Genomic DNA, 288,358 nt, shown 5'->3' on the forward strand with positions numbered 1-288,358 from the left:
TGCTGCTATGGACAACACTGCTCTCACGGTTTCCATCCTTGCAACCGGTGCGAAAGTCTCCTCATAATCTCTCCCATACTGCTTCTTATATCCCTTGACAACTAGTCTTGCCTTGTGCCTTTCTATTTTGCCTTCAACATTACTTTTGGTCTTGTAGACCCATTTAACTCCAATGACTTCTTTACCTTTTGGTAGCTCAACCAAATCCCAATTGACTTCCTCATCCATAGCTTCTATCCATTTCTTATCTTTAATTGCATCTTCAAAATGAATAGGGTCATCAACATGACAATATAAAGCAAACAAGGAATTCATTCCTTCACCATAAATATCACTTAAATTTTTGAATTTCTTACCTCTTTCATTCGGTGTGCAAGTGCTTGAAGACGCACTTGAATTTCCTCCTTGTGGTGTGCTTGGAGAAGCACTTTCATTTCTCCTCAAGGGTGTCTCTTGTTGCCCTTGTGTTGGTGCTGCTGTTTGGGGATGCATTTTCACCATGTCCTCATCATCTTCATCATGAGGCAAACAGTTTTTAACATTTACTGTTTTCTCTATGCTTCCATCCCAAGCTTCCTCCTCAATGAATTGAACATCTCTGCTCACAAAAAACTTCTTGGTAGATGGGATATACAACCTGTAAGCTTTGGATTCCTCACTGTATCCAATGAAAATACATTTCTCCCCTTTGCTGTCCAAATTCTTCCTTAGTTGATCCAGAATGTGTGCATAAGCCACACATCCAAAAACTTTCATGTGGGTGACTCCTTTCTTTTTCCCACTCCATGCTTCTTTCGGCACTTTGTTCATCACAGATTTTGTAGGGCATCTATTCAAAATATATACTGCACAATGTACAGCTTCAGCCCAATAATCATTTGGCAAATGCTTTGCCTTTAGCATACTCCTCGCCATATCCATGATGGTCCTATTCTTTCTTTCAGCTACTCCATTTTGCTACGGGGTATACCTAGCTGTAAATTGCTTATGAATTCCATTTTCTCTACAAAACCGTAGAAATTTCTTGGAGATATACTCACCTCCTCTGTCAGTTCTTAGAACCTTGATATGCAGTCCGCTTTGATTTTCTACAAGTGCTTTGAAATTTTGAAATTTTTCAAACACTTCACTTTTGTTCTTCAGGAAATAAACCCAAGTCTTTATGGTGAAATCATCAATGAATGTTAGAAAATATTGGCTGCCTGCTAGTGATGGAGTTTGCATCGGTCCACATAAGTCTTAGTGGACAATCTCTAAGGGTGCCTTTGCCCTTATGCTTTTCCCTGATGGAAAACTTTCTCTGTGTTGTTTCCCCAAGATACAACCTTCACAAAGGCTGTCTGGTTTCTCTATCAATGGTAATCCTCTTACCATTCCTTTTCTACTCAACAAATTAAGACCTCCAAAGTTGAGATGTCCAAATCTCAAGTGCCACAACCAATTTTCATCCTTTGGTACGCTTTGGAAAGTCTCTTGTGTAACTGCTGCAGCTGCTTCTTTGTTTTTTAAATCTACCCTTATTCTGAGAGGGAACATCATGTTCCTTGTCATCTTCACTTCAGCAATACATCATTTGCTAGGTGCTCTATCCATGATGGTGCATACATCATTCTCAAAGAAGACATTGTAACCCTTTTGAACAAGTTGTCCAATACTTAAGAGGTTACACTTCATTCCAGGAACATAATAGACATCTGCTATGGTTTTCTTTTCCCCTTTCTTTGTAAATATTTTTACTTCTCCTTTATCCATAACAGAAATTTTACTATCAATCCCAAGTGTGACTTGTGACTTCACACTCTGATCTAGAGCTGAAAACAGGGCTATGTTTCCTGTCATATGGTTACTACAACCAGAATCTAGAAACCATATATCTTCACTGTTTGTTTTAGCCATATTACAAGCTAAAAGCACATTATTTTGGCTGATATTTTCTCTAGTAATATTTGCACTAGATCTATTATTCATATCACGCTGCTTCTTCCTACAGTCATTGACATAATGCCCATATTTTTTACAATAATAACATTGGACATTGGATTTTTCATACCTTTGTCCTTGAGCATGATGTTGTCCACTTTGTTGGCTAATGCCTTGACCTTGGTTCTGACTTGGATTGCTGCCTCTTCCTTGAGCATTTGCTGGACAGTTCCTTCCACCTCTGTTTTGGCTTCTGCCTCTTCCTCTCTTGTTTCCTTTGCCTTTACCTCTTCCTCTTCCAAAGGACATCTGGGTCTTGAAGGCTTGCTCTAGAGATGAGTTTTCATTTCTACTCAACCTCTGCTCATGTGTTATCAGTGATGCATGAAGTTCATCAACTGAAAAGTTTGAGAGATCCTTTGTCTCTTCTATGGTGGTGACTATCACATGGAACTTTGAGGGTAGGCTCCTCAATAGTTTCTCCACAATCCTCGTTTCTTCAAGAACTTCTCCATGAGTCCTTATTTGTGTGACCAAACCAATCACATGTGTGAAGAATGAGTCAATATTGTTTGACTCCTTCATGCATAGGTTCTCAAAATCTCTCCTCAGCAACTGTAGTTTTGTTGTCTTCACTTTCTCCATGCCTTGATAGGCTGTCTTGAGAGTTTTCCATCCTTTTTTGGATGTCTTAGCTGCTGCTAACCTTGGAAACATGCTTCCATGCACTGCTTAATACAAGAAGAAGAGGGCTTTTGAGTTCTTCTTCTTGTAGCTCTTCAACAGATCTTTCTCTGCCTGAGTTAGATTATTAAACTCATTTTCATCTGCTGGTTCTTCAAAACCATCTTCAACTATTTCCCATAAGTCTTGGGAAACAAACAAGGCTTTCATTGTTATTGCCCAATAGTCATAATTTTTGCCATCAAATAGTGGGAGTTGCATACCCATGCTATTGCTGGTGCTGGCCATACTTACACTCTAAACTAGGCTTCAAATATACAGTGAAGTATTTAAATAACTGGCTTGAGGAATACCTTTGAATCTTTCTTGACTGAGTCTCCACTTTGTTGGAGAAGCTGCTGCAGCAAGAAAATCCTTCCTTCAGCTTCTTTGACACCTTCAAAGAGCCTGGACTGGCTCTGATACCATGTTGGAAATTTTTTCTGGTAAAATTCCAAAAACAAAACACTGAACAGAGAACGATGCTCTGTTTTTAAACGCACAGGATCTTAGCACAGCGGAAATAACAAAAAAAATTGTTTTGCAGGAGAACAGGGTTTTCAACAACATACACATAAAAGACTTGTATTCATTTAAAAGACTGCTATTACAAAAGATTTGTCTTCCTCTATCAGAGGGATTACAACAACACTGATGTGTTCTCTTTTCTTTATGCTGCTGCGTTCTGCGCTGTTGTGCTCTAACTCTCATACGCTCTCTCTCTAAAAAAAACTTTATATCTACCAGGTTATGCGTGAGAAGGTCAAAAATGACCACCAACCGCTTTAACTCTCTGATGGAGTCTCTGCTGCAGTCTGCTGCTCTTGATGAACAAAAAACTGATCTTTTCTGATATTCTGCTGTACTTCTCGAGCAGGTGGAGTGGAACTCCATAACTGATAAATGCGTTGAACTGCTCGAGGCAGGTCCTTTCCTTCTCGGCCATACTTTCATGTTAAATGTGGTTGTTGAGAAGTAATGGCGCAGAATGTTGAATCAGGCGTTCTTTCTTCTTTGGGAACACAAAACAGGTTAAGGCATAAAGACAGTATGACGGAGGCGTGTTCAAGGCGGGAATAAATAATGGCCGTTGGATTAAAAAAATAAACGGCGGATATTAACTTGGCGAAGGTGCGATATGCGATAGCTAACGGGTTGCATTGCATCATCGCATCGGCGGGAGACAGCAATGAAAACAAAACTCATATGAGAGTTGCGATTTGCGATTTGCGATCGCATCGCAGAATCGCAATTGGCCAAAAAACAAAGAACGTAGCGGGGCAACAGAACGATGACGCGATTTGCAATATGCGATAATATCGCCGCATCGTCACGTCGGGAAAAAATTCAAGAGAACACACTGAGACAATGGTCATGAATGCGATTTGCGATCTGCGATGAAATCGCGTCGCAAGAAAAAAATATTGCTGCAGTTGAAATTAACATTTCAACAATAAATGGGTAATTCTCCATATTTTCGGGCAGACGATCCCTGAATCATTTTGGGTTCACAAACTGTTAGAAAATGGCCATATATAATGTTTCAGCTACACAAACTGTCAAGAAACTACAATATATATGAATTAAAAAGGATGCGAGATTCATTGTTGGATGCCTCTGCAATATATGATGTAGAATTTGAGCCATAATACAATATCGTACCACTGAAAATGCCGAGGATGCCATATAATGCAGAGGATACCTTACTATGCATACACATTGTGTAATGAAATCATTTGGAAGAACCATTTAGAGATGTGAGATCACTGTAATAATACCTTCGAGCAAGATCATAACCATACCAAAAACTGAGCGTGATCATTTACCATACAAAGATGCGATGTTATACAATTATAGTGAGAGAGACCATGCGAGTGTCTTACCGTTACAGAGAGACGAATGCGAGATCATTCTAAACCGTCATTTTCCGTTCTTCATCAACTTATTTTCGGTTCTGCATCAATGATCAAAATTATTTTAATCGAACGCCGAAGATGCCATATAAAGCAGAGGATACCTTACTATGCGGACACATCAATCGTTTGGAGGAACCATTTAGAGATGTGAGATCATTGTATTAATAAGTTCGAGCAACATCATAACCATACCAAAAACGGAGCGTGATCATTTACCATACAAAGATGGAATGTTATACCATTATAGTGAGAGAGACCGTGCAAGTGTCTTACCGTTACAGATAGAAGAATGCGAGATCATTCTAAACTGTTATTTTCAGTTCTTCATCAACATATTTTCGGTTGTGCATCAATGATCAAAATTCCTTTAATTTTTTTTTAATTTTCTAGCACACAAATCCACAATGCATAATAACACATAGTGGCAGATGGAAAAGTTGTTTTCAAAGGAAAACACCTTATTCCGTAATTATATTTTTAAAAAAATGTATATATTATGAAAAATTAAGTTTTATGATTAAAAAGTTTATTTGATTCTATATATACTTTATTTAATATTTAAAAATACAATTTAATTAATGAAAAATAAACTTAATATGATGCCATCAAAACCACTTCACCTATATCGGAATCAAGTTTAAAAACTGATGAATCGATGAGTGTTTCACAGCTCTATGTACATAATTAACTGCGTGCGCGGGAACTCGAACGCGGGCCTATTTCTTTGAAGGAAATATTTCTACCGTTTGACTACAAACGCTGTGAATTCATGTATGATTACAGTCCACTTACATCGGCATACCAAATCCGTGATTTTTTTACATCAACAATTTCATTCCGTATAACGAATAAGGATATGTAAAGTGGGCAGATATTACATTGTTTCCGTTGTAGTCTAGTTGGTCAGGATACTCGGCTCTCACCCGAGAGACCCGGGTTCAAGTCCCGGCAACGGAATATTTTTTTGCCAATAATTTAAATTTTCGGGTTTAGATTGTCTGGACCGCTAAAAGCGGTTGGAATCCGGGCAAACACAGTACCATCAAAAACGTGTCTCATTGAGTCCGGAAGGCATTTTCTCAAACGGACCACACAAGTTAGTAATTTGGTCAGACGTCGAGAAATTGTTCACTTCCAAATTCTTCCACAACCAAAAATTTCCATAACAATTTTTGTTGGGGATTGATGCGGTTGGAATCCGGGCAAACACAGTACCATCAAAAACGTGTCTCATTGAGTCCGGAAGGCATTTTCTCAAACGGACCACACAAGTTAGTAATTTGGTCAGACGTCGAGAAATTGTTCACTTCCAAATTCTTCCACAACCAAAAATTTCCATAACAATTTTTGTTGGGGATTGATGTGGTTATATTTTGTATTAAAAAACATTATGAAAGCGTGCAACAAATAAGGAAAATCAAAACTTATATTTCTTTCCCTTTTCATTGAAAAATTGGTGACGGTGGGCGGGGAATCGGGGAAATTTTCCATTTATCCGTATTAAAAAATAAAAATATTTTTTTGATATTTTTTTTGAATGGATTATATTAAAAAACACAAAAACAATATATCATTAAGGTGTGTGAATTACAATATCTTTAAATAAGATCAAACATCTTCATATTTTTAATGAATTATACTAAAAACACAAAAACAATACATCATTAAGGTTTGTGAATTACAATCTCTTTAAATAAGATCATCTTCATATTCTAGTTGACCTTGGCTAAATTTCCTACCCCTTGTGAGAGGAGAAGAGAAGATTGTTTGTTGAACAAAATCAAAAGTAAGAAATCCAGATGTCTCAAAAACAGCTTCATATTCTCATTGACCATGGCTAAATTTCCCATCCCTTGTGAGAGGAGAGGAGAGATATGAGGTTTTTGTCGGATGTTTCAAAAACAGCTTCATATTCTCATTGATCTTGGCTAAATTTCCCATCCTTTGTGAGAGGAGAGTAGAGATATGAGGTTTTTGTTAGATGTCTCAAAAACAGCTTCATATTCTCATTGACCTTGGCTAAATTTCCCATCCCTTGTGAGAGGAGAGGAAAGATATGAGGTTTTTTTTTTTTTTTTTTTAACAAAATCAAAAGTAAGAAATCCAGATGTCTCAAAAACAGCTTCATATTCTCAATGATCTTGGTTAAATTCCCCATCCCTTGTGAGAGGAGAGGAGAGATATGAGGTTTTTTTTTTTTGAACAAAATCAAAAGTAAGAAATTGAGCTGTCTCAAAAATGGGTATGTTGTACTAGAATATTATAAGAGGAAGGAAGGGGGTTACACTATTTCTTGTATTTTTCTTGTCTTCTATATCTACTTCTTTTTCTTCTTTCTCAGTTTTCTCTTTAAATTTTTTTACATTTTTTTCCTTTACCTTCTTTGTTTTATTATCTTTTAAGAGGGCATTGACTTTTGTGTTCGCATGGAATGCATCTATATCACCATCAAAGTGAACTTTTCCAAAGATGGGGTAGAGATTGATAGATCCATTTTGCTTTCAAGATATTTTGATCTAGAGTTAGGCTCTACTTTCTTTCTTTTTTTCTCTTCATTTTCCTTCTTAATTCAACTAAATTTCCAAGAGTTTTGAATTTTATTTTTTTTTGAAGTTGAGTACTCCCTTACGAAATGGCTTGGATTGTTGTGGTCCCTTATATTGGGAACATCTACACTTATTAAAGCATCTTGAACTAGGATTCTTTTCTTATATTGTCAAAGTTCCTTTAAACATGAGATGCATTGCATTTGAATGAAATATGTTCACAATAAGGGGATTTATGGTGGTTCCACGCATCCAAATTGATTTGTAGCGCTTAAGATTGTCCCTTCTATAGATCCACCTTCAAACATATACTCACATAAGAATAAAAGTTTTCTTTTGGTTTTGCTCGATTAATGAATAGACCTAGCTTGTTCCCAATATCTTTCACAAAACGTTCATTATAGAAAAATAGAGGAAGATGTAATAATCTAAACGCACAACGAGGTTGTTGAGGTTGTTGTAATTTCCCTTTCTAGATTAAATTTGAGGGAACATGGTGAGAGATATATTCCCTTGGATCACATAAAGTAGGGTCCAAAGTGAAAGTTTCAATTGTGACTCTTCCTTATTGAGAAAAATAAAACAAAATAACTGTAGCCAAATGTGAACAATAATACGCGTCCTTGGATCTTGGGACCTCAGTACTTTGCTACCCATCTTTGTACAGTTTTTGGATTTGGCTAAAGTCATGTAACCAGAGCTTTAAATGCCTCTAGCTCTACACTAGTGTCTTCCATTGAGTTTGTGAAAAAAAATATTGTCTTTGAAGAAATTTCTTATACAACAAACACATAGAGTAGGGGGGTGTATACAACAAACACATAGAATAGGGGGATGTCTACCTTTCTAATCCAACTTGAATGTCCTTACATATTACGGACACACATGTTTAATAAGTAGTGATCACAACTAGGGTTTTCTCTAACCATAAAAGAAAAATCATTGACTTGTTGAAAAAAATCATTTTTCCTTTGATAAAAATTCATCATATTTTGAAAAAAAAAACATTGCCTTGTTATTATGATATCATTTCCAACTTACAACACACAAAATTGACTAATTACAAGGAGAGTTCGGAAAATAATAAAAATTGACACATGGGAAAAAAAAATCTGTGTAGATGCTCGAAACACTCTCAAAATTCACTAAACATGGAAGCGTAATTTCTTTTTACCTAAATTGATATTAAGAAATTGAAGTTGAAGAAAAAATAAAATTTTAGATAAGAAGATTCTCGAACAACTTAAATATGGGAGTTTGGGGAAAATTTGGCATCAAAATTATGTCTGTAGTGAAAAATTTAGAACTTAAACAATAATTTTTTATAGTTAAAAAAAAAAACAAAAAAAAAAATTCATAATTCAAATTTATTAATAATAACGTATATCATATATTATTTTTTTTTTCTCGTTAAGACTATGCTATTCTATTATGTACATAAACAGGAAAACAGTTACAGTCATGCGGTCATATTGCCAGAGGCCAAGGATGGCCTTCTGGACTGACAGTGATCAGAAAAACCTCCCACACTTGTGCCACAGCATCAGAAAAAACCTCACCCACGCAGGGGCCTTAACACATAGACAAGTCACCCGCGCAGGGGCATCACCACTGAGACTAATCACCCGCGCAGGGGTATCACCACTGAGACCATCCACCCACGCAGGGGCGCCACCACTGAGACTAATCACCCGCGCAGGGGTATCACCACTGAGACCAACCACCCACGCAGGGGCGCCACCACTGAGACAAATCACCCACACAGGGGCATTAAACCGTTGAGGAGCAGTAAAAGCGAAAATTGACATCCCACGCAGGGGTACAAAAAAGGAAAAGAAGGCTATCATAAGGAGCCCTTGCATGGGCATTGACAAACATTGAACATGAAAATTCACGAACCAAACAGAAACAACCACAGTATACCGAGGGCCATTGTAGCAAGCGAAGCAAAACTTAAGAGAACCTGAGCAGCATCTGAAGGAGAGAACCGGAGGAACGGACTACTATTCGTCCGGTTCCTCCTCGATGATCCAGCACATACCTTCCGGGAGAGGGTCCCATGCGGCTTTTTCCTTCTCTGGCGGAGGTGCTGCCTGAGTCGAAGGTGGAATGTCAGCATGCTCTGGGCGGACCTCTGGCAAACCTTCAACGTCCCCAGAGCTTCCAGCTTGGTGCAGCTTTGTGCTGGGTTGTTCCTCGCCCTCCTCCTTCGGTTCTTCAAGAAAAAGGACCGAGACATGGGCGTTGATGCGAGAATTGCCCTGGGAACTGCTGAAGGCGAAGACTGTCGTTCCAAACGCAAGTAGCGGAGCCGAATCCGGATCTGGATTGCTGGAGTCCAGGAAGTGGCTCGACTGGATGGGGTTAGCCTCTGCAACTTGGTGGCATAGACACCTGCAGCAGCGGGAAGGGGGAGTTGCCACTGAGGGGCGAGAGGACCCGCCTCTGCTAGTGCCTCGACGGCTGAGGAGGCGCTGTCGGGGCCTGACCATGTTTCCACTGATAGCAGGAAAACGAAACAGAGCAGGATAAGAGGAGTCAGAGAAATTGAGACCTGAAACCACCCTCTCAGACCTGAAACCACTGTCAATTGCCAAAGGGGCGACGTGAGCATCAGCTCTGTGAGCCGTCGACCATAAACCCACTCCCAAAATATGAACTCGACCCAACACCTTACATTCCAAGGCCTCACCATTCTTATGCTCCTCTGCTCTTCCTCGAACTCCACAAGCCATAACTGCACTCTGAATGCGAGATTGAAACCCGGACATAGCAATGAATTGCCGTCCCTTACCGCCCCTGCACCCACGCTTGAGCTCCATGGCGGCGGATCGCAATAAATGCGAGACTTATGCTTAGGGCTGCCCATGGTGACCATGTGGCATCGCCTTCTCCGCTGTCGTGTCACCCGCATCCGGGGAGGCAGCATCGCTTTGGACCAGCCTATCAAAGTCCTGAGCCTGGGCATTATCTGGTATAATGGCCGATGTTCCTGTGAGGAGATTATGATCCTTATCTGCTCCTATGTTAGCTAAGAGGTCAGCGACCTTGTTTCCTTCTCTTTTTGTGTGGATGAAGGTGATGGCCCTGTTGCTGCGGAGAGCTTGTTCAATGGCTTCTAGTCTGGCTGCGAGTCTCCAGCTGTTTGTGATTTTTTTCGCTTGTGAACCATTCTGCAGTCTCTTGGCCATGTTTATTAGTATCTGGGAGTCTCCTTCCACGATCAAGGGTTGAAGATTGAGGTTCCAAGCGAGAAGGAGTCCTTGCCATAGTCCTTCAATCTCCGCCGAGTTGTTGGTGTCCCAACCCAAGGATCCGAAGTATATCTGCAGGGGAGTGCCTTCGTGATTCCTAAGGATACCTCCAAAACCTGCCATTCCAGGGTTACCTTTGGAAGCCCCGTCAAAGTTGAGCTTATAAGAGTGTTTAGGAGGGGCGATCCAAGAGCCTCTGATTGTACTGCTGCTTGTGGAGGTGCTATTCTTGTGTTGGATCTGAGGTAGGAGCAATTGCCAGTTGCTTAGAATGCCTTTTTCGACATCAAGGGATGGAAGATCTTCCGGGGTCCAAGAGTGGAGCAGCAGCGTCTCATTGAGGTTCCCACATAGTCTGGTCCATATGTCTTCAATCCTTGAGCTTTGATTTTTGAATATACGTTTATTCCTTTCCTTCCATATCCCCCATAAGATGAGTCCAGGGAGCAGGTTCCACAAGCAGTTGAGAAGCTCGCTCTTGTAGGGATTCTGCGGCCAATGTCTTAGGGAGTCGGTTATATCGTTCTTTGTTCTGCATCTTTTTTGACATCTGAAGCTAGCCTTTTCCCATAGCAGATTGGCTAGGGGGCAGGAGTCCAAGAGGTGTTGGAGCGTTTCCTCATTTTGATTGCAATTGGGACACATCGATGGACCATGAAAATTTCTTCTTCTTAGTTTGTCCCAAGTGAGGATTCTTTTGTGACTAACCAGCCATAGGAAGTAAGAGACTTTGGGCCAGGAACCAAGACCCCATATTTTGCTCCAGATTGGATCAGAGGGGTTATTGCTGTTGCAGACTATCTTGTAGGCTTCTGAAGTGGAAAAGTCACCTTTTGGTCGGTATCCCCATCTTAGGATGTCATTGCCTTCGTCGTGTCTGATTCTTCTTTTTCCAAGCTCCTTCTCCAATTCCCCTATATCCTGTAGGTTTGTGAAGTTGATTAACTGATTACCCTGTTTCCATTTCCTGAATCCGTGCTCCGTTTCCTGCATCCAGAAGTGATGGATCTTTTCTTGCTGCTGCTCCAGCCTTACAAGATCCAGAGGAGAATGAAGAATGTGGGTAAGCTTTGGCAGCTGGTTCCATGCATCTGTCCAAAATCTAGCCGTTTTGCCATCCCTGACCTCCCAAAAACTGTGCTGCTGTATTAGCTGGAAGTGTTGTTTGGCCGCGTTCCAAATTAGCGATCCTTTTTCCGTGGGTGTGAACCGGATGAGCTCCTCCTGAGGTCGATTATTAGCATATTTAGCTGTCCAAATTTTTGCCCAGGGTTTTTCTGGATTAGTAATCCATTGCCACCATATTTTGGCACTCATGATGGAATTACTATGTTCCGGGTCTCTCAGACCAATACCCCCTTTATCTTTTGGTTGACAAACTGTGGGCCATTTGACTAACGCCCATTTGCGATTAGTTGCCGAACCGCCCCATAGAAAGCTGCGCTGAATATTCCTGATACTTTTTAAGACCCATTTGGGTGCAGCAAGGATTGAGAAAAGGTACAGGGGTATTGCCTGAAGAACTGACTTAATGAGCACAACCCGGCTGGCCAGGTTGAGAGATCTGTGCGTCCAAAGGTTGAGACGAGACTCAAGCTTCTCAATGAGAGTACGCCAAGAGGAGTGCTTTATAGCTGAGGCAGTGAGGGGGGCTCCTAGGTATTTAGAGGGAAGGGAGGCCGTGGGAAAGCCAAGGATTCGGGTAACTGCCGATTTAACAGGAGGAGGCGTGTGAAAGAAGAATATCTGCGATTTGGTACAGTTAACATCAGTGCCAGACGCTTCAGCAAAGTCATTGAGCAGGGATTTGAGGCAAGCGGCTTCCTGGACCGAGGGATATCCAAACAGCATGGTGTCATCAACAAACTGCTGATGAGATGTGGCAGGGGTGTTGTGAACTGAAAGACCTTTGAGGAGGCCGGATTGGAGAGCTTGCTTAATGTGACGGCCAAGCCCTTCTGCCATTAGAACAAAGAGGAAGGGGGATAGGGGATCCCCTTGCCTAATTCCTCTTGATGGCTTGAAGGGTCGGGAAGGGATTCCATTCACAAGGATGGAGAATTGAGTGGAATTAATTAAGTTCATGATCCAGCGAATCCACATAGTGCTAAAACCAAAAGCCTTTAGCATTTGCTGAATGAAAGTCCAGCTGAGTTTATCAAAAGCCTTAGAAAGATCTAGCTTAAGAAGCATACCTGCCTGTTTTGATTGTTTGAGGGAGTGTATAATCTCGTGCGTGAGGAGAATACCATCCATGATCTGTCTTCCTTCCACGTAACCCGACTGTTCCGGAGATATGAGCAACGGGAGCAGTGGCTTCAGCCGGTTAGCCACCACTTTAGATATGACTTTGTAAATGACATTACAAAGTGCAATCGGCCTGAATTTGTCGGGAGTAATTGAGTCCTCCTCTTTGGGGATGAGGGCAATGAAGGTGGTATTGAGAGAAGGCAGCAGCCAGTGGAGAGCTCTCGATTCTTCAACGATTTGCCAGACTTCCTGTTTTATCAACTCCCAGAAGGTGTGAAAGAACGTGGTGGTAAATCCATCCGGTCCGGGGGCTTTTCCTTCCTTAAGCTGGGACATTGCCTCATCCACCTCTTGAGGCTGAATCGGTCGGAGGAGAAGCTCATTGTGTTCCTCCGTAATGATCCTTGGCACATTGTTGGTGATTCTTTCAATTGCCTGACGTCTGTCTCCTACCGGCTCTTGAAGGATCTGGTTGAAGTGATTGCGAAATTCTTCCTCGATTTCCTCATGCGTTTCTACTTTCACCCCTCCTTGCTTTTGGATAAACGGAATGCTATTGTGCATTCTTCTTTGAATGGTGGTTCTGTGGAAGAATTTGGTGTTGCGTTCTCCCTCCTTCAACCATCTTATTCTGGATTTTTGCTTCCAGTAGACTTCCTCCTGCTTCTGCCTTTCCTCGATCTGTCTGTGGATACGTCGTTCCTGTTCCAAGGTCCCTTCAGTGTGTCCCTCTGTGGATATTCTTTGTTGGAGATCCATCAGTTCCCGATTGAGATCTTGCTGCGCTTTGAAAATATCTCCAAAGGTTTCTCTGTTCCAGCGTTTTAGGTGGTTTTTAAGGAACCGGAGCTTCTGTTGGAATTGATACATCTTTGACCCGTCTGGGGGAATAAAAGATGTCCATGTGGTTTTGACAAAGTCTTTGAACTCAGGGTGCGTGAGCCAGAATCCTTCGAAGCGGAAGGGTCTTCGAGTCTGATCGCCAGGTCGTTGCCATTGGAGGACTATCGGCCAATGGTCCGAGCCGGTATGTGGAAGAATTGCAGCTGTGATGTCACCTCCAAGGTGGATCGCATTATCTGAGATGAGGAAGCGATCTAGTTTGGATGCGATTTGGTGTTTTCCCGCTCTGCGATTGCTCCATGTGAAGGTTCCGTTGCAAAAAGGCAAGTCTATGAGGGAGGCGTTTTGAATGAAGTCCTTGAAATGGATGTCTTCTTGTTCCATTCTGTATCTCCCCCCAATCTTCTCCTCTAGCTTGGTGATCATGTTAAAATCCCCTCCGATGATCCAGAGTGGGTGCCTCCTGTTATTGTTCAATGCCTCTATGGTGTCTAGAAGCGCAATTTTGCTCCCTGTATCCTGCGGGAAATAAACATTTGAGAGATTTCCATGGACGTTCGTACCCAAAATGTGGAAGGCTGCCTGTATGAGGTGATGAGAAGCGTGGAAATCTGAGAGATTTAACGCTTGAGTGTTCCATGCAATGGCCAACCCCCCTGACGCTCCAGATGCATCGACTGCTACTGAACGACAACCTGGCCAAGCTTTTGTGAGAATGCTACCTAATGTAGATCCATTACATTTGGTTTCCTGGAGTAAGCATATTTGCGGCTTTTCCATTTTAATCATGTTTTTTAACATTCTAAGTTTCCCTGGGTTATTGAGCCCTCTTAAGTTCCATGATACCAGCTTCATGGTTCAACTATTGGCAAAGGGTTTATAGTACTTTTTCAATTTCGCGTACCTGCCTTAGTCTACCAGGAGTTTCCCAATCTCGATCGTTCTCTGTAGACCTGTTCTTTGTCCTCTCTTTTTGGTTTCTTTTGGGGGGTGGCTTCCATCCCACTGGCTTCCTGGTTGAATCCCTAGTTGCTGCTGCTGGTAAGCTCTTGAGATAACCACCTCCAGCTTGCTGAGTTGGGTTTCAGATATGCTATCATATGCTTTCGTTTTGCATGCTAGTTCCAGTTCCAGAATGTCTAGGCCATGCAGGTCTATGCTTTCTGGTTCTTCTTCCATCTGTTGCACCTGATTGCCTTCTGCCCCATTTATCTCTGAGCTAGAGGGAGGGTCTAGCTTTCCATCAATTTCCATATCCTTTTCTTTCTCTGTCGGTTCTTTCCTATCTCCTGAGGGGAAATCATGGAAGATTATGGGGGTTTGGCGTTTGGGGGAGGAAGCTGGGGGGGGGGGCGGAGGATGAGGGATGGGAAGGGTTAGACTCAGAGATAGGGGGAAGATCATCAGAGGATTGAGCCAGGATTTCGAAACTGTTCTTAGAAGCTTGGCCAAAAGTGCTGTTTTGCTGGGGCTTGAGCCCATTAGAAGGTTTCTTGTGCGCTCGTCTACGGCTTGGGGCTTTGGTGAAGCCATCCTGGGAAGCAGAAACTAAAGGATCAGGTGAGGTGGCTTTGGTGTTCAGGGGACAGTCACGGAAAAGATGCCCAAGAGCATGGCATCTTCTGCACCGGAAGGGTACATGCTCATAGTCCAAGGGTTGAGTCCACTCTTCGTCACGGTGGGAGAGACTTACCGATTCTGGTAATGCTTCATTCAGTCGCATGAAGACGCAGATGCGAGCGTAGGAAATGAATCTGCGCAACTTGGTCTCTTCTGCAGTCCTGATGTACTCCCCTAGCCCATTTCCTATTTTCTTGAGTACGTCCTCGTCCCAATATTCATCTGGAAGACCATACATTCTGATCCAGACTGGCGCCCATGTGAGATCTTCCTTATCCGGATTGAATCTCGGTATCCAATCTCTCATATACAAGCCCGCAGCGTTGAAGAAGTGTGGCCCTGTTCCCAGTACCCTGAGTTTGTCCTCAATACAGTAAAAAATAACTGTGAAGAAGCCCTTCGGCCCTAGCTGCAGGGTGACGTCTCCTTTTGGCTTCCATTTCGCTGCGATCCATCCGTATAAGGCTCTTTCCGTGGGCCAGAACCCTATAAACTTCCCAATAATGGCGTGATCCCTCATGAACTCGATTCGAGCATCTATCTTGTCTCCAGGTAGCTCTATTCGTGGCCTTTCTGTGGCTATTGGCTTGCATGTTGTTGAGGATACTTTCGGTGTTTCCTCCGGATTTTTCCCTCTGTCTTGAGTGCCGCTGGCTGGGTCCTTTCGTCCTCCTGTCTTCTTGTTTCCTTGCTGCTGCCTGTTCCCATTGTTCAAGATCTCCCTGTCAACCGATCCGAATAGGAACGCCTGCTCCGGATCATGCTGCATTGGGGAGGGCTCTGACGGCCCCCCCCCGAGTGTTTTCCATAGAGCCGCTCTAATGCTCTGTCGTTCTGCTACGCGCCAGTGGATGTGGTCTGGTTTGTGAGCAGGGCCAGAGCTGTACTGTCTGCGCCGTTGATGCTTTCGCAGAAACCCTAATCGCTACGGCTGCCCAGAGCGTTTTTCTTATCCAAAATTAAAACAAAATATTATGTCATCTCCCCCATATTATATATTATTGTTAATACTAATAAAACAAAAGTTATGATTATCAAATTCAAGAAGGACACTTACACTAATTTTATGTATGACAATAGTAACTTGGAGGAAGTGTCTTCCTACAAGTACCTAGGAATTGATATTCATCACAAGCTCAACTGGAACTATAGCATTGAGAAAAGGATTAATGGGGGATGGAAAGCTTATTTTGGTCTTGAAAATAATTGTAAAACGGCAAACCTCGTAATGTGGGATAGAAGGAAGTTCCTCTTTGAAACTTTAGTCACTCCGATTATCTTATATGGATGTGAGGTTTGGGGTTGTAGCATCTCTAGAGAATCCTGGAGAAATATTTAGCAAATCCATACACGTTTTATAACGTATAACCTCAAAATTAAAAGCAACACACCCTATCCTATTCTCCTTATAGAAGTGGGTCTTTCCCCTATCGAGAGCCTAGTTATGACTAGGCTTCTGTTGTACAGGCACAAACTCAATAACATAGGAGACCATAGACTTCCTAAGCTAGCTTTAAATTCCAACCAAAACAACCTAAGGCTCAAACGAGGTTGATATAAAGACACCAGGGTCTGTTTAAACCATTGGGAGATCGACGAGAATGTTGCATTGCAAAACATTAATAACATTAAAAATATTGTTACTTCTAAGTTCAAAGAAAAAATGTGGTGTGAGAAATATTTAGCAGCTAAAAGAAAATTAAGATACTATAAGGAGGTCACCAACCTCACCCTAGAAGATCAAAAGTATCTCTCTGTTTTAACTAGCTCAAAGAAGAAAATTAATATAGCCAAGATTAGAATGAACTCTCATGAGCTCCATAGTGAAACGGGTCGTTGGGTAGTTCCTAAAACACCATGGATGGAAAGGTTCTGCCATCTCTGTGAGAATACGAACATCGAGGATGAAAATCAATTCCTCTTAGAGTGCCCCGCGTACAACCACATTAGATTTCAGTTTCAAAATCTTTGTTGCAATACTGACCTTCCTAGCCTTTTACGTTGTCAAAATTATAGTGAGCTCGGGAGACTTCTCTCCAAGCTTTTTGAGCATAAGAATAAAATCTTAAATCAAACAATTTGATCTGAGTGCTTGTTAACCATCATCATCATCATAATATTATATACCATATTAATTATTAATTATTAATAAAAAATAAAATATAAAGTTATTATCTAAATTGAAGATAATTAATAAATTTCTATATTAATTTTAAAAACAAATAACATTTACCAAATAACACATTAAATTAGAAAGTATGGAATATATATATATATATATTTCAATCTTAGATATACATGAGAAATTATATATATATATATTTCAATCTTAGATATACATGAGAAATTATATATATATATATATTTCAATCTTAGATATACATGAGAAATTATATATATATATATATATATATATATATTTCAATCTTAGATATACATGAGAAATTAAAGGGAAAAAAATTCTAGATTGATCTTTATCAACTATGGATTTTTATGATAAATTTTTACATTAGAGTTTAAAAATATTTACACATTTTAAATTTTAGGTTTAGAATTTAATTAAAAAACAAAAAAATAGCCGATCACATTAAAATTTCATTTCAACTACATAAATGAGAAAACATGTAGACTAACATTAATTGAGAAAACATGTAATCAACATTATTTACATGTTTTTTATTAAATTCAAAAAATAATATTGAAAAAAAAAGACAATTATTTTAAAAGTGAAAATTGTTAAGCTATAATATATAAGAAAGAGAACTCGAGATTTTTGCTGGGAATGTTTTACTTGGAAAGGAAAAACAAAATCTAAAAAAAAAAGTGGCACAATTACTCTCACACTACATTATTAAAAAACTCCATGTTTAATGCACAAAAAAATGGCTTCCCTATATGTAAAAGTTCATAATTTTATACACTACAAGAGGAAGCTTGATTTTTAATCATGTTATCATTAATACTAGTTCAAAACATTTATTTTCACACAACTTATGAAAGTACATCAACACATTTTTTTTTATAGTTTTGGGCTTCAGGTTTTTTTTAGTTTTGGGCGTGATTGGTTTGACATGCGCCAAATGGGACGGCTCGTGCGCATAACCTAACCAAGAATGCAAATGAAAATAGGATGTTACCTAAATATGATCCATATAAATCATCTTTGGGTCCTATTAAAAAGTTGTTAGTTGTAAATGTGTTTATATGTTAGGATTTTATTCTAATCTCTTTATTTAGATGTGAGGTTTATTAAATATAGTTAATAGTTAGTCAGTGGTAAAAGAGTTTTCTTTTAAATAAAATTTAAATTAGTTAGTAGTATCTCATTAGAAGTGGGTCCATAGATAGTTAATATTTTTTATGGATAGATATATATTGAGTAGAAGGTTATGTAATGTTTTGTCAAGAATTGTAATATTTAGAGCATTTTTCTTAGAGGTTTCCTCTTTGAAGAAGTAAGTGAACATAGCTCTCTATTTTCTATTATCAAAGATACATTATTTTTTTCTTGGGTTTTTTGGTTTCTTTTCACATCGTATTTCATGTGAATTACACTAAAAGTGGCATCAAATCTCTTTTATTAGCACGAGGTGGGAGACTTTTTTTTCTTTTTGTTGTTTTTTTATGAGAAAAAAAAGATGGCAAAATTTAGGTCAAATTCTAGAACATTTTGTGTATAATTGGAAGAATTCAATCCAAGGATCAAATTTCTCTCGAAAAAATACCCAATTTCAAAATAAATAATCCAAAATGGAGCCCAGGAAGTGAAGTTTCCAACAATTGAAAATCAACATTTTTTTAGGGTTATTGCAAGTGTGAATTTTGATGGAAGAATTCAAGTTGATTTATGAAGTTTTTGTGTAGAATTTGAACAAAGTAATGAATTCATCTCAAAAAAATAGTTAATTAAAAAAAAAAACATCCAAAACAGAGTGTGAGAAGTGAAGTTATCAACAATTTAAAATCAACATTTTTTATGGTTTCTTTTGGTGATTGACACATTTTTTGTAAATTTCACATCATTTGGTTGAGAGGGCATATTTCAATCAAACTAGTTTCAAAAGTTCCAAAGAAGTGGTGACATTTCATAAGTGGGTCATAATAGCCAATCTGAGAAAGACATGTTTCTACATCTTAGATAACATTGGTATTATCCTAAAAGTTTTTCTAGTAAGCATATCCATGAAGGAGAATGCCTATAAACATCCCCATACCTCTCTAGACAACATGAAAACCCACTCTACTCCAACTAAGTTGGAATCAATGGAAGGCTAACTTAAAAAATGTTAAGAAAACATAAATGTGTTAGAAGAGAAGTTCAATGAGAGGTTTGATAAATTTTAAAAGAAATTAATTGACAGGTTACTAAGTATGTTAGCATGAATCATACCAGAAGAAAACAACATGCCTGCACAACAAATTGAGCCACACCAAGAAGAAACTGGTAACTAAAAGATGTTTACCCACCCTCAATACTTGACATGTGTACACAACAATAGATCAATAAATAAATAAATAAATAAAATGACATCATTCCTAAGGTGGACTCAAGCAAATATGATGGTTCTAATCCATCAATATGGGTCACTCAGATGGAACATTACCTGTTCATCCAAGGGATTACTAATGACATGATGAAAATCAAGGGGGTATCCTATATTTAGATAAAGAATGATGGAAATGGTGGGAAATGGCATAAAAAAAATTGTTCAAGCTACATTGATTGAGTTAATATGTTAAATATTTCTATGCAAATTTCAAGAGGGATACTCATTATTTAGGGTGACTTATGTAGAAATACGGTGATAGAATTGCAATTGTTCAAGAAGCTTAATCTAAAATCAAGAGACACAATTATACCCTACTGATCTGTGGAATTTAATTCACAATTTAGAATAAAATTTACAAACATGCAATAAGAAAAACCACACATGCACAATATTTTTATAGGGGAACCCAATTGGGAAAAAACCCCTCAAGCCTCTTTGCATTAATCAAATGAATATAGAATGTATTACAATTTATTTCTTGCTTTGAGCACAACCTGCAAGTGAATAACCTATCTCTCTTCTCAATGAGAAGCTCTGACCCAGACTTAGTCAATTTCTGCCTCTGCTTGAGCCATTATTTACTTGTGCAAATCTTGAGGAATTAACCCCTATTTTTTAGGAATTTCCCTCTAATTTATTGCACAATTCCCAAGGATTGATCATCTAACTGCATGAAACACTTGTACACTCAAACTAGTTTACAAATTCTTGTTACATTGCCTTGGAATCTCCACCACAACCGAGGAACTCGAATTCCTTGCATGCAATAGTTATTTTGAGTTGATTGATCAACTAAATGGATGATTATTGAGTTAGACTATTGTCCCACTGCACAAATGACCTTCCAATAGTTCCATTAACTTTTAAAACTAGTTTAATTGAACACAACCAGAAATAACTGACTTGGATTACTAAAGTTTAGCAATCACACATGATTAACTAAACTCCAAGCCCTCTAACTCGAATTTACTGAGCTAACTGAGTGACAAGAGCCATGTCACCTTAGTTAACTACCTCCAAGTTGTCTGTTGATGTGGAAATTCATTTTTTCTCAATTTGAACAAGGCAAAGTCAAATTGAGACTTTCTTGCTACACTTATCAATACTCCCTCTTATTAAGTAAGGAATTATCAACCACCCCTATTCTACACCTACGTAATTCAAATTTCCCTATTGACAAAGCTTGTGTCAAGATGTCATCATATTCTTCCTCTGTCAAAATGTATTATAGAAACATTATATGCATCTGCACAATGTCCCGTAAATGATGATACCATATATCTATATGCTTAGATTGATCGTGAAATACCAGATTCTCATAGAGCTTAATGAAACCATGATTATCAAAATAAATCATAGTTGAATCCATCATCTGATCAAATAGTCCCACGAGTATCTTTCTCATCCAGATCACCTCACATGTTGCTTGACTTGCATCCATGTATTTTGCTTCTACCGAGCTGAGCACCACAAATATTTTCTTCTTGTGTACCAGGAAACTGCTACGGACCCAATGCTAAAATTTCCACTTGATGTATTATTTTGGTCGGATGGACTCCGTACTTAATTTTCATATGTGAAGCCATGTCATAGCTTCACTCCCTCCGTCTGTCTGTACCATAATGCACACTGGGTAGTGCCTCTGAGGTACCGTAAAACATGCTTTGTTGCCTTCCAACACAATCTGGCCAACCTAACCATAGCTTGGATCAATTGGTTGAATTCATAACACATATATGGTCATGTGTTCACAAGATACATCAGTGAACCCAGTAATTGTTGGTAAATGGTAGCATCAAAATCTTCACCTAAAGTGGCATCCTCCTTCATCCAGTTGGTCACTAGAGGTGACTCCATGGGCTTACAACTATTCATGTGAAATATCTGCAGTATCTTGGTCGCTTACTTTCCTCGAGAGACAAAAAATTCCCCATCACCTTGCCATACTTCCAACTCGATACCCATGTCCTTCATCTCAAATTCCCTCGCAAAGTCCTCCTTGCAATAGTTGATCAACTGCTCATCACTAGTTAATATTAAATCATCAACATATAAAACAACGAAAAGAAATTTACCTTCTACCAAAATATGATATAGATTCGCATTTGATTCACTTTTGGTGAAGCCCATAACACTAAGATATCTTTCGATCCTGGTGTACCAAGCTCAGGGTGCTTATTTGAGACTGTACAATGCTCAGTTGAGGCTGCACACACAAGACTCCCTATCAGATGTCTCAAAACCTTCTATTTAATCGATGTACACATCCTCCTCAATAACACCATTAAGAAATGTTGTTTTTACATCATATGATGGATCTTCCACCCCATTTGCAGAGCCAATGCAAGAATTGATCTAATGGATAAATACCTAGCTACAAGAATAAAGGTTTCCTCATAGTCAATTCCCTCAACTTGAGAGAATCCTTTGACCACAAATCTAGCCTTATACTTCTCTATGCTTCTATCTGCTGCATGCTTAAGCTTGAAGATCCATCTCAAACCCATAATTGATTGATTTGTTGGTCTTGGGATCACTTCCCAAACATTATTTTTCGTGATGGATCCGTACTTTTCCACCATTGCATCAACCCAAACAGGTTGCTCAACTGCTTCCTCAAAAGAGGATGACTTAGTCTCTGTAAGATTAAACATTAGATCCATGTAGCTAGTGTACCTCTTAGGTGACCTCCTTTTCCTGCACAAATTCAAAGGAGCTCCCGCATTCTCCCTTGCATCCTTTATCAATCTATCAGATTCCCTGGTTCTTTTTCTACCTTCTCTGGATGGTTCTACTTGAGTGGATGTCTCCACTCTGCCTCCTCTCTGCTCCTCAATTTGTGGATGCTCCACAACTTCCCGAGGATCCTTATTTGGAGCTAAAAAATCCTCTTCTAGTGGGATTTTAAGCTCCCTCTCAAGAGAGCACCACGTCACTTTCTCCTCATTAAAATTTACATCCATTCACAAAATTGTCATTCTGAGGGAAGGTAAGTACACACAATAATTGTGTGGAGTTTCATTGTAACCCACAAAAACTCCCAACTCTGTTATTGGCCCAATTTTATTCCTTGAATCTTTAGAGACATGGTAGTAAACAAAGGCTCCGAAAATCTTGAAGTGAGACACATTCGACTTTCTCCCTGAGAAAGCCTCCTTTGGTGTAATCATACCAAGAATCTGATGAGGAATTTGGTTCTGCAAGTAGATTGTTCTGTTACATGTCTCTACCCACAAATGCAGTGGTAGGCCTTGGTCATGTAGTATAGTTCTCACAACTCCCACAATGATTTGGTTCTTCCTCTTAGCTATCCCATTCTGTTATCGGTTATGGGGTGCTATCAACTCTATTCAAATGCCTTCTTTCACACAGAAATTCTTGAAGTCATTTGAAACACACTCACCTCCATTATTTCTCTTGAGATCCTTCACCTTCTTTCCAATCTCTTTCTCAACTAATGCCTTGAATTCTACAAACTTGGAGAATGTCTCATCCTTCTTACGCATGAAGAAGATCCAACACTTCTTTGAGAAACCATCAATAAAAATAACAAAGTAATTTTTTCTCGTAGTGGAGATTGTCAAGATGGGTCCACAAACATCATAATGGAATCTTTCCAAGACTGCATGTGCTTTTCTTTCTCGATCATGGAATTTGGATTTTACATACTTCCCCAAGGTACAACCTTTGCACACATCTTGCTACTCAAGTGATCTGTTAGGGAGGCCAGTGGTTATTTGCTGCATAATATTTGAGATACAATGATGCAAATGACCCAATATCCTATGCCATAGCTCACCGACATCTCAACTCTGCACTTTCTCTGCCTTACTTCTTAATGCAACACAATATTCCACATCAATTTTATACAGATTCATCACATGAACCTCAATATTCTTCACCTGCCCAGTGGCTATGTGTCTTAGGAATGCTTTCCCTTTGCTTAAGATCACATCATAACCATGGTCTTCCAAAACTACTGCAGAGATGATATTCTTCTTTATGCCTGGAAAAAACATGACATATTTGAGGCGAAGAGGAGATCCTGACTCCCTCTTAAAGGTTATTGTACCAATCCTGGTAGCATTATACCTTCTGCCATCCCCAAGCTCAATATGCATATGGAGCTCTTTCTCCTCCAGGTCACTAAAAAACTCTCTACACCCTGTCATGTGGAACAAGGCACTTGATTCCAAGTATCACACACTCCCCTTCACCGTGTTGGTCATGCATGCGATAAGGGAGAAATCTAGCTCGAACTATGAATTCACCTACTTCTCCTCTTAAGTTCTTCTTGTTGGAATTTTTGTGTGGACACTTTGTAGCATAGTGCTCGAATTCATGACAATTAAGGAACTTTATTTTAGACAAGTCTTTCTTCTTGCCCCCTTAGCTGGATTTTGGTTTGGTTTGAGATTTATTCCATTTTCCCTTCTTTCCCTTTCCAACCAATGCAAAAATTTATTCATCCTCTCCCTTGGATGAAATTCCATCTCTAGTATTCTACATGATCTCTTCTTGTACCAAATTGGACCACAAGCATTCCCAATTCGATAATTTCTCCATCTTGTTCATAGATTCTTTGTAGCTATGCAAGATTTTGGGAAGGCCTAGAAGAGTTAGGCTCACCATGTCATCTTCTGCAACATTCACACCAACCCCTCCAAGCTCATCCCAAATTTGTGTAAATTTGGTGAGATACTGCAGAATAATGTCAATCTTCTGCATCTTGATATTTCAAAGTTTGTCTTTGAGGGTCATTTTCTATGGTCATTACTATCCTCAAATAGCTTTGTCAACGCCTTCCACATTGCGAAACGAGTTTCTTTCCCATGGATATTTGAAACGATGTGGTTTCACACTCCTTCCAAGATTATTCTCCTCGCCTTAGCTACATCTTTCTTCCATTGGGCTAGGTTTTGGGCATCATATTATCATGGTTTTGGAATGTTTTTCTTGACATATTCCAACAATTTGTTTTCATCAAGCACTACTTCCATGCAATGAAATTCGAGCTGCCTTCCAAGGCATAATCTAATGTCGGCCTGTTGAAGGTCATTTTCCCAACTCTGAAGAGAATTGCTACACTGAAGTTGAAAATTCAAACCTCTTGAGGAACAACTTCGAAATTCTTATTCTAATGTGGATCATGCTCTAATACCATGTATAAATATGGTGATAGAATTGCAACTTCTCAAGAATATTAATCTAAAATTAAGAGACACAATTATACTCTACTGATCTACAAAATTCAATTCACAATTTAGAATAACATTTGCAAACATGCAATAAGAAAAACCACACATGCACAATACTTTTTCTAAGGGAACCCAACTGGGAAAAAACCCCTCAAGCATCTTTTCATTAATCAGATGAATATACAATGTATTACAATTGTTTTCCTACTCTTAGCACAACATGCAAGTGTATAACCTATCTCTCTGCTCAATGAGAAGCTCTGACCTAGACTTAGTCAATTTCTGCCTCTTCTTGAGCCCATATTTCCTTGTGCAAATATTAAGGAATTGGCCCCTATTTTTTAGGAATTTTCCTCAATTTATTGTGCAATTCTCAAGGATTGATCATCTGACTACATACAACACATGTACACTCAAACTAGTTTGCAACTACTTGTTACACTGCCTTGGAATCTCCACCATAGCCGAGGAACTCGAATTCCTGGCTTGCACTAGCTATTTTGAGTTGATTGATTAGTTAACTGGATGATCACTGAGCTAGACTATTGTCCCACTGCACAACTGAACTTCCACTAGTTCCATTAACTGATAGAACTAGTTTAATTGAACACAACTGGAAATAATTGACTTGGATTACTAAAATTTGGCAATCACATATGCTTAATTGAACTCCAAGCCCTCTAAATTGAATTTATTTATCTAACTGTGTTATAAGAGACATATCACCTCAGTTAACTACCTCCAAGTTGTATGTTGATGTGGAAATTCGAATTTTCTCAATTTGACCAAGGCAAAGTCAAATTGAGACTTTCTTGCTACACTTCTCAACAACTTACCAAGTTACACCAAACTATCTCAATCACTAACTTTCGAGCAAAATTTGAGCAACTATCCATTCATACATAGAACTTAGCAGATTCCTTCTATAAGTATTGTTTCATTAGTGGCCTCAAAGAGGAGATTTGAGCACAAATCAGAATTTAGCATCCTACCACATGGTTAATGGCAACTAAGAGAACCCTAGAAGCTAAAATGGTGATCAACGCACAAATAAAAAAAGTCCAACATTCATTCCTCACACTCATTCATCCCAAGGTAATTCACCAAGAACAACTCCTACCCATCACTTAAATTTATAAGGTTTGTCTCCAATAGAAATGGTTGACCACCAAAGACGTGGAATTTACTATAATTATGATGAAAAATATGCTCCCAAACATTGGTGTAAAGAACAATTTTTTTTCCAAATTGATACGAAAACTCAGGCCCTGATGAAAGAAGTAAACATTAAAGAGAATTTGACACTACAAGTTGAAGACACCATCACTAAGAATCATGAATATGTTGAACCATCATTTCATCCTAAAGAAACCCTAATCTCCCTATCTGCATTATCAAACATTTTAACTCCACAAACATTGACACTCATAAGTTATATCAAGCACCCAAAAGTTATAGTCCTTGTCGACAGTGGTAGTACTCACAATTTCATTGATAATAGAGTTTCAAAAGAAACCCATTGTTTTGTACACCTATTGCACAACTTTCAAATTATGATTTCCAATGGAGGTATGCTAAAAAATGGGGGTAGATGTGAAAATTTCAAACTCCATATCGGAGACTATCAACTCAAAACCCATCTATTTTCCATCGACATAGGTGGTTTGATATAATATTGGGGGGGGAATGGCTACACACATTAGGACTAGTTACAATGGATTTCAAAGAAATCTATATGAATTTCACTAAAGAGGGACATGTATACACCCTTTAAGGGTTGCAAGATGGTTCCCCTAAAATAGTTAGCTCTCATATGGAGAAGTTGCTAAAGAAAGGCTACTCTAAAATTATTGCCCAATTTAATGCCATACAAGTCATGGATAATGTGACAAAATAAAACCGCCTAGATTTTTAGTTGATCCTTAACAAACATCATCAAGTCTTTGAGACACCGAAGGGAATACCCCCTACTCAAGGAGAGAATGACCATAGCATTCCCCTAATTCCAAGTTGTCAAAAAACAAATGTACATCCTTATTGGCACCCCTTTGCACAAAAGAATGAGATAGAAAAGATAATTCAGGAGTTATTGGAGGCAGTGGTCATATGTCCTAGTATAAGCCCTTATTTATCACATATAATCATGGTGTTAAAGAAGGTAGACACTTGGCGCATGTGTTTCAATTTTAGCGATCTCAACAAATTAACAATCAAGGACAAATTTCCCATCATAGTTATTGACGATCTCCTTGATGAAATTGTTGGAGAAATTTTTTTCACTAAGCTTGATCTACGTTCAGGATACTACCAAATAGTAATTTCCCCCTCATAGGATGTTGTAGATCCGAGTTTTATAAATTGAGACAACCCTATATTCTTTAAGAATTTCTAATACATATATCATGATTGAATTTCTATTTGGATCATTGAAAGCTCTATTGATAAGAACATCTCCTCCATAAAAGCTCCTATCTTCAATTCTTCGTTTGAAAAAATGATAGAATTAACTTCATATGATAGAATACAATTTCTCATGAAGAAGGACTCGTTAAACTATCCCCACCTAATTTATGCAAACTCATTTCTTCTCAAAATACATTGATAATATACTAAATCCTACACTCTAGATGCATAAATGAGAGTATCCCTAATTTCACTAGGGGCATGAGAATCTATGATCATTAATTTTAGACTACATTTATGTTATTCTTAAAATGTAAATTTTAAAATTGATTTTGATATTTAATAAGGCTTCTAATGGAACTATGAAACCCAATATTAGACATATTTAAGTACTTGAGTTTATAAGGTTTTCACAATCATTAAGGTTTCACTAGAGTGTAAGATAATTTAAACTTGAAAAGATATTAAAATATAGTTTATTTATATGGATTTGGTAACTTTCTATATGATTAATAAAATATTTAAGTATTCTATTGATGTTTTATCTCATATCTATGCAATGATTGACATTGACATGACTGAATCAAAATAAATTATCTAGTGGTAACATTAGATGATTTTAAGGACATTATTTTGGTAGCAAGGAAACATTTAATAATGCCTATATAATTGGTCATTAATGAGGATTCTATTGAGGAGGTTTCTTGGATCATTATTATGTCCAAGAATCACTCACTAGTAGGGACATAGTTGTGGATATTAATTTATGTCATATTATCTAAATTTGTGGATATTAATTTATGTCATATCTATGCAATGGTTGACATTTACACGACCGAATCAAAATAAATTATCTAGTGGTGACATTAGATGATTTTAAGGACATTATTTTGGTAGCAAGGAAACATTTAATAATGCTTATATAATTGGTCATTAATGAGGATTCTATTGAGGAGGTTTCTTGGGTCATTATTATGTCCAAGAATCACTCACTAGTATGGACAGTTGTGGATATTAATTTATGTCATATTATCTAAATTTTGCATATTAATTTGTTTGTATCTATGTTGCGATGGTCTAATGAATCATTGCAATTGTAAGCATTCTAATGTGCCATTAGGAAATAGTTATATTTTGAACATTTCTTGGGGTAACAAAATCTTCAAATATTATGATACATAAAAATAATTGTTGCTTATATTTATATGGTGGTATAGTTGTGCTTAGCTTTGGATAATTTGCAATTAGAAATGTGGATAATTGGTTAATGTTACCTTCACATAATTGGACAATAACTACATTGATAAAAAATAGAAGCATCAATATGGATATTGGAAATTGTGTTCAGGTTTGGGAATTGTAAAATAGGTCCTTCAAACAATATTGAGTGCGGAGAGCACATACTAACATATATTCTCCCACTTGAATTTTGTTTCCTTTGCATAAGATTTTTCAAAGGGGCTAATGATTTAGGCATGACAGATCTAATTGTGATGTTAACCCAATTTGTTTAAGGAAACTACATATGTGCATGGCATTTCCATGTAGTAGCATATCTAAAACAATAGGGGATTTTTCAAGATTAATAATTAAACTAGTGTTTCCATTGATATGAATTTTTTAAATCTAGCCTCGATATTAATAGTATATGAAAGTTTGCACATTAATTTTTATTGCAACTTGTCTACCAAGGAAATTGAGCTACAACATTAAAAAAAATTCTATATTATTCTATGATTTGTCTTTCCCTTGCTAGGGATTTTGACAAAGCATTAACATATTAAAATAATATTATCTTTATATTGTATTCTAGACCAAGGCTTCTTGAAATATCTAACATCTTGACTATCATAACAAAAATAAAGCAAGATAGTGAAACCTTAGATGGAAAAGGCTAATCTTTAGATCCACGACCCACATTGATGAAGATAAAGGGAAATTCTCCAACTTTACTGGTCTTGGTAGTTTCTTCAAACTACTTTTCCATCCTCATTGTGCTCCTATGATCTCTTCCCTTTCCATTAACCATTATAGTGCTCCATCTAGTTTCTCACAACTTCTAACCCCAAATTACATTGAATAAGATTTCAGAATTATGATCCAATTGCTCTAGCTCATTGAGGTTGCACAGGGTTCCCTTTATTTCAACTATCATGCCAATGAAAGTCTTAATGTGCCAATATAAATCCACCAACCACAAATATTTGGTATATTTTATTCTCAAGAACCATATAACACATATTCGTGGAATCAATTCCTCATCTATTTTGTCACTAGATGTCATGCCTTTGAGCTCCCTTACCCTTTTTCAATCTCATCCACTTCTTGTTTTACCTTTGCAAAGAATTGTCTATTGTATGATTTTGTAGTTACCCTAAAAAGGGGTTATTTTGATCTAGTCTTAAAGGGTCTCTTTCTTGGCTTTGAGGGTGCTTTGTGTTTTTGTGGTATACCTTTCTATAGACTCTGGCTAGATCCCCCTTCACCAAAATACTTTTAGCTTTCCATTTTAAATATCCCTCCTCTTGAATAGAGAGTCCCCTTCATTAATCCTCAACTTGGATACCATAACAAAATAGGAAATTGTGTTTTGGTCAAGATAAATTCCTAAAAAACGAAGATGGGTCTTGGCTTCAAATCATCCACCTCGAAAAATCTCTTTTGTATAGATAAAAATATCTAACTCCAACTTTGAATATGCCTAGTTAGGATGAAACCACCCATTATTGTCTATATATCCATCCCTTTATCCAACATTATGTAGTTGCTTAATGCTTATCCTTTGACAAGATGGGCTTTCAAAAATAAGGCATGAAGTTTCATCCATAATGGTTGAAGTTGCCTTCACTCTTATATAAAGTCAAGTACACATGGGCATCCTAGGATGATGAAGTTGTTGTGTGTCTATATTGTTGCCATGTCATCAAAGACCTGTCTTGTTTCCCTCATACCCAATCTAGGGTTCCATTAATATGACTTATTAATTACAAAATTATGAAAAATAATTGACACACATATATTTAATGATACTCAACAATTATTTGTAAATTATTGTGGATATTTCACTAGACAATTCATCACATCAGATATATTAAAGTAAAATCAAATCTATAATATGAAGGGTTAATTCATTTTAGATTCAAAAGTTGTTATTACTATTTATGCATGCAATAGATAATATGTAGAAAATAGAGAATAAATAAATACAATCACCCACAAACCACAATGGACACCAAGATAAGTTGTGGGAAACATGACAAGTCTTTTAATAACCTTCCTAATTACTTCAAAAATATAATAAAAAAATTGTGCATTTAATTGTCAACACATGGCTCATATGGAACCTGTGAGTTACTGTTCATGGTATATCTAGGCTACACTCTCTACTTCCATTGGTTTGTTTTATGGTTACAATATCAATAATTAATTTTGCAAAAGGAGTATTTATATTTCACAAGCTTGGTAGGGTTCTACAACTTCATAAGTAAAGTGACTAAAGCTACTTGCAAGAAAGTAAACACACTTTCAGGAATGTAAACATACTTGCAGGAAAGTAAACATACTTGTAGGAAAGTAAATATCATAATTGCGAAATCGGAATAACACACTTCTACCTAATGGGCCTAGGAAGCTTTACATTGTAACACCTGACATACCATTAGAAATCATAAGGCTACTTTTGCACGAAAGAAATATCACACTTCTACCTAGTGGGCTTAAGAATCTTACTTTTGCAAGAAAGGAAATATCACGCTTCTACCTAGTGGGCTTAGGAATCTTAACTTTGTAACCTTGAACACAAATAGAACAAACCACATAGGAATGAAATAAATAACATGGGTAGAAATAAATGAAAAGGCTAATCTTTGCGAAGATGTTTAATGTTTCTACTCAAACTAACAAAGGCAATCATTGTGTTTAAGCTCATTGATTTTAAAAACACAAAGGAATGTAAAGCAATATTAAATGCAATGATCAGAAATAGATAAATAAATGGAATTTGACATGAATAATCAATAACATAAATAAGTAAACGTAATCTCGCTTGTGTAATCTAATCATATAACAATAAATAGTTACATAAATAAAAATCTTATGCCAATAGATAAATACATAACTAAATTATGCAACAAGAGAAAGAAACCATCTAACTTATGCAACACTCTGTTTTATTGGAGTGGCACTTTCTCCATAAAATATAGTGTTGATATGATTCTATATCAATAATTGTTAAATTGACATCATAAAATAATTGAACTAACTAGGCTAATTAAAATAAATCAATATTGCATAAATATGCAAAATAAATATATACACAAAGATAATAAATTAAATTGATTAATTAATTAAATCATATCTACATAAATTATAGGCTACAATTAAAATAAAAACTCAATAATTATAAATTATTCCATTATCATTTGGACATTGCTCTAAGAGTCCTCCCCAAATAATGGAGAGAGTTGTCTCTTTTATACATAGAATTAATGGAAACTAGATATAACAAATATTTAAATGAACCCACTTATGGATTTAATGTATCTATAGTGGTTGCACCAATGCCTTAAATAATGAATGGTTTCCATAATCCTTACTAACAATTAGCAACTAATGAATAAGTCCAAGATCTTTTGCTAACAATTAGTAATTAATAAATAACTCCAAAATCTTTTGCCCAAGAATTCCAAGATTCATAGTTGGTCACTCAAACTAATATTTTGTCTTGTATTTGCAAAATTATTTCCATATCTTTGATTTTCTTGGATTAACATTATTATTTTATGGATCCATAATTGTTACATAGAGTAGTGAAAAATAAGTAACAACATGACCCACATTTTTTATGGCTTAAGGCTTCAGTGTTGGCTCAAGGTTCTGATATTTGTCGTAGCATGTTGGAGTAGTCATGTTGCATCAACCATGTTGCAATAGTCATGTTGTAGCAATTTGTTGCAGCAACCGTGACCAAATTACATCCTGTGGCAATATCACAACTTGCAAAGCAGCCTACATGGCACATCATCTTTGCAGATTAACTCAAAGATAAATGAAAATATGATATTTTTTCTAATTTTTAATTATAAATTCATGTAAAACACTAAAGAAATGTGGTAGAAACACATCAAGTCTAAATTCCACAAAATAATGGATTAATACAAAGTCTAAATAAGCAACCATGGGTTATAAGTTGCAAAAAAATGATATAAAAATATGTTATTTATGGAGCTCATCTTCCCCCCTAGCCAAAAATGTTGCATGTCCTCATGCAACCTAGTACCTCTATGACAAAAAATTATAGGGACACTTCTCTTTTTCCATTGCATGCCCTTCTCAATTGTTAACATTTTTCATTTGCCTCAAATGCTTGAGATGAATAAAGCATCCTTCAAACTTCAACATTAGCATCCTAAAACAATTCTAGTGATCTTGCAACAAATTTGATGGAATTGAAACAAATTTGTACAAGTAGTTGCAATAGGAGTGTTGTAGGAGTAGCAACAAGCTTACTTTAGCCATTTTTCACAAAGTTACTTCTATGAAATTCTGCAAGCATACTTGTCCTAAGATATAAACAAATCGTTCTTTGTACATAAAAACTAGAGCAACAACAACAGTAGCAACAACAAATCATAATAGTTTTAAGTCTTATGACATGGCGATGTTTGATTTCATGTTGTTGGTTCTTGTGTAACACTAATAAGACTTCCCATTACTAGTTCTTGTGTAACAATAATAGGGCTTCCTTATGTCTTTGTTGCTATCAAACTTTGGTAGCAACTCATATCTTTTCTATGGTGATGCCTTCTATAGCAACTTCTTGTGCTATAGGTTCTTGTGGGGTAGCCTATTCCTCTCCAAATTCTGCATATTGGCTCTGATTTACTAGATAATATACTACTAAAAACTATCTTTTAATGTGGTGGACCTGAAAATGATCACATATCAAATAAGAGAGATATGACATTAACAAATGTTGATTGTTCCTCTCAACTACTTATTATTGTTGTTGGTTCCTGTGGGAAAACAACAATGTTTTTTTTCTCATATTGTTGGTTCTTGTGTGGCAACAACGAGGTCTTCTACTATTCTTATTGTTGGTTCTTATGTAGCAGTAACAAGGACTTTTACTATTCTTACTGCTAGTTCTTATGTGGCACTAGCAAGGTCTTTTATTGTTGGCTATTATGAATCGTTCTCATGCAAGGATATTGGAGTGGATATGGATAAGAATGGTGAGGGAATGTTATGGAATGGAAAGGTGATGGTACCAATAGATAATAGGTAAAATGTGGAAAATAGAGAATAAATAAATACAATCACCCATAAACCACAATGAACCCCAAGATATGCTGTGGGAAACAATGATGAGTCTTTTAATCACCTTCCTAATTGCTTCAGAAAGATAACAAAAAACTATGCATTTAATTGTCAACACAAGGCTCGTATGGAACTTGTGAGTTATTATGAATGGTATATGTAAGCTACACTCTACTTCCATTGGGTTGTTTTATGGTTACAATATCAATGATTAATTTTGCAAAAGGAGTATTGATATTTCACAAGCTTGGCAAGGTTCTACAAATTCAAAAGTAAAGTGACTATATCTACTTGAAGGAAAGTAAACACACTTGCAAGAAAGTAAACATACTTGCGGGAAGCTAAACATACTTCTAGGAAAGTAGATATTACAATTTTGAAATTGAAATAACACACTTCTACCTAATGGGCCTAAGAAGCTTAACATTGTAATAGTTGACATACATAGATATAATAAGGCTACTTTTGCAAGAAAGGAAATATCACACTTCTACCCAGTGGGCTTAAGAATATTAACTTTGTAACCCTGAACACAAATAGAACAAACCACATAGGAATGAAATAACATGGGTAGAATGATTACAGTCTACTCATGGAAGGTTGAAAGATATAAGGCCACGAGAGGGGAAGCGAGCGAATAACTAGGGTTACAGGCTTTTGCAGAGGTTGTTCTCCATGGAAGGATGCAAAGGAGGGAGCTCCACTCCCTCCTACAAGCAGGTTGTGGCTAGCAGGGGTAAAAAACCAATAGAAAATGATAGAGGTCCTTCAGAAGGAAGGAAAAGGAACAGTGAAGAGGAGCAAGATGGTACCAAATCAAGGGAGACTAATAGGACTAAGGAAATTGAGGAAGAAGACAAGGAAAAGGGAACAAAATACAAAGCACAAAAGGGACCATGTAAACCCAGAGCTGCGATCACACCCAGAGTAGTTTTAAATGATCCTGCTCTGCAGGCGCACAGGGACCACATGCAGACATATGCAATCATTTGTAAATTCATGGGTTTATGGCCCACTGAAAAAGCTTTACAAATGTGGATTAAATACCACTGGAAACCAAAAGGAAGTATAGACCTACATCTTGGGTCAAAGGGATTCTTCACTGTAGTCTTTGCAAATATTGAAGATAAGGACAGAGTGTTTGAAGGAGGGCCCTACTTTTATGCAGTAGCAGGCCTCTATATGCGACCATGGATTATGAATTTTGTCTTGGAGCGTGAGACTTTTACTTCGGTCCCGGTTTGGGTAAGACTCTACTCTCTACCTCTTGATTACTAGCAAATGGACTCCTTATCTGCCATAGGAAATAAGTTAGGACGTTTTGTCAAAGCTTCTGAGGCCACTAGAAGGGGAAAATACACTTCCTTTGCAAGAATATGTGTGGAGATGGATCTCTCTAGAGCTCTACCGGATGAGGTAATCTTGGAAGTGTTTGATGAAGAATGGGTGCAAACAGTAGATTATGAACATATTCCATTCAGATGTCGCAAATGCCATGAGCATGGGCACCTATTCAGAGACTGCCCTCTCAGTAAAATAGAGAACAAGAGTAAAGCTAACATAATGAAATATACTGAAGGCTTTCACAAAGTGGTACATAAAGGAAAAGGAGGCAAAATGGGGCCAAAGCTACATCAAACAGAAGGGCAACAAGCTAGTCAGAACAGGTTCCAAGTACTCGAAGAAGAAGAAGTGATAACAAAAGCAGATCAGGCAAAGGGAGGAAGTCCAGGGGAGGAGGAGAAAGAAGAAGATGGTGAACAAACACAAGATACTAATAAACAGAAAGAAACTATGATGAGTGATGCAGAACTAGAGATGGACCAGGAAATGACCCAGAGTGAGATGGAAATGGAGGACCACAAACTACAAGAGATTCTGGATAAAGAAAACCTAGATCTGGAAGGATTCTTGAAACAAGGAACTAGGGAAGGGGTAGACTCGTTACCTCTAGAGGAGTTCAATAGGGTTCAACAACTGTTCATATGGAAAACTTAGACCAAAGGGTGGGAGAGGCAAAGAAACAATGAAAGGCAGGGCAGCGAAGGTGTGAAAACTATGAAAACCACACCAGGATTAGCACCCAGAAACCCAGGAAAGAAAAGAGGCAGGAAAAAGCAGAATGAGCTATTGATGGAATGTGGAAAGCTAATGATAGATTCAAGTAAGATGAAAGACCTAACCAGCTACTCCTTTACAAATCTTTAATAATGAAGTTCACTTCTTGGAATATCAGGGGTCTAGGTAGCAAAAGAAAACAAAGATTACTTAGTAATAGAATGAAACAAGCAGCTCCAGATGTGATCTTCATCCAGGAAACTAAATGTTCCATTCAAAAAATAAAAGAAATTCATAGCAAATGGCTCAATCGATTTGAGTTTCTGGAAGTCAAAGCAGAGAATACAGCAGGAGGCATACTCACTCTTTGGAACCCCCAAAAAATTGGCATAATAGATGCTGAGGCATCTAGGGATTATTTATCAGTGGTCATTCAGCCTGTGGGAGATAAGGAAACCTACCTGGTCACGAATGTATATGGCCCCCAAAGAATGGATGATAAACTCAGGTTTCTAGATTCTCTGGAGGATCTCAGAGATAGACATGCAGGAATACCATGGATCTTGGGGGGTGATTTCAACATGATCAAATCACTTTCGGAGAAAAAAGGGGGAACCAGAATTCTAAGCAAGGACTCTTTAGCATTTCAAACCTTTATAGATAATTTGAAGCTAGTGGACATTGTAACGAGTAATGGTATCTTTACTTGGAACAATAAAAGAGGAGAAGAGTCTGAGGTTGCCTCAAAATTAGATAGATTCATAATCTCATAGGACCTTATGCTCATTGACAAGGAAATGATAGCAAGTACTCTCCCCTTCGAAGGCTCAGATCACTGGCCGATTCAACTGGAGGTTCAGGGCATTGGTACCCACAGGAGTAGACCTTTTAGATTTGAGAATATCTGGCTCTCCCACCTAGATTTCATCACCAACATTGCCAACTAGTGGTCAGAAGATTTGAATATTAAGGGCTCAAGAATGTTCCTTCTTCAAAAAAGACTAAAACACATCAAGCTCAGGCTCAAAGATTGGAAGGAGAATGAATATGGCAATATTTTTGAAGCAACAAAAGTTGTTGAAGGTAAAATGTAGAAACTCAACCAAGCCCTTATCACAGATGGCTTTGATAAATTAAGAAGTGATCAAGTTATCAAATATCATCAAGACTGAGAGAATTTATGTAAACAAGAGGAAATATTTTGGAAACAAAAATCTAGAGTTCAATGGCTAAAAGAAGGAGAGCGAAACACTAGATTTTTCCATAGATCCACTATGGCGAATACAGCTCATAACAGGATTTCTTCGATCAATGACGAGGGACGTAATCTTCTCAATTATCATGAAGAAATAGAAGTTGTGCTTGTTCAGCACTTTCGAGGTATAACAAAGGAAACCATTTCAGATAGAGAACATTCCATCAGGGATTTAACAAGACATATACCTAGGCTGGTGTCTAGAGAGGACAATTTCAACCTTAATAGGCCAGTGACTGAAGATGAGGTTAGTGAGGTCCTCAAAGAAATGTAAAATGGTAAGGCACTAGGCCCTGATGGTTTCAATGTGGATTTATTTAAAGCTTTTCGGAATATAGTCAAACAGGATATTCTGAATGTAGTAGAAGATTCCAGGATGAATAGAACTATTTTGAAGGCGCTTAATACCTCCTTTATCTCCCTAATCCCTAAACAGGACTTGGCTCAAACTCCTGACAGGTTTAGACCCATAGCTTTGTGTAATGTGGTTTACAAGATAATATCCAAGGTTGTGGCAAATAGACTCAAACCTCTTCTTCCTACACTAGTTTCTGTGGAACAATCTGGATATGTGGAAGGTAGACAAATTCTCAATAACATCAATCAAGCACATGAGATGGTGCACTCTCTGACTAGCAATAGGAAGGCTGGAATGATCATGCAATTGGACATAGCCAAAGCTTATGATAAGTTGAATTGGACCTATATCAGGAAAGTTCTTATTGCTTTTGGGTTTGATCACAACTGGGTTAGATGGGTCATGGCCCTGGTTACTTCTTCCAGCTTTTCAATTTTGGTTAATGGTTCTCCCTCGGAGACTTTTATTCCTTCAAGAGAACTCAGGCAGGGAGACCCACTCTCTCCCTTTGTCTTCATCCTCATGATGGAAGGACAGGGTCGGTATATCAAGCATGCAAAAGAAATTGGTAAGATTACAGGTCTCCAACTTTCTGACAACGGACAAGCCTTGACTCATCAACAATTTTTTGATGATACCATGCTACAGGGAATCCACATGTTCAAAGAAGCTCTTGCGTATAAACAAATCCTGAGTGACTTTGCCATGGCTTCAAGTATGGAAGTTAATCTCTCCAAATCTAAGATTTTTTTCTTTAATACTAATATTGTTATTCAGAGGAATATCTCTAGAATTCTGGGCTTTCAAAGGGATATCCTCCCTTCAAAATATTTGGGAGTTCCTCTAACTGCTAAACCTTTGCACAAGAGTATTTGGGAGCCAGTGATTAATAAGATGCAGGATAAAATTAGGAAATGAAATATTATATCTTTAAACTTGGCTGGTAGGTTGGTGCTCACAAAGGCTGTTCTTCAATCAATCCTAGTCTTCATGCTATCAGCTCTCCCAGCACCAAAAGGAGTCTTGCAACAATTCAGATCCATACAAAGAGACTTTCTTTGGGGTAAGGGGGAGGAAAGAAAGAAATGGGCCTTGGTTGCCTGGGATAAAATCTGCAAACCTAAAAACCATGGGGGACTTGGATTGGATGATCCAGAGATTCTTAGCAAGGTTTTAGGGGCAAAATTATGGTGGCGCTGGGTCAAAGATCCAAAGGCTCAGTGGGCTAGTATCTAGAAAGAAAAATATGCCAGCACTTGGCAAAATAGTGATCACATAAGAATGTTTGGAAGTATAAAGGGCTCACACATCTGGAATAAGGCCTGGGAGAATAGAGGATTAGTACAAAAAAACAGCTTCTAGGAAATCAGAGAAGGAAATCTAGCTTTATTTTGGGAGGATAAATGGCAGCAAGAACCTATACTGTTAACAGAGGACTTTTTGGATCTCAAGAATGAGACAAAAAACAAAGGGCTATCTAAGGTAAAATATTTTTGGGATCAAACCAACAGTGCAGGAAAATGGAGAACCTGGAGGAACATTGATTAGAGGGATGACAACCCCTTGAAAGAAAAAGCAAATGAGCTATGAAATTTTTGGAATAAGAGGGCATGACCAACTTAGATGGGGCAACAATAATGAGGGTTCCTTTAATCTTAAGGAGGCAAAACACTTGCTCCTTGAGCTGGATTCCCATGTTTCGAACAGGATTTGGACGAACCTATGGAGGCATAAAGGCTGGATTAAGATCAAACTTTTCACGTGGATGGTTTATCATAAGAAAGTTTTGACTTGGGATAACAAAGGAAGAGGGGTGTTCTGGGGTCTTCCAGATGCCAGCTCTGTGAAGCCCAAGAGGAAACAATGGAGCACCTTCTCAATAATTGCAGTTTCACCTCCTAGTTGTGGGATACTTTTGCTTCTATTTTCCAACAGACCGACAGGGACCAAGTGAGTATTATCAATACCCTAACCAATTGTAGACAAAACTTTTCAGATTATGAATTTCTGGGCACTGCTTGGGCTCTTACGCCAGGCTTCATTATATGGAATGTCTGGAAAGAAAGGAACAAAAGAATCTTCAAGAATGAAAAAATTCCCTCCCAACGCCTTTTTGAGCAGATCTTAAAACAGCTTAAGGAGACGGTTGGCACCACAGTGCGTAATCCCCCTAAGAATCCACCCTCAGAAGCTGAAATGAGAATTCTCAGTCAGCTAGGTATGCAGGGGCTTATTCCTCAAGGCCTGGATAGGAAAGTAGTGAAAATGGATACTGAGAAGGATTTCTGGCATCCTCCCCCTCAGGGTTTTTTGAAATACAACATTGATGGGGCTTCAAAAGGCAACCCGGGAACTGCTGGCTTTGGAGGGGCTTTAAGGGATGAAGAAGGAAGTATTCTCTTCATCTTTCATTTCCATTTAGGAAGAGCCACTAACAACATGGCGGAATTAATGGCTCTGGAGCAATGCTTAGATTTTCTGAAGCAGGATAACTGCCTAAATGTGATTATAGAAGCTGATTCTGAGTTAATCATTAACTCGGTCAAGAGAATTAGTTGTGGAACAGCGCCGGAAAAAGTCTCAAAACACTGGAGGCTGATCCAGGTTTTCCAAAGAATTCAGAGTCACCTCCAAGGCCTTCACACAATAAGTTTTAACCATGTGCGTAGAACGACCAATAAACTGGCGGATATTCTGGCCAATCAGGGAGTGAGCTGTACTGAATGCAGGGTTTCGATGGGTTGGCAAGAGTTGCCTCAGAGCAGACTAAAGGCACATTGTCACGACCAGGCGGATGAAGACAGGGAGGTGTTTCGAAACAGAGCCATGGAGGCCAGTTCTAAATGACTTGATTTCATTATGATTTGCTATTTTTTTCACAGTCTGGTCTTTGATTGGAGGCAAGCCACTATCGGCCTCAGCAACCCTAGAAAATACAAATTCAAAAACCCATGGTGGATCCTGCTCGGATGTCTCATTTTATCGGTTGGTCGACCAGAGGGAAGGAACAACACCTTCCATGGGTTCATGTACAGGCGTAGAGGAGATGGTGCGAGGGGCCAGAATCCTGGCTTTCCTAGCGGCCGTAATACCCCTGATTTTCTTTTTCGAGAGGCAAAACCGCTCCCTTGGTGGTATTTGGTTTATCGCAAGCCTCTCAAGCGGGAAGCGGTTTTTACGAATTGGCAGCGATTCCACTCACCTACCTACACGTGGCATGGGGGCGGGACCGAATACCGCCCTCATCGCGCCCTAATGTTTGGGCTTTAGACTCGTGCGATATTATCCTCAGCTGTCGGATTTTGCTAGGCGGATCTACGGTCATGAACGATCGTGCATGTTGGTGGGTCCTGGTCATTAAGCACCGAGCGTCTTTGCATTGCGATATCTTCCTCTACCGTTGGATCGAGCGAGGAGATTGGATGGTAGGGATTAAAGATGCAAGTCCGGTGGTTCAGATGCGTGGGAGGAATCATGGTTTTACGCATGTTCTTCTGACCGTACGACCCAAGCATTGTCTGTCTTCTGAGGGTTTTGAGGTTATGTTTGTAAGGTTGGGGGTTCATGCCTTTGGCAGTTAGAGATTAGATTTCTTATGGTCCACAGTGCCTTGTGGACGGTTGTACTTTATGTAAAATATTTCCTGTTTTATTGAAATAGAAGGAACAACTCTTGCTTCAGCAAAAAGAAATAACATGGGTAGAAATAATGAGAAGACTAATATTTGCCAAGATGTTTGTTGTTTCTACTCAAACTAAAAAAGAAAATCATCATGTTTAAGCTCATTAATTTTAAAAACACAAAGGAATGCAAACCAATCTTAAATGCAACGATTAGAAATAGATAAATAAATGGAATTTGACATGAATAAACAATAACATAAATAAGTAAACATAATATCGCATTTCTAATCTAATCATATAACAAAAAATAGTTACATAAATAAAAATCTTATGTAAATAGATATTTACATAATTAAATTATGCAACAAGAGAAATGAACCATCTAACCTATGCAACACTTTTTTTTTATTGGAGTGGACTTTTTCATCATAGAACATAGTGTTGATATGATTCTATATCAATAATTGTTACATTGACAACATAAACTAATTGAACTAACTAGGTTAATTAAAAGAAATCAATATTGCATAAATATGCAAAAGAAATAAATACACAAAGAGAATAAATTAAATTAATTAATTAAAATCATATCTACCTAAAGACTAGAATTAAAATAAAAACTCAATAATTATAAATTATTCCATTATCATTTGGACATTGCTCTAAAATTCCTCCCAAAAAATGGAGAGTTCCCTCTTTTATATATAGAATTAATGGAAACTAGAAATAAAAAATATTTAAATGAACCCACTTATGGATTTAATATATCCGTAGTGGTTACAACGCTGTCTTAAATAATGGATGATTTCCATAATCCTTGCTAACAATTAGAAATTAATGAATAAGTCCAAAATATTTTGCTAACAAATAGTAATTAATAAATAACTCCAAAATCTTTTTCCCAAGAATTCCAAGATTCATAGTTGGTTGCTCAAACTAATATTTTTTTCTTTTATTTGCATAATATTTCCATATCTTTGATTTCCTTAGATTAACATTATTATTGCATGGGTCCATAATTGTTACATAGAGTAGTGAAAAATATGTAACAACATGACTCACGATTTCAATGGCTCAAGGCTCCGGTGTTGGCTCACAGTTCTCATGTTGTAGTAGCATGTTGCATCAACCATGTTGCAGCACCCATGTTGTAGCAACATGTTGCAACAACCATGACCAAAATACATCTTGTGGCAATATCACAACTTGCAAAGCAACCTTTCTAGCACATCATATTTGTAGATTAACTCAAATATAAATGAAAATATGGTATTTTTTCTAATGTTTAATTATAAATTTATGTAAAACACTGAAGAAATGTGATGGAAACACATGAAGTCTAAATTCCACATAATAATGTAGTAATACAAGGTATAAATAAACAAACAGGGGTTAGAAGTGGCGAAAATATGGTATAAAATATATATTATTTCTGGAGCCACTCTCCCCCCGCATCCCCAAGCCAAAAATGTTACATGTCCTCATGTAACCTAGTACCTCTATATCAACCAAATTGTAGAGACACTTTTCTTTTCCTATTGCATACCTTTCTCTATTGTTAACATTTTTCATTTGCCTCAAATGTTTGAGATGAATAAAGCATCCTTCAAACTTCAACATTAGCATCTTAAAACAATTATAGTGAGCTTGTAACAAACTTGTACAAAGAGCTTCAACAAGAGTGTTGTAGTAGTAGCAACAAACTTATTTTAGCCATTTTTCACAAGGTGTTATATTTTATGAAAGTATGCAAGCATACTTGTCCTAAAATATAAACAAATCATTATTTGTACATAAAAACTAGATTAGCAACAATAGTAACAACAATAAATCATAATAGTTTTAAGTCTTATGACATGGTAATGTTTAGTTTCATGTTGTTGGTTCTTGTGTAGCAGCAACAAAACTTCCAATTACTAGTTCTTGTGTAACAATAATAGGGCTTCTTTATGTCTTTTTTGCTATCCAACTTCCTTGTTACTAAAAAATGATAGAAACTCATATTTTTTCTATGGGAATGGCTTCTATAGCAACTTCTTGTGCTATAGGTTCTTGTGGGGTGGCCTATTCCTCTCCAAATTTTTCATATGGGCTCTGATTTAGCGGAGAATATACTACTAAAAACTATATTTTAATGTAGTGGACCTAAAACTGATCACATATCAAACAAGAGAGATATGACACTAACATATGTTGGTTGTTTCTTTCAACTACATATTTTTTTGTTGTTGGTTCTTGTGGGAAAACAACAATGCTTCTTTTTGTCTTACTATTGGTTCTTGTGTGGTAGCAACAATTCCTTCTACTATTCTTATTGTTGGTTCTTGTGTAGCAGTAACAAGGAATTTTAATATTAACATAGTTACCAATCAAACAAGAAAATTACCGATTACTCGTTCTTTTGAGGTAGCAAAAAAACACCCGATTTTGAAAAGTGGTTATTCAGAATAACCTTCTTTTTTTTTGAGCATATTTTTGGCACTTTAAATTTTCTTATGAACATTTTTTTTAGATGTGAGTGATTTTCATGTTGATTTTGAAAAGTGTTGATGTAGCATCAACCCCCCTTTTTTAGAGGGTTTATTTTTGACACTTTACATTTTCTAATGTCTTCTTCCCTAAGATATTTATTTTTAAGTGTGTTTATGTATTTGTGTTTTTTTAATTTTTCTTTCCATTTTTTTTTGTAATAAAATCTTCATTTTTTTGCATAGTTAAAAAAAAAAAGGTCAATATTTTAAAGTTAGGATTTTCTATATGTTTATGTATTGTTAATTAATATTTCAATGCACATCAAATAATTGTCGCTAAAAAACCAATATTTTTAAACATATGACAAAAAAATACACATTTTCAATATAAATACAATGAAAAAAATACACATTTTGAGACTTTTTGTTAAAAATGACATGTTAAATAAACGATTTTTATGGGAAAATCTTAACAAACCTTAAAAAAATAACCTTTTTTTATGAATTTTATGTCAAAAAATAATAGTAATCACTGTTTTTTGGTAAAAAAATTATTCATATAAAAATTAAAGTGAAAATTAGATAATAAAAATATTAAACATATAACAACAATAATGAAATATTCATTCTTCTCATAAAATCTCAAAGTCTAAACATTACAAGTAAAATTGATGAATAACTCTCAAAATTGAGCTTTATTTGCAAGCATAACTTAAACTTAATCAATAATATCAACTAATCCATGTTCATCATCTTCTAGACCTTCATTAATGTCTTCTTCCACAATATTTTCTGCTTCAATTTGGTCATTGTCCTCTTCTAATGGATCTTTCATGTCTGCAAATCTTCCAAAGTTTCATTTTCCAATCATTCCATATAATGGTGGCTGAGGTTCTTTTGCTCTTTTTGCCACACGTGATTCATTAAAATCCCCTTTCCTCAAGCCAACTTCTTGCATTGCATCTAAAAGAAATTGAAGAGCATTAATTCTTTGTTGAACAAAATTGAATTGTAGTGAGTCATTTTCAATGACAATGCAATTTCTTCATTTTTGTAGGCAACATGTTAGTGTTGTACCTAATCATCAAACACAAAAGAAATAAATAAGTAAATTAGTATAAACACATAAAAATTAAAAATTAAAATATTGAAATTGAATTTTATATAATAAAACTTATCTGAAATTGAGAAAAATCCAAAACCCAATCTCCTTCATTTGAACATAAATCTATAAGATAGTTAATCAATGCTTATGGTTTTTGATAAATGTTAACTATCTCTCATTTTGCATCTTTATCCTCATATGTTAGTTTTCTTACGACATCATCATGAACCAATACTTGACTATGACTCTTTCCATCTACTCGATTCAGAAGAATAGGCTTATAGCTATCATCTTTTGTCCAACATTCAACATGGATGAACTCACAATCATTTATAATAGGCTGATCTTCAGAAGAAACAAGATTTTACTTTTGCCTGTAACATGACATACTAAAAATTCAATTAACTTGTACATAAATAATTTTTTTAACATTGATCAAACATACACTATCAATATCTTATCATGTAAGCTACATCATTGAGTTTGCTTTTCCCTTAAAGCTTGTTAATAACATTGCAAATTGTGTGTCTGAATGAAATGTCACAAATATCCAAAGTGGTGATGTTGTGACTTCTTGAAAGCTCATAACCACTTTACTAAAAGCTTGATAAGTATAAGGTTCACTATCATATCCAATGTCTGGGAAATTGAAACCATGAGGAATATCTGCAATAACTAGGGCATATTCCCTTTTAGGTATGAGTTTTGCAATGTCTTCACAATCACCTTGTATTATTTGATATTGGATAGTGTCGAGCCCATTCCAAATGAAATGAGTAAGAGTAGGATCAAGTTCAACATTCTTAAGACGTTGCTTCTCAACCTTTCCATCTTAATTTTTTCAATAAAACTTTTGAAAGTACTTGGTACTCCAGTTACATACTTCTTCAACATATTTAATGAAATAAGATATATATATATATATATATATATATATATATATATATAAGTAATAAAATAAAAATAGTTTACATATGAATAAAATGAATGTAAGATAAAAATCTTTAAGTGTTGTTGTAGAACTTGATTCTGGGTAGTTGCGCACAACATCATCCCAACTCTCTTCATTCAACATTTTAACCATATGTTCTTGTATTTTCATATAAATCTTTTGACTGAATAAATAAAGTAAAAATTGTTAATATAGTGAAATGTATAATAAATACTGCCAACAACAATATGTTATATTTAAAATAAAATTATAATCCAAGAAAAAATAAAAATAATTCAACAAACTTAATTTTGAAATTTTCAACACATTTTATCCATTGATAATTCACTTGACTTCACACGACATAGTATTGATTTGACTAGTTTCTCATCCTTCACTCCTTGCATTTTTCTTCAAGGTGTGATAATCATATCATCTGGAAGTTGCTTCATTTCAAGACCTGTCTTACTGTTGGTACATATTATGGATTTACACTTTTTAACCTTGTGATTTTTTATGGAAATATTCTCCCACCGGTTGAAAATCTCATCAATCAATTCCCATATCTCCCTAGTTCTAAATGCCAACAGAAAAATGTTATCCATGCCTATGAATAAATGTGAATTTACTTTGCCACCTTTTGAATTGATTTTATCCTCAATTTGATAACATGTTTCCATTAAACATTCCTTCTAAAAGCTTAGACTCACTTTTGTCTTATCCCCACCACATTTTTCTACAAATTCATTATGAATAAATCTGACCCTTTGGATGAAATTCATAAACATTCTATACTCATTATCTGCATTATGATCCCATGCCAATAACTTTGCTTCTATTTCTGTTAAACCAATGTAAATGATGCATCTCACTATTTCAAAAGAGAGTTATTGGGATATTCCTCAATCAATTGTCTTTTTGCCTCTACTGAATGGTTCCCTCCAATTACATAATATTTATATTCAAAACATTGTGTCCTCTTGTTGGCTCGATTTGGGCTGACCCGAGTTCAATCTATATTGTGCACCAACAAAACCCTTGATCACTAGCCCTTTTGGCAACGACCTGCAAACATATTATAATCTCACCCGAAGTAACTATGGCAGGATGCAGAACCAAGTTTCTGCAACCCTGAAGGATTAGGAGATGTTGCATTATTATGTTATCTTATTCTTAGCATTTATAAATGACTTCGTCACATTAGATTAATCACTTAAACTTGCCATATAAAACCATAAACCATCACTGTGCTGAAGTAAAATGCAACTGTAATAATTGTTATAATAAGAAAATATATACATCAAAACACCAATATAACGTGGTTCACCCCAGTGTAGGGCTACGAACACAAGAAATGTTGCTTAATATAATGAATCTTTGAAAACCAAACAGTTATTGGCATGTGCACTAAGCTGCAGGTTGTATGTGCACTCAGTTGCAAACTCTTCTTCTACAATGATGTAGTGTACATGAGGCATTGTGTACATGTTGTACAAGTGGTGCCGTGTACGTGTGATGTTGTACACACGTTGTGCAGGTGGTGATTTGTAGATGTGGTATTGGTGTACATGTGGGATTGAGTGCATGTCGTACATGTTGTGTTATGGGCATGTAGTACTATGTATGTGAATTATGTAGTCATGGTATCGTGACATACACATTCATTTTGTTGCACTCTATATACATATTTTTGTTGCATTGCACACCGGGTGTATGTGTATGTGTTGTATGTCAGGTGTAGGTGCACGTATTGCATGGTGTTGTATGAAGTGTGTGATTGTATGTGTATGATGCACACTATGTGTACGTGCACATGGTTTAGGATAGGGCATTGGGTGTTTTTCTGGCATGGCAACCGATCTAGAGTGTGTACGGAATAAAGACAAAGGTAGAAGTAAGGATCGATGAAGGACAAGTATCGATATTGTATTTCAGTTTTATTATGCATGTAATTTATGATTCTGGTTTATGACGGTTACATGTGATTTATGTTTTTGATCTATGATGGTTACGTTTTGAGCTAACATGATGTGATAGTTCTATACATGTTGATTTGGTCAAATATGTTAGTTTGACTTGTTGTGACAGGAAGCAAATAGAATTGCAAGCGTACCTTATTGATGAGCTACCAATGAGGTATGATTTTGAGTTCTTTCAATTTATTTAAAATCTAATGGAAGTTATGTGCTTGGTATAGAAAGCATGAACATGCCCGGTTGGGTCGTTGAAATCATCTGTAAGAATTGACAAAAATAGCAAAAGAAATTGGAACAAACAACAGTATGTTGGTAAAGCACTTTAGGAGCAGGGCCATTGTGGAACACTGGTACCCAATTGTGTCCATTAATTTCCATGAGCATGCTATGACCGGTATGATGTTTTTAAGGCAAATATGTGCCTTGGTTTTGGTATCTTCCAATGCGAGGAAGTCTTGCCAAGGGATGGACTAGTCGAGATGGGGGTGCCAACGAAACGTGGAAGGTAAGTGACTACATAGAAGGGATTGACCAGATTTCTTGAGGGACTCTGTAGCAGAGAAGGGAAGGTCGGGGATGGATTTGTTTTGGTCATTAACATTGCCAGATGGAATCAGATGCACATTGGGAGTGCGTCCTGGAACAATGGGTCGGTAGCTGTTCACTGAGAGGACAAGTCGCGCAGGATTATAACATTGGACACTAGATGCAAATTTGATGTTGCAGTGGATTTTGGACTTCCTGGGAAGGAGGTGGATCCTGGTATTACTTTGAGGGTGGAGGTGTGATTCTTTAGATTCCCTTGTTGATTGATATGAGCATCATATCCTTTTATTTGTTGGTTTAGCAAATGTGCAAATGTGAATATGTGGTTATTGTAAATATCCTAATGAGTTGTGTTATAAAGCTCGAGTATGTGGTATGATTGTTATTTGGTCATGTTGTCATGATGTTTTGCTTTTGAGCAGGTCATTCATTGTAAATACTGCAATGAGCTATGTTATAAGGCTCCATGGGTAGTATGTTTTGTTTTCAGTAGTCTTGTTGGTTATAGATGTCATTGAACACCGAGGACGGTTTTCCCCCAAGGGGGAGGTTTCTATAACAACCCTGGTGAAAATTCCATGTAAACATATATAAGACCATATTGATGGGACACATATTCCAAGCTGGATGTTGGGTAGGACATCCTAGTGTGGGTGTTCATTTGGTTTTTTATGGCCAAGGAAATTGGCAAAGGCAATGGCTAAGGCTTTGGAAAGGCAAAATGACATTTTTGACACATTTATTTATGAAAATAATGGAAATTAGGAGAAAATGAAGGTGAAATGTCATAGGTTGCATGTGAGGAGGAAATTGAAGGAAAATGAATAAAATAGAGGCCTCATTGATAAAAATGCTTCTAAGGATCAGTTGGCAAGCTTGATCAGTTCAGTTTTGGAGCTCTCTCATTTTTCTCTCTCTCTCTCACTCTTGGACACTTAGAGTTTATGGGATCACTTTGGCATTGGAGAAAGAAAGGAAAATAAGGCAAGAGGAAGCAAATATCAAGCAAGGAAAGGCAAGATTAAGCAACTACAATATGGTTCATTATAGGTATCAACTTGCATGTGTATTTTCCTTGCTATATTTTGCATGCATGGTATTGCATGTGGTTCTTTTCTACCATGACATGGGTTTTTCCAAGTGTGACAGTCTTCTACATCCTAGCCTTTACATTTCCTGATAGCTTTGATGAGATGGGTTTCTCATATTTGGTTAATGTGAGATGACCGGATGGATTCGAAGCTGAGTGGGGTGGATCTCCAAACTGAAAAACACATGGCCTATTGGTCCCTGAACCGCACTGTGGATCATGTAAAGCCATTGGCTTGGTAACCCCTGAACTGGAATGTGGGTTGCAGTAAAGCTAGAATGTGTGCCTCGGTGGGCCTAGGAATCCTTGTCGGTGAATGACGAGATATACAGTAAAGCCAAGAGGTGGATTTATCTTCATTGGGACTAGTAGTCCCAGGATGGAATGTATGGTAAAGCCTGGAGAGTGTGTCTCGGTGTAGAGCCTAGTGATCCCTAGATCAGACTGCGGATTACGGTAAATCATGAGAGACTAAGAGGCACTCAAATTCCTCAAAGTGTAGGCAGAGAACTTCGGTGGCATCCATTATTGTTGGTGTTTTTTGTGTGTTATATGAGTCCCACATTCATGCTTGGAATATGGCACGGGGTGGTTGGCTAAAGAGAGACTTGGCTCAACCAATCTATGGTTGGGTGGAACGTAGTAGTCCCATCTCTGGTTGGTTTATTGCATTCATTAATGAGAAATTCATTCCCTTGATTTTCATGTGTAAATGTACTAATGTATATATGGATTTTATGGATGATATGTTTATGATATTTTTGTCCCTATTATGTTGGTTATATGTATGTTTTATGACAGTAGCTATGTATGGATCTCAACATGTTTTTACTTGTAAATGAATGGATAATGTATCTATGGCCTAATAGATGATAATGAAGAAAATGACATGAGGGAAAAATGGTTCATAGCGATTCTTAGATAAGTATGAGATCCCTACACTTAATTATGTTGTTTACACCTGTAGGTTACATGTTGATGACATGTTTGATGAAATGCTTGTCATGGCTAGTAGGGGTCTGGTTAAGGTCTTGTTCAAATTATTGCTTTTGCATCATTGTTTCCCTGTACTTTTACTGATTCTAAGCTATCAATCCATTCTGGGCAGTGTCCTGGGCTCTAGGCCTAAAAAAGTGGCTAAATCTCAACTCACAACTTTGGCCTTTGGTTGCTGGCAGGAAAGCATGTGAGAATGACTTTGGTTTTTTGGTTGCTCCCTTTCCCATAGCATGAGAGAAACTGTGGCCTAAGAGATCCATAACAGTAGTGGGACCCAGGGACAAGCTATATGAGTGGTTGAAATGTCTCATGAGGTTTCTGTTTCTGATGTTGGATGATTGTGTGTGATGTTCCATCGATTCCACTTCCTTAAGGTCACATAGGAAGTTGAATATGATCATAGTAGTCTCTCGTCTCATGTTTACCCCGGTTGGCATGGTTACTTGGGTGGATGTGGGAGGAGGTGTTACATTATTTGTACATGCGACCATATTTCCAAATAGAGAAAGAGAGTGAAGCAACCTCACCTTCTAGCTGGGTTTTCTCCCGAAAGGGTTTCCCAGAGAGCATATCTTGTGTCTTATGTGTGTGTGAGATTATTTTGTCGTTCTCTACTTTTATGCATAATTTCCATTCGAATGCATGCACTAATTATAGTTAAATATACATATCTTAAAGTTTTTTTTTACAAGCTTGGGAGGACTACATCTTCATCATGTCTAATATATCACCCAAATCAGGGAAGGGAATTGAATTGGTGACTTCACATCAAAGAGTGCCTTAATGATCCCCTGATCACCATCTATCCAAGGCCCTGTGGACTACAGATCTTAAGGTTTAATACCACTGTAATAGTGTAAAATTTTATAGTTTTAATATAATATTATTAGATATGTTGTGACGAAGTGTCCAATGGAATATCCACGACAGTTTACGGATCAGTAGTAGTTAGAGACTCGAGATACAGTTGTAGTCAGAGACACAGTTGCTTTAGATTTAGACTCAGTTGCAGTAATTGCAACAACAACAATAGCATGAGAGCAGTTGCAACACAAATCAATGTTGACAACGGTACATGTGGTACAGTGTAGTGTTAGCAACAACGCAGATGCAGGGTGGTTCAACTATAGTGTGCTAGATGAATCAAAGTTATGCAATAGCTTGATGGGCAACGACAAATTGTCATATTTGTGAGACATCAACAACGTGTACAGGAGGATGTTATGAGATCATCTAGAACACCTTCCTCGGTAAGAGGGAATGTTAGTTTTTTTATGGTTGGGTAGCATCAAACATGTGTTCTATTCTCAACCGTGGTTAGAGAGGCTAAGAAACACTAGAGATCCAAAACCCAGAAATTTTTTAAGGAAAAAACACCTGGAGATGGCTTAATTAAGTTAATTAATCAATAATTAAATATTTCCTAAGTTTAACTTAGGAAAAGTGATTAATTAACAGGAATTAATTAAGAAAGGTGAGATTTCTCTAGAAACTCACATGGATCAACTTATGGATCATCTTAGTCATTGATGAGAATTTAATCATGGTCGTTGGTAAGCCAACAACATATTATAAGAATAGGTTGATTGGGTTGGAGCAAAATACACTTGAGGTTGAGTTCCTTGGCAGAGATCGAGCTATCCAATAGTAGCAACTGAGCAGGGAAGAAGTGCTTGAGCTAGAAGGGACGCAGAGATAGGGAGGGAGCAAAGATAGTGATTTCGAAGGAGATTCCAGTTCCGGAGAGTTAATTGCGGGAGGGCTGAGTTTTCCTCAGTGAGGCTGCGTAAGGACTATGCAGGCAACTTAAGAGGAGGAGTTCAATTTAGTTGAAGAGAGGGTTCATTCAGTTTCTGGAGGCTTGGAGAAATTCATGAAGGCCAAGAAAGTCATTATCAGTGGCTGAGTTGGGTTGGACATCTTAATCAAAGTAGCATACAGGAAGTGCGAGTTTGGCTTGCATAGAGGCAATGCAGAAGCTAAGGCAGGGGTAGTTCGAAAAGTCATTTTGTGCTATATTTGGAGTTGGATCAGTGTCGGGTGAGACAAAATGTGTCTTGCTAATTTTTTGCCAGATTATCTTATAAAGGATTTCCATTTTAAGGCATCCAAATTGTACTTAGAATTTCATTGTTGCATAATAATAATAAAACCCTCATCTGCTGCACCGAATTTCCCACATTGGGTTTTTACGGAGACAAATGTCCAAAAATAACAGTGTCATTTTATTTTGTGTGTCCTCTATATTTCTCAGTTCCAACATTTTATTTCCTGCAATATATTTTTTTATTTGTGAAGAATTGCAGTGTGATTTATTCATTGTTTGTCCTAGCAAATAAACTGCATAATTAATCAGTTAGAAGAATAATTTTCCAGATGCTACAATTTAAGGGAAATTTCACATTTAGTAGTGTGTCGACCATGTAGTGAGTAATTCAACGGGTCTTAGGTGGTTTTTTGACCTTTTCTTTCTTTGGATTATCTACATTTACACAGTGACCCTTTTTGAGAGAAACTTTTGAATGATTTCCTAGTTTGTGCCTCTAAGACTCTTTTGCACCATTTTCTTGGCTTGTCTTTATTATGGATTTTTGTGTTATTTCTCCCCCATTGGCACATCTCCTTTGCAGTTTTTTTTTTGGGAGAATCAAGGGTCACTTTGTAATATCCCCATTGAAAAATTGATGTAATAAAAATTTAAAAAATAACCATGGACGATGGGACACTTATTCCAAGTTGAATGTTGGGCAAAATCCTAGTGATAGAGATCACTTATGATTGTTTATGGCTAAGGAAATTGCCAAAGGCAATGGTTAAGGCTTTGGAAAGGCAAAATGACATTTTTGGCACATTTATTTATGAAAATAATGGAAATTAGGAGAAAATGGAGGTGAAAGGTCATATGTTTCATGTGAGGAGGAAATTGAGGAAAAATAATGGAAAATGAAGAAAATAGAGGCCTCATTCATAAAAAGGTTTCTGAGGATCAGTTGGTAACCTTTTTTTCATTTCAATGTTGGAGCTCTCTTCTACTCTCTTTCTCTCATACTCTTGGAGACTTATAGTTTTCTTGGAGCACTCTCGGAGGGTGTGGCATACTTGGATTGCATGTTTTCCCGAACTGGTCGGTTGCTTGGGTAGATGTGGGAGGAGGGTGTTATAGAGTGGTATCAGAGCATGCTTCACCCCTAGGACTGGATGGACTATGCGTTGGTCATGCATGCATGTTAGTTTCATGTGTGTCTCTCACCCTTGCATTCCATATGCTTGTTGCATTTGCATAATGTTGTTCATGGTTGTAATGATGCCGTCATGTGAAATTTGAGGTGTTAATGTGGAATGCATTGTTGTGAGCGTATGACTTGTTACATACCGATTTATGTCACTTAAATGTGTCATTGTAGTATGCTTGGTTACATTCTTGTGTGATTGGTTACATTCGTGTATGCTTGGTTGCATGTATCATTCTTGTAGGTTTGATTTCAAGTATTGTTCATTCATGCTTGATCATACGTGTTTACACATATGTGTGGATGTTTATGCATCACTTATGCATGTTCATGTTGCATGTGGTCAAGTGTATAGTGACGTAATGATGGTGGTTATCATGCATAAGGTCATGGTGTGTTGTTGTTGAGGTCATGCATTGATGACTGGACCCTAGCTAGAATTACGATTGCATGGTCATATCCTTATGGTTTACGTTTCTACATGTCGTCATGATTATGTTATACATGTATCATGTTGATTTGTTGATCTTGCACACAGGTATCCTCCCCGAACTATAATATGTTATGTTGCTTTATTGTGATTTGGTTTAGCTTACATGATATACCTTACAGGAAGAAATATCAAATAGCTAGCAAGATGGTTGAATAAAACGTCTCCCCCTATGAATCTGAAGAGCAATATGGTTTTGGGAACTCTTCCAACTTGGTAGTGACACTGAGAATCTTAAAGGAAGAGATGAGTTGTAAGGCAGATAATGACATAATCATACAGGCACATGAAAAGTTAGCAGAGGTAAATGTAGTCATACTTCAGAGCTTGTCATATTTGTAGTGACAGGGACCGCTTCAGATTAGCCATGAGCAGGAGGATAGAACTAATGGGGCATATGGTAGTATATTTCATGGTGGTCATAGATCATAAAGAGATGACACAATCATAGATGGCAGATTGTTGGACACTTCAGATAGGAGAAGGGATAGACACAAGTATGATTCTAGTTCTGATTCACATAAGCACTATGATCGTCATTAGTATCATCCTTATAGGAGGAGTGATAAGGGGTATTTATCAGATGAGTTTAAGAAAGAAAAGCCACCTAATTTTGATGGAGAGGTAAATAAATCGCAAGATGTAAAATCATGGTTGCTTGGCATGAGGAAATTCTTTAGGTTGTATGACTATTCATAGAACATGAAAGAGAGTGGCTACATTCAATCTCAAAGGAAAAGCAGACATTTGGTGGGAAGACATGAAGAATGTCTGAGGTATAAATGAGGATGATTTAACTTGGAGTGAGTTTGAGCGGCTATTCAAGAAGAAGTATTTATCGAAAATATAATCTGATGATATGGTGAAATAATTCTATGAGCTAAAGATGGGAACCATGACAGATGATGAGTACACTAGCATATTCTTGGAGTTGCTGAGGTATGTGCCTTACCTTAATGAGGAGAAGGCTAAGATTTAGAGATCTGTTAGTGGGTTTCCAATTGCATTCAAAGATAGGATTGAGTTCGACGAGCCTAGATCATTGGAGGAGGCCATTAGAAAACTGAAGCGTTTCTATGAACAATCAAAGTGTCGAACTGAGACGAAGCCAGATTGGAGAGGTAATGCAAAGATAAAAAGAAAATGGGACAAGAAGCAAGTAATACCACATGATTCAGGTTACAAAAAGAATGTTGCACCACTCAAGAGGTTCAATGAATCAGATAGAGGACAGGGACACAGGTCTGAGGAGAAAAATAAGGAGCTCGTGCAATGTTGGACTTGTGGAGGAAATCATTGCAGGAGGGATTGTCCACAATACAAGAGTGGTAGGCCTAAGATATATAGTGTGCAAGAGGAACGAACTGTTGGAGAATTTGGTAAGAGTATTCCACGTATCTATGCAGCATTAGATAACAAATAAGCGCATCAAACATTTATCATTGTAATGGACGGTAAACTTTGTGATCAAGTTATTTCTATTTTGATTGACCTTGGATCTAATTATAGCTATGTTAGTCCTGACTTGGTGGATAAGTGTTGTTTGAGTAAAGAATTGCATGCAGAGTCTTGGTTAGTGCAGTTGGCTATAGGTACAAAGAAACAAGTTCATCATTGGGTAAGAGCTTGTGCATTTGACTTGAATGGTATGCCTACCACAACACATTTGAATGTATTACCATTGGGTTCATACAGTATGTTGTTTGGCATGGACTGGTTGTATCTTCATAGAACCAAGGTATATTTTTATTACAAATCCATTGAGTGTGTTTATGACAATGGAGAACCAAGAGTCTTACAAGGAAAGAACAAATCTACATCAGTTAGGATGGTGACAGGTATGCAAGCAAAGCGTAGTCGCAGGAAAGGGTGTAAGCTATTCGTAGTACACATATATAGTGATAAGGGTAAGGACGTTGAGGATATATATGTGTTGAGCAGGTACCAAGTTCTGCAATAATTCAAGGATGTATTTCTTGAGGACATTACAGATTTTCCACCTCACAGGGAGGTAGACTTTTTTATTGAGTTAGTGCCAAGGGAAGCTCCAACATCAAAATAACCTTACAGGATGAGCACACCTGAGTTAGTTGAGTTAAAGATACAATTGAAGGAAATGTTGGACAAGGGATACATTAGGCCAAGTGTATCACCATGGGTCATACCGGTATTGTTTGTGAAGAAGAAAGATGGTACTCTCAGATTATCCATTGACTATAAGCAGTTGAACAAAGTGGCCATCAAGAACAGGTACCCTTTTCCGAGGATTGATGATTTGTTCAGTCAGCTGAAGGGAACAACAATGTTCTCAAATATCGACTTGAGATCCAGATACCATCAGGTATGCATCAAAGAGGAAGACATTTACAAGTCTGCATTTGAGACCAGGTATGGGAATTATGAGTTCATTGTTGTTCCATTTGGCTTAACTAATTCTCCAGCTACATTTATGTGTTGATGTATAACGTGTTGTATCCATACTTGGATAAGTTTTTTATTGTGTTCATTGATGATATACTGGTATATTCTAAAAATGAGGAAGAGCATGTTGAACATTTAGTAGCAGTGTTGAGGTTGGTGAGAGAGCATCAATTGTATGTTAAGCTTAGCAAGTGTAGTTTCTTTCAAACTGAGGTACACTACTTGGGGCATGTTGTCTCCAAGGAGGGCATTGTAGTATATCCATAAAAGATAAGAGCCACCATGGAGTGGGTAGCTCCTAAGAATGTAGATGAGGTGAGATATTTCATGGGTTTGGCAGGCTACTATAGGAAGTTCATTAGGAACTTCTCACGAATTGCTATCTTGTCACATCATTGCAAAGGAAAGGTAAGAATTTTGAATGGAATGAGGAGTGTGAGGTTAGCTTTAAGCAATTCAAGCAGTTATTGACACATGCAATAGTGCTATAGATTGTAGATCAGGACAAAGAGTTTGTGGTATGCACAAATGCTTGCAAGAGAGGGTTTGGTGGAGTCCTTATGCAGGATGGATAGGTGATATATTATGAGTTCTGGAAACTAAATGAGCATGAGAAGAACTACCCAACATATGATTTGGAGTTAGCAGCGATCATACATGCATTGAAGATGTGGAGACACTATCTTCTTGGCAAGCTATTTGTACTTATGAGTGATCACATTGGGTTGAGGTATTTGTTTGACCAACCGAATTTGAATGCAAGGTGGGCTAGATGGTTGGCCACGATCAACGAGTTTGAATTCGAGATCAAGTACATCAAAGGTAAAGAGAACAGGGTGGCAGATGTTCTTAGCAGATGGGTACAAGTAAATCACTTAGCAACTATGATCTCCTATGGGACGAACTTACAGGGTATAATCTTGCAGGCAGGTCAGTAGGATGTCAAGTATATGGAGATTATGCGCAGATTACAGCAGGGTGGAAGTACATGTATAGGTACAAGTGATAGTATAGGTACAGGTACATGTGATGGTACAGGTGCAGGTGCACAGGGCATGAATTATTGTCTTACAGCGAATGGATTGGTTAGGTTCTGAGACAGGATATATGTACTGAATAACAATGAGCTCAAGAAGGTCATCTTGAGGGATTTTCATGCGAAACCTTACTCATGTAACCTAGGTTACTAGAAGACACTCACCGTAGTGAAGAGATTTTACTATTGGCTGAATTTGAAGAGGGATGTAGCAGAGTTTGTGGCAAGGTGTTTCGACTGTCAGCGAGTGAAAGCAGAGTGTAAACATCCAAGTGGACTACTATAGCCGATTGCAATTCCAGAGTGGAAATGGGAGGTCATTTCCATGGACTTCATTACAGGTTTTTCGAAGACAGTGAAGCATCATGATTCCATCATGGTCATTGTGGATATGTTAACAAAGGTTGCACACTTCATTCCAGTGAAGTCTACATTCTTAGTTAGCGATGTAGCATAGGTATTCATCAGAGATGTGGTTAGACTACATGGTGTTCCAAAGAAGATTATGTTAGACAGGGATGCGAAGTTCACTTCCAAGTTTTGGAAGGAGTTATTTGCAGGTTTGGGCATAGAGTTGACCTTCAGCACAACTTATCATCCGCAAATAGATGGACAGGCAGAGAGGGTCAACATGATATTGGAGGACATGTTGAGGATGTATGTGATGCATCAACAACGAAAGTGGGAAGATTACCTTCCATTGGTTGAGTTCGTGTACAACAATGGTTATCAGGAGTCATTGAGGATGAGTCCTTTTGAGGAATTGTATGGGTGGAGTTGTAACACTCCCATTGGTTGGAGTGATCTGGTTAACATGGTGTTGATTGTACCAGATATGTTGGCAGACATGGAATAAGAAATGAAAGTAATCAAGAAGAATATAAAGGAAGCACAGGATAGGTAAAAGAGTTATGCAAATAGGAATAGGTTGTTCAAGGAGTTCCAAATTGGGGAATAGGTGTATTTGTGTATCAAACTAAAGAAGAGCTCCTTGCGGCTTGGATCTTATGCCAAGCTGGCACCACGGTTTTGTGGACCCTTCAGCATTATTGAGAGGATTGAGCCAGTAACCTATCGAATTGCATTACCTTCGACAGTGAAAGTCCATGATGTTTTCCACGTATCATTGCTTAAGAAGTATGTTAAGGATGTTGATCATGTGATTGACTGGTTTGGATTGCAGGTGGAATGAGATGGAGAATTCTAGCCAAAGCCTCAGTGTATATTGCAGAAAAAAGGTGTTCATGTTCCAGAACCAAGAAATCGACCAAGTTAGAGTGCAATGGAAGAACTTTGGGCTCGATGAAGCTACATGGGAGATGGCAGATCAAATGCAGGCTATGTATCCTTCCTTGTTTTCCGGTTGAGGCAAAGCAACTTCGATATGATGGTTTGGTATATGCTTTATGGTGGTTTGGTATATGCTTTATGGTGGTTGATATATGCTTTATGATGGTTTGGTATATGCTATATGATGTTTTGATATATGCTTAGATATGGTGTTTAGTATATGTTTTGATATATGTTTTGGTATATGATTTGATATATGTTTTGGTATATATTTTTGGTAATGTTGCTATATGTACACATGTATATGGATGTAAATACCGCCATGAGCTATTTTATAAAGCTCCACTATGCGGTATGGGTGTTATGTCATTATGCTTATGTTGTCATGTTACTATGATATCATGTGGTTATGTTATCATGATGTTATGATGTCATGTGGATTGGCACTCAGCATGATGATCATTGTAAATATCGTAATGAGTTGTGTTATAAAGCTCCACTATGCGGTATGTTATCATGTTGTCATGATGTTTTTCTTTTGAGAAGGTCTTTCATTGTAAATACTGCAACGAGATGTGTTATAAAGCTCCATGAGCAGTATGTCTTCTTTCAGCAGGTTGCTAAGGTATATGTGTGATTGAACACCGAGAACAATGTGCCCTGAGGGGGAGGGTCATGTAACAACCTTGGTGAAAATTCGATGTAATACAAGTTAAAAACAATAACCACAGATAATGGGACACTTATTCCAAGTTGAATGTTGGGAAAAATCCTAGTGATGGGGATCACTCGTCATTGTTTATGTCTAGGGAAATTGGCAAAGACAATGGCTAAGGCTTTGGAAAGGCAAAATGACATTTTTGGCACACATATATTTATGAAAATAATGGAAATTAGGAGAAAAGGGAGGTGAAAGGTAACAAGTTGCATGTGAGGAGGAAATTGAAGGAAAATAATGAAAAATGAAGAAAAAAGAGGCCTCATTCATAAAAAGGCTTATGAGGATCAGTTGGTAACCTTTTGTCGGTTCAATGTTGGAGCTCTCTTCTATTCACTCTCTCACATACTCTTGGAGACTTAGATTTTTCTTGGAGCACTCTTGGAGGGTGTGGAATACTTGGATTCTTAGAGAAATGAGGCAAAGGAAGAGCAAGAAAGCACAAGAAGGCATTGAGATCGGTAGCTACATCAGATTTTCTTGCAGGTACCGAGTTGCATGTATGTTTCCTTCACTAGTTTTGGCATGCATAGGTGTGATCTGTCATTAGCATGGATGATGACCGAGATTGACAGTGGATTGCCTAGCCTTGCCATTTCCTGGATAGCCATGGTGATTGTGGGTTTATTTCCTTGTTGTGTTTTTGGTTGGTTCTCATGTTTCCTTAGCTTGGGTTGAGTTATTAGTCTCATAGCCTTGGTTGGACAAATGCTCTGGAGCCCTGGAACAACTTGGATTGCGTTACTAGTCACTTATCCTGGGTTGGAAAAACGCACTAGAGCCCTTGGTGTGTTGAGTTACTAATCCCATAGCCTTGGTTGGACAAACGCTCTAGAGCCCAGTAAAAGTTGTGGGTTGAGTTACTAGTCCCGTAGCTGGGTTGGAAAAACGCTCTGGAGCCCTGGATGGCTGGGATAGAGACCGATATGATGATGGTTTTGTGATGTCCGACCGCGAGGTGGAATCACTGTTTGATCGGTTGAGGTGGAATCACTCTTTGATGGGTTGAGGTGGATGACCTCTAGAAGCCCTGAATGTTTTTTTATTGATGTGTTTTATGAGATCCCATATTCATGCTTGGAATATGGCACGGGGGTGAATGGCCGAAGAGATATTTGGCTCAGCGATTCTACGGTCGGGTGGAACATGGAAGTCCCATCTTGGGTTTGGATTTTGCATCATTAATGAAAGGTTATTTCTCCTTGTATTTCTATGAGCATTTTGATGGATTGCATGTAGTCTATATGGTTGTGCTTCCATGAGTATTTATGTCCCTATTATGCTGGTTATGTATGTGTTTTATGACAACATCCATGTATGGATTCCCTCATGTTTTTACTTGTAATTGAATGATCAATGTATCTATGACGTAATGGATGGAATGATAGTTGATGTGTTGAGGCATCAAAGGTTCTTAATGATTCTCAACTAAGTATGAGACCCCTATGCTCATAACTGTTAATTACACCTGTAGATTACACAATTGTAATATGTTTGACGAAATGCATGTCATGGCTAGTAGGTGTCCAATCAAGGTCTTGAACAAGTATTTGATTTAGTACTGTCATTTCCATGTTATTTTAATGATCTGAAGAGATGGTTCAACTCTGGGCAATGACCTAGGCTTTGGGCCTGAAAAAGTGGCTCAAATCCTAGAGTCGTTGGCATAGCACTAACAGTTTTCATCTCTGGTTGTTGGAAAACAAGCCTGTGAGAGTGACTTTGAGTTGTTGGTCATACTCATGCCCAAAGCATGGGAGCGACTAGGCCTTAAATTATCCAAAAGCTCAGGGGGACCCCAAGGCAAGCTGTTTAAAGTATTGGATTGGTTCCTGAGGGTCCTGTCGCTGATGATTAATGTTTGTATGGTGTGTTTATGTCGGTTCCACTTCCTTAACGTAATTTAGGAGGTTGAATCATATCATAGTGGCCTCTCATCATATGTTTACCTCGACTGGTTGGTTGCTTAGGTAGATGTGGGAGGAGGGTGTTACACACTTGAACCCTAGAATCTATATATTAGTTTAGGCATTTCAATTGGGAAACTGTAAGTAGTTCCTAGGGGATTTTGGTTTTTGTCCCCTAGGGAATCTCACATTTCTTGTAAGAAGTGTTATCTCTAATTGTCATGTTTGTTTTGGACTTGTTATTCTACGTATTTTTCTACCATTAGCTTAATCCCATTACAATGTTACATTGATATATTGGCAAATGTAAAGGCTTGGAATTGCAAAGTGGGTTGGTAAAATTTCTTTGCAAATAAATCATGCTTGGACCCTAGTTGCAAGGATGGAAATTTCTCATCGTCCTTCAATTTTGAGAAAGTAACTTTGTCTTTCAAGTGCAATGGTTTCCTAATTGATAGTTCATGCCTCATGTTACAACCTCCTCATTTATTTAATTGGAAATCTTGGTGTTATATTGTCTTTCCACATCATCTTTATTGTGCAATTTTGGCCAATATGGAGAATAGGGACATGTAGGAGCTTAGAAGAGTTATGAGACAAAATGAAGAGCTTATTCAATCCATTAGAAGCACTTTGTTCTTGGTGTCTTGTAACGTCACTAAGAATGAACATTTATGCATTAAGAAAACATGGTGAGACTATTATTGCACTAGAGGAAAATGATTGATATCCTTGAAATAAAGTGCAACAAGCTTCACAATTTAGCACTTATACTCACAAGCAATTTTTAATAAGGGCATCAAATAATATGGACATAGTGAATTAAACCCTAGCTTAGTTCAAGGAGGAAGAGATAGTCCACCAATATAGAGGCCTACTGGATATAGAGAAACAAAGCCCCTTGTACCCCCCTCCTTGAAAGCTATGATGTGTAATCTTAAGTATTTTAATGTAGATGTCTTTTAGGTATTTTTGTGACACGTCACACTGGTAGGCCAACTAGGGATGTCTACTTTTTAATTTGCTATTAGTTTTCTTCTTGTAAGTTCAAACAAATGTTGAAGTTTATAAAACACTCTATGCACTAGCACTATGTAATTTGTTGTCAATCTCCACTACAACCTTTTTTAATTATAAAGTAAATTGAGTTAAAAAAAATGGAGTTGATATGTGATATTTAAAAGAAAATATTAAAAAAATATATATTTTAATGTTAGCCTTAAACTAGAACAACCATATAAATTAATGACTAAGGAAAACATTAAAAAAAAAAACATCATAAAAATTTACTAAATTATAACTTTGTTTTTAATTATTATTATTATTAATTAAAAAATTAACATAAGAGTTAACCATACAAGATTTCTAACTATGGAGAATTTACACCACTTTATCATGGAGATTCTTTACTTGTAAATAGGCTTTGTTATAATGTCATGGCTTACCAATACCACATGCCTAGAAAACCATAACTCATGTTCATATGGTACATGTTTCTATGACTTCTTTTTTTAATTAATCAATTTAATTAAAGGGGGGAAAGGGAAAACTACTTTTGAGATAAATATCAACTTTTAATTTATGACTACTACTAAAAATACTCAACAATATACTATGGAAGATGAATCCCTACCAAAGGTCTAATAATTATTGACAGAGAAATTAAAAGTTTGGAAGCCTATTCTAAAAAAGACACACCACAATAAATATTTCAATATCCACCTTCAATAAAAATATTTGAATATGAACTCTATATATATAAAACAATTGAAAGTGAAAAAATTCTTATTGGTCTAGAAGTGTTTTCTATGATTATATATATATATATATATGCTCAATATGAGCATGAAAATTTGAGTAGATCAACCCCGAAGGGAATCAAATCTTGTCGGCCAAACTATCAAGGCCTAACCCCAAGGGGGTTGAGGAGGGCCATTCTGCTGGCCAAATTATCATGTCCTAACCCGAGAGGCGTCCAAGAGAATTGACCCTATAACCTTCCAATTGTAAGACACTTAACAACAAGGAATCACACTGTTAAGCTAATCCTTAGAGCTTATAAACATATAACATTTATAATAAAAATTTCAATATCATATATATAATTTGAAAAAAAAAAATCAATATATTTTGACTACATATAACAAATATATATCAATTTTAATTCTAAATCTCTCATGGGTAAAGAGAATCGAATCCTTCGGTGGTAAAAATAAAAAAATAGATTGAAATTACACATTAAGGGAGTTGATCCTTGATATTCTCGATGGATGATACATATGAAGTTGAAGATGAGATGGATCCATGATATCTTTAAAATTAAGATGGATAAACGTGGATAATTAAAACAATTTAATGATATGTTGCTATTATAAGAGAAATGATTTAATATGAAATATGAGAGAACTGATTTAATATGTAATTCTTTTGTAACGATATTGAAATTGACCAGTGGTTTTTAAAGGGAAAAGAAACTCGAAAAGCTTTACACTTTGAAAAATCTGGTATGTTTGGATATATGATAAATCTAGAGTTCAAATGAATCATTGTTAGTTTAGTTTAGATGCTGAAACATGTTAGCTTAGTTTAAACGCTAAAACAGTATAATTGTGATTATAATTTAATAAGCAGCAATCATAATCTCACGGTATTCCAGCAAAAAGCCAAAAGGGAAGAAACTCTGTTGATTAGATTTCGTAAAACTCGCAATGACTTTCTATGACTCGTCAGCAGACGAAAAAAAAGTGTGTGTCGTTTCATGCCTTGGGCCTCAAGAAATCCGGGTCTGGGCGTTGTTGCCTAGAGCGCAAGTTTCTTTTGACGAATCTTTCTTAACTACCTGTTTAAATATGGATCTCAGCCGTTGCTTGGAGCGCAAGTTTCTTTTGAAGAATCTTTCTTAACTACCTGTTTAAATATGGGTCTCAGCCGCCAATATGATCAGTCCGCCCCTTCTGGGTACTTTCATTTCCTTCTATCAGCCGCCATTACTATTTCTTCATTTAGTGGCTGTCGACATGGAGAGCAAAAAAGTAGCGGCTTTGGAGAATAAGGAAGCAACTATTGGTACTACGGCGAGCGAAGAATGCTTCCTGTTATGCAAGGATGGGAAACTTCAGGGAAGGAATCCTGGGATGGCGAATTTTCCGCCGAAGCGAGGGGCAATAAAGAAGAAGATACTGGCTTCCATATTCGTATCTTTGAAGCCTTCGAAAAAGAGTTCCAGTGACTCTGGGAAAAGCTAGATCATTAATGATTCTTATTCGATGTTGCCCAATTCTGTGGAGGGTATAAGGTTATGAATTGGATTATTGCCGAAATCTATGGGGTCAAAGCGCTTCCAGAGCGTGTGCCGGCTCAGTCTCCTCTGAGGCGGTGACTTGACTTTAGTAAGTCAATACCCTGTTTTCTTTTTCAAGAAAACATAATAACACAGTATGTATATGTTTGCACATAATATCTATGTATTTGCAGAGAAGAAAACAACTTGGGATTAGGCCTCATCATCTAAGGTAGCAAATTGCAATATCAGTGCTGAATTCGGAGACCTTTGATCCCGGCAGAAATGCTCTGGTTTGGCGGAAATATGATACATACCCTCTTGGTTACTTTCCGAATGTCAATACAATTCTCTGATTGTATGAGGCCAAAAACTAGGTCAGATGCTTGTCTGATGGATTCTCATATGATGTCTGTAAATACACAAAATGTATGCAGTCTCTCTATGCTGTAAAGACCCTTTATGAGGCCAAAATTAGGTCAGGTGCTTGTCAAATGGATTCTCATATGATGTCTGTAAATACAGAAAATGTATGCAATCTCTCTACGCTGTGAAAGCCCTATTTTTTGGAGTAATGTTCTATTGTTGCAATATATGTAAATATGAATCTAATGATGCGAATTAGTTTTTAATAGTATCAAATTGATCATACCAGACCATGTTCTAAACGATTTAGAAATCATATACGTTTTCTGTAAATATTGCATTCTGGATTTAGAATCTGAAACGAAAAATGGTTTATCTATGGCCTATCTTGTTTTAAATACTATTAAGTTGATCATACTTCTAACTTCTAAAACTTTTAGGAAGCATACATCTTTTCCGTCAATTTTGCATTCCTTATTTAAAACCTGAAATGGAAATGGTTTATCTATGGTTTTTCAGAATGCAAAATATGATGATCTATTTCAAAACAATTAACCTTCCATTATTCAAAATATTTTTTTATTTTAATTATCATATTACAATTACCTATTTTATTTATTTATTAATTAACTATTTTTTATTTAATATTTAAATATTTTCTATATTTATTATATAATAATAAATTATTATCAATGATGATGGCAGTGATAAATGTTTATTAAAATCAAATTTGGTTTATAGCATTTTAAAAATGTAAGGAAATATAGAGTCATCTTAACCATAGAATTATTAAGAATTATTAAGGGTAGAGACTGATCAAATCTTTTCAGGTCTGCATTTCAAGAGATTTGATCCTTCTAAACCAGTGGTTAAGATGGATCTATATTGGTTTGTTTTAAAATTTTATTTTTGTATTTAAAAAGCCTTAGAAAAAGTATTCTTAATTCATCTTAGTTTTGATGAGTTAAAAAGTTATGGATGTTGGTATTAGTAATAGATATTTTGAAATTGTGATTTAATATACAAGACAATTTAAAAAAGTGTTTTTCATTTTCAACTTTCTTAGTATAAAGTCTTACACTTTTTATACATTTTTATGCCACTTTTGCTTGAGTTGCAAATAGTTTTTACTAGAGTTTGAAATGAACTTAAAAAGTTTCTGAATGTTTATCTTGTTATTGTGCATAAAATATCTAATCATCATTATACTCTCACTTGAAAAAAAAACACATTTCTAAAAAAAATAGAATAAAATAAAATAAAATATATTACATTTAATATAAAAATTATAAATTATAAAATATTTTTAAATTTACTTCATCTTTCTTTATAATTCCCTTCTCTATCAATACTAACATCCATTTATAGCTAAATATTTTATATATATGTTTTTCAGCAAACCTCCAACATGAGACAACTTACATTGTATAAATCAATACTAACATCCATTTATAGCTAAATATTTTATATATATGTTTTTCAGCAAACCTCCAACATGAGACAACTTACATTGTATAAATAATACTTTGACTATGAAAGACAAATCTCATTACATATGTCGTCTACCCAAGGGCAAAGGGCAAGGGCAGCTTAATATGTCGTCTACCCACTCTAATGATCACTAATTGTGCTTGTCTTTTAGAAGCAGGGAAGCAGTGAATGGTCGGAATTCTGTCTCTGTCTCATATGTAACGAATGGATGATTCAAAAAGAGGAAAGCAAAATAGGAATTTATATGTAACTCTGTTTCAATAGGCTTAAAAAGAAAACTCTCTTTCAATATTTTTCCAAAATAGGAATTTATATATGTATATAAAAAGAAAACTCTCTTTCAATATTTTTGCAAAATAGGAATTTATATATGTATATAACTCTGTTTCAATAGGCTTAAAAAGAAAACTCTCCTTCAATATTTTTCCATCTATTTAAGATTTTTCTGGTAATCTTTGTGCTGGGGTGACTGTGCTTCCTAATATTTTGAGATTTTGAGTTTGGGTCGATTTGAGTACTCATCTCTGTGTGATAAGAGGAGGATGCTCAACTGAATTGGAGGCAAGTCAATCATGGGAATTATTCTCATGTGAGTGATCATTAATCTCTTTATGTCACATTTTATTATTATTTTTCCATGGAGGGATGGGTTTGATTCTCAGACTTATTAGCTTCTGCATCTTCTCCGTTAGGACTAGATGTTGGTTTACTTCATGCATTGTATCTTTTATAAGAGATTGTTTGATTTTCCCGGTTTTGTATAGACATTATTGTACTCAACAGTCTCTTTGTCTCACTTTATGGTCATTAGTTACATAAATATAATTATCTTATCTTATCTGACCTGTACTACTCTCAGAAACCCTACCTAAAAATCATTCAACAATCTTAAACACTTCCAGCTGATTCCAAATTTCATGCCTAGCCTTTCTGTTGAAAATAGTTTAGGATGGCCTCTGTTCTGTTTGATAGTGATTCACTCTTAGTTGGAAGATGAACCCTCTACAATTTGTTGATTTGAGCCCTTTTGAAACCCTCCTTGAACGAGTTTTAGCGCTTTCAAACTAGCATTTTTGTATATATATTCGGGAACCTTAATGCCTTCCTGTTTATCTCAAATCTCTGTTTTATTGAACATATTTCCTGTTCGACTCTATACTTCCTTTTGGTTGGAAGAGCTCATTGGAGGAAGGGCAACCTTTGATAAGATTCAAACCCTACAAAACCCTCCCTGAATGAATTTGAGTTACAGGTATGGCTCTGGCTTTTCCTGCTTTCTCAGTCAATAGTGCTTTAGCCATTGCTCCAACTATCACATTGGATTATCCAACCTGTTTTCGGTTTCTGTCTTTAATTTAAACATGTCTGTCTCCCTTAATCCCTCTATCTAGTCAATCACATTATCTGAATGGTTAACTAAAATTTTCATTGTGTTTCCGTTGTCTAATCTGCTCCTTAAACATTTTTTTCCGTTGGTCTCATTTGTTTTTTTATTACTGTTTTGCTTTGCTTTGCTTTTATTTTATTATTTTAATAAAAACCTACCTTGAAATAACCCACCCGCTGGAAACTTTTTCACTATGTCATCCGCGAAAATGGGGCTGGAGATGAGAAACCCAAATTCTATATCAACCATGAAAATGGGGCTGGAGATGAGAAACCCAAATTCTGTATCAACCATGAAAATGGGGCTGGAGATGAGAAACGCAAAATTCTGTATCAACCATGATTTAAACTTGGAATTTGAGTATTATGATTAACGCCTTCGAGGCTATATTTTATATATTTTGAAGTGGGTTTTGAAGTGGGTTCCATACCCAGTTTTACACTTATATTTTTTCCTTCAAATACATAAGCCCCCACTGGAAGCATCAGAAAATTAAAATTATGTTGGGTAAACTATGTGAGATTAAAAGCCATGAGTATCTTTGTGTGGAGTTTTTATTTAGCTCTTCATACCTAATGTCACTGGGTTGATTCCCTTACAGATCCAAATACTGTGATGTAATGATATGTGCCTCTTCCCATACCATATTCTTTGAATATCTTGATATGATTCAAGCCCTTCGCCCTTCGATAATGTTATAGGTATGGCTCTGGTTTCTCTTGCTGTGTCTCTGAAGGCATAAACTATAAGCAAAGATCCTCTGGAATATGTAACAGTCTTTTTAATCAATGAAAAACGTTTTTTCCCTTGAAAAAATAATTTTTGAGACGGGTTCCATAGCCATCACATCTTTAACTTATATTTTGTTCAAACATAAAATTTATTGGTAAAATCTTGGAAAATTATATTGGGAGGAGTAAAGTTTAAAAGAATTTAATTGTTTTTTATGCAAATGGTAGACTGCTTTCATCCCTTTCTGAATTTTGAATAATTTGCTGTTTAATTTATTACGATTTTAAACTATAAACATTAATTATAGTTAATGTTATTATTCTCATTTTGAATGAATCTTTTTATTTATTATAGTAGTGTTTTATTATTCGTCATTTAATATTATTGAACTGGTTTCATCACAACTTCTCAGACATCAGAATATAAGAAAACAATAAATTCAAATAATTTCTCGCCATTTTTGTTTTTATTTTTTTTAAGCTGAAATTAAAGATCCTTAAAAAAAATCGATAACCTTGTTTTCAGATCCAGTGGATTTTCTTTGAGTTTTATTAATAATGTTTAAACTCCCAGCACCTGCCCAGCAATGCATTTTAGTTTTTCACTAGATTCTAAGCCTTATTAAATTTAGTTTCTAAATATGGGAAAGAGATAGTTTCTTTCCTTTTTATATACTAATTTGCATATACGTTAATCTATTTAAATAATGATTTTTGATTGCTATATGTTTTTATTTATATTTGAATATATTTTACTATTTTATATTTCACTGTTTTTTTTTTCAATTTATAAGTTTATAACAAATTTTTTATTGTTTTATACATTAATTTATCCCTTATTTATAAATTGGTATATTTTATATATGGAATGGTATATGACTATATATATATAATATGTTTTTATTATTTAAAAGATAGAGTTGTTTTGGTTTGAATATATTTTACTATTTTTTTTTTTTTTTTTTTTTTGAATTTAAGTGTGGGGGATTTTCGCAGTGCATTATATTAGATATCATTTTTGGGATTCAACTGCGTTAAGTAAGTCATTCAAAGTATGACCATTTCCATGAGAGGTAGTCGTAAAGTGACTAATTTCTCATGATTTTTGAATAGTTCACTTAGCACTCATTGCATCGGGTGATTCGTTCTCCACATTTCACTAGTTTCAATCCCACTTCTTCACCCCTGTGAGCATTATATTTTATATTTCACTAGTATTTTTTTTAATTTAAATTTGAATATATTTTACTATTATTTATTTCACTATGTTTTATTTATTTATTTATTGATAAGTTTATGGCAGATATTTTTTAGTTTATACATTAATTTATCCATTATTTATAAATTGGTATATTTTATATATGGAATGGTATATGACTTATATATATGTTTTTATTATTTAAAGATAGATTTGTTTTTGGTATAAAGAATATTATATATTTTATCCGAAATAATATGATTATTTTTAGATATGAATTGAAAATTAAAGTTAAAATATTGATATTTTTTTATATTTAAATAGGTTTTGTTGTGTATGTATTTAAATTTATATTTATGAGTGTAGATTTATTTTTATTTTAAATTTATCAAGTGTTGAGAGGGATTAAATTTCTTAAGATATAAATCCTTTTTGAAATGGGAAATTTGAAAAAAGTTTACATCTCACCTTTTTAATACTGAGTAGATCCAAAGTTGAAATGGATTTATACTAATTCTTAATAATATTACTTATATTTATATAAAATTTATTCTTATTTTTATTTTTATTAAAACTTTGAAAAATGTTCTACATATAATTACATATATACATGTTTTATAATTTTTCACATTTAATTTTTTAATGATGATGATTAACATCCCACTAAGACCAATGCGGTCCATTGGACCTCAAGAAGAGAAAAAGAATCTAATTGTGATTGATCAAAAAGAAGAAAAAGAATCAAGAAGCGTTCCGAGATCACTATAGTTGGGTTGGCTTAATAAGTCAAGAAGATTGGAAATGTGGCAAATGTTAGTGAATTGAGAGCGGATGTGAGTAAGAGCAAGGCTGTCTAAAAGGAAGTGTTTTTCATCTTCCACCTTCTTAGTATCACAAAACTGACAGATTCTATCATCCCAGGGAGTCTTGGGAGTACACCACCACCTGAATTCACTTCGAAGCTCATAAGAATTAGTTCTTATCCTAGCGATGTTCATTTTTTTCTCAGTGTTGGTCAACACAGAGAGATAATTTTGGTTATCAAGGGTGGGGTTGATCACCTTACAGTATTTTAGCTTCCTTTTACCCTCTAGCTCCTTATCATCGCACAACTTGTCCTTAAAATTGGAGGTCGTACTATCTTTGACGTTATCCTTGCTTCCCATGATGATCTCCTCCTTAATCCCCCAATAGTTGAGCCAAGACTGGGCATTCTTATGCCACCTACGCTTGAGGCGAAGGTGGGGGTTTTGATTAAAGTTAGAAGCAATTTTTGGGAGCCTCTTGGATTCCATGTTGTAAAGCTTCTTCTTATACATCAGATATCTAAACATAGTCATACTTTCAATCGGGGATAGACTAGCTTCGATCAAGAGGATAGGATAGGGAGTATTTCCCTTGATCTTTAGGTTGTAGGTTATGAATTGCTTTTGAATCACCTCAATCTTTTTCCATGGCTCTCTGGATATACTGCAACCCCAAACTTCACATCCATATAAGACAACAAGGGTGATGAGAGGGTCAAAGAGGAACCTTTTTTTACTCCAAATGAAAAGATCGACCGAATTACAATTGTTTTCAAGCTCATAATAAGATTTCCAGGCTCCAATAATCCTTTTCTCGATGCTATAATTCCAGTTGAACTGATGGGGAAGTCAATACCCAAATATTTGTAAGAAGAAATCTGCTCTAAACAATGGTTATCATAGACGAAACTACCATGGGTGGTCTTTTTTTATTTAATGATCATGACTTTAGTCTTGTTGGTATTAACTATCATACCCATCTTGGAGCAATAGACATGAAGAGTCTTAAGTTGCTTGTCTAGGTCATCATGGCTTTTTGCAAGAAGAATGATATCATCAGCATAAAGGAGAAGAGTAATGATTATACCACCAAACTCGGTGCCCTTGCAACTGTTTCCAGACACTCCTCAAGCTTATCGATGTAAATGCCAAAAAAGGTAGGGGATAGGGGACACCCTTGCTTAACCCCGATATTTCATTTAATATCTTTAGACCACCCTTTGTTGGTCTTAAGCTTGGCAATGACAGTCTCATAGAGGCAGATCACAACAATCCTCAGTTCAGGAGGAACCATGATCTCTTCAAGTCTCTCTCAGAGCTTATCTCGAGGAACAATGTCGAAAGCTTTTCTAAAGTCCATAAAACAACAAAAGGGAAGGGATTGACTTTACTATTGTGACATTCCTCTGCAATGATCCTTAGAGTGACAAGATGGTCAATAGTCGAGTGATGCCTCCTAAAAGTGGTTTTCCCTTTAGCTTTTTTACCATGGTTTTCAAGCCAAAGGCTAAGTGTCTTTTCAAAAATGAGCCCATATAGCTTGGCTAGGATGTGGCTAATCATAATGGTCATGTAGTTAGAGGGAACGCTTTTGTCCCCATTTTTAAAGATAGGCACAATAAGGCTTTGTGTCCAAAGCTTAGGGAAGCCATGTTGTGTAGCCAAATTGAGAAGCTTGTGGAGATGAGGAATGAGGATAGATCTTCCCATTTTAAAGATCTCAACTTGGTATCCTTCAATATCTTTAGCTTTCCCATTAGCAAGCTTATTAATCCCATACTCAATGTCTTCCAAGGAAAATATATCATCCTTAATAGGAGTGTTTAAGATGGTGCCCATGGTGTCTAGAGAGTCATACAACTTCTTAAGATAGTTGTCCCAATTTTCTAGGGGGGTAGAATGATTATCTTTAGTTTTACGAACAAGCACATTTCGCCAAACTTTCTGGGCACAACTTTAGAAAGGTGGAGAAGATGTTTTTGTCTCTTATTAATATATGACCTCTTCTTCCTCTTGATGAGAGCTTTGTATATACTTATATTCCGAAGCTTAATGATTTCATTAGGAGCGTCTTTGCTCACTTTCCTGACAATTTTACAGTTTTTGTCATACTAAGGATTGGAAGTTCAATTTTTATGCTTATACGAAGTATCATTAGAGAGCTTTCTAATGGTAGTGGAAAGGGTAGTAGTAAACTGGTAATAAATTTGATCAATATTGTTATTATAAGTCAGGGAGCCTAAATCCCTTAAGAAAAAGTCGACATTTTTTCTATCGAAATGAATGTGTCTTTTACTTTTAATAGTTTCATGCATGTGGGTGATGTACATAATATTAATTTTATATATAACTAAATATTAAATATTAAATTTTTATATATTTATTTCTAAATATGAAATATAATAGTTATAAATATAAGTTATTATTTATATTCTATATGTATTTCATATCTTTATATAGAAATATTCTTATTTTTAATTATATGTTTATTAATTAAATTTATTAAATTTTTATAGATTTATTAATTATATGTTTTCAAATATTATAGTTTTAAATATCCATCATTATTATTTAAATTTAAATTTATATATAAAATTTAATAAATTTTTTATTTTTTATTTGAGATGTTATATTTTTATTTTTTTAACTTAACCCTCTATTTTATAAATTAATATAAAAAAATTTATAAAACATAATTAACTAAATTTTATTGTTATTATTTAAATAAATTAATTTAAAATCTCACAAAACTTTTATCAAAAACCTATTAATTTATTTAAAATAAACTAAATACTAAATAATATAACTATAAAAAAAATTTAAAAACATGTTACTTTGTTTGAGGTATGGCCGTTTATGTGGATGCTATATCCTCCCAAACAACTATTTATTTATATACCAAAAAACATAAATGACGACAAAGACAAACATATTTTGAATACAAAGTGAATATAGTATTAAACAAAGAAAAATAAACCTTTGCATGAGGGTTGGGAAGAGATGGAGTTTGAAATAAATGTGGATGGTTCATTTGAAGTGACATGGGGATTATAAAGTTAGTTTTTTTTGTTTTGTATTTTTTTTTGGGGTAAATTTGTTCAAAGAATTTTTATTAATCAGAAATAATTTATAAATTTATATGGAGTTTACAATAATTTATATGGAGTTTACAATGTTTGTTTGGAGTTTACAATGTTTGTTTGAAGGCGAGGTTTTTATAGAGAGACCAAAACTAAACTCTAAGATATATAGGTAAATAGAGTAACATCAAATAAAAGTATCATCTAGTTTGGGTTAGGTTTTCGAATCTATTTTTTTCTCCTTTTTTTGGTTACCGTCACTCATTGATTTAGCGAAGGAGTAACCAAGGTTTGCTGAAGAATTTTTTGACAATCTGCTATTGTGTTTTTATCAAAGTCTGAGGAAATTGATTCATGTGCTCGCTTTACCGCTTCCAACAAAACAATCTTACTATTTGTTTCTTTTTCAAACTACTAAAATTTTATTATCCTTACTCTCCTTGCAAGTAATTTGAAGATATGAAGTCTGGTCCTTGTCCGAGGAGAGCATGTCATCATTTTACTAGCTCTTGAGCGCAGTAATTTTATATTTGTCTTGTTTGATGGCAGAGGCGACAACGAAAAGTCATGTTCTCATAGTCTAGGAGTTGGATCTAGTGGAAATCGCCTACTTTCAGGTTGATTTTTTCAGGAAAGTCTTTGTTGATGTCAAGTTCTACATACATCCTACTGTAAGTATAAACTCCACTTTGTCCTCACGTAGTATCTATGGCTAGGAAATGACCCAGGGTGTTCCCGATGCCCGTAAACACAAAATCATGCCATAGATGAGCTGACAAGTTTGGAAACCAGACCCAAATGGGAAGCTTTGTGATCACTGCTGAAGAGGGGTCAAAGTCTGGGAACCAAGGGGTCATTAACAATCCTGCTTTTAACCAAAGCCATGGTCCCTTGGACAAAGCACTCTGATAATCTTCCTGGTGGGCAAACACAACTATGAAGAAGCCCTTCGAACGGAAGAGAACCTAGTAGGATTTGGTCCAATTAGAGTGGATCCATTTATAAACATTCGTTGTGTGAGGCCACAACCCATTGAAACAACAAATCATGTCATTTTTTGCCATTAACTCGTGAAGCTATTCTAGATCTGGATGGGAAATTTCAACAAAAAGGAATATCCTCTAATTTTCAACTATAAACAAACTAGGAATAACCTGAGAAGGGGCCACTATGCTTGAGGGCTAAGGGTGAATCGAAGGAAGAACAACACCCAGGGGACACTAGGACAAATGGGGTGAAAATATGATGTACATTCATCGAATATTCGATGCATTGTCATCGGTTATCCGACACGTTAGAGTCGTAATTTTCACGGCTATTATTGTGTCAAATAGTCAACCCTTTATCAAGCGTCGGATATTCGACAGGAGTGACATCGAATATCTGACCCACAAAATGGCCAAAATCCCTTTATCAAGCGTCGGATATTCGACAGGAGTGACATCGAATATCTGACTCACAAAATGGCCAAAAATGCCTTTAACCATCTGATGCTTTGTGGTCTGTTTTGCAATGCCAACATGCGTTAGATATGCGACGGGTTCAACATCAGATATCCACTATCCAACGGGTTCAACGTTGGATATCCACTGCCCAAGATGCCAAAAATGAGTTTCATTCTCCGATGCTTTGAATTCAGATATTCATCACCAACACCTTCGTATCGTCGACTAATCAATGTCTTATTAATCTAGTTTGATAGGATCCGATAGTTTTTTCCATCAAAATGGAGTTGGATGTTCGGTGATGTTGTGTTGCATAAGCGACGTTGTAATAGTTTAATGCAACAAGAGTGTTATGGAACCCACTCATTCATCTGTCGATACAAAGTCGGATATCTGACGGTTTGTTCCATCAAAATGGCATTAGATATTCGACGTTTTAGCTTAACGTCGAATATCTGATGGGTTCCAAAGCATTAAAAAAATGATCCGGGGCACTCTCATGCATATGGTCCAATTTATATATCTCATGCATATCCCATGATACATGCCCGACCTGATGATTATGTCGATTCATCTCAATTATGGGTGAATCCTCAACCATACTTAACTTGGCATATCTCATTGGCATAGCTGGGAATACCACAAAACATGTTTATGGTTTCATTATGATGGTGGATGCCTACAAGTTTTCCAAAGGGAGAACGCCAATCCTTTTTTTTAAAGAATTTGAGAAGTGTCCCCTATATGTTAAAACGGAGAAGGTGAAGGAGGTAATAAACTCTACAAGGATAAAGACCAAAAGTTGGGTTTTTATTTACAACCTATCTAAGATCATAAGCTATATCCTCTCATTGCAAAAATATTAAAACAACATTTGATATCCTCATGTAGCAACCCTCTTTAATAATACATCCAAAAAGCATGTAGTGGTTAGTCTTGGAACCCTTTTGAAGATGTCATTTAGAAGCATATACCTAGGTTTATTTTAATATTCATCCTCGCAGTAGTGGAGATACTAGCCTACAATCATCCATATAATGTAATTTCCCTATTTTTCATGATAAGCAAAGATATAAGAAGAAGATGTTTTACTATGAGATATTGAGGTGGCCACGCTGGTTAACAAATTTCACCTAATAGTAGCACTTAGAAATTCTTCAATAGGGAGGGAACAAAATAAGTTCATCTGAACAATAGTTTAGTAGGATCAAGCTCTTTAAACATTTGATTTTGTCTTGTGGAGTTGATGTGTACAATGATGAGCTTCTAAGGTCCTCATGCACTCCTAAAAGAGGAAATGTCCTCGAGTTGGAGGCAGATGCTACCCCTCCTAATAGGGGTATTCACATGTAATTTTGATGAACATGACAATTTGACAACATTCTGTTTTTTTGGATGTTTTCATGTTTTCCAAAGAATCTCATGTAGGGGATAGGTTCAACAACATTGGCAAGGAAATGTTTTCATCTTTTACAGATTTTCTTCAAGCATTCTACACACATTGAGATTATGTAGGTTAATAATGTATGCTCATTATTCAAGAGTTTGAGATTTATCTTTTTTTATAAACAAAGGTTATTTGAAGAGTGTCTAGGACCAACTCTTGAAGATGGTGAAATGAATCTTGAAGGAGTGGTTTCCAATGCAGATTTAAAAGGAGAAGTTCCCAACTTTACCTTTGAAGAAGATGATGTTGCTACTACTATTTCCAACCCCTTGTGTGAAGAGGATAAAGAAATGAATAAAGTAGCAGTCCCAAAATTGAAAGAGAACTTGCCCCAATCACTATCTAGATAGAAAATCACCATGGAATATTTATGGACATCCATGAGTTGAAATATGAAAGAAATACAAAAGCCTTCACGTTACATTACAATGATAATGACAAGGGGGAAAGGTACATGTATGCAAAGGGAAGTTGTTTGATGCCTGGGAAGAATAGAGAAGCATGATTAAATATGGGGGTTTTCCTGGAATGAACAACTTTTCCTTCAATTATGTCTATCACCATGACAAATTCAAGGAAAGATCCTTGGTATAAAAAAAAAGACCATCACCTCAAATCCCATATTTGATGAAGATTGTGGTATAAATTTTGAACTATTTGATATGTAACATATATGTGAAGATGTATTCATTTCTAGTTTGTTCACCATGATTAGTTGGAATGAAGAATATATCATAGGTTTGAATATCCTTTAGGATAGAGGGGAAATTTTCCAACATATTAGAACAAGGGTAAATTGTGATGCTATCAACCACTCTAATAAAGAGAACACATATCCATTTTTTAGTTTGGACCAAGAAATCAAAAATCTTACATCTTGTATTTTAATGGTTGGTATGACCCCAATGGGGGCATGTATGGAGTTAAATGTACATTTAATGTGTAAATGTATATGTAATAGGAATGGCATAATAACGAAGGGGCCACATGTGTAATGTGTGAATAGGTATAAATGGGGATAATGTAGTCATTATTGAGGGCATGTGATTTGGGATCTAGGAATGTATTTGGGTATTTTGAAGAGGTCCATCTATTCCTTAAAGAATTATTATGTAGCTCCTCTCTTTTACCTATTGTAGAGTTGTACTCCATGCTCACATTGATACATGTGGTGTATACTTTTAATTTTTTTTATTTGGACCATATCAATGGCCCCTATTTTTGACAATAATTATGATCTTCATGTCAAAGAGAAGTAGAGAATTGATATTGTTGCACATTTGTTTGAATCCTATTGCAAGCTAGAGAAAAAAAGGAAGAAAGAAAAAAATAAAAATAAATAAAATTAAATCCTAATTGTATATAAATGTTGATATCCTCACATCTATTCTATAAAATCTCTTTTTCTATTCCCCTTCCAATTGGCACAACGATCATCTAGGCTTTATTTTTCCATCCATTCACTATTATATTAAAAAAAATTATGATGTATTTTTAATAGAATATTTTTATTTTCATAAGAATTTTTAATCAATAAATATGTTTTCATCCATTTTTGCAACACGGATTTCATAGTTAATTGTGATATATACTATGACTTTATGGTCAACTTTTACCTTTATTATGACCATTTTATTAACTTATAAAATGAACTAATTACTAACTAGTTTAATAATACTATATGAAATTTACTATGTAAATATGCTCACAATTATTTAATATAGAAAAAAAATCAAAATTATGATAAAATTAAAAACTAAATAAGTGAATAAAGGATATTATTGAAACAAGGGAAAGAAAATGAGCTCACCTCATAGTGAGATATTGAGATTGCTACTAGTTATCTCATGGTGAAATATTGAGATTGCTACTAGTTATTCTAGACATATGTCAGCAAAGGCCATCACCCAAGCAATTCACAAAAACTAGACGTGTAATGTGCACCATGTACAATAAGAATAGGGAGTTAGTACTCAAAATATGGTGACACCTCAATAGGAGTAGATATGGCGTCTCTTGCTTCCATAGTCTAGTGTTGATCCTTTATATTTTTATTATCTTCCCTACCATAGTTATCCTTCCTTAGTTCATATGCATCAATATTTTTTTGCTAGATTAACGCTCCAAATGGCATTGATCAAGGTTCATAATTGGATTCCAACCCATTAAGCCTTTGTAAGAATGTATCATGTCGGTACCATCTTGTGGGTTTATGCCACAAGAAACAAGTTCCTTTATATGCAAATTAAAGTCCATGAGTTTGGAATACTTAAACTCCCTACTTGTGGAGAAATCAATTTGTTAGAGATGAATTGGTAAATTTCCAAGCTCCATCCCTTTGTCTTTTCTTTCATAATCATTAATAGTGAAATGTTTGAGATTTCGTGTAGAATCACTAATATCACTGGAACTATGAGTGATAAGACCTTCCTTACCTTTAATTTAATAACTTATACTGGGTGTGAGATTATCTTGATTAATAATAGTCACTCTTATCTCCAAATGTTTCTCATTTAAATCATATAAAATTACAAAAATTACAATAGTTGAAAATAAAAATTTAAAAACTCTAATCAAAATGATAAATGAGTTAAAAAAATCATTTACTTAAACTTAAAAATGTAAAATATAATACTTACAAAATAACTTATACCCAATAAAAATAAAAATAACTTATACCTAATAAAAATAAAAAAATTAAATATGTTATAAGTAAATCAATTTTGATCAATTTTGTTTGAAATGTCGTGGAGACTTTTTAAAAGCCTAGGTTTAGGTTGTGTAATTAGTAGAATTGGAATGTTTGATTTTTTTTAAATACATGTATATATTTAAAAACAAATTTCAGTTTCAAGGGTTAGCTCAAGTGATTTAGAGTCAAACTTGAAGTTTAAATCTAAACTGGTTTAATTATTAATTTTATTTTTTAATTTAACATTACGTCTACACAAACATAAGATAAATCTAGGCTGGTTTAATTATTAATTTTATTTTTTAATTTATAATTACATGTCATTACATCTATACATTTGGTCAGCCCAACAAAAATTACAATACACTCTTATAAAAACTAATTTTTATAATAAATAAAAATAAAAAAACATAGTATAAAATTAAAAAAACTATTTTTTATTTATTTAAAAAAATGGAAAAATATAATATAAATATTTAAGCGATAGCAGTTTAAAAATTTATGTTGCAAATAAAAAGTTTGCATCTAGATAAAAGTAAGCTTAAATAGTCTTTCAAATAATGATTTTACAAGGGAAAAATTTACCTGAAGAGTGCGGGTCAAATTTATACACTCCAACATCGGAATATCAATGAAATGAAGGAAAATTGACTGGTAAAGTAAGCGTGCCATTCAAATTTATACCGTTCACCTTTATCCCTATCAAACTTTTAATGAAATTAAGTACATAAACCAAAATTAGATACAAAATAAAATGAAGTATTGAAACCAAATTCTGATAACAAAATTATGTACAGAGATTTTCCTTGGCAGAGCATATGAAAGCTGAAAAAATACTTCCATTTTCCTGGGTAATTCACATGATATTATACAAATCCGTGGCCAAATCACAGTTCGGTCCCTGCAAACGACTCTGATATCTGTAAAGCAATACTGTGATTTCAAGTACTGTAAACAACTCAGATCTCCGAAACGCAATATTCATATCGGCAGTCATACCGTTAAAAAGTTAAAGACTCCCCCGACGCAAATATTCCATCGTCGCCCTCCACTTTGAATCCACAGACCGCAGGAAAGGCAGAGAGTAAAAGGCCATCGGTGAGCTCGCCATCGCTGAGAATCCGCTCTTATGCAATTGGGAGCAACGTTTTCTCAAAGGGCCGTCGTCTTCCGAGGCTTACCCTGCGCGGAGGGGCGATTTCCATCCATTTTAGATCAGCTGCTGCGGTCTTCGAAATGGCCATTAGCAGGGTCAAGGTCCGCTGGGACAGACAATCTTTAAATCAAGCCCTTATGATGCAAAAATTTTGCGCCCAATTTCTTCAATTTGAAATCCTAGGCGCTCTCCCTCCCTACTTCATTTCAACTTTTTAAATATCCCGCGCAACCAAGTTTGAAATATGTTCTGCCAACCATCCTTTTGCATTAATTAAAACTGCATTAACTACAGCCGGTGCGGTGTAGTCGCCGGAAAATCCCTATCCGTAGATGGTGTATGTATAACATGAGGTCAAGTATGGGTTGCTGACATACATAGATGCATAGATGGGCCAGCCTGCATAGGGGCATTTAATACCCAATGTATGGCTGGTTAGCTCTTGCCCTATTAGATCACTGATGCTTTATCCGTTTTTTCCGCGGGATGCTATGCCCGTAACAATTGGCTATTTTGTGATGCTCCGAAGGCATAAACTATGCAATTGTCTATAATGCGACTTTTTGGAAGCCTTTCCGGTGGGTTTTTCCGGTCAAAATCCGGCAGCAATTTATTGGAATCGCAAGTTTGATAGCTAGTTTCTGCACAATCAAAGCGTCCCAGGGGTTTTCCATGGTGCTGAATCCAAATATGCAGTTAAAAAACCATTTTAACTGCAACAAATCAAGATTTAACCTCAATTTCTTCTACCGAATTCCGTCACCGGAATCTCCAAAAAGTCGCATTATAGACAACTCCATAAACTATAAGCAAAGATCCTCTGGAATATGTAACAGTCTTCTTAATCATTGAAAAACGTTTTTGAGACAGGTTCCATACCCATCACATCTTTGACTTATATTTTGTTCAAACATAAAATTTAGTGGTAAATTCTTGGAAAATTATATGGGGAGGAGTAAAGTTTAAAGTAAACTATAAACATTAATTATAATTAATGTTATTATTCTCATTTTGAATGAATCTTTTTATTTATTATATTTTAGTTTTATCACAACTTCTCAGACATCAGAATATAAGAAAACAATAAATTCAAATAATTTCTCGCCATTTTTTTTTTTTTTTTTTTTAAGCTGAAGCTTTTAAAAAAAAATTAAACATCCATTTTCTTTGAGTTTTATTAATAACGTTTAAACTCCCCGCACCTGCTCGGCAATGCATTTTAGTCTTTCACTAGATTCTAAGCCTTATTAAATTTTAGTTTATAAATATGGGAAAGAGATAGTTTCTTTCCCTTTTATATACTAATTTGCATATACGTTAATCTATTTAAATAATGATTTTTGCATTGCTATATGTTTTTATTTATATTTGAATATATTTTACTATTTTATATTTCACTAATATATTTTTTTAATTTATATTTTACTATTTTATATTTCACTGTTTTTTTTAATTTATAAGTTTCTAATCCATTTTTTTATTGTTTTATACATTTATTTATCCCTTATTTATAAATTGGTATATTTTATATATGGAATGGTATATGACTATATATATGTTTTTATTATTTAAAGATAGAGTTGTTTTGGTATAGAGATTTAATATATTTTACTATTATTTATTTCACTATTTTTTTTTTTTAATTTATAAGTTTATAGTAGATTTTTTTATTGTTTATACATTAATTTATCCATTATTAGGCCGATAGGCCTTCCTATTGAAACAGACTTTCGTCGTCCTTTTCAATCTCAGGTTGACACCTGGCATCCATATTCTGCGGGCTTCTGTTTATTCTCAGTGCCTAGAACTTCCGGGTTTCCGTTTCCTGTTTCGATTTCCAAGCGATGTTTAGGCCATGGCATTCCCTGACTGAGGACGCTGTGGATTTCTCGGCGAAACAAAGAAACAGCGATAACGATGGACGGTAAAGGAGGCAGGAGACAGCAAGGGGAAGGCACAGGCAGAGGGAAAGGCACATGCACAGGCACGGGCAGGGGCAGATCCACATCTTCCTCTTCCTCCCAAAGATCTCTTAACCAGAAAAAGGATCAAGCGGTTTTAGGGTTCCCTTGCAAGAAGCCGGTCCGTATCAGCAAATCTCTCAAAAAACAAATCGATGGAAGATCAGAGAAGGCCACGGGCAGAACTCCATCGTTGTTGTTGGGTGCTCCCACGCCCGAGAAAAAATGCAGTGAAAACTCTTCTTCAAGAGTTAAAAACAGGGGAGTTGCTATGTCTGTCAAGGAGGTCGCAAATCAAACCAGAAAACTATTACAGAGCTCAAACGATTCCACAGCTCGTCCCAAAAGAAATCTGCGTCAAAAATCCATTTCTGCCCCGCCCAAAGCTCCGAAGACTACAGATTTCAGTCTTCCAGACAAGTAAGCATATATCTGTCACTATATTTCTACAATCTGATTTTCTGGGTGTTTGATAAACTCACGCATTTATGTGTGGGTGTTATAGATATGAAATGCTGGCAGAGCTTTTCGATTCCATGGAGTCTGCCATCAAATTGCTTCGGCTTCGTAAGGGAAACAGTAGCTTCTGCAATATCTGCCCCCAAGTTGAATCGATGACCCACAAGTATGTATAAACCAGAGACTGGTTTCCGTTCTCCTCTCAGACCTACAATGCATAGAGCTTGATAACATTAGTAGACATAGAACTTCTTCTCTGTCCAGGATCTAAAGATTGGCCGATTGTAGTAATAGAATGAATGCTCAAACTTTTAAGGTAAATTTTCACAGGCATAGTAAAAGATATTTTCATCACCGTTTGGGAATTAATAGTAAACCCTAATTCTGGTTGCAGGAGATTTATGTATAACCATGTGGCACAAATGAAGCACATTTTGCCCGAAGGGCTTTTGCTGGAGAAGATCATGACACATGATGAGGAGACGTTGTGCATGAAACCATAATTGAAAATCACTGTCTTGCATGATGCAGTGCTAAGTGGCAAGAGCAAGGTCTCCAAAGCCAACAATACATTGGGTTTGCGAAAAGCATTTCGTACCCGTCTAATGGAATTCGTCAAGGCTCATCCCAATGTGAGTCTGCTCCAGCTATCCTGTATTATTATTATTATTATTATTCCTTAAAATCCTTCAATATTATGAGTTTTAACTGGGTATGTACATGGTGGGCTTCATCGATTGCATTTCAGGGAGATGATGTTCCGGAGGCAATCCTGCCAGAGCCCTTCAATAGAAAATGTCAGCTAACCTCCCCAAGCTGCTCTCTATTTCCTCCAGTGATATGTAAAAGTCCTTCCCCAGCAAGAGGTGTTTCTTCTGATCCGCCTGCCCCTCATCAAGAAGACCCTCAACCCTCTATGATGTCCTCACTTTTACCCAAAAATTTCCAGAGGCGGTTTTCTCAGAGGAACTTCACAGCTGAACCATCTGCGAACCCACCATTCCCTGTGCCGGAGCAAGTCCCAGATTTGAAAGGTTACTCGTCGTTCTGTTGCCTTGAAAACAACTTCTGATGTGTCCCGCACACCTTGCAAAACAGCGTCAGAGTCCGAGAATCCAAACACGCCTATATCAAAGGGTTATTTCTCCCCTGTAACACCAAGGGTTACTCGTCGTTCTGTTGCTTTGAAAACAGTTTCTGATGTGTCCTCTGCTGTCAAAACACCAATTGTTAAATCCATACTGAAAACTAATATAAAGAGCCCTATCAGTAAGAAATCTCTGCGATTTGCGGGAGTTTCTGCTGCACCCATTACATCCCCTCCTGTTTTGTCTCCCGGAACGCCAGGCTTTGCTTCTCCAGAGGCCTCTCGTCTTTCTCAGCCCACTGTGAAGAGATCTAACAATACCAATGTCAAAAGAGCAATAGCTTTTAACAGATCAGAAAAAGATTCCTCCGCTCCTCTTGCTTGTGAGCAGCCTGGAACCCGTTCAACACCTCTGAAAAGGAAGGCAGAGGAAGCCAATTTGGATGATGACCTCACTCAAGGTTTTCAATCTCCACAGTCCCTTGTACTCTCTACACCTGCCAATCCGGTGAATGGGGTAACTCTGTGGATTCATTTAAGTCATCACCTTTGAGGAGGGTTGCAAATCCATTTGCCATATCGAAGAAGAATGAGAAGGTGATGCAAAACTCTACATATCCTCAGCATGATAGAAAAACATTCAGCTTGGAGAACACTCCAGTGAAAGGGTTCCCTAATACTCCACCCTTGCATGCTTCAAAGCGATTCAGATTCGGTGTAGATGAATCCCAGACACTGCAAGTTGACACAACTAAGAATTGCTCTGAAACAAGCCTATTGTGCTTACGATCTCCTAAGAAAAGCAATGCTGAACCTTGCAAGCTGGACATTGGTAGAGAATCGAATGTTTCAGAGCCAGCTGAAAAGACAAGTAGCAATATTCAGGAGGCTTGCAAGATACATATCGATGGAATGTCTCAATCAGATCAGGAAATCATTGACTCCATTCCAATGCCAGTGTTGCAAGAGGTAAGTTCTTGTCATTATCTTTCGTGGTTTTACTTTGTTCATAATTAGTTGATTCAAGTCAATGACATTAAATTGCTTTTCAAACCAAGCTTTACCCCATGTTCGTTAGTGCCTTGGAAATTGCATTGGCATATCATGTCAAATTGCAATGACTTTTCTTTGTGATGTTCTTTGTAGTTGCTAAGACTTTATCTGCTCTGGCTGATTCTGGGTTGGTTGCATGCTGTGTTGTAAACTGAATGCATGTTATACGTCAAAATATATTGTAGCAGAGATCATACTGCAGGTCACTTTGAAATTGTAAAGTTTTTTGAGCTTCTGAGTAAAATTTTCCCCTTTGAGTACTAAAGACTGTTTGAAACTTTGTAGGTCTATGAAAAAGAGTTGAAGACGATAGAGGAGTGCAAGTCGGGTGTATCTGCTGCTAATATGCATCAGCAGATGATTGGATGCTTGTCTAGACTCTTCAATATGATACGTGATATATTTCGTTTAAGCAAACGCTCAGTTCTTACAAGACAGGAGCTTGTTCACAAAATAATATCAAATCACACGGATGTTACTGATAGAAGTAAATAACTCTCTTTGAACATCTCTCTTCTATTGTCTTGCAGGAAACAATTTCAATGCCATGCTATGTGATCTGATCTCATGCTTAATATTTTGTACTCGCAGGTGAAGTTGAGGAGCAGTTGCACCTCCTTGGACAAATAGCTCCTGAATGGATTTCTAGAAGGATAGCTTCCACTGGTGACTTTCTATACAGGTATGCTATGCATGAGTTGATTGAGATAAATGGAATCAACTAAAATGTGAAAGGTATTATTCTTGTGTTATGTATAACTCGTTTTAAATTTTTTTACTTGGGCTCAGTGTCAAAAGTAACATAGATCTGTCAATGATCCACGCAAGAATTGCAAGCGCCTTGTAAACACATACACTATGAAAGCTGGTGGGAACATGGAATATGTGTGGGAGTGCTAAACTACGCAGGCCAGTCTTTCAGACTCTGCAGCTGTACTCGTTGAAGAAATGCTTTCAAACATCACTTCTGTGGATTGGTACTATCATTTATATCTATTTTTGATTGAAAGTGAGGTAACCTCTCCAATGCTTTTTCATGAGACTAAGGATTGCCTTGTGTTAAACACATGTTTTGTCACTTTGCCATGTGGTTGGAAATTATTATCAGGATATCCTTATGTTAAATATTTAAGTTGTCATTATTGCAAATCTAGGCTTGTAGTGGACGTGGCCAACCTACACTGGTTAAAAGAAACATATGACTTGCTTCCAAATTTCTATTGAGCATGTAACCGAAAAAATCATGAGAGAATCTGCCCATATTGCAGCTAAAAGGAAGGAGGGGTAACTGTTTAATAGGCAGTTTTTCATGCAGATGGTTTTTTTTTTCATCAAAATTGAATTGTGGCAAGGGAAAGAAAGCACTGCACTGTTTCTAAAAATTTAGTGTTGTGAGAAGACTATAGGAATGTTGAAAAGAGCAAGGGAGACTCTGCCTTGTGTTATAGTCCTCCCAGTTTTAGTCATGTAAATAGTCTATTCTGTAAATACTGCCAGTTAGTTGTGTTCCTTGCTTCCGTTGTTTTGTTTCCTTACATATTTTCTGCCAAGGTCGCACTGTTAGTTTCTCAAACAGAGTCATTATCATGACATCCAACCTTAGAGCAGAGCACTTGCTTGCTGCATTGTCTGGCCACACAACAATAAAAACCGCAAGAGAGAATGTCATGCAAGAAGTATGCACACGCATTCCTGGACTCTGTGTATGCATCTTTTTCATATAATTTTATCACGAAGTTGGCTGCGGTGCTTTGACATGCCTTTGAATATTGTTGCAGGTTAGAAGACATTTCAGGCCAGAGTTATTGAATAGACTTGATGAGATAGTTGTATTTGATCCTCTTTCTCATGATGAGCTCAAGAAAGTTGCTAGACTACAGATGAAAGATGTAGCAATTCGTCTTGCATAGAGAGGTGTTGCTTTAGGGTTTACAGATGTCGCTCTGGATCTTGTTGTTCACGAAGCCTATGATCTTGTAAGTAATCACTTTGTTTCTTGTTTTATTCAGTCTAACTTGCCAGGGGATGTGCCCCCTACCCTAATAAACCTCCTTGGACACATGTCTCCACATCGTAAGAGATGTTGAGTTAGGGTTCCCTCACTAAATTGGACTTACCTCCCTTTGAAACAATCTAGAATTGCGATTTATATGTTCTATTCTGATGCCTGGTATTTTTCATTCATAATGTTTGCTTGGTGTTCTTCATGTACAATGATTTTATTCAAGGTCTTATTTCTATTTTCCATGCCCTGTCATATAAACCTGTGTGGAAAGTTATTCTAGGAGTTTGATGTTTTGCAGAGTTTTGGTTGTGGTGGCCAACAGTGAATATTAAAAGCGCAGGACTTTTCAGTTTACAATTTCATTTTCTCAGATTTTCAATGGTCTATCATATATTTTGCATGAACCTATCTAGGGAGTAATTTTAGTCTGATGTTTTTGCTGCCAGTTGGTTGTGGTGGCCAACGGTTGATCTTTAAGAGCCGTGAACTCTTGAGTTTACAGAGTTGCTTTCTGAGATTTTCAATTTTCTCAATTTTCACATTCAGTTTCGGATTTTCTAATTTTCACATGATCTTCTTCCTTCTGTATGGATCCCATCGATATAAATTTCAGTTTTGTTCTTTAAATTTTAACATTTTCCTCTGGCACTTGAACTTTAAAAATGGGGTGTTGCATGTCTCTGCGTACTCGGCGAACTTAGTTCAAAGTATATAGTAAAGGGATGTTTTTGGTGTGTTTGCTGATTAATATAAATTAATGCATTGTTTACTTGTTAATACTAGTGAAGCAGGCAGGATCATTATTAGCCTTTGTGGTTTACGGGTAATTTAGGTCAAAATTTGTGAGTAAAATGCAAGACTAGTTGGGGATTCTCATTTAAAACCTCTAAATGGATAACGTGGTAACGTGGTACTTGCAGGTTTATGGTGCTCGCCCCTTGTGACGATGGTTGAAAAGTAAAGTTCTCACTCTGCTATCTTGGATGCTCATCAGTGGGGAGATTGATGAGAACAATAAAGTATACATTGATGCAGTGCCTGAGTAGCACACATTATCTTATCACTTAAAATATTTGTCATGTTCTTTATTTTATAGAACTGCAGACAATGGATGATGGTCTCTACCTTTCTTGATCGTCATTTTCCTTCTTAGGCTCATCTTCGTTATTCTCCTCCCTCAAACAGGCACCCAAAATGATCGGTTGAAGGAAAATTGTTGAAATTACTACGAGGAGAAGGAGATGATCTACCTTATTGGACCAAGAGGTAATTGACAATGTCCATGGAATTAGATGAATTGATTGAGGATGTATCTGGAGCAAACTCTGGGAGTTGTGACATCCAAACTCATCTATCACTTGCAATGCTTGGAGTTGATGATGATTTGGTATCAAATAGCAGTCTAGATTTTAAATCTACTTCTCTGAGCTTCATAATTTTTCTTACTGCTTGCTTCTGTAAAAGCTTCAATATTTTATATTTGGTGTATTACTGTGAGCCAATGTCACTACTTAGTTGTGTTCAATTTCAATCACTCTGCATAATGGCTGAAGCTGTGTCTGAAGTTGAGTGGAGTCCATGTAAAGTCCCTTGCCCACTTGATCTACTTCGAGCAAACTTTTAGAGAACAAGAACATGATAATAACAAACCTAGGGGCAAAACCTTCTGCTCTGCAAATTCCAGTTGGGGACCTTAATAAATATAGTTAAAGTCTATAAGCACTTTTTAAGGCATTTCAACACACCTCAGTAACTAATTTAATCATTTGCACATCTCTTGTCTTTTGGTGAGCATTTCTTGTCTTTTCTCTTGTGTTTCTTTACTTGTTTAAAAATTTTGAACAATTGATATTATTCAACGTTTTTGTGAATTAATTAAAGCCTGGCCAATTTTCACTGATGAATCCATTGCTACTGCGTTGTAGCATTTCTTTTTGCATTATGGTCAGGTGAAGCACTAAAGCTTGATGCATATTTAGCTATAATGGCCCTAGTGTCTTTTAACTCCTCAATTTATATTTTATGCGACAGCGAAAGAACTGGTAGCTTGTTAATTGAAAAGAAAAACTTATTGTTGGATGATACAGCTTGACATTATTCTTGTGGTTGATCTCTATTGGATGAGTTTATGGTTACACTCCATTGGCTGACATTGGAATGATGGCCATCTTAATTACACTTCATTGGCTCACTGAAGAGTAAAATATGTAAACAACTTAATAGTGATTATTGATGAGAGGATGAGATTTACTGTTATAAACTGGGATATTTTATATATGGAATGGTATATGACTTATATATGTTTTTATTATTTAAAAATAGATTTGTTTTTGGTATAAAGAATAGTATATATTTTATTTGAAATAATATGATTATTTTTAGGTAAGAATTGAAAACTAAAGTTAAAAAAATATTGATATTTTTATATTTAAATAAGGTTTTGTTGTGTGTATTTAAATTTATATTTGAGTGTAAGGAAGAAGAAGAAAAATTAGTTGATTGATCTGTAAATGGTTTCTGAGCGGCCTGATTCAATTTAGTCAGCAAATCTTCAAGCTTTTCAAACTGCTTTATAACATATTTATAATAATCTGAAATGACAGGTCGATGTGCTGAGATATAAGGTTTCAAAATATTTTCATCAAAGCTTGTCTCAGGGACAAAGATTTCTGATCTATTTCTAAAAAGACTATGCTCAAAGGGTAAGTCAAATTCAATATCCTCAACAATTATAAAACTTTCTGGAAGGGAATTAACTCTTAGCAAAGGATTATTGTTGGCTTGGCTCTCTATGAAACTCTTCTTACTAATCAGCTTGTCAATATTATTCACAATTTTAGGTGGGTTAGGATCTGGGTGGCATCTGGTGTAGATTTTCCTAGGAGCCAGATATTTAAATAGATTGTTTACATATAGGTATATGTACAAATTTTGGGTTGAAAAATTAGCCTAAATAGATTCTACCTCACTATCACGCACAGGAAATAGCTTTGGAGCTCTGAAATAAGTATTTACCAGGGAAATATTTTGTTTTTTAAGTCATTCCCTAGTATGGTCACCAGGATGTTATCACTCCATAATTTTCCTAGGTTGAGGAAGAAAACTATGAAGGTAACCACAGAACCACTTTTAAAGCTTAGATCTAGCCCTTCCAGCTTCAGAGAGGGATCTCTCTATATGATTTAGATTTTCTCTTCAAATTTTAGGTTAGCTATTAGAGTTCGGGATGAGTTTTTCAAAAGTTTGGTTGAAATATGCAGGGAAAGTCCATTGGGCATGGAGTCATGAACCTTTGGGTAATCAATCAAAAAATGACAAAGCAATTGTAACAAGGAAGGATAAGCAAACTTTCGGATCTTTTAGATTATATATGGGGTGAATAGGATGAATATGATTTAATTTCAATTAAATATAGAGCATACTGGGATGAATTCTATATTTAAAACTAGAAAGAAAACATGAATATTGCTAACAAGCTAGAGCAGAGTACACTTAAGCAAATTCGGCCCTTAATCTTCTTGCAACAATAAAGAAGGAAAAACATATGTAAACTGAAGAGAGAAACAATTTAACATAAGAAGCACATCACTAATTATTTGACACGGGAATCCTAGAACAAAACTCTTTGTATTTCTGCAAATTGATGAATTTGAGTCCAATCAACGACTTACATCAACGTACAACTATTTTATTCATATAAGTTCCAACCTTGTTTAGATCTTCAAAAAAAAATTATATAGTTCTTTTACATAACATTTTTACAAAATAATAGTCATTACATAATTACAGAAACAGAGATATTTTTAGTATCTCTCAAGTTCATGTATGCAAAAATAAACTTTAAAATATATTATGTATGTCCTAGAACAAATATAGGAAAATATGCTTGCATTTAGGCAAAATAAGTATCTGGTTAACTACTTCCCTTGAAAGTAGAACAGGTCCCTCTACAATAATTCATCAAAACCGCTCCTTCGCTCTTCTCAATTCTGCTGGAAAATCCTTAGCCTCTAAATTTAGAAATTGGTTCAATATTTCTGATCCTCTGCCTTTAAAACTAGAGTGGTTGTAGTTATTTTTGCAGAGACTTGTTGATTGTGCATTTCAAACCACTATTCCTCTCTTTTCTGCGTTTAAACAATTTTCAACCCATACATTTGTTGACACTTCTGCATGGTTTATCGGAGAAGTCCCAGATCACCAATGCCTTGATAATTCATAGTCCTTTGTGTTTCTCTTGTAGCTGCCGACCCATTTGATGAGCCTTGGTATTGCAACAAGAATGCTGCAACTCCCAATGCTACCGACTTTAATTATCAACCCGAGGTTCGTACAAACTTAAGAGGTGTCGGCACTATATGTGCGGCATACAATGTGTCCTTCCTTTGTTGTCATGATGTAATGGAGTTCATGTACTGAAGTCAAATCCTAAACTAATTGTAGAAAATGAAATGTTCGAAATGGAACCTTAACCTATTGCGAGAAGGAAAGTACAAGGAAAAAGACGGAAATTAAAATGCTAAATCACACAATTTCCTAATTAACTACCAAGAAACTATGCTTTGCAATAATGATAAAATATCATGAACCAAATGCTACTATCTAAGCATGGAAGTAAGAAGCATCAAACATCACTAATGTGCAAGTAAAGGGATTGAAATAAATCTGTTTTTTTCTTTTTGTCTTTTCATGCAAAATCAAGTATGCAAGCTAATTTCCTTTGGTGATGTGGAAGGTGAATTAAGGATGCTAGAGGTTGCATGGAAGGGTTAGGAGATGGTTGGATGGTGTGGGAGACCCTTGGGAGGTTTTTGGTGACTTCCTAGAGGTTTTCTCTCAATTCGGCCTCAAAACAGGCCATTTTAGGAAAACCTACAGGATGTACTAGAAACTTATAAGATGATCCTGTAAGAATTACAATGAACCTATAGGATACAGTTGAGAAAAAAAATGTGAGGTGTTGGAGGTGATGGAAGGCCTATGAAAGGTGTGTGATGGGTGGAATGGAGTGATAAAATTCCTAGGATCACTTAGAACTCAAAACCAAAGTCGAGAAATGGATGGATTCACTCAAAAAACTTGGAGAAGTTTCCTTATGAAATGATGAAATTGGCAAGGGTTTAATGACTAAGAAAATTTAATCCAAAGGGGATGGGACAAATTTTTTTATTAACTACGATGTCTTAGGTCCCTATTTCAAGTGGAATCACTCAAAAAGACTTATGTTAACCCATTCTAAAAAAATAAAAAACATTATTAGTCGAAAATCTAGAAATTCGAGAACTAGTGAGCTAGTAAATCTAAAATATGCCTAACCAAATCAAGTGAAAATGTAATGGGGTAATTTTTTTTATGAACTAGAATGTTTTTTTGATCTAATTCAAGCGGAACCAAATCAATTTAAGCTCGTTAGCATGCTCTAAAAAATAGGAGAAATTTATTGTTCTTTGTTAAAAAGGAGGTCCAACAATTTAGATTTGGGAATAAGAAGACTAATCCAAGCAACTCAATGATTATTATGAACTTCCAAAGATTTTCCAAGGATGAAATAATTCTTGTGATCCTGCAAAAGAACTTACATCAACCATTTAACTCAATCCTACAACAAGAAATCATTAATACTAAATGTAGAAATAAAAATAAATAAAAACTAGAGATGCATGTGAATAAGCAATGAAAAGAAGGAAAATGATACAAAAGGGCTTTGAGGTTCCTTGGATGGCCAAGCCCAAGGAAACTCAGGGACCTATGGAGGACAACAAGATTTAGAAGTTGAACATGACACCAATCTTCATTATTTTCATCAATAGAATTACATCCCTGCAAGAAAATACAATGGAATTGCAAAAATACAAGCTCTCTCCACAATAACGCTAATGAAAATCTATCCCTAGAGGAAAATTTGACTTGATACTTATATAAAATTATTATGAATCATTCCCCATGAATGGAGGAAGCTTTCCCCACCAAAATCCCTTGACTAGTGGATCTAGTCTCCAATACTAGGAATTTGCATTAAATGGCGGGGAACACATTCCTAGATTTTCTCAATCATTCCCTAGAGGCAAATTCGACTTGGTACTTATACAAAATGATTAATAATCATTCCCCATGGATGGAGGAATCTTTCCCCACCAAAATCCTTTGATTAGTGGATCTGCTCCCTTGATTGGTGGATCTGCTCCCTTGATTAGTGGAACACATTCCTAGATTTTCTCAATCATTGGAGTTCCACAATTTGTGCCATAATTCCATAATATCTTGTTGACTTATTATTTATTATTGATCCTCTAGTAGTAGAGAACAAGTCCCTGAATTATCTCCTCCTCCAACTTTTCATAATTTGCCCAATATTCTCATAATATTTTACAAAAATAAATAATATTAGGCACAAATATTCAATTATTCATAAACCTTCCTAATGAATATATTAAAGTTAAAAATAAATTATCTAATGCAAAAAGAGGAGTTTAATGTGTTGAAGGATGGTCATGGGCCTTAATTTATGTTTTAAATTAGAGGCATGGGCCTTAATTTATTTAGAGGCCCATCATACCCCCTGTTGAAAGTGTTGCTCATCCTTTGAGCAAATTAGTGACCTCATTGTGCCTCGTCCATGGCCTTGGTGGCCTCTCTCTTGTGCAGTAAGAATCTTGGTTGTAAGCTTTGCAAGGACAAGCCCAAAAACATATTTGTTCAAAGAAAAACTAATTTTGTTTTTAAGGGTGAATGCAGGGGTGATGATGGTGGACAAGGTATGGTGATGGAATGATGAAGGGGGTGCATTTTATTGACATAGCAAGTCATTATTTGCCTTAGGATTGCCTCCTATAGGATTTCTGGGTGACTCTAATTCCTACAAGATCATCCTGTAGAAAACACAGTCCCTTTGTAAATTGAAGTAAAGGAGTGGAAAAAATGACAGAAATGGTGGAGGAATGAATGGTAATGAGTGGTAAAATAAAAATGTGAGCGATAGGGGTCTCTTTCTGATCCTCCTTTGCTCTTTGACCATCCTTCTTGTTGACCTGCAAATGGAAATTTCATGAAAATGGAGAGGATTCTCTCTTTGTTTTTTTCAAGAATGAAATGGGATGGATGAATGATGAATAGATACTGAATATGAAGTGGATGGAGGGCTTGGAGTGTTGTTGTGACCTTGGCCTTTGCAAAAATTTCTTCTTCTAACTGTTGTCCTCATTCGTTGAAATCATCACCCTTCATAATTTGACTTTTCAACATTGCATGAGTGAAGGAGTGAGCTACAAGCAACTAGTTGAAGGTGGTTGAGACTTCTCACCCATCCTTAGCTTATAAAACATTATATCTCATGCATTGACAACAAATTTCTAACTATAATATGCTCAAGAATATTGCATACCTGTACCTACCTGATGGTTTGTTGGAGAGACATACATGCTGCTGCTGAGTTGGTGTTGATGTCAGGTGTTGAATGATGATGTTGATGATCTTAATGTTGCTGCTAAGCTCTGGAGGAGCTTCTTTGACCTCTGGATCTCCTTTAAAACTGCTCACTGCCAATCCTATAGGTGTTGTTCTGTATCCTGTAGGTTTACAGGACAATGACTTGTTTTGTCCATATCTCCCAAACGGTAGACTGGATTGAGCTGAAACTTTTTGAGCATGTTTCCATCATCATTATGCACCTCCCCATAGAAAAATTTTGGTCAATGGATGCATGGATCTCAAGAAAAAATAAAAATGGCTGAAGGTGATGGAGGCCGATTTCTTGGAAACCGTGCACTAGAATTTGCTGAAATTGCTTGGGCATGTTATCATCATCCATATGTATCTACCCATGACATAAATTTTTAAATGGATGCATGGATATTGAGAAAATGCAAAAATGGTTAAAGGTGATGGAGGCCAATTTCTTGGAAACCGTGCACTAGAATTTGTTGAAATTGCTTGAGCATGTTACCATCATCCATATGCATCTCCCCCTGAAACGGCTTGGAAAATGGATGCATTGTTTTCAAGTTATGGCAACAACAAAAAAAATTATGCTCTATGCATTCTTGTATCCTGTAGTAAAACAGAGCATCATGTAGTTTTTTAGGACAGCAAGGAAAATGAGTGGTAGAAGCTTGAGAATGATGGTTGGATGGTTAAAATAGATGAGGGTGGTGGATTGGCATGGCCTTGGCATTGTTGGAGCATTTGACTGAAGTAGGAGAAAGTCAAAATTTGACTTCTTTTGACTAGGCTTGACCAATTTTCCTTTTGGCACCAACTTGTTCTTGTTTCTTGCAGACGTTGGAGAGTACATACATGCATGGAGCAAGGATTCTTTTATTTTTTCTCTCTTTTTTTTCTTCTAAGCCTACTAGTCGCCTCAATGAGGTTTTCAACTAGTAGGTCTGCCTAGGTGCTTCAAAGGAGGTTTTCACCTAGGATCTTCTTTTTTTCTCTTTTTTTCTTTTTTTTTCAACCCATTGACCGCCTCATGGAGCTTTTAAATCAATGAGCCAATCCGAGGCACCTCCAAGGAGGTTTTCACCTTAGATTTTTTTTTCTCTTATTTTTCATTTTTTTTTGTACCCTACCCTACTTGAAAAACAAAATCACTTTCAAGTATAAGAATACTTCCAATGGATCCATGTGCACATCAAGATGACAGGAAAAATGATGTGGAGGATTGAAATGTATGCGTTGACATGTACCTGGATTTCAGAGACCAAATGATTTGACTTTGAAAGGATCAAGCATAGTTGAGGAAGAGAGTGATTCTGCAACTTAGTGACTATCTGGAAGCATATTTCAATATAGTTGTGATGTCCTTGGTCCTTTTGCTAATCTGGATCATTCTCCATGTCTTCTTCTACCATGACCTTCAAATCTTCCGCTTTTTTATGATTGTTCTCTCGAATACATGGAGGATTTGATGGTAACCATGAGGGAGCTTTCTCAATCTCTGATTTTGCTATCTGCTCTTCATCAAATGCAGCCCATGGTTCTTTGATCTTATCTTTTGAATATTCTTCTTCTAGATGTGATCCTTCAATGTAATCTTTTTTTTTCAATACTCTTCCCAAGCTATGGTGAATACCACTGAGCTCAAGAGGAGATGTTTGGTAGTGTTGTACCTCAGTATTGTAAGTGGGTTGAGCTACTTCAATGTGTGGGTTTGGAAATGGTGGTATAGGTAGTTGAGTAGGAGTGTAAATTTGAGATGGATGTGGTTGGGATTGTGGTTGTGGTGGAGATGAAAGGTAAGGATTACATGGAGTTTGGTATGGAGGATATTGAGGAAAATACTAAGGATATTATGGATGGCTCCCATAAGTTCCTTGCCAACCTTGTTTCCAAGATTGGTTTTGGGGTTGAGATGGCCAATGTTGTCAAGGAAAGGGTGTGTTCCAATTACTTTGAGGTGGATGTGCATAAGCTTGAAATTGTGAATTAGGCTCTTGCATCATATCAGGCTAAATAGGTTTCCATGGTCCTCTTGGAGCTACATAACATAGCTGCATTGGCAATTGACTTGCTCCATTTTCCTCTTGGTAAACTTCCTTCAACCTTGGTAATGATGGACAATGTTTAACATCATGTGATTCTAAAACACAAATATCAACATTTTATTTTCCTTCATCTTGCATTCTTAACATTTCTACTTGTTTTGTTAGATTGCTAAGAAATTTTGTTTTAAAATCATCAAACAACTTTCCAAATTTAGCTTGACTTACCGATCTTGATGTTGATTTTCCTACTCTTGCTTTTCCTCTTGATATGTGTTTGCATGTTTCACAAATTTCCTCAAATGATAATTGATATACATCACCTCTACTCATGAGATTAAAGAGATCAATCCACTCATCCCTAATTGTTCTAAGTAAGAGGGTTTTTAGTGTGTCAGATCCTAAATGATGTAGTTTTGCCCTCTTAACATTGTACATCAACCTCTCTATTAGATCCTCAAGGCTCTCATCTTCTCTTTGATTCATTCTAAATATTTCTTCTTTAAGATCATGATCTTTATATTTTTCTATAAATATCTTTTGCATATCATTCCATGATCTTATTGAATTAGTCCCTAAACTCATGAACCATTTAAGAGCTCTATCCTTCAAAGTTGTCGGAAACAATCTCAATTTTTGAGTTTTTAATAAGTAACCATAAGATCTACAAACAATCTCAAATTCAAAGAGAAAGGTTTCCAGATCCTCTAACCTTAGACCATGAAATTTTGGAATAAAAGATGGAGAGATGTTCTTCATGTGCACACTACCATCAGTATCTTGAATGGGAAATCCGAGAGGATCTTCCTCATTGTCATCATCTCCATCCATTTCTTCTATATTCTTTGTCGTCTTCTTCTTCTACCTACAAAAGTGAATGGTGATGTGGCCCTTATTGCACCATGCGATCAATTGGGGGGGGGGGGGGGGGTTGGTGTTGGAGAAATTTTGTTTTTGTTTTTATGATTGAATGAAAACACCAATGCGAATTGAGGACAGAATTGATATTGTCCTAGAGGTAAGGAGGAGGTGCGCTATGGAGGTCTGACCTAGCTAGGGTTTGGCTTTCTCGTAGTAGTTGCAGGTCTGGAACACCACAGATCCACTCTGGCAGCACTGTTTCGAAGGGGGCAACTGCTGTCGGACTGGATGGGAGCAGAGGGGTCCAGTGGGACCCCAACTTTTAAGCAAGCTGTTTTGCAGAAACAGCCTCAGAAGATGAAAGAGGGAGTCAGAATCGAAGGCTTGAACAGCAAGCTGCATAGCAGCATGAAAAACAAGGAAAAAAGGCCAATAACGTCTGACAAGACAGACAAGACCTCAGACGACAAGAACACAGAGAAGCGGAATACTGTTGACAAACAAGACAAAACTGATGACAAGTCGCAGCCATCAGAAAATGAGAAGGAGCAGCCCACAAAAGACAAAGAACCAAAAAATAAGGGAATAATCCATTCGGAGAAGGAGGGGGAAACAAGCGTGAACCCCAAAAGAACCCATGTGACCAGAAACGCATGTAAGCCAAAAAAAGAAGACAGCCTGCGGATTACAATCATAGACCCTAAAATCCAAGCCTACAGGGAACACATGGCTGAGCACGCCATCATCTGCAAATTTATGGGAATCTGGCCATCTGAGAGGACTCTGTGCCAATGGATAAGACAGCAGTGGAAACCAAAAGGGGATGTGCAGCTACATTTAGGAGCTAAAGGTTTTTTTACAGTTGTCTTTACAAGTCTAGAAGACAAGGATAGAGTGTTTGAGGGCGGCCCATATTTCCTGGCAGCAGCAGGACTCTATATGAGACCTTGGAAGCCAAACTTCGTCCCGGAGAAGGATACTTTCACCCAGGTACCTGTCTGGATCAGACTTTTCTCTCTTCCAATCGATTATTGGGGTTTTAATGCACTCAAGCAAATAGGGGACAAGCTCGATACCTTTGTTAAAGCCTCCGAAGCAACCATGCAGAAAAGATACACAACCTACGCTAGAATCTGTGTAGAACTGGATGTTTCTGGAGCGCTACACGAGGGGGTATGGCTCGAATATAGGGATGAAGAATACTTTCAGGTGCTAGACTACGAGCAAATACCTTTTAGGTGTCGGAAATGCCACGAGCATGGGCATCTGGTAAGGGACTGTCCTTTGAACAGAAAGGAAGCAGAAGAAGAGAAAACACAGAACACCAGAGACAAGAACAACTTCACCAAACCCAAGAACAGGCAGAGAGCCAACAGAAGGAGGAATATGAAAGGGAACACAGACATAAATTATTTCAGTAATCCCTTTGACATCCTAGACCTGGAGACGGACTCGGAGGAAAAGCAGAACATGCTCAACAGGGAGAAAGGGCATGAGAACCCGGAAAAACCCACAGGGGAAGGAAGAACGGACGAAACAATCACAGGAGAAATCATCATGCAGGACAAAATAGCAGAAACGGAGGAGGAAACATATATGCTAACTAGTGAAGCAGGAAGCGAGGATTTGGAGCTAGAATACACCCTAGCAATGGATGGGATGGACCTAAACGCGCTCGTAGAAAGCTGGAAAGCCAAAGGGATTGAAGCAGTACCAAAGGAAGAAATAAGGAAGGTCAATGACCTCTTCATAGCGCGGCAGAAGGCAATAATGGAAAAACAGAAGAGAAAGCTGGGTATAATCAAGGGAGGCTCACCTCACTACCAAACACAGCTAGGAAGAACCTCAGGCTCAAGACACAAACGCCGAAGAGGCCGTAAGACAAGCATAGAACACCTACAGGAACTTGGAGAGATGTTAATCAATGCCGGCCTGATAAGGCAGTTAAGTGATTACCCGTCCTTCCAACAAAATAGTTAACTATGAAGATTATCTCATGGAACGCCAGAGGGATAAGTAGTCAGGCCAAACAGAGGGTTCTGAAACGGAAGATGGAAAAGTATAACCCGGACATGCTGTTTCTTCAAGAAACCAAATGCAACAGTGCTCTCATAGACAAGCTACGAGGGAAGTTAGGTAGGAATCTTGAAGTTTTGGAGATTGGAAGTAAAGGGCGCGAAGGGGGATTAGCGACCTTTTGGGATACAAGAAGATATCAACTCATCACAGCTGAAGCTAGCAAAAATTACCTGGCACTGGAGGTGCAGCCTACAGGTAATTCATCATCTTTTCTATGCATCAATGTCTATAGTCCCCAAAAGCTAGAAGATAAAATTAGTTTTCTAGATTCGCTAACCAAATTCATAGATAGACACCATAATGCAAAACTTATTCTTGGGGGAGACTTCAATATGATAACCTCCCTCCTGGAGAAAAAAGGAGGCCTAAGGAAACTACACAGGGATGGAGAGGCATTCATAAGTTTCATAGATAATGCAAAACTGGTTGATGTTTATCCCAAGAGTGGCAAGTATACTTGGAACAATAGAAGGGGGGGAGAAAGGCTCATATCTTCTAGACTGGATCGGTTTTTAATCTCAGAAAGCCTGCTCTTAGAAGGGACGGCTGTGGAATCAAATATCCTCCCTAGTGGAGGATCAGACCACTGGCCGATATCACTAGCAGTTGAGATACAGGGCACTCCCAGAAACAAACCCTTCAGGTTTGAAAAGTTCTGGATAGAACACCCCACCTTCCTTGAGATGGTAGAGAAGTGGTGGTCAGAGCCCTTAGGGGAGGAAGGCTCCAAAATGTATATTCTTCAACAGAAATTAAAAAACATCAAAATGAAACTGAAAGATTGGAACAAAAAAGTCTTCGGAAATATCTTCCAGGAGAAGGCCATCATCGAAAACAAGCTGGAACAGATCCAAAAGGAAGGCATGGCAAGACGCAGAGAGGAGGAAACCAACAAACTAGAAGACGAGCTTACACAGCAATGGCACAATAGATGCAAGCAGGAAGAAACATTATGGAAGCAGAAATCTAGAATTCTTTGGTTGAAAGAAGGGGAGCAAAACACAAAGTTCTTCCACAGATCAGCTATGGACTACAGAAGCGCCAACAAAATTCTGGAGCTAAAAAACGATGAGGGAGATATTATCAGAAATCATAATGAAATTTCAGCCTCCCTCACAAATCACTTCAGCCTCATAGCGCAAGAGCCAGGGATTAATAGGGAGGAAGCTATCAAAGAAATCACCGATGTAATACCTAGAATAATTACAGAAGAGCAGAACTGGTCCCTCAGAAGAACAATTACAATGGAAGAAGTTGAGGAGGCAGTTAGAAGCATGCCCAATGACAAAGCTCCGGGTCCAGATGGTTTTACCATCAACTTCTACAAAGCCTGCTGGAACATCGTCAAGCAAGACATTTGGGAGATCGTGGAAGACTCAAGACGATCCAAAACCATCCTTAAATCCTTAAACTCTACCTTCATCGCTCTAGTTCCCAAAGTGGAGGCAGCCAACACTCCGGAAAAATTCCGACCCATTGCATTATGTAATGTCATCTACCCGGCATCATATCACAAGAACAGTCTGGCTATGTGGAGGGAAGGCAAATAATGGACAATATCCTGCTCGCCCAGGAGATGATTCACTCTCTCCACTCTCGAAAAGAAGCAGGTATGCTCATGCAGTTAGATCTTTCCAAAGCTTACGACAAGGTAAGCTGGTCTTATTTGGAAGCAGTGTTAGCAGCTTTTGGATTTAGTAGCCAGTGGATTAAGTGGATTCTAGCCCTCATCAAATCGCCTAGATACTCCATCCTGGTGAATGGGGTTCCTTCGGCTCCCTTCCACCCCACCAGAGGCATCAGACAGGGAGATCCCCTGTCCCCCTTTCTGTTTGTCATTCTCATGGAAGGCATAAGCAGAGTAATAGCAAGGAAAAAAGAAGAAGGCCAAATTAGAGGTCTACAACCTATTAGAGCCTGTCCAGCCACAACTCATCAACAGTTTGTGGACGACACCATGTTACATGGCGCCCCCACAGTCAAAGAGGCCTTAGCCTACAGAAATATCCTCAATTTGTTCAGCCAAGCCTCGGGCATGGAGATTAACTTCCCCAAATCCACTCTGTTCTTCTTCAACACGCATCCATCCATCCAATCTCATCTCTCCCGTCTCCTGGGGTTTAAAATTGGCTCTTTACCATCTAGATACCTTGGTGCCCCCCTAACTCTAAAACCGTGGCAGAAAGGACATTGGGAGAAGGTACTAGCTAGCATGGAAAGGAAATGTAAACACTGGACCTACCGAGCCTTGAATTTTGCCGGTAGATTAATTCTAACAAAAGTGGTTTTGCAGGCTATTCCTCAATATATGCTCTCTATTCTTCCAGCACCGAAAGGGGTTTTAAACCAAATACGAGCCATCCAGCGTTCCTTTCTGTGGAGCGGAAGCAGCGAGAAGAAAAAATGGTCTCTTGTTGCCTGGCAGAAGCTATGTAAACCTAAGAACAGGGGGGGTCTGAATTTAGTTGATCCCTCAACAGTAAACAACATCTGCGGAGCTAAGATTTGGTGGAAATGGATCTCAGAAACGAGCCTTCCCTGGGCAACTCACTGGAAGGAGAAGTACATGCCAAACAACAACAATCTAGACTTAATAAGGATGCAGGACACCCACAACGGTTCACCAATATGGAATCATGCTCAAGCCAACAGAAGCATTGTCCAGGACTATAGCTTCTGGGAGATAAGAAATGGCAATCAAGCTCTCTTCTGGGAAGATGCCTGGCAGCAGTCTCCCAAACTGGATTCCCCTCAACTCCTTCCCCTGAAACATATTCAGCAAAATGCGGGCAGATTCACAGTAAGTCAGTATTGGTCTCCCAACAGTGAAGACCAGGATTGGAGGGAGTGGATGGTTTTCGATCCAACCCACAATGAACACATTCAGGAAACCATTCAAGCTCTGAATCAACGAATCTTAAAAAGGAAAATTTGAATCGCAGCCGAAAATGACAAGCTCAGATGGGGTCCAAAAGGCAACGGGAACTTCTCCCTGAAAGAGGCTAGGAGCATCATAGAAGGGGAAGAACAACCGAACATAATGCCCTGGGCAACTAAAGTCTGGGATAGTCTTCAATGGCTGAAGATCAGAACTTTTCTATGGCTACTGATGCAGAAGAGGACTCTTACATGGGAAAACCTAATGAAAAAAGGGTTCAGGGGACCCTCCAGATGTCCTATGTGCACAAAGGAGGAGGAAACAATGAATCATCTTCTTAACTCCTGTGATTGTGCCTCCCAGCTCTGGAACTGGATGGAAAACATTCTTGGAGCATCGGACCGGAACAGAGACTCTATACAGGAAACTATCACCAACTGGAGAAGTAAATTTTCAAGAGTGAAAAGAGTGGAAGGTATCTGGAAAACTACCCCCGGCTTTATTGTTTGGACCATATGGAAAGAACGAAACCGGAGAATTTTCAGGGAAGAAATTCGAAGCCTAGAATTAGCACAGGAATCTATAACAATCAATATTAAACAGCTCATACAGGCTAAATGTAAGGTAGAAGCAGATGAAAAACCTACGATGCAGGACTTACAAATCTTAAAGGCGTTTCAATTGGAAGCCTCCAGTAATCAACCCACAGGGGGAAATTCTCCACAACCTTCATCGCAAATTTTAAACTGGCAATGCCCTCCTCAGGGTGGCCTGAAATTGAACTTTGATGGAGCTTCGCGGGGCAACCCAGGTATAGCAGGCATTGGTGGTGCCATTCGTAATCAGGCTGGGGAAATTATCCATATTTTCTGTAGAGCTCTGGGTGAAAGTACTAATAATGAAGCAGAGTTCGCAGCGCTTGAGCAGGGCTTAAAAATTCTAAGAAATCTTCGGCGAGGAAATATAATAGTCGAAGGGGATTCTCTCCTGGCTATCATGGCGGCTAAACGCCTACAAGCAGGAACGAGCATCAGCAAGGCTACTAGGCATTGGAGGTTAGCCAAAGTGACGAAAAGTATAGCAGAACTCATTACGGAGATGAGAGGCTTAACCTTCCAGAAAGTGAGGAGAAAGGCTAATGGTCTGGCTGACCATCTGGCAAACTATGGAGCAAACAACCCGAACATCGTCATGAACAGGTGTTGGCATGAGATCAATAGCCCAATCATTAAAGTAACATGCGAACAGCTGGCGGCAAAAGACTTAATCCAGGCCACCCAACCTTAAGAGGGGATGGCACTCGGCCTCGATATCGGATTTATAAGGATACCGGTGGGGGTTATAAGCCCAAACCATTCAACGGGATGATAGGACATTTGGAACGATGGAGCTCCTGGCGGCGGCAGGTTTCTCAGAAGGGCGATCATTACAATTCGAGAAACGGGATGCACATCCTCAGCACCAGCACAATCATTACGCATGGAGAGGATCCGTATTGTAAGTTTTCAATGCCATTAATGGAAATTTTGTGTGAGAAGAGGTGGAACAAGGCACCGCGGATCAGAATCGAGCATGCCAGCATACGGGGCATATCAAACTTTACCCTCCACCACCCCATCCGATGGAAAGTACCAAACACTTGGCGTAAGGCTTGTCATACTGTAAGCGGCTCTCTGAACTCCTATTCGACCTGCGTCAGCCTCGCTTGTGCGATCCTCAATCACACTTATCACCAAAGTACTACCACCTTCAAAGGCAGTAACTCCATCCTCATTAGGATGCACAAAGGAATTTTCTATAAAGCAGCGGGCAACTGCCCTGTTCTCCTCACAGTTCTTCGAGTTTGTATCGAGATTGATTCTGTTAAAGGAATTGGCTTGAGTCTGGAAAGACACGAAGCATTGGTGATGGATGCGGGAGGAATTCGCTGCGCAGCAGCAAACCGGGACCTCCAGGAAGCCAAGGGAGGCTATGAAACTCGGACTGTAACAAGAATTAAACGCAAGATTGCTGAACTCGAAGCTCAAGCCAAGCAGGAGGAGGAAGGAAGAACGGAGGAGGATATTGCAGCGGAGGTCGACTGGTTGAAAGACCCGGGAACCCCCTCGAAACGGGCAACTCAATCTGTCAGGACCAAGGCGGAAAGCTGGCGCACCAAGACCCTTATAGCCAAGGCTCTGGATTCAATTGAAAAGGAAAAGCAACACATTGTCACAGAGGTGAATCTTACAGAGGCTCAAATGGCTAAAATCATTGATTACAACAGCGTGCTGGACAGCAAAATCTCCACTGTGCATGAGGCAATCAAAACTCTCAATCGGATGCTAACGCTGCTCATCAGGTTACTGAGAGACTCTATCAACACGGCTCCTGCTGCACAGCCGGCCACCACTGCTGCGGACCAGCCCGAATCCCTTGAAGCTATGCAGGCGAAGGTAGATCGCCATGTGCGGGAGATAGGACTGGACACCATTGGCCAGATGGGAAAATACATCTAAGGAGACTCCTGTGCAGTTCTCCTCTGACCTCTTTCTGTCTCGGCTTTATATGTCTGTGTTGTTGTTTCATGCTTCTGTCTCGGCATAAGCTTGTCTGTATTGTTGTTTCTACTGTATTGTGTCGGGAGTACTAGTGATAAAGTTATGTTCTGCTCTGTTTCGAGCCACCCTGCGCGGTGGGCTTATTTTTGGTCCTCTTGTGTCACAACTTCTGAGCAGGTGATTAGCTATCGTTTATTGTACATCCCTGCTTGAACTGCTTCGGCAGTTTTTTTGTATTATACTCTGTTCTATAATATAATCTTCTAACTTACAAAAAAAAGAAAGGGATTAAATTTCCTAAGATATAAATCCTTTTTGAAATGGGAAATTTGAAAAAAGTTTACATCTCACCTTTTTAATACTGAGTAGATCCAAAGTTGAAATGGATTTATACTAATTCTTAATAATATTACTTATATTTATATAAAATGTATTCTTATTTTTATTTTTGTTAAAACTTTGAAAAATGTTCTACATATAATTACATATATACATGTTTTATAATTTTTCCCATTTAATTTTTTAATGGTGATGATTAACATCTACTAAGACCAATGATTTCCATCGGACCTCAAGAAGAGAAAAAGAATCTAATTGTGATTGATCAAGAAGCGTTCCGAGATCACTATAGTTGATTGGCTTAATAAGTCAAGAAGATTGGAAATGTGGGAGATGTTAGTGAATTGAGAGCGGATGTGAGTAAGAGCAAGGTTGTCTAAAAGGAAGTGTTTTTCATCTTCCACCTTCTTAGTATCACAAATCTGACAGATTCTATCATCCCAGGGAGTCTTGGGAGTAGACCACCACCTGATTTCACTTCGAAGCTCATAAGAATTAGTTCTTATCCTAGCGATGTTCATTTTTTTGTCAGTGTTGGTCAACACAGAGAGATAATTTTGGTTATCAAGGGTGGGGTTGATCACCTTATAGTATTTTAGCTTCCTTTTACCCTCTAGCTCCTTATCATCCCACAACTTGTCCTTAAAATTGGAGGTCGTAGTATATTTGACGTTATCCTTGCTTCCCATGATGATCTCCTCCTTAATCCCCCAACAGTTGAGCCAAGACTGGGCATTCTTATGCCACCTGCGCTTGAGGTGAAGGTGGGGGTTTTGACTAAAGTTAGAAGCAATTTTTGGGAGCCTCTTGGATTCCATGTTGTAAAGCTTCTTCTTATACATCAGATATCTAAACATAGTCATACTTTCAATCAGGGATAGACTGGCTTCGATCAAGAGGATAGGATAGGGAGTATTTCCCTTGATCTTTAGGTTGTAGGTTATGAATTGCTTTTGAATCATCTCAATCTTTCTCCATGACTCTCTGGATATACTGCAACCCCAAACTTCACATCCATATAAGACAACAAGGGTGATGAGAGTCTCAAAGAGGAACCTTTTTTTACTCCAAATGAAAAGATCGGCCGACTTACAATTGTTTTCAAGCTCATAATAAGATTTCCAGGCTCCAATAATCCTTTTCTCGATGCTATAATTCCAGTTGAACTGATGGGGAAGTCAATACCCAAATATTTGTAAGAAGAAACCTGCTCTAAACAATGGTTATCATAGACGAAACTACCATGGGTGGTCCTTTTTTATTTAATGATCATGACTTTAGTCTTGTTGGTATTAACTGTCATACCCATCTTGGAGCAATAGACATGAAGAGTCTTAAGTTGCTTGTCTAGGTCATCATGGCTTTTTGCAAGAAGACTGATATCATCAGCATAAAGGCGAAGAGTAATGATTATAACACCAAACTCGGTGCCCTTGCAACTGCTTCCAGACACTCCTCAAGCTTATCGATGTAAATGCCAAAAAAGGTAGGGGATAGGGGACACCTTTCTTAACCCCGATATTGCACTTAATATTGTTAGATCACCCTTTGTTGGTCTTAAGCTTGGCAATGACAGTCTCGTAGAGGCAGATCACAACAATCCTCAGTTCAGGAGGAACCATGATCTCTTCAAGTCTCTCTGAGAGCTTATCTCGAGGAACAATGTCGAAAGCTTTTCTAAAGTCCACAAAACAACAAAAGGGAAGAGATTGAATTTACTATTGTGACATTCCTCTGCAATGATCCTTGGAGTGACAAGATGGTCAATAGTCGATTGATGCCTCCTAAAAGTGGTTTTCCCTTTAGCTCTTTTACCATGGTTTTCAAGCCAAAGTCTAAGTGTCTTTTCAAAAATGAGCCCATATAGCTTGGCTAGGATGTGGCTAATCCTAATGGTCATGTAGTTAGAGGAAACGCTTTTGTCCCCATTTTTAAAGATAGGCGCAATAAGGCTTTGTGTCCAAAGCTTAGGGAAGCCATGTTATGTAGCCAAATTGAGAAGCTTGTTGAGATGAGGAATGAGGATAGATCTTCCCATTTTAAAGATCTCAACTTGGTATCCTTCAATATCTTTAGCTTTCCCATTAGCAAGATTATTAATCCCAGACTCAATGTCTTCCAAGGAAAATATATCATCCTTAATAGGAGTGTTTAAGATGGTGCCCATGGTGTCTAGAGAGTCATACAACTTCTTAAGATAGTTGTCCTAATTTTCTAGGGGGTAGAATGATTATCTTTAGTTTTACGAACAAGCACATTTCGCCAAACTTTCTAGGCACAACTTTAGAAGGTGGAGAAGATGTTTTTGTCTCTTATTAATATATGACCTCTTCTTCCTCTTGATGAGAGCTTTGTATATACTTATATTCCGAAGCTTAATGATTTCATTAGGAGCGTCTTTGATCACTTTCCTGACAATTTTACAGTCTTTGTCATACTAAGGATTGGAAGTTCTATTTTTATGCTTATACGAAGTATCATTAGAGAACTTGCTAATGGTAGTGGAAAGGGTAGTAGTAAACTGGTAATAAATTTGATCAATGTTGTTATTAAGTCAGGGAGCCTAAATCCCTTAAGAAAAAGTCAACATTTTTCCTATCGAAATGAATGTGTCTTTTGCTTTTAATAGTTTCCTGCATGTGGGTAATGTGCATATTTATATATAACTAAATATTAAATTTTTATATATTTATTTCTAAATATGAAATATAATAATTATAAATATAAATTATTATTTATATTCTATATGTATTTCATATCTTTATATAGAAATATTCTTATTTTTAATTATATGTTTATTAGTTAAATTTATTAAATTTTTACATATTTATTAATTATATCTCTTCAAATATTATAGTTTTAAATATCCATCATTATTATTTAAATTTAATTTTATATATATATAAAATTTAATAAATTTTTTATTTTTTATTTGAGATGTTATATTTTTATTTTTTTAACTTAACCCTCTGTTTTATAAATTACTATTAAAAAAATTTATAAAACATAATTAACCCTCTGTTTTATAAATTACTATAAAAAAATTTATAAAACATAATTAACTAAAATTTTATTCTTATTATTTAAATAAATTAATTTAAAATCTCACAAAACTTTTATCAAAAACCTATTAATTTATTTAAAATAAACTAAATACTAAATAATATAACTATAAAAAAAAATTAAAAACATGTTACTTTGTTTGAGGTATGGCCCTTTATGTGGATGCTATATCCTCCCAAACAACTATTTATTTATATACCAAAAAACATAAATGACGACAAAGACAAACATATTTTGAATACAAAGTGAATATAGTATTAAACAAAGAAAAATAAACCTTTGCATGAGAGTTGGGAAGAGATGGAGTTTGAAATAAATGTGGATGGTTCATTTGAAGTGACATGATGCAATAAAAATTAGTTAGTGGGGATTATAAAGTTAGATGTTTTATTTTTTAATTTTTAATTTTATTTTTTTAGGTAAATTTGTTCAAAGAATTTTTATTAATCATAAATAATTTATATGGTGTTTACAATGTTTGTTTGAAGGCGAGGTTTTTATAGATACTAAAACCAAACTTTAAGATATATAGGTAAATAGAGTAACATCAAATAAAAGTATCATTTAGTTTGGGTCAGGTTTTCGAATTTACTTTTTTTCCCCTTTTTTTTGTTACTTTCACTCATTGATTTAGCGAAGGAGTAACCAAGGTTTGCTGAAGAATTTCTTAATAATCTGCTATTGTGTTCTTATCAAAGTCTGAGGAAATTGATTCGCGTGCTCGCTTTACCGCTTCCAACAAAACAATATTACTATTTGTTTCTTTTCAAACTACTAAAATTTTATTATCCTTACTCTCCTTGCAAGGAATTTGAAGATATGAAGTCTGGTCCTTGTCCGAGGAGAGCATGTCATCATTTGATTCACTATCCTCCTGGTCTAAAGAAGAGGAGTCCTCTTCCTCTAGAGCAGGCAGGCTGCATGGCTTCTAAGCCTTAGATTTAGCCTTTCGTTTTACTAGCTTTTGAGCACAGTAATTTTATATTTGTCTTGTTTGATAGCAGAGGTGACAACGAAAAGTCATGTTCTCATAGTCTAGGAGTTGGATCTAGTGGAAATCGCCTACTTTCAGGTTGATTTTTTCAGGCAAGTCTTTGTTGATGTCAAGTTCTACATACATCCTACTGTAAGTATAAACTCCACTTTGTCCTCACGTAGGATCTATGGCTAGGAAATGACCCAGGGTGTTCCCGATGCCCGTAAACACAAAATCATGCCATAGATGAGCTGACAAGTTTGGAAACCAAACCCAAATGGGAAGCTTTGCGATTACTGCTGAAGAGGGGTCAAAGTCTGAGAACCAAGGGGTCATTAACAATCCTGCTTTTACCCAGAGCCATGGTTCCTTAGACAGAGCACTCTGATAATCTTCCTGGTGGGCAAACACAACTGTGAAGAAGCCCTTCGAATGGAAGAGAACCTAGTAGGATTTGGTCCAATTAGAGTGGATCCATTTATAAACCTTCATTGTGTGAAGCCACAACCCATTTAAGCAACAAATCATGTCATTTTTTGCCATTAACTCGTGAAGCTATTCTAGATCTGGATGGGAAATTTCAACAAAAGGAATATGAAGAACAACACCGAGGGGACACTAGGACAAATGGGGTGAAAATATGATGTACATTCATTGAATATTCGATGCATTGTCATCGGTTATCCGACACGTTAGAGTCATCATTTTCACGACTATTATTGTGTCGAATAGTCAACCCTTCATCAAGCGTCGGCTATTCGACAGGAGTGACATCGAATATCTGACTCACAAAATGGCCAAAAATGCCTTTAACCATCTGATGCTTTGTGGTCTGTTTTGCAATGCCAACATGCGTTAGATATGCGACGGGTTCAACATCAGATATCCACTACCCAACAGGTTCAACGTTGGATATCCACTGCCCAAGATGCCAAAAATGAGTTTCATTCTCCGATGCTTTGAATTCAGATATTCATCGCCAACACCTTCGTATCGTCGACTAATCAATGTCTTATTAATCTAGTTTGATAGGATCCGATATTTTTTTCCATCAAAATGGAGTTGGATGTTCGGTGATGTTGTGTTGCATAAGCGACGTTGTAATAGTTTAATGCAACAAGAGTGTTATGGAACCCACTCATTCATCTGTCGATACAAAGTCGGGTATCTGATGGTTTGTTTCATCAAAATGGCATCAGATATTCGACGTTTTAGCTCAACGTCGAATATCTGATGGGTTCCAAAGCATTAAAAAAAAAATGGTTCGGGGCATTCTCATGCATATGGTCCAATTTATATATCTCATGCATATCCCATGATACATGCCCGACCTGATGATTATGTTAATTCATCTCAATTATGTGTGAATCCTCAACCATGCTTAACTTGGCATATCTCATTGGCATAGCTGGGAATACCACAAAACATGTTTATGGTTTCATTATGATGGTGGATGCCTGCAAGTTTTCCAAAGGGAGAACGTCGATCCTTTTTTTAAAGAATTTGAAAAGTGTCCCCTATATGTTAAAACAAAGAAGGTGAAGGAGGTAATAAACTCTATAAGGATAAAGACCAAAAGTTGGGTTTTTATTTACAACCTATGTAAGATCATAAGTTATATCCTCCCATTGCAAAAATATTAAAACAACATTTGATATCCTCATGTAGCAACCCTCTTTAATAATACATCCAAAAAGCATGTAGTAGTTAGTCTTGGAACCCTTTTGAAGATGTCATTTAAAAGCATATACCTAGGTTTATTTTAATATTCATCCTCGCAGTAGTGCAGATACTATCCTACAATCATCCATATAATGTAATTTCCCTATTTTGCATGATAAGCAAAGATATAAGAAGAAGATGTTTTACTATGAGATATTGAGGTGGCCACGTTGGTTAACAAATTTCACCTAATAGTAGCACTTAGAAATTCTTTAATAGGGAGGGAACAAAATAAGTTCATCTGAACAATAGTTTAGTAGGATCAAGCTCTTTAAACATTTGATTTTGTCTTGTGGAGTTGATGTGTACAATGATGAGCTTCGAAGGTCCTCATGCACTCCTAAAAGAGAAAATGTCCCCGAGTTGGAGACAGATGATGCCCCTCCTAATAGGGGTATTCACATGTAATTTTGATGAACATAACAATTTGACAACATTATGTTTTTTGGATGTTTTCATGTTTTCCAAAGAATCTCATGTAGGGGATAGGTTCAACAACATTGGCAAGGAAATGTTTTCATCTTTTACAGATTTTCTTCAAGCATTCTACGCACACTGAGATTATGTAGGTTAATAATGTATGCTCATTATTCAAGAGTTTGAGATTTATCTTTTTTTATAAACAAAGGTTATTTGAAGAGTGTCTAGGACCAACTCTTGAAGATGGTGAAATGAATCTTGAAGGAGTGGTTTCCAATGCAGATTTAAAAGGAGAAGTTCCCAACTTTACCTTTGAAGAAGATGATGTTGCTACTACTATTTCCAACCCCTTGTGTGAAGAGGATAAAGAAATGAATAAAGTAGCAGTCCCAAAATTGAAAGAGAACTTGCCCCAATCACTATCTAGATAGAAAATCACCATGGAATATTTATGGACATCCATGAGTTGAAATATGAAAGAAATACAAAAGCCTCCACGTTACATTACAATGATAATGACAAGGGGGAAAGGTACAGGTATGCAAAGGGAAGTTGTTTGATGCCTGGGAAGAATAGAGAAGCATGATTAAATATGAGGGTTTTCCTGTTTTCCTTCAATTATGTCTATCACCATGACAAATTCAAGGAAAGATCCTTGGTATAAAAAAAAAACAGACCATCACCTCAAATCCCATATTTGATGAAGATTGTGGTATAAATTTTGAACTATTTGATATGTAACAGATATGTGAAGATGTATTCATTTCTAGTTTGTTCACCATGATTAGTTGGAATGAAGAATATATCATAGGTTTGAATATCCTTTAGGATAGAGGGGAAATTTTCCAACATATTAGAACAAGGGTAAATTGTGATGCTATCAACCACTCTAACAAAGAGAACACAGATCCATTTTTTAGTTTGGACCAAGCAATCAAAAATCTTACATCTTGTATTTTAATGGTTGGTATGACCCCAATGGGAGCATGTATGGAGTTAAATGTACATTTAATGTGTAAATGTATATGTAATAGGAATGGCATAATAACGAAGGGACCACATGTGTAATGTGTGAATAGGTATAAATGGGGATAATGTAGTCATTATTGAGGGCATGTGATTTGGGATCTAGGAATGTATTTGGGTATTTTGAAGAGGTTCTTCTATTCCTTAAAGAATTATTATGTAGCTCCTCTCTTTTACCTATTGTAGAGTTGTACTCCATGCTCACATTGATACATGTGGTGTATACTTTTAATTTTTTTTATTTGGACCATATCAATGGCCTCTATTTTTGACAATATTTATGATCTTCATGTCAAAGAGAAGTAGAGAATTGATATTGTTGCACATTTGTTTGAATCCTATTGCAAGCTAGGGAATTCTTGTCACCTTTTGGATGAATATCATTATTTTGCATGAGTATGATGTAATAAGTGCATTGGATCCTTCATTTATCTCAAATGGTGAAAGTTGTATTTCCCAATAACCACATATTAATGTGCATATAGATAGTGATAGCACTCATGTTCCCTATCCTTTTGTAATTGCAAGGTTTACGCTAAAAGGAGACAACAATGCTAAATCAAGTGCAATTGTGATCTAATAGTATTAATCCATGCATGGGATGAAATAGATAAAAGGGATTCTCCCTCCTTAATTGTAGGCACTCAAAATGGATACCAATAGTTGGTTGATAAAACTTTTGATATAGATACAAATATTCTCATTGTTAGATCTGAGTTGTGTACCAATGAAGGAAAAGGAATATCACACAACAAAAACAATATTGTGCTAGGTTCACCTTCCAAAATATGTGAGACACAAGTAGAGCATGCTTATTTTTATTGGATGATATCTGGCATGAGAAGGTACTCCATGGTCATCTTGATGAATACCCTCACACTACAAAAAATTGAAAGGGTATTTAATACTCTCACATTGTCATATTTAGGCATTCAAACCTGGAAAATACCTTCCATGTTGAGAAATGTAACTAGTATCGATCTTCATAATTGTATGTAATGTATATGTCAAAAGAAAGGAAAAAAAAAATTATTTATAAAAATAAAATATATTTATTAGCATGGGTTTCATGCTTATTTATTTTGTCTCTAGGTCAAAAGCACCCATTGAGTGCTCTAGGGTTTGTGTCTTGAGTCAAAGTCTTAGTCATGGTGTAAAAGACCCTTCTTGGGCTCATTGTGTCAAAGAAAGAAAATTATATTGATGTAATTTGGTCATTTTCTCCACCACCATCAAGTCAGCCTGCTCATTCTTTAAGTCGGCCTCAAGATCCTCATGTCAACTTCAAGAATAGTCACAAACTACTATGTATACCCATGAGTTTGACTTAGTTTGAAGAGGATGTGAAGTAAGATTCGATCTGTAGTTGGATAGCCAAGAAAAGAATGTGAAAAACCTGTTGAAGAAGGGACTGATCATTGCATACATAAAGGAGACCAAAACAAAGAAGAAGAGAGACTGAAATTATGCCACACACGTGAAGATGTCTACAATAGGAATGTGAAACTATGTGGTCAAAGATACAATATGAACTACAGAGCTGAAGTTGCAGGAATGATTAAAATTGCAGAGATGAAAGGAAGGGTCGAGACCTCATTTGTGAAGATTTTTACTTTGATCTTGGTGCAATTGACTAATGTATCTTGGCAGGATGACTTAATGGATGGAGATAAGTCTTGGTCTTGGTCAAAGGGTCTTGGTTGTCTCATTTGATTTGGTTCTTGAAGAAGAGAAGATATTTTTGGGTTTTCCCCTCAAGGAGGGATTTTTCCCTAGCTGAGAGCCTACACCTTGTGTCATTGATCTTCAGGTTTCATTTTGATAGTTGCTTGATGATAATAATACTTAAAGAAACTAAAGAAGAACTACAAGAAAATAACTAAAAAGATCACAAGTAATTGTCAAGTTAATAAAATCTTTATGCCTTTTTATTTTCCAACATTTCACAGGAGGCAATTCAAGCTCCCATATAGATTAGATAATGTTATTTCAATGGGGGGTGTTACACAGTAATTTGTCACCATTTGTCACCGTCCCTGTTACCCCTTTCCCGCACTTTGAAGGACTCATTCCAGGACCTGTGAGAAGTGACATAACTTGAAAACACTTGCATTATGTTCCCCTAAGTATGGACTTCATATGCCTTGAAGACATCTCCTGCAGAATATCCTTAAAAAGTCTCCTTTTTCCATTAGCGCAGATCCACAGTGTATCACCCGCGCTAATGGGGGAAATTCTCCAAAGAGGGCGCACCCATTGGCGCTCTGTCTCAGAGTCTTACCCGCGCCAACCAAGTTTGGGAAAGCTTTTTAACAAACGCACGCCCGAAAGTTTTTTCCTTTCGACTCATGAGGCTTTTCAAGGATAATGCCAATCTCATGGATGTCGAGATTCATCGTATCTCTATCCATAATAGCTTTTCGAGGATAATGCTAATCCCATGGATGTCTGGATTCATTGTATCTCTTCCTCCTCCTCCATCTATAAAAGCTTGTTCTGGCGCATTTGACAAGCGAGTTTTTGAGCATACAGAGAATGGTACTGTCAGAAATCTGAGAGATTGTTGTAAGAGTCTTCTTTGCATTCATAATCAAAGAGAGAGAGGCTTGTTCCCAATCCCGGCAAGCTTTGCAAGACATATGTAGCTGATCACCCAGCCAAAGGAGGATTTGACGTCAGAACTATGGTTATATACTCCTTTGTTGATTATCAATAATAGATGACTATCATTATGGTTCCATTCTTGTTGTTCATTGTGATGATGTTCGAATTATATCTTTTCTGACTGATATATAATTGCATCTATTGGATTTTATGCTTTTATTCGTGTCGTTCTTTGCATGTGCAGGTGTCCATTCACGGAGATCGTGAGGATCGTGACCGGTCGGAGCAAAGGAACGAGAGTGTCAACTCTTCTACAACACTAGCGTTGGAATCCAAGTAGGTTCTCATAATCCACCTTTAATTTTCAATTAGGAACTTGCTTGATAACATTGTTTGATTGTTGCTAGACCCATTTTGGGCTAGTAGGGATCGCCTCTGTCTGCAGAGGGGATTTACCTCTCCAACAATTCGGCGACTCCACTGGGGAAGCTATTTGTTGTTTGATTCGTAAACTTTAGACGGAGCCTGAAGTACGGCCAGGTAGCCTTCGAAACGCTATTGCTCTGCATTAGCGAAGTAGATCAATGCCACTTCAGTCAATCTCCGGTTTGGTTTGCGAATCGAACAGCTTGGAGTTTGTCTTGCACTTTGGTTTTCTCTTGTTTTGATTGCTTAGATAAGCTTTCTGAGTTGAATTGTTAAGTTTTCTCTTGCTGCTTGGTCTGTCTGGATACTGTTGATCAAGCCGTGGACTGCTTGTTTTTATTTTTAATCTAGCAAACTTGATTAGCGCGAATTTTTCCCTGACAGTCGCGCCAGTAGGCGCATGTTGCACAAAAGCAACTCGCGCTAATCCCTTAAAAGCGCGAGTTACAGCCTGACAGTCGCGCCAGGCCTCTGAACTTTTCCATCTTGCTTGTTTGGAAGCCTTCTGAGCTTGGATTTCTGTCTTGTCACATCTTTTTCAACTACTGGAGTGTGTCAGAGCTTTGTTTGACTGGTCTTTGACCTTCATCCTTCGGGTGTTTGCCTCTTTCCATCGATTTCATATTCCAGCCCTAAAGCATCTAGTGGCTTTGTACATCGAGCCTTCCGTGGGAGTTTTTGGTTCTTTGATTGTCCAGTCAACTTCTTGGCTACTTTTTGCACTTGTCTAGTGGTTGTCAAAACTTTTTATTTTTTTCTTCGAGCAATCTACCTCTTTTTCGTTTGGATTTCGCTTGGCTTCGTTTGGGCTTAGATCACATAGCTCATTGAGGTTTTTGTGATTTTTCTTGGTTTGAAAGATTGTCTTGGTGTTTCAGACTTGATTCTGTTTTCATTGAGTGAAATTTGTCTTTTTACTCTTTGTTATTATCTCTCAAAATTTGTTTAGTGCATTTTGCCATCGAAAAGAAAACAAATAATCTCTTTTGCATTGCATTAGTTAATGGAAATTAGAGCTTTTCATTGTTATCAAGCCATTAGTGATTTAAAAAAAAAAGTTTCGTTTATTGCCATTAGTTGCATTAAAGTCATTGTTGATTGTTTGATGATCATCTTGTTTGATTGAAAGATCTCAACTCTTCCGTAGTTAGCATTCATCGAATGAAATGATATATTTTGGCATATAGCTTGCATTTAGGAAATTGTGAGAGATTACATACGGTAGGACCTGGAAACTGAAACCTAATCAAAGATCAACTGTAAAATGAACTGAATGAATCTAAAAACGCATTGGAACTTAACGCATACATCTAGAGGTCTAGGCTAGAGACGTGTTCTGGCGTCGTTAAACCTAGTCACTGTTGTTTCACATTATGGTTGGGTGATTCCTCCTTTTGTGACTCGATAGTGGTCTAGCACGGATTTGTGCTCCCACGTACTGTCGAGTATATGTGGAGGCCCCACTAGGTTATCATCCTTTATCCACAGGAAGCCGTGTCTGCCGCCTTACAAGCCGTAATGCACTGAACACAGCATTCGGGAAGATTGACTGTCGTACGGGAAGTCCTTGGTTTTCATATGATTGCCAAGGTGTATATGCAGTTTTACGGATTTTCTGGTAAACCCTTTGCCTAGTTCTCCAGAGTAGTCACTTTTGATCCTTTTCGGACTCCCTAAAAGAAAAGGCTCACCTGAGCATTTGTCACTTCAGGCTCACTAAACATTCGAAGGAGACTACAGTCATCTTTTTGTCCTTTTCTCGACTCTTAAAACATGAAAAGGTCAAGTTCAGTTCCTTTGTCTTAAAATTTATTCGGCCGCGATTCACATTTACCCGGTCAAATCTTGTTTGCGTTAGTTTGAGTAGGGTCCTTTCTCGTTAGCTTCCCTAGGATTTTGTGAAGTTTTCATCCTGGCGGAATTACCAATTTCGTCTTCATCCTTTGCCGAGATACCGGTTGTGAGTGATACTCTTCCTGTTATTCCGAGTATACAACCGATTAATTCTCGTGCTCCAGGCGACGAGACTTATGAATTTCATTGGAACCCTGTTTGGGAACCTTCTGAGGACGGTATCCCTTTTTGGGAATACACTTCCCCTCGTGTTTCGGCCCCACTATTTTCTTCCGATATGGAGGAAGTATCCCCTACTTCGACTGAAGAATCCGTTGCGACGAGCGGTGAAATTCCCACCGCAACGGAACCTATACTTGTTAGTAGCACCCCTACTACTAGGAGACTACCTCCAGGCTATAAAGCATTAAAGGATGTTATGTCTTCTAGGACTCCCTCCACGAGTTCTATTTGGTCACAACTCGCTTTTCCCACCACGGAGCCTTTCACTCCACAAAGTCGCAGTACGTCTGTTACCTCTCCAACAGGGGGGCCAAACTTACTAAAGATGACAGTGTAAGTATGTCACCCAACAATGCCCTGGAATGTGATGGTACTCAGGTGATGTTGAGTTTCCATATTTGTAAAAAAATGGTGGACAACCCTTTATTCACATCGTCTCCACATATAATGTAAACATTGATGTTTCCGGTCCAATTTATATATGTCATGCATATCTGAGGATACATGCCAATACCAATTAGCTAATCTCAGTTATATCTGAGTCCTCATCTATGCTTTCCTTTGGCATCTCTTCTTGTCACAACACAGGGGATGATAGAGCATGTTGGTGGTTTTCATTATGATGGTGTATGCCCATAATTTTTCCAAATAGAACATGGCAGTCCTAATTTTTTTTTTCCAAAATGAGGAATATCCCCTGTATAGTATAACAATGATGGTGACAACCTATACAAGAACAAAAGACCAAAAAATTAAGGAATATCCCCTGTATATTATAACAATGATGGTGACAACCTATACAATAACAAAGACCAAAGGCTAGGCATTTGTTGACAACCTCTCAAAGATCATGGGTTGTTTCCTTCCATCACAACAAATATTAGAACAATGTTCAGTGTCCTTGTATAGGAACCCTCTTCAAGAATACATATAGGAAGCATGTAGCATTCAGTCATGGAACCCTTATAATTATGTCATTGAGGAGCATATACACAATTTTTATTTTCATATTCAACCTAGCAATAGTGGAGACACTAACCTACAATCATTCATATTTTGGCATTACCATGTTTTGCATTATGAGAAAACAAAGTGGAAGAGGAAATTTTACTTTGGATATGTTGAGGTGGCCACAATGTACTTTGGATATGTTGAGGTAGCAACAACACTTGGAGAATCTGCATTAGGATAGGAATATAATAAGTTCATTTGAACAATAGTTTAGCTGGAATAAGCTCTTTGAGAATTTGATTTTGTATTGATGTGTACAATGAAAATATTATGGAACCATCATGCACTTTAGAGAAGAGCACAAGTCCCCACGTTGGAGGCCACTATTACTCATCCTTTAAGCAAGGACATTTACACACAATTTTGATGAAAATGTCAGTTTGATGTTCATTAGGGGATTTGTGAGGTCTAAAATGGGCCTCCTAAGAAAAATGTACAACCGAAATAAACTTTATAAGAACCAATATGATTCAAGATGATGATGTCAACCATGGGGGATTATTCACCAATTTTGGAGTAAAAAGGTACAAAGATTAAAAAATAATAAAATAATAGAACTACTTTTTCAACTCGTATTTCCAACTTATCTCCCTAAGTTTTTACTCAAATTTCGAGCAGGAGTACTCGTTGGATGCAAAATTTAATTCCTCATCCAAGGATTACCCATGTTGCATACTTTCGATGGACCCTACTACACAAAAATTGAGAAATACATGAAAAAACGTGATTGCAATCATGCTTTTCATGTATTTCTCATTTTTCGTGTAGCAAGGTCCATCGAAAGTATGCAACATGGGTACTCCTTGGATGAGGAATCAAATTCCGCATCCAACGAGTGTTTCCACTCGAAATTTCAGTAAAGCCATAGGGAGATAAGTTGAAAATACAAGTTGAAAAAATAGTTTTCTCTTTTTTCCCTCTAAAATTTGCTCTGTAATCTAATCTTATTTTATTATTTCCACTATTATTTTATAATTTCCTTAGGAGGCCCATTTTAGACCTCAAAAATCCCCTAATGATTATGTTTTTTGGATGTTTTCACATTTTTCAAAAAACTTGACATTTCTCAAGGCATGGTCCACAATTTTTGAGGCATTTTTGGGCTTGTTGTGCACACTCTGACCTTTTATTGACTTTCAACATGGAAGACTCTAGAGTTTTTTATTGTTGATCATCAATTGAATTGATTTTCACCTATTGTGAAGGCCAACCCACACATGTCGATGGTATGACAATTATATGGTTACTTGGGGCATGCTATGATGTAAAGGGGGTCATTTGAGTGACATTCCATCTTGAAGATATGACTTTCCACCCACTTGACGCAAGTTCATATCGTGGGTTAAGGGACCTTGGGTATTCATTTGATACATTATTTGGAGGTATTGGAGCATTATATTGAACAATTTATGGAGTTTTTTTCATGGAGTTGCCCTCTTTGGAGTTCTTTATTTTGACAGAGTAATTTTTTGACCTTGGAAGCACATTTAACCACTTTGGAGGTATCTTGGGAGGATCAGTTTGAAACTTGGAGATATTCATGGAGCATATACACATGTTGGAGAGCCTTTGGAGCCTAGATGGGCATCATTCACCATTATTTGGAGGAAATGACCTCTCATTTACTTCATCATATTCATTGTAGATGTGGCTTGACCATTTTTTTAATGTTTTTTTTTTTTTTTAGTTATTTAGTTAATTTTCCTAGGTTAGATCTAACGAATCACATGAAAAATTGATTTTTATTATGAAAGGAAGAGATGCACCTTTTCATTTGAACTTATGGTTAGGTACTTCAGAGCTCTCTCTTTTTGGAGCCCAATCAATATATATTTCTTGGAGCATCTATGGTGTTAAGGGTTCTTTCTTTGTGGTGAATGTCTCAATTTTTTAAGCTTGTCTTACTTGGTTTTATTTTGGTGCATAAATATTAATGGTGGAATGTTCAAGTTCTTTACAAGCCTTTCAAATTGATCCATTGAGGGATAGAAAATATCACATGGAAGGGAGAAGCTTAGGGTTTCTCCTCATTCTTCCTTTATTGATTTGGTGTGTATTTGATACCATGCTTTGATTTTCCTTATGCTTCCTTGGCTGAAGTATTAAGTGATTTTATCAAGTCATAGTTGGTTTTATAGGATGAAGGATTGTCTTCCATTGAAGCCCCTTATTGTACACCTTGAATTTATTATTGATCCTGATTGGGTAATGATTGATTATTCATTATTGTCTTCCACCATGGCATTGCATAAGGCATATTGTTTTTCTTTTCTAATTTTTTATTTCAGCTTTATATTGAAGATTTACAATTAAATAAAAGATGGAATTCCCCCATGGATACGACAATGGTATGCTCTGATTTATCTCTCAAAGACCCAAGGCTTTCCTCATGAACATCCTAGGATAGATGTAGAGGAAATTCCAAGAGTCCATGGGTAAATTGATTCAGTCACATAACATCTCTTTGCATTTATGGAATTTAACAACAACGACAGACTCTTTGATGAAGATATTTTAATGATTTTTTTTGCAATAAGTCTAAAGGGAAATGCAAGGAATTGGTCCAGTAGCCTTGGAAAGGAAATGTTTTCATCTTTTGCAGATTTTATTCAAACATTTTGCACAAGTTGGGACTGTGTTCTTCCTAAACAATGTCTTCCCATTATTCAAGAGATCGGGAATTTTTTGGATGAACAAAGGCTAATTAAATAGGGTCTAGGACCAACTCTTAAAGATGATGAAACCAATCTTGAAGTAGTTTCCAACCTAGATTTGAAGGGAGAATCTCCTAGATTCACTTTTGAAGAAGATGATGCCACTACTACTATTTCAAACTATTTTTTTAAGATGACAAAGAAATGATAAATAAGCAACTGTAGAATTAAAAAAGAACCTTAACTTGATCATTTCCTACATAGGAAATCACCATGATAGATTTATGGACAACCATGAATTGTAGTGTGAAAGAAAGGAAGATGCCTTCACATTACCTTACAATACCATGAAAGGGAAAGGTACAAGGATGAAATATTGGGTAGATCATGATAAAATGGAGGTAGACTTTTTAGTTGGGGACTTGGTCTTATTTAAGTCAGGTAGTGAGCACCTCAAGCCACTAAGTGACATGTCAAGTTCTTTGCTACAATTTTTGGAAGGCCATAGTGATGGGCCCTTAAATATTTGTACATCTAAAGGCTCATCCATAACCTATGTCACCTAGGAATGCATGTACTTTTGTCCTTGAGTATTGTGAATTTTGTTAATTTACAAGTCATTTCTTATGTTTAAGTGTATTCCTAAAGGATTTTGTTAGATTGATGATTTTTGTGACCTTTGGTAGTCTTAGCATCCTAATTTGGATGCATTTTTCAAGATCAACTAGTTTCTCTAGAAACCCTCAAATAATACCATGAATATAGGGGCCCTATCCCCTTGACTGTCAATATATACATATATTATCACTAGAAAATTGGGGATATTGTGTTAGCCCTTTTTCCCACCTTATGTCAAGTATAGGAACCCTAGCTCATCCTCCCAAAATTGTTGGTCTAAGTGCATCTGTCTTCCTCCTTGATCGTGCTCCTTTACCAAGGCCATCACTCCCACAAGATTGCCATCATGTAAACCATCACTCCCTTGCAATGGAATGGCTTGGCACTTGAGTATCCAACATGTGTTTTTCATGGGAGCAATGGAGGTGAAACTTATAGATTAGGTCAATTTCTCGAGGAGAGGAGCTCGAACCACTTTTCATGAGTTGGATAGGGATAAATTATTAGAGAAGTTTCCTAATTTCTCATGGCATTAGGTGCCCAGATAGGGGGAATACTACATGTGCATGGGAATGTAAAACTCTAAGGAGGATTCTTGGTTGGAGAATATCACATTGTCAATATAGACATTTGCACTTAATGAAGGATATATATGGAATGTAGCAAAGAGCAGAGAGCAGAGAGCATTTCTTGTGGTTACATTGACTATAGGTGTGAGGGGGCATCCATTTCTTCAAAATTAACCTAGTTAATAGGAATGCATGTAGTATGTTTTGAGAAAATGGTTTAATTTTTCATATCTCAATGGACGTGTCAAGAAATATCTTGCTAGATAAGCAAGAACTAAATCGGGTTATTTGGGAAGATATTTACAGAGAGTAAATCCAGATTACTTGGATAACACCTTCAGAAGGTCTTGACTTGAAGATGGATTTTTACCAAGCACTTTTTGGCGATGAGGGATGGATTTATTGTCCACCTTCTTTATACATGTTGACATTGGATGCATGCCTTTAGGATTCCCCTAGGGTAGTTTCAGGTGGGGCCTCATAGAATCTGGGTCAAGACCAATCACCATTTTCAACATTCAAGCATGACTTGCTAGCTTTTCCACTTACATGATCCAAAAACAGCAGAATTGAATATTTGCATAGTTTCATCAAATATTGACTAAGGTTGCTTTTTAAGTGAATTAATATGGAAAATTGATTTTTATGTGCCTTAAACTTAAAAACTTGAAATTTGAAATCAACCATGAACAACATAAATAAGAAGCAAAAATAACAAATTTGATGACGGAGTTCGTCCCTCCTAGACTACATCTTTGGGTCCGCTTCTAATGGGCGTCTTATGTATTGAAAATGCTCATAAAGTCTCTTTACATCAAAATTCACCATTCTGGAATCTGCTCATAGGCTTCAATAGTTACTGTCAGCTAAAAGGTCTCAGCCTCAACTTCCCACATAACTTTTAGATTACAAAAAGGCCCAATATTGGCCAACATATGCCTCAAAAGGCATTTACAGGTAACATTAAAAGAATTACAGAATGCACTCCTTATATCTCCCTGGTGGATGGTGCATTGGATAAGTATTTTATAGAGCCCACGAGAGGTCCCCGGGTCAAACCCGCGGGCCTCCTGGGATTTGTTTGGCAACATATCGTATGGTGTTACAACTATATTGCATTTACAGGCAACATTAAAATAATTACAGAATGCACTCCTTATATCTCCTTGGTGGATGGTGCATTGGATAAGTATTTTATAGAGCCCACGAGAGGTCCCCAGGTCAAACCCGCGGGCCTCCTGGGATTTGTTTGGCAACATATAGTATGGTGTTACAACTATATTGTAATATTAGAGTTTTGGTGCACCATGGAATTTCATACATAGCATAACAAATATATTGTATGGTGATAACCCTGCCATATCTGTGGTATGGTGGAACAAATGTTTTAACATTGGAAAATGGTTAATATATTATGGTTGCACGCACCATGTTTAAAAGCTTCGTTAAATTGTTTGGAGGCGGTGTTAACCAACTCGGGGTTTGGTAGGCCTGCCAGATATGGCAAGCTCCGCCAACCTTTTATTGCCATATCAATTCAATTGAAACTTAAATATGACATCCGTTGGTTATATAATAATTGTAAGCCCATGGCCTATCGGTTAAGGTTTTGGGCTGACAAACAGAGGTCACAGGTTCAACCCATGAATTTCTCGATGGTGGTTTGAATTAATGATATGCCACCCTGCCACCACATGTTAGCACGGGATTGGACCCCTGTGCTGCCACGTGCCCTACTCCAATGCTGCCACGTGCCCTACTCTTACGCTGCCACTTGTCCTTCTCCGACATTTCCACTTGTCATGTTCTGACGCTACCACGTGGTCATTGCATAGCCACATATTTTTTTCCATGTCAGCATCTGTGGGTCCCACACTGCTGACTGTGCAATCTTTTTTCTTGTTTCCACAAAACTTCAGAACGCCTTAACTTCCTCATATGGAGGCCATTTTGAAAACCGAACATACCACCAGAATTAGCGTGATGAGCTCTTCGAATTGGCGCTGGTTTCATGATCATCTGAGACTGATAAATTTTGAGCATTTTGAGGATCCTCCTGGATCATTCCTCTCCACTAGAAGCTTTTGGACCACCAAAAGTTTGGTTTTAAGCAGATATGAGGTGAGGGTACTGTTCCCTCACCCTTTCGATCTCCATCCACCTTGCTTTGCTTGGATTCATGCCTTTGAGTCCCACTCGAAGATACTCTACATCTCCTCGCCTGGAAGTGCGGACCTTCCTATCCAAGATGGTATATTACTGTAACTCAGTCATACATTCAGGTGAAAAATCATCTATTGTTGGAATTTGATCATTTTTCTCTTGATCCATGATCATTAGAGGTTCATAAAACTTCAATTTATCAACATTTACAATTGAATATATGTGCATGTATGGAGGCAAATTTAATCGGAATGCATTGTGCCCAATCTTTTCAACAATTTTAAAAGGACCATACCTTATAGGTTTCAAATTTTTACCTTCACCTTTCATCCTTTCTTTGCTGATGTATAGCCATACTTGATCACCAACCTGGAAGTGATGATCCATCTAATGCTTGTCATGATGCATTTTGTACTTGGCCTGACTTTTCTCCAATTGATCCTACACTGCTTCATGAATCTTTTGGATTCTTTGAATGAACTTGATTTCTTTGTCAGCATCTCCATGTCCATCCTCCTTAGCTTCTTCACCAAACATAAATTCCATTGGTGATTTTGGCAGGTATCCATAACATGTTTCAAAAGGAGATCTGCTAGTAGAAGAGTGCAAGGCCTGGTTGTAAGCATGTTGGACATAATGTAAGGATTCATCCCACAACTTAGGATGTTTGCTACAATAACCTTTGAGAAGATGTACCACTGTTATGTTCACCACCTTTATTTTCCCATCGGTTTGTGGATGAAAAGTTGTGCTCTTTTTCAACTTAGTGTCCATGAGTCCCCACAAAATCCATATATATACTTTCCCATGGCTAAGAAGGAACTGGAAGTGGCATATACAAACCTAACTTTCTATTGTTTGGTTTGCTTTTTGAACACATGACACAACCTTTGATGTACTTAGCAACTGTTTCATTCATTCGAGGCCAATAGCAATACCTTTGTAATTGTGCCACTGTCTTACCTACACCAAAATGCCCTGAAACATGAGAAGAATGTGCTTCCCTAATCACATGCACTCTTTCTCCCTGTGGTATGCACAACTTTCCAATATGGTACAATAACCTGTCATGAATATGATAATTCACTTCTTCCACCTAAGCACCATGAGTTAGTGATTCATAAACATCCTTAAAATCAGTATCTTCAACATATTGTTCTATGTAACTTTCATGTGCTAAAGAACTATTTTGCAGAATAACTGAAGCATTCAAAGAAGGCCTTGATAACATATCAACTACTTTATTGGTGGTACCTTTCTTATATTTGATTACTAAATGGAATTGCTGCAAAAACCCCATCCATCTATAATGTCAAGACTGTTGCAACTTAGTTTGTGATTGAAGGTACTGAAGTGGCTAATGATCTATATGAATCATTGTTTCTTTTCCCATTAAATAATGTTTCCATTTTTTAACACTTTCCACTAATGCATACAATTCTTTATCATAAGTTGGATAGTTAGCAACTTCTTTAGAAAATGTTTCTGAATGAAAACAAATAGGCTTTCCTTTTTGTAATAATACTGCACCCATTGCATGGTGAATTGAAACGAAAGAGAGATGAGAGCTCCTTAGGCGGCTCGCGCGCAACCCTAGCTGTTGTTGCAGCTCTCAGAGACATAGGCTTGCTACTCCTTAGCAGCCTCCAGCTGCTAAGGATCGACTTCTTCTGGACTAGAGAGAGCGCACCCCTCCTTGTAACAAGCAATTCGTTGCTGCCCTCAGCGGCCTCCTGCAATAGGTGTTTAGAATGTGTATGTGTCCACCCATACCGCGAATGTGTCCTTCAAGTAGGATGGCTGCAAACATCTATAAGCTTTAAAGTTGATCCATGTAGGGTCCCAGATCGCCACTAAACCACCAGAGAGACCCACAGCGTCAGTAGCAGATATGTGCCATTCCGAGAGCATTTTTCTGAAATATTGAATAAAATGAGGAACAGAGTGCATGGATTCTTGCAGTAAAATGATATATGGATGTAGAGAGGAGAAAAGACTCTTGAGGGCCCGATATTTTGGGGCAGCCCCCAGACCCCGAATGTTCAAGGATAGAATGAACATCGTGCTCTTAGGGCCCACGAGGGAGGGATGTCAGCAATAGGCACATCGACCCAAACTCTGTCCATAGGGGAGGTAAGTGGGTTAGGCCTAGGTCGACCTCTAAAATGCCTACTTCTGCGGTTTTGTTTTCGCCTGACAGTGATGTTACTAGCAGAAGTGGGGCTGATGTGTGATCTTGACTTAAACAGGAACGAAACAAATTACAGAGATAACCATAAACACAAATATGCAGCTGAAATAATACTTCATTTCATTAATGTAAAATACTGAAATATGCTTACAAATAGTAATGGAAATAAGCCAGCTAGGGCGATGGTAGCTTATCTCTGAGAAGAGATGTGGTGGCTACATGCCTCTGAATTGTGTTACAATGAGGCTCGAAGGCCTATTTATTGTTGAGAAACAATGGAAAACCCTTGACATTCCAAAACCTAACCCTAGAAGATGAAACAGCAAACTGTGGGCCCCGTTTGGGTAAATTGGTACATCAACTTCCCGGGGTCGTAACTTTGGCATACGATCTTCGTTTGACGCATACAATAGCTCCTTAGAAAGATCCATCTGAGCACTACCACTTTGGGAAGGGCAACATGGACCGATGTTGCCCCCAGATTTCCCAAAAAATGTCGTTTAGGGCCTCAAAACGGCTCCGGAAGTTCAGGACCCGAAAAACTGCTAAAAATAGTAGGTTGTGCTACAATTAAGGAAACTGAAATGCTGAGAGAAACAATGGTGGGGGTCCAGGTGGACTTGGAAGGTGGCCACCAAGATCCACCTGGATCATTCCTCCCCCCTTAGGAAGCAATGGTCCCCATTGCATTGAGTTCCTCCATGAGATGAGGAAACTTTTGCTGAACTTGGTCCCTAGTGAGCCACTTGCCCTGGTGAAGGAGTTGGCCTGCTTTGACAAATCGATACAGTTGGATATTCTGTTGGCGAGTGTTCTTGATCTGTGTGTCCATGATCCGATCAGTTGCAGCTTGTTCCATGCAATTTGGATTTAGTTCTGTGGGTGTGAGTTGTTCTGCAATGTTGGATGTGTCTAGCAATGGTGGAAAGTATGGCCGAAGGCGGTCCACATTGAACACTGGGTGCAGGCCAAGGAATGGCGGAATGTTGAGCTCAAATGCATTGTCTCCCATAGCCTTAGTAATGGTGTAAGGACCATATCGGAGTGGTCTCAGTTTCCGATAGGCTCCAGTAAGGCGTTCCTTTTGCAAATGCAACCAGACTTTGTCGCCCACCTGAAACTTGTGTGGCACCCAATGTTGATCATGTCACTGCTTGTACTTGGCATTTGATTTCTCTAGAATGTCATGGACCTGCTGGCGAATATGTTGGATGTGCTCAACGAAGCTGGTTGCGTTATCTGTTTCGGACTGGACATGAGCAGAATCTATGTGAGTCGCTGCAAGTGGCATGGCCACATCAATGGGGCATAGTGGCTAGAATCCCAAGCCCACCTGAAAAGGGTTGTGGCCAGTCGAGCTGTGAAGAGCTCGGTTGTAGCTGTGCTGAACATAGGGGAGGCTCTTGTCCCATGTGCGTGGATGCTTTGAGTTGTACATGCGCAGAATGTGCATAATCATCCTATTGAAAACCTCTGTCTGGCCATTAGTTTGAGGATGGAAGGCTGTGGACTTAGTGAGTGTGGTGTCCAGCATTGACCAGAGACTGGACCAAAATGTACTGAGGAACCGATTGTCCCGATCTGAGATGATAGACTGTGGGATCCCAAAGTGCACCCACACTCGTTCAAAGAAGAGTTTAGCAGTGGCTTCTGCTGTGATATTCTTCTTACAGGCCGCCATAATGGCCATCTTCGAGAACCTGTCGACGACCACAAAAACATGCTTAGTGGAAGGAAGGCCTGACATGTAATCCATGGAGATGGATTCCCAAGGTCGACTAGGGGTAGGTAGCGGGGCATAGAGGCCTTGCTTCTTGATGGTCAGTTTGGCAATAACACAGGCAGTACATGATCTGATGTACTTCCCAACATCCTGTCGAAGATTCGACCAATAGAAATACTTTTGCAGTACTGCCACCATTTTCTCGACCCCGAAATGCCCAACAACCCGACTGTAGTGTGCTTCCCAAATCATCTTGGCGCGCTCGCTTGAAGGAACACAAAGGTGACCCAGGTGGCATAACAGGGCATCCTGGAGGTGAAAATCTGGAACATGCCGACCCTCCAAGAGTGCCTGATATGTGTGGCCGAGTTCTGAGTCGCTTTTGTAGAGAAGTGGCCAATCAGAAGTCTCGTGCCCACAAGAGTTGAGCACGGTGGTTAACGCCATGAGCAGTGGTCGACTGAGGCATTCTGCAACATTATTGGTGCCGCCCTTCTTGTACTTGATATTCAAGTGGAACTGTTGCAGGTATGTAGACCACTTCTGATGGCGATCATTCTGCAATTTCCCTTGGGTCTATATGAACTGTAGGGGTCGGTGGTCTGCGTGGATGGCCATTTCCTTCCCCAAAATGTAATGCTTCCATTGTCAGCAGGCCTGCACAATGGAATACATCTCTTTATCATAAGTGGGATACTTCCGGACTGTGTCTGAAAGTGTTTCACTGTGATATGCCACTGGATGCCCATGTTGAGTAAGGACTGCCCCAATAGCATAGTCAGAGGCATCTGTCTCGACCTCAAATGGTTGTTGTAAATCTGGTAACGCGAGCACCGGTGCCGTGCAGAGGCGATCTTTCAACTCTATGAATGCCTTCTGTTGAGATTCAGACCAAAAGAATTTTTCTTTCTCTCCTCCCTTGGTGACTTGACTCAAGGGCCAAGTGATATGAGAAAACCCCAACACGAACTTGCGGTAGAAGTTGGCAAGACCTAGAAAGCTGTGGAGCTCTGTCAAAGTGGTTGGAGCTGGCCAACCCCGAATGACTTGGATCTTGGCTAGATCCACATGCACCCCCTATTCATCAATAATGTATCCCAGGTGTTGAACCTGGGTCATGCCAAAAGTGCATTTCTCCAAATTGGCACATAGCTTGTGTTGCCACAGTGTTTGGAGAACCTGTCGAATGTGGTGGAGGTTCTCTTCCCAACTCTGGCTGAAGATCAGAATGTCATCCAAGTATACCACTACAAATGAGTTTGTGAATGGCCGCAAGATGTCATCCATTAGCCTCATGAAGGTTGCAAGAGCATTTGTCAATCCGAAAGGCATAACCAACCATTCGAAAAGGCCCTCCTTGGCTTTGAAGGCAGTCTTCCACACATCAGAAGGTTCAATTGGTACCTGGTGATATCCTAACTTCAGATCGATCTTGCTGAAATATTTCGCCCTCTTTAGTTGGTCCAGGAGGTCATCAATCCACGGGATCGGGTACCTATTACGAACAGTGATCTTGTTCAGCGCTCGATAGTCAATACAGAGTCTCCAAGTCCCATCCTTCTTCTGTACCAACACGATCGAGCTCCCACAAGGCGATGAACTCGGATGGATGTGACCTTTTTGTAGGAGCTCCTGAATCTACCTCTTGATTTCATCGTTCTCCAGAACAGAGCACTGATAAATTGGTCCATTGGGTAGCGGTGCACCTGGGGTCAGATCGATGGAGTGCTTGACCTAACAATGAAGAGGAACCCCTGCGGGGGAGGTGAAGATGTCCTCGTACTCCTCCACGACCTTGTCCATCTGTAGTTGTCATGCGGAGGGACCCTGTCTGGAGGTCGTGGCCACCGTCTTCTTCTTTCGTTGAGGGCATATCATCAGGAAAACAAACTTCCCGGTTTTGGAAATGAGCTTACTACATTGTTTTGCAGTAATCAGAGAGATGGTGGGAGGCGGTGCTACCTCTGGTATCCTGTACAACTTATTTCCCAATGTAATAATAACAACATGGGGCCTTGATTCATACACAACATGTCGCTTCCACAAGTATGGTTGTCCTAATAATACATCACAAACTTCAAGGGGAGCAATGTCACACAATACCTCATCCGTGAAGGGCTTGATGTTGTATGGAAGGCGACACTGTTGGCTCACGCGAAGATCCCGTCCTTGGTGAAGCTGCCCGATGGTGTATGGTTGTGAATGTGTTGTGGTGGGTAAGCCTAACCGCTTCACGAACTCTGCCGAAATGAGGTTCTTTTGGCTCCCGCTATCAACAATGAACTGTAGCGGGGAGCCCTTTACCCACATCTGGGAGTGGAAGAGACGTTCCTCCTCCTCTGGATCTTCGAGTTCATTTTTCTGGATCTTGGCGGTAGCAACAGTGGCGTTGGGATCCACATCAATGATCTGCTTCCCTTTGTCATTCCCCTTGTCGGGTTCTGACTCAGAGTCGGAACATACATCTGATTCTGAAACCTTTAGCTCAGCCACCAGTGACTGCTTGGCCCGACACTCACTTGTGTTGTGAGTGGAGCTCTTATGAAACTCACACCATTTTCCCATGTCCTTTTTCAGCTTCGCGGCGCTGTTCTTTGCTTGCAGCTTTGGCTGGTTGTCCTGGGCTGCCCCGCCTTGGTTTGTCCTTTTTTATGTGGTTTAGGGGCATCTTTCCCTTGCTTTAGATTCGCAAATCCAAAGTCTCGCTTCTTTTGTTTAAACTTCTGCTCGACCTTGACGGCACATCGGTATGATGTGCCGAGCGAGGAGATGTTCAGGAATTCTATTTCTTCCTGGATGTACTTGTGTAGGCAGCCGCGGTATTTGAGTATCAAATGCTGCTCCGAATCCTTGATACCCAACTTTGTGCGAAGGGTATGGAAAAGATTGGTGAACTCCGGCATGTCTTGGTCCCTTCCCTGCTGCAGCGTGGTCCACTTTATGTATTCATCCTCATAGCTTCCGACAGGGTAGTACTGCTCCTTGATGGCATCCCAGAATGAATTCCAGGTGAATGCGGCTGAAAATAGTGAGCTGGTACTTTCATCCTTCTGCTTGCAGTATGTTTCCCACCAGTCCTTGACGTGGGGGGCTGCTTTGAGAAGAGCGAAAACAATCTTTTCTCGACTCGAAAACTCATGAACAGAAAAATAACCCTCTAGCAGATTTAACCATTTATCTACGACATTTGCGTCTATCTGACCCTCGAATATGGGGATTTCAAAATTAACTTGTACCTTAAAGGGCGTGGCGTTTCCAGAGTAGCTGTTGGAAGCCAATACGTCGCTTCTGGGTAGCCACTGAAGGATCTGGGCAAAGTTGTCCATCATCGCGTTCCGTTGTCGCTCGAGGGCTTCTTCAAGCAAGATTTTGATAGGATCTCTTGCCCCATTATCTTTCTTCTCATCTGCCATGGGAGGCCGTCGGGATTTGCGAGGCTGGCCTTGCAAAGGTTCGACCAGTTCAAGCCCTAACTCCTTATATCCCGACCTCGTTGGGGACATGCAAAGAAAAACAGAGAAAAAGCAGACTGCTCTGATACCACTGATCCGGACTTAAACAGGAACACAACAAATTACAGAGATAACCATAAACACAGATATGCAGCGGAAATAATACTTCATTTCATTAATGTAAAATACTGAAATATGCTTACAAACAGTAATGGAAATAAGCCAGCTAGGGCGATCGTAGCTTATCTCTGAGAAGAGATGTGGTGGCTACATGCCTCTGAACTGTGTTACAATGAGGCTCGAAGGCCTATTTATTGTTGAGAAACAATGGAAAACCCTTGACATTCCAAAACCTAACCCTAGAAGACAAAACGCCAAACTGTGGGCCCCGTTTAGGTAAATTGGTACATCAACTTCTCGGGGTCGTAACTTTGGCATACGATCTTCGTTTGACGCGTACAATAGCTTGTTAGAAAGACCTATCCGAGTCCTACCACTTTGAGAAGGGAAACATCGATCCATGGACCCATGTTGCCCCCAAATTTCCCAAAAAACATCGTTTAGGGCCTCAAAACTGCTCCAGAAGTTCAGGACCCGAAAAACTGCTAAAAATAGTAGGTTGTGCTACAATTAAGGAAACTGAAATGCTAAGAGAAACAATGGTGGGGGTCCAGGTGGACTTGGCAGGTGGCCACCAAGATCCACCTGGATCAATGTGGGGGGTAGGGGAGCCAGTTGGCTTGTGGATAGTAAGGGTCCGCAAGTCTAGTGATTTTCTATTGAGCAGAAAACCCAGGTCACTGCCAACTGAGTTTGTAGGAGAGTTCAATGGCGAGTTTGGCAGGGTGACACTAGTCCTAGGTCCCTTACCCCAGTTGTCAAAAGGAGAGGGTGATGTGGATGGAACGTACGAAAAATGGGAGGTGGAGGGTAATTTATGGGACGGTAGAGGAGCCGAGTAAGGTGGCAGGATCTCTGGATTGGGGTGGATAGCACTAGGGGAGGGTTTACAGGGCTGTATAACAGGACTAGATGGAGCTTGGGAGTTCGACTTCAAAGAAGATAATGGGGAAGAAGGTACCAAAATAGGCGATGAGTCATTTAAAGAGGAGTACTGAGTATGAGAGCGGGGATGAAAGGAATCATGGGGAATACCTGTATATCATTGAGTAGAATTTCCATGCCTAAAATTTGGAGTAGGTCGAATACCCCCATCACGACCCTTTGGAAAACCATTGAAAGGCCTGCCATGCAATAGACCACCCGGTCGACGTGGAAATTGTGCCAAAATATGTCCGGTGTGGTGGCAGTGAGAACACCGGAAAGGAACCCCCCAAAAATCTAGTCGATGTGATAATTGAGTCTCGCCCTAGAATAAAACTATGTGATCTGGAAAACCGCCACGGTATTCCTTTTCAATCAGGATCCAAGCCACACGTTTATTCGGAGCCCCCAAGCGACGAGGATCAACATAAATGAATTTGTCAATAGCTTTTCCTATTTCCATAAGTACCTGTTTCGTCTAGAGCTCAATTGAAAAACTTGGTACTTTCACCCAAATGAGCTTGTTTTGAGGAGTGTTGTGGAGAGAATTATACCCAATATACCAGTGGTGTAGCGCGAGGAAGCTTTTTCCGTTGATCCATTGCACCGATTTAATTATTTCTAAGCCCTCCTGTCATAGAAAATGGAAACTATACCAACCCTTCAAAATCCGAACGATAGTCGGCATATATCCTAACATTGTTTTCCATTTCTTTCCAATACAGTGTCTCATGTCTGGGTCACTAAAATCGGCAAAATACCACCTGCCAACCAAAGCGCGCTTTTGTAAACTGGTAATTTTGTCAACTAGAACAACATTCTCCAAAGATAACGTAGGTGGTGGAGAGGTGGTTTTAATAGAGCGTTACCTATTTTTGGAACGACGTCCCCATGCAACATGTTCGCCACCCTACGAAAAGAGGGAGGCATGGTTGCCATCTGGCAGATGTGCATCACCCAAGATGTTGTGCCATGTATCCAAAGAGTGTGGGCCACTGCGTCTGTTAGCATCAATAGAATGATGTAGAAGTGACTCGACATCCATCGTGGCCCGAATGAGGGCCTCGTTGGCATATGAGTCGGATAGATGGCTCGCCATAATACCCTAGGCTTGAAAAGACCTCAACGGATTTCAACAAGCTGTCTGACAACAATAAATGTGGATGTTCCTGCAGAAAGGTTTGAAGAGATATAAACGGGATCAGAAATGAATGTGACACACTCGGGAAAAGGAAAGAAATGTTTATGAGGAAAAAGGCTTGTTCGGAGAATAAACCCACATACTACCAAGATTGTAGTACGCTGTCAGAGAGTCGTCCAAAAGGGGCAAAAAGGCCGAGACAGACATGGGGAGTGAAAATGGATTTAAATGGGCGATTTATGAGGATCCCGGGGCACATGGGAAGATGTCCAATAGACAGGTGTAGGCAGGTGGATGTGATCCCAGTAGTGAATGCCACCTACAACCCACAGATCGATGCAGTACGTCGAAGAAAGAGGCAACACCAGTACCGGAAAAAGGGAAAAACGACAAAACCAGAGCCGGAGGGCCAAATGCAAGCACATATGTTTGGATAGTGGAATATGCAGGTTGCTAGTTACAACAACAACAATAACAACCAAAGAAGTTAAACCAGAAATTATAGATGCGAAACCCGAACTTTTTGCAAGGCCTGGAGATGAAGCAAATGCATGGCCAACGTTCTCGGATGAGTGAGAAAAAATTATGGAGTAGACCAGGTACCTCTCCACCGAGAGAAACCAACCAAGTGTTTGGAAATAATTCAGTTTTGGATGGCATATCGACGACGCAGTGGGTGGAAATGGGTAATAAAAATACAAAAGAGGATATAGAGCGCAATTACGAAAATAAGAATAATGTGACAGAGTACAGAGTGTAATAGACAATTAAAAAACATGTTAATCAAAACTAGAAACCCAACAAATAAGGATAGGTTCCTTAATGGAGGAAATACACAGTCAAATTTAGACTCACGCCGAAGAGCATAAACCTTTAGAGCAACCAAAAAACATACCTTCTTGTTCAGAGGATGAGAAATAGAGTATAATAATCGAGCGCAGAAAAAACTTGTCCGGATAGTGGCTTACCACCAAGCTCTGGGTGTTGCTGAAAGTCTCTGCAAATCAACCTAACGAACCTCCCCAACGAACTCTTGTATTTTAAATTTTATAATTAAAATGTTTTTCCAATATGATGGGAGGTAACCCTTGATTCATATTGGAAGGGTTATGTGTTTGTTTCATTGTAATTCATGGTCACTGAGACAACATTAACTTGAATTTTAGAATATATCAATTTTAATTTATTATTTTATTTAGCTTAAAATTAATCAAATTATAAGTAAATATATAATTAAGATAAATTTAAAAATAAAATAATTAGATAATTTTAAATATAATATCCTATATTAGATATAAAACATTTAGAGAATATAAAAAGTAAATATGTTTATTTGACAATTATAATAGGCTTATATTACTATTTTAATATTTTTTTTAACATTTATATTTATTTATTATTTATTATTTTAGTTTTAAATATTTTTTTATAATTTTTTTTTTTTATTTAAAAACTTTGCTTATTAATTAAAAATTTATTATATATCATTATAATAATCAAGAAAATTTATTATATATCATTACAGAAAAGTGTAAATTGTGTTTTATATTAATATTTTTATGGTTTTTATTTTTTTAGATTTATATAATTAATAATTTTAAATATTATTACAATAATTAAGAAAAGTGTAAATTGTGATTTATATTAATATTTTTATGGTTTTTAAATTTTTTGAGATTTAGATTTAAATAAGTAGACTATCTAGTATATACAAAGACATTAATGGACCTATGCCCTCTTAAATATTGGTTGTCCATAAAATTAGTCACATTTTGAAAATGAACCAATTAAAAAAAGAAATTTGAATTTTAAAACATTTAAAAATAATTTATAACTTTCAAGGTATTCAATTTTTATACAAACTATAATAAACATTATATACTGTTAAAATTGTAAATTAATTAAAAGTCAAATAAATTTACTAACAACCAACTACCATATAACCGGGGAACCAATATAAAAATATTTTCAATTATGAAATTAAGGTTATATATCTCTAAAAAGCACAAAATTTTATAAACGATAGACTAAACTACCAACAAAAAAGAAAGACAATATTTTAACAAAAATGAAAGTCTCTTTCTTATATACCATCCATAAATCAATATTTCTAAAAATAGACTTTCATTAAGCATGGTCAACTTATAATTACCATCAATTTTACAGTTAGGAACAACATTATTTTTTAAAACAACTTTCCCAGTATGCTTGGAACCACTACTGCTGCCAACATCCCATATACCCAAGGTGCAGTAGGAACAAGATGATCATTTTATTACTTTCCCAGTAGGTTTCTTTGACGGTTTTGAATAGGGTGGTAGATGCGGGTGTGGGGTTTGGATTTTCATAGACAACTGCACACAGTACATGATACACTGGAGCGGCGGAGACAAGACTAACATGAAGGCAAAGGCTATGGCACTTTGGGGCCTATTATGGTTCGTGGATAATCTGGAGATTCAACACATCAACATATATGGAGATTCCCAAGCTATCATCAATCATGTTTTGGGATCTTCACACATTTCTCATCCATATCTACAGGGCTAGCTGCAACGTATCAAATGTCTTTGGGATTCTCTACAAGGGGTTACCTATCAACACCTACACAAGGCACACAACAAGGTTGTTGATGCTTTATCTAAGCTTGGACTCCTCAACCCATTGGAGGGCTTTTATATTTCACTGGGGCAGATGGAGACTTGTTGGATGCTGGTCACATGCCATTTCCTTGACACTGATTTCACTGTCTTTCTTTTGCTTTTCATCACTATGCTGGTTTTTACATCTGGGATTTTTGGGAACATGTTTTTCTCTTGATGCTTGGTCACTTTCATGGACTGTTATTGATAATAAGCTCTACCTATATCTCTGTTTTGGATTATGTTTTACTTTGATGTTGACATGGACCAAATCGTGTCACAACATCTTATATTTCTGATATCTTTTCTCAGATCTACGTTGCATCCTCATAAATCCAGATGTACTAATTTTACTACATAAATAAAATCAACCTTTTTTCTCCTTTGAAAAAAAATACCATCAATTTTACCACCTTCAAAATAATATTATCATATTATACTTTAAGAAATTTTTTAAACATGATAAACTTTTAATTACCATTGACTTAACAATCTTCAAAATAATATTATTATATGTAGCTTACAAAAATTTAAACATAATAAAGTGAAACACTCCCGCCAACATGAATATCCCCATTTACACATTAAATTTGCAGTGCTTAAGAAATCATAATCTAATTTGTTTTAAAGGGAGTGGTCTTTAATGGGATTTTTTGGATTTTCCCGTGCCAGAATCTGGTGGAAAAATTTGAGGTGAAATCTTGATTTGTGTTATTTAAACTAGTTTTTTAATTGTATATATGGATTCAGTAATTGGAAAACCCCTAAGGCACTTCGATTGCACAAGATTACCCATCAAGCTTGTGAAATCTCGATTTGTGTTATTTAAACTAGTTTTTTAATTGTATATATGGATTCAGTGATTGGAAAACCCCTAAGACACTTCGATTGCACAAGATTACCCATCAAGCTTGTGATTTAAATAAATTCCTGCGGGATTTTAGAGAAATTTGATAAGAAAAACCCAACTTCCAAAAAATCGCACTAAAGACAACTCTCTTTCAAAAAATTACAACTCCTTTTCAAAAAATGGAAACGCCTTCCAAAAAACCATTGGATTCCCAAAAGAAAAACATTGGATTCATGATTACGCTTTTTGACTTTTTATAGATCTGACCAGGAAAATCCACAAAAGCTACAAACGGTCATCAAGGACACGTTGGATGCCAATCGGAGCCACGACTTCCAAAAAAACATTGGAATCGTGATTACGCTTTTTGTCCTTTTATGCATATGACAAGGACAATCCACAAAAGTTACAGTAGACGCAAACGGTCATCAAGGACACGTAGGATGCCAATTGGAGCGTTAGCTGTCCATTATTTAAACAGACCGGCCCTGATACAGAACGCAGGAATTCTCGATTTTGTGTTGCTTAATTCTCAATTTTGGCATTGCTTAATTTCATCTCCTGTATTTGTGTACGTATCTTTGCTCTTTGATTGCTCTCGTGTGGAGAATTGTGGTTTGGTTCAGGGTGTGTTATATTTAAATTCGGTGCTCTGTTTTTTAATTGTGCATGATCATATTCTTCTGTTTTCGAATTTTTAATTCTTCATTATGATTGATTTACTTGTTGCTGATAAAATTCATGAGCATGACCTGAGTGTTAGGCCATCTGTCATCTGGTATTCAAATTTAATATTTTATATACTCTGAAAAGGTTTTTGGAGAGCACTAATGGATATAAATTGCTAATGCGTGTGGGGCTTGTATATGTATAATTCATTTTTAATCACTGAAAGCGGATCTCAGTTCGTATCGGTAGATGTGCAGGTTCTCTGTAAGGTACGTGCGCATATTAAATGTACTGTACTTTTATTTTCTTAAGTTTTCCGAAATTTAGGGCATAAAAAGTAATGGATTAAATGCATTTTATTTTATTTTCTCCTCTTCGTTTGAGACCTATGAGATATATAAATATTTATAATAACCTCAATCTGAGAGATTGTTATTTGTTTTGTCTGTACAGTTCGGAAGGAATACGCATTCCAAGAAACGTTTCTTGGACTGAAACGTTCCTAAAGTCCATGCTGTCTCAGTGGCATAAATATATGTGGCATTTCTATTTATTCATAGATTTTTGGAGGTCGGATGAAGAAATCTCATAAAACTCAACATAAAGAAGTAGGTGTTGGGTGTTCTGTTTTTAATATTTTCCTTCTCTTTTGCCTTTCTGAGATTTTAATTTGTGTTTCAGAGTTATTTTCCTAGGTTAAAAGTATTTTTGACTTGCCGAAGTTAATTTGCTCTGCGGTTGAAAGTATTATTGGCTACCTGAAGTTAATTTGTTCTGCTGTTGAAAGTATTATTGGCTGGCTGAAGTTATTTTGCTTTTATTTTGCAGGGCAGCAGAGAGGAGCATGGATCTCTGTGGCATTACCGTTTATTCATAAATTTTTAAGGTTCAACGAAGAAGTCTTGTCCAACATAAAAAGGTAGGGTGTTCTGTTTTAATAAACATCTTTTTAAATATATTTTTTGAGATTTTAAATTGTTTTTGAAAGGTTTTTTTAGCTGTGCTGAATATAAAAAGGCAACGTGTTCTGTTTTAATGTGTTTTTTATATATTGCTTTTTGGGAAATTAAAAAGGCAGGGTGTTCTATTTTAATGTTCTATATATTGTGGTTTTTAGAAATTTTAAGTTGTGTTTGAAAGGGCTTTTTAACTGGCTAAGTCGAAGTTAATTTGTTTTAATTTAATATTTTCATTTATAATTTAGATATGGATTTTAGGTAAAGATGAAATAATCGAAGTTAATTTAGACATTAATCTAATGTCATGATGTGTTGTATGTATTTCAAACAATAATAAAATTGTAAAATGAGTTATATGAATATTTGTTTAATTTTTTTAATATAATTAAACGTTTTTTTGGTAGATAAAAGTTATATATATATATATATATATATATATATATAATTGACATTGAAGAGAATGATAACAAGTTAATAATTATTTATTTAATATTGAATGATGACAATTTTTTTTATATAATGTTCATATTATAGTATACATGTTATGTTATTAGAATATAGATTGATATAATGAGAGTTGTACAAATTGTATACATATTATTTTTACATATTTTTTTCAAATTTATATTTGTTTGTAAATTAAAAAATAAAACCCATAAAAATGGTCTATTCAATACTTTACACCAATGAAAAATTGGAATTTTTGAATTTAATTGCAAACCGTTTGTGTTTATGGTACATATTAATTAATATATAATGTTATTTTTCAAATTATTTATATTTATTGTACATAATTAGTAATATAGTACATAGTAATTAATAATAGAGTACACAAAAGACAATTCTTGCCATCATTAGACAATAAGAGGGGAGACATTTCAACCAATCATATTTGAGATAAATAGAAATAAATTTTATTTAAAAATAATAAATTTAACTTCATAATGTTAAATTTTCGATAGATTTTAAATTTTTCTAGCCAAAGCAAAACTAATAGCAAGTTAATGAAAAATTGATCCGCTCCGAGGATATAACTTATTTAACTTTTCATTGACTTGCTATTAGTTTGTCTTTGACTAAAAAATTTGAAATCTATCCAAAATTTAACATTATGATATTAAATTTATTATTTTTAAATAAAATTTATTTATATTTATCTCAAATATGATTGGTTGAAATGTCTCCCTCTTATTGTGTAATGATGACAAGAATTGAAGAATTGACTTTTGTGTACTATTAATTACTATATCATTAATTACTATGTATAATAAATATAAATAATTTGAAAAATAACATTATATATTAATTACTATGTACCATAAACACAAATGATTTGTAGTTAAATTCAAAAATTCAATTTTTTCATTGGTGTAAAGTATTAAATAGACAATTTTTATGGGTTTTATTTTTTAATTTACACAAAAATAATTTAAAAAATATAAATTTGATAAAAATATGTAAAAATATCATGTGTACAATTTGTACAACTCTCATTATATCAATCTATACTCTAATGACATGACATGTGAACTATAATATAAGCGTTATATAAAAAATTGTCATTATTTAATATTAAATAAATAATTATTAACCTGTTATTATTTTCTCCAATATCAATTATATATAATTTTTATCTACCAAAAAAATGTTTAATCATATTAAAAATATTAATAAAAAAGTTAAACAAATATTCATATAATTTATTTTACAATTCTATCATTGTTTTGAGTACATATAACACATCATGACATTAAAATATTTTATTAAACTAATAGCAAAAAATACTAACCATGTGACCTTGTTTAAATATTACTTATATTTACATATATACGGTACAAATTTATTATATATATAATATATATATATATTTTTTAAGATAAAATATTGGTACAGCTTATTTGTAAGGGGTGACATACCTTACCAGTTTTCCATTGTGTTTTGAGTAATTAGAATTATAGATAAATGGATGCAAGTTCGAGAGAGAAGGGTGACATACCTTACCAGTTTTCCATTGTGTTTTGAGTAATTAGAATTATAGATAAATGGATGCAAGTTCGAGAGAGAAATTCATATATGGAATGATTTAGAGGTTTTTAGTTTAAAGGTTAGGTTGGTTATTGGGTTCGGTATTTGGCTAGTTTAGTGTGAGCTGGGTTTAAATATTGTAAAATGAGGTGCGTCAATCTATGTCAATAAATTTATAAGTGATGCCATATACATAAATGTAGGAAACGTTTTATGGTTTTTCGAATAATATTTCCCTTACTTCTATGAATGTGGAGAAACCTTTATTAATTTTCCTTACAAATTATTTCCTGCTTCTAAATTGTCCCAAAAAAATTCATAGAACTTTATTTTTCTCCTGCATCTACCTCTCCTCTTGAATCCCACTCATTGATTGGATTTCTTTATTTCCTGTACCTACGCTCCCGTCTTGAATCCCACTAACTGATTGGACATCTACAAAAAGAACTCAAGGTTTCTAAACCTCAATTGTTTCCATCAATAACTTATAAGTTCTATACCTTTAACTTTTCAATCACCCAAATTTGTGGAGTTCTAAATATCTTTCAACTAATCTAGAGCACTGTGAGGATTGACCATTCCCTACTAAATTTGGTATATCTCTGATATGTATACAATCCCAAGTTATTTTCTCTCCATTGTTTGTCCTTTTCAAGCTAACACTGGCTCAATCCCTCTCCCTTTACCTGAATGCTCTGTCTTGTCATACGCTTTCTTTTTCTAACAATATTTCTTCCTCGTCTCTTTCCACCTAGGTATTAAATATCACTGACCTTCTTTTCCATCACCTGCATGTGAATCCGTCCCCCTATTATTGTTGCTTAACCTTTGACATCTATTCTGCTCGAGGTTTGGGTTCTAGCTCTTGCTTGCCTACTGAACCAGATTGAGATTTTATCTTGCCCCTGTTCCAACTGTGGTTTGTGTTCTAGCTCCTTGAGATTCACAATTTTTTAATCCGCATCCTTAAAACATTATTCATTCTTCCTTTGACTCTTATAGAGAATCCACAATTCTGAAGTTTAAACCATCCATGATCTATAATGCTAGGAAGGCAGAGTTAAGATCAGAAGATAACTGTGCATTGTCTTGGTTTCCTTCGCCCAACATATGTACAAGTGCAATGGGTTCCTTATCATACATGATCAGTATGAAGGTAGTATGCAGCAATGTTGCAAAGATTACCGTAAAGCTGAACAGAATCTTTTTATTCTCTGCAAGTGCAAACGCAGTAGTTACAGAGAGCCTTTAAATATTCTTATAGATCCATGCTATTGGGTTCTTTTGCATGAGCTTAGAACATGCTCGAGTTAAGTAATCACTCAGCTAGGAAGGAACCCAGAGTATAAAAATCATAAAATACGAGAAGTCCAAAAAGATAAAGCATTTTCTTTGTAGTCTACAGAATAATGAAGAAAAAATTATTGATCTGACATTTCTTTGGAAAACTCAAAATGTTTAACAGTAAAAAAATATCTTATTACCAGCATTACAAGAATATTATATCTGGATTTCTACCCATGATGTCAAGGCCAAATGGCAAAGATAACGTTGTCCGTATTAACCTCCTCCTTGTCAGTATAACTTTCTGCTCCTCGCTAAAATATCCTACTCTGGGAGATGGGGCTTGACTGATTGTATTAACTGTTAATCCTGATACAAAAAACACTGTAAACTGGTTGTCTTCCCGCAGCCCAATGACATGTAAAACATTTTTTTCACGACCAAATGTACAGGGCTGGTAAAGACAACATACAGAGGAAATTAAAATAAAACAGCAGACGCATAATGATCAGTACTGCCATAGGACAACTAGCTTTGCTGTTGATGTTGCTAGTTTTGCTTGATGAAGTGGAATCTCTTCAACTAGGAATCCCATGAACCAAGATAAAAATAAAGTCTGTGAGCGACTTGCCACACATTTTGAATTACTTTGGAGGGCTTGCATGATTTCAGTAGACTGCAACCTCAATTTCCTCAATTCTATATCTGATGCCCTCAAATAAAGTCTGTCTTTCTTCTAGTTCTTCATTAATCTGGTTATCCCCTCCCTTCTAACACTGCACCTTAGCAAGCTTCCCCAGGTTCACAATTTTCACAAAGTGATGCAAAATGTCCATAACGCCTTGTAAATTTGGTGGAACTTAATAGCTATGCCATTTTGAATGCTCACAACTTGGGTCTTCATCTCCTTTGCAAAAACAAAATTATTCCTACAAGATCTCTGGATTTATAGATTCTCCAATTTATTTGTGGTTGTTCTTGCAGAATGTCTTTCCACCTTGTGCAAACATTCAGCCATTTAACGGTCCGTTTCTACCTTGACCTTTCTTTTCATACCTGTAAGCTTTTGTGTATAGTTTGGCTCCTTTCTCACCTTGTCACCTTGGAACCTTGGAATGCTGATAAGAGAATTGAAGAATAAATTCTAAGTTACCAGGATTCAGATACGTATCTGGATCCGGATTTGCTAGTTTTTTGAAAATCCAGGTCCGGATACAGCAAGGATACGTCAAGTAGAAAAAAGTATAATAATAATATTTTTATTTTAAAAACCACTTTTAGAGTTCAAAAATCAAATCCATTTATAAATCACAACATTTTTTTTTGTAAGCTTGGCAGGACCTTTTCATTCATATTCTTTAAAAAGCAGGTTACAACCATAATTCAAATATTTTAGTGGCCTCAACCTGCTCAGAGGGAAACCAGGTCTGTTGGCCATCGAACAACATTATAAGCCATCCAAAAACATAAAAGTTTAAGTTTGTCTAACATTGCCTTATATGACTGAATGTCTTGAATCCTTCTAAGATCTAAGTAACTGAAACATAATATCCTAGCCAGTACATTTACCATATAGTTATAATCAAAACTTGAAACAAAACAAGCCAAGCATCTTTCTATTCATCAGAGGAGTCCACGAGAGTTGGATCTTTCGCACTCGAACCCGACAATTCAGACTGAGGAAAACACGGTATGTGTTTCTCAATGCGACTAAGGCAAACATTCTGTTGTTGGATTTGAAATTGTATAAATTGAAATTCCTTTTGAATTTCCTGAAGACGAGGATCAAACTTGAAGGGAACCAACTGGAGGGTTCATTATGGCTTTGGCTACAAGGTTCTTCATTAACTAGTAGAGATGAACAGTCTGTTTGTATTGAGAAGTACAACCTCTGGAGTGCCCAGGATCAGAAACCATATCTCTCCAGTTTTCCAATTGAATCTCGGCTTCTGTTTGTTGGTTAAGTTTTGTCTCCCAATTTGACATAAGCCGACAGACTTGTAATGGGGTGCCTATCTGATACGCGTGGGCAGTGTCGTGGATGAGCCTTGAGGCAAATTTGCGACCCCTACCCCACCACTGGCGGGGCTGAGCTTGACTGTTATCACTGCACCTTCCTGCACGCTTTCCACAACCCTGACCACCTCTCATCGAGGAGCCAGAACTGAAGGAGGAGCAAACGATTTTTTTCCTTTCGAAAAAACTGAGGAGATAGAATACCTTGTAACAAATGGACCTAACCTCGAGCTTGAAGCAACCAAATAACTTGAGGTCCCGAAAATTACACTGTGAGTGGATACCTGGCAAGTTATCATAGCATAAAGGCAGAGAACGCTGAGTGTTAGCCCTGAACCCAACAATTGACCTGAGATTGAGATTGGTCTGCCACCAAAGGTCGAAAACAACATACCTAGGCTCCCAGAGCCCTCTTGAGACCTGTTGACGGTTTTGGACCCGCGAACATGTCAGGGGATCTCTCCGATAAGAAGTCCCAATTAGACCTCAGACCGTTTGGTGTAGGAGTCCCAATAGTTGGTCGTACGGTAATGCCTTAACCACAATTTTGCACAGAGGCAAGTAAGATGTCTCTGTTGGTAGCAAGGGTGTGACAGTTGCAGCAAGCCAAGGAAGGTGCATGAGAGGTTCAAACACACGGGGGTTGAGATGAGTGCACCCCTTGGAAACCTGTGATAGCATGGAGTTAAGAAGGGAACACACAAGCAAAGATGCATCACAACATGGAAGGCAAGTTAGCTAGCAATCCAAAGTGATGGTTAAACCAACAACACGTTTCAAAAAGATTCATACATACATACACAGAAAAGTCCATACATGCATGCGTAAGCAAACAAATACATATATCATTTAGAGTAAACCAGATAGCATAAAATACAATATAACATATGCATGAAACATGTTGGCTCTGTTATATTAATAAATGTAAGTTGTAGTCATACAATACATCCATGTCTAACCACTAGTTCCGACAGCGGAACGTTACAGCCATAATTTCCTGCTCCTCCAAAGAGATGTACTAGCTCTGCGCAGTGGAGAAGCCAAGGCTCGTTACAATACTGTCCAAGCTCTCTCTAAGATAGTCCTATTGGAAGCTTGGCTGACCAAAAGCCTTTACAATGAGTTATGAGGTTCTATTTATAACAAAGGGTGGGGTGACCCTTGACATTCCCTTGCTCTCTCTAAGATAGTCCTATTGGAAGCTTGGCTGACCAAAAGCCTTTACAATGAGTTATGAGGTTCTATTTATAACAAAGGGTGGGGTGACCCTTGACATTCCCCTTTGTGATAGTTCATCTACCCTCATGACTCTTCATCTACTCTATGACTGTTACATCCAACTATCGACACTTGAACTTCCACTTGACAAGACGTTACATTACAATGCACATGTGCCCATGTGAGACAAAATGGCTTGAGCAAGCCATGCAAGACATCAGTGGCACTCGGTTCGTTGTGGTGAGACCAACCCTTTGACATGCTTGCGATGGTGAAGGTGGTGAGCTGATGTCAAGCTTGGTCGTCTGTGATGGTGTACATGCGCTCCATGGTGACATCTTACTAAAGCGAACTCTTGCCTCTGTTGCATCCGAGTGCATTAGTGTGGCTCCTCCATCCAACTCGTCTGCTAGCATGCGCATGGTCTTCTTGGGTGCAACCGAATCGGCAACACATTGATGCATAGTGTCTGTGCTGATCTTCGAGTGTGTGTTTGTGGTCATGTGCATCAACTGTCAACAGCATGTTTAGCTCCAGTCATACTTGCTTCTTGTCTTTGCCTCAGTGAGCGTGCTGAATGGGTGGGATCGTATGCGTGCGCACAATGACATGCATGCTGCTGAATTCCCTTGCATGCGATCAACAACATTGCTCACCATGTCTGCTCCGTGCCAACTACTGGGATGGATCTATAACTTGTACGAGCGCAGTTTCATCCGTGAGTGCATGTTGCACCCGTCGCTGTACCTGTTCCTGTTGCAACTCATTCTCTCGTCTATGCAGCTCCTGTTCTTTCTTCAGTTGCTACTTCAGTACATGCAACTCCTTCTTTGTTCTATTCTTTGTCCTCGCCCGATCTTCATGTCATGCAGTCACCTCATAGCCTGAGTCTCCAAAGTTGCTTTTAACACAAGTGGATCTGCCTGAGCTTGCAACTTTGTTCCGACTCTGTGTTGTCAACAACCTTCCTCTTGCGTTCATTGCATCCGGTATGCTTCCTTCAGCTGTTGTTGATGGTGCTTCTTGTTGTGATGCTGCTGCCGTCATATCTTGATGTCCTTGTCTACGAACAACTTGATGTCTTTGCGGGTAGGCAAGTTCATAGACACTTGATCAATTGCATCCTCAAGTGTGCTCTGAACGATGTCTTCGACTTTTCTCTCCTGGAAACCATTGTACCTGTGCTGCTGAGAGGCAGATGAACACCTACGATACCTGGAGACATGGCAAGCAATATGTTAGTTGAAAACCAAAACCAACTTGAGAGCTGACTTGCAACATACTTGTGTGACTGATCACGAAGGTTGCACAATTTCCGCCAGGAGGTCGGGAGAATCACTACCAAAACTGCACAAGGCACAGTCTGGGCTATTGGGAGGCTGACTGATTGCTGGAACTGTGCAATGCACAGTCCAGCCTGGCTTGCTGAGGACTGAAACTGCGCAATGCGCAATTTCAGTGAGCAGTGACATGTAACCAGCAAACTGCATTGCGCAGTTTCTGGGGCCAACAGGACACTGCCTCCAAGAATTGCACAATGCAAGCCTGGAGGTCAGTGCCTGGCTAGGCTTGCACAATTTTTGGAGGGAAGGCAAAGCCTTCGCTTCCGGAAATGTGCAGTGTTAGCCGGGCAAGGCATTGTCCGAGCCAAGGCAGCCAAGTCCAGCCAACAGGCGATTGAAAACATGAGAAGTCTGAATGCATGGTGAGATGAGTGCAAACAAGAGTGAATGATCATTCATGCAAACAATAAGTGCAAGATTTGGAAAACGGGAAAGCATGCATGTGTGTGAAGCGAGTCGCCGCAATGACGACCGTCCGTGCAAAACAGTGTCATGCATGTGACAACAGTGAGATGCAAACGAAAACTGAAACGGTGCTAGTACAAGCTAGTTGTATCAAAACGATAGCAAGCGCTCATTGAAATCAAGCAGATAGTACTCTCACAAAGAGAAACACAAAAAGCGATAGAAACGTAGCGCAAGTCATGAGCAATGGGCTTACCACAAGACAACTGAGCTGAATGTGCCGACAACTCCTAGATGCAATGTGGGATGCCAAAGCTGCAAGGTCGATGTGAGGAATGAATTTTGCAGCGTCCAGTTGATGAGTTTTGATAAGATCGAGGTTGTGACGCGTATGCCACAAATCTAGGAAAAGAGACACTTGGCAGGAGGTTTCTGATATGATCCTTGCATGTAACCTCCAGTTGCTAAAAATAGATCCCTGAATCAAGGGATGCCTTTGCACGCTACCTTCAGAGAAGCAGCCCATGCATGCAAATCAGTTTTGCTCGGTCCCAGAGGGAACCAGTGAACTCAACTGCAAATGCAACAGTCTGCTCAGCAAGGGGGAAAAATGCACATTTCTGGGAGGGAACTGGGCTGGCTGCCTAAAGGGATTGCACAATTTCTGGGCAAAGCATTGCGCAATTTCTAGGTTGAGCAGTCCTGCTGGGACGAATTGCGCAATTTTTCTAGTGAACAGTGACAAGCAAATTTGCGCAATTCTGGAGCCCAGCAGGCTGCCAGACAGAATTGCGCAATTTCTGGAGGGAAGGTTGGTTGCCCTCCAGAATTGTGCAATTTCTTGAGGGAGCTGCTCAGCCTGCAGTTGGACTAAGTTCAGTGAAATAGCCTGTGAGGGGGATGCATCAAGCTCTCATGGATAGGCTATCATTCTGTGAGAAAAACATTGGAGCTTGTGTACTTGGCAAGGCAATACATGCTGCTATGAAAGGTTGGTAGGGAGGCTCCAAAACGAAGCTAAGGTAAAATTTTGGAGGGTGGTTGTAGCCGCTACAACAAGACCAGACACAAAAGTAAAACAAGAGGAATCATACACAAGAAACCCTGAATCTTACAAATTTTCAGAGACAACGAATGAACTAAACCACGAACACAGGCATCCATACATGCGACATATAAAAATATCCATGCCAGAAAAATACTACACATTTCCATGTGAGATAGTAATATTCCAAAGAAGACAAAAGCAACTATATAGCAAACGACTCATAATAGAACCCGACGAAATCATTCCAAAATTCTTTGCAGAGTTTCTAATTGCGTGCAGGTTCCATAATAGATAAACTTCCCCATTGAACTGACACAGGAGTACAGCTCACAGGGAATGAGCGATAAGAAGGGCGAGGAGAGATAACATACCCAGTTAATGAGGACATGAAACTAAAGGAACCAATAGTTGTAGGGTGACTGACCATGGACATATTCCTCTCGGGCAGCAACGAGCGACCCAAGGACACTAAACTGATACCAGAACTTAGAAGAAGGAAACAATCGACTGAGAATGCAGAATGGTCGCCACCAAACGCCCTCGATAAGGTATTGCTCGGCCAGTCTTGCCTACATTAGCTAACTGCATGCGCACTGCCACCATACCATCCTTCCAAAACGTGCGAGGGCTATGGTTAAGCCGCCTTCCGACACTTACATTATTATCCTTATGCATGGCCCAAATCTTGACGGAACCCATCTGTCGGCACCAGTGTTGAAAATATCGGTATCGGCAAAATATCGGCGAGGGTCCAGAAAATATCTTATTGGCAATATCGGCAAGCATAAAATATAATTTTTTCAGATTTTTAAATATAGCCGATATTTTGCCGATATTTTCAAAATATCGCGATATTTTGCCGATATTTCCCGATATTTTGAAAATATCGCGATATTTTCAAAACAGAAAATATCGCGATATTTTCTCGGTGATATATCGTTTTGCCGAAAATATCGCGATATTTTCGAATATCGCCGATATTATCAACAGTGGTCGGCACACACCCCGATCGGGGAATAAATCACAACATTTAAAACTAAAACCATTAGATATATTATAAATATGAACACTGAAACACTGAAATGATGCATCCTCCCTCATACAAAAATGAAGAATATCATAAATGATAATAGTAAGTGCAAAAAAGAGCATCTCATCCATGATCACTCTATTAATATCATAATGTGCAGTAGGTTTAACTACAAATCCTCAAATGGATCTACATTATCTTCTACATATTGCAACTCTACATCATTAATAGATGATGGGGGTCCTGGAATGTAGGAAGTTGCATCTCAGGCTACACTAGTGGTGGAACAATATAATCAAGTAGGTTGAGGTGAGTCATGGCATTCAGTGTCAGGTTCAATTAAGAGATCTCAGGCTCCACATCCCACATCCTGCTCATACAAAAATCAAGTAGGTTGAGGTGAGTCATGGCATTCAGTGTCAGGTTCAATTAAGAGATCTCAGGCTCCACATCCCACATCCTGCTCAGACCTTTTTTATACTCTGGTTCAACATGTGATAGAAGACGGAGGTTAGAATGAACATACACAAGATCCTCAGCTTTTGTTGCTCCCAGCCTATTTCGCTTCATTGAATGGATGAATCCATATGTACTCCAATTCCTCTCAGCTGATGAGGAACTAGCAACCTGTGATAACAACCTAGTGGCTAGAGTCGAGAGATGAATTTTATCCCCACCATGGAAGCCCCACCAAATAATAGGATCAAGATGCCCTCGATCATCCATAGCTACTGGATTTGAAAAGCTACCAGTAGATTGTACAAATCCTCCAAATTCTTGTCATACTTCCATTGCAACTCCGACAACTCTATAAATTTTCCTCAAAATTGTCTTGTATCCTTGTAGTACTTCAGAATCCTTGTTTGGCGTTGTTCTACTAGGTAACACAAAATTTTGGAATGATAATATTTGGGGTGCAATGCATAGGCCAAAAGGTGTAATGGTGTGGTCATTTTGTTCCATATTTATGTAACTATGTTCTTCACTTCATAATAGAATGTTTCAAAATGGTCATTTTCACTTACCTTGATAATTTTCCTTATCCTTTCTAGCATACTATCAATGTTTTCATAAACTTCCCCCAAGCAAGGTGTATCTGTGTCAAATGTCCTGATCAAGGTCAAGATTGGTTCAGTAAACTGTAGAAGGTATTGGACCTTGTCCCACCATGCATCATCAAGAATGATGGACTTGATTTTTTGCCCTCTATCAGAAGTGGAAGTGCTCCATGATTCCCAAAGAGGGTCAATGACCATTGTTGGTAATGCTTGTCTCACCTCCACAAGCCTCTTTATGACAAGAGTGTGGGAGGCGAAACGAGTTTCAATAACCTACAAGTTTCAAAAAGTGAAATCTCAAATGAGAAATCATATATAAGTTTGTAATAAAAATTAAGAATTTCCAATACAAATAATATTGATTAAAAAAAGAATACCTTCAGTAGCTCCAACTTTGGAAAACCTTGATATATGGCCTGGGACATTGAATGATTGGTTATGAACATTTGTATTTCTTTTACTGTTGCATATATTTCATTAATCCATTCAATCTCACCAATCTTGGCAAGCATAAGGTTCATTGAATGTATTGCACATGGAGTCCAAAATATGTGATCATATCGACCATCTACAATCAAAATTGCAGCTTTACAAACCTTTTGCATTGTTTGTAATGACTTGGAGAACATTATGTGGCCCCACACTTTCTGTTACATCAATAAGAATTGTGTATATGAAAGATGCATCTTTCTCTATTCCACTGCAATCAACAACCTTCAAAAACATTGCCCCTTGGGGCCATATTGCAACAACATTAATTAATGGGCGGTTTCTTTGGTCTCTCCATCCATCAGAAATGATGGAAACCCTGTTTCTACCCATGTATCCCGAATTGCCTGTAGATTTCTATCCATAGACTGTCTCTCCGATGCCAACAAAGTAGTGCAAACCTTTTCATATCCAGGGCTTTTGTACCCTTCAGGCGCTTCATTAACTATCTTAATCATTTGTTGCCAATAAGGGGAATGCACCAAATTGAATGCTAGCCTATTTGCATAGATGCAACGAGCTACATGTTCATCGGCTATGTCTCAACCTAAATGGAAATGGAGGCCTAGTTGTAGAGCTTTGCATAGGGTGTTTTCCCTTACTACTGATAGGAAGCTTGCTAAGGGAAAACACCCTATGCAAAGCTCTACAACTAGGTCTCAATTACCATCTAGGTTTTCTGCCACAACTAATAAAAGGCCCACTTTAGGCCTTCTTGAAGCAACTTTCAATAATCAAGGTAAAGACATAGCCGATGAACATGTAGCTCGTTGCATCTATGCAAATGGGCTAGCATAAGGCAGTGAATGAAGCACCAAAAGGGTACAAAAACCCTGAATATGATTTGTCTGCACTACTTTGTTGGCATTAGAGAGACAATCCGTGGATAGACAGTTACAAGAAATCCAGGATACATGGGCAAAAACAGGGGTATCCATAATTTCTGATGGATGGAAAAAGCAAAGAAACTGACCATTAGTTAATTTTGTTGCAATATGCCTCCGAAGGGCAATGTTTTTGAAGGTTGTTGATTGCAGTGCAATAGAGAAAGATGCATCTTTCATATCCACAATTTTTATTGATGGAATGTAAAGCGTGGGGCCACATAATGTTGTCCAAGTCATTATGGACAACACACAGGGTTGTAAAGTTGTAGGTTTGATTGTGGAGGGTCGATATGATCACATATTTTGGAATCCATGTGCAGTACATTCATTGAACCTTATGATTTTCAAGATTGGTGAGATTGAAATGGATTAATGAAATATATGCAGCAACAAAAGAAATCCAAATGTTCGTAACCAATCATTCAATGTCCCATGCCATATATCGAAGTTTTGCAATGTTGGAGCTACTGAAGGTACTCTTTTTTAATCAATATTATTTGTATTGGAAATTCTTAATTTTAATTACAAATTTATATATGATTTCTCATTTGAGATTTGACTTTTTGAAACTTATAGGTTGTTGAAACTTGTTTTTCCTCCCACAATCTTGTCAGAAAGAGGCCTGTGGAGGTGAAACAAGCATTACAAGCAATAGTCATTGACCCTCTTTGAGAATCATGAAAGACTTCCACTTCTGATAGAGGGAAAAAAATAAGTCCATCATTCTTGATGATGCATGGGTGGGACAAGGTCCAATACCTTCTGCGGTTTACTGAACCAATCTTGACCTTGATCAGGACATTTGACATGAATACACCTTGCTTGGGGAAAGTTTATGAAAACATTGATAGTAAGATGAAGAGGATAAGGGAAATTATCAGGGCAAGTGAAAATAACGCTTTTGAAACATTCTATTATGAAGTGAAAATTTCTCGAGATGTGGAAATTGCAATGGAAGTGCGCCAAGAATTTGGAGGATTTGTACAATCTACTGGTAGCTTTTCAGATCTAGTAGCTATGGATGATCGAGGGTGTCTTGATCCTATTATTTGGTGGGGCTTCCATGGTGGGGATAGCATTCATCTCTCGACTCTAGCCACTAGTTTGTTATCACAGGTTGCTAGTTCCTCATCAGCTGAGAGGAATTGGAGTGCATATGGCTTCATCCATTCAGTGAAGCGAAACACACTGGGAGTGACAAAGGTTGAAGATCTTGTGTATGTTCATTCTAACCACCGTCTTCTATCACATGTTGAACCAGAGTATAAAAAAGGTCTGAGCAGGATGTGGGATGTGGAACCTGATATCTCTGACTTAAACCTGACACTAAAGGCCATGACTCACCGCAACCTACTTGAGGATATTGTTCCACCACTAGTGCAGCCTACTGATGCAACTTCCTACATTCCAGGATCCCCATCATCTATTCATGATGTAGAGTTGCAATATGCAAAAGATAATGCAGATTCATTGACGATTTGTAGTTAAACTTACTGCACATTATGATATTAATAGAGTGTGATCATTCCAAATTTTTGTCTTTCCCTGGTAGAACAATATCAAACAAGGATTCTGAAGTGGTACAAGGATACAAGACAACTTTGAAGAAAATTTATAGAGATGTGGAGGTTGCAATGGAAGTGCACCAAGAATTTGGAGGATTTGTACAATCTACTAGTAGCTTTTCAGATCTAGTAGCTATGGATGATCGAGAGCGTCTTGATCCTATTACATGGTGGGGATAGCATTCATCTCTCAACTCTAGCCACCAGGTTGTTATCACGGGATGCTAGTTCCTCATCAGCTGAGAGGAATTGGAGTACATATGGCTTCATCCATTCAGTGAAGCACAACAGGCTGGGAGCGGAAAAAGCTGAGGATCTTGTGTATGTTCATTCCAACCTCCGTCTTCTATCACATGTTGAACCAGAGTATAAAAAAGGTCCGAGCAGGATGTGGGATGCAGAGCTTGAGATCTTTGACTTGAACTTGACACTGAATGCCATGACTCACCTCAACCTACTTGAGGATATTGTTCCACCACTAGTCTAGCCTACTGATGCAACTTCCTACATCCCAGGACCCCATCATCTATTCATGATGTAGAGTTGCAATATGCAGAAGATAATGTAGATCCATTTGAGGATTTGTAGTTAAACACACTGCACATTATGATATTAATAGAGTGATCATGGATGAGACGCTTATTTTTGTACTTATTATTATCATTTATGATATTATCCTTTTTGTATGAGGGAGGATGCATCATTTCATTGTTTCAGTCTTCATATTTATAATATATCTAATGGTTTCAGTTTTAAATGTTGTGATTTATAAATAGATTTGATTTTTGAACTTTACAAAATATTATTATATTTTTTTGTACTCGATGTATCCAGATCCATTTAAGGATCTGTAGTTAAACCTACTGCACATTATGATATTAATAGAGTGATCATGGATGAGACGCTCATCTTTGTATTTATTATTATCATTTATGATATTATCCTTTTTGTATGAGGGAGGATGCATCATTTCAGTGTTTTAGTCTTCATATTTATAATATATCTAATGGTTTCAGTTTTAAATGTTGTGATTTATTAATAGATTTGAGTTTTGAACTTTAAAAAATATTATCATATTTTTTTGTACTTGATGTTTCCGGATCCTAGATTTTCAAAACCTAGTGAATTTGGATCCACATCCATATCCGAATCCTGGTAACTTAGAGTGAATCCCATACTGAAGTGAAGTTGGTACCCATATCCTTCCTAGTGCCTAAGCCACACACATTGAAGTTTGAATGGTCGCAAGCCTATCTGAGAATGTTTTTAACAAAACTCATCCACGGAACCAAAATCCCTTTCTTAGGACCTGTTTATACATCTCTAATTCTTCAACAGTAAGCAAATAAATCTCATTCCACCAAAATCTAAGCTCGTCATAAAAAAAATCTTATTCCTCGTCCCATTTTTCTCCAATCTCCTAAAAATTCCTTGAAGGTGTTGTATGAAGAGCTACAAAATAAACAATACTCTTGATTCTTCAAGAGTGGAAAATTATATATCCCCTCGTGCTATGCTCATTGTTCATGCCATTCTTAGAGCCCACTCTTGCAGAACCAAACAAAGAACGGGAGGGAGGTAACGAGGAAGGAATGTGAAGGGGCATGCTTCCCATTTTCTTCTAATGAATGAATTGTGTGCCTTAAAAATGATAGGAATCCAATAATTGCAGTCCAGTGGCAGCAGTCAGGAATCAACCCCAGCTACTAATTCTGTCAACATTTAAAAAAAAAGGAATGCTATCTGCTATCACTACAACAATTATTCCTCTCACTTTAAGCTAGTTCTTTTCCAACACAAGTTTGGAATCCTTGAATAAAGCTATTAATATGTCCTTAAATGCAGATTTGAGAATCAGATTAATAGAGTATGAAATTTTTACAGTTTTTACATTGTAAGATGGTGTATCTCAAGAGGACAAGTGTCTTATCTTTCGAGCTTTGAAGTCAAGGCAGCAAGATGAAAAAGAGGCTTGGAGTGGAATGAACAACATTAATGAAGCAATTAGCAAAGTACGTTACTGTCAAAATCAATTCAAATAATGTGCAAACACTAATGGGAATTCTCATAAACATACAACTTCACCTCCAATAAACATCAACTAGTGTATGGTGTGTTACCCCTTACATTGTACGAAGCCTTACACTTGTTAATTTCATAAAAACACTTGTGATTTTTCATCACATATGTTAGAGGCTTGCATGATGACACAAATGGAGCATTTGATAGACTAGGGTACATGGTTGTTGCATGCTTTTATGGATATTGTTTCCACTATGATAGTTTTGCTTGCACCCGTGTGCTTAGTTTGGAGTATTGTACTATTAGTTGATTGATTTAGGTGGAGGAGACCCATCTATTTCATTTTTGGATTGGTTATCATGGCTTTGGTAGTGGTGCTCCTCTCATGTTGCACACTTTTCATTGATGGATCAGCCTTCTAGTGGGTATTTTTGATCTTTCATGAGCTGCTTAACTTGGTGATGGTGCACCCTAGATCACATGGATCTTTTCAACCTCGTAGTGTTATGCTTGGTATATTTGCTCATCATTTGTAGAGAACACTCCACTTCCATATGGTTTTATGATAGTCTAGCCCTCCGAAACATTAATGGTATGTGGTGATTCTTGGCTCAATTAGAGGAACACACCAGTTTTTGAGGGCTTGTTTGGCATTGAAATGGCATCTTGGCATTATGTATGTTTTGTCCTAGGAAGAGTGCTTCCCATGCGCATCCATTTACACATTGATATATCCCTATCAATGGTTGTATGTCAATGATATGTCATGATTTGTGCTAGATTTGATGGAGCGCTCCCTTGTTTATCATTTTGACATATATTTGGAGGCATGGAGGTGTTACAGTTATATACACATTTTTCTAGGCCACTCCACATTGGTGCCTATGGTTTTGGAGAGTTATTGATAATATCCACACATTGATTCACAAGGTAGCATATTGGATATGGAGGTGTTGTGTTTATTTTGGGAGGTGTACTTTCATTGATGCACCTTTTACTTGGTCATACCTTCCATTTAGCATTTGACTTGAGGCATGGTGCTTATTCCTAGAATTCCCACCTTGTTTTATGGAGTTAGTTAATAAATTTGAGCTGCATGCACATGGATCCATGCCCTTGGCACACTTGATGAGGAGTTAGATTTGGTCATCGAGGTTTCATGCACATCCTTTGAGGGCAACCTTGTTTTAATTGGTTGTTTGAACAAACATTGCCCACTTTGCATATATATCTATGTAGATCCGCCTTATATGGGATTAGTTAGCATGATTTGAGGAGTGTTTGTTATTACCCAAAACTACACCATAGGAAAGCACTGACTCTAAGACTTATAGGATAGAAAATTAAGTAATAACTAATAAGAAATGAGCCCAGAGGTCATTTGCTAATTGCTTCTTCATTTGGATTGGTGCTTTTCCAATCTCAGGGGTCATTCCCAGTGTTTATGCACTGAAAATCAGTTAAAATCTGTGTTAGTATAAGAAATTAGCACATATAAAATGGTCCCTAGGATGCCTGCCAACAACCAAAGACTAGTGAATATTGATACTTGAATAAAGTGAGATAATTTCAACTTGCAACAGCAAAATATGGGAGGAAAAAGAGGAAGAGTATGCGCTCTAAGAAACTGAAATAATCTACATAGATGCATGAAAACTGTCCACACCACTACAAAAAACATAAGTCAAACTTTATCTTTGTATTGATCAAGAGATTGGCTGCATCATGAAGACAAAATACAAAACTGATCACAATATTTATGCTCAACAGAAAGGATAGACAACAAAGAATAAGAGAATATGGAGATAAAAGGTTGTTGGCTGCTTTGAAAACTGTCCCTAACAATGACCTTTTGTCCTTCCTTTATGGATTTCTTGAGCTTACTAAGGATAGCTCATTTATGAGGTGGTCCAAAATTGTCCTCTCCATGTGCCTTCCTCCTGCACCATCCTTAACTCACTTTGAACTAAATAAAACCCAAAAATAAAGTGAAGTTACCTTGTTCTAAAATTATCCCAAGCTCATGCACCCTTCATGTAGTGTTCATCGGACTAAAGTATTTTTCAAAGTAAATTTCCTAACCAAAAATATGACTTCCACGTGCAAGGTCACTTTGTCTATAATTATTTCTTTCCCTTCTTTTTCAATTTTATCCAAAGAGGATCTTGAAGAAGTGAACTTCACTTTGTCAGGAATTGCTAATGAGTCACTCACCTGAAAATATAACTGAGACATGGAGCTAAAATTTAGGCCATTGGTAATTTTACCCACCAAGGCATCTAAGGTTTTTCTCTTGACAGGGCGCCCAGGGTTAACTCAAAAATCATTGCCACATGTCATTCACATGGTGCCCTCACCCATAGCCACTTGTCACACTACATGAGAATCTATTGCTATAAATAGACCTACTAAAAATTGACATGCCTATTACCACAATCTAGCAAGCCCTAAGGAGGGAAAGCCTATAGGTCCAAAGAGCTAGACTAATTGATAACAGTGGGATGATGGCCCACTGTCACCTCATCCAATGTCCCCTGCTCTTTACGGACTTTCACCGATGGGAGGAGTCCCAGTAGAATGATAATCACCTTTTGATGGATATCAAAGGCTTTATGGTGCTAGGTGATGAGATAGGACCTCTCAAGGGAAGCTCTATGTGATGATATGGCACTTCAAAAGGTACTTTTCTCCCTCTAAGAGACCTAGAAAGAACTTGCACGAGATCTAGGGTTTTGTGAATTATCGTGGACAAAGGTACTCCTGAGACCAAGGCAAGGAGGAGAAAGGGCTTCTTATGATTTACTCCATCGAGTACTAGGCTCATACAACCCTCAAAGAAGTCCCCAATGTCAAGGAATTGCAAGCTAGGGTTTCCCTCTTAGGGCACACCTAGGGCACAAGATTTTATGGATGAAAACCAAAGGGATGCTTGCCAAACTTTGAGGTCTTGTAGATAAGACCCTAAGCTTGAAGCCTATGCTCCCAGAATCCACCAATTCACTCTCTAAGGAATTTCACTCTATGCCCTAGCCTAGCCGTCCAAGGAAAGGGGACCGAAATTTAGAAGGAGAAATTATGGAGAGAGAAGAGGTTTGATCACCAAAGGCTTGGACCAGTGCCTTGTCCTTTGGGCATATGGAGTCTTAGATGCTTTAGATTAGCCAAATTTGTCTTTAAGGAGGTCAAGAATTGATGCCCTAGGTACCAACCCTCAACATTTACCCACTCAAGAATTATGGAGTTTTATGGAGGAAAAACAAAATTTCATCCACTAGGAACATTCATCATTTTCCATACAATGAATAACATATGCAATTGTCAACCAAATAGCCTTCAAAATGATCTTCAATAAATTAGGGCACAATAGCATTAACCTAGTTGCAACAATTCCATACATTAGACATATTTCAAGAGCTAAACCTCAATATAAAGCACTTACAAGATGACAATATGATATATCCATCCACAATCCAAGAGATAACTCCAAAGAAGATCAAGATTTCAGCTCCAAATATCGAAATGCATCCAAGAACATCCAATAGCCAACCAAAGAAAAAGTGTGAATTTGCCAAGAAGGCCGAAATTCCCAAGTGTGATGATGATCCAATACAAATGAAGTTGAGTTCTATTTATATGAGTCCTACTAGGTCAAATTTAGCCTATAAGCCCCAAAACATTATAAAAATGAGCAAGATACATCCCTTGGTCACAAGCCAACCAAGTAGCTTTTACAAATTATGAAATAACCATCCAAATGCTAGCTGAATTGATGATGTCATGTTGATGCAGGGCCACGTTGAGTCCTCTTGATGCCAAAATGTGTGAGAGGGATCAATAAATCATGAACAAGTGGATGGCCCTGAAGTCTCCTTGAATTTGGGGCACAAAAACTGGTCTCATGGGTCTTGCGATGATAGAATACCCTGTAATTCTCCAACACTGAGGGCTTTGATGATGGTGCTCGCCCTCCCATGTCTCCAGAGGTTCCAAACCATGTGATCACTGCTAAGCCGACTGGGGCACATTGGGCCAAGTGCATCATCTTGTGAATAAAGTGGGGCAATGAGCAAACTGTTGAGGGTGTTGAAGGTGCCCATGGCATGAATTGACTCTTTCACATGATGGGAGTCCTATGGCTCTCAATGCTTCCCCTGGGGGTGTTGATATGATCTTTGGTTGACATGGGCCCCAATTAAGTTGCCCAGCCCATGATGAAACTACTTGTCAATTACATATAACGTCCAGTGCCGCATCCTCACCATCGTGTACAATAATTCATTAGTGCATCTAAGTGAACCAAGCTTGTTTATCAAGGGCACATTGAGACTTCATAGTGGGCTTCCCTTCCAAATTTGGGACTTCAAGCTCGCAATAGTGTTACCTCCCTAGGTAGGAGTGGCTAATAAACAACCCTATTAGGTGTTCCCAGCCCCTAAAGGGAAATACAATTCCCTGGTATATCCTTCATTTGATAGGTGTCATGTGAATGATGATGAATGGATGGGGACATGGGGTCTCAAGGCCAAATGCCATGGGTTCAAGGGTGGAGATGATGAGACATGCCTACATATTGGGTGTATAGATGTAGGAGGAAGCAATTGTGGATACATGAGTTACTCCAGCCTTTGTTTTTCCACCCTTCTATATTTGCCTTTTGCTTTTTCTTGATTTTTATTTGTATTACTACTTAGGGCTCTAGGAAATGAGAGCATGCTATGTATGGTGTAAGTAGTTATTACCCCTTAAGGTGGGGCAGTTCATCACCCACCAAGGGTTGGGACGTGCATGGGTTCCTTAATGAGGGCACTCATGGGGCCTTAGGAACTAGGGTGATGGCCATAATAAAGGGTAGAATGTGAAATTTCCTTGAATGCATCAAACTGGAGTTTATTCTTCTAACTGTTATCAATTTATTTGTTTATGACAAACAACAAATAAATCACTGATGTGTTCTTGAATCTTCACAATAAAACTACGTTGCGGAAGTAAAACAAGGAATTGAAAAATAGATGCCAACATAAAAACTGACACAGTTATTTTGGACTAAAAGTCCCCGGAAAAACCCCGAAGGGAAAACAAGTGCAGCAGATGAGGGTTTATTTTATTATGCAACAATTTGGAAATTATTACAACTGGATGCCCAATTAGATATCCTTCGGAAATATACTGGCAAAATATACTCGCCCTCCACTGGCCTACTCGAACCCCACATTGGCTACTCGCACTGCGACTTGGAACTCACACTGCTAGCACTAGGTAACTTGAACTACCTGGAAACTGGCTCCAAGTGAGCCGTCTTACCTCCCTCTATTATTGGCTTCCAAAAAGAGGTCGGGCTCTGGCTACTGAACTGTGGTTCTTCCGGCAAATCGCACTAGGGTTTCTAGCTATTCGCATTGGTTGTTGTGGCTCTCTTTGCAGATAATTCGACCTTCTATCTCCTGTCTCTTTGACACTAGAGAAACACCAGAAAACTCTTTGAAATCCTACTCCCAAATATTTTGTTGTTCCCTTCTTCGATGCTCTCCCTCTGGCTTGAACTGCATCCTCATTGAAACTGTGAACTGGGTAGCTTGATCTGCCACAATGATCACACTAATGCCTTCGATGTTATCTCCAAGCCCTTCGACCTACTCTTATAATCTCTCTTTGAGATTTCAATAGCCATGATTAAATATCCATCAACGACTAGAAGCAATTAGACTTCATCAATAGAAGTCTTTAGAGCAATCTCAAATATCCATAATTAATTAACTTTAATTTACCAATTTTCCTATGTTAAACTTAGGAAGTAATTTAATTATGGCAAATTAATTTAATTAAGGTGTTTCCCAAGCTTATCTCGTGAAACTTTTTTTGGGTTTTGGATATCTAGTGTTCCTTAGCCTCTTAGCATCTTTTGAAACTAGAACACCTGTTTGTTACTACAATAAACTAGCACTCTCTCTTAGAGATGAAGGTGTTCTCTCCATCATACTCCTCTACTTCTAGTAGCTAGACTAACCACGATGTTGAAGTTTGACATCTATTACACCTTTCTTTACATCTCAACTAATATGACTCCCTGTCAATGGAAATCACTTGTGAAGAAGCCGACTAGCAAACATTGTCCATCAACCACTGCACATACTCTGATCTACCTCACACTGCTGTTGTCATTACTCAACTGCTATGATTGCACTGTTGCTGCAACTACTGTAATAGTGAGTTTGATCTCCCTTTGAAACAAAACTAGGAAATCTCTCCTGGATGGAAACTCCCTCTTGGAGTCTCGCTCTGGTTGGAACTGCACTTTCAACCTGCAACTGGGCAATTCACACTGCCTCTAGCTAACACACGAATTTCCTGCAACTGTAACTGGAAACTCAACCTCTACTGATCTTACTGTGCACCACTGCAACTACCTCTGCCACCATCCCTTGAGTCTTCTGATTGCAACTAGCTCTGCACTATCTATTGAGCACTTGACTGCGCCCAATTGACCTAGCTAGACTGACCACGATGTTGAAGTTTGACATCTATTACACCTTTCTTTACATCTCAACTGATATGACTCCCTGTCAATGGAAATCACTTGTGAAGAAGCCGACTAGCAAACATTTTCCATCAACCACTGCACATACTCTGATCTACCTCACACTGTTGTTGCCATTACTCAACTGCTATGATTGCACTGTTGTTGCAACTACTGTAATAGTGAGTTTGATCTCCCTTTGAAACAAAACTAGGAAATCTCTCCTGGATGGAAACTCCCTCTTGGAGTCTCGCTCTGGCTGGAATTGCACTTTCAACCTGCAATTGGGCAATTCACATTGCCTCTAGCTAACACACGAGTTTCCTGCAACTGCAACTGGAAACTTAATCTCTACTGATCTTACTGTGCACCACTGCAACTGCCTCTGCAACTGTCCCTTGAGTCCTCTGATTGCAACTAGCTCTGCACTATCTATTGAGCACTTGAGTGCGCCCAACTGACCTGGCTATTGTCGCTCATGTATCTGATTGCAACTAACTCTGCGTCCGCCCCTCAAGATTTGAATACGCTTTTCTAACATCTTGACTCTCTTGCCACAATGTACTGTGGGCCCCCGTAGCAAATCCATGTGAACACAATAACTAGATCTGATCTTGACTTCCTATTGCTCACAAGTCTCTGAAGCATAATGCTCTTCCTCCATCTGGACGTATCGTTGTTATCAATCAAAATTCCCCCAATCTAGAGGTCAACTCGTCGATCTCTGCTGAAGTTGATGTCTACTGCTACCCCTTCTTGTCCTTCTTTCTTTTGGGACACTGGGTGACGTAGTGACCAAATTCACCACATCTGAAGCATCTTACCTTCGACATTTCCTTTTTCTCTCCTTTGGAGTTTTGTCCCTGACTGGGACCCTTCTTCGCCCTTTACTTGCAAGGGCTACATTCTCTTCTTCCTTTTCAACCTTTGGTCCCTTGCTACTGCTGTTGATAGTACATTTTGTGAGGTTGATCCTTAGATCTTCCTTAGTGAAGTCACTCCATAGGCGCTCCCATCCTGGAAGTGTGTCTCGCCAATCCTTGGAGAACCCATTGAGAGTTGTTCACACCAGCTCGTTGTCAGCTAGTTTCTCTCCTATAACTGCAAGTTCGTCTTTGATTCCTTGAATCCCGGTGAGGTATGTTAAAATTGGAAACCAGGGCAAAACTTCATGTGGGTCATCTTATTCATGGCTAATAATATTTTTATTAGATTCCTCTCGTCGAGAGGTGTAAGATTGATATAAAGATCATCCAATTCCGATAAGTATTCATGGAGATATGAATTTATTTTGATTATGGAATTATTATCAAGCCGACCTACAACTCATGTAGGCTCAGAAGCCCAACAGTCACATCTACTCACCCACCAGCGTTGTGTATAAATATAAGAGGAATTTTCCTCATTTAGACTCACTCATCTCATCACATCTCTCTCTCTCTATTGCGCAGATATGAGTCTCTTCTCTACTGCGCTGAAATGGGTCTCTCTCTCTCACACATGTGAAGCCGGAAACTGCTGAAACTGAAGCTGCAACTGCAGAAGTAAAGATTGACTTGCGTGGCCTAGAAGATCTCCTCTTTGGAACTGCGCTGTAGGTTCATCTGAACCTCCTTTGAAAGCCGCAACTTTTGGTGGTGGAATGAATTCAATCCGACGAACGGTTTGCAAGATATCGACTGCCCTAGTTTGAAGCCGGAAACTGCTGAAACTGAAGCTGCAACTGCAGAAGTAAAGATTGACTTGCGTGGCCTAGAATATCTCCTCTTTGGAACTGCGTTGTAGGTTCATCTGAACCTCCTTTGAAAGCCGCAACTTTTGGTGGTGGAATGAAGTCAATCCGACGAACGGTTTGCAAGATATCGACTGCCCTAGTTTGAAGCCGGAAACTGCTAAAACTGAAGCTGCAACTGCAGAAGTAAAGATTGACTTGTGTGGCCTAGAAGATCTCCTCATCTGAACTGCGCTGTAGGTTCATCTAAACCTCCTCTGGAAGCCGAAACTTTTGGTGGTGGAATGAAGTCAATCCGACTGTCGGTTTGTGAGATATGGTCTGCCCTAGTTTGATAATGAAGCCGCTAATGCTGATGCTACTGATCTAGGGTTTGCTACTGCTGATATGAATCAGATTTATTGTACTATTTCTCTCTGCTGAATTATTGAAGATAAAAGAAGATTTGATCAAAGGGTTTCCCCACACATTGTGGGGTTTGTCCCTGGCTAGCAACCACATCTTGTGTCTCTTGTCTTGGCTTGTTTTCTGTCGATCGTTTAATGTTCTATCTACACTTTACTTTATGTACATGTGATTGCTAATCGGTGGAATATAATAAGAAAAAGAAGTAAACTGTTATAAGCATAGAACATACCATAACTTAACATGGTATCAGAGCTGAGGTGAAGACAAAGCCCGAGCAAGAGCAAGAGCAATCATTGAAGAGAAGATTGGAAAGGCTATCCTGAAAGAACTATGGGGTCCTCAACACTCTTTCCTGCCGAAGACAAGCTCCGTGAGAAAGCTGACTATCACGGATGAAAGATGTCTATCGATCTAACCCTTGAAGATCAAGGAGTGCTGGACCATGTAAGAGGCAATATTGTTGAGCCTTCATCAAATGCATCTGCTGCTGCCTGGAACAAATGGAAAAATGGAGAAGTCAAAACAAAGAAGATCATCCGGGACTCTATCGACAAGCGCTTGGTGGCCTACATCTCTGATCTAGACACCTCCAAGGAAATCTACGACAGACTGGTGAGTTTATTTAAAGTTAATGATGCAAATCAAGTTTTGTTTCTTAGAAATAAGCTGAGGGAAATCAAGAAGGGTAAAGATGAAAGTATGCAAGCATACTTCTTAAGAATCACCAAGATCAAGAACGATCTCCTATCTATTGGGGAAACTATTACTGACAGAGAAATGGCACTCACAACTCTTGAAGGATTACCATCTGAATGGTATGTGTTCAGGACTACTCTTCTGAACTATAATGTAATTCCTGGTTTCGAGGAATTAATGGCTAGATACATTCAAGAAGAAACAAGGGAAGAAGTGTAAGAAATGCCCATGCCTAAAGGTCCTCCTGTTGCCTTTTCTTTTCATGCAAAGAAAAGAAATAATTCCGGGACTAAATCAAAAGGAAAGGCTGGACCTAAGGCTAGAAGAAAATGACGATGTTACATTTGCGATAAAGCAAGTCACTATGCAAGGGAGTGCCCTGATAGAAAGGACTCACTCTAGGACGATGATCAAAATCCCTCTGATGGCAATCAAAGGAATGACAAATTCAACAGCAAAGGTAAGAGGAGCGTTGGGAATCAAGGAAGAGGACAAGCATTCAAGAAGGCCAGAAATTCCAGGATGTATTAAATGCACCTGACCTCAAAAAGAACCTAGTGTCCATCTCGGGAATGGAAGACAAAGGCTACAAGGTAACCTTCAGCGATGGCAAGGTATGTATATGGAAAAATAATGTTAAAGATGCCTTTACTCTTGGGTTTAGTGTTGATTCATTATATCAGGTCGATGGAAGTCTGCTAGGTGTCATGTCTTATGACACATCTCTTCAGTCCGAACTTTGGCATTAGAGGTTTTTCCTCCCTTCATTATAAAGCTATACTTGGTGTAAGACAAATGGTGATAGGGATGCCCGAATTCTGAATAGAGAATGAAGGTGTATGTCCAGGATGTGCTGAAGGAAAGCTCAAAAGGGGACCATTCCCCTCAAGCCAAAGCAAGACCTCTGATATATTACAATTGGTTCACTCAGGCATACCTGAGGTTGGCATTAAGAGGGAGACTACTACACCACATACTCCTGAGCAGAATGGTGTGGTGGGAAGGAAGAACCGCACGATGATGGAAGCTGTCTGGGCCATGATCAAAGACTTCTGATGTTTCTATGGGCTGAAACTACAATCACCGTCGTATATGTACAAAATTGATGCCCTCATCAAGCATTGGGTTCCAAGACTCCTTAAGAAAAGTTCACCGCAAGGTGAACAATCTTTCGACTTTGAGGAGCTCTCAAGAAGCCAACACCAGGGAATCGAAAGAAAAGGATGATGAATCAATGCTTGATGTAGAAGAACCCATGGATCTGATAGATTCTCATCCACATGAGCCTTCCTCTTCTAGGAAGAGGCCTTCATGGCTTAGGGGGATACTTGATGATGCTAAAGGACATGCTGCACCCTGAGGAACCTTTCGTCAAAGTAAGAAACTTAATAGGTATCAAGGATACCTGACCATCATGAGCACGATCATACAAAATGAGCCTTCGTCATTCTCAGATGCCGTCAAGCATCAAGTATGGAAGGATGCTATGACCGTAGAATATGAGTCTATTATGGAGAATGATGTCTGGGAAGTAGTTCCCAGACCCTGGACAAGACAATTGTTACTTCAAAATGGCTTTACAAGATAAAGCATGCAGCAGATGGAAGCACGGAAAAGTATAAGGCTCGTTTTGTTGCTCGAGGTTTCTCCCAAAAGGAAGGTATAGACTACGATGAGATATTTGCACCTGTTGCCAGATATACGACCATCCGCTCGATCATAGCCCTTGCCGCTTCACAAGGATGGAACCTACATCAGATGGATGTCAAGACTGTGTTCTTGCATGGCTCGATCAAAGAAGAGGTCTACGTGGAGCAACCCGAAGGATTTGAGATTTATGATCGAAAATCTCATGTATACAGGTTGAAGAAAGCTCTCTATGGGCTGAAGCAAGCACCCCGAGCATGGTATGAGAGGATTGATAGCTACTTGATGAAGCTGGGATTCACTAGGAGTGAAGCCGATACTAACCTTTACTTTAAAGTTGAAGATGACAAGCCTCTCATACTGGTATTGTATGTGGATGACCTCTTTCTAACAGGTGCAGACCCTCTCATTCACAAATGTAAGAGGGAGCTGGCCTCTGAATTTGAAATGAAAGACCTAGGACTGATGCACTACTTCCTAGGACTTGAAGTATGGCAGAAGCCAAGGGAAATTTTCCTATCTCAAGGGAAATATGTGATAAAGATATTGGAAAGATTTGGTATGATGGACTGCAAGCCTGTGACTACCTCGAGGATCTTAACTTTTAGAAGTTATATGGTAGTGATGTCGGACCAGATTTGGGAAATGCCTCTGAGTTTCATAAACTCATTCGCATTGATGTTCTTGGTGAACCTTCGTCCGAACATATTTTTTGCAGTTAGCATTGTGAGCTCATATTTGGTTGAGCCTCACTGGATTGATGCCAGGAATCTTCTGAGATGTCTTCAGGACACAATCTCTCATGGATTAAGATACACTGCCGGAGATGTGAGACTACTTGGATATACTGATGTTGATTGGGCAGGCAGTGTGGTGGACCGTAAGAGCACTTTCGGGTGCTGTTTCACCTTGGGATCTGCTTCGATATCCTGGATGAGCAGGAAGCAGAAGTCGGTGGCTTTGAGCACCGCCGAAGCAGGATATATTGTTGCTAGCATAACCTCGTGTGAGGTAGTCTGGTTGCGAAAGCTCTTCAGTGAGTTGTTTGGATTTACATTGGATACCACTGTGATTCTCTATAACAACTAGAGGTGGGATTCGATTATTGAGGAATCTCGTATTCGTCGATTGCTCCAGCAGATAGACATCATCTTGGATATGGTAAGAGCAAGGAGGCTCCATCGTATTAAGATGATGTACAGGTTGATACACCTTGTCAAGGCCCCGAGGAAAGATCTAATCTGTGATTTTCCCAAACGACTTGGAGTCGGTAAGAAACCCTTGTACAAGGGTCCTGCATGTTGCATACATTGAGCTCTGGGAGCTCTGAGGGCTTGCGGTTATTACTGGAGCAACATACGACCACAGGGTGACTCACCCTCCCCTGGTGGTGCACACTGGAACAAGATGATTCGCTCTCTTGTGGGACAAGATGATTCACTCTCTTGTGGAACAGGATGATTCGCTCTCCTGTGTAGCAGGATGATTAGTTCTCCTGTGAGGCCTGGATTGATGTGTTCTCCATGGCGATTGTAGCAGGATTGATGTGTTCTCCTGTGAGGCCTGGATTGATGTGTTCTCCATGGCGGCCTGGATTGATGTGTTCTCCATGGCAATTGTAGCAGGATTGATGTGTTCTCCTGTGAGGCCTGAATTGATGTGTTCTCCATGGCAATTGTAGCAGGATTGATGTGTTCTCCTGTGAGGACAGGATTGATTAGTTCTCCTGTCGAGGCATCCTACCCATGCAGTCTGGGACTCATGGGAAGTACCTCTCATCTGATCAATGAGCAGGGAAATGAAGTTAGGGACCATAGTAGTACCGATCGACGCATCGTTGTAACTACCGTACTCCCTACGCTAGGATGACCTCCATTGATCTGGGATCAATGATACTGGTCTGGGACCAGTGGTAGGAGTTGTACCATACTATGACGCTGACTTTGGGTCGGTTGAGACTAGTCTGGGACCAGTGGTACATACTCTGAGACTGACTTTGAGTCAGTGGAGGATGATATTGGTCTGGGACCATTGGAGTTGTACTCACTATGACGTTGACTTTGGGTTGGTTGAGACTGGTCTGGGACCAGTGGTACATACTCTGAGACTGACTTTGAGTCAGTATGCTACATCCTCGATCATTTCTTCTTCTTCATAATTCGGACAAAAGCAGAGTAGAACAGAACAATGCAAGAGCAGAGCAGAACATAACAAAACAGTACAGATCAGTGCAGGGCAGAACAAGACAAAGCAGAACGGGCAAAATAGAGCAGAGCAGGGCAAGGGTCAGGCTGTACAAGGCAGTGCATTTGATGGATGAATAGTAACGACCGATAGACAGATTGCAGATGAAGTTCTCCATGGTTGAGAGGGAGTGTTAAAATTGGCAACCAGGGCAAAACTTCATGTGGGTCATCTTATTCATGGCTAATAATATTTTTATTAGATTCCTCTCGTCGAGAGGTGTAAGATTGATATAAAGATCATCCAATTCCGATAAGTATTCATGGAGATATGAATTTATTTTGATTATGGAATTATTATCAAGCTGACCTACAACTCATGTAGGCTCAGAAGCCCAACAGTCGCATCTATTCACCCACCAACGTTGTGTATAAATATAAGAGGATTTTTCCTCATTTACACTCACTCATCTCATCACATCTCTCTCTCTCTACTGCGCAGATATGAGTCTCTTCTCTACTGCGCTGAAATGGGTCTCTCTCTCTCACACATGTGAAGCCGAAAACTGCTGAAACTGAAGCTGCAACTGCAGAAGTAAAGATTGACTTGCGTGGCCTAGAAGATCTCCTCTTTGGAACTGCGCTGTAGGTTCATCTGAACCTCCTTTGAAAGCCGCAACTTTTGGTGGTGGAATGAAGTCAATCCGACGAACGGTTTGCAAGATATCGACTGCCCTAGTTTGAAGCCGGAAACTGCTGAAACTGAAGCTGCAACTGCAGAAGTAAAGATTGACTTGCGTGGCCTAGAAGATATCCTCTTTGGAACTGCGCTGTAGGTTCATCTGAACCTCCTTTGAAAGCCACAACTTTTGGTGGTGGAATGAAGTCAATTCGACGAACGGTTTGCAAGATATCGACTGCCCTAGTTTGAAGCCGGAAACTGCTGAAACTGAAGCTGCAACTGCAGAAGTAAAGATTGACTTGCGTGGCCTAGAAGATCTCCTCATCTGAACTGCGCTATAGGTTCATCTAAACCTCCTCTGGAAGCCGAAACTTTTGGTGGTGGAATGAAGTCAATCCGACTGTCGGTTTGTGAGATATGGTCTGCCCTAGTTTGATAATGAAGCCGCTAATGCTGATGCTACTGATCTAGGGTTTGCTACTGCTGATATGAATCAGATTTATTGTACTATTTCTCTCTGCTAAATTATTGAAGATAAAAGAAGATTTGATCAAAGGGTTTCCCCAGACATTGTGGGGTTTGTCCCTGGCTAGCTGCCACATCTTGTGTCTCTTGTCTTGGCTTGTTTTCTGTCGATCGTTTAATGTTCTATCTACACTTTACTTTATGTACATGTGATTGCTAATCGGTGGAATATAATAAGAAAAAGAAGTAAACTGTTATAAGCATAGAACATACCATAACTTAACAAGGTAGGAAGTAACATCCTCCCCCTTCTAGATTTTAACGGTTCTCAGCTTCTCCTTGAGAATCATTTTACAATTCTTAGACGGATCCTGGTACAACTTCATGATGACATTCCACATGTCTTTTTCCATATTCTTGTCTGCAATATGCGGGACAATGTGATCCTGAACCCCGTCTAAGACCATCCTCTTAGTCTTGGCCATATCTTTCTTGATGGTTGCCAACTGTTGTTGATATCTTGGTTTTGCCATGAGATTTGTCACAAACTCCTTCAAGCCATGCTCATCCAGTAGGAATTGCATTCCGGCTTTCCAGACGCCAAAATTAGAGGCTCTGTCAAGTCTATCCTGATCTCTAAGTCCTGCGGTGGTCATTTCTGTGAAACTCAAATAAATTGGAGACTAGTGCTGGAAATCTCCTTCTCCTTCTTGCTCGACCTTTCTTCTGCTACTCTCACTCCTTCAGGTAATGTGCATATTTGCTCTCACTTGCCTCCGGAAATCCTTCTCCAACACTCACACTGATTGCTACTCCTCCACTGGGCAACTCACTCTACCTTTTGGAAGTCCTTTGGATTTCAGCACATGTAATATTGCTCTTGAAGCATGCATTGGTTGAATTGGCAAGTCTACTATGGCCTTCTACTAGTAGAGATCACAAATCTCCTCCTGGAAACTGGAAACCCTCTGAGAAATTCTAGAAAATACCTCCCTGTATACTTTTCTCTTCCTGCCTTGCGTAGATGTGCAATTGCAAACCCTTGTAGTTGCAAATCTCTGTGCCCAGATCTACTTTGCGAATCAACTAATCTGCTTACCAGAACCCTCTATTCGGAAAAGCCAATCCCTGTTGGAACTGCTACTGAGAAAATCAAACTTTTCCTCCTCTCTGGTTTTGGAAATCGATTTTTCTTGCCCATCAATTCGCACTGTCTTGCTAGCCTGCGCAGATTTGGAGAAAGTGCTTCAAATCTCCCTTTGAAACTGCATGATCTCGCTTCTGAGCCTCTGATATGATCAACAATGCTTTGAAACTATGTGAAATTTCCTTGAATGCACCAAATTGGAGTTTATTATTCTAATTGTTAGCATTTTATTTGTTTGTGGCAAATAATGAATAAATCATTGATGCATTCTTCACTATAAAATACGTTGCGGAAGTAAAATAAGGAATTGAGAAATAGATGCACACATAAAAAATTGACAGTTATTTTGGACTAAAAGTCACTGAAAAACCCCGAAGGGAAAACCAATGCAGAAGGGTTTATGCAGCAATTTGGAAATTATTACAACTAGATGCTCAACTGGCAATCCTTTGGAAATATACAAGAGATTAAGGATCTCCTCTGCTAAACAACTCGGCCTCCACTGGCCTGCTCGAACCCCACACTGGCTACCACACTGTAGCCTGGAACTCGCACTGCCTAGAAACTAGCTCCAAGTAAGTCGCCCTTCCTCCCTCTGTGACTAGAAAGCACTCGCACAACCTTTCAAAAATAGATTCAGGCTCTAGCTATTGATCTGTGGCTTTTCGACAATTCACATTACGGTTTCTGGCTATTCGCACTAGCTGCTGCGGTCCTCTCTGCTTATAATTCAACCTCCTATCTCATGTCTGAGCCTCTAATCTAATCAACAATGGTGAAACCATATGGAATTTCCTTGAATGCACCAAACTAGAGTTTATTCTTCTAATTGTTAGTAGTTTATTTGTTTATGGCAAATAACGAATAAATCACTAATGCATTCTTCACCATAAAAATACGTTGCAAAAGTAAAATAAGGAACTGAGAAATAGATGCACACATATAAAAATTTGACACAGCTATTTTGGACTAAAAGTCACCGGAAAAATCCTAAAGGGAAAACCGATGCAGTAGATGAGGGTTTATTTTATTATTTAGCAATTTGGAAATTATTACCACTAGATTCCCAACTGGATATCCTTCCCTGCTAAACAACTCGACCTCCACTGACCTGCTCGAACCCCACACTGGCAACTGACACTGCAACTTAGAACTCGCTCTGTTGGCACAGGGTAACTCGCACTGCCTGGACACTGGCTCCAAGTGAGCCTCCCTTCCTCCTTCTATTACTCAAAAGCACTCGCCCTACCTTTTGGAAATAGATCCGGGCTCTAGCTGTTGATCTGTGGCTCTTTCAACAATTCGCACTGGGGTTTCTGGCTATTCGCACTGGTTGCTGCGGCCCTATCTGCAGATAATTTGGCATCCTATCTCCTGTCTATCAGACACTGGAGAAACACTGGAAAAATCTTTGGAATCTTGCTCCCAATTTTTTTGCTACTCCCTCTTTCTAATGTTCTCACTCTAGCTCGAACTGCACCCTCACTAAAGTTGTGAATTGGGTAGTTCAATCTGCCACAATGATCACACTAATGCCTTTGATGCTATCTCCATACCCTTAATCCTGCTCTTATAATATCTCGTTGAGACTTCAACGACCATGATTAAATCTCCATCAACGACTAGGATCAATTAGACTTCATCAATAGAAGTCTCTAGAGCATTCTCGAACATCCTTAATTAATTAACTTTAATTTACCACTTTTACTAAGTTAGACTTGGGAAATAATTTAATTATGGCAAATTAATTTAATTAAGGTGTTTCCCAAGCTTATCTCGTGAAACCTTTCTAGATTTTGGAGATCTAGTGTTCCTTAGCCTCTTGATATCATCTAAGACTAGAACACTTGTTCGATGTTACCATAAACTAACAATAACATCTATACATCATTCACAACACATTCTAATTTCCTAGAGCTTCAAGAAGTAATACAAAGAAACATCAAGAAAAAGCAGAAGAAAAAGAAAGGGGCGGAAAACCAAAGCCTGGGGTAAGTCATGCAACCACGATTGCTACCTCCTCACTTCTGTACATCCAATATGTGGACTTCCTCTTTATTGCTACCCCTTTGACCATGGAATTTGGCCCAGAGACCCTTTTATCCCCATTCTGTTCCATCATTATTCACATGCCACCTATTGATTGAAGGATGTACCAGGGACATGTCTTTCGACTTAGGGGCTGGGAACACCTGATAGTTTCGTCTATTAGCAACTCCTACCTAGGGACATAACACTTACGAGATCAAAACCTTGAATTTGGAAGGGAAGCCTCGTATGAAGTATCAATTTTCCCTAGATTAACAAGCTTGGTTCACTTAGATGCACTAATGATTATTGCACCTAATGGTGAAGATGCAACACTAGATATTGCGTGTAATTGGTAGGTGGTTTTCATCATGGGCTAGACAACTTAACTGGGGCCCAAGTCCACTAGAGGAGCACTATGACACCCTACAAGTGAAGCATTGAGAGCCATGGGACTCCTATCACTTGCAGATCATCACTCCATTCCATGGACACCTAAAACACCCCACCAGTCTACACCTTATCACATTATTCATGAAATGATGCACTTGGACTAGCATGCCCCTAGCCAACTTAGTAGTATACACATGGTTTGGCAGCTAATCTGAGGCCTAGGTGAGGTTTGTCTCACCGCTTGAGACATGGGAGGGATACCACAATCCTCTGCGCCTTCAACATTGGAGCAAAACCAAGTTATTCTATCACCAGGAGACCCATTTTGTGCCCCAAACACAAAACTGGTGTCCACAGGATGATTTGCATGGGGATTTAGGGGCCAACCCCTAGATCTTGATTTTTGGAGCACTCTACACTTGACTTGGCACTAGAGGAGCCCAACACATGCCCTAGAAGGGCCTACGCATGCATGACGTCAACATTTTGGCCTCTTTTGTAGGTTAATTTTTATGTTTTACATTGGCTATGAGGTTGGATTGTAACCTCACCTAGTATTAGCCCATTATTTTATGACTTGAGGGGCTTTAGGCTAAAATTAGAGATCATTAGACATGTATAAATAAGAAAGAGGTCATTTCACTCTCTCATCATCATCACTTGGAGAATTCAAACCTCATAATAGAATTCACACTTGTTCCTTCTTGGCTAATGGATATTTCTTAGGTGCATTTCGTGTTGAATTTCCACAACCTTAGGTCTAGGTTAGAGTCTTAAAATCACTGACGCTACCACACCAAGAATCTCAACCATAAACTACTTTGCACAACGGAAATATAAAGCAGTGAATCACACATGCACAAACATACACAATTTTTAACAAATTGTACAATAATGTACAACCCCAATCTTCGTTATATTAAACCAATCTGAATAATACAACAGTCTATGGTATACCAGATACAATGACAAACTTCACTGCAGCTTCTATGTCGTATCTTGTCCTGTCGGTCCTTCGCTTCTGTACTACTCACTAGCTACCCCTTAGTCCTTCAAAGGACAATACATCGAGACTCCAGGAGGGTTGCTACGTAACATTACTTCAAGTCACTTCTGCTGCATGTACACGGGCTAATCCAATCTGCTCTCTAGGCTAGCCAATTCCTGAGCTCCAATCTGCCATGATAGTAGTCACCTTTGTCCTTCAAGGTACTGCACTTCGGCACCAAACTTCACCCAATCTTCAGCTCCTCTTCATCACTTCAAGATAGCTCGTCTAGGGCTACTTAGGGCTATCAACACATCGCCCTCCACCAAACCAATGATGCCCAATGCTCCACTGCGGCATCTGTTCCTAATTGGGGTTACTTATCGCTCAAGACAATCCCAATACACAGCTCCCATAGGTTGCTTCAATTTTGATCCAAATCTGGTCAACGCTTTGACCCAACACACCTCCAAACGCTACTCCAAATCTATTTGTATTGCTACTGTAATATTGTGTCCTGGTTAGGGCTTTGTCCACGCTACAACAACCCTTCACAACCTCCTTACAGTCCACAACAGTTCTCCAATAAACTGTGGCCTTGGATAGGAGAGACACTCCTCCTCCACGCTGAGGGTAAGGGCTAAAACCAGCCCTCAAAACTGCCCATGCAAGATTTTGCTATTGTGGTATGGCCTGCAGCCTACCACACAACACTCCTGTTGCAACATGACACCCCTCAAACACTCCAACAAGCCATCTGCAAGCCTCCAAACAGTGAGCGTTTTAGCCCTTTAGGCCTTATCCTAGCAGCCAACAAACTTGGCCTCCAACACAACAAACTCGGACCCTGTAATAACCCTTCAGACAATCCTCCTCATCTTGTTGTTCTGCCCTCTCTAGCTGTGGCCCAAAACAGAGACTTATTCTCTCCAACAAGTCCTCTTCTAAGGCATGCGTTGCACTTTGATGGATGAGAAATAACTCCACTTCACCTTGTATATATACACATAAACAAGGGCTCCATGAATTGATGAAGAGACGTGTCTCTTGGACCAAGCCTACATGACTTGACTGTCCATAATTAATTGTCAACTTCAAAAATTCATAACTTCATTTCTAGAGCTCCGATTTGAGTGATCTTTAGAGTGTTGGAATCGATACGCCAAGCTCTATCACCTCAAATTTTCTCATGCTCAAATTCTTCATGGTTTTGGTCCAAAATCCCAATGGGTGCAAAACCCCTACCTTGGGTTCCAAGCCCATAAGTGACCCTTGTGGTGCTTTGCCCTCCAAACCTTGAACCCTAGGGCTTGGAGTACCTCCAAAGCTACACAAATCAACACTCTTGCTTAGAGAGGGAGGTACTTCCAAGACTAGGAAGTAACTCATCATCATCATCACTGCCCGCAACACTTGCCCAACTCCTGGCGCTCACAATCGCAGCAATCCCTGTTGTGTGAACTACGCCCTTCTCAGAAGTGTCGCTATACTGTCAGAAGCACCCTTGCTTCTTATCCTGTAACGTCTTCCACTCTCTCCATGATTCCTTCTTGGCAGTCGTAGGAGCACCCTTGCTTCCCACTGACCACACACTCTTCTTGGACTGTAGAGTCTCCCTCTGAATCTGCAAAGCTCCCTCTCGAACTCAAATCCCTTCGAGTCTCTGGAACCTGGACCTTCTTCTCGGGAAGATGTATCTTCTTCTCGGGAACCCGTACCTGCTCCTCTATAGCCTGCACTTGCACTTGTACATGCTTCTCTGGAACCTGCACCTGCTCCACCTGCTTCTTCCCATGATCCACACTATGGGCTTGCCCGTCAACTTGTAGAGACCATGCTCTCTAACTCTGAGTACAATCTCATCAGACTTAGAGCCTCTGGGCTTGAGTCTTTCCTTCCCATCATAGAACAAGACCTCAAACCCTTTCCTCTCAATCATCGATACGGAAATCATGCTATATCTGAGTCCTAGTACAAACAGTATATCCTGGACCTGCATGACACGTCCTGTTTCCATCCTGAATGACACAGTACCTGATCCTCAGATCTCCAACTGACTCTTGTCACCCAACACCATGTGCAACTTCGAGTCCCATTCAGCTAGAGTCTCAAAAACCTCCTGTGACCCTGTCATATGCTTCGTCGCACCACTGTCCACGTACCATCCATCCTCATCGATAGTACCCTGCGAGAAATGAGAGATCATAGCAAAGTCCTCCTCCTCCAATCTCCTGGTGAGATCATCTATCTCAGCAGAAGTGGCAACACCGACGACCTGCTTTCCTTTCTTCTTCTCGTCATCTCCCTTCTTCTTCATCGGACATCTTGACGAAAAATGACCCATCTCGCCACAGTTGAAACACTTGACCTTACTCAAGTCCTTCTTCTTACCCTTCATTCGTGCTGCAAGTGCCATGTCATCATCGAAAGTCTTCTTCTTTGGATGAAGATCCTCGTCTCGCAACTCTTCCTGAATGAAGTCGTCCCACAGCCTATTCCAATCTGGCAACTTCTCTCTGGCAACAATCCCTTTGATGAAGGGCTTCCATTCCTCGGTGAACCCTTTCAAAGAAATTCTCACCATATCTCCATTTGAAATAGTCACATCGACAACAACAAGCTCATCTTTGACTTGAGACAATCTCGTCATATACGAAGTCATGCCTTCACCCTTTATCATCTTGGTGGAATTCAACTTATCCTCCAATACCAGTACCCAGTTCTCGTTCTTATTCTGGAACAAATTCTGAAGAGCCATCCACATCTCATGTGCATTGTTCTTCCCGACCAAATGAGGCATTAGGGCATCCTTCACACCATCTAGGATGACCAATCTCGCCCTCGCATCCAAATCTTCATATATTTCTAGCTCCTTAGGGTCAGTTGGCTTCTTGATCTCTTTCTCAACGAACTCCTAGATCTTGTTGACTCGCGAGACCAACTTGATTCTTTCCTTCCAAGGACTATAGTTGGACAACCCCTCCAACCTGTCCTCATACCTATTCCCAGCCTACAACCTCGACATTGCCACCTACAATGTGACCAACTCCCTCTTAAGTTGTACTTCATTGTGCATGACTCTGATTCACTGTCTTCCAAAGTAGCTCAGACACGCTCCGACACCATGTTTTATTTCCACGACCTTGGGTCTAGGTTAGAGTCTTAAAATCATTGACGCTATCAAACCAAGAATCTCAACCATAAACTACTTTGCACAACGAAAATATAAAGCAGTAAATCACACATGCACAAATATACACAATTTTTAACAAATTGTACAATAATGTACAACCCCAATCTTCGTTATATTAAACCAATCTGAATAATACCACAGTCTATGGTATACAAGATACAATGACAAACTTCACTATAGCTTCTATGTCATATCTTGTCCTGTCGGTCCTTCGCTTTCATACTGCTCACTAGCTGCCCCTTAGTCCTTCAAAGGACAACACATCGAGACTCCAGGAGGGCTGCCACCTAACACTGCTACAAGTCACTTCTGCTGCATGTACATGGGCTGATCCAATTTTCTCTTTAGGCTAGCCAATTCCCGAGCTCCAATCTGTCAAGCTAGCAGTCACCTTTGTCCATCAAGGTACTACACTTCGGCACCAAACTTCACCCAATCTTCAGCTCCTCTTCGTCACTTCAAGATAGCTCGTCTAAGGCTACTTTGGGCTATCAACATGCCACCCTCCACCAAACCAATGATGCCCAACTCTCCATAGCGGACTCTGCTCCTAATTGGGGTTACTTATCGCTCAAGACAATCCCAATAGAGGGCTCCCACAAGCTGCTCCAATTATGATCCAAATTCGGTCAACTCCTTGACCCAACGCACCTCCAAATGCTACTCCAAATCTGTTTGTACTGCTACTGTAATACTGTGTCCTGGTTAGGGCTTTGTCCATGCTGCAACAACCCTTCACAACCTCCTTACAGTCCACAACAGTCCTCCAATAAACTACGGCCTTGGCTAGGAGAGACACTTATCCTCCACGTTGAGGGTAAGGGCTAAAACCAACCCTCGAAACTGCCCACGCAAGCTTTTGCTGTTGTGGTATGGCCTGCGGCCTACCACACAACACTCCTGTTGCAACACAACACCCCTCAAACACTCCAACAGGCCATCCGCAAGCCTCCAAATAGTCAACGTTTTAGCCCTTTAGGCCTCGGCCTAGCAGCCAACAAACTCAGCCTCCAACACAACAAACTCAGACCCTGTAATAACCCTTCAGACAGCCCTCATCTCGTTGTTCTGCCCTCTCTAGCTACGGCCCAAAACAGAGACTTAGTCTCTCCAACGAGTCCTCTTCTAAGGCATGTATTGCACTTTGATCAATGAAAAATAACTCCACTTCACCTTGTACATATACAAATAAACAAGGGCTCTACGAATTGATGAAGAGACATGTCTCTTGGATTAATTGTCAACTTAAAAAATTCATAGCTTCATTTCTAGAGCTCCGATTTGAGTGATATTTGGAGTGTTGGAATCGACACGCGAAGCTCTATCACCTCAATTTTCTCATGCTCGAATTCTTCATGGTTTTGGCCCAAATCCTGATGGGTGCAAAACCCCTACCTTGGGTTTCAAGCCCACAAGTGACCCTTGTGATGCTTTGCTCTCCAAACCCTGAACCCTAGGGCTTGTAGTACCTCCCAAGCTATACAAATCAACATTTCGATGTTTGGAAGCTATTTTGGATTGTCTTTGGAGCTATTTCTTTGGTGATGTGAAAATTTCCTCTTCTGAAATCCTATTGCAGCAACTGGAATTTATTTTTCTATTTGTTAATTAATTTAACAATTTATCTGCTACAACAAATATCAAATAAATCGCACTGCAACCTTCACAAATAAACTGCAAAAGAAAATAGCACTAGAAATTGAGAGATGCTAGCACACACATGAAAATTAACACAATTATTTTGGGACAAATGTCCCTGGAAAAACCCTACTTAGGAAAACCGGTGTAGCAGCTGAGGGTTTTATATTATTATGTAGCAGTGAATTTTTGAGTACAATCTGGATCTCTGAAAACTGGCAATCCACAGCAAGAAAATTTGGCCAAAATTATCTAAGGGAAATTCCCTCCACAAGCAACATTGACACAACTTTGACACTGACCCGTGCAGGCTTTTGCATAGTGCTTACGCAAAACCTTAGACGTCTATCCCGGAACTGCCTCAGATCAGATCATTTTTTCTGTCTCTACTGAGGAAAATGATTCTCCAGCCTTTTGGAAGACTTTCTAGGCCTCTGGAAGCTGAATTGATTTTTCCCACAACCAAATTGAATTACCCTCTAAAGCTAACTGCGGAGTCCTCTACGCTGCCTCACTTGGAATAACTCACTCTCTTGCTGCTGCCTCCCTGGATCTGGAAAACTTCCTTCGGATGACTGTCTCTGCCCATCCTATCTTTGTTTCCCCATTGAAGATCGAACTCTTCCAACACTGCTGGCTTTTTGGAAAGTCGAACTCTTTGTGGTTCTCACAAATGTATTCTCCATCTACCCATCGACTTCTTATAATCTTCTGTTGGACCTCCAACAACCAAGATTTAAACTTAATCAAGGGCCCATATTAATTCCCTGTTGATCTGTGTGAGTTTCTAGATTTTTCACACTGTATCTCAATTAATACTGATTAATTAACCAGATTTCCTAAGTTTAGACTTAGGAAATATTAAAAAATAGGCTAATAATATAATTGAGACATTTCTACGTGGAATTTCCAGAAACAATTTCTGTGTTATGGATATATCATGTGTTTTAGCCTCTCCACAAAGTTTTGAGACTAGACCACCTCCAATGCTACAGAAACTAACACTTCCACTTAGCAAGGAAGTTGTTCTCTCTAATTTTAGTGTTGCACATCCTGCCACAAACCCTGTTTCTGTACCAACCTCTGTCACGCTACTGATATTTGGCCACTACCCACCAATCAATGCGCAACTCTGATGTTGCATTTGTGTTGTTGCTGACACTGTTATGCTGCTGCCAGCTCTACATCTGCACTACAACTCCCTCTCATCTTTTCCTACTGCAACTGCAACTACTGCAACTGAAAAGAATCCTCAATACTGAATCAACAGTGTTCAGTATCATGAATCTGTCTCTCGAGTCCTGACTGCTACTATCTACTGCACTATCCACCAAGGAATGTGTACTGTTGTTGACTCTGCACTGTGCCACTCTGTACTACTGCCAAACCTGCATTGCGCTCCTCAGCAACTAACTGCTACTAGTCTGCAATTGTCACTCTGGAATTTGATTGCATCTCTGACTCTGATCCATCCTGCTACTAAATACTGTGGGCCCCTATAGCAAGGTAATGATCCATGAGGAGGAAACCTCATGGATCTTGCCCATTCACTGCAGGTCTGGGACTATAACTCCATATCGTCCCACCTCACTCCTAGAGGTATGGCTACCAGCATCGCAAAATCTTCCTCTAGCTTGGAGGACAACTTGTCTATATCTATGGATATTGCTTCTTAGTCCTACTTCTCCTGTTTTTCCTTCTTTCTTGGAGGACACTACAAACTGTAGTGGCCAAACTCTCCATACCTGAAGCACTTGACCTTAGATAGATCCTTCTTCTTTTCCTTATCCACCTTCCCCTGACTGACACCCTTGGATGCTAGGGCCACATTTGCCTCTTCCATCTCACTCTTCATGCCCTTGTTGCTGCTTCTGCTGATGGTACTCTTCGATAGAGCACGCCTCAACTCCTGTTGTAAATCAGCCCACATCTTGTCTCATCTTAGCAATGTGTCTCTGCCCAAGATACTTTGGAAAAATACCTGCCAATCCTTCGAGGCACTATTTAGTGCCAGTCGTACAAGCTCTGTGGGTTGGGGCGCCTCCCCAATGGCTGCTAACTGATCACAAACCTCCTGAATCCTAGTGAGGGAGCCATCTATGCTCTCTCCCTTCTGCATCCTTATGCTTCTCAGCTTCTCTTGGAGAAACATCTTCCGTTGCTCGGAAGAACTTTGTTATAGAGTGGAGAGAGCATCCCACATTTCCTTGGCAGTCCCTTTGCCAGCTACATGTGAGACTATATGATCTCGAACTCCATCCAAGATCATTCGCTTCGCCTTCACCATTTCTTTTCTGTACTCCTTCAGTTGATCCGCATCCTGGGGTACTGCTACAACATTGTCCACATAGGCTTTCAGGCCATATTCATCTAGAAGGAAGAACATCCTAGCCTTCTAGATGACATAGTTGGAGGCTCCCTCCAACCTATCTTGATCTCTAAGCCTAGCTATGGCCATTTTTGAAACTGTCAAAAACTCCCTCTTTCCCATTGCTTGGCTGCTGCTCTGCTATTCGCACTCCCCTTTGGAATGAGAAGTCCTGCTAGCAGCTACTTCCACCGACAACTGGGAAAATCAAACTTCTAAAAACTCGAATTCCCCTGAGAGAATTTTTCTCTTTGTGTGTGCTTTCCTCTTCCACCTAATGTTGATTCTGCAACTACAAAATGCTGCAAAACCCTCTACGTTCAACCAAGGAATCCGCTTAGTAAAAATCTGAGCTATTGTTGCTCCCTCTGCCTCTGGAATCACTATCTTGGGCAAATTGAATTTTTTGCTACCCTGTAGCTGAAAATTGAACCCCTGCCCTAGCAATTCGTACTTCCTGGCTAGGCACTGCGCAGCACTAGAAAATTACGGCCTACTGCTCGCTTCTGAACTTCCTGGCTGATCAATCACGCTGCTCTGATACCATGTGAAAATTTCATCTACTGAAATCCTATTGCAATAAGTGGAATTTATTTTTCTAGTTGTTAATTAATTTAACAATTTATCTGCTACAACAAATATCAAATAAATCACATTGCAACCTTCATAGATAAACTGCGAAAGAAAGCTGGAAACTGATAAATGCTAGCACACACAAAAATTAACATAGTTATTTTTGGACAAATGTCCCCAAAAAAACCCAACTTGGGAAAACTGGTGTAGCAGCTGAGGGTTTTATATTATAATCCAACAATGAATTTCTTAGTGCAATTTGGATACCTGAAAACTGACAATCCACATAAAGAAAATCTGGCCAAAATTATCTTACGGAAATTCCCCTCCTCCACAAGCAACCCCAACACAACTTTGCTTCAGAAAACTTGTCCTTCTGGATCCTCTACGTAGGTTTCTACACAGTGCTTGCATAGACCCTTAGTCGTCTAGCCCGAAACTTCCTCTGATCAAGTCGTTCTGCGTGTGTTTGCTAAGGAAAATGATTCTCTGGCCTTCTGGAAGACTTTCCAGGCCTCTGGAAAGTTGGAAGAATAACTCGGCCTTGCTGCCTCACTGAGAATAACTCGGCCTCTTGCTGTTGCCTCTCCGGATCTAGAAAACTTCCTCCGGATCACTGTCTCTACCCCTCTCTGTCTCTGCATCCCTACTGAAGCTCGAACTCTTCCCACATTGTTGGCTTTCTAGAAAATCAAACTCTCCAAGGCAATTGAATTCTCTGTGGTTCTCACAAGTGTATTCTCCATCTACCCATCGACTTCTTATAATCTTTTGTTGGACCTCCAACAACCCAGATTAGATTAATTCCCTGTCGATCCATGTGAGTTTCTAGATTATTCACACCATATCTGAATTATTACTGATTAATTAACCAGATTTCCTTAGTTTAGATTTAGGAAATATTAAAAAATAGGCTAATAATCTAATTGAGAGACACTTCTAGGTGGAATTTTCATAAACGATTTCTGGGTTATGGAGATCTCATGTATTTTAGCCTCTCCACAAAGTTTCGACACTAGAACACCTCTGATGCTACATAACCTAGCAGGCAATGGATGGATACACTACATGTTGTCTTGTAAGTGCTTATTGTTGATGAATTTTATCTTGAAACTGTCTAATGTATGGAATTGTTGCTTCTAGATTATGCTTATTTGTGCCCTAGTTATTAAAAATTAAATTTTGAAAGACTATCTAGTTGAGAATTGCATATATTATTCATTCTATAACATGTAATGAATGTTCCTAGTGGAGGAAGTCTTATAACTCTCCATCAAATTCCATTTTCCTTAGAAGTGGGTAAATGCTAGAAGTTGATACCTAGGGCATCAATTTTTAGCCTCCTTAGAAATGATTTAGCTTATCTTGAGCCTCCTTGACTCCATATGCCCAAAGGACAAGGCACTAATCCAAGTCCTTGGTGATCACTCTCACTTTTCATCCATAAATTTTCCTCTTGAAATTTCAGTCCTCTTAAGGCTAGGACGTCTAACTAGGGCTTAGAGTGAATTTCCTTGGGATAGGTTTTGTGGGAACTTGAGAGCCTAAACATCAAGTTAAGGGTCTTGACTACCAGAGGTCCAAATTTGGTGGGCATCCACTTAAGTTTTCTCCATAAAATCTCTTGCCCTAGGTGTGCCCTAAGAGGGAAACCCTAGTTATTCTTCCTCAACTTGGGGACTTCCTTGAAGGTTGTATGAGCCTAGTACTTGTTGAAGTATATGAAAAGAAGTCTTTTCTCCTTATTGCCTTGATCTCAGGAGTACCTAAAATCAAGCAAAACAATAAAACCCTAGGTCTTGTGCATTTTATTACTAGGTCTCTTGTAGAAAGCGTATTGCTTCTTGAAGCCTTGTACCATAAATTTGAGCCTTTCTTGGGAGATTCTAGCCTATCACCTTACACCTTAACCTTAGAATATCATTCATAGGTGATCATATCCTACTGGGACTCCTCCCATCAGTGAAAATATGTAAAGAGCAGGGGACCTTGGCTGTGGTGACAGTGGGCCATTGTCCCATTGTTAACACTTAGTCTAGCTATTTGTCTTGTAGGGTTTCCCTCTTCAAGGCCTGCTAGATTTTGTGGTAACATTACCAAAGGTAGGGTCCTTGATATCATGCAATCCTTGGAAGCTTTTCACATCAACTACAAAATTCATCTTAAAATGTCATCATTGTAGGGGGGAACAAGAGCAATTATCCTTATGATCTCACTGAGGCAAGAAGCAACTGCAAATCTTACCTCTTTACAAGGGTGTTCCATAAACCTGCAATGGATCAAGGCAAACATTAATGGCTTCAAAGCCTGGCTTAAAATCTTCCAATCAAACCTGGTTACCTCAGACAAACATGAGTCCAACTTCTCCAATTTAGAAAGGACATCCCCTGTTTTAGTAAACTTCAAATTTGACTTAGTACGAACAACCAATTTCCTACTTCCTTTTCTTTTGGTAGATTCCTCGGTTGCTTGGTTTGGAGAGCAACGTGGACTCCCTGAAAGGATTTGTTGTTCTGCATTACTATTTTTTTCCCTTAAAGCATTATTGTCAAGGAACCAACCTACATACTGTTGTATTGATTCAGGAGGAATGTTGATTACTTGATAAACTCCATCCTTCACTGCTAATCCCATCAAGCCAAAATGTCCCCTTATGTTAAATTTCAAGGTATTTTGGGGGACTGTACTATTCCTTTTTAAATTTAATTATTAAGCATGCTAGTGCCTTTAAAATTCCCTAAGGGGCATCTTCTCAAACACATGGAAATCATACATTTCTAATGCAGGGGCATCGTAAAACTCAATTGACCAAGAAGGTCAATCCCTTTTTACTAGAGGAGTTGGTTCCTCAAAGTGTGGATTTAGTTAGATTAGGAGAATTATTTGTATGCCATGTAATCTATTTATTATTAGGAATTTGTTAAGAGAGGATTGAAGAAGTTCGAGAGGTCGTGTTTGAAACCAAAATTGGGCCATCCGATCCACTATTCATGGATCTGGAAAAAAACTTGATGTCATATTTATTCATTGTTTGAGTTTAGTAAAATAAGCAGAGTGTGTGTGGAGCGAGTGGAAATGATTTGTGCCTCAAAACAGTCCTTCTGCAATCTTATATATATATATATATATATTTGAATGCACACTTGTATATTACTAACATTGCAAGGTACCGTGTTGTGGCCAGGCTTTATTTAATTCCTACAAGTGAGAAAGAGGAATTCATGTCCATGTAATAACCCCTGAATAATCTTATGTTGAAGCCTCGAGGATTGGAGATTTGAGTACGCAGTGGAGGAAATACAAGGGCCTGTAAGCACCAAGGAGTCGAGGTCAAAATATCCAGGTGGAGGAGCTAAACACATAGTTGTTTTTCATTTCAACAAAAGTTCGTCACTTGATAAGAGTGGGAGCTGTAACGAAAGTTCCATCAACAAGTATTTCGTCAAGAGACAATGTTAGGGTGATGTGTCCCAGGAGTCCTTTTCCCCAGAAGGTTAAAAGAGTTACACCCAAGGGAAGCACTGGGATGACAAGGAATGGGATGATGTAGAGGAGCCGATGGCCTAGGAAGCTTCCGGATGAGGTGGACCCATAGTATTGGACAATAAGAACGTAAGTGGAAAGCGTAATGTGCACCCTTGAAAGGACTGGAGCTAGGAACCACTTAGACAAAACTTGAGGGCGACAATTGATGGAAATATTCCAGTTTCCTTGAGTTTGTCTCTTGGAGGAAAGGTCGTTGTGCATCGTTTGGAAGAGTTGCGCTGACTCAAAGTCGAGATGATGTGTAAAGCCAATGACATGTGAAAGGCTAGGGTGATGTGAAATTCTTTCATTGATGTAAGTACTGATAGGGGGCCCACGGAGTATTGCTGACTTGTCCCGAAGGTAAAAGAACTTGCACACATGACAACTAATGGGAGCCAAGAATGACAATTAATGGGAATAATTCTCGTTTCCCAAAGTCTATCTCTCGGAGGATCCCCTTTATGCGCACTTTTGGGACAAGTCGGGGTGACGTAAGCCCGAGCAGACGTGGCTGGTGCCATCTCTAGGGCAATCCAAGCTTTGCCTGAAAATCCTATGTTGTTTCCAAACTGCATGTCCCAAGAAGAGACAACAATTTCCATTACCTTATAATGTTCGATCTTGTAAGCATGTCAAAGCCTATTGGATGTATGTAGGCTTACAGTAAGTCATAGATATAAGGATCCTGTAAGGAAACTGATTATTTTGGATACGCAGTTCCAAAAGCAGGTCCTGCATGAAGCGGACTTGGAAAGCCACCTATTATGGCATCTGCAAACTGGCTATGTCTAGAATCAATAACCACACATAGGCTTTTGTGATTTCTTGTAAGTATCAGTTTGATACTCACCCTTGAACTGGTTTTGCCAGTATTTCTTTTTAGTGTTTGCAGGAGTGCAATGACACTTGGGATTCCTATTGTAGGCTCTCTTCCCCCAGTTGGGCATCTGGCCAACTGTGCTACAAAGCTTACTAGTAAATATTTTTCATGCTCTTTGAAGTCTTTGTTGACTCGCTTTGCAAGGCAATGTTCTTGAATGACTTCGCTGATATGGCCTTCCGCCATTTTTAATGTCATTCCTGTGAGCTGAATATTTTTTTCTTTAAAATAGAGATTCATAGCTGATGGTAGGTGTCCTGGCATACTCTGGATATATCTTTTGATATAAGTGGGATCACCATAAGAATTTCCTTTAATTAGGTACTCTTGCATCTAGCATGTATATGCATGTAGCTGACTTAAATCTCCTAATTCACTGGATATCAATAACTTTCTAAAATGATCTGAATCTTCATCTACAGTTAAACCAACAAACTCTACTCTAAGAGTGGAAAGGAGTTGTGCTATGGGGTGTGGTGTTCCAAGAATATCTTCTCTGGCTGCTGGTGTAGCATAGTGCCACCATGTGTTAGCCAAACTACCAAAGTTATTAGCTATGAGCTGTGCTATTTGTCTATTGGAGAGACTGTCGTCATCTATGTGTTTCTGAACTATCCATGATGCTAATAAGGTAATGGCATTTGTTGTCTCTTCTTGACACATGTAGTTTTGAAACAACATAGGATTTTCAGGCAAAGATTGGATTGCCCTAGAGATGGCAGCAGGTCCCATCTCTAGGGACCTACTGCCATCTCTACGAGAAGGACATTGGGCTTGCCCAATGTCCTCTGTCACTGGTGTTACATATGTTTTTCACTTCTAATTTTTGATTGGGCGAATAAAATATCTTGTAGATTCTTCTAGATGCCTCTCTCAAGTTATAAAAATACCCTCACCTCATTCCCTCATCACACAATTGAGCAAGTCATTTCTCTTGCAGACAAACGATTTTAGCAAAGGAGAAAAGAGGAAGAGAGCAGTGGTTTCAGCTAAGGCGTTTTCAATAGTCAACAAAGAATATCAGAGAAGGACATTGGGCAAGCAACTGTCCACAAAAACACAGAAAGCCAAATATTGCAGCTTTTTTTGAATCCCATGACCCAGCAATGTGGAACATACTCATCTGTGAACAAGAGGAAGACCAAATCTCTTTCTTAGATGATTAAGAAAAAGAAGATATCTCTGATGAATATTCTGAAAGTTTACATGATTACACATTATGTATGTTTTCCCATACCCCAGTCAAACTAGTAGAACTAAAAAAACAGTTGTTAGGAACAGAGCATGGCCCTACTAAACCGGAGAACAACACAAAAGTCATCCTTTTAACAAGAAAAGATGACTAAGTCAAAAATAGCAGAAAACCATTAGATATTCAATCTCTGGAAATTGGCATCTAGAAGAACTACATGCTCAACATCCAGCAAAGCACAGGGTCAGACATCAGGTAAAAAGAGAAACAGTCTCTTCACTACAACTACAAATCACAGATAAGCAGGAATAGCTCAAAGTTCTTGTTTCAGAAATCTCTGAGCTTAAAAAAGCTCAAAGGACATTAATGGAAGAAGTCAACAACTCTTCAGATGAAGAAATCCATAGACTCCTAGGAGACTCTTTAGAAGAAACTGATGAATCCCTTGATCCCTTACCATATTCATATGAAAAGTTTAGCCCTTACAGGTCGGCCAAAATTGTTTATATCTCTTAAAGTTTTTCCTCCAGATTTTAAACCTTACTCTTTAGATTGTCTGTTAGATTCCGATGCTCAGTTAAGTTTAACCAGACATCTTGCAATTCCTCCATTCTATTGGGAAAAATCTTTAGAGGGAGGAAGCTCCATTAATGGAAATCTGTTCAGTCTCAAACACTAAGTTAAAGATTTTCCTGTTCAGATTAAAAGCCATAGCACCAATTGTACATTCCGTGAGTTAGATCAGTGTTGATAATATCGGTATCGGGAAAATATCGGCGAGGGTCCAGAAAATATCTTATCGGCAATATCGGCGAAAATATCGGCAAAATATCGGCAAATATCGGAAAGCATAAAAAATGCATGATATATTCATTTTTTTTCAGATTTTTAAACATATAAAGCAATAACAACATGAAATAAACACATTGGCACATAAATATGAAGAAAACACTGATATATATGATGTCAAATAGAAATGATATATCAAAGGCGATACCAAATCGTGCTAATCCCTGATAATTGTCCATTCAAGGACTCAAATGTGGAGAACCAATACAAAATAACATCACATATAATAATAAAAGTATCTCATCATCATGAGTTACATGTAGCATAACAAATAAAACTACCTTAGCTCATCATCATATATATCAGTGTTTTCTTCATATTTATGTGCTAGTCTCTTTTCCTCCAACTGATTTGAACAATGGGTCTCCAGCCATAGAAATAAGTTGTTCTTTTTATTACTCCTTACTAGGAACAAAATTTCAAAGTTTTTCTCTCACTTGTCATTCCCTTAAGCTCATTTACCCATGATAATTCATAGATACTTCTATTTTACATTTTGTTCTATCAAGGTGTATTAAAATGACAATCATTTTCCAACGACCATTACCTCAGTAATAAAACAGAAACTATAGTGTCAGTGTGTCCGATGCTTTATCTGTTTGATAATGCAAGTAAGATACTTTAGATGTACTCTTTTCTCTCCTGCTAATTGAGATTTACTGTGGTATTTAATACCGCCAATTCTTCATTTTCTCATCCGATCATTATGATATTACAGGACATATGTTGGTCAGCTTGTATCTAAGGGAAGAGTCACTGTATGGGGAGCTAAGGTTAGTGGTTAAACCGTATAACGCAGGCCTAAAAACACTTGTACATGGAGCCTAGTCTCTGCTGTAAGGAGTGCAGAGAAGCCGCAGTTGTACAAGGGTATGGAAAGGGATTCAAGCCCAGACCTATAGCCTAGAGAAAGGAGATCACTTTGAGAGGAAGCCACAGCAAGTGAGGGTTCTGTGGGTGACTGTGTTAGGGATGTTGCAAGTTAAAAATACTAGCCATAAATCAGAAATTGATATTGCTACTGTTTCTCAACAAATTTCTATCATATAATTATAACTGTAATTTTATGCATTCAGGTTAACAGCCTGATCAAAGAAGGCCAGATATGGAGACTTGTAACTTCTTCATTTCTTCATGCAGACATCGTGCATCTCTTGGTTTGTGTTGCTTGGTTACTATCAGTCCTTTTACCAAAGAAAACGTGTGGTTGATCCTTTTGATGATTTTGCAAAATCGGATTTAATGGTGTTGGTCCGTTGGAGTTACGTATGTTGGATTCATACCTGTTCTTGGCAGCCAAACCCTCCTTCGCATCGACCGCGTCCGTCTCCAGCTCTCACAAAAACAAAATGACGTGAAACCAAAAACCAAAAAATCAATTTATACAGGCGATTTCAACCTAACCGGCGATATTTTCAATCGTCTCGCGATATTTTCTAAAATATCGCCGAAATATCGGAAATCGCGCGAGAAATTCAAAACAGGAAAATATCGCGATTTTTTGGGGGCGATATTTCGGCTCGCCGAAAATATCGCGATATTTGCGAATATCGCCGATATTTCGGCGATATTATCAACACTGAGTTAGATAACATTCCTGTTAATGTTATTTTAGGTTTAGAATTCTTTACCAGATGGTCCCCAGTCACAATTGACTACCCAACCAAGACCATTATACTCACTATAGAAAATAAGCCTGTACAACTTGAACTTCTTGATTCAGCAAGAAAATAAGTTCAAAAAGCAAAAGAAGAGCCTCAACAAACATTGAAGCAACAACAAAAAAGAGAAAGAATTGTTTCTTTCAATCTTGCACATACAAATGATTATTTGCATGAAATCTCTAACAAATTGATTGATCATTGTTCTTCAGATATTCCTAATGCATTTTGGCATCGAGAAGAATATGTGGTTGATTTACCATATGCAGATAACATCAAGATAAAGCCACAGAAAGCTTCAGCAGCTTTAATGAGTCCATCAGAATTGGACTATTGCAAAGAAGAGATTAAAGATCTCTTACAAAAGGGTCTGATCGAACCAGCCAGATCTCCATGGGCTTGCAGAGCCTTCTATGTCAACAAACATTCAGAGATCAAGCGAGGCATACCAAGAATGGTTATAAACTATAAACCATTGAATTTAGTGCTGAAGACGATAGCATATCCTCTTCCAATCAACACTTCTCTAGAATATCAAAGATTGTATGATCTTTAGAAAGTTCGACTTGAAGTCAGGCTTCTATCAAGTCGGCATCAAACCAGAAGATAGGTTCAAAACAGCTTTCAGTGTCCCAAATGGACAATACCAGTCGAAGGTATGCCCTTTGCTTTGAAAAATGCTCCATCAAAATTTCAGAAACGAATGGAAGATGTATTCAGAGGATTAGACTTTTTAATTATCTATATTGATGATTTATTAGTCTATTCTAGAAATATTCAAGAACATTAGAAACATCTCCAAATATTTTATGGACATTGTTATAAACATGGCCTAGCACTATCTAAAACTAAGATGGAGATTAGTAAGAAAACCATAGAATTTCTGGGTTTAAAGGTTAATGCAGGATGTATCTCCCTCCAGTATCATATTCTACAAAGTCTGTAGAAATTCCCAAACCTGACAAAACTTAGTTGCAGAGCGTTCTTGGCAGTCTGAATATACGTCCGTTCTATTCAGGATAGGCACAAGATCTGGTGATCCTCCAACAGAGATTAAAGAAAGAACGACCTCAATGGATTGAAGCTATGACCACAGCGGTCAAGAAAATTAAACAGAAGGTAACATCGGTACCCTCACTTAAGTTACCATCTGATAGTGGAACTTTTGTCATAAAAACTGATGCTTCAAATACAACATGGTTTTACTTGAAAATGATATTTCGGGGTGAAGGAGGGGTTTTACTTGAAAAGGATATTTCGGGGGAAGAAATAATTTTCTCTTACACTTCAGGATCATTCCATGGAGTGGAATTGAAATATCCAAGCAACCATAAAAAAGTACTGATTGTAAAAAGAATTATTATGCATTTCAGGCTATACCTCAAACCAATACACTTTATTGTTTGTATTGACTTTAAGCAAATGCCAGGCATGATATGACCAGGAAAAGATCTGACAGAGACAAATGCTCGCCTAATCAAATGGGCAATATGGTTAGATAACTTTGATTTTGATATTGAATTCAAACCAGGATATCTAAATTGCTTAGCTGATCTCCTTACAAGAGAAGCAATGGACCTTTTTCCTTCATAATGGAAAACATGGTGGGTTCAAAGTGCGTGGGTCCTTTCTCCCTCCACTTTGTTTTGTCAGTGAGCTGGCTTTTTTTTGCCCGGCATAGATTTAGGGGTATGACTGGCAGTCACTAGTTTACCGGTTGTCATATTATATAAGTAGGCAAAGACCTCATTGTAAATCACTCTGAAGTTGTGCAAGTATCTGATGCAACCTAAGATTTCTTCTCTTCTCTCTTTTGCTGGAGGCAAGATTGTCTGTAGAACAATACCTGTTCAGGCCAGGATTAAAGTATCTGTTCAGATATGTATCGAGTCTGTAATAGTTGCTGTAATGGTAGGTGTCTTGAAATATAACTCAGTATTATTTTACAGATCTAACTCAGCTATTCACAGATCTAACTCAGCTATTACAGCAGCTATTATAGACTCGATATAGATTTGAACAGACACTTTAACCCTGGTCTGAACAAGTATTGTTCTATAGATAATCTTGCATTCAACAAAAGAGAGAAGAGACGAAATCTTAGGTTGCGTCAGATACTTGCACAACTTCAGAGTGATTTACAATGAGGCCTTTGCCTACTTATATAATATGACAATCAGTGAACTAGTGACTTATAACTGGTGACTGCCAGTCATACCTCTAAATCTATGTCGGGCGAAAAAAAAGCCAGCTCATCGAAAAAACAAAGTGGAGTCATAAAAGACCCCATACACTTTGGACCCACCATGTTTTCCATTATGAAGAAAAAAGGTCCACTACTTCTCTTGTAAGGAGATCTGCTAAGCAGTTTAGATATCCTAGTTTGAATTCAATATCAAAATCAAAGTTATCTAACCATATTGTCAACTCTTTTCCTGGTTGTATCATGCCTGGCATTTGCTTAAGGTCAGTACGAACAATAAAGTATACTGGTTTGAGGTATAGCCTGAAATGCATAATACTTCTTTTTACAGCTAGTACTTCTTTATGGTTGCTTGGATATTTCAATTTTTCTCCATGGAATGATCCTGAAGTGTAAGAGCAGACTCTTTCTTCCCCCAAAATATCATTTTCAAGTAAAACTGCTCCCCATGCTGTATTTGAAGCATCAATTTCGAGGACAAAAGTTCCACTATCAGATGGTAACTTAAGTGAGGGTAGCGATGTTACCTTCTGTTTAATTTTCTTGACCGCATAGTCATAGCTTCAGTCCACTGAGGCGGTTTTTGCTTTAATCTCTGCTGTAGGATCACCAAATCTTGTGCCTGTCCTAAATAGAACGAACATATATAATTCAGACTACCAAGAAATCTCTGCAACTGAGTTTTGTCAGTAATTTGGTCTTGGAATTTCTGCAGACTTTGCAGAATATGATCCTAGAGGGAGATACATCCTGCATCAACCTTTAAACCCAGAAATTCTATGGTTGTCTTACAAATCTCCAGCATGTAGTTATATAATAGACAAATAGCACAACTCATAGCTAATAACTTTGGTGGTTTGGCTAACACATGGTGGCACTATGCTACACCAACAGCTAGAGAAGCTATTCTTGGAGGACTAGGCCCCATAGCACAACTCCTTTCAACTCTCAGAGCAGTTTGTTGGATTAACTGTAGATGAAGATCCAGATCATTTCAGACAGTTATTCCTATCCAGTGAATTAGGAGATTTAAGTTAGCTTACATGCATATACATGCCAGATGCAAGAGTACCTAATTAAAAGAAATTCTTATGGTGATCCCCCTTATATCAAAAGATATATCCAGAGTATGCCAGGACACCTACCATCAGCTATGAATTTCTATTTTAAAGAAAAAAATATTCAGCTGGCAGGAATGACATTAAAAATGGTAGAAGGCGATATCAACAAAGTCATTCAATAACATTGCCATGCAAAGCGAGTCAACAAAGACTTCAAAGAGCATGAAAAATTCTTTACTAGTAAGCTTTGTGGCATAGTTGGCCAAATGCCCAACTGGGGGAAGAAAGACTACAATAGGAATCCCAAGTGTCACTGCATTCTTACAAACACTAAAAAGAAATACTGGCAAAACTAGTATGAGGGTGAGTATCAAACTGATACTTACAAGAAACCACAAAAGCCTTGGAAGAAGAACTTCCAGGAAATGAGAATCTCATTCACTAAAAGGAAAACACCCAGATTCTCATCTAGGTGTTACATATGTGACAGAGAAGGACATTGGGCAAGCAATTGTCCACAAAATCAAAGATTGCAGCTTTCTTTGAATCCCGTGATCCAACAATGTGGGACATACTCATTTGTGAACAAGAGGAAGACCAAATCTCTTTCTCAGATGATTTAGAAGAAGAAGATATCTCGGATTGTTAGGATATTTCGACACATACGAAATAGTTAAGTATAACATGGTCTAGTGTAGAGTTAGGTAAAGTGTGTTTCTTTACTATGTACTTTTGTAAATTACAATCCGACAGTCACGATATGTTCTAGACATGAAGTGATCCGACGGTTCATTCTCTCCTCGGTATTACCGACACTTGATCCGTGGCTTAACACCCGATTGGTCAATGATCTCTATTTAAAGAGCATGGAGGGTCATTTGTAAGGTGACCATTCATGAGAAAAGCTTATGTAAATTTTCTTATTATTAATAAATTGTCTAAAGTGGCAGTGTTGGCTCAGGCCGTGGACTGTTTCCCTCTTTGAGGGTTTTAACCACATCAAGAATACTAATATATTGATCTGTGATCTATTTGTGAGCGGTGTCCTTTGGTGTGCTATCTGAGGAACTTACCTTATAAATTCCTACATGGTATCAGAGTTATTTGATGGCCGCATCCATTGGTGATCCAAATCCGAAGCCGGTACAACTGCATCAGACTGAACTTCTTTCGCACTGAGAGGACTGCTCTATTGTGTTAGGAGCATCTGTTCCAGTGAGGAACCCCTTTCGTTTCACGTGAAAAGGTTTCTGATAGCCCTAGCTACATCTTTTTTAAGATCTGGAGGTATACAGTCTCTATTTGCAGTTTTAGTTATTCATCTCTCTGTTTATTTCGGTTTATTTAGCTCTCTGTTTTTTATTACCGGATCTATACCTTTCATTTTTGTGTATGCTCTCTGCCCCACGACTCTCTGGGATCTGGGCAAATCAGAAACATAAAGGAAGTATTTTTCTCATGCGTATGCTCTTTTCTGTCGTGCCTTAGTTTGATCTTGGAAAATAAAAAACATTGAGTAAAAGATTGAGTTTCCGGCAAAAGCTAACTTCAAGCCATAAGGTTTGGTTTTTTTGCATGTCCGTGTTGGGTTGTGTGTTCTTTTTTTTTGTAGGCAAAAAGGGTTTTTTCAAGTAGGCACGCACTCTAAAGCTTCTGTGACTTAAAAAATACCCCTCCCTCTTTTCCAAAAATTACTAGCTTTTTAAACTAGCTCACTTGGTCCAAAGTTACTTCATGCGAATAGAGGTCTTGGGTTCAAGTCTTTCTTTTTGTTGAGTTACTTTTTCAAAAAACACATGTAACTTATGTTTTAAAGTTACCTTATGTAAAAGTGTTCTCACCCATTATAAAAAGTGAGTCACTTCTAATTCTAAAGTCTCTTTATCTTTTATTTAAATTACAATTTAGTGGGTAGCTCATAAAGTACCATTGTAAAAGTGACTTTCACTTATTTATAAAAGTGGGTCACATATTTTTTTTAAAAAGTGAGCTAATTAGATTAAGTTTGAAAAGAGGGTTTTTTTTTTTTTAAATATAATATTATCATTCACTTCCGCACATTCTTGTACTTCGTCGGCATCTTCAACAACTTTTCTTCAAAAAGCAATAACTTCTTCATCCGGAAGCTATTTTCAGAGCTGTTTTTTTTAATCAACTTAATTTTTCGAGATCTTTCCATTGGAACACTTAGTTTCAGCATCTACAACTTCAGTTTCTATTAAAATGGAAAGTTCGTGCCAAGTTATTCTTGATAGCACCAACTACTTCCAATGGGTGTCCTACATGGAGAATTTACTTAGAAGTAAAGGTCTTTATAGAATAGCCTCAGGCCAAGAGTTTGAATCTAAAGATGAAGATAAGGCATTCAAATCAGAAAATAAGCAAGATCAAGCACGTGGGTTGATAGGGATGTCTATTTCTCCAGACCTTGGATTCCATATCGCAAAACTTGATACCCCTGATGAAACAATGAAATAGCTCAATAAAGTTTTTGGAATTAAAAATGAAATTAGAGCCCATCGATTCGAAAATGAATTGCTTACGTTGGACCCCAATAATTTTTCTTCCATTGAAGATTTTTTGTCCAAGTCCAAGACACTTAGACTTCTCTTGGAAGGTGTTAAGGTTAAGAAAGAAGATGGTAGCCTTATCTATTCCATTCTTGCTAAGTTAGGACCAGCCTACTCTGTGTTTGTTTGCACCTTTCATTCTACTAGAGAAGTCTTTATTTCTCAAGGACAAGCCTATAAGTCCCCCTCTTTTGATGCCTTTTGTGATTCTTTAATAAGAAAACAAGAAAAACTCTTACATCTTGGTCTTTTTAATCTTGGAAACTCTTCTAAGAAAGCTTTAGCCGCCCAGCAGCAACCAAGTTCAAAGAATCCTAAGAAGCAGCGTCCTAAAAATAATGGTCCTAGACCAACCAAGGGTCCTAAGCACTTTCAGTCTCAAAATGAAAAATCAATTCAACAAAATGATAAGACAAAAAAAACAATGGGAAAAAGACTGATAGACATTGCAACTTTTGTAATCGAGATGGCCACTTAGAATCCAAATGCTCTAAGAAGATGGAAGTCTTGGAAGCAACAATGAAGAAGCATAACATCCATTTGGAGCACTCTTCAACTTCAACTTCATCTTCAAGAATAACACTTTCTGCATGTGGTTATCAAGCATCTCAGTCTGGTTATGCACTAAATGTATTTTCTTTTTCTCATTCTCATGAGTGGCTCATTGATTCTGGAGCTTCTTATCACATGGCCAAAAACAAAGCCATGTTTTCTTCTTTAAATGATTGTAACACCAAAAATATATCTGTTGGTGATGATAGATCTCTTAGTGTTGTAGGGACTTGATTCTGGAGCTTCTTATCACATGGCCAAAAACAAAGCCATGTTTTCTTCTTTAAATGATTGTAACACCAAGAATATATATGTTGGTGATGATAGATCTTTTAGTGTTGTAGGGACTAGAACTATTCATCTAGACAATGGTCAATTTAATGATGTATTATGTGTTCCAACCTTATCCTGCAACCTTCTATCTGAATATCAGATAACTCTTTCAAGTGAAGGTAAAATCGTTGAATTTTCACCTCATGATGTTGTAATTAAGGACCTATGAGATCCTAGACAGATTTTAGCTACTGGCATTGCTGATGATTCTACAAGGTTGTATAAGTTTAACAACTTTGGGTGATCAACTTTTCCCTCGGTATTTGTTGCTCATACTGATGAAGTGAACAAACTTTGGCATGAGTGATTTGGTCACTTAAACTATCGCTCCCTTCAAAATCTATGTAAATAAAATATGGTGACAAGTCTTCCTATGGTATCTTGCAAAGATGGTGTTTGTTCCGGATGTGTTCTCGAAAAACATCATCAGGATAGTGTTGAAAAATGTGCCTCTTGGCATGCCTCAGCCCCTTTACAGCTTGTAGATAGTGATTTATGTGGTCCACTTCCAATTGTTTCATTCTCTGGAAACAAGTATTTCTCCAGACGTACTTGGGTATACTTCTTAAAACTCAAAAGTGAAGTATTTAACATGTTCTTGGCCTTTAAGGCTTTTGTTGAGAAACAATCTGGACATCAATTCTTAAGCTAAGATCTGATTATGGTGGAGAATATGGTAACAACAAATTCATCAACTTTTGCACTGAACATGGAATTCAAATGCAACATACTCTTCCATATACTCCACAACAAAATGGTGTAGCTGAAAGGAAGAATTGCACCTTAAAGGAAATGGCTAATTATACGCTTCAATCTAAATGACTTGGTCTTAATTTTTGGGCAAAACCAATTAACTGTGCAAATTACATAGTAAATCACACTCCTACTAAGGTTTTAAAGAATATCACTCCAGAAGAAGCATGGAGCTCAATTAAACCAGATATAAGTCACTTTCGTGTTTTTGGAAGTGAAGCATGGGCCCATATTCCTAATGAGAAACATAAAGCCTTAGAACCAAAGGTGAAAATTGTATTTTTGTTGGATATTCTGAAGATATCAAAGGATATAGACTTCTTTCACCTAAATCCAAAAATGTTACCATTAGAAGAGATGTAAAGTTTGTTGAAAATATATCGGCCTACAAGCCTAGTTCGGCGGATGTGCCACCTCTCTCTATCTCTTCTACTTCTGAAAATATTTCTTCTTCAAATGATGACAGTGAGGATGACAATCCTCCCCCACCTTCTCAGGATCCTCCTTCAACTACTTAGCTTCCAAAATGGGTTTGTGCTACTCGGGATGCAGCAGGTTCTCTTGCAGGTGATCTTATAGATCAGTAACGTACACGTTCTCAGTTCGATATAGCCTCTTCTTTACTGGTTCAAGCTTCAGCGAATTATGATCCTGACACCTTTGCAGAAGCTTCAGGCCATCCAAATTGGGACGCAGCTATGAATGAAGAATATCGTTCATTATTGGCAAATGATACATGGGATCTTGTTCCTCTTCCAAAGGGAAGAAAACTTGTTAGATGTAAATGGGTTTACAGAACCAAGTTTGGACCAGATATCTTGTTGCTAAGGGCATTGACTATACTGAAACCTTCTCCCCTGTTGCCAAAAGGAACTCTATCCGCCTTGTTCTTTCCCTTGTTGCCTCTTTCAAATGGGAAGTCCATCAAATGGATGTTAAATCTTCCTTCTTGCATGGGGACTTGCATGAAGAAATCTATATTGAACAACCTCCTGGCTTTATACAAACAGACTCCAGCCTTGTATGTCCGCTTAAGAAATCCCTTAATGGTCTCAAACAAGCCCCTTGGGCTTGGTATGCCAAAGTGGATAGCTTTCTTTTAGATACTGGCTTTTCTAGGTGTCATTTTGACAATACTGTCTACACCAAGAAAGTGGCTAAGTCTCTTAGCATTCTTATTCTTTATGTTGATGATCTTTTCCTTACTGATAGTGATCCCAACCTTGTAAACCACGTGAAGTCCAACCTTAAAAAGCAGTTTGAAATGACAAAATTAGGACACTTGCATTATTTTCTTGGTCTTCAAGTCTTGCAATCCAAGGAAGGTATTTCCCTTTCCTAGTGCAAGTATGTCTGTGATCTTCTATGCCACTTTCACATCAAAGACTTTAAGCCAGCCCCTTCTCCCTTTCAGTTTGGAGCCAAACTTTTAGTCACTTGTACTTCCCCTGAAGTTGATGTTACCTTATACCGTCAGCTTGTAGGAAAAATTTTGTATCTGATTCATACCCATCCTGACCTTTCCTTTACTGTTGGCCTTATTGCTCGTTTATGCAAAACCCACATGAAAGTCATTGGAAAGCAGCTAAAAGAATACTTCGTTATGTTCCAGGTACAGTTCAGTTTGGGATTTATTACAGTGTAGAAGCATCTCCTCTATTGGTTGGTTTCACTAATTCCAATTGGGCTGGTGACCCTGATGGTCAGAAGTCTACTGCGTGATTGGAGTTGTGATAGACAAAACTTATTCTATAGCATCTAACCTTCCATTAATATGATTTTGAGCTTGGGTTAGGTCTGCTATCTGATGATCTAGCAATTCTTGTCTTGCTAGAATTTTCTCACAGTCTTCTTGTTCTGCAGTAACGATGTCTTTGATACGTAGAACATCTCTATGAAGGTCATCTATGTTTTTAGCCTCTAAATCCAATTGGAGGTTGGTATAGTTTGCTTGGCTAGTAGATGTTCCTGAGCTGGCAGCTGCTAGGACTGTAGAGTAGGGAAGGAATTCTCTTTCTTCTGTCCATCATCATCATACTGTCTGAAAGGTATGTAAGAAAGATTTCTTCCTGGAATATAGCTTTCTTCTCCTGTGGCTACCTTGACAGTTTTAGATGTTTCTTCCCGAGGGAGTTTATGAAACATGAGGATGTTGAAAACTTCTTTATTGGGTTGTTTCCCAAATTTTGTTATCATCGGGTTGCAGGTTGGACACTGCTAAAACAATTGTTTCTTGTGATTTCTGAAACAAGAACTTTGTGTTGTTCCTGCTTATCTGTGATTTGTAGCTGTAGTGAAGACACTGTTTCTCTTTTTACCTTTGTCTAACTTTGTGCTTTGCTGGATGTTGAGCATGTAGTTCTTATGGATGCCAATTTCCAGAGACTGAATATCTAATGGTTTTTGTTATTTTTAACTCAGTCATCTTTTCTTGTGAAAAGGATGGCTTCTGTGTTCTCCAGTTTAGTAGGACCATGCTCTGTTCTATCTCTGTTATCTCAAGTTGTAAATAGTGTCTAAGAGACATCTGGTAAGGCTCTGTTTCTGACAACTATTTTTTCAGTTCTACTAGTTTCACTGGGGTATGGGAAAACATACAGAATGTGTAATTCTGTAAGCTTTCGAAATCTTCATCAGTGTAGGAATTTACAGGGTAAGTTCCTTAGATAGAACACCAAAGGACACCGCTCACAAACAAATCACAAATCAACACACCAGTATTCTTGACGTGGTTAAAACCCTCAATGAGAGAAACAATCTACGGCTTGAGCCAACGCGGCCACTTCAAGCAATTTACTAATAAAAGAAAGAAAATTTACATAAGATCCTCTCATGAATAGTCACCTTACAAATGGAGATCATGGACCAATCGAGTGTTAAGCCACAGATCAAGTGTCGATAATACTGAGGAAAGAATGAACCGTCGGACATTTCATGTCTAGAACATATTGTGACTGTCAAATTGTAAGTTACAAAAGTACATAGTAAAGAAACACACTTCACCTAACTGTACACTAGACCAAGTTATACTTAACTATTTCCTGTGTCGGAATATCCTAACATCTCTCCTTAAGAACAAATTGGGATAGGATTGAAGGATGTACAAATATGACACAATAGGAGAAGGAAGGAGGCATTAGAGCCTATCCCCCCTTAGTGACAACTTCCTGAACTCCAACCATAAATCGAAGTTTAGTAAACTTCGCCTCTGCAAGAGCCTTTGTAAAGATGTTTGCAACTTGATCATCAGTTGAACAATATTGCACTTCAAGAACATGGTCATGAATGAGCTTTCTGATGAAGTGCATGTGTAGTTCAATGTGTTTGCTGCGTTGATGTTGGACTGGATCTTTGCATAGTTGAATGGCACTATGATTATCACACCAAAGTGTAGTCGGATGTTGCTGCTGAAAGCCAAAATCTGATAGGATCTGACGAAGCCACAGGGCTTCCTTACTAACTTCTATGGCACCACGATACTCTGCTTTTGCTGAAGAAAGAGAAATGGCACTTTGTTTCTTGCAAGCCCATGTAATAGGTCCAAAACCAAGAGTGAAGTCATAACCTACAGTAGACTTCCGATCATCAAGGTCACCAGCCCAATCAGAATTAGTGAAACCAACTAATAGAGGAGATGCTTCTGCACTGTAATAAATCCCAAACTGAACTGTACCTCGAACATAACGAAATATTCTTTTAGCTGTTTTCCAATGACTCTTATGTGGGTTTTGCATAAACTGGGCAATAAGGTCAACAGTAAAGAAAAGGTCAGGATGGGTATGGGTCAGATACAAAGGTTTTCCTACAAGCTGACGCTAAAAGGTAGCATCAACTTCAGGGGAAATACAAGTGACTAAAAGTTTGGCTCCAGACTGAAAGGGAGAAGGGGCTGGGTTAGAGTCTTCCATGTGAAAGTAGCGTAGAAGATCACAGGCATACTTGGACTGGGAAAGGGAAATACCTTCCTTGGATTGCAAGACTTGAAGACCAAGAAAATAATGCAAGTGTCCTAAGTTTGTCATTTCAAACTGCTTTTTAAAGATGGACTTCACATGGTTTATAAGGTTGGGATCACTACTAGTAAGGATAAGATCATCAACATAAAGAACAAGAATGATAAGAGACTTACCCACTTTCTTGGTGTAGACAGTATTGTCAGAATGACACCTAGAATAGTCAATGTCTAAAAGAAAGCTATTCATTTTGGCATATCAAGATCGAGGGGCTTGCTTGAGACCATAAAGGGATTTCTTAAGCCGACATATAAAGCTGGACTCTGTTTGTATAAAGTCGGGAGGTTGTTCCATATCGATTTCTTCATACAAGAAGGCAGATTTAACATCCATCTTATGGACTTCCCATTTGAAAGAGGCAACAAGAGAAAGAACAAGGCGGATAGAGTTCATTTTGGCAATAGGGGAGAAACTTTCAGTATAGTCAATGCCTTCAACTTGTGAAAAGCCCTTAGCTTTTTGTTGATCAACTTTTCCATCTGGTCCAAACTTGGTTATGTAAACCCATTTACATCTAACAAGTTTTCTTCCCTTTGGAAGAGGAACAAAATCCCATGTATCATTTGCCAATAATGAACGATATTCTTCATTCATAGCTGCGTCCAAATCTGGATGGCCTGAAGCTTCTGCAAAGGTGTCAGGATCATAATTCACTGAAGCTTGAGCCAGTAAAGAAGAGGCTCTATCGAATTGACAACGTGTATGTTATTGATCTGTAGGATCACCTGCAAGAGAACCTGCTGCATCCCGAGTAGCATAGAACCATTTTGGAAGTTGAGGAGCTGAAGGAGGATCCTGAGAAGGTGGGGGAGGATTGTCATCCTTGCTGTCATCATCTCAAGAAGAAATATTTTCAGAAGTAGAAGGGATAGAGAGAGGTGGCACATCCGTCGAACTAGGCTCGTAGGCCAATATATTTTCAACAAACTTTACATCTCATTTTTGGATTTAGATGAAAGAAATCTATATCCTTTGACATCTTCAAAATATCCAACGAAAATACATTTTTCACTCTTAGGTTCTAAGGCTTTATGTTTCTCATCGGGAATATGGGCCCATGCTCCACTTCCAAAAACACAAAAGTGACTTACATCTGGTTTAATTGAGCTCCATACTTCTTCTAGGGTGATATTCTTTAAAACCTTAGTAGGAGTGTGATTTACTATGTAAATTGCACAGTTAATTACTTCTGCCCAAAAATTAAGACTAAGTCATTTAGATTGAAGCATACAATTAGCCATTTCCTTTAAAGCGCGATTATTCCTTTCAGCTACACCATTTTGTTGTGGAGTATATGGAACAATATGTTGCATTTGAATTCCATGCTCAGTGCAAAAGTTGATGAATTTGTTGTTAACATATTCTCTGCCATTATCAGATCTTAGCTTAAGAATTTGATGTCCAGATTGTTTCTCAACAAAGGCCTTAAAGGCCAAGAACATGTTAAATACTTCACTTTTGAGTTTTAAGAAGTATACCCAAGTGCGTCTGGAGAAATCATCAATGAAAGTTAAAAAATACTTGTATCGAGAGAATGAAACAACTAGAAGTGGACTACATAAATCACTATGCAAAAGCTATAAAGGGGCTAAGGTGTGCCAAGAGGCACGATTTTCAAAACTATCCTGATGATGTTTTCCGAGTACACATTCAGAACAGACACCATCTCTGCAAGATACCATAGGAAGACTTGTCACCATATTTTCTTTACATAGATTTTGAAGGGAGCAATAGATTAAGTGACCAAATCGCTCATGCCAAAGTTTGCTCACTTCATCATTATGAGCAACAAATACCGAGGGAAGAGTTGATCACCCAAAGTTGTTAAACTTATACAAGCTTGTAGAATTATCACCAATGCCAGTAGCTAAAATCTATCTTGGATCTCTTAGGTCCTTAATTACAACATCATGAGGTGAAAATTCAACGGTTTTACCTTCACCTGAATGAGTTATCTGATATACAGATAGGAAGTTGGAGGATAAGGTTGGAACACATAATACATCATTAAATTGACCATTGTCTAGATGAATAGTTCCAGTCCCTACAACACTAAGAGATCTATCATCACCAACATATATATTTTTGGTGTTACAATCATTTAAAGAAGAAAACATGGCTTTGTTTTTGGCCATGTGATAAGAAGCTCCAGAATCAATGAGCCACTCATGAGAATGAGAAGAAGAAAATACATTTAGTGCATAATCAACCGAGATGCTTGACAACCACATGCAAAAAGTGTTATTCCTGAAGATGAAGTTGAAGTTGAAAAGTGCTCAAAATGGATGTTATGCTTCTTCATTGTTGCTTCCAAGGCTTCCATCTTCTTAAAGCATTTGGATTTTAAGTGGCCATCTCAATTACAAAAGTTGGAATATTTATTAGTGTATTTCCCTTTGTTTTTATTTCCCTTATCTTTTTATTGAATTGATTTTTCATTTTGAGACTGAAAGTGCTTAGGACCCTTGGTTGGTTTAGGACCATTCTTTTTAGGATGTTGCTTCTTAGGATTCTTTGAACTTGGTTGCTGCTGGGCGGCTAAGGCTTTCTTAGAAGAGTTTCCAAGATTAAGAAAGACCAAGATGTAAGAGTTTTTCTTGTTCTCTTATTAAAGAATCACAAAAGACATCAAAAGAGGGGGACTTGAAGGCTTTCCCTTAAGAAATAAAGGCTTCTCTAGTAGAATGGAAGGTGGAAACAAACACAGAGTAAGCTGGTCCTAACTTAGTAAGAATGGAATAGATAAGGCTACCATCTTCTTTTTTAACCTTAACACCTTCCAAGAGAAGTCTAAGGGTCTTGAACTTGGACAAAAAATCTTCAATGGAAGAAAAATTACTAGGGTCCAATGTAAGCAATTCATTTTCGAGTTGATGGGCTCTATTTCATTTTTAATTCCAAAAACTTTATTGAGCTGTTTCATTGCTTCATTAGGGGTATCAAGTTCTATGATATATAATCTAAGGTCTGAAGAAATAGAAATCCCTATCAACCCACGTGCTTGATCTTGCTTATTTTCCCATTTGACTGCCTTATCTTCATCTTTAGGTTTAGACTCTTGGCCTGAGACTATTCTATAAAGACCTTTACTTCTAAATAAATCCTCCACGTAGACACCCATTGGAAGTAGTTGGTGCTGTCAAGAATAACTTGGCACGAACTTTCCATTTTAACAGAAACTGAAGCTGTAGATGTTGAAACTTAGTGTTCCAATGGAAAGATCTCAAAAAATTAGGCCGATTAAAAAAAAACGGCTTTGAAAACGACTTCCAGATGAAAAAGTTATGACTTTTTGAAGAAAAGTTGTTGAAGATGTCGACGAAATACGTGAATGTGCGGAAGTGAATGATAATGTTATATTTAAAAAAAAAATCCCCCCTTTCCAAACTTAATCTAATTAGCTCAGTTTAAAAAAAAAAAATTATGTGACCCACTTTTATAAATAATTGAAAGTCACTTTTACAATGGTACTTTATGAGCAACCCACTAAATTGTAGCTTAAATAAAAGATAAAGAGATTTTAGAATTATAAGTGACTCACTTTTTATAAGGGGTGAGAACACTTTTACATAAATTAATTTTAAAACATAAATCACATGTGCTTTTTGGAAAAGTAACTCAACAAAAAGAAAGACCTCTATTCTCATAAAGTAACTTTGGACCAAGTGAGCTAGTTTAAAAAGTTAGTAAATTTTAGAAAAGAGGAAGGGGTTTTTTTTAGTCATTGAAGCTTTGGAGTGCGTGCTTACTTAAAAAAACTCTTTTTGCCTACAAAACAAAAAACACACAACCCAACACGGACACACAAAAAAACCAAACCTTATGGCTTGAAGTTAGCTTTCGCCGGAAACTAAATCTTTTACTCAATGTTTCTGATTTTCCGAGATCACACTAAGGCGTGGCGGAAAAAAAGCATATGCATGAGAAAAATCTTCCTTTCTGTTTCTGATTTGCCCATATCGCATAGAGTCGCGGGGCAAAGAGCAGACGCAGAAATGAAAGGTATGGATCTAGTAATAAAAAATATAAAGCTTAATAAACCGAAATAAACAAAGAGATGAATAACTAAAATTGCAAATAAAAACAGTATACCTCAAGATCTTAAAAATGACGTAGCTAGGGCTACTGGAAACCTTTTTGCGTGAAACGAAAGGGGTTCCTCACTGGAACAAATGCTCCTAACACAATAGAGTAGTCCTCTCGGCCTGAAAGCAATCAGAAATAGTAGATGTAGGAAATGATAGTTGGATGTAGTTGTACCGGCTTCGGATTTGGATCACCAACGGATGCGGCCATCAAATAGCTCTGATACCATGTAGGAATTTACAAGGTAAGTTCCTCATATAGAACACCAAAGGACACCGCTCACAAACAGATCACATATCAATACACCAGTGTTCTTGACGTGGTTAAAACCTTCAAAAGAGGGAAACAGTCCACGGCTTGAGCCAATGCTGCCACTTTAGGCAATTATTAATAAAAGAAAGAAAATTTACATAAGCTTCTCTCATGAACGGTCACCTTACAAATGATCCTCCATGCTCTTTAAATAGAGATCATTGACCAATCGGGTGTTAAGCAACGGATCAAGTGTCGGTAATACTGAGGAGAGAATGAACCGTTGGATCACTTCATGTCTAGAACATATTGTGACTGTCGGATTGTAAGGTACAAAAGTACATAGTAAATAAACACACTTTACCTAACTCTACACTAGACCAAGTTATACCTAACTATTTCCTATGTATCGGGATATCCTAACAATCAGAGATATCTTCTTCTTCTGAATCATCTAAGAAAGAGATTTGGTTGTTCACAGATGAGTATGTTGCACATAGCTGGGTCATGGGATTCAAAGAAAGCTGCAATCTTTGGCTTTTTGTGTTTTTGTGGACAATTGCTTGTCCAATGTCTTTCTCTGTCACATATGTAACACCTGGATGAGAATATGGGTGTTTTCCTTTTAGTGAATGAGATTCTCTTTTTTCTGGAAGTTCTTCTTCCAAGGCTTTTGTGATTTCTTGTAAGTATCAATTTGATACTCACCCTCATACTGGTTTTGCCAGTATTTCTTTTTAGTGTTTGTAGGAGTGCAGTGACACTTGGGATTCCTATTGTAGGCTCCCTTCCCCCAGTTGGGCATCTGGCCAACTGTGCTACAAAGCTTACTAGTAAAGAGTTTTTCATGCTCTTTGAAGTCTTTGTTGACTCGTTTTGCAAGGCAATGTTCTTGAATGACTTTGCTGATATGGCCTCCCTTCATTTTTAATGCCCTTCCTGTCAACTGAATATTTTTTTCTTTAAAATAGAGATTCATAGCTGATGGTAGGTGTCCTGGCATTCTCTAGATATATCTTTTGATATAAGTGGGATCACCATAAGAATTTCCTTTAATTAGGTACTTTTGCATCTGGCATGTATATGCATGTAGCTGACTTATATCTCTTAATTCACCGGATAGGAATAACTGTCTGAAATAATCTGGATCTTCATCTACAGTTAATCCAACAAACTCTACACTGAGAGCTGAAAGGAGTTGTTCTATGGGGTCTGGTCCTCCAAGAATAGCTTCTCTGGCTACTAGTGTAGCATAGTGCCACCATGTGTTAGCCAAACCACCAAAGTTATTAGCTATGAGCTATGCTATTTGTCTATTATACAACTACATGCTGGAGATTGGTAAGACAACCATAAAATTTCTGGGTTTAAAGGTTGATGTAGGATGTATCTCCCTCCAGGATCATATTCTACAAAGTCTACAGAAATTTCAGACCAGATTACTGACAAAACTCAGTTGCAGAGATTTCTTGGCAATCTGAATTATATACGTCCGTTCTATAAAGGACAGGCACAAGATTTGATGATCCTCCAGCAGAGACTAAAGAAAGAACCGCCTCAATGGACTGAAGCTATGACTACAGCGGTCAAGAACTACCCTCACTTAAGTTACCATCTGATAGTGGAACTTTTGTCCTCGAAACTAATGCTTCAAATACAGCATGGGGAGGAGTTTTACTTGAAAATGATATTTCGGTGGAAGAAAGAGTCTGTTCTTACACTTTAGGGTCATTCCATGGAGCAAAATTGAAATATCCAAGCAGCCATAAAGAAGTGTTCGCTGTAAAAAGAAGTATTATGCATTTCAGGCTATACCTCAAACCAATACACTTTATTGTTCGTACTGACCTTAAGAAAATGTCATATATGATACGACTAGGAAAAGATTTGACAGAAACAAATGCTCGCCTAATCAGATGGGCAATATGGCTAGATAACTTTGATTTTGCTATTGAATTCAAACCAGGATATATAAATTGCTTAGTAGATCTCCTTACAAGAGAAGCAGTGGGCCTTTTTCCTTCATAACGGAAAACATGGTGGGTCCAAAGTGCGTGGGTCCTTTCTGACTCCACTTTGTTTTGACGGTGAGCTGGCTTTTTTTTTCGCCCAACATAGATTTAGGGGTATGAATGACAGTCACCAGTTATAAGTCACTGGTTTACCGGTTATCATAATATATAAGTAGGCAAAGGCCTCATTGTAAATCACTATGAAATTGTGCAAGTATCTAACGCAACCTAAGATTTCTTCTCTTCTCTCTTTTGCTAAATGTAAGATTGCCAGTAGAACAATACTTGTTCAGACCAGGATTAAAGTATCTGTTCATATTTGTGTCGAGTCTGTAATAGTTGCTGTAATAGTTGAGTTAGATCTGTGAAATATAACTATGAGCTATATTTTAGGACACCTACCATTACAACAGCTATTATAGACTCGATACAAAGTTGAACATATACTTTAATCCTGGTCTGAACAAGTATTGTTCTCGAGACAATCTTGCATTCAGCAAGAGAGAGAAGAGAAGAAATCTTACGATGCGTCAGATACTTGCATAACTTCAGAGTGATTTACAATGAGGGCCTTTGCCTGATTATATAATATGACAATCGGTAAACCAATGACTTATAACTGGTGACTGCCAGTCATACCCCTAAATCTATGTCGGGCGAAAAAAAGCCAGTTCACCGACAAAACAAAGTGGAGTCAGAAGGACCCACGCACTTTGGACCCACCATGTTTTCCATTATGAAGGAAAAAGGTCCACTGCTTCTCTTGTAAGGAGATCTGCTAAGCAGTTTAGAAATCCTGGTTTGAATTCAATATCAAAATCAAAGTTATCTAACCATATTGCCCATCTGATTAGGTGAGCATTTGTATTTGTTAGATATTTTCCTGGTCGTATCATGCCTGACATTTGCTTAAGGTCAGTACGAACAATAAAGTGTATTGGTTTGAGGTATAGCCTGAAATGCATAATACTTCTTTATGGCTGCTTGGATATTTCAATTCTGCTCCATGGAATGATCCTGAAGTGTAAGACAAGACTCATTCTTCCCCTGAAATATCCTTTTCAAGTAAAACTCCTCCCCATGTTGTATTTGAAGCATTAGTTTCGAGGACAAAAGTTCCACTATCAGATGATAACTTAAGTGAGGGTAGCAATATTACCTTCTGTTTAATTTTCTTGACCGCTGTAGTCATAGCTTCAGTCCACTAAGGCGGTTCTTTCTTTAATCTCTGCTGGAGGATCACCAGATCTTGTCCCTGTCCTGAATAAAATGGACGTATATAATTTAGAACTGCCAAGAAATCTCTGCAACTGAGGTTTGTCAGTAATTTGGTCTGGGAATTTCCGCAGACTTTGCAGAATATGATCCTAGAGGGAGATACATGCTACATCAACCTTTAAACCCAGAAATTCTATGGTTGTCTTACCAATCTCCATCTTAGTTTTAGACAGTGCTAGGCCATGTTTATAACAATGCTCATAAAATATCTGGAGATGTTTCTAATGTTCTTGAATACTTACAGACTAATAAATCATCAATATAGATAATTAAAAAGTCTAATCCTCTAAATACGTCTTCCATTCTTTTCTGAAATTCTGATGGAGCATTTTTCAAACCAAAGGGCATTACCTTCCACTGATATTGGCCATGTGGGACATTGAAAGTTGTTTTGAACCTATCTTCTGGTTTGATGTCGACTTGATAGAAGCCTGACTTCAAGTTGAACTTGCTGAAGATCGTACAACCTTTGATTTTCTGGAGAAATGTTGATTGGTTTGGAAGAGGATACACTATCGTCTTCAACACTGAATTCAATGGTTTATAGTTTATAACCATTCTTGGTCTGCCTCGCTTGATCTGTGAATGTTTGTTGACAGAGATGGCTCTACAAGCCCATGGAGATCTGGGATCAGACTCTTTTGTAAGAGATCTTTAATCTCTTCTTTGCAATGGTCCAATTCTGATGGACTCATTAAAGCTGCTGAAGATTTATGCGGCTTTATCTTGATGTTATTTGCATATGGTAAATCAACCACATATTCTTCTCGATGCCAAAATGCATTAGGAATATCTGAAGAACAATGATCAATCAATTTGTTATAGATTTCATGCAAATAATCATTTGTATGTGCAATATTGAAAAAAACAATTCTTTTTCTTTTCTGTTGTTGCTTCAACGTTTCTTGAGGCTCTTCTTTTGCTTTTGGAACTTCTTTTCTTGTTGAATCAAGAAGTTCAAGCTATACAGGGTTATTTTCTGTAGTGAGTATAATGGTCTTGGCTGGGTAGTCAATTGTGACTGGGGACCATTTGGCAAAAGATTCTGAACCTAAAATAACATTAGCAGGAATGCTATCTAACTCACAAAATGTACAATTGGTGCTATGGCTTTTAATTTGAATAGGAAAATCTATAAGAACTATCAAGGTAGTCGAGCATGTACATGTTTGAAATGATATGGGTCTTCATCTACAGTTAATCCAACAAACTCTACTCTGAGAGCTGAAAGGAGTTGTGCTATGGGGTTTGGTCCTCCAAGAATAGCTTCTCTTGCTGCCGGTGTAGCATAGTGCCACCATGTGTTAGCCAAACGACCAAAGTTATTAGCTATGAGTTGTGATATTTGTCTATTGGAGAGACTGTCATCATCTATGTGTTTCTGAACTGCCCATGATGCTAATAAGGTAATGGCATTTACTGTCTCTTCTTGGGACATCCAGTTTGGAAAAAACATAGGATTTTTAGGCAAAGCTTGGATTGCCCTAGAGATGGAAGCATGTCCGGTTGGTATACTGGATGGTCTGTTGGAACTTTCTCCTCATGTGATAAGGCCTGGTTCGGGTTTTACCTGAACACAAAACTGTTTTAATCTGTCTGGAGATAAGACAAGGCCTTTTTTAGAGACTTGTCTGACAAAGTCTCTAGCTGTAAAACTTGCATCTCTTGTTTCTTCTGCAAGTTCGCCACCCCTTGTTTGGAATGTGTATTCTGGTAGTTCCTGTGCCATACTTGTTGATGGAACTTTAGTTACATCTCCCGCTCTTATCAAGTGACGAAAAATATTGAGCTGTAGGATGTATCTCCTACAGCTCAAAGGATGTAGTAATCTATGTCAACAAGCTATCTAACAAAACCATCTCAGAGTTTTTTGTTCTCTCGTATGAGTACAGTTATTTGGATAAGGTTATGGTGTAGTCTCCATGCTCAGCATGGAGACTACATGCTGAGAATGTAGTCTCCATTATATAACTACATGCTTAGCGTCCAACAAAACACAGAGTCAGACAACAGGTAAAAAGAGAAATAGTCTCTTCATTACAGCTACAAATCACAGATAAGCAGAAACATCTCAAAGTTCTTGTTTCAGAAATCTCTGAGCTTAGAAAAGCTCAAAGGACATTAATGGAAGAAGTCAACAACTCTTCAGATTAAGAAATCCATAGGCTCCTAGGAGACTCTTTAGAAGAAATTGTTGAATCCCCTAATCCTTACCATAGTCCTATGAAAAGCTTAGCCCTTACAGGGCAGCCAAAATTGTTTATATCTCTTACATTTTTTCCTCTAGATTTTAAACCTTACTCTTTAGATTGTCTGTTAGATTCTGGTGCTCAATTAAATTTAACCAAACATCTTGCAATTCCTCCATTCTATTGGGAGAAATCTTTAGAAGGAGGAAGCTCCATTAATTGCAATCTATTCAGTCTCAAACACCAAGTTAAAGATTTCCCTGTTCAGATTAAAAGCCATAGCACCAATTGTACATTCTGTGAGTTAGATAGCATTCCTGCCAATGTTATTTTAGGTTCAGAATTCTTTACCAGATGGTCCCCAGTCACAATTGAAATTCAACATGGTATCAGAGGGTGGTTGTAGATCACAGGAAAGATGAAGGCATTAGTTGAGCAGAGCATTTATAGTAGAGTCAACTGTCCCGAGTGACAGAGCTGATCCTTGTAGAAAGTGATGGAGGAAGGGTTGACACAGAGGGATTGCGTCATCAGTCTGGGCCAGAGAGAGGCCAACGCAGAGGCTAAGGAGGGCAGAAAGAGGCTCACGTAGAGCCACGTAGAGACCATGTGGGTTGACGTAGTGGCTGAGGGAGCTATTTTTGCCAGTGTCGGGATTGCACAGAGCCTAGAGGCTTAGTCCTTCAGTCGCTGGGGCATAGGAAGTTGTGGGCAGTTTGCGAGAGCGAAGCTGGTGGAGTACTGTGCTCAGAACAATACCTAACAGGGCAAAACCAAGGTAGAGGGAGTTGCTGCCAAGGCGGATTTCTAGCCAAGGAATCCGGATCAGTGTTGCAGTTGCATAGACGATTGGAGAGGGGCAACTTGACAGTTGGAAAAAGGATTTCCAGGAGGTAAATCGGGACTCAGAGGGAGTCTAGAAGAGAACTTCCAGACGGGAACTAGAGAGACTCAGAGGAGTCGAACCGAGAACTTCTAGACGGGAAGTAGAAAGACTATGAGAAGTCGACAAAGAAGAACAGAGAGATGGCAGTGAATGGGGTAAGAGATCAGGATAGATTGGATGGAGCCTCAAACTTCGTAGTTTGGAAGGGCCAGGATATTGTCCGTTCTAGGCAAGAATCGTCTCAAGTACTTCGCCTTGAAAACGATAGCAATCCCAGTTGCCCAGCTAAGAACGATAAGTACGAGAAGGCAATGGTGAGGGCCAAGAGCATCATCCTTGACAGGGTCAAGGACCATGTAGAACAACATATTGCCGAAAAAGACATGGCAAATGCGATGTGGGAGGCCCTAACAAAATTGTATCAGCATACTTCCGTGCAGAAGAAGATGCTACTAGAAAATCAGCTGCGGTCATATCAGATGCAAAAAGGAGAACAAATCGACATCTTCCTCGGTCGATTGAAGGAGATCCGGGATCAGCTGACTTCCATAGGGGCCACGCTGGATTAGGAATTAATGGTGAGGACCGCATTGAATGCAGTCTCAGAGGACTGGGAGGTATTTGTCCAGAGCATACTGGGCAGATCAACCCTTCTAGATTGGGAGGAATTGTGGGCGGCTCTTCATCAAGAAGAGATTAGAAGGCTAACCAAGGCAGGAAGCAGCGGCAAGGGGGTCAGAATCAAGGAGGAAGAGGAGGATGCTGCCCTATCATCTGAGGGAAAGCAGGAGAAACAAAAGAAGAAGGACCTCTCCAATGTCAAATGCTTCTCTCCAATGTCAAATGCTTCCACTGTGGGGAAATGAGTCATTATGCGAATCAATGTCCGAGGAAGAAGAGCAAGGGAAAGGCTTCTGAGACCAAGGCTGCGCCAGCAAAGGCAGAGAAAGAAGTGGAGACAAATGATCACTGTGCCATGAGTGCTCATGCACCTCATGAGAGGATGTGGCGAGACATTGAGTTGTAGTCAGATAGACTACAGGCGATGAGGGGCAGGATCCTCGAGGTACCCAACCTCTTGGATTATACCTTGCTATGGGAGCTCCGAAGAGGAGTAGAAGAATTGACGGAGATGTCAGACTTGGGAGATCAATTACTTACTTCTCAATAACTGAGTTGTAGTTCAGCGGTTAGCAGTGGTAGTGCTATAGGCAGCACAATGCATCATGATGAGAGGGGTTGCAGTGCAGATGCAACAATGGCAATGGCAGAGTCATGGGCAGCAGCACAGATGCAGAGGGAGCTGTCGTACAAATGCAACAATGGCAGTGGCAGGGCCATGGGTAGCAGTACATGATGCAACAGTGCAGAGGATGTTGGGCAGTAGGCCTAACATCAGCACAGGGACTGAAGCTGGATGATCAGGGTGATGCTCAGTGAGGAGTATTACTAGAGCACAATCCTTATTAAGAGGGAGTGTTGATTTGGGGTAGCATCGGATGTGCTCTAGCCACGAAAATTGGTGGAGAGGCTAAAGCACATGAGATCTCCAATACCCAGAAATGGTTTGGGCAGAATCTAACTAGTTTGGAAGATATTAAAATAATTAATATTTTTAATGGAGTCCCTAAGTCTAAACTTGAGGAAAATAAAATATCAATGTGAATTAATATAAAACTGAGTTAGAATAGTCCAAAAGTCATGGATCAAGCCAGATCTAATCTTAGCCGTTGATTAGGGACTTAATCTCGGTCGTTGAATTGTCAACGAGAAAAGTATAAGAGGAGGCTTGAGGGTCACTTGGAGAACACAACGAGTTGATCAAGAATTCGATTTTCTAGGGCAGGGCTTGCTGAAGAAATCAAAGGAGTGATCTGAGTTGCAACTGAGGGGCAGTGAATACAGAAGCAGAGAGGTAGAGAGGGTACCGGGAGCATCAGCGCAGAATCCGAGAGGGTTGACGCAGAGCCAGTTAGAGGGCACGCAGAGGCAGCTAGGAGTTACACAGTGCCAGAAAGAGCCAGTGTGGAAGACGCAGAGGCCCTAGAGGCTGACGCTGGGCCAGAGAGGCTGACGCAGACCCTAGAGGTTGACACTGGGAGATTTCGTGGGGCAGATTGGAGCTGATATCTGTCTTTGACTGAGAGGTACTACTGCCGAGGGCATTCTTTATTGGGTGAGCCATCTTTAGCAGCCAGATTGTATTCTGAAACTGCTTAATAATAAAACCCTCAGATAGTTGCACTAGTTTTCCCGCATTCGGTTTTTCCGAGGACATTAGTCCAAAAATAATGACGTCACTTGTGTTCTTGTTTTTTCCTTCAGTTGATGATCTGTATGTGTTGGGCATGTACTTGTGTTTATTTTCAGTATTTACATGGTAAATAACTTGTTAATTAACAGAACAAGTAGGAAGAAATAAATCAGAAAGTACATGAAGGAAACAGTTAGACTTAGAAATTCAACAATGTGCATACATGACAACTAATGGGAGCTAGGAACGACAACTAATGGAAATAATTCTCGTTTCCTGGAGTTTGTCTCTCGGAGGATCCCCTTTGTGCACACTTTTGGGACAAGTCGGGGTGATGTAAGCCCGAGCAGACGTGGCAGCTAGCCAATGAGGAGAGCACCAAGGTGATGTGTTAAGTGTGGATCCATTTCTCCCTGAGATTAATCATTTTGGTCACGAACTTGGTCATATTACAAGAAGCGAGAGGAAAGTCAAAGTGCCAAGAGCTTATAAAGGGGCGCACGCTCGGTCTCGACGATTGTTAAAATAAAGGGCTTGAGCCGGTGGTTTTGATACAAGGTAAGCCCCTCCTCCTTTAGACTTATATATTGGATCTAGGGGTTATATAATGGAATATCTTGGTTGCAGTGGCTATATAATGGAAGATCTCGGTTGCGGTGGTTCTATAGCGGACTTTAGGGTCTGAGTTTGAATAGGATCAGATATATATAAGCTCTAGGCCTGCATCATTTGCACAGACAAATATTCAATCCTCTACATAGATGAATGTAACAATGACAATTTCTCAAACATGTGCACAACAATATAACTCAGATAAAGGAATGCAAGAATTCTAGCAATTGATAAACTTGGGGTTACAATATTTAGGGAACCTATTATTGCAGAGATGAGCAAACTAGTGTGATGACATGTCCACCTTATTTGATATCTCTTTGCAGTGGCTATATAATGGAAGATCTCGGCTGCGGTGGTTCTGTAGCGGACTTTAGGGTCTAAGTGTGAATAGGATCATATATATATATATATAAGCTCTAGGCCTGCACCATTTTCACAGACAATTATTCTATCCTTTACATAGATGAATGTAACAATGACAATTTCTCAAACATGTGCACAACAATTAACTCAGGTAAAGGAATGCAAGGATTCTAGCAACTGATAAACTTGGGGTTACAATATTTAGGGAACATATTATTGCAAAGATGAGCAAACTAGTGTGATGACATGTCCACCTTATTTGATATGCCTTATTGTTCTGCTACAAGGGGATATTTTTTCCGTATCTTGGCACTAACACGCTTAGTTGCTACAATGAGGAACACAGAAGAATGAACATTCATGCTTTGTCTCACAATAGACATAGATAACTCAACCCAGTGCACACTTGCAGAGATAACTAAAGCGGCTTCAAACAAATCCTCCTTATCGCTCTCTATCTGTTTATTTTCACACCCATGTCAACCACCACCTTTGTCTAGAAATCGCAGAGAGTGATTCCCAGTAGAATGATCGAAAAGATGATAGCTAGCAATTGTTGTGTGATCGATGTTGTTGAATTTCGGCTACTCTAGCACCATGAGACCCCGACCCTCCAAGAATCTCATTTGACCCTAGGGCTTGGACCTAGGGCTTTGTGCTTTTGTCACCACCCATCATATGCTAACATGTTCTCATCCTTCAGCCAACACCGGGCCATTATTTTTGCATCTAGTGGCTAGGCTAAAACACATAAGTTCTCCAAAACTTAGAAATCATTTATGGAAATTCCACCGAGAAATGTCTCAATTAGATCATTAGCCAATTTTTAAATATTTCGTAACTCTAAATTTAGGAAAACTAGTTAATTAATCAGTATTAATTGACAAATGTGAGAATTCTTTAAAAACTCACACTGATCGACTAGGAAATAATCTTAGCCATTGATTAAGATTTAATCTTGGCCGTTGAAGTCCCATAGTGAGATAAGAAGAAGTTGATGGGTAGATGGAGGAACACACTTGAGATCGATTTCCTTGGGTAGTTCGATTTTCCAAAGAGCAGTAGCTATTGCCGGAAGAGTTCGAACCAGAGAAGGGAAGCAAAGACAAAGGGGGGTAGAGACAGTGAGTCCAGAGGAAGTTTTCCAGTTTAGGAGATTCATTAAGAGGAGGTCGAAATTTCCTCCTGGGGGTGCGCAGAGGCAGTGCAGAGTTTCAGAAAAGCAGTTCGATCCAGCTGATGAGGAAGATGTTTTCAGTTCCAAAGGTCGGGAAAGTTTTCCAAAAGGTTGGAGAAGCATTTTCTTAGCCAATAGTAGGCAGGGCGGCTAGATTGGCAGTTGATTCAAGCAGAGCTTGAGAGGGTCTAAGCCTGCACAGAGCTGATTGGATGGCCAGCTTTTCAAAGGCTGTCAAGTGTCGGGATTGCTCGGAGAGACAGTAATATCCCTTAGATAATTTTTTTCCACTATTTCTCTTGGATAGATTTGCCAGATTGGTGATATTTATTATACTCAGAATTTCTCATTGCTGCTCAATAATAAAAACCCTCAGCTGCTGCACCAGTTTTTCCAAGTTGGGTTTTTCCAGGGATAATTGTCCAAAAATAACGGTGTCATAATTTTTTGTGCGCTAGCATTTCTCAGTTCCTATTTTTGCTTCCGTATTTTATTTTGTGAAGAAATTGCAATGTGAATATTTCGTTATTTTGTCGTTAACAAAAGAAACTGCATAATTAATTTATTAGTTAGAAGAAATGTTTCCAGTTGTTGCATGTCAAGGAATTTTCACATGGTATCAGAGCATATCTGATAGACGAGAAGCTCAGAAGCAAAAAAGAGAAAATTTCATTGTTCAAAAGGAGCAGGAAGTCGAAATTTTCAGGGGCTGCACAGTGCCTAACCAGGCAGTGCAAATTACGGGGCAAGGGTTCGATTTTCTAGTTGACGCTGCAGGGAAGTTCGAATGGTCCAGAAAAGCGATTCCAACAAGCAGAGGGAGCAACAACAATTCTGTATTTTCGCTAAGCAAATTTCTTGTCTGGGCACAGAGGGTTTTGGAGCAATTTGCTAGAGCAGAATTAGTGTCAGGTGCAAGAGAAAGTGCACACACAAAGGGAATTTCTCTCAAAGGGTTGCTAGCTTAAAAAATCCAATATTCCAGTTGCAACAGGCAGTAGCAGTGGGCAGTTTTTCTCATTCTAGAAGGGGGTGCGAATAACAGAGCTAGCAACCGAGCAAGTGAAAGAGGGAGATTTTCCTACCACATCCAGAGATGGATTAGAGATCAGGATAGGTTGGAGGGAGCCTCCAACTATGTCATCTGGAAGGCTAGGATGTCCTTCCTGCTAGACGAATTCGGCTTGAATAACTATGCAGATAATGTGGTGGCGGTGAACGATGCAGATCGATTGAAGGAATATAGGAAATATATGGCAAAGGTGAAGTGGATGATCTTAAATGGAGTTTGGGACCATATAGTCTTGCATATATCGGCTAAGAATATGACCAAGCTGATGTGGTATGCTCTCGCTCAACTATATCAACATTCTTCTAATCAGTGGAAGATGTTCTTGCAAGAGAAGCTGAGGAACATCAGGATGCAGAAGGGTGAAGGCATAAATCCCTTACTCACCATAATTTAGGAAATCTGGGATCAAATTTCAGCAGTTGGGGAGGCGCCTCAACCTACAGAGCTTGTGTGTTTGGCCCTAAACAGTGTCTCAGAGGAATGGCAAGTCTTTGTCCAAAGTATCTTGGGATGAGACACATTACCAGGGTGGGATAGGATGTGGTCAGACCTGCAACAGGAGGAGATGAGGCGAGCTCTAGTAAAGAGCTCCAACGGAAGCAACAATAAGGGATTGAAGGGTGAGAAGGAGGAGGAGAATGTGGCCCTTGACTCAAAGGGTGGGAGTCAGGGATAAGGGGAGAAGAAGAAGAAAAATGACCTATCTAAGGTCAAGTGCTTCAAGTGTGGCGAATTTGGCCACTACAGTACTAAGTGTCCTCAAAGGAAGAAGGACAAGCAGGAGAAGCAGGACCAGGTGGCAACATCCGCAGAGATAAAAAAATTGTCCTCCAGGCTGGAGGAAAACTTCGCCATGTTTGCAACTATACCTTCAAGATTGGGGTGGGGCAATATGGAGCTATAGTCCCAGAGTTGCGTAGAGGTTTGGTTAGGGTCCTGTTGTCGCCCGGATTGTACAAGCACCGCGACAACGCTCAGGATGGGAGTTGTCACTCTGATCCCTGCCCACTCCGTTCTAGCTATCTCCCAAGAGTAGGCTATGGGGGGGTAGTCCCTATGGAATGAGATTATTGATTAGATTACATTTTAAAGTATGAGACCAGTGCCTTAATGGAGTTACAAATTCTTGCTTATAGTAAAACGGTACCAAATGACCAGATGGACACTCGCTGCTTAAGATGATTGGCTAACCTGAATGATATGCAAACCTACGACCTATGTGTGATGAAAAGATCTTGGCTATTTTTGATTAAATGCCTAATCTAGATGTAATCTTCCTTTAACTATTTTGAAACTGGGCTCCAAGATAGGTTGTGGGAAGGAGGCGAACAAAAAGCGGGCTAGGGATTGATTAATGATACCTTCTGTTGTGCTCCTATCACCTGATGCCTCCGGCGCTGCAGAGACTGTGGTTTTGACAACTGCAAGGTCACCGCCTTGCCCCTCAAGAGTTGCCCTATGTTTCTATCAAAGAGTTGTCGAGGCTCCTCAAGCTAAGTGAGAAGGGTTGCCCTATGTTTCTATCAAACTAGCTTATGCTAGGAGGTTAATTCTTAATGCAATTTAAATCTAGTATGCTTTATGCATGAGATTTTGGGTGAGATTATCTTGAGTTAAGATTGCTTAAGTTACTTAAGTACTTATGTGAAATTTGTCTTAATGCAAGAGTACTTAACAATATTGTGATACAATCTTAAACAAGATGAGCGCTAAGAGATACAAGTGTAAATTTCAAGTTACCAAATTTATCCACCAATGATTATTAACACAATATTATGCCAATCAACAAAATCAATGTTTGATTTTGAGTGCAGAGTTGAGAAAAACCAATTTCAGATCTATGACAATTTATATCAGCGGTAAAAATTCAGAAAATTCATACAATCATCAATGTTATAACAGCAGTGAGAAAACCACTTCAAATCATGAAATTTGCCTTAGATATAAAACACAAAAATTATCAATGACCAGCAAATGTAAATTAACTTAGTTGGCCCACTTTATAATGATGTATTCAGTTAAATTTTAGATTTGATTTGTTAGTTTACAACAGTAAACAACCACAAATCAACAAGCTAAATATGCCAAAAGTATATGTTCAATATGCCCAAAAATAGTAAAAATGCATTAGAACTCAAAATTTTCAATTTTAGGGCTTTTAGGATGTGTGATTCAGGAATTTCAAAACTGATAAATTTATTACAGCAGTAAATTAGTCATAGATCAACAAACTAAAAATACTGAATATGTTTCCCAAAATGTCTAAAAATAGTAAATTTTTGCGGGAAATTGATAATTCAATTTTTTTGATCCTTATCAAGTATATGCTTCAGAAATATTGAACACTTGAATTTCACAGTTATGCAATAAATTCCAGCAAACTAAAATGTCAGATCTAGATCAAATTAGAGATGCCCAAGTGGCCAAAAGTTGTGAAAATTTAGATTTTACAATTTTAATTGATTTTGACTAGTTAAAATTTGATTTTAGAGCCTAAATACTAGTGATTTGACTGCTGTAATAAAGCTGAAGCAAAACAAGGGTCTAGAGGTCAAACCCTAGGCCCAAGGCCTTGAAGATCCCATGGTTGAAATTCATTGAAACTTTGGGATCTAGTTACCGCTTTAAAAATATGAATTTTTGACACCTTAAGCCTGCAAAACCGCCAAGTATTTAGCCTTAAAACTTGAAATTAGGGTTTCAGGTCAATTTAGGGCAAAAGAGGCTAAAGAAATGGAGAACAAGGCTAGGGGAGACGAATTTGTGGGGATAAAAGGGCTAGAATGGTAGATCGGGGCCCAAGGGTGAAGAATAAGGCCTCAAAGAGGCAATGCTATGCCTAATGAGGCCAGTGTTAAGGGTATGAAGGGTTTAGGGGCCTAGGAAAAGGCCTATGGCCTAAAGGCCAAGGAAAGGGAGCCGCAACCCTAGGGAGAGAGGGAGAAGAGGGCCGAGGAGGAAGGCCGAGGGAGGACGGAGAGGGAAGTAGGCCGAGGGAGGGCTAGAAACCAAGATGCTAGAGGGAGGCTGACGCTGAGGCTTAGGAAGGAAAAACTGGGGCTAGAAGCCCTGAAAAGCTTAAAACCCTTGCTCCAAAATTTTTTACGCTTCTGCTCTTTGATTTTCTGAAAATTTTCTGTGGAAACCCTGCAAAAAATTCCAAGAGACTAAATTTTACCCTCAAGGGCCTAGATCTATCTCTTCTTCCACTTGACTCCTTGATCTAACGTGCAAAAATAAAATTTACAACACCCAAACCTCAAATATATACAAAATGAATCTAAAAATCCCAACCAAAGTTAGAAAAATAATTTACAATTTAATTTATATACAGTCTTTTTAAAATAGGTTTTGAGAAAATATTTTTTATGATATTTTTCCTTGAAGGAATGGCTGAAACACTTCAGAAAAATTAATGCTCACTATAGCCCAAGCGAAGATTCAATCCATCATATAAAAACTAGAAATCCAAGCATAGTAACACTTGCCCACAATCTGTGAGCTTGTTAGAGACCAAGGATTGAGTACCTGCACACACTGTGTATTATCTCAAAATAACAATATAAAACACCACATAGGAAGCCCATAGTCAATACATACCACAAATTAGCGACAAGAACACCTCGAGTTGCACCCCAAAGTCTTTTATTATAGTAGAAAAAATAGTTTCTAGCGGGTTAATAATTTACAAAATGTTTCAGCAACAATTCTAGCTAGAGATCAAGATGACTAAAGACTCAACTAACTCTAATTTATAGATAAATCCTCCAAATGGAAAAATAACGGCTAGCTTCTTTGATCATTGTCAAAATAATCTTGGTCGTTGATAAACACTTCAAGATCTTTTAATCTTGGACTTTGATTTTTATTTTTGAGGAATTTTCGAATTTATCATTTCATTCTATTTTAATTAGCTCAAAATTAATTATTTTGAGCTATTTTGAGCTAATTTCCCCAAAAATTTGACTTTGAGTTAACCACCAAGATTCCAAATTTTCTTGAAATATACAATATTCCCTTATTGGAGGACCTTTAAAATTGATTCTTTTAAGAACCATGAATTTTTCTATTTGGAGAATTTATTTTCCTACGACAATTTAATTTGACTCTAGTTAATTAATTTTTCGGATTAGGATTTTTGATAGAAAAATTAATTAATTTACACGTGAGGGGATTTAATTATTTTCCCAACCCTTTAATACATAAGATTTTTCATTGACAAGACTCAAAGAGGGAATACACATTTGTCTTAGACCCCTCAAGACACATAACCCATCTACGACACAATATGATCTAGTAAACTAAGTGATTTGTAATAAAATAATTAAGCCAATTAGCTTAAATTATTCCCAAACCACTTTTACATCAGACTCGATTAAAAACACTAGGAATCACCTGATAATTCGACAATAAATTTCACCCTAGCTTTGGGTTTAAGCTAAAGGGAAAAAATTACTCTGATTAGCAGTGTCTAAAAACACAGATAATCAGCGAGGTTAAAAAACCTCCTAGGATGGAATTCGTCATCAAATTATAGGCTTACCTAGGTTGTTACATAAACTCAAGGTTTGACTAAGATAATTTACAATACATAACTTGCAGAATGGGATGACCATGACACATGGACTGCTGATATGTGATCTGATCATTGTTGAAAAAGTTGGTACTTCCGCTTCCCTGGAACTTTGACAATTTGAGTGCAACAGGTTCATTGAGGTGTCTTCCTCCTGGATCATTTCCTTGTTAGAGGAGCCCACAATATTCAGTACCATTCATTTATATGCATTAGAAGACACTCAAAATCAATGATCAACACATACAGAGGGTACATTTTCAGCTAGAAGCATCATGAAGACAAAAAATTAAAAGTTTTCCCAAGGTTCAAGTTAAAAAATTGAACCATATGGGTGCACCATTACTGGAAATTAATAGTCACGTGACTATTTCTTCGATAGTTTGGCAGTTGCGAAAAATCTAGTTAGCACCTCAAGCCACGAACTTGCTTGAGCAACACTTCAAATCTTGACATGATGGGCTAACAAATTCGAGCCTTGAGCCCCAAGAAGCCTTAAAGGCAAGGAAATGGTAGGCCTCCTCTCATTTATGAGGTGAACCACCACATTGATGAGCCAAGGAGAGGAGTGTCCAAGAAACTCTATAAGTACAAGTTCATGGAGAGCTAAGAAACAAGAAGTAAAACATTGTTATGCTGCCAAAATTACTCCCTAGCAATCAAGCATTTCATTGAGAAGAGGATTCCATCATTGAGAGTGCCTTCAATACTTCTTTGAGAGAGAGAGGAAGCTTGCAAGGAGATTAAGAAAAGAACTTCCTTGTTGAGGATTTGTTAGCACCATTGCTCAAACAATTCTCTCCAAATGTCTTTTATTCATCTATTGTATCTCTTCTACATTCAACAGTCAATAAAGGGAACCCTTTTCCAAGGAAGGTGTCTTTGGTACTCCATAGCAACAAATACACCATAACAAGATGGTGAATCCACATGTTGCCTTTCTTTAATCTAATGGTTGTTTTTGCAGGACCTTTCTCTCTACATTTCCACTCCATTGTGCCTTTGCTAGTTCTTGGGGATTTTCGCAAGCCCCCTTTGACCTATTTTCGGCCTAGAAAGACCGTTTCTTAACTTTTCCGCTTGTGCAACTTTTATCGTAGATAGACGTGCGATTTGCATGCCTGTGCAGAGGATAACCGTGCGGGGTACAGAGAGCTCAAAATTCGATGTAATTTTTCTTTCCTAGGTGATAGACAACCTTGCCTTCACCTCTGTAGATTTTTTACAGTTAGTTTAGATTGTTTAATTGCTTTACTAATCACTATTAGTAGGGTAGTTACTTAGTCTTTACTTTAAAAAAATTCATTTCACACATAGCTTAATTAAGGGGAAGAGTAAGTGGCCATAATCCACACATCTTTTTCACTTTGTTTTGTTATTTTGCTCACAAGTCACATAACTTAATTAGGAGAAAAGTAAGTGGCCCATAGTCCACACATATTTTTGACTAACCAAAACATTTTTACTTCATTAGTATTGGGACTAGGACCAAGTGTTATTAAAGAAAGGGAGTAGCCCCTGCTTCCCTTGCATCTTTCAGACAATCCTGGGCTTGCATATGAAAGCTTTCTTAAAGCACTTGGTTTTTCCATCTCCCTTTTAGGCACACATAGTGTAATAGGGAGGAAGTAAGTGGCCCACTATCCACATTATTTCTTTTCATGCAAGGAACAATCACAACTTAGTGTAAATATTCTGTAAAGGATCATCACATATCCTCATCTTTACACACCTTTGTATGCTCACTTTGTCACTTGCACACACATTGCACTCCACACACTAAGCTACTATAATCTTTGTATAAAGGGAAGTTTCAAGAGCTTTTGTACTTAGTTTATTTTAGCTTACTTTTTCACACCATAAGTGAAGTAAGGCTCTCTAAAAGCAACATTAACCTTGAACACATTAAATTCCCCACAGGGGCCATAAAAGAATTTATAGTTTAGGTTAGGACAATTGGAGGTAGGCATCCCATAAGCTGCCATGGTCATGTTACATTTTGAAACATAGCGGTTGACTTTTAGGGTGCTTTAAATCCTTCATTGCCCCATGGAAAAGACTATACCTGGGCACGTTAGAAACTCGATTCAAAGGGGAGTTCAGCTTAGGTCCCAGTGTGTGCAGTACTATATGGGGCTAACCGACCTGTATAGTGCTTGATACTGGTCACTGATTACCAAGAAGCTAAAGACTCGACCAATTTTAGGGCATATTTCCCTATAGGTGGAGGTGCGATAAGCACTAAAGCCTCATCATTACCTTGGTTGATTCTTTTGGCTACTAGAATCATCGCTAGTTCTTTCGGGATGTAGCCCCAATACCCGTCAAAAAATATATCTCCGCAAGGCCCAATTACTTTGAGAGTGGAAAGGATGAATAGGTCTTGTTAGGAATTTTTATCATATGCAAAACAAACAAAGAACTTTTTTGTTTGATTGATCACATAGCATAACTTAAAGGGAAAGTAACCATTTATTTTTCGCTTTGTTTTATGTATGTGATTTACTTGCTTTGATACATATCCTTCCCCACCACAAAAGTGACCCACACTCCATTTGACACCATATAGGACCTCAGGGTACCTCATCGCTCTAGGCGCTTCCAAAACCTCCCCTCTTTATCAAGAGCTGTGACAGGTCTCTCACCATTTCGACGCAGACGACATCACACAATGACTGTTATTGGTTCATCTTTTATTGGTGCCACATTGATTGGGACCATTCCCCCTCAAAGTACTCCTTTCACTACCCCTCAGGGGAGTCCACACGCCACCCCTCAGGGGAGCCCACACACCACCCCTCTGGGGAGTCCATGCACTACCCAACTGGGTAGCCCATCTCACACTTCCCCACAGGGAACTCCCTTGCACATCGCAGTTCAAAATCATTTTTCGATGGCAAACAACACCAAAGTATTGTTTCTAGCTTCCTTAAATCTCCCAAATCTAAGCAAGTTGAAAAATGACCCCATTGCACATGGTCAGAATTGGCCCCCTATGCCAACCAAGTTACCCTCGGATATACCAAAATTCGAAGGCAAACAAGGTGAAGATTCAGGAAACGATGTAATGACCTTTCATCTTTGGTGCTTGTTGACCACTACCGGTCAACTACCCATAGCAGTACCCCCCCTTTTCTTTGCAAAAAGGGTAGCGCTTGATCGACATGTCCATGCCATTCTGCAGTCATCGACAGCTTGATCAATCTATGTTGTAAACCCAGTCTGCATGTATAAATTGTAAATAATCTTAGCAGATATGAGTCATGTATGTAAATTGCCTAGGTGGACCTAATTTTCTAAGTGATAATCTACGTTCCGGAAGGTTTTTCGTCTCACCGATCCATGATCGGCAGAGTTTTCCTTCAGCCTAACCCCAAAGCCGGGATGGATTTTGTCATTAGAATCTTAGGAGAATCCTAGTGTGTTAATCTGCTAGATTATAGTTGTGTCGTAGAACTGGGTGATTTATGAGGGTCTATGTCAAATGGGTTTTCCCCCTTGAGATGTAAAATTGTAAAAGTCATGATGTAAAGTGTCTTGAGGGTTGGAAAATGTTTTAAATCCCCTCATGAATCCTAAGTCCTAGGTCCTAGGTGATTTTTCCAAAGGCTAAGTTCGAGGATCCATTTAAAAATGAATTAAAAATTAAAAAATTAAAAATAAATAAATAAATAACTGAAAAATAAAATAAAAATAATAATAAAAAATAATAAATAATAAAAAAATTATAAAATAAAGCAAAAACCCTAAAAAATAATAAAATAATAATATTTTGAGTAAATACATGCAAAATTTCATTTTTTAATGAATTAACAAATTCGACGGATGAGATTAAGAGATATCTTGATCCTCATCGACGGTCGAGATCATTTCGACATGGATCAATCGAACTAGCCGTTGGGATCATTTCCTTTAAATAGGGTGCTAGGGGTCATTTGAGATCAGATAAGATCTGTGAGTCTTGTGCTGAAGAAGCTCTCTTGTAGTTCATTTTTTGTGCAATAAAGAAGACTTTGGGGTTAAAAATCTTGCTGGTGTTACTCTTCTGAAAATGCTGTAAGATTGTTCTATTTTTTCTGCATAATTTTATTTTCAGCCATTAATGATAGCTTAATGAAGATTGATCTAGGCACAGGTATCTTGTCTGATCTTTGAGGTTTGAATGATGGTTTAGATTCTGAAATAATTTGGCAGGTATCTCCATTTGATCGGGGTTTCACTATTGTTTTTTCCTTCTATGTTGATGGTTGATTTTAAGCTGTGCAGGAAATCCTTTTTTCAGATTACCGAGCGTTAGGGGAAGTTCTCGGCTGAACCAGCCAACTCCTAGGTTGTGTTTTCTGAAAGAGCTCAGCCAGTTCTTGATCCCGGGCTTATCATTCAAAATATTTTTTTTATGAATGCATGCAGGGTTTTCTGAAGCATTTTACATTTAAATTAAATTCTGATAATATTACTGCTATTATTGATAAATCTGGCTTCCTAAGAGCTTTCAGTTTGTAAATACTGTAAATTTTTTCTAGCTGATCTAGGGTTTTAATTTTGTTTTATGCATATATCATTTTTTGGGTGATTTTTTCATTGCAGGTTGCAGGTCTGAGATAAAATCTGGTGGAAAATTTATTTTCTTGCAGGATCTCTGTCTCAGCTATCCAAGGGTTTCAGATATCAGTTGTTTTCAGATCCGCAGTCACGAAGCGTTTTTCCATCCAAGTTTCCATCCCTGTCCTCAATCAGCTTTTTTATACCTGCGTATTTTTCCTCAGCCACACGCATTCTCCTAATCTCTCATCAAATTTGCCTCAGCTTCACGGATCACCTCGGCCCTCCTTACGCTGGCCATTTCTCTTCACGCAGCCATCTTCGGATTTGCAGTTCCCTTTACCTCATCTAGCAACTTCCTAAGCTACCCACGTCCCCCTTCTGCCTGCATCTGTCCGCTCCTTATCTGCTTCACGCATTTTTCATTTGCAACCGGATCATTTATCGTTGTTCTCCCGCCGTCACCTGCAAAAGCCATAAGAGATCACGATTTTGTTTTATTTTACTAGTCATTTTTATACATCTTGGGAGGTTGTACAGTCGTTTTTGGTCTCAGAACGCATATACAAGACGAGATAGAAGAAGAAATTGGGATTCAAGGCATGTGGTGGCTGGATTATCGACGTGCAGCGATTCACTCTTCAGCGATTCTTGTCTGAGGCTGTAGCGCATACGCTGAGTTATTCTGGGGCGATCTCTTCATATATCAATTTTAATTTAAATCGAAGTACGTGGCCAACATTCTGCTGCCTCTACCCGTTGAATCACCTGCAAACCTGCCTGTGACTGCCGTTGCTGAAGATTTCGTGGTTCTGCATCACTGAAAACTCAGTTGAAATCTGCGTGGGATGCTGGTTGATTCGCCTTAAAATCATTCCGCGCGGAACCAGGTAAGCCTCCGCCCGCGTTTTCGTTTTCAGTCAGGGATCTCCGAGTGGCCGAGGCGAGTTTTTTTTGACGTCAGGTATTGAAGCGTATGGTAAGTTTAGGGTTTAGCGTAGATTTCTATTTTTTTTTAGTGTTATTCGTAATTCATTAAAATCGTTTGTGTTTATTTAAATTTCATTCTTTTTGTTTTTTTTAGATTTAGAATAGACGTTAACATTAGATTTTAATTTAGGAATTAATTTTTTAGTTAAATAGTTTAAATTTTATCTATTAAGTTTTAGTTTTATTTTTTTTTTAAATCGTTTCAACTTTTAAGATTTTATTAATAAAAAATAATAAAAAAATATAAAATAAAATAAAAATTCTTTTTTTGGTTTAATTCATTTTTAGATGTAAAGTTTCATTTTCATTTTAAAGCTAAAAAAAATAAAAACATAAAAAAATTTAAATTTTAAAATCATAAAAATAATTTAAAAATATAAAAAGTCCCTTTAGTTAGGGTTTTGGTTAATTTTTTAGAACTAAAATTTTAGTGTAGATTTAGATTTTTTTAGTTTCATTTAGTTTTAATTTTTGTTTTAAATTTTTGTCTAAAAAAAAAAAATAAAAAAAATTTGGAAACTTTTGCCAGATGCAGTCTTAGCTCGGGGACTTATCACGTTTTATTTTTTTCTGCTGAGGCTAAAATTTTGATGTGGGATTAATGTTTATCATCTTTTATGTGATTTGGCATGCTCGAATGATCATGAATGTAATATCTGGTTAGCATTTAAAATTACGTGGTTGTGTATCAAGCTTTATCTTTCGAAGTTTTAAATTGCTAGATCATCGTTAAAGCATTGTGAATTTACTGGATATCTTGCATCGTTCGAGTTATTTGATGATAAATGATTGCTCTACATGGTTTACACCTCTGCAACATTTAGTGAGTAATCATTTAAACATTAACTTCATAAGGCACTGGTTTGTTAATCTAATAAAATCTATTTAGTGCTGGTTTCCTTTCGTGTCTCCCAACCCAACTGGTTCACAGTTGGTCGTCCTTCCCTATAGGGTCTACCCCCCTTAGCCGCGGGAGATAGGCTTAAACGGAGAGATCGGGGATCAAAATGACAGCCCCCGGTCTGAGCGTTGTCGTGACAATCTGTGTGACAATAGTGCTCATCCAACAACATCATAGATGACTTTGTTCGCCTACAACTTTTTCAATGCACTCTCACTCTCCCATGTGACCTTTGACTCTCTAGCTAGGTCATTTATCACATTTTTCTAGCTCCCAATATGTCATGATTCGAGATTGGAGCGACTCACCCATTTTCAGCAAAAGTTTGCCATACATTTCTCGGACCATGTCCATGAATGGCGGAAACATTGTAGCTTGTGCAAGGTGCACATAGAAGAGGACCTCCTTGACTTATTTTTGAGATCCCTTACATCAGAGATCTCAAAAGATATGGCTTCCGCATTCCCATAAATGGAAGAAGAGGCTATCAATAAAGCTCAACAATTTGAGCTCATTTATACTCAGTCTGGATACCTCTATCATGTTCTACCTGATGCCCCTCGCCTACAGTCCTTCAGACCAGAGCTACCAGGAGCATTAAGTGATACATATGGGTTGATCGAAACCATAGCTCAAAATCAACCTAGAAACACTTTTCACCAACCTGGAAATGTGTATAGTGGCCCAACCACTTGCCAGCCATATAGTACCACACATGTAGTACAACCACCACCCAACACTGGATAGTATCCCCAATCAACCTGCACCCTTGCAAAATCCTACTATGCATGACAACCAATACTCTACCATGCAAAGTACGCAATACACTTCCATGCAGGGTGGTCAAAACCCTCTCACACAGGGTGGTCAATTCCCTCCACGGGCCGTAGAGGCGGTTTCCACTTACCAAAGCACTTACGCCAACCCAGGACAAGGGAATCCTTACTTCCCTTTTACAACACCCCAACAGAATAACCCCCTAGCACAACCTAAAGTTGGGGTTAATTTCGTGCAACCCTCTTTCCCGCAACAACAACAATCTTTTGAACAATTGAATACGGCCAACCGACCAAATGCTAACAAAAAGAAAGGAAAGAACAAGCAAAAAGGGGAACCTGGATAGGGGGGCAACAACCAACAACAACCCTTATGAGCATCGATTGGGGGCAATCCCCCTAACCGAAACCAAAACCAAGGTTAGACCAATAATAACCCACAAAAGCAAAACAAGAACCCTAGTCTAAGGACTAACCATGCTTGTGCTATTTGTGGGGAATATGGGAATTACACCCATCATTGCCCTCAACTCCCTGAGTTGAAGAGGATGAAAGATACCAGGGGGCAGGGGGGGCAAAACCAACAACCTACAATAATGCAGAATCCCTTCCCCCACCAGGGAGTAGTGAATACTCAGCATGAACCCTCCTAGTAGCAGTATCAGAATCCTCCAAGAGGAAGTTCCTAAGATCCCACCAATCGCGACATTTACATGGCAGGAGAGGATGTTCTCATGCAAACACGAAATTGAGAGTATGGAACCCCTCCAGAAACTAACCCTTTCATATTAACCACTGTTATAGGTACGACACCTTTGATGTTGCCTCGACCCCCTTTGAAACCATCCCACGTATTGTTAAAGGGCGATTACATCAAACCGGACATAATTCAAAGGTTGCTGATAGTTATAACATTGTAGATGATCTAGCTCAATCCCCATCAACTATGTCGACACTAGAAGTTTTACAAACTAGCCCAACCCAGCATAAATCCCTTCTTTCCTCGTTAGGCGCAATCAACCTAGTCGATTTGCATTTAATGGCTTTAGATTTGGATAACGCCACTCCTCAGCTTCCATCGATAGTTGCCTTCCAAATTTCGGTCACCATTCGGAATATCAACATCCATTGTTGCATTGTTGATGAGGGGGCATCCACCTGTATCATGTCCAAATCAGTTTGGCAGAAACTAGGATCCCTGAGCTCAAACCATCACCCATTACACTCAGAGCATACGATGGGTGCCCCTCGACGTTCTAGTAGAGCTTGTTGGCAAGACTATTCTCATAGATATTGAGGTCCTTGATGCCCAACTGTGTTACAATAACCTACTGTGTAGTAGCTACATGTATGCGATGATTGCAGTAGCATCTTTAGTATTTCATATCATGATGTTCCCCCATGATGGGAAAATCATTACGATAAAATAACTCACATACTACGAGAAAAGGACGTCCACGACCCCCGATGGTGTGTTACCTTTCATAGGATCCCACACAAAGTTGATCACAACTTTTACTGAATCAGGTGCAGGGATGTTCAATCCATCAACACTCCTTGGTACATACCCTGGTGATCCTCCTTTAATTGAGGCAGCCCTTGCAGCCCCGGTGTGTGATAATTGCATCAAACACACCTTAGCCCCAGGGACCAGTTCCAGACACCCCTAGTGGTGTGGTTACTGACTCAACATTCCTACCCTATGTTATCACTCAAACACCTTTCCTATATCCCCCACCTGGTTTTGTCTTGCAGCAAGTCATGGCAACACTAACGTTGTCAAATATGGCTTGCGCGATACATGTCTAGTATTTGGCCCCACAGGCCATGTTAGCAAACTCAAGTATTACCTCGACAGACATCATTCCTATAGCAACTCCTCAAGAGGCCACCCCAAAACAAGCTACACCTGCGTTGACACCAATAGGTGCCAACAAGAGGGACAAGCAGAAATGAAAAAACATGGAAGCCTCAGCCACTTCCTCATCCAGGGTACCACCACCTTGTGCATTATGTGAAGTATCAGGGCACCCTATGAACTTGCGCCCAAAAAAACTTCTTCATGCCCCAAAAATGCCAGTGGCCCCATCTCCACCTTCAAGAGAAGAGGCCACATCAACACATAATAAAGCATGCGCTATATGCACAGAGTACAAACATTACACACATCACTTTCCTGAAGTATCTTGTTATCGAGAAGCATTGGGAGCCCTAGCTCAAGCCAATACTGTGACACCATCACCTACCGTCACATACTAACCAATACTAACCATGCATACGCTATATGCACAGAGTACAAAATTACACACATCACTTTCCCGAAATACCTCATTATCAAGATGCATTGGGAGCCCTAGCTCAAGGCAATAGTGTGACACCATTACCTACCACAACAATGGCGAATGATGGGTCAAAAACCATTTATTGTGTCTTCGAGGAAGAAGTTGTGCACCCTGTTCATCCTTGTGGCCATTGTCCCTCTACCTCTCACCCACAGTCAATATCAAGAAGGATGGTAAATCTGCCTAAGACAATATTGCCAAAACCTTCCCATTCTTGCGTCCTATGCGACAGACCAGGTCACTTGATTAATCAATGCCGAGAATTGAGCAAAATCAAAGATTTTTTCTCTTGTTGGTCCGCATTCCCCAACCTACCGGCTCAAACCGATCTAGACACGTGCGCAATCATTGTCGCATTTGTTCCCAAGTTTGTCACATGTGGAACTGTCAATACCTCCCGTGAGCTGCAAGAGCAACCTTGCTTCTAACTGACATCAGGGTTACAAACCCTCCTCCCATCACCGATACGAAGATACAGAGGTGGTCGAAACCCTTAAATGCCCCACCTCATGACATCAACCATGCGTTATCATCACGAATAACGAGAAATGCTGATCTGCACACCATTTATTACATTCGCACATATCTTTCATTACGTGCAAAGCACCTGTGCAACATTTGTACCAACAACTTTCATAGTTCGGATACATGTCTTATGTTTCACACATTTGGACAAATTAGCATATGACACCACCCGGTTCAGCAAATCCCTGAACACCATCCTAACATAGAGAAAGATACATTGGCTCCTAGGACGCCAACATTATCTTGGGAACCTTCTCTCACTCATCATCATGCCGCCATAATGAAAAATCTCCCACCACTTGGTGTTGACGACACACAACACCATATACATTTCATTTTCTCGACCTTGGGAACCTTGATGTTGAGACTGCTTCACCCACCACAAAGGTACAAATGAGTGAGTTTCTTCTAATGCATACAAATGAGTGGCTTCTAATGTTGAGAAACTGCAGGGGACCTACAACTTTGACAACCAATACCCCAAGTGAAAAAAACATCTTGATGAAATCATGTGTAAACTAAAATGTACTAAACAAGATGACTTTAAAAAACATGGAAAGGCGCACTTGATGGGGTACTCTAAAAAGTGGAATGGGCCCAAAAATGAGTATATTGTTGAACAAAAATCGAGGGGATGATGATGTAGATGATGGAATGAAAGGCAAGTTGTGCGGATGATGGAATATGCCAAGCGAATGCCATCGGATCCCATAAAAACTCCTCGAAACTCCCCCCGGAATCCCTGATGACATAAACCTGCTCCCATGGCCTGGCCATTTGTCCCCTAGAAATCCACCTTGGTTGTACTATAGAGGAAAATAAAAATGGGTACATGACAAATCCTCCCTCCCCAAGATTGCTTTCCCTTAAGCAATCTGCACCTGTCGATTGTAGCGGCATTTGCAAACTGATACCAAGATCCCATACGAACCACTGGTCCACATCATGCCTCCAAGCAATCCAAACATTATTGGATCCCAAGCCCAACTCTGACTCGTCCTGCCGTCAACTGATCCTCCTGGATTGCAATTCCACCATGGCTAATCAACAACTCCTATATCCCATGGTTCTTGTTGTGCTTTGTCTCCAACTATAGCTGCTACTCCATTAGTCGAATACCAACTCATCACCTCTCTCCAATCCAACCTCTGGCATAGGTCGAGGTCAACCCCACTCTGTTGATGTTGGGATAGTGCTACTAGAATACTGATGAACTATCGGTCCACATCCCATTTCCCACTGAAACATGTAGTAACCCTCTCATCTAAGGGCTCCTGTTGTACTATGCCCCAAACTAAGAATGATACTCCATCAATAGGATACAACTCATGATCTCCCATCAAACCAAAACATGGACACCCGTGTAAGGAATAAGTCTACTATGTTGATGTTGGTCCACGCTCAACTCATGTTGCTCTGCCCAATCAATCAACAAGACATGTCTAAGAAATTTTGCCCCTCTATAATAGGCAAAAGTGGACAAGTCGTGCTGCAAACCCTGTCTTTGTGCTGCTAGAGAGGGTTGTTGTCTGAAAACACTATAGCTCTGGTTGCTGCCACTACATCTATCTGCACCTCATCAATGAGTTATCCCGAAGATGGATGCACCACCATATCCAAAAGATACTCCCTCATCTGACCTAAAACTCCATCATCCTCTAGTTTACCAACCTCCTACCAAACTATCCTGTCAAACTCCAGCATCCCCAGTTGATAAGTGTCTACAAGTCATACAACCCTACTGGTTGTCTATGCATCTATCTGCCCCTCATCAGTGGTTGGTCCAAAAGAAGGTTGCTCATCCTCCTCTATCATGGGGTCAACATGAACCCCCAACTGGCTCTGCACAAAAAACTCATCATACATACTGTGCATATCATCCTCCTCAGCTGATTCATGCTCCACCATATGTTGCCACGCTGAATCATCACTGATGGCTCATCTCCCTGAATGTCTCACATTGACTGCTCACCATACACAATGGGATATATATCTAGTTTGCTATCAACAACTCCACGACTACTCAAGCTCCTAAGAGGCATCCTCATATGAACTCATGGAATCATCTAAAGAAGAATCCTTATCCTGGAAGTCAGAAAGAATCTCCTCCTGCTCTACCCCTGTCATCTCTTCCACATCACTCAAGCATGAGTGGTCGGGTCCCCAAGGTTCCTTGCAGATGAACCAAAGACCCTTCCTTCTCATCTCATTCCTGCTACATGGTTGGTCACCGCAGTGGATTCCTGCTACATGGTTGGTCACCGCAGTGGATTCCTGCTACATGGTTGGTCACCGCAGTGGATTCCTGCTACATGGTTGGTCACCGCAAATCCATTGCAACTCCTTTTGGATCAACCATCTCATGAACAACTCAATCTTCTACTCAACTAACCTTTCGGCTAGTTTATAAGCAATAGGTGAAACCAACTATTCCTCCCTCCAAATGGCCAACAACCTGGCCTGCAATCTTCTGCAGATGACATCATGGCTTCCCATACATGAGAACAAAATGGACTACATGTGTATTATAACTATATCAGGATGAACAACTCAATCTTCTACTCAACTAACCTTTCGGCTAGTTTATAAGCAATAGGTGAAACCAACTATTCCTCCCTCCAAATGGCCAACAACCTGGCCTGCAATCTTCTGCAGATGACATCATGGCTTCCCATACATGAGAACAAAATGGACTACATGTGTATTATAACTATATCAGGATGATGTTTCCTAATGTTGAAAAAGCATTGGAACATTTGCAGGATCAAATCGTCTCACTCCAGCTCAAACATGAGGTCATAACATCTAACCAAGGCCATGACTTCTAGAATCTCTAGCTTCTTCCTAAAGGTAGGGCCCTCACTGTTATCCAAATCCTGAAAGGTCTCCATTATCAATCTGAAGACTCTCCTCATTATGTCATCACTGTAAGGAGGTATAGGTGCAATCAACATCATGATACTACTGAGACAAGAGGCAATTAGAAGTTTGACTCTGATCCAAAAATTTGTGTTGTATGAGATAGTGTTTTAAAAGCCGGCCGGCTCGGAACCGACTCAGCCGAGTTGGTCCGAGCCGGTAAAAAAATTTGCGATTCGGCCGTCAAACCGGTTCGGTCGGCCGAGTTAAGACTGACCCGGCCAAGTCATGGTCGGCCGAATTAAGACTGACCCGGCCGAGTCATGGCATGACTCGGCCGGGTCAATCTTAACTCGGCCGAATTCGTATCAACTCGGTCGGGTCACTTCATGCGGCCAGTGAACCCCAAAAATGCAAATTTTATTTATTTATTTATTTTTTTCAGAGTGTGGGGGACTCCAAATGGTTTTATTAATTGGTTTTTTGGTCTTTCGGGTCCATTCCCCTCTCCTAGTATTGATATGTTATTCAAATTTCATGGTAATGTTAAATTCTTAAAGTACAAGTGACATTCTCCTTAATCTTCATTTTCATCCTTTTACTTAAATTTTTAACATTGCCATGAAATGACTCAGGATGTTTGAGAGTGGTTCCGACCTCATTGGATTTCATATGGAGAAAGTAGAATTTTAGATTTCATTCAAAATCCAACAGACTTATTAGTTTTTCAGGATTTCAGGATTGGGGGATTGCAATGTTTCCATTGAATTTTGTCATGTATAAGGGTATGGAACTCATATTTAATCAAGAGCACCAATCCCTCTATGTACCTTGATGTTAGTGACATTGGTTGTCGAACTCCTCCGGGATTCGCTCCCAAACCGTGAGCTTCTGAAAATGTCGCTCCCGCTCCCGTTTTCGCTCTCGCTCCCCACTTTTGCTCTCATTCCCAAGTAACACTGAGCCAGATGATGTTGGCAACTCTAGTAGTAGCCAATAGTACTGGTCACAAAATTTTGTTGTAGAGGCCATTTATAGCCTCCTTGGTTATGTGTTTTTGTTTTGATCTCTATATCATCATCGTGTATGTATTGGACAGTGCACTGGGTGACATTTTGATATAATGGATATATTCATGAGCCTACTTTGATCATATGTTGTCTTCTATCTATATTCTAATGCTATGTGTTTGGAAACATGAATGAAAATCTTTAAAATTATGTGTTTTTATAAAAAAAAAATATTTAATGTATTTTTTACGACAACCAAGTCATTGAAATCAAGCCAGCCGAGTCGATACCGAGTCGGAGTTGGAGTTTTAAAACATTGGTATGAGAGAAAGCATGGCTGGTTTTAAGGCCCAAATCAAGCTCTTCCCATCTGACTGATGCACCTTGGAGAGGAGTGAAGCAAGTTCTTCTAGTTTGAGAAGGGCTTTTGTTGTAACCCCATGCATCTCAAATCTGTTCCAAGTGCAATAAGTTTTGGGTCCCAACTCATGTTCTTCATGTGGCTGCTCTTGCTGTAGCATAGTAAATATTTCCTTGGAAAAGGATCTGTTGATTGTTGTTGCTAGTTTATAAAGGGAATTTATGAAAGTTTGGTCCATGTTTTATCAGAAGAATGACAAGTACATCAAGCTAACTCATACAAGACTTTTAATTGACAGTATCGCAATAGTATGACTTAGCATTGACAAATCTTAGTACCCTAGCAGTGATGAAACTTCATATTTCTACAAATACTTTCACAACAGTAACACTTCAACTTCTCTCCCTCTTAAACAATACAAATATGCTTCAAATCCTAGCAGCAATTAATTAAGTTTCTAACCAAACCCTGACTCATCAGACTAACCCAACACAAAACATCAACAAGACTAAGGCCGGTACCACAATCTCTGTAATAACAACAGAGCAACAGATCAGGTCTTTTATTCTATCTTCTGATCTTTGTAATCACACTATTAGTATAGAAAGATCAAACAAGGTAAGGCTTAACACTGTTTTCTTCAACCATAGGGTTAGCATGACAATCCTCTTCACAGGAATAATATGAGCAGCCAATCAAGACTTATGACTTCAATACAATAGTAAATTCAGCCAACAATGTTTTAGATGTACTAAAGCTAAAATTTGCCACAATTCTTCATCTCAGATCTTACAACAATTGAGACTGTCATTGATGACCTCAAACAGATGTATATAGTACTATGGATAATCCGAATCATAATTTTCCAGACTTCAAATAGTTATTATTCAGAGTTTCTGTCAAACAGATAGAAATCAACCCATAATTAACAATAAATGGAGAGGGGTAAGAGATGAAATGTCTGAATCGTTCGAGAACCTGTTAAAAATGCTTTGCGTAGGAAGTCTGCAGTCTTCTCCAAATTTCCAAACAACTCCAAAATTATGACCTTGTCTTGCAATTTAACCTGTTTGCTACCCAATGAATGCTACAGGATATGCTCAGCATATAACAAATTCGGTCCTCAAAATGCGGCTCCCACTGAAGAATAAAATCGACCTCTTTCATAAACGATTTAGTTTCCTTGAATTTACAGGTAATTCAACAACTATTGATTTGGCCTCAAAACTGTGAGCTCTTCCTTAGACAATGTTGCTTTGTCGCTGAATTTCTGAGCATCAATAATTCTAAGACAAGCTCCTTGATCACAATTGCCCAACGCACCAATCCCGTATGGCTCCTTGGCCTAACTCCCGCGTGACAGTCGTGTGGATTTTGATGGATTTGTAGGCTCGCCCAGGTGCCAATCGCAGTAGCGACGATTTTGAAACGACGACTTTGAAATTTGATTTTCAAAGCGGTCCCTTTATAAATTTAATTCTCCATCCCTAATATTTGGTCCTCATGATTTATTATGGACATCACCTTTGTCTCTAAGGTCACCTCTGGCAATTCTCTGTTCTTGCATATCATAACTTTCTCATTCATGTTCCTTCATGTCATTCGCTGCCAACTTCTGCAATCTATCATACAATACTCTTAACAAATTCCGACGTGAACAAGGATTAGAAATATCACCTTGGTTTGGATGCACATTTGGCTTACTAATATGCTACAATGGCATTGCTGGGTAATTCTTCTGATGGACGATATTTCCATATTAAATTTATGAATACGATGTGCAGTGAGAAATCAACAAGCTTCGTCTCCAATTTCGATCCTCCGCAACTGGTCTGAGGGAAGACAAGTCACTCGTCTGAGCAGTGAATGCGATTTATGTCTTGTGGAGTTTTGATTACTTAAAATTCAACGACCTCTGCCCACGTCAACTCGAACGTTTCATTAAACTGATAATCGACCTCCTGGAAGATGTGGTCCTTAGGAATTGAGTGTCAAATTCCTTGTCGGACGACTGCAGCTTCAAATCCCTGACCCAACCTTCAGAAACTTGTCTTCAACCCTCTTGTGAGATTTCTGATTCGATCCTCCACATCTGAAGAATTTCACTGTGAACAGGCCATCAAAAATTGTCCATGCACGAATCCGTCTAATTTTCAGCAGGGGCTTCTGGTCACAAGCTTGCTACAGTGTTGTTGCTACAGTGCCGCGCGCTATGTTGCTGTCACTTTTTCTGCTGACTTGGCCTTGTTGTGTCTCTTCGATTATCTCTGATTACTGACTCCTGGTGAACCAGTGGTGAACCTACTCAGAACTTTCACGCTCTCACGGCCCCAACAACGGCTTCCTCGCCTAACAACGGCCTTGGCATCCCTTCGTTCCTTTGGCGAACTTCCTGCGAACTTCAGATGTAAGCTTCAGAGATAACTACTACCACAACAGACATTATATATGCGCAAAGTATTTAGATGCAGAATGGTATACTCATTTTATTTCAGAATGGATAAAGCTTTTTACAGAGAGATTCTTTACAGAGATTGACTATCTTCGCATTTATCAAACTGTATGCTGTTCGCAAGGAACAAGCAATACCGAAGGCTACCTGGCGATAGATAGGCTCTGCCTCAGAATATGACTCAACTCATATACAGACTGGACGACTCTCTAAATGATTCAGCCACTTTAGGTTCTCACCAGTGTCGAGCACACTGATGCGCAGGCTCCCAAATCACCTAAAGACTTGAGTTCTTCTCGTGTTGCAAGCAGATTAGACAGACTGTCCGCAGATGCAGAGCAGGAGAGGCACTCAACTAGACTCAAACACACAAAGACTGGAACTCACTCCAAATGCGAATGCCTTAGCAATGAGCCTTACCCTCCTCATATAAGAAGAGAGGGGGGTAAGCATTACTGTGGATCATCCGTGATTTGACCTAAAGGTGGACAAAATCATGACCTTTTGGTGCTGCCAGGGCAACATCCGCACAAAGATTCCGATCCGGGTGGATGGAATTATTGCTTTCGGGTAATGCCAAGGAGTCATCCGTCTAGCAGATCCTTGTCCAGAAAAGTAAATCTTACGGAAAAGATTCTTCTCAGTACAAAGCTCATGAGAAGGTTATGAAATCGACAAAACAAAGTGGATGCTTTTCTGAAAGCCCACGGGAAAGATTATTTACACAGTGGAAGCTTTATTACAGCAAAGCCCACGAAAAATCTAGTCACAATTAAGCCCTTGTGACTGGTACTCGTATTTACAATATGGATAGTTTTAATGGAAAGCCCATGAGAACCGTCAAAATACTATTAATCCAGGGAATCTATCTCTTTTATACAACATTTCGTCCCAGGCTTTTGTATAGATCCTGCGGACAATCATTGGTTTTCCTAATACAATCTGGTATTGGACTTTGGTTAATACAAGCCATTCCATGTGTTCTCTCATATATTATTCCAGGGAATTATTATAGGGAGATGACTTGTAGGTTGTCCACTCACCCTCTGTCATTTCTTTAACAGTTCTATAAATGGGATGAATGCATTCTGCAAGGTTTTGCTGATTACATAATTTACAATGGGTTTTGTAATATTTTTTATGCCATACTGGGTCCATTGTGGTTCTACTTATACCATAATCCGTCCACTAGTCTCTGAACCATTTACACTGTTGATATCCTTGATAATGACCAATGGTGTTGAATTTTAATTTGGTGTAGTGGGTTCCTACCTTATCATCAACGTTCAAGAAGTCCCACCAGAGTTGCTTGTAGTCTGGAAAGTCGTACACTGTATCGGGAAAAATGATCCTGGGATCATTTCTTGGCCATCTAACAGCAGGTTGAGTTCTGACGTGTCCTAGCTCGTTCCAAAGATCTCTTGTCCTATAGATGCAAACGTATCTTTCATATATTCCTGTGCTGGATCCACTATGGTACCAAATAGTGGCAATGTCATGAAAATTTTGCTCCAATGCCCGTTGTGCAATGTCAGCATCTCGCCTTGCTTTGTCATATATCATATCATGAATCCACTTGCCTCCTTTAAGGTACACTTTTCTTTCTGGGACAAAGTGTTGGATATCAGTATGAGGCTGCAAGTTGGCATCCAGGACCTTTGTGTTTCTCAGCTACTAAGTGGGTCTCCAGTTTCTCTTATAGGTCTCCCAATCTTGGTCGTCTGGGATAGTCCTTAAGACTTCTTGTTTCTGGTGCTAGTCCCATTCAGTGATGATTATCATGACATGATCTCTTGGTTCAATGTATTCTCTGCTTAAAAAATCAGGGAGATTGTTGTCTTTTCCTTTAATGTGCTCTACCTAAAAATCAAAGTTTGCAAAAAGAGCTTGCCATCTGGCAAACTTGGTTTCTCCGGCCTTTTTGATGTCTTTTGTTAAGACCTTCTACAAAGCAAATGCATCAGTTCTTAATAAAAAAGGTTTATTAATAAGATAAACTTCAAACTTACTGATGCAGTTCCATGCTGCCTTGACCTCTTTCTCTATTGTGGAGTAATTTAATTTGGCTGGATTCCATACTCCAGAAGCAAACTGAACAACTTGTTCATCTTTTCCAATTTTTTGCTTCAAAACTCCACCCCAACCAATATTATTTGCATCCGATTCAACAATTTTATATGCAAGATTATCAGCAACATACAGAATAGGCAATGATTTTACCTTTGCTTTGATGTTCTGGACTGCTCTTGTATGGACTTCGGTCCATTCTGGAGGATTCTTCTTTAGCCTTTTGTTCAATATCCTTCTGTCACTGGCACAGTCCTGGTAAAAATTGCCGACATAGTTGAGGCAGCCTAAGAATCTTTGCAGTTGGTTCTTATCTGTTATGACATCTGGAAACTTGTCTGCAAACTCTAAAGCATGTTTCTGCAGAGATATCTGCCCGTTGCAGATTGTATGACCCAAAAATTTGATAGTGGTCTGAAAGACCTCTATCTTCTTTTTGCTAAGCACTAGACCATTGTGCTTAACTAAATTCTTAAATATATTTACATGGAAATGGTCATATGTTTGAATGACTTACTTAACGCAGTTGAATCCCAAAAATGATATCTATATTTACATGCTTAAAATGATCATGAATGGTTTTGGAGAAAATTAACACATCATCAATATATACAATTAGCCAGTCAAAATATGGCTTGAAAATACTATCCATTACCTTTTGAAATTTTGATGGCGCGTTCTTGAGCCCAAAAGGCATGAAATTCCATTCATAATGTCCTGTTGGTATGCTGAAGGCAGTTTTGAACTTATCTTTTTCAGCAATGGCCACTTGCCAAAAACCTGCTTTTAGGTCAAATTTGGAAAAAATCTTGGCGCCAGCTATCCTCCTGATCAAATCTCCTTTGTGTGGAATTGGATAGGTGTCATCAGCTAGGACTGAATTTAGAGGCTTGTAATTAATAACCAATCTCGGAATGCCTTTGATTTGTTCAACTCTCTTATTTACATAGAACCCATAACAGTTCCAAGGACTGTCGGATTCTCTGATCAATCCTCTGCTGAGGAGCTGCTGAATTTCTCTCTCGCGGAGATTTCTGTATTCTTGGCTCATCGGAATAGGTCTGCTCTTACAAGGTTTATCAGCAAATCCTTCCTTGTAAGGGAGTTCGACTGTGTGGTGCTTCCTGTGCCAAAAGGCATTCAGTTCTTCTGAGCAGCATTCTTCTTCTAATTGTTTCTTCAATTCTCCAATTATGTTTTTGACCTGGAGTGATTTAAGATGTTCTTCTATTCTCAGAGTTGATTTCAGATCTTTTAGATCTGTCAGTCTAGCTTCGGCTTTATCCAGATCTTGTACAGTGTGTACCATTGTAGAAATTCTAAGATTGGAGATATATGGAAGTTCAATTTTCTTTTTTGTCCCTTTTGAAGTGGGGACAGATATGAAATATCCAGCTTTGCCTCCTTTGAGTCTGAGTGACCCATGAGGTTCCACTGCTACAAGAAAGACATTACCAAGTATGCAGTCTACTGGAATGTCAGCTACTGCAAATTTCAAATAAACACAATGGCTATCAAAACAAACAGATGCCTTGGGTACTTCATATCGGAGCTTTTTATTGCCCAATCCTACCACTTCTCTTTCTGCAGTCACCCAATATTTTGCTGGGATATTTTTCATATTTAGGATGTTAATATCTGCTCCTGAATCAATAAGAGCAATCATTTCAAACATTTGCCCCTTTATGCAGATATTTATCAGGACATGATGCTGTTGGTATGAAATGGTTAATAACCGCATATCTCTGAATCCAAAATTTGGATCCTTCATACCTTCAGCAATTTGAACCTCTTGATTACTATTGTATGAAGCAGTATTCCATGGCTGATCATCACCTTCTTCTTTTGCCATCTGTTTTTCTTTTTGTATTTCTGCAACTTGAGCTTTTATTGCAGAAATTTCTGTCTTGAGATTATGTATCTCTCGACTGACTTCTCCTAGAGTAAGTGATCTTACTCTATCAGGCTTCTGCTGATGCCTTTGGAATGATTTTGTATTTCGTTCATATGAAGCATCAACAAATAGAGACTTCTTACCTGAACTGTTTGAAGCTTTTGCTTTGAGATGATCCATGAAGGCTTCAGTTAGGCGATTTTTCATTTCTCCATCCTCCATAGCTCGAATCTGGGATAGAATCTTTAGTTCTTCTTCTTCTGTAGTGGCCATGAGGACTTTATCTTTCTGGGGCTTAGGCTTTTCCCCTTCTTCATTACTAGACTCACTGAAATATTCAGAATCAGAATTATATTGTATTTGACAAGCATAGTCTTCAGAGTCAGAACATGAACAATCTGAAGAACCAAAATCTGAATATTTTTCCATATAAGCATTAAGTTCTTTTGCAGAGGAAGAACTGGAAGAATCATAGGAAGATTCTTCTATCTGATGTTGCTGAGCTATGTCTCTGATTGTGACATTTGGGCAGCGCTCTATAGTATGTGCATGAGAGCCACATTTCATGCACACTATTGGTCTTCTTCCTTCTTGCTTTACTTGCTTGTTTCTTTGGGCAAGGCTTGGGATTTCTTGCCTTTGTTTAGCTTTGACTCTTCACCTTCTAGACATCTGGAGGAAGTGTGTCCAGTTTTTCCACATAACCAGCAAGTAATTTTATTCAATTTTTCCTACTTAGTGGTGTGCAGGTGAATCAGAGATATGACGCACAATAAGTATACAGAGTCCTTAATAGGCGGGATTGTTGCTCCTCTTTCAGATGGCCCAGTCTACTTTGACTGTTACCCAAATTTCTCTGTATATACTTTTGATGAAACCATAGACCAAATCCTCCAACTCCAAATCCAAACTACAGGTTTCGATATGAAAAAGAAGAGAAATAATATTGCCATCCAGACCAAAGGCTGTTTTCGTCACACCAATACCCTTTGGCCAGCCATCCGCCATACACCCAGCCGAGACTCAAAGTCAAGTATAGTTGTCCTCACTGATGCAAAGAACCAAAAAATTGAGCATCAGACCATCCGATGGGAAGACTTGACGTTTCTAGAACACTGGGTTGTAAATAATCCTAAGCCTCTCATTCCGAAGAATATTACCTCCGCTGATATTTCAGAAAATATGACTTCTGCAGTTATATCATTCCCCAGAAGATCTACCATTAACAGACGAGGTATAGAGTTAGCCTGTAAACAATCCAAGTATTACAGAGATCCTTCCACAATAGATACAACTTGTTCTACTTCATCTTCTTGTAGACATAATTCTTTGTATGAATTAGCCCAGCTTGTAAATTATTGTTCTTTAGAAGTAAAATGTCCAGATTGCCAAGAACATGTAAATCTGCTTACTCTAGTAGAATCTGAAATCCATACAAACCATAATCCCAGGACTGGTATAGCTCCACCTTCCACATCTGTAAATTCATGCCCAAATCCAAAATGCTCAGACATCCCTTTCCCACATGAACCGGATGCTGATCATGTGCTCATGATGCATGAAATTGTTACCATAGAAGGAGAACATCCAAGAATGACTGAAATGATGTGTTCAATGAGACCAGCCAAGCCCAGATATGGGTTGGGATACCTTGAGCAGGCCCATGGCCTGATTCCAGATTGCAGATTTCGCCCTGTTCCTTCTGACTGTAAAAAGCCTGTAGTAATGGAAATACATAAGTTTTTCTCTCTTATGGATGGATGCTTGAAATCCGAGATTAGTGCCCAATGGATGAAAGCCATGTTAAATTGGGATCTGTACACTAATCCTCAAGCAGATGAGTTTGACCAGAAATATACACCCATAGAGAAAAAACAGTTTGCTGAAGATTGGAAACACTATATGGAGATGAATAACACCTGGATATCTTTCTATTCATGGAAAGATAATATTGCCCCATTAAATGTCTTCACTGGTTCAATCAGTACCTCAGCAAGCAAGCATGCTTGGACTGCATTAGACGGGTCTAAAGTTGAAACCCCTACGACCTTTCCTCCTTACAAAGGAATTGTCATAGGAGAAAATCAAAATGCAGCCAAAGCTATCCCTTTGGTCCAGAAAGATGACAATGCTTTAGGCATTGATGGTCGGATACAGAAAGCCAGTGAACAGCTGAACTGGACAAATACTGCAGTAAAAGGCTTAGAGATGAATGTTGCAAAATCAATAGAAGTAAAGGAACAAATTGATACTGTCCAAGTATCAATTAATGATGTAAATAAATGTTTGAACAATGTACAGTTTGAATCTAGTATGATTCATTCTTATGCAAGAGATTCTTTGAATAAAATAGAAGGAGTCGAAGAAAAGTTAGTTGATCATTTGGATACAACTAAACAGCTTATAACTGGTTTAACAGACAAAGTTGAAAAGTTGAATCTGTCTAAAACTGAGAAACCAGTTCCAAACTCCTTTCTTGTAAAAAGAAGCATAAGAATCCAGGATCCTGTGAAATCTGTGGACAGGTTTCCTGCATTATTTCCTAAGGAGGTAGCCAGGTCATCTTCTGATACTGAGGCTACAAATAAAATCACAATAGCATCCTTGTTCAAGGATGAAGAATCAGATGAAAGGAAAGAACACAAAGACCAGGATACACAAATCTTTCCTATATATGAACCTCTTGAACATAGGTTCACCAGATATCCAACACCTGACATAGAAGGAAAAGGAAAACTTCTTGAAGCACACACATTCTTTGCAGATTCCCACAGAGAGTGGAATATAGATAACATGAGTGTTGGCCAAATACGCCAAATGATTGACATGATGTATACAGAATATAAGCTCATGTGTCTCAGGGGAAAATCTGAAATAGATGCTTGCAGGACTATTATTCAGTGTTTTACAGGAACACTCCTCAGGTGGTGGGAGACAGAATCATCTCCAAAGCTCATAGACACAATGGAAGCAGAAGTGCTTAAAGATGAGAAAGGAGATGTGATACATAATCTTGATGGCTCAGTTATCAGTAACATGATAGGAGCACTAACATCAATGATTCTGGAACATTGGTGTGGAAGTGAAACAGAAATTGCTGATAAAAATGAAGTTATTTTGATGAATTTAAAGTGCCATAAAATGTCTCAATATGATGACTTCCACAGGGACTGGATGCAGAGGATATATGAAGTCAAAGACTCAAAGAACCTGTTATGGAAACAGGTATATCTTGCAGCTCTGCCATCTAAATTTGTTGATTATATAAGAATGCAAGAAGTCTTTCAATTACCTTTTGAGTCATATACATGGGGAGAGATTTATGCTCTCATTACAAAGACATTGGTCAGTCTTTGTACTAGCTCAAAGGTAAATAAGTCTCTGGAAAAACTTTCTAGATTGCCTGACAGAAAATCCATATGCAGCAAGTATGGATTAACATTGGATGATCCTCTGGTAAAACTAAAGAAGGCTAAGAAAAGAGCCAAAAGAGAGTTTAAAGAAACTTTCTATAAAAACCGAAGAAATTATCCAAAGACTAAAAAGAGATATTCAAAGCCAAGGCAAGGCCAAACCTCCAGAACAAAGAGAGGGTATTATAAGTATGTCCCCAGAACACACTACTATAATCCCTCTGATATTCACCTGCACACCACTAAGCAGGAAAAATGGAATAAAATTACTTGCTGGTTATGTGGAAAAACTGGACACACTTCCTCCAGATGTCCAGAAGGCGAAGAGTCAAAGCTAAACAAAGGCAAGAAATCCCAAGCCTTTGCCCAAAGAAACAAGCAAGTAAAGCAAGAAGGAAGAAGACCAATAGTGTGCATGAAATGTGGCTCTCATGCACATACTACAAAGCGCTGCCCAAATGTCACAATCAGAGACATAGCTAAGCAACATCAGATAGAAGAATCTTCCTATGATTCTTTCAATTCTTCCTTTGCAGAAGAACTCAATGCTTATATGGAAAAATATTCAGATTTTGGTTCTTCAGATTGTTCATGTTCTGACTCTAAAGACTGTGCTTGTCAAATACAATATAATTCTGATTCTGAATATTTCAGTGAGTCTAGTAATGAAGAAGCGGAAAAGCCTAAGCCCCAGAAAGAGAAAGTCCTCATGGCCGCTACAGAAGAAGAAGAATTAAAGATTCTATCCTAGATTCGAGCTATGGAGGATGGAGAAATGAAAAATCGCCTGACTGAAGCCTTCATGGATTAGCTCAAAGCAAAAGCTTCAAACAGTTCAGGTAAGAAGTCTCTATTTGTTGATGCTTCATATGAACGAAATACAAAATCATTCCAAAGGCATCAGCAGAAGCATGATAGAGTAAGATAACTTACTCTAGGAGAAGTCAGTCGAGAGATACATAATCTCAAGACATAAATTTCTGCAATAAAAGCTCAAGTTGCAGAAATACAAAAAGGAAAACAGATGGCAAAAGAAGAAGGTGATGATCAGCCATGGAATACTGCTTCATACAACAGTAATCAAGAGGTTCAAATTGCTGAAGGTATGAAGGATCCAAATTTTGGATTCAGAGATATGCGGTTATTAATCATTTCATACCAACAGCATCATGTCCTAATAAATATCTGCATAAAGGGGCAAATGTTTGAAATGATTGCTCTTATTGATTCAGGAGCAGATATTAACATCCTGAATATGAAAAATATCCCAACAAAATATTGGGTGACTGCAGAAAGAGAAGTGGTAGGATTGGGCAATAAAAAGCTCCGATATGAAGTACCCAAGGCATTTGTTTGTTTTGATAGCCACTGTGTTTATTTGAAATTTGCAGTAGCTGACATTCCAGTAGACTGCATACTTGGTAATGTCTTTCTTGCAGCAGTAGAACCTCATGGGTCACTCAGACTCAAAGGAGGCAAAGCTGGATATTTTATATCTGTCCCCACTTCAAAAGGGACAAGAAAGAAAATTGAACTTCCATATATCTCCAATCCTAGAATTTCTACAATGGTACACACTGTACAAGATCTAGATAAAGCCGAAGCTAGACTGACAGATCTAAAAGATCTGAAATCAACTCTGAGAGTAGAAGAACAACTTAAATCACTCCAGGTCAAAAACAAAATTGGAGAATTGAAGAAACAATTAGAAGAAGAATGCTGCTCAGAAGAACCGAATGCCTTTTGGCACAGGAAGTAGCACACAGTCGAACTCCCTTACAAGGAAGGATTTGCTGGTAAACCTTGTAAGAGCAGAGCTATTCCGATGAGCCAAGAATACAGAAATCTCTGCGAGAGAGAAATTCAGTAGCTCCTCAGCAGAGGATTGATCAGAGAATCCGACAGTCCTTGGAACTGTTATGGGTTCTATGTAAATAAGAGAGCTGAACAAATTAGAGGCATTCCGAGATTGGTTATTAATTACAAGCCTCTAAATTCAGTCCTAGCTGATGACACCTATCCAATTCCACACAAAAGAGATTTGATCAGGAGGATAGCTGGCGCCAAGATTTTTTCCAAGTTTGACCTAAAAGCAGGTTTTTGGCAAGTGGCCGTTGCTGAAAAAGATAAGTTCAAAAATGCCTTCAGCATACCAGCAGGACATTGAATGGAATGTCATGCCTTTTGGGCTCAAGAACGCGCCATCAAAATTTCAAAAGGTAATGGATAGTATTTTCAAGCCATACTTTGACTGGCTAATTGTATATATTGATGATGTACTAATTTTCTCCAAAACCATTCATGATCATTTTAAGCATGTAAATATATTTAAGAATTTAGTTAAGCACAATGGTCTAGTGCTTAGCAAAAAGAAGATAGAGATCTTTCAGACCACTATCAAATTTTTGGGTCATACAATCTGCAACAGGCAGATATCTCTACAGAAACATGCTTTAGAGTTTGCAGACAAGTTTCCAGATGTCATAACAGATAAGAACCAATTGCAAAGATTCTTAGGTTGCCTCAACTATGTCAGCAATTTTTACCAGGACTGTGCCAGCGACAGAAGGATATTGAACAAACGGCTAAAGAAGAATCCTCCAGAATGGACAGAAGTCCATACAAGAGCAGTCCAGAACATCAAAGCAAAGGTAAAATCATTGCCTATTCTGTATGTTGCTGATAATCTTGCATATAAAATTGTTGAATCAGATGCAAGTAATATTGGTTGGGGTGGAGTTTTGAAGCAAAAAATTGGAAAAGATGAACAAGTTGTTTAGTTTGCTTCTGGAGTATGGAATCCAGCCGAATTAAATTACTCCACAATAGAGAAAGAGGTCAAGGCAGCATGGAATTGCATCAGTAAGTTTGAAGTTTATCTTATTAATAAACCTTTTTTATTAAGAACTGATGCATCTGCTTTGCAGAAGGTCTTAACAAAAGACATCAAAAAGGCCGAAGAAGCCAAGTTTGCCAAATGGCAAGCTCTTTTTGCAAACTTTGATTTTCAGGTAGAGCACATTAAAGGAAAAGACAACAATCTCCCTAATTTTTTAAGCAGAGAATACATTGAACCAAGAAATCATGTCATGATGATCATCACTGAATGGGACCAACACTAGAAACAAGAAGTCTTAAGGACGATCCCGGACAACCAAGATTGGGAGACCTATAAGAGAAACTGGAGACCCACTTGGCAGCTGAGAAACCCAAAGGTCTTGGATGCCAACTTGCAGCTTCATACTGATATCCAACACTTTGTCCCAGAAAGAAAAGTGTACCCTAAAGGAGGCAAGTGGATTCATGATATGATATATGACAAAGCAAGGCGAGATGCTGACATTGCACAACGGGCATTGGAGCAAAATTTTCATGACATTGCCATTATTTGGTATCATGGTGGATCCAACACAGGAATATATGAAAGATACGTTTGCATCTATAGGACAAGAGATCTTTGGAACGAGCCAGGACACGTCAGAACTCAACCTGCTGCTAGATGGCCAAGAAATGATCCCAAGATCATTTTTCCCGATACAGTGTACGACTTTGCAGACTGCAAGCAGCTCTGGTGGGACTTCCCGAACGTTGATGATAAGGTAGGAACCCACTACACCAAGTTAAAATTCAGCACCATTGGTCATTATCAAGGATATCAACAGTGTAAATGGTTCAGACACTGGTGGACTGATTATGGTATAAGCAGAACCACAATGGACCCAGTATGGCATGAAAAATATTACAAAACCCATTGTAAATTATGTAATCAGCAAAACCTTGCAGAATGCATTCATCCCATTTATAGAACTGTTAAAGAGGGTGAGTGGACAACCTACAAGTCATCTCCCTATAATAATTCCCTGGAAGAATATATGAGAGAACACATGGAATGGCTTGTATTAACCAAAGACCAATACCAGATTGTATTAGGAAAACCAATGATTGTCCGCAGGATCTATACAAAAGCCTGGGACAAAATGTTGTATAAAAGAGATAGATTCCCTGGATTAACAGTATTTTGATGGTTCTCATGGGCTTTCCATTAAAAGTATCCATATTGTAAATACGAGTACTAGTCACAAGGGCTTAATTGTGACCAGATTTTTCGTGGGCTTTGCTGTAATAAAGCTTCCACTGTGTAAATAATCTTTCCCGTGGGCTTTCAGAAAAGCATCCACTTTGTTTTGTCGATTTCATAATCTTCTCATGAGCTTTGTACTGAGAAGAATCTTTTCCGTAAGATTTACTTTTTTGGACAAGGATCTGCTGGACGGATGATGCCCTGGCATTACCCGAAAGCAATAATTCCATCCACCCGGATTGGAATCTTTGTGCGGATGTTGCCCTGGCATCACCAAAAGGTAATGATTCTGTCTACCTTTAGGTCAGATCACAGATGATCCACAGTAATGCTTGTCCCCCCTCTCTTCCTATATAAGGAGGGTAAGGCTCATTGCTAAGGCATTCGCATTTGGAGTGAGTCTGAGTCTTTGTGTGTTTGAGTCTAGTCGAGTGCCTCTCCTGCTCTGCATCTGCAGACAATCTGTCTGATCTGCTTGCAACACGAGAAGAACTCAAGTCCTTAGGTGATTTGGGAGCCTGCGCATCAGTGTGCTCGGCACTGGTGAGAACCTAAAGTGGCCGAATCATTTAGAGAGTCGTCCAGTCTGTATATGAGTTGAGTCGTATTCTGAGGCAGAGCCTATCTATCGCTAGGTAGCCTTCGGTATTGCTTGTTCCTTGCGAACAACATACAGTCCGATAAATGCGAAGATAGTCAATCTCTGTAAAGAATCTCTCTGTAAAAAGCTTTATCCATTCTGAAATAAAATGAGTATACCATTCTGCATCTGAATACTTTGCGCATATATAATGTCTGCTGTGGTAGTAGTTATCTCTGAAGCTTACATCCAAAGTTTGCAGGAAGTTTGCCAAAAGAACGAAGGGAAGCCAAGGCCGTTGTTAGGCGAGGAAGCCGTTGTTGGGGCCGTGAGAGCGTGAAAGTTCTGAGTAGGTTCACCACTGGTTCACCAGGAGTCAGTAATCAGAGACAATCGAAGAGACACAGCAAAGCCAAGTTAGCAGAAAAAGTGACAGCAGCATAGCCCGCGGAGTGCGCGGCACTGTAGTAACAGCAACTGTAGCAACAACACTGTAGCAAGTTTGTGACCAGAAGCCCCTACTGAATATTAATCCATCTGTTGTTATGAATTATAAAGTCTACCTTTATGCTCACATTTAATGGATATTTGGCTTGATTTGGCCGCTTTTATGAATTTGATTTTAATATGACCTCTAACAATTTACTCCATGACCCACTTGAAAACCTTCGACGGCCACCAAAATTTTATGAACTTCGCCTTTGGAAATTTTAAACTTGGCATTCACATAAGAAGGGTTGGCCCTTAAAATAAACATTTCAAATTGAACACCTTTCAAACATTTTATGACCCCATTAACATTTCGACCAATAATGCCCACTTTGGCTCAAGCTCTTTTGCCCAATAATTAAAATTGTCGAATACTTTATAAATGATGGCATTTTCAGTGATTTTGGCTTAAACCCTTGATCACGATCTTTCATCGAAATTGATTTGCAACAAACTTTCAATATGGCAGGAATACCAGCGCTGGTACCACTGTAACATTCGAAATATAATTTTTGTAGAAAATTTAGCTGTCAATTTAAATAAACCATGAACACAATTTTGAACTACATAATCAATAGCAAACTGGAAATATATTCTGCAAATGAAGAATAAACACGACAAATATGCAAAAGAGCTTAGCCTTATTTTATTAAATAAAAGAGTACATATAAAATTGGTAATGGTTGAGAGACTGGCCACCAAAAGAAATCTGCTCCAACACTGCAATGGGCCTCCAAAACTGAACTAACCAATCAATAGGCTGCAACCTGTGAATCCTGAGTGGATTCACCAAGGGAGAGAGCTGGGTTCTCACCTACTCTCATTGAATCACTCGAGGGTTTTTGTCCTAGGGCTACTATAGCAGAGAAATGAATTCTCTGATTTATATGAAAGACAAAGCTCCAAACCAAGATGTCTCCAAATGACCTCCTCCTTCTCTTTTATAGATCTGATGGATAGATCTCCAAGCCTCTAGAAGCGTCTTATTTTATTATTTTATTATTATTCTAGAAGGTCCTCCATTGACTTTATCTTAAGTGACGCTTTTATCTTATTTTATTTCACTTAAGTCACTTTTGGGTCTTTTCCTCTAATTAATTATTTATCTTTAATTAAATGGCTAATTAAAGTAATTTTTAATTAAGGAAAATGGTAAATTGCCCACCATATTCTCTCTGGCCATTGGAAGTCACTTCTTAGCATCCCATCCTATAGATATTCTCATTCTAGTTCCAATGCGCTATTACACTGAGGTGTCCCATCAAATAATCTTCCCGAAATGCCCACCTCGAGCATAATTAATTAAGTTAGGTCCTGTTGTCGCTCAAGTTGTACAAGCAAGATGCGACAACGATCAAGGCGGGGGCCGACACTTTGATCCCTGTCCTCTCGGTTCTAGCTGTCTCCCAACAACAGGCTATGGGGGATAGTCCCTACGAGATATGAAGATGAAAAACCGTGGACAACCAACGAGTCCGGGAGACACAACTGAATGGCCTAGCAACCTGGTTAGTTTAGCAAGTTTATTGATTAGATTATATCACTTTGGAAGACTAGTGCCTTAAATGGAGTCAAAATACTTTCTTTATGTGAATTATCTACCAAGTCACCGGATGAACAGTTGTTGCTTTAGGATGCTTCACTATCCTATATGAAATGCAACACTTGAAACTAAGTGGAATGCAAAATCTTTGTTTATTTTAAATTAGATGCCTATTCTAAGTGGAATGCAAGATCTTGGTTTATTTTAAATTAGATGCATATTCTAAGTGAATCCTTCCTCTCAACTATTTTGAAGCTAGTCTCTAGTGCATGCAGGTTGTGAGAGATAAACCCAGGTGAAGATAGCAAAGGCTATATTAATGATACTTCTCTTGGAGTTCTAACCACCCGATGCCTCCAGTGCTGCAGAGACTATGGCTCTGATGAATGCAAGGTCACCATGTTAATCACAAAAGAGGGTCTAAGCTTCGCACGCTAGGTGAGAAAGGTGGTCCTATCTTTCTATTAACCAAGCTTATTATTGAAGGTAAATTGATTAGTGCAAGGCATCCTAGAATGCAAGTGCAAAATATGAGTGGTTATCTTTAGGTGAAGATTTCAAGGGATCTTAAGTACTTCGAGATAAATTACAATGATGTTCAATTTAAAACAATGAAGTACTTAACAATGTAAAATGACAATCTTCACCACAAGAAAGTGCTCAATGAAACAAATAAATGACGCCAAAATGTTGCTAAGATCTCAAATAGACAATTGCTCGTAACCATAAATCCAATGCTTCTTTCAACAATGCCAATTAGATGAACACAAGTAGCAAATTTTTAGATTACTTAAAGATTACTCTTATCATGATTATGATTGCCAATTTAAGTGCTTTAAGAGTGATTTGATTAGCAAGATTATAAACTTAGATGCAATCCACAAGAGGCAATATAACCAATTATCAATTACCCACTTCTTTAGCAATGTGATAGCAATGACAAGTAAAAAACTTCCTCAAAGACAAATGTCACAATAATGAGAGAAAAAGAGAGCATTAATCAACAATGTTATTTTCTAGAGCAATAAACCAATCTTATCCAACAATTACCGATTCGATTAGCCTTTTTAGAACACTTAAGTTTGTCAATGAGAATGCAAATAGTGATATTCATGAGTGCAAGAATGCAATGAGATGCAAAGTGCAATGGATGCAATGAGCTGGCAGCCAAAAGGATGATGATTACAAAAGTAAGGAAAATGCCAAATTTTACTAACAAACACTTATTCAAGATGCACAAGGATGCAAAAAACAAATGCCAAATGAAAGGAGGTGACTGTCAACAACTTTTGACACCATTGCTATGTTTATATCAGACCTTATGCAACATATATCAGACATCTGCTTTTTATGACAACCTTCAAGAAATGACAAGATATGCCAAGAAATGCAAGCCCAATGAGTGCAAATGATTTACCAATGATGAAATATGCTACAATTTAATTATTATGCTGCTGTTATGCTATTTTACCACTGCTGTAGGTGTTTTTAGATGGCTATAGCAAACATATCAGATCTTAAATTTACCCAACAGCCCTAAAAAGTTAACTTATATGCAATCAATGAAGCATTATACCAATGTTTATTTATCTTAGATGAAAGATTAGTGAATTTAGGCTTGATTTATATGTAGTTATGCCCTGAATACACTACTTTCATAAAATGCTTCGGAATTCAAGATGAAAACAGTGATGACACTGAGGATTAAAGGGCAAACCACGAGGCCTAATGGCCTTGTAAATGACTAATTTGGCTTCCAATGAACCAAGTTAGCTCCAAAATCACTGCAAAACCAAATTTTAGAGATAAAATGCTAATGCAAACTAACTCAATGACTGAATAATGGCTGAATAAGGGCAAAGAAGGGGAAACTAGGGCTAGAAGAAGGCCAACGATGAGGCTAAAAAGGCCAAGGAGGGAAATGATAGGCCAAGAGAGACTAGAAGAGGCCACGACTCGGGGAAAAGAGGCCAAAGATGGGGGTTGATAGGGCTAGAGGCCTATTGGAGGCCACGGTAAAGCCAAAAATGGCCTGCAGCTAGGAGAAAAGCCCCACAAGGGGTTGCGGCTAGGGGCTAAGGCCCTAAAAGGGCCAACCGAGAGCCTTAGAAGGGCTGATGACAAGGGATCAAGGCCCTAAGGGCCTGCAGCCCTAGGGAACAAGTTCAAAATGGCGTACAGCTCACCCAAACAAGGAGAAAAAGGTTGACGCAGAGGGAGAAAAGGCTACAGATAGGCTGGAAGAGGGGATGCCTTAAAAAAATTTTAGAACCCCGCAATCACAAAAAATTTACCATAAATTGCCGAAATTCACTTCCTTAAGAGCGAGCATCTTCCTTTCTTGGCTAGATGTTGAGCTTGGATGAGGTCTAGAGGGTAGATCTTGCCTTCCTAGGCCTAGATCAACCTCAAAAACCCAACAATTGCTTGAGAGAGTTGGCCGTCTCACTTGGAAGGGTGAAACCCTTAAAACCCTAGCTCTAGGGTTTTATCCTCCACAAAATTCTTCGATTTCCTTTGGGCTTGAGGATCCACCTGCAAAAATGAATGAAAGAATTCCAAAACCCCAAATGTATAAAAAAATTCCAAAACCCCAAAAACCCAAAGTGCTACAAAATAAAACGAGGGTTAGAAAATAGTTTTACAAATATTTACAAGATAATTTTTTTAGCTCTCATTAGCATGTTAAATCTTTTTAGCCCAAGATCAAATAAAATTTTGAAAAAAAATATTTAAATAAATTTTATGGATGAATGATTTCGAAAGATAGACCAGCCAAAACCCTTTTGCAAAATAATTTACCACAATGAAAGCTTAGAGCCCAAACAAGGTTGGCTCTTCCCCACAGTCTGTGAACTTGGAGCCCAAGGGCTAGCATACTTGTAAATCTCTATCAAATCTTATGATAAATTGTTAGATCGTATGGTGAACCAGATCACCTAAGATAGCTCGTACCAATATAATGTTATCACTGACAAATGAAATAACAGTTAAATAATTTTAGCACAATATAGAAGATCAACACACCGAATAGATACCACAGATCAACAGATAGAAGAACACCATGAACTGAACCCCAAATCCTTTTTATTATGAGGAAAAGTGTTCCCAATAGAGCAATATCTCAATACCAACATTACAAAGTCACCACATCTAAAGATGGGAAATAGAAGCTTCCTTATATAGAGAAAACCCCTCCAAGTGGAAAATAACAACTAGTTGGCTTTATCCTTGTCAAAATAATCTCGACCGTCGAAAATAACTTGATCATCTTTTAATCTCCACTGCCAAATTTTTATTTTTAGGAAAAATTCGAATTTCTCTTAAAAACAATTTTTATTGATCCAAAAATTAATATTTTGGATTAATTTCCTCAAAAAAATTGTCTTTGACTTAATGACCAAGGTCCAAGGCTCAAATTGACTTCCACTGGACTCAATCCCTGGATTTCGAGAATACAGCCTTTCGATGCCGAAATTGTCATCTCACAGGGCACCTTCAAAGTTCGTGTCCTTCAATGCCCACCCAAAAAAAGAAGGCCAATTCTAAGCCAAAATCCAAAAGCTGGAAACCTCATGATCCTCCCCCAATGGATGTCTTTTCCAGCTCAGATGAAGAGGACGAGGAGGAAGATGAGGAAGTCAGGGACGAAATGCCAGCACAGCTTTCAACCTCGGTTTGTCATGAAGAAGCCACAGTCCCTCCTATATCTCAGAAACGAACTCATGAGTCTTCTCCTTCGGATTCAGACAAGGAGCTTTTGCCCTCAGCCCAACGCAGTCTACAGATCATGCCAGACCAACAGAGTCCAAGTGGTTGGGTCAAAGTAGGTAAAAAGAAAGGGAAAAAAGGTCGACCAAATGATTCCACCCTCGTTGTGTAAAATCTTTGGTTTTGACCGTGTTTCCTTCTTCTTCTGGTTTCTGTTAGTTCAGCTCTGCTCTTGTCTTTTCTTCTCTTGGGAGCCGAGGTGGATATTTTTCCTTTCCGGCTGCCCTTTCAGTCTTGTGGTTCTATGACGCCCTGCGTGGTGGGCCGTCTATTCTTTTTAGTCTCCTGAAGCTTGGCTTGCTGTTTAGCGGCCTGTTATCTGCAGTTGCAGAAGTTTTGTACCATATTTTCCTTTTAATACAAATGCTGACTTACAAAAAAAAAAAAAAAAAGGTCCAAGGCTAAAATTTCTTAAAATATCCATTTTCCCTTGGTGGAGGACCTCCAAAATTTGACTTCTTTTTGACCCACGGATATTTGAGTATTTTCAACTTGGAGAGAAATTAATTTATCTATAATTATTTTTTGACTCAAAATTAATTAATTTTCTGGCTTAGGATTTTTTATTTAATTTTGCCAAAAAAATTAATTAATGACTAAGAGGGACTACGCACTAAAATATTTTTACATCAAAATATTTACAATTCAACCCTTGAAAGGGGGAAAACACCTACCCTCAATAATTTACCAAATTCTACGACACAACATGATATAGTATGAAACCAAGTGTGCTTATAATTAAATTATTTAGCCATGGTTTCTGATTGCGAGGCACCATGCACTAGAATTATTCCTGAACACACTTTTACAATGGACTCGATAAAAACTAGGACTCACCTAAGACATTGTCAACGAATTCCACCCTAGCTTTAGGGTTATAGCTGGAAGAAAAACTCTGCCGATTTGGGGTGTTTACAAACACACATAATTTGGGGAGGTTAAAAAAATTCCTAGGATGAAATCCTTTGATAAATCAATGGCTTACCTAGGTGTTATTACATAATTAAATGGTCATACTAACATCATTTACAATGACCTTCCAGAAATGGGTTTACAATAATAACTTCATGTTGGTAGATGAATTTGATCTCTGAAAAATTTTCTCCACTTCCTTGTACACTGCTTTCTCGGATTGCTGACAAAATTGTGGACAATAATCCCCATAATAATGCTATTTTTTGAAAGTTGTCGGAATGCAACAAAATGAAACGCAAACTGTGCGGATGATGGAATATGCCAAGCAAATGCCATCAAATCCCATAAAAACTCCTCGAAACTCCCCTATAACCCCTGATGACACAAACATGCTCCCATGACCTGACCATCGATGCCCTAGAAATCCACCCTGGTTGTACTATAAAGGAAAATAAAAATGGGTACATGACATTAGATATGGGGGATTTGGGAGAACCCATCTAATCTATCCACCTTTTTCCTTTACCATAGAAAGGAAGATATTGAAGATGTTAGAACCTTCAATTAAAGGTTTGATGAATTATTAGGGGCTATCTTGGAAAACCTAAAACCATTCGTAGATCTTGTCCTCTCAATGTATGTTGGAGATTTTGATAGACCTCTTTCTTTCTTCCTACAAAACAAGTCTCCTACTAGCTTAGTGCTTGTAAAAGAGTGTGTTGATAACCTTGAAGCCAACCCTTTATAATGGCTTACCATGGGAAAGCATCAATATTCAATTCTAGGTGAAATTTTTGTTGTAAATTCCAACCAAATAGTCAAAAGAGTAACTCCTCAAATATTGCATACCAATGAGGGAATGTACAATACAATTGAAGTAATTAACTTTTCCTCCTAGGAATGTCCCGCCAAGTAATCCTATAGGAACATAAGCCTGATCCCCCCACAATATTGCATACCCACAACCAAGATGATGGATACCCCTCTTTCTTCATAATCCTAATTGTCAATAGGCTTCTCGTTCATAATTGTACATTGGATTTTGGTGCCTCCACTAATGTAATGTCCTTATAGGTCATGAAAAGATTAGGCTAAAAGTGTCTCAACCATACATAAATGTGTGTTGGATTGATTCAAGGGAAATTAAAGTCTGTAGAGTTATTGAGAATCTAAAGTGTTCGTATTTGGGATCATGATGTACCCATCACTATGGATGTGGTAGTTATTGACATCCCAGAATCATGGGGGATGCTCCTATTTAGGGATTGGTCTACAAGTTTCATTGGAACCTATCCAAATGGACTTATATTATGCTAGAAATCCTATGGGTAAAGGTTCTTTCACCATTCTCTATAGGGATCCAGCCATGTGGCCTCAAATTGAGGTGTTGTGCTATATGGGCGACATCTGTAGAGATGAAGAGTTCAATTATATTTCACTCTTAGCCAATTCAATCCCATAAGAAGTTGAACGTGTTAAGGTATGGACCTTTTATTTTGATGGAACTTGTGCTAAAATTGGGTTTGGAGCAAGAGTGATCCTCCTTACACCATCTAAGCTATGCAAATTTTTCTTCTCTTTTAGGCTTGAGTTTGGATGCACTAATAACATTGTAGAGTATGAATCCCTATGTTTAGGATTGTGTATTGCCTTGGACAAAGGAATTAAGTTTTTAAAGGTTGTTGGGGATTTTGATTTAATTGTTTCTCGGGTGAAGGGTATTTTTACCACCAAAAGTGAATTGTTGAGAAGATATGAGAAAGCAGCATGGGATACAATTAATCATTTTGAGGCCTTCTCCATAGAAGTTGTATCAAAAGATAAGAACAATTGGGTTGATTCCTTAGCTATTGTGGCTGCTACCTTATGACCATCATGAATGTTTAAGCATGGGAAATGTACTTTGGAAATCCTTTTTAGACCCTCAATTCTCGATAAGATCGAGTACTGGTAAGTTTTCAATGATGATGCTCAAATCCTCTACTTTATGGTATAGTGTGTATGAGTGTTCAAAGGAGCAGGTCAACTTTGAAGAGTTGAATCTCGAAGATCTCCTTGAGGGCTCCCTTCCTCATGGAATCATTCCTTTAGAAAACCTCTTCAATAGAGATGACACTTCCAAGAAAAAGCAAGCTATGGAGCAAGATGATGATGTAATTGAAATTTCATAAGCTCTGATCCCCATAAATGAAAGGTAGGAAAGAGTACCATGCCCAAGGAAAGGAAACATCTTGAGCAACTTTTCCAAAAGTGCAAAGATGTGTTTTCTTGGTCATACCAAGACCTAAAAGCCTATAGTAAGGATGTCATCTAGCATACTATCCCTTTTAAAGGTGATGCTCAATCAATTAGACAAACGGTGAGACATATCCACCCTAAGAATTGCACTATTTTGTCCAAAAGTAGCTGTAGAAAATGTTTGATGTTGGGATTATTTCTACTATCATACACTCATCCTAGTTAGCCAACCTTGAAGTCACTAGGAAAAAGAATAGGGGATGGCTGCTTGTGTGTTGATTTCCATGGTTTGAACTAGACTTGTTTGAAAAACAATTATCGTCTTCCTAACATGGAGAATCTCTTACAAAGGGTTATTGGGGCTGGGGTATTGTCCATGCTAGATGGATTCATAGGATACAACCAAGTCATGGTCAAAGATGAGGACCAATTGAACTTTCACCACACCTTAGGGAAATACCAAAGAATGCCATTTGGTCTCCAAAATGTCGAATCTACCTTCGAAAGAGCTATGGATTTTTCCTTTAGGACCTGCTTGGAAAGTTGATGTATATTTATGAAGATGATATGACTATATTTTCCAAGGGAAGAAATGCACATATCCATCATTTGAGAAGGATATTTGACAAATGTAGGAAGTATGGAATCTTTGTAAATAATCAAAAGCCCATTTTCAAAGTAGAGAAGGAAAAATTGTTGGGGCATGTTGTGTCAAGGGATGGCATTGTTGTGGGTGGACCCTACATGAATGCAATCCATAAGATCTATCCTCCCTCCCAAGGATAAAAAGGCCTTGTGATCATTCTTCGGGAAGATAAATTTTATAAGGAAATTTATTCCTCATTTTGACAAAATCATTGAGCCTTCAAATGATCTCAAGAAAAATGCAATCTTTGCATGGGTTGATCAAAGCAAAATGTCCTTCAATGCTATCATCAAAGACTGTATAGCCTTAGAACCTGTCTTAGTCAACCCTGATTACTCTAGAGACTTTACCATTTATTCCTTTGTGTCCCAAAGCACTATAGTTGGTATATTATTGTAGGAGGAAGAGGAAGGAAATGCAATAAGAATGAAGATAAATTTCATAAGGAAATTTATTCCTCATTTTGACAAAATCATCGAGCCTTCGAATGATCTCCTCAAGAAAAATGCAATCTTTGCGTGGGTTGATCAAAGCAAAATGTCCTTCAATGCTGTCATCAAAGACTTTATAGCCTTAGAACCTGTCTTAGTCAACCCTAATTACTCTAGAGACGTTACCATTTATTCCTTTGCGTCCCAAAGCACTATAGTTGATATATTATTGTAGGAGGAAGAGGAAGGAAATGCAATGCCCGTTGCATTTATGAGTAAGATCCACTTTTTCCACTCTAAAAGCATATAATGATCCAATCTAGATCAGACACATATTCCATGAATCATCCTTTTTGATAACCATCACCATTGGTGAAGAGAAAGTGCTCTAGCTAGGTTGAATGATGCTTGCCTCTAATATTTCTTGAACCATATGCTCAATCTCACTCTTCTATGCATGTGGATACTTGTAAGGCCTAATGTTAGGTGATACACTTCTAGGTTGCAAATTAATAGCATAGTCATGATCTCGGGAAGGTGGAAGACCCTTAGGCATCTCTCCAAATACCTTAGAATGATTGTTGATAACTTGTTGGAGATCTACTGGACTAGAGGATATATATATATTTGAACATGTAATGAACACAATTGTGCAATTACACCTTGGTGTCCCTTCTTAAGAAATTTTGTCATGCTATTAGAGCTTATCACTTTACTAGGTTTCCCTTGGATACCTCTAAAGCTCAATTTCATTTTCTTCCAAGAAAAATCTTTTGAAAAAATCTTGAAAATTAAGGGCCACTGTTCCCAATGATTGTAACCATTGGACCCAAATACAACATCAACACCAACCATTTAGATTGCAATCATGGGACTAACCAACAAATATACACCCATATTTAGCTTAATATTATGGCATGTAATATTCCTTCTTGTAAGTTTCTCAAAATGTCTTCTGAGTTTTCTGAGTTTTAACAAATTTGTCCAGTGAGGAATTTTGTCAAACACATTGTGTGCACTGCTGTTAGGTGTAATTTCCATTTATATGTCTTGTGCATCAACATACAGTGATAAAAGCATGTAACCAAATTTCAAACCAGCAATGTTAATTCCATCTTGTATTCAGAAATTCCACAGGCAGCCACTAGTTACTCATATCAGCTAGATATATCAACTTCCTAGAAGTGTTGTAGGTGACTATTTGAGGCTTATTTCCAAAGACAAACACAGTACTGAATATATATGCTAAAGGAATGTTCAACCAGCTGCATATGTCTTAAATGAAACCCAAATAGACATCTCACCACAGATATTTATTAAATATGATCAGATATCTCATTAACTCACAAACAGAATTTACAATACACAGAGATAGAGGAACCTGGGATTATCTTCAGCAAGGAGGCTCTGATATATCATCCATACAAATAAGATATTCCAGCAAGGCACTCTTCAAAAGCATAGGCTCCAAATATTTGCGTACTCATCTTCCTTTTTCCATAGTGAATGTACAGTGTTTTCTTGACAAGTAGCTACAGCAGTGAGTCTCAAATCTGATACATATAGGCTCAGTAAATGCCATAGTTCATACAGCGGTCAGCTACAACCCAAATACTCAGGAACTCGTCCCCCAAGACTCACTGAATGTGAAGGAAGATTATAAGGAATGCTCAGCCCACGTACAAGGGTGTAAATCTGTTTGGGGAGAAGTCCATGGCCCACTAAAATCTTCTGAACTCGACCCACATAAATTGATCCTCCATTTGATAATAAAGACCCCGTCCTCTAGCACCAAACTAATCCTCCAAGAGCGACAGAACTTCAGTCAATGTGCAGGGCTCTCTGACAGCGGAAAACTCGACCCTTGGTAAGCAAAACTCAGACCATAGAAAATGACGGCACCAATGGAATAGAGGGTGACCTTCTTGGACTGGAAAATTTGAGCCAATAAATTACAGGAATACTCTACCTCTTTGGTGAAGGAAAAATCGGCTTCTTCCTTGGCACAGTAATTTCCGAAGATGCTCATGCAATTTGGCCTTCAAAAACATCTTGGTATCACTGGATAGCTGAAACTTCAACCTCTTGCAATGAGGAAGTTTGCCCACCAGCAATGACAAATTCGCTCCACAATACAAGGTTCCTTTGGAATCAAACTCAGTTAGATCTTCAGAAATAACACTGGAAAAATAATCCAACTAGGGTGGCAATAATGTCCACTGAATAAGAAGAGACTAGCTAAGGTGGCAATAAGATCCACCGAAACTAAGGTGAGGATTTCACTTGAAATCCTTGTTATGAAACTCGCTTGAGTTTCTCCTCAATAATGAAAAGTGATCAGATAGAATAGAATGATTAGCAAATGAGTCCACTGAACTTTTATAATTTCCATTCTCTTTAAGCTTCTAGATTCCCCTTTTCTAATATTATTTTACTGGTGGGGCCATTCTCCACTAAGTGACTTTTTGTGGCCATTTTTAATAAAATAATATTTGCCTCCATTTCCTAATAAAATAATATTTCGCTATCATTTTCTAATAAAATAATATTTCCCTCTTTTATTAGTATCATTAAAATTGGGCAAATTCAGTAACTTTTGCAGTCGCAAAATCAGGGATATTAAAGTCCTTCCTACCAATAATTGCTTGTTCTCAAGCAATGCTCGAACAAGTGCTCTCTCGAAGCTTACCCAAATTGTCACTGCAAACAATACAGGGGTCCCAAATGTGTCACTAAGTCACCCCGAATCCGGGCACTATCCTGTCATAAAGGAATCCCTCGATACCAAGATCCTGAGTCATCCTACTCAATGTGAAGCACCCCTTGCTCTACTCACGGTCCAACAAGACATAGTCACCAACAATACTCAGCATATCGTCAGTAAGTAGAGCACCCTAATCATGTGGAACCCCGGTCAACTCCTCAAGAAGCTGCCCTGCTGAGAAACGAATCTCATGCACTTCAAGAGTAGACTCTTGAAGATACAATCCAACCCTTGTGGAGATGAATCCTCACCTGCTTGAACTCTCCATGATCTCCTCTTGCTGATCATCCTGCCATATTGGTGAAGTGCCCTGTGCCATCAGTGGATCACTAGAGAGCGAAACACTCTTCGTAAAACTGAAACCCAATGGAAGATCTGCCTAATTTCCTCTTGCGAAAAACAACTCATCCCTAAGGGTAGCTGAACTACCTAGCCTTGTAATGTCGGGGTCCAATGCTAATCTCAATAGGATACCACCATGTTGACGTTGCGCCACTCTGATTATAACTATCTACCCATTGTTCTCATATCGTATCCTCCTCTCTTGTAACATGATGGTGAAATATCTGTAAAGGCCAAACATATCCTACCCAAGCATCTCTATGATGTCAAGGCCTACCCATCCAAAGCTAATCCCGATCCTCAGCAGCAACAGGGAAAACCTACCTTGCCACATGGTGAATGCCTCAACAACTTCCCATGTGTTAACCCAAGAATGAACTAGATCACTTTCTTCCATGATTCTACTCATCACAAAATAGAGTGATCTATCAACCAATTGAATCCCCGGATCCCATAGCCAGATCTACTGCAACATAGTTCTGACAACTATTGGAATCCATCCATGCCTCATCTCTGATCCCTGTGTGATATAGACACCATATATCATGAATCAATCTGGTGCTGGCTAAACTGCCCTGCGCTTGCCATACCCCACAATGATATTTGTCATCCTGTCTCTTATTGTCATTCCCTGATACTACCTGGAGCCCATCTGTTGTATCTACTGCTCACATAATGCCTTGGAATGTCTGACCCAAAGTGTGTCATACATCTCCCTAAATGTAAGCTCAAGGACGAGGCATATGCTACATTTGCAGTAGATTGGGCCATCCCCAAGTCTACATTTGCGAATGCGTGCCCTAACCATATTCCATGGCTGGGAAGCCTCTCTCCTGATGCATTGTGTCCCATCCAACTATCTTAGGTGAGCCTCTTGCATCCTACTGCTCATGTTGGGAGCATCAAGGGACAACAACTAAATTCTTTGTGACTGGTAATATGGAGGATAAATAGGTGTGTGAGTCCCAAGGGGCATGATCAAGAGATGCTCCTCCGTGCCCTCAACGATCTTGGGCAAGCCAAACCCAATGGTATGCTTGATGTCCCTGCTAGGAGATCTATCTGGAGGAAATACTCCAAAATCCCACTGTGCAACATCATACACTACTGTGCAACACACAACCACGTATCCCTGCACTCCTTTGCATAACACTAAACTCTGCGACATATCTTTGTGCACCACTGGATACCACTACCTACTGTCGTACTAACCTGTATCGTTTGGTATCCTGCATGTGCCAATGTATCCGCCACTCTACTAGTGAACCTACCATGATGTGAGTCATATCTCCTCATCTATCTTGGTAGACTTGAGCAACCTAACTCCTCGCATGTTAAGCGGGATATCACTGTTATGCTGATCCTCGGTGGCTACTATACCACATACATGAATGCAAGGGCATCGTCTCCATATAACACCCTGCATGGCGACATACTAATGCATCTGAATAACTCCTGATAGGGTAGGTTGACCACCCTGCAGCCCACACATGAATGATGTGCCAATTCATCTCCTGAACTCAACACACTCCTCTGTCAGCCCAACTTGCCACTAGCACTGACTAATACTCTAATGGGAGTGTGAAATAATGTGAGTGCTTGGTCACTGGCTCAATCATCTTGTCAATGCCATAGTCGCCCTACTCGCTTGGTAAATGATGGAGAGCCCCACCTGGATCCCAATGCCATCTTGAGCTTCCGACATCTTCGATGTCCGAAAGCTCTTATCGGGCTATTCCTCGGACGATGAATATCTCCCCAAGTTTAGCCCAATCCACTAGGTACCAACTCAAGATCTCCTGCCATCTAATCCTGAAGGAGGGATTGAATGCACAAATTCCTGTAGATGGAACAAGCCCTCCATACTGATGTTGTGCCATACTCAGCTCATGTCGCTCTATCCCGCTGACTTGGTCATGCTATATGATCTGTCTAAGCAACTATGCCTCCCTCGGTCTAATGCATAGAGGTGGGCTAATAATGTTGTAAGCCCCATCATCGTGCCTCTGAAGTTAACTATGCTGAAGTCCCAACATATGCTCTCCTTGTTGTTCCTTAAGGATTTCAATCGTTCCTCAATGCTAGATATCCTGATTGCTGACTCAACACATAATGATTGGAGGCAATCTAGTTCACTAATATGCTCCAAAATGGCACTTCGAAGCACTTGGGCCTTCTTTTTCAGTGCTTGAAGATCTTTGCTTAAGTGCTCAAATCTCCTTTGGTGGCTCTCACCCGGAAGCCTTGGACCCACCCTAATGTTTTGGTACTTGTTACCCACCACTTGTGGGTGACACCCATAGGAGAAATTTTTCTCCTAGATGGTCCTCAGCTGGCAGACAACAACCCCTTATGGCCACCAGATAGGTCGATGTGCCACCATCTCCACCACTTGAGCCAACCATTATGATTCCTTGCCCATCTGTTATGATCGTGTGTTTGAAGGTGGGACTCTCAACCTCAACGGTATGACTTTTCATTATGTAGGTAAGTATCTTTGCTTACTTATCATGGACACTCATGGACATGGGTTAGTGGGGGGATTCGGTAGAAAGAATGGACTTGATTTGTACTTTTGTCCCCTTGTCCAATTTGGTGGTTAACATTGTATCCTAGTCCTATGGGATCTCCTTTATTGGCTACTAGCTTTAGGAATGTCACTACATGGGAAATCCTGATTTTGGTTGCGTGGTCCTTGTTACCGCTCAAACTAGCAAGGGTCCTAGTAAGGGATCCTATAGATCAACTACTAGGCCAAGTGTCAACAATGGAGCGATAACCCATTGTCGCCTCAGCTAAAGATCCCTGCTCTTTATGGACTTTCACCGATGGCAGGATTCTCGGTAGAAGAATCACAAGAGTGGATTGATCAATGATAGGATATGGGGTGATTCCTAAAAGAGAGGCTCAGATAATGGGCTTACCTGCTATAGAAGCAAGATGATGGCTTTCTTAGAAGGGCTAATAGGATACCTAGACCTCGGGTTTGAGGAGTGCTACTTGAAAAGAATTTCCCAAGATCAAGGAATCCTAAAAGAAAAAGGGTTTCTAAGTGTCCTTTGTGAGATTGAAGTTTCGATTTATGGGGCTAAGAAGTTGAGAAATTCGAACTAAGTGATCATTCTGCAACAGAGGGGTAGTGAGAATCTGGGAGAAGGACTTTCCTTTGAATACTGACGGAGAGGAAGAGAGAAGCTTATGGAGGCATCACAGTAACCGAGAGAGCTGACGCTAGGCCAGACTGGGCCCACACAGTCTTGATGCAAAGCCAAAAGGGCTAGCGTAGAGGAGAAAGTTGCCTATCACGCAGTCGGAACTACCGGAACAGCCGGGATAGTTGACGCAGAGGGCATAAGAGTTGACATAGGGTTGACGCAAATCCTGAAAGGCTGACGCAGGGCCAATGCAGAAATAGCCAGGGTTAGCCAGTTTTGTTGCTAGATCAGCTGGAATTTGCTGAGTGAAGTGAGGTAATACTCACTCAGATTTTCCGCCAGTATTTTCTCTGTAAGGAATTGCTAGATGAGCATCCTAGATTTGTATTCAGATATTTCTCTTGCATAATAATAAACCCTCAAAGTTGTTGCACCGGTTTTCCCGCATTGGGTTTTTCCAGGGACCATTGTGTCCAAAAATAACTGTGTCCTTATGTATCTTGTTCTTTGCTCAGTTTTATGTTTCATGAGATGAAATATTTAATTAGTGTAGGCTGCAGAAGTAATTTGCTTCAATATTCAGAAGAATAACTTGATAATGTATGTTAAAAAATCAAGTAGGTGAAGTAGATTCAGATTCACTACAGTAGGGGTTCCTTTAGTGTAGGAATTTTCACAGTCCTAGATGCTTTAGACTTGCTAATTTTGTCTTCAAGGAGGTTAAAAGTAGATGCCCTAGCTACCAACCTTCAACAATTACCTACTATTAGAATATGGAGTTTCATGAAGAAAAATAACATATCATCACTAGAAACATTCATTGCATGTTATATCATGAATAGTATATGCAAGAACCAACCTACATTGGACAATTTCAAAGAAAGATTTTAGAAACAAAAGAACTCCAAACATCAAAGTGCATCCAAGATACTCCAAAATCTCTCCAAAGAAGAAGTGCGAATTTGCCAAGAAGGTCGAAATTCCCAAGTGTGATAATGATCCAATACAAATGAACTCAAGTTCTATTTATATGAGACCTAGTAGGTTGAATTATTAGCCCAAGGGCCCCTAACACTATAAAAATGTGCAAAATACAAGCCTTGGTCACAAGCCGACCAAGTAACTTTCACAAGTTATGAATTAGCAATCCAAATGCTAGCTGAATTGTTGACATCATGCTTATGTAGGGACGTTGGGGGGCCATGTTGTGTCCTCTTTGTACCAAAATGTGTGAGAGGGCTCCATAAATAACGAACTAGGGGATAACCCCTAACGCTCCATGCAATTCATCATGTGCGGACCCAAAATAAGTTTGGGGCACAAAAAATAGCTTGTAATGCTCCAATACTGATGGCTCTGACAATGGTGTTTTCCCTCCCATGTCTCAAGAAATGAGACAAACCTCCTTTGGGCCTCGGGTCAGCTGCCAAACCATGTGATCACTGCTAAGCCGGCTGGGGCACGCTAATCCAAGTGCATCATCTTGTGAAAAAAGTGGGGCAATGAGCAGACTACTTTGAGTACTAAAGGTGCGCACGGTGTGAAATGATGCTCTGCACACGATCAAAGTCCCATGGACCTCAACGCTTTACTCAAAGATGTCAATATGATCCTATAGGGGACTTGGGCCCCAATTAAGTTGCCCAACTCATGATGAAACCACCGGCCAATTACATATAAGATCCAATGCACATCCTCACCATTAGGTAAAATAATTCATTAGTGCATCTAAGTGAACCAAGCTTGTTTATTAAGGACATCATTGAGACTTCATAATGGGCTTCCCTTTTAAATGTAATATCCTCAATTTTGTGAGCATGGGAATTTTGCCCAGTTTTGGTAATATTAAGTAAAAGGGAAAAAATTATTTTGGAGAAAGGTGGCAAATATGATTTTATTAGAGATTCGTTGCAAACTATTATTTTATTAAAATGGAGGCAAAAGCCACTTACTGGAAAATGGCCCCCACCAATAAAATAATAATTAAAAAGGGAGTCTAGGAGCATGGGGAGAAATTCTAAAAGGAGGATGGACTCATTTGCTAATCATCTTTTGACTATTACACTTAACAATTCATCTTCTCTTGGAGTTGTTTAGCACAAGGGTAGAGTTTTGTTTAGCACAGGAATTCCAGGCGGGATTCCACCCTATCTTCAGAGGACTTCGAGTGCCTCCCTAGTTGGGAATTTAGAGAGTCCATTGTTGGGCTTTCATAGAGCTTCATTGACAACAATATTCCTAGCTCTGCATATTTCCTGGGCGTAGAGGCAATTCAAGTTATTCATTGTGGTCTAGCATACAACGAGTTGGAGTTTGGGTTATTTGCAGGAGGATTTTCCTAGTTGGAGCCGAGAATTTTGTGGTGATTTTGCAGGGATAGAGAGCAACAAATTTGTGGGACGAAATTCTCTTTGTTTGGAAGTGTGTAGGGGTTTCTGGCTTAGCCCGTGCAAGGGAAGAAGGGAGAAGAATTATGAGGATAAGGGCTGGAGATAGGAGTTAAGGGGAGGATTAGCTAGAGTTGGGAGAAATTTACCAGGGTATATTTGGGCATAATTCAATGATATCAAACTGTGGGGCATTTTCCTGCTAGATTGGGCTATTTGCACTTATTGGGGGTCACCGGGGGTCGATGGATTCAACTCAAACCCTTTCTGGGTTTTTGTGGGTTTGGTGAGAGGAGGCTAGGATTAATTTTATAGAATCTAGTATTAATTTTATAGAATTTTCCAAGGGCAAAATTGCTAGTTCCATTCAGCAGCTAGCATCATAAATTGTTGGAGGGCGCAATTTATCCCGAGACCATTTTCGCCACTTAGGTCCGTGAGATATTTTTGGGTTTTTTTGTTGGAACTGGTGTGGAGAGCTTGCATTTAATTTTGCATAATTTTTGGAGTAGATTTGAGGGATGAAATCTCAGTTCAGCTACAATAGCGTTGGTAGTAATTTTCTAGTTTAGCGTAAAGGTTTTTGGTGGAGTCATTCCAACAGTTGGGCATCACAATTCCAACCTGGGTTCTTGCCATAGCTTGCAGTAGCAAGCCTAGGTTACTCTGATTTCATTTATTGTACTCATATTTATTAAAATTAATACCATGACTCAAAGTTTTTGTCTATATTTTTGTGTTCAAATGTGTATGGTTGTGCATTTCTAAATTTAGTAGTTGTAGCTAGGTCATTACTTCTGTTATCTACGGTATTTTTCCATTTGGAATATTACAATAGTATCAGAGCCATGATCTTGGCCAACTATGGAGTAGCCAACTAGATCATGGAAGATTTGGGCATGTATGCACAGTGACGGGTTAAAGCATAGACAACCCATGGCTCAAGGATTATTTAGCATGCAGGAATTTTGGGGTGGAATCCGTTAGAACGATGAGAGATTGGCCCAGTTGAGGAAGTTGTCAGACCAGATTCATCCTCATCCTTATTACAGAGACACTATGGGTGCGCAGGCTGTGGGGGTGCAACCATCTACACCATGTGGGGAAAGTCGACAGACTCAAGGGACCAGATCTCCTCAAAAGGAGCAGGCAGGACAGGGACAATTAGAGGGTGAGACCAGGAGGCGCTTTTGTTGGTGGAGACCTGGATTTGGATATCATTAGCTTGAGAAGGAGGTTGAGCATGAGACTGAGGGCACGCAGGGTTGTTAGGGGCATGTAGATACATCTACCATGACGCAGGAGTCACCCTTGTTGGATATTTGTTTGATAGCTCCGACTAACACCTCAAGGCAGAGAGTAGAGCATACACCTATAGGGCCATCCATTGACAAGGTGCTAGGAGACATAAAGGTGTCCACCATTGAGGAGGTATCATCCACTGTTGGGGTATCCATTGATGAGGTGTATGGGGCCATGTTTGAGTTTTCAAGTGATAGCAGCGCACAACAGGTTGATGAGGTGTTGTGATGAGGAGTCGATAGGTACAGAGACATCCAGATCTATGACAAAGTTGTTTGATGTTAGTCACCTACAGCTAACCAGTGAGGATGTTTTGTATGATGGGTTGTTGATGGAGGAGTAGTTGAAGGCTCATGTTGAGGCTGTGATGGAGGAGGATGCGAAATCGTCCTTTAAACTAGACATTGACGAGGGGCAATGCGGAGGGCACACGTTGCAATTTCAGCCCAGTATACTTCAAAGGCACGCTAGTGGGGCTTTCAACATTATTTTCCCACCTCTATGCATTGGACAGAGGGAGGAAGAATTGCCTAGACAGATCACAGGGGATGACTAGGTGAGTGGGAGCAAGCGACTTGAGCTGAGTATGGCACAACATCAGCATGGAGGGCTTGTCCCGTACACAGGAGCTTGTACATTCGATCCCTCCTTTGGGATTGGATGGCGAGAGGTACTGAGTTGGTACCCAATGGAGCAGGCTAGGAGGTTGGATACATCCATGGCCACAGTTCAACAGAGGCCTTGGATTACCAGAGGGGCTAGAGGGCCAGATTGTTGTTGGGATCCGGGTGGGATTCCCTGTCACATCATGGACTTAGTTAGTGATGGTGTTAGCGGGGTGGTGGATTCGGAGGCTGATCACGCCCACGCTTTCAAGTCTCCATCAAATGCTCGGGTAGCACTAGTGACAGGATGGATTGACAGGATAGTGGATAGACACCGTGAGTTGTCATGGCAGGCTGGTCGTACGTGGGGTCGTAGGAGGATCTACATACTCCAGCTGGGGCTGATCGGAGGAGGTGGCATCGGCAGGCCACCAGACAGAACATTGTATGGGGATGAGGATTTTCTGTGGATATGTGGGGTGCAGAGAAATGTTGCACAAAGCAGGGACGAAATGGGGACGATTTTTGGAAGCGGGCACGCGGAAGCGTCATTTTCCAAAAATCTAGGAAGTGAGCGTCTACTATATATATATATATATATTTGCATTTAGATTTAAAAAACATCCAAAATACGAAAATAGTTGTAGAAGACATGAAAACATGCATATTTTTACATAAATCAACATAGATATGGCATCCATTGTACATCAATGATTAATTATTCTAGCATCAACCATCTACAATCTAGATTCCTCTTCTCTTGTCTAGCCTTTGCCTATTTTTGATCAAGCAGCTTAATCCAAGCCTTATAATATGGTAGAGAAAGCTTAACATGCCTGATCAATGATTTTGACTTGAGTGAAGGGTACATAATTGCTAAGGCCATGACAAAGGAGTTCAACAATCAATAACACCAACACTGGGGTACATATAGGGCTTGTTGCTCTTGAATAAATGCCAATCACATGCCCTCATACATGATATAATCCAATGAAATGCCACAATCCCATTGATCCTGAAAACTATTAAATCTGCTGAATTTTGAATGGGATATGAAATTCTATTTTCTCCATATGAAGTCTGATGAGGTTGGAACCACTCTCAAACATCTGAGTCATTTCATGGTCACTTTTACTTTAAGAATATAACATTACCATTAGGGAGCATCTAGGAAGCGTCTAGGGAGCATTAAGGGGCACCTTGGGGGAATTCGGAAAGTGTGGTTCCTCACAGAATAGTTCGAAATTTCCAAAAACAAAAAAATCCCCGCGGAATCGTCCACCTTCTCTTAGGTCTGCTCATGATCTGTGATGGATACACGCCCAAACCTCCACAGATCGGCACCAGATCCTTTCCGGATCCATGGATCGGGTCCCCACGAATCCAATTTTGCGGGAATCGCCAAAAAAAGGAGGAACCACAGATCTGATTTTCCGATCCACGGTTCTGCCAAAGGATCGGTGGTGGATATGTACGGGATGCGAATCTTCCTTTGGATCCTTGGATGGGGACGGTTCCTACAACACCGACGCAGAGGTCATGGAGCAGCAATGCCTTAGTGACACCACCATTGGCATTTAGGGAGGTTTTCCTGTCAGATCTCGTTGAGAGGATCAAGAGGGGAGGATCACTCATCTGATGTTATGGAGGTGTGGTAGTGGAGATGGTGACCCTGACAGGATGCAGGATGATGCCTATGGACTCAGTCTTAGACCTTGATATCCAGGGGTGTATAGGGGTATGTAGTAGTATGCGGAGGAGCAAGGAGGTGTGCAGTGGTGTGTAGTAGTGCGTAGGGTTGCATCGTGGTGTAGGAGGAGTGGTTCACATCATAGTGTATTTCCTTATAGAGTGACAGACACATCGATACAGGTGGGATACCAGCGGATCCATGATGATATAGGAGCATGTAGCATGGTCCAACGGTACAGAGAGATGTGTGAGTGGGTGCAGTTGTATGCCAGGGGACACGAGTATACATGGTTATATGCAGTAGTGTGCAGGGTTGCATTGTGGACTGAGGGAGTGGTACTAGCAGAGAGATTCCTTGACGAGGATGTCAGGCATACCATTCGGGTGGACATACCCAATGGGAGAGCAGATCAGTAACGAGACGGGCTAGGAGCATCCACATAGGTTCTTGATCATACCCATCGAACCCCACGCATCGTCCACTCGTTGGCACCATGTGCAGTTGAGGGGAGCCTTGTTGTGTCCGATCCAAACCGACAGTGTGGATAGCAGGACTTAGGGGATTTGCCTAAGATGACACTATGAGATTCAGTGCCTTAGGGGCACGATAGATATCCTCCAATAGAGGAGCAGGGTCAGTGTGCGAGTTGACAACCATAGACTGGGGGATGAGGTGATCTTCTGCGAGGGTGGCGTACCATTCATCACTGAGCCTACACCTGGGGAGATGGTCACGAGGGAGACATGTGGTACTCTTTCTGCAGGGCATGTTGGGATCTTGCATGAGCAGGGGATATCGTGTATGAATAAGGCAATTTTCCAGTGGGTGTTCGGGCTCTAAACACTGTATTAGCACATTATCGAGAGGGAAGATGATAGACTTAGGGGCAAGACAGATCCGCATACATTGAGTCAATTGCAAGTATCGGATACCCATCTATTGGCTGCATTCAGGGGGTAGCTATTTGGCACATGTGGTTTCCAAGGGTCATTGGTACTATGCAGTGGTAGGAACATGGTAGTTTAGCATGCATCAGATTAGTTTATGATATATGGGGCCTACATATTGATTGCATGCAGGGACTAGAATTTATAATCTTCATCCACCATGTCCACAAGTTAGTAACATACAACATATCGAGCCTCATGATTCATCAATCTTAAAGTTTCAAGATTTCAAGAATCAAAATTCAATACATAACATTTATCATCATTGATCACCAAAATTATATAAAAATTATAACATGAAATGAAACAACTTTCAACTTTCACGAATCATCATATTCATAATTCATTACCAATGAGTTAAAATTGCGAACTTCAAACTTCAAACTTTAATTGTCACATACTATTTACAAAAAATATCATAATAAAGAGTCAATAGTCATAAAAACTACTAGAAACAAGAAAAGACAAGTAAATTTATCATCTACTGCTTCCTCTTGCCACGAGAAATGTCTAATTTCTGAGCAGGTCATGGTGGTATTCTAGGAGTCTCCTCCCACATAGTCACACGACTAGAACCAGAAGGCACATGCCCTCCACGTGAGGATGTAGATGGAGGCGCAGTAGCAAACGAACAATTGTTGGAACTCGAGCACTACTACTAGATGGTGGGGGTGGCATGGCTGTTGTTGCTTCATCATCATCTCACACAATTTCTTCTTCCAATTCTTCTAGATGTATAGTTCCATCCTCCAAATTATCATCCTCTGGGTTGTTGTCCCAAATTTTATATGATGTATCCTCATAAGCCCGATCACAATAATGACTCAACAACCTCAAGTTTTAGTGTACATAAACCAAGCTTTCTGCCTAGTTTTCATTGAGTGTTTCTTCTCACATTATGGATGAAGCTATAGGTACTCCAACACCTCTCTGTAGAAGAAGTATTTACAACCTGTGAGAGAACGTTTTTGCCAATTTTGGCAAAAGTCCCATGCCGCCATATGCTTCCCACCATGTGAGAGCATAAAATTTGTCTCTATCTTCCATTGCATGAAAATAACCAAAGGAACTAGTGCAATTGAAGTATCTGACTAATTCAAGACGTAGATTAGCACACTCCTCCTTGTCAAGGACCAACTTGTCTAATGCTTTCATATATCCTTTAGATACCTCTGGATCTGTATGGGGTTTGATCCTAACCCCACCCCTAGGTGCACGTTGGCCCAACCAAGATAGAATGTAGTATTTTGGCATAAGGATATACACCAAGGCATGTAGTGGAACATAAGTTTATTCCACCATGAACACACACAATTGTGAATCATTGTATACAAGTTGGGATCATTTTCCTGAACAATATCTTTTATTTGCCCCAACATGCTATCCATCTACTCATACACCTCCCCAATCACTGGTTTATCTATATCTGCAAAACGAATCATGCTATAAATGGGCTTGTTGAATTGCAAAACTTCCCTCACACATGCCCAAAACAGACCATCAAGAGCCATCTCCTCCACCTGTTCAAAACCTTGCTTGTCAACTGCAGTTGGAGCCATGTCCTTTAATACCTGCCAGTGTTGACTTGATAACATGCTAGCCAATGACTCTCTTACTTTCAAAAGGCACCTAAAGGTGAGTTAATAGTTAGCAAATCTAGTCTTCACAATCTTCAACAACTCCAATCTTGAGTGATTGCAGAAATACCCATGGGTATTGCTATGATTTGTAATAAATTTTATCATTTTTTGACCTCTCTTGTACAAATCACCAATCCATTTGTATTGATGGTTTTTGTTCTTAATAATATCATGCATCAAAAGGTTCATTGTGTGAACCAAACACCCAAACCAAAATATGTAGGGGTATATATCCTCAATAATTGCTCCCACTTCCTTACAATTAGCAATAGTGCTACTAAAGTATCTACCTAATTCAAGACGCGGATTAGCACACTCCTCCTTGTTAAGGACCAACTTGTCTAATGATTCCCTATATCCTTTATATACCTCTGAATCTGTATGGAGTTTGATCCTAATCCCACCCCCAGGTGCAAGTTGGCCCAACCAAGATGGAGAGTAGTATTTTGGCATAAGGATATATGCCAAGGCATGTAGTGGAACATTAATTTAATTCCACTATGCACACACAAAATTGTGAATCATTGTATACAAGTTGGGATCATTTTCCCGAACAATATCTTTTATTTGCCCCAACATGTTATCCATTTGCACATACACCTCCTCAATCACTGGTTTATCTATATCCGCAAAATGAATCATGCTATAAATTGGCTTGGTGAATTGCAAAACTTCCCTCACACGTGCCACAAATAGACCATCAAGAGCAGTCTCCTCCACCTGTTCAAAACCTTGCTTGTCAACTGCGGTTGGAGCCCTGTCCTTTAATACCTGCCAGTGTTGACTTGATAACACGCTAGCCAATGACTCTCTTACCTTTAAGAGGTGCCTAAAGGTGAGGTAATAGCTAGCAAATCTAGTCTTCGCAATCTTCAAGGACTCCAATCTTAAGTGACCGTGGAAAAGCCCATGTGTATTGCTATGATTTGTAATAAATATTGTCATTTTTTTGCCTCTCTTGTACAAATCAACAATCAATTTGTATTGATGGTTTTTGTTCTTAATAATATCATGCATCAAAAGGTTCATTGTGTGAACCAAACACCTAGACCAAAATATGTTGGATTATCTATCCTCAATAATTGCTCCCACTTCCTTATAATTAGCAGCATTATCAATGATGACTTGGATGACATTTTATGGCCCAATACGTTCAATCGTTTCAAGTAATGGTTCTGCAATGTTGATGGCAGTCTTGAACTTTAATGAGTAATCATATGTTGAAAGGAAGATTGCACCGTTAACAGACACATCAAGAACACTTATCAATGGCTTGCCTTTTACATTTTTCCATCCATTAGATACAATGGACACCCCATGCTCATTCCAAGAATTTGTCATTTTACTCGAAGAGTGTGCTATTTTTTCTATTTCATGATCAAGTCCCATAGTTCTAGCCTTGTCATACCTAGGGCTCTTGTATCCTTTGGGGGCATTGTTAATGGTAGAAACCATTTCATACCGATAAGGTGAGCGAAGAACATTGAATGGTATCACACATGCCTATAGAAACTAATAAATTTTTGAATCCACATCAGTCCTACACCCTCCGTCAAGGAAATTTGATATGGTTCTATGCCTTAAAGAGATGTTTGTTCCTGTTCCTCCATATCCACTACCATGGGAGGATGTTGATGGAGTTTTTTGTGCATGTGATTGTGGGCTATGTTCAAAGACACCCTTTGATCTTTTAGATCTGTATTGGGCTTCCTCCTCTCCCCTTATCTATTTGGCTCTTTGTGTTGCTGACACACTTACACAAGCTTTGGTTCCTATTTGTTTATCTCCATCCCATGGCCTTTTCCCACAGAGATGCCTTTTGGCACGGGTGTATGGACTTGTGTAAGTGTTTTTGCAGTGGAGGCATGTAAATTTAGTGGTTCCACCCCCTTGCCCTCCTCCAGGCCTAGAAACATATTTCCATAATGGGATTTGGTTTGGTTTGGTTTTTGTGCCCACATCTCCACTCTCTTCTTCCTCCTCACCAAGGTACTCCTCTCCAGGGTTTTCATCAAATCCAATAAAACCCATTTCTTCATCCTCTTCATCATGATCAACCCTCTTTCTATTCTCCAACGTCATAATAACAAAAAAAGGAACCAATAACAAGAGAATGCCAAGCCATATAACCATGATATTTGAAGTTTTTTGCCTACAATAAAATGGAGGAATGGGAATGGGAAAGAGAGAAGAGAACATTTTCATTTATTACTGAACATATAAAAAGCACAAATGCTAGATTAAAGTGTAGATCCTACCTCTTTGGTCTTCAATCCCAAGCTCCAATCTCCCTTGCAAGCTCCCTCAATCTCCCTCCTCAACTCATGCTCCAAGCTCTCTCTTGCTCTCTCACAAAGGCAAATGATGAATAATGGGAGGGGAGGAGAGCCTTTTAACGTTTTCCCCTCCCCTTCCCTCCCCTTCCCTCCCTGTCCACCGCCTATCTGCCGCACGGCTTTTTCACCGGCGGGAGCGAAAAATTAAAGGAGCGAGTAGTTTTGAGCGATCACTCCCCGACCGCTCCCTCCTCTGATTTTTCGCTCCTGGAGCAAAAGGGAAAGGTTGTGGAGAAAACGCTCCCTAAATCGCTCCGTTAAAAACAAGGAGCGAATTTCAGGAGCGAGATTCGGGAGCATATTCAAAGGGGGGCACTCCCTCGCAACCCTGCATAGGAAGGATGTATTTTGACTTTACTGGTATTTCACCATTAGGTTCCAGGAGAGGAGGATACAATATGCACACGATGGGCAGTCATTTATAATCAGAGTGGCGCAGTGGTGGCATCCTTTTGAGATTAGCATGGGACCCTAGTATCGAAGGATTCATTTATGATATGATGGTGCACAGATTCAAGGTGACTCAGTGGCACATTTGGGACCCTAGTACTACTTGCAGTGAGAATTTGGGCCAGCAAGGAGAGGGAGCGCTTGTTCGAGCATTGCATGAGGACAAGCAATTTTTGGCGGGGAGGCTTGTAATATCCCCAATTTTGCGAGCATGGGAATTTTACCCAATTTTAGTAATGTTAAGTACAAGGGGCAAATATTATTTTGGAGAAAGGTGGCAAGTATTATTTTATTAGAGATTGGTGGAAAATTATTATTTTATTAAAATGTAGGCAAAAGCCACTTAGTGGAAAATGGTCCCCGAACCCCGCCAATAAAATAATAATCAAAAAGGGAGTCTAGGAGCATGGAGAGAAATTATAAAAGGAGGATGGAATCACTTGATAATCATCTTTTGACTATCACTTAACACTTCATCTTCTCTTGGAGTTGTTTAGCTCAAGGGTAGAGTGTTGTTTAGCACTAGAATTTGAGGTGGGATTCCACCCTATCTTCGAAGGACTTCAAGTACCTTCCTAGTTGGGAACTCGGAGAGTCCATTGTTGGGCTTTCATAGAGCTTCATTGATAGTAGTACTCCCATCTCTATGTATTTCCTAGGCGTAGAGGCAATTTGAGTTACTCATTGTGGTCCAGCATACAACGAGTTGGAGTTTGGGTTATTTGTAGGAGGATTTTCTTAGTTGGAGCTGAGAATTTTTTAGTGATTTTGTAGGGATAGAGAGCAACAAATCTATGGGAAGAAAATCTCTTCATTTGGAAGTGCATAGGGGTTTCTAGCTTAGCCTGCGCAAGGGAAGAAGGGAGAATAATTGTGGAGAGATAAGCGCTGGAGATAGTTGGTAAGGGGAGGATTAGCTGGAGTTGGGAGAAATTTGTTGGGGTAGGTTTGGGCATAATTCAATAATATCAAACTATGGGGCGTTTTCTGGCTAGATTGGGGGATTTGCACTTGTTGGGGGTCATTGGGGATCAATGGGTTTTCGTGGGTTTGGTGCGAGGAGGCTAGGATTAATTTTACAGATTTTTCTGAGCACTTCGGAGGGAAAATTCTCAATTCTATTCAATAGCTAGCAGCAAAAATTGTTGGAGGAGGGCGCAATTTATCTCAGGATCATTTCCACCACTTGGGTCCTGAGATATTTTTGGGTTTTGTTGGAAATGGTGTGGAGAGCTTGCATTTAATTTTGCAGAACTTTTGGAGTAGATTTGAGGGTCGAAATCTCAGTTCACCTACAACAACAGTGGTAGTAATTTTCTGGGTTAGCGCAAAGGTTTTTGGTGGAGTCATTCCAGCACTTGGGCATCATAATTCCAACCTGGGTTCTTGCCATAACTTGTAGTAGCAAGCCCAAGTTCCTCTGATATAATTTATTTTACTCATATTTATTAGAATTAATACCATGACTCTAGAGTTTTTGCCCATATTTTCGTGTTCAAATGTGTATGGTTGTGCATTTCTGAATTTAGTAGCTATAGCTAGTTCATTGCTTATGTTATCTACGATATTTTTCCATTTGGAATATTATACTAAATTTGGGGCTTCAAGCTTGCAATAGTGTTACCTTCCTAGGTAGTAGTGACTAATAAACAACCCTATTATGTGTTCCCAACCACTAAGGAGAAAGGCAATTCCCTGCTACATCCTTCATTTGGTAGGTGCCATGTGAATGATGATGAATGGATGGGCACTGTCATGTCCCCATTTTTATTTTCATCTATAGTTCAGGCAAGATGAGTTTCTAGAGTATGTGATGACTAGGCCACAGGAGCAAGATTACATCATTAGGGGGGGCTGGAGGAGTTTTTCTGGGATTTGATGGCATTCACTTGGCATATTCCATCATCCACACAACTTGCCTTTTGTTCTGTTGCATTCTGACAACTTTCAAAAAATGGAGTTATTACTGGTCTGACTTAATTAATTACGCTTGAGGTGGCATTTTGGGAGGATCATTTGATGAAATGCCTCAGTGTAATAGCTCGTTGGAACCATTACGAGAAGATTTATAGGATGGGTTGCTCAGAAGTGACTTCCAATGGCCAGAGAGAGTATGGTGGGTGATTTACCATTTTCCCATATTTAAAATAACTTTAATTAGTCATTTAGTTAGAAAAATTGAAAAATAATTAATTGGAGGAAAAAGGCCAAAAACTTAAATGAAGTAAAATCAAATTAAAAATTCACTCAAGATAAAGTCAAAGGAGGAGCTTCTAGAATAATAATAAAATAATAAAATAAGATGTTTCTAGAGGCTTCAAGATCTATCTATGTAGTCTTTAAAAGGAGGAATTCATTTGGGATATCTTGAGTTGTGACATTTTCTTGTTGGAGAGGTTTGAAGAACCGGGAGTTCCCAGATTCAGCAGTAGCCCCAACATGGAGACCCTCGGGTGATTCAGTGAGAGCGAGTGAATACCCATCTCTCCCTTGTTTGAATTCATCCAGAATTCACATGGGTAATTATTGATTCCAGTTTTATTTTGGAGGCTGACTGAGCATTGTAGCAGATTTTCTAGTAACCATTCCTACAACTATTTCTCATGGAGAGTTGGATGTAATCTTTCCCAGTAAATAAATAAAGCTGCATTAGTTCTATTTCTTGTATTATTTATAGTTTTACCGCAAATTTTACTTCTTGTGCTGCTAATAATTATGGTATAAATGTGAAATTTTAATTGGGTTTAATGAAGGAAGTTTATTCCATAAATTTGAGTTGAAAAATCCCAAGAATTTTCTAAACAAGACATTATAGTGGTATCAGAGCATGATTTTGGCCAACTGTGGGTTAAAATCAAAGTTTTCCATATTGTCGTATTGTTTCTAAGAATAAAGGAGCCAATTTTGTGGGTTAAATTTCTTAATCTATTTGCTGGAGGTTTTGTAGGAGATTTCTCTCATTTGAGCCGGTGATTTTGCAATGAATTTGAGTTGTGGTATGAATTTATCTTATTTGGAGCAGTGTGCAGAGCTCGACAGACTGGGAAACTCGCAGTAAATTGGGGCTTTTTGGAGTAGCTGAAATATACCCAATATTTTTCTGGGTTTTATGAGAGGAGTTTGTGGTTAAAATTTCAAAATTTTAAGGGTAGTTTTCGGTCTAGAAATCAACATTCCTTCATCAGTGCATTTTGCAGGCAAATTGGGTAATTCACACCACTTGGTGGGCTTGATCTTGGCTTGGAGTTAAGCCAAACCATTTTTTATGGGTTTGGTGTGAGGGGCCTCAGATTAATTTTCCAAAATTTTTGGAGTAGTATTGAGGGCAAAAATGCAGTTCATCTTCAGTGACAACAACATAATTTCTAGGTAGTGCGAACTAATTATTTGGGCCATTTTGTTGAGCTGAATTTATCTTGTTGTGCCAAATTTCTCTTGTCGGGCTGAATTATATCTTGTTGGATCGAATTATTTTGCAGCAGGTCAATTTATTTCCTTAGCGTTATTAATAAATTTGGCTCGGTTTCCTATTGTAGCATTTTTCAATAAAAAAATTGTGATTCATCAACTGTCCAATTTAGTTCTGGATATTTTATGAAGAAATTTTATTCGTTGAGGCCATATTATTGTTCCATTTATCGTAATTATTTGTCGGATCCAGATTTGTCTATTAGCGCTGAATTTATTTATTGGGCTCAGTTTATTTGTTGAAGCCAAATTAATCTATTGGGGCCGAGTTTATTTGTTGGAGCCTATTTTATTTACCGAAGCCGGATTCATCTATTGGAGCCGAGTTTATTTGTTGGAGCACAATATATTTGTCGGGGTATAGTTTATTTGTCGGAGCGAGATTTATCTATTAGGGTTGAGTTTATTTGTCAGAGCCAAATTCATTTGCTTAACCCTGAATTTGTCTGTTGGGTTTGAGTTACTTCTTGAGACAGATGTTATGTAATATTCCTAATAGGAAATAAATAGTGAATAACAGAGAAACATGCGCATGAACAACACCCACAAATTGCAAACACACATAAATATTAGATAGCCATATATTGGAACCAAAATTGGGTCTTTATATTAAAATTATGAGCTGACTAAGTACAATATAATGAGGGAAAGAAGAACTTGAGCAAGCAAGCAAAACCCAGGTTGAGAAATCATTGCCCAAGTGTTGGAATATCAACCCAACTAAGCTCTGCGTAGACCTAATAATTCTTGCTCCTGCTTCAAGAAGAAAATGGTGATATTTGCTTCTCCTATGCTTAAAACCTCTTGAAATTGCAGTTGGTTCCTCTCCACAATTAGCTCAGTAAAACCCAGAAGGGAATCCGCCCCAGACCAACCACCCGAAAAACCCATCAAATTGGTGCATGTGCCCTTTCTCTCCACCTGTACGCACTGCCATAAATCTATTGTAGAAACTCCTCCAAAATTGCTCCTCAGCTCACCCAATGCCTCCAACAATTTTCCTCCTAAGCCCTTATTTCTTTAGTGCACAGCTCCACAAATTTGTTGGCCTCTCTACCTCTGTGCAGACTACCGATGAGACACCTACATAGGCCCCAGAAGCACAAATTCAACTTGTGTAATTGGCTGAGATTCCTGCCCTGCAATCACCCCAAATCTCCTGCTAAAGATGAGGCCAAACACTTCTCAAATACCCCGAACTTCACTCCCACCACAGTTGTCTCCCCAAGAGCTCGAATTTCTCCAACTGCGTCCCCATGCATCTAGACAGGCTGAGCATACCACTTGGTTCAGCTCCAGAATGGCTCAACGGGTGAAATGAGAAACTCCCCTAGTGTGGCACTCGAAGTCCATTGAAGGAAGAGGTGAGATTCCTGCTTGGAAATCTCTGGTGCAGTAGCACTTCTCTTGACTTGGCTAAACAACTCAAGTAACTATTGTTCAAAAGTTCAATTGACAAAAAGTCCCAAATGTTGGTCTTAACCTCTTATTTATACTTGCTACTCTCCTCCTCCCATGTGGGCCCCAAACTCCACTAGTGTGTTTCCCTCTTTCCTTTTTTCCTCTCTGCACAATTACGTGCCGCCTAAGGGAGTGCATATGCCTTGTGTGGGTGGCCCCCACAACCCATCAAAAATCAATTATTCCCCTTTCTCCTAATTTAAGATTCCAAACTTTGATGCTAATGCCAAAATTATTGCCAAGTCCAAAATTTACCAAAATTGTGATGCCTTCTTTATAGTTTATAAATTTGGAGATATTACAGCCCCCTATCAAAATTTGCTTGTCCTCAAGCAATTTCAGTGTTGGGTGTTGAAGTACATGCTTCCCTTCCCATGTTGCATCCTCCTTAGGAAGATCCTTCCACTTGACCAACAACTCCCTGATTGTCCTGTTCATGAGCTTCCTTTCCCGTACCTCCATAATGGTCTCTAGCACTAGCTCTAGATAGCCCTCATCATCCAATCGTGACAACTTTGCCGTGGTTGTAACCTGCTGTCCCATTTCCCTTTTTAGGAATGACAAATGGAAAATATTATGCACCTTGCTCTGTGGAGGAAGCTCCAACTCGTAAGCCACCTCCCCAACTTGCCTAGTCACTCTGTATGGCCCATAGAACCACAGTTTGAGATTTTTTGCCCCTTTCTGCTTGAGTGATGACTATTTGTACAGTTGGAGGCATAGATAGACCATGTCACCCACCTCAAACTGTCTCTCAACCCTGCGTCAGTCAACATACAATTTTAGTTGATTTTGTGCCATCTACAGATTATCCTTGAGAGCCTTGAGGATCTCTTGGCTTTGTAGGATCCAATCCCTGGCCCCTGGGGCCCCGATGTATCCAAAAATCATGTCAGAAAAAAAAAGTGCATCATAACCAATAGAGGGCATGAAAAGGAGACATATTGATCAACATGTGGTAGGTGGTATTGTAGTAGTACTCTCCCAAGTGCAACCACTTCACCCACGTCCACTGTTGGCCTATCACGTAGTTGCGCAGATGTGCCTCAAACCATTTGTTTACAATCTCTGTCTACCCATCTGCTTGGGGGTAGTAACTGGTGTTGGGGGTGAGCTTTGTACCCACCAACCTGAAAAACTCCTGCCAAAAAGCCCCCATTAACCTGTTGTCCTGGTCACTAACAATGGTCTTTGGAAGACCATGCAACTTGTGAACACCTCCCGAAAGAACAACTCTGCAATCTGTGAGGCTGAAGACATAGATGTAATAGTGAAGAAATGGGTGAAATTGGTCAACCTATCCCCCACTACATAGATAGATACAATCACACCCCTGTGTAACTGGAAGGTCAGTGATGAAGTCCATGGACACACTCTCCCATTTCCTCTCTGGAATAGGGAGAGGTTGTAGTAGACCTGCTGGGTGAGTTGGCTCTCCCTTGTTCCTCTGACAAACCACGCACTCCTGCACATGCCTCAACACATCCCCCTTGAGACCCCTCTAAGAGAAACGCTCCCTGATGGCCCTGTATGTCTTGAGGAATCTGGGGTGTCTTGCCATAGGTGAGTTGTGGGATGCCTCCATAATCCTCTCCCTAAGTTGTGACCCCGGTACCAAGTAAATCCTGTCCTTATAATATATCACGTCTTCCGTCACTCGAAACTTGTCATCACCAAAGGAGCCTTCCAGTATCTCGCAGGCCTACTCGTCCTTGGAATACTCCACCAAGAGCCACGCTTTCCAATCTTGTGTGATATCCATCAGAGATAGAGTCGCGAGCCTCCTTGATAGGGCATCTGCCACTATGTTCTTCTTGCCCTTGAGTTATTCTATCTCAAAATTGTAAGCTTGGATCTTGCTGACCCACTTTTGTTGTCTCTCCTGAAGTTCCTTTTGCTCTAGGAAGAATCGAAGACTGTTGTGGTCAGTCTTCACCTTGAACTTGTTGCCCACCAAGTATTGCTTGAACTTAGCTAGTGCATGCATTATGGCTAGCATCTCCTTGTCATAATAGACAACCACTCATAGTCATGGAGCTTCTAGCTCTCATAAGCTATGGGATGACCTCCCTGCATCAGCACTGCCCCAATGCCCTCACCTGATGCGTCACAGTCTAGTACAAAGGTCTGGGAGAAATCCGGTAATTCCAAGACTGGGCAAGTACCCATGACCACCTTGAGGCGCTCAAAGGCTGTGTCTGACCAACTAAATTCCCCCTTCTTCATGAGGTTTGTAAGCGGTGTCACAAGTTGAGAAAATACCCTCATGAATCGTCTGTAATAGGTGCATATGCCCAAGAATCATCTTAGCTCCATCACGTTCTTGGGTGTAGGCCAATCAAGAATCACACAGATATTCTCTTGGTGGACTCTGACCCTGTCATCGCCTATCATGTGCCATAGATAAAGCATCTCGGTCAGCCCAAATTTATACTTGGACATCTTGGCATAAAACTGTTGCTCCTCCAATATGCTCAAGACTTGTTCCAAGTGTTGGAGGTGTCCCTCCCACGTCCTATTGTAAATGAGTATGTTGTTGAAAAACACCAAAACAAATATACACAGGTGCTTGCGGAACACGTGGTTCATGAAAGACTAAAATGTCGTCAGTGCATTGGTAAGCCTGAATGGCATCACCAAGAGCTTGATGTGCCCATAATGGCATCTAAATGCAGTCTTCGGGTTGTCCTGCTCCCTCACCCGAATCTAGTGGTACACCAAACGCAAGTCAATCTTAGAGAAGTACTTGGCTCCCTTAAGCTCGACCATTAGCTCATCAATGCGGGGTATGGGGTACCGGTTCTTCATAGTCTTCTTTTTTAGGGCCCTGTAGTCAATGCACATACAGGTCCCATCCTTCTTCTTCACCAATATTACTGACAAAGCAAAAGGGATAGTGTTAGGCTTGATGTGCCCCAATGCCAACAACTCCTAGATGGCCCTCTCGATCTCGCCCCTATAGGCCTTGGGATGCTTGTAGGGAGTGGTGATCATTGCATGTACTCCCTCCCCTAGCTCAATAGTGCATTCGAATCCACAATATGGTGGCCTACCTGGAGGGATCTTCCCAAAACTGGGCCAATGTTTCTCTAAGAGCGCTAAGATATTTGGGTGTGGCTGTCGTGACTGTGCTATCGTCTTCGATATCCAAAGCTCTACTGCCCACTCTATATCCCCACGCCACAAGTCGACCTCCATCTGAGGGGTCGATACTGCCTGCGGTGGATAAGAATGCATGCCCCTCAACACGACCAGTTTCCCATCTGGCCCAGTGAAATCCATCTCCAACTTCCCCCAGTTGGTGGTGACCCACCCCAATGAATACAACCACTGGACACCCATCACCACATTGGTGTCTAGAACTTCCACCACAAAGAAATGATTAGTCACAAAATAGTTCCCCATCATCAAGGTTGGCTGGGAACATATCTCGTGCACGACATTGCCCTATCCCCTGGCACCAACACCAAAAACCCCTCAAGTGTCTTTGTGTGTATGCCTTTCCGCTCCACCATCTGGGCATCAATAAAGTTATGGGTAGCCCCACTATCCACTAACACCGAAACACCTTGCCCATGCACTGTGCCCCATATCCATAGTGTCAAGTTCTTCGAAACTCCCCGAAGTGAAGCAATGACCCCTCCAGTAGGCAGTAGTGGGCCTCATCCTTGAGGCAGTGGTGCTAGTGGTGGTCCACCTCCCGTGGACTAGGGTCCTCCATCTCCTCCATCCATCCCATGCTTAATCTAATCCTCGGGCTCGCTATTTGAGTACACCTCAATGTAATGGCCTTGCCCTTAGTGCACTTGTGCCCCTATGCCCATGACATCTGGCATGTAAAACATAACTTCCTCCTTCGAAGGTCCCTTCTAGTCTCATCATCGAGTTGACCACGCCAAACCTCTCGGTGTGTCTTTCCAGTGTCTCTGCTCCCTTGGGGAGTAATGGGTCTAGCGGGAAAGGGGGCTCTAGTCTTGGGCAGTGTGTCAATCATATCAAAGTTGCAAGCTTATAAGCCCTCACCCATCCACATAGGGGGTCATCTAGCCCCTCTACGAACAACATAATCAATCGGGCCTCCGAAATGTTTATGACCATCACTGCCACCCTCTGAAACTCTGATATATATGTCTCCATGCTGCTAGTCTATCTTAGGTGCGCTAACTCTCTGAAATGTAACTCGAGGTCCTTCCTATCAAACCTCTCGATCAACAACATGGAAAACTCTGTGTAAGAGGTGATGTGGATATGCACAAGTGTGATTAAGCCATGGTACCACCACTCCTGCGCATCCCCTCCAAATGCAATGTGGAAAACCTGATGGCGTTTGTCTCACACATGGGGTTCGGATGGAAGTAAGTGTCCAGCTTCTGAACCCATGCCTTGGTTGAGCTCTTGGCTGACCCATCATAGTTGGGAAGTGTGCCCTTTTTCGATTGTATTTTGCACCTCTTGGCTCGACTACTCTCCTCTGTAAGATGTACCAGCTCTAGTCTTACACCTCTCCTTGAGGTGGATAAACTCCCCAAAGGACTCTCCTCTTTGAATCCTAGGGTTTAACCCCTCATACTCATCAATTCCCGTCTCTACAGAGTGCACCACATATGTTAGGCCCTTATACTACTAGTGTAACCCCTATTGTTATTAGTACAACGGTCAACCCACTTATTATATTGATGTACCCATGTAATGCTCATATTGTTACTATTGTGCCACATAGA

At 38.7% G+C, this 288,358-nt stretch overlaps 1 protein-coding gene and 1 non-coding gene across 2 annotated transcripts; both read left to right on the forward strand.

Moving 5' to 3' along the window:
- The first annotated feature begins 5,443 nt into the window (after positions 1 to 5,443).
- TRNAE-CUC (transfer RNA glutamic acid (anticodon CUC)) lies at positions 5,444 to 5,516 on the forward strand. Its single transcript has one exon. It is a non-coding gene; the product is annotated as a tRNA-Glu (tRNA).
- Positions 5,517 to 82,062: 76,546 nt separating this feature from the next.
- Positions 82,063 to 85,531, forward strand: LOC149188643 (CDT1-like protein a, chloroplastic). Its single transcript, XM_089410030.1, has 7 exons — positions 82,063 to 82,505; positions 82,591 to 82,710; positions 82,939 to 83,176; positions 83,293 to 84,600; positions 84,970 to 85,171; positions 85,276 to 85,366; positions 85,474 to 85,531. Exons 4-7 carry the CDS (start codon positions 84,232 to 84,234, stop codon positions 85,529 to 85,531), a joined length of 720 nt encoding a protein of 239 aa, XP_089266156.1. The 5' UTR covers positions 82,063 to 82,505; positions 82,591 to 82,710; positions 82,939 to 83,176; positions 83,293 to 84,231.
- The last annotated feature ends 202,827 nt before the right edge of the window (positions 85,532 to 288,358 follow it).

The sequence above is a fragment of the Pinus tabuliformis genome, chromosome 3_1, assembly GCF_031772625.1.
Source record: "Pinus tabuliformis cultivar Carrire ecotype Pingquan chromosome 3_1, CPIR1, whole genome shotgun sequence".
NCBI lineage: Eukaryota > Viridiplantae > Streptophyta > Pinopsida > Pinales > Pinaceae > Pinus > Pinus tabuliformis.

Coding starts and splice junctions, on each gene's coding strand:
- LOC149188643 (XM_089410030.1), top strand. CDS start 84,232: ATGCAAAACTCTACATATCCTCAGCATGATAGAAAAACATTCAGCTTG. Junction 84,601..84,969: donor CAATGCCAGTGTTGCAAGAG/GTAAGTTCTTGT, acceptor GAAACTTTGTAG/GTCTATGAAAAAGAGTTGAA. Junction 85,172..85,275: donor CACGGATGTTACTGATAGAA/GTAAATAACTCT, acceptor TTGTACTCGCAG/GTGAAGTTGAGGAGCAGTTG.